The 288,358-nt window shown below is 40.1% G+C and overlaps 7 protein-coding genes across 12 annotated transcripts; 6 read left to right on the plus strand and 1 right to left on the minus strand.

Annotated features, from left to right (window-relative positions):
• Positions 1-36,346: 36,346 nt before the first annotated feature.
• LOC111569503 (A disintegrin and metalloproteinase with thrombospondin motifs 2) lies at positions 36,347-171,965 on the plus strand. 3 transcript variants are annotated; one of them, XM_035948804.2, is made up of 23 exons: positions 36,347-36,673; positions 38,351-38,775; positions 97,955-98,132; positions 136,737-136,942; positions 149,684-149,767; positions 151,573-151,729; positions 152,505-152,610; positions 155,662-155,805; positions 156,796-156,928; positions 157,654-157,686; positions 158,789-158,902; positions 159,000-159,145; positions 159,460-159,635; positions 161,498-161,631; positions 161,719-161,842; positions 162,338-162,418; positions 162,515-162,678; positions 162,840-162,996; positions 163,597-163,732; positions 163,921-164,128; positions 164,368-164,497; positions 165,197-165,283; positions 168,562-171,965. In XM_035948804.2, the coding sequence occupies exons 1-23, from the start codon at positions 36,586-36,588 to the stop codon at positions 170,760-170,762; spliced, it is 5,412 nt and encodes a 1,803-aa protein (XP_035804697.2). In that variant the 5' UTR covers positions 36,347-36,585; the 3' UTR covers positions 170,763-171,965. The 3 variants fall into 3 exon arrangements, with proteins under 3 accessions (XP_035804697.2, XP_023127427.3, XP_035804698.2); XM_023271659.3 differs by having other exon boundaries at positions 157,657-157,686; XM_035948805.2 differs by lacking the exon at positions 157,654-157,686 and having other exon boundaries at positions 36,348-36,673.
• Positions 171,966-181,148: 9,183 nt separating this feature from the next.
• On the plus strand, positions 181,149-183,476 carry si:dkeyp-72g9.4 (uncharacterized). Its single transcript, XM_023271718.3, has 2 exons — positions 181,149-181,342; positions 182,360-183,476. The coding sequence occupies exon 2, from the start codon at positions 182,362-182,364 to the stop codon at positions 183,151-183,153; it is 792 nt and encodes a 263-aa protein (XP_023127486.1). The 5' UTR covers positions 181,149-181,342; positions 182,360-182,361; the 3' UTR covers positions 183,154-183,476.
• Positions 183,477-195,073: 11,597 nt separating this feature from the next.
• Positions 195,074-196,385, plus strand: LOC111569545 (C-X-C motif chemokine 3-like). The gene is made up of 4 exons (XM_023271722.3): positions 195,074-195,257; positions 195,368-195,488; positions 195,776-195,853; positions 196,025-196,385. Exons 1-4 carry the CDS (start codon positions 195,194-195,196, stop codon positions 196,101-196,103), a joined length of 342 nt encoding a protein of 113 aa, XP_023127490.1. The 5' UTR covers positions 195,074-195,193; the 3' UTR covers positions 196,104-196,385.
• A 5,027-nt stretch (positions 196,386-201,412) lies between these two features.
• Positions 201,413-208,681, plus strand: LOC111569512 (putative monooxygenase p33MONOX). 2 transcript variants are annotated; one of them, XM_023271676.3, is made up of 8 exons: positions 201,413-201,619; positions 202,579-202,747; positions 202,837-203,024; positions 203,217-203,328; positions 203,550-203,677; positions 206,348-206,511; positions 206,715-206,890; positions 207,426-208,681. In XM_023271676.3, exons 2-8 carry the CDS (start codon positions 202,720-202,722, stop codon positions 207,629-207,631), a joined length of 1,002 nt encoding a protein of 333 aa, XP_023127444.2. In that variant the 5' UTR covers positions 201,413-201,619; positions 202,579-202,719; the 3' UTR covers positions 207,632-208,681. The 2 variants fall into 2 exon arrangements, with proteins under 2 accessions (XP_023127444.2, XP_023127443.2); XM_023271675.3 differs by having other exon boundaries at positions 202,632-202,747.
• An 8,907-nt stretch (positions 208,682-217,588) lies between these two features.
• gfpt2 (glutamine-fructose-6-phosphate transaminase 2) lies at positions 217,589-237,830 on the plus strand. Its single transcript, XM_023271663.3, has 19 exons — positions 217,589-217,747; positions 219,002-219,109; positions 220,746-220,853; positions 221,191-221,316; positions 222,004-222,062; positions 223,369-223,503; positions 224,382-224,443; positions 226,405-226,484; positions 229,605-229,722; positions 230,892-231,055; positions 231,469-231,564; positions 232,576-232,673; positions 232,808-232,928; positions 233,123-233,280; positions 233,528-233,642; positions 233,739-233,866; positions 234,045-234,212; positions 234,393-234,554; positions 236,714-237,830. Exons 1-19 carry the CDS (start codon positions 217,741-217,743, stop codon positions 236,756-236,758), a joined length of 2,058 nt encoding a protein of 685 aa, XP_023127431.1. The 5' UTR covers positions 217,589-217,740; the 3' UTR covers positions 236,759-237,830.
• A 639-nt stretch (positions 237,831-238,469) lies between these two features.
• On the plus strand, positions 238,470-258,131 carry mapk9 (mitogen-activated protein kinase 9). Of its 3 annotated transcripts, none has more exons than XM_055016389.1 (12): positions 238,470-238,684; positions 243,583-243,729; positions 246,578-246,707; positions 247,071-247,129; positions 247,432-247,570; positions 248,024-248,189; positions 250,452-250,523; positions 253,717-253,899; positions 254,322-254,446; positions 254,544-254,607; positions 255,780-255,851; positions 256,072-258,131. In XM_055016389.1, exons 2-12 carry the CDS (start codon positions 243,614-243,616, stop codon positions 256,206-256,208), a joined length of 1,263 nt encoding a protein of 420 aa, XP_054872364.1. In that variant the 5' UTR covers positions 238,470-238,684; positions 243,583-243,613; the 3' UTR covers positions 256,209-258,131. The 3 variants fall into 3 exon arrangements, with proteins under 3 accessions (XP_054872364.1, XP_054872365.1, XP_054872363.1); XM_055016390.1 differs by lacking the exon at positions 250,452-250,523 and adding an exon at positions 252,509-252,580 and having other exon boundaries at positions 254,325-254,446; XM_055016388.1 differs by lacking the exon at positions 250,452-250,523 and adding an exon at positions 252,509-252,580 and having other exon boundaries at positions 238,471-238,684.
• LOC118470389 (uncharacterized) lies at positions 257,184-260,737 on the minus strand. Its single transcript, XM_035948792.2, has 2 exons — positions 259,532-260,737; positions 257,184-258,589 (listed from the first exon to the last, which is right to left on the minus strand). Exons 1-2 carry the CDS (start codon positions 260,488-260,490, stop codon positions 258,352-258,354), a joined length of 1,197 nt encoding a protein of 398 aa, XP_035804685.2. The 5' UTR covers positions 260,491-260,737; the 3' UTR covers positions 257,184-258,351.
• Positions 260,738-288,358: the final 27,621 nt, after the last annotated feature.

The following is a 288,358-nucleotide window of genomic DNA, read 5'->3' on the forward strand; positions in this document are numbered from 1 at the left end:
TCTTGTTTAAAGACTGATCTCACTCTCATTTAACTTTTCCCTTTACATTGGATGGTAGTTCTAGTAAGAGAAGTTTAACTTTCTCTTTAGGTCTAACGCTACATCGCTGTTGGTTTAACTGAGAATTTTATTTAACCTTATTGCTTTAAGATGAACATATGAGCCTAATTAGATTTATTGCTAAGTTTAGGTAATTTTTTCCTTCAGATTTAACAGCCCATGTGTGTTTGTTATCCCTTTATGATATGGTCTGAAATGCACTTGAATTTTGGAAACATAAACCTATGTTCAGAGATTTGCAGTTTCATACATTTTTTTCATACATTCTGATTGGACACCTACTAAGACAGTTAACCTGAATTTTATTTTGTTAAAATAGGAAATCAAATGACATTTTAAATTAAGCTACTAAACTATGTTATTAAAAAGTAGTGAAAGTCTTCTACAAACCAATGTTTTCATTAAGATATACAAAGGTACAAATCACATAAAAGTTAATTTAAAATAAAGAATCATATGTGGGATGAGGTCAGCGAATGGGATGGCCATGTTTACTACTTTATGCTTTATACTAAGTGTAGATCCTGCCATCAAAAACACTCTCACACTACAAACAAGTGACCCTTGCATTCATCCTATTGACGCTGGTCACAACAAACAGAAGAGATGTCAAGCAGGGTAACCAGACTCCCTAGTCCACAAGCCTCAGTCCCCCTGATGAGAGAAATCAGCAGAGCTACACACAAGATTAAACACCATTAAAAAAATGTGGATGATGTAAAAGAAAGCTATGATGCCTTAACAGTGCCATTGTAAGAGTAAAACAAAAAATATAGAGTTGGAAAGGAGTATCCAAAGTTGTTTAAATCAATCCAACTGGACTTTAAGAAGGTTCCTTGAAGACGTTTCACCTCTCATCCAAGAGGCTTCTTCAGTTCTGGTGGTGGTTGATGTTGCCTCAGCTTATAACCTCTGTGAGGTGTGGTCAGTGTTATTCACATTCCGACGACCATTGCCAATTGGCCCGTCTGGCTCCTCAATGATGGTCGTTGGGAGCCAGGGAGTGACAAAGGGGGTCGTTGAAATGCAAGTTTCACCGAGCCCTCGTATGCTAATGGTGGTCGTTAGCATGAGCCACCTCACCTGAGTCATTCTGCCGAGTAGTTCTTTTGGGGAGTTTTGAAAGGACCTGATTGTAAATTGGCGAAAGATGATGTCGCAGACCACCCCCCCTGTTCAGAGATGGCTTCTCCACTTTGACATGGATGGCTTCTTTCATGCCTCTCTCAAACCATCTGTCCTCCCTGTCCAAAATCTGAACATTGGTGTCCTGAAATGAGTGTCCCTCTTCCTTGAGGTGAAGGAAGACCGCCGAATCCTGTCCTGAGGAACTGGCTCTTCTGTGTTGAGCCATACGCTTGTTAAGTGGCTGTTTGGTTTCCCCTATGTAGAGAAAGGGGTAGTTTGAGAAATGTCACAATTTCAAAGATTAAAGTTGTGCATTTACAAGGAATACCTCAAATTATTCTCTTAAAGTGTCAACAAGAAACAAAAACCCTCACAATTACCTGAAAAAAATTTTTGTTGTCAAAATAAACTTGTCAAGGAACCATATCACTTCACTTTGCTAGACTCAGTCAGTCTCATCACATTGGAGGTATTATGCCTATGGTGGATGACTTAATCAAATTACACTTTGCAATCAGTTAAGCAATAAGACAATAATTTTTGCTCAGCTTTGAAGAGGCATCACTGTGAATTATACCTAATTAGAAGATTTCGACACACTGATTTAAATGAGGTGACAACTTTTGTGCATCAGGAAGCATTGTAATAAACAGATGTAAGTTCACACTGTTGCACATCATCACTAATATGTGGCATTCCCTGTTTACCAGTGATGTTTGTAGTGTGATGAGGTTGTTCCAGTTTAGTCAAGTAAAGCTATAACAAAACAAATACTATTTTGGATTTTTTTTGTCATTGGTTTATGACCTTTTAATGTCAGAACTGTCACAAATTTACCTCTTTAATCTCAGAAAATCATTTTTTTCTTGTAAATTTTCACATTTATGCCCTTTCAGCGAGAATATTCATAACTCCTTTTCCCCTCTAATATATTTTTTAAAGCTACAATCATCTTAATATGCTGCCATAGGAAGCTGTGTCTGAGACTATTTTAAACTGTAGTGATACTATTAGAGCATAAAAAACTCACAATGCAGCAAAGCAAAACACTAATCCAAAATTAAAATTGACCAAAACAGCATCAGATAGGAATTAATTAAAAAACCAACATATTATTATAGAGTATAATACATGGGCATACACAATAGATACAAGGGTTGACTGGGGCCTACTCAATAGAATGAAGACTCACAGTCACCCACTGAGAGCTAACACCAACAAGATGGTCAGTTGGCAAAAGAACAATTTTTCTTCCTTCACACAGCAAAAGCCAAACTTTTATTTTTTCAGGCTAAAGACACTTTTACCACTGAAGCACATAACAGCAGCATAAGAGGAATCCAGTTGTTTCTAATTGTTCACAAAATCTCAACAAAGATAGGGTAGTGGGACTAACCCAAAAAGCCTACAGTTGCCTCTGTTGTCATGTGATCCTCTCATTTCTGCTTGAAGGTCATAGCTGTTCATAGATACTCTTCTGGGATTAGAGAAGAAAGGTCAAGAGGACACTAAGAAACTTCCCTAATGTTCTCTGTTACACTGAAATCATTTGTCACCTGCTGAGATTACATCCACACATGGCATTTTCATTCCATTAGCATATTCCCCTATTGGTCCAGGTGTCATTTGGGAAATGGCCACATGGTGGCAAACTAAATATAAATATGTATAAAAACAAACAAAACTGGACCCACAAATGGTCCCAATATTATCCCACAAAGCATTCTGGTGGAAAAGACCTGTAGATGCTGACCTGAACCATCATCTTGAAGATCCATCTGTCAGTACAGCTGTCTATACTGGTGGTTCATGTCCTACTTGTGCTACACGTATGTAAATAAGACTGTGTATTCATACACAGAGGACTGGAGCTGCTGTTATGCTAACATGCTGCTCATGCTACACCATCTATGTAGACTCTTTCTAAGATGAGCCCTAAAACAAACTGAAGCTTCTCAAAGAGGTGTTCTTGAGTCAGTCAGTCTGTAATAGTTGCCTCATGTTAGATGAACTAGAGGATAAGAATTTAGAACATTTAGAAATATTTTTGAGACAGAATGGCAGCATCCAGAGCTTGGGATTTGGATTGGGTCATTGTGAACCTTCAGACCTGATCACCTTGAACTTTCTTGTCTTATATCAGCCTCTTGTTCTGTGTGTCCATCCATCCGTCCTCTCTCACTCTCATTTTTCTCAGGGACAGTGTGTTGAAACCTCCTGACTAAACACAGGTTCAGGTAAGGTAAAGATATGATTATTAGACTGAAAGAGGGTGAATGAGAAAGAGAGAGAGAACAAAATGAATGTTGGAACAAGAGACAGAGACAGCAAGTTCCTCCTGTCTGTGTAAAACAGAGTACATTTCCTCAGTTGGACAATATCGGACTTGTATCTGAGCGAGGCCTCCCAGAGAACAGTGTCTGCAGATTGCTCCTGACACCCTCTATTACAGGGTTATGTGGTTGTCAACAGTGGTTTGAAAAAGGGGTCAATGTGTGAATGGAGGTGCTATGAGAGGGTGCTAAAAAACTGAGACTATTTCACACAAACACCAAGGTGAAAGCCTCTCCATTTACCACAAACTCATCTCTCACTTTGCCTCACCCAAACCTCAAATGAAGCAGCACCGCTCTCCAGCTGTTGCTGAATGTTCCAGCATGTGACAAAATGTTCTAAATCCCTACTGTTATTTTATGGTGACAGACATAAAACTAATCACAGTATGATGCGCTGTTTATTGCACTTTCGGCTCCACATAGATTTGATCAACGGTGCCGCCAGGATGCCTGCGGCAGTTCAGTTGTTGGGTGGGGCCTGTTCCACCACTGCAACCCTGTTCATTTGCTGTGGAGCCCAAGGGGAGGCAGAGAGGAGCGAGGTCAAGAGGAATTGGAAATCTGATCCCACTCCAAAAACAGCAAAATGGCATTCTAATAACCCTGAGACCCTCGTTTGGACCTGCCTCAGATAATGGCCTGGGGCAACAGTGAATATGTGTGTTTGCATTTTATTTATTGTGCGTATGCATGCACGTGTGTGGCCGAGTAATTGTTTGAATGTGAATATTAAGTATGCACAGGCCACTGATCACCATTCCTGCATAAAGAATGCAGCTTCAAAGCTGAACTACAAGTGTTGGCCTTTTGTGAACCACATTCAAATGCCAGACTTAGAATACTTTATGGGTTCCACTTGTAAAATGAGGAGAATGCAAGCAGCATTTTCTTTGGTCATGGCTCAAACATAAAACTATATGATATAAGAAATAAAAACAGAGCATTGCAGAACAACTTAAAGATCAAGAGTCTGTGTTTTGTAGAAAAAAAAGCAATTTTCTCTGTACCACTATCACGATGATAATTCTTCACACAGATGTTAGACATCAGAAGACATGCAGTACATGTTGTTTACATTCCGTTGGTTGGACATTTTCTGGAATGTACTTGGCCTCAAAAACATGCAGAAAAGACATCATTAATATCATTTCATTGGTAGCTGGTATAGAGTTCAAATGTTCAACAGTTGTGCTCTTTATGGTATTTGAACAAAAGTGTGTGTTTATGTGCTTGCAGGGTTATTTTTATGAGTTTTAGTGCAAAAGTTTTGGCGCTTTGTCTTGCATTCAAGAAGCTGTTTGAGGGTTTAGACTTGGGTTTGAGTTCAGCATTTATAGTTGAAGTTTAGTGTGACAGACAAGTAAATGTATTGTAGCAGTGAGTGTTCTCACAAAGTTAGAAGAACAAGCATGTGATTGAGATGCACATGTGTGTCAGTGTTTGTATTTAGCCTGAAGTTAGATTCCTCATCATTTCAGAAACAGATCTGTGCATACTAGTGTGTTGTAAAGAGTGTGTGTGTGTGTGTGGGGGGGGGGGGGGCTATTTGTATGTTTACTCCCACAAAATAGTTAAGACACATTATCTCCACCAGGAGTTTGAACATTGAAGAAGAAGGATGAAATTACAGAATCAGTCATAACAATGAGTGTAATATCTGAAACATCTTCTAACTTCCTCCACACTGACCTAAACTTGCATAATCATGGCATTCTTCCATTGATGTGTAAGCCTAATTTTTCCCAGACGAGGTCATGTTTCTGAGCAGTCACGTCATTGGACGGATCCCATTTTCCTGTGCTGCGAATCCAGTAATACTTTCCCCCTAATGTTTCCTGTGCTTCTTGGACACAGCACTTTTTATTGCTCCTTTAGATACCAGCTGATATTTAAAATGAGTAACATCTTGCAGTAAATCAACCCCCAACATTGGTTAAAAGGAAGACAGTGCTCATCTGCAGCTGATGACCCACCACAGCTGACTGAAAGTGGACCTGATATTTTTACCTACAGTAGTATTTCACCCTAAATGATGACAACTGGGGTTCGTTCGACTTGGGTTGGTGCACTACGTCCAAAATCAACTGGAACTTCCTGAAAGACATGCTGGAAGAAGAGATTTTGACATTTGAAGTGAATTTAGTGAGGTCACTAATGAAAATGACAGAAGCTTGTATGTTTCCGTTGTGCAGCAAATGCATCAGGAAGCAATCCAAGCCCAATTGTGTCAATCCATTCCATCGTCGAGAATTCACTCTCTAAATCATTAGAGATGTCTGGAAAGGAGACCCCACACTTGCCCAACTGGGTGTCCCCAGATGGGAACAGCAAACCGACTGAACACAGACTTCAGGTAGGATAAGTGGCTTCTGCTGTATGTTTACACTCCTCAGTCAATAAGTGTTGCATAACTTTTGGTAGGACACCACCCTGCTGCTTGTTCTTTTTTCTCTCGGTCTCTCTTCTAAGGTTCTGCCCCTTCATCTGTGAGGAAAGCCATCCAATCAGAAAGCTGGTGGTGCTCTAACCACATCACACTGTTCCCTCATTCATGCATGAGCTGCTCGCTAATTGGCAGCTGAGACAACAAGAAGTGGACCATACTTGAATCTAAATCACAGCCACAACTGCATTATTGAAAGGACAGGAATAAGGCGATCCAGATATTCTATTCTTTTAGAGAAAATTACTGTATCCTAATACTTTCTTTTAATGGATGTTTTTCTTTCTTTACATATTACTTCATCCAGTGGATTTTATTCAAAAGCCATCATGCCTTCATAGGGTTTTTGAATTTCCTCATCCATATAGGGTTCTGTGGTTCCTGGCACAGTTATGTTTATTGTAATTCTTGAGGCTCATTCACTATATTACACCTCTGTTTACTTCACGAGGGTACTTCATTAAGTTCCCAGCCTCACTCGGAAACAAGGGGCAAAATTCCCATTCTGAGGCCTAACTATATACTATATCAATCTCCACCATAACTCAAATGTTTGAAGCAATCAAAGAAAAAAGGAGAGTAAAGCTTCGAGCTGGGTGTTGTTGCTCCAGGACAATGTGTCCGTCCATACGGCACAGGTCGCAGAAGCAGAAATGTCGCTTTGAACTGTCGCTCCATAAACTTTATGCAACCGACTGACTTCTATCTGCTTCCCAAACTGAAATTCCACTTGTGTGGTCACTATTTTCAGACTGATGATGAGCTCATGCATGCTGTTGATGTGACCTACTTGCATTGAAGTTCAAGAAGACTATTTTAAAAAAAGAATGTGAGAACAATCTTTCTCCTGTGGGGTTTTCTGGTAAGACAGAGAACTTTATGAAGTACCCTTGTATTTAAACCTTGTTCATCATAAGGTAATTATTCTAAAATTTTAAAACAAAATTCCCTTACAAGTCATGTAAGTAAAACGTCACCCAACCAACCACTAACGGTGACAGAACAGATAGAGAGACTAATTTAATGCATCTAAGCTCTTCCTCCTTACATCCACATCCAACTGCTGCTGAAGCTCCAACTACTTTCAGTATCGGAGTGTATCCAGCTATAACACAACTTTTGCAGTTGCTCTCAGACTGTCTCACACCAGTTCCTCTGCATTTACTTTATTAAATTGAGCAGCAGGATCGATAGATGTGTCTTCAAATTGAGAGAGGGGCTGTGGGTAATTTACGCACATGGCCCAGAAGTGGTAACTAGAAAGATTCACAGTTTCTACACTGAAATCGCTGTGAATACTGTGTCCACGCTCAGAGCTCATGAGTCCAGAACCATTAGAGCTGTCACTACATGTTTGTTCTGAACAAAAGTCCAAATATCCTTTCTTCTGGAGAATCACAATATTTTCTCAGCTGTGTCAAGTGGATTACTGCAGGAAATGTTCAGCTTTGCAGTAACACTTGCAGCAGTGACATTCTACAAGCATCAGAGCTATCTAGTGACTTAAGTAAATAACAAATAAGGCAACAGACAGCAGACATAATAAAAACATAATTTGTTTCATTCAGCTCATAAGTTCCTTTAATGCTGTAACTGCCTCAGTGTGAAGATATGTCTGGTTTATGCATTCCTGAAGTAAACAAAAATTAAAATAAATGAATGAACTAATGCATTGTTTAAATGTTTTTAAAAAATGAAGGAGTTGTCCACTAGCGTGTGGGTGTTGCCTTACTGTTCTTTTAGACAGTGGAGGTATTTTTTTCCTTCTTGAAATGTATTAAAAGGGTCATTTTGATTTTAAAAGCTAAATAAATATATACATTTTTTAAACTAGGAATGTTTTTGATTGTCCATAGTGTCAGGTATTTATATACTTTCACTTTTGTCCTCCTGACTCAGAAATTTCACAGTGACATTCTACAAGCATCGGACCTATCAAGTGACTTAAGTAAATAAGAAATAAGGCAACAGACAGCAGAACTAATAAAATCAATGTTTTTAATTCAACTCTTAACTTCCTTTAATGGTAAGTGTCAAGATATGTCTGTCTATCCATTCCTAAACCTGATTCAGAGATTTCACCTAAACAACGATTGTTAGTGGAATTTAGTTTGTGATACAGTGTTAAAAGAAAGTTCAGGAGCAACAGTCAGTTCCAGGAAATCCACATGCAGGTTTATATGTTCTCCCTGTGCATGCATGGGTTTTAACCGGGTACTCCCGCAGTTCAAAAACATGCTTAGGTTAACTGGTGATTCAAAATTATCCGTAAGTGTGAATGTGAGTGTGATTGTTTGTCTCTGTGTAGCCCTGTGATAGACTGGTGACCTGTCCAGGTGTCCCCTGCCTTCACCCTAAGTCAGCTGGGATAGACTTCAGTCCCCCCAAGACCCTAATGAGGATTAAACGATAACGGATGGAGGGAAAATCCACATTCACAAAGCAACATCTACAGAGAGAAGAGGGATCATTCAAGTCATCATTATCCAACTCCCCAATCAGCTGTTATCATTGATTAAAAGTGACGATATGTACAGATGTGTCTGTATCAATCTGCTCAGTTAGTTGACAGTCCCAGATGTTTGCAAAAAAGAACATTGTACCTCATAGGTAAGACAGGGAAGGAGGTTGACTGCTGTTTGTTTCTTTTATGTTCTTTATATATTATATTATTTCTTCTGTATGATGTTTTACTTAATGATATCACTATATTAATATGTTGTGTAATGTGCTCCATTGTACATTCAGAGTCTATAGTCTGGTCTAGCCTCGCTGGTCATCGCCACGAATATTTTAAGACATCTTCACCTTTAAGGAGATGCCAGACACAAGGAGCTTGGTAAATACTGGAGGTGTGCAGTTGAATACATTACTGGACACAGACAGGCAGGGATTTCATTTGCTCTGTGTGTGTGAAAGAGAATCTGCAAGAGACAGACTATGAGAGTATGACATAGAATGGATTGTATGAGAATTTGTGTACACTGTGTGTTTGTGTGGATAATTCATCTTTGGTGTGTTGGCAGCATTTGTGCAAAGATGGCCTGGATTATTTTAGGATGGACATTGTTTTTGGAAACTTAATTGACTGGAACCTTTGTAAACTGCACATATTCAAGCTGCTTGTCATGTTGCTTTTCACGCAAGTCACAAACTGTTTGAGCAGTGGTGTGCCATCGTCTGAGAATGTTGAAGTTATTACTTGTGTCAACAGCAAGTATTTGCAAAAATAAACTTTTTGGTATCACTATGTCAATCAACTTCTCAAACCAGAACAGAAAATATTTCCTTGATGATGTAATTAGGAGAATAATTCCTCAAGAAGGCAGACTTGTCTTGCATAGATGATATTTCAGCAAACTCAAGGAGGTTTTAGTCAACACTAAAGGAAATTCACCAAATTATAAGAATTGAGAATATAAATAAAATATTTTTTCAAACAGTTTTGATTATTGTGGTGTCATTTCTCAAACATAATACACATTTTTCTTTATCAAATGGCCAGGAATAGATTTTCTGCCAAATAAGGTAATACAAACTCTTTGCTTGTGCTGTTTGCAGTCAAATCATGCTTATTGTGGTACAGAGTCTTGTCCCCAAAGACGACTCTGAGCCAGAAAGGAACATGAAAGGTCTGAGAAACATTTAAGTCCTTGCTTTTACTGCAGCTGTACCGGTGGCCCTTCTGATTGTGAGACTGAAGATTGAGATTGAAGAGGAACTGAAGAGGAACTTCCGTAGCAATAACAGTGAAATCCTTTCAGTGGTCTTCCATGAAAAGTAATTGTTTGAATGCGTACAACTTCATGCACCCATGCCCAGTGAAACACGTGTTCATGCACTGCATGTGTTTCAGGTTCTGCTCTGTGTATCTTGGCAGGAGTCGGACTATGATGAATGAACGTCAGGATTGAGCCGGTGTTGTTACAGCTGGAGAGTATTGCATTTAGGAATGAGGAGTGTTTACAAAAACATCCGACCCTAGTTTGTCTTCATTACACAAACTGATAGTTAACACTGATTTCATAGACAGTAAATATCAAAGCTGGTGTCAGATTTACAGATGTTTGTGTGTAAATATGTCACACACTAACACTAGTAACCATTTGTAATGTAATCATGTAGAACCCTTGATTTAAGGATCTGTACTTTCCAGTTTTGTACTTGCAATTGTGTGCCTGTGTGTGTGTGTGTGCGTGCGTGCGTGTGTGTGTGTGTGTGTGTGTGTGTGTGTGTGTGTGTGTAGCAGTAGAAAAGGCCCAGGGGTCATTTGGCAGCAGTGTCAGGTGTGTGTCTGGCAGCCTGCCTCTCAATGGGACAAACCCTGCCTCTAATTCTGACCTGCCAATCTGTTATTGGTATATGGATGTCAGCCAGTAACAATAATGTAATACTTACAGCCTCATACTGTGGATGTTACAGCGACTGGCACAACCTTATCAGTTCTGGTTCAGTAGTTTTTATTAGCCATTCTTCATGTTTCATGATATTAAGGAGTGACAGCACAGTGGCAGGTCAGTAAAGGCTGGGGATGATGTATGATTACTTTCCACAGCATGTGAAGCGGATGGTTCGTTGCTCATTCCAGTTTGCTCTCTGTCTGGAATAATCACATTAAACCTAAGTGTGTAACCATTCACTGGTCAGCAAATTCCAAAGCAAACTGAGCTTAGATAAACTACAACTGTTTACATCTGGATTTTTTTTTTTTTGCTTTCTGCTGCTGAACCAAATAGAGAAGCTGAGGAATGTCTACTCAACAAGCAGAACTAACTTCCTGGCTTGGTGACTGATGAGGTGGATCTGTTAATTGCACAGTAATCATGTGAAGACAAATTTGAATTAACAATGTCTGTCTTAAATTCTTATCATTTTGTCATTTCTCAATAAACAGTTTCAGTTGAGATTAACCATGTTTGCCTAAATGTGAACATTTCTACTGTGTTACTTTTACTTTAAAACCATTATCAGGAGCAAGTATATTAGGCTGAATTTGTTGATTTTGTAAGACGAACCTCAAAATTATGTCATTTTTGATCTCTGAGTCACAAAGTGGGAAATACACACTCACTGGCCACTTTATTAGGTATATCTTGCTAGTAAAAGGTTGGACCCCCTTTTGTATTCAGAACTGTCTTAATTCTTCGTGGTAAACTTTCAACAAGGTGTTGGAAACATTCCCCAGAGATTTTGGTCCAGATTGACATGATAGCATCACACAGTTACTGCAGATTTGTCAGCTGCACATCCATGATGCAAATCTCCCATTCCATCACATCCCAAAGGTGCTCTAGTAGATTGAGATCTGGTGACTGTGGAGGCCGTTGGAATACATTGAACCCATTGTCATTTTAAAGAAACCAGTTTGAGATGATTTGAGCTTTGTGTCATGGTGCATTATCCTGCTGGAAGTAGCCATCAGAAGATGAATATACTGTGGTCATAAAGGGATGGACATGTTTAGTCACAATACTCAGGTAGGCTGTGGCATTTAAACAATGTTCAGTTTGTACTAAGGGGCCCAAAGTGTGTCAAGAAAATATCTCCCACACCATTTATACCACCAGCACCAGCCTGAACCACTTATACAAGGCAGGATGGATCCATGGTTTCATGTTGTTTACGCCACATTCTGACCATCTGAATGTCGCAGCTGAAATCGAGACTCATCAGACCAGGCAACATTTTTTCTATCTTCTATTGTCCAATTTTGATGGGTCTGTGCCAGTTGTAGCCTTAGTCTCCTGTTGTAGGCTGACAAGAGTGGCGTCTGGTGTAGTCTTCTGCTGCTGTAGTCCATCTTCTTCAAAGCTGGATGTGTTGTGTGTTCAGAGATGGTATTCTGAATTCCTTAGTTGTAACAAATGGTTGTTTGAGTTACTGTTGCCTTTCTATCATCTCCAACCAGTCTGCCCATTCTCCTCTGAACTCTCACATCAACAAGGCATTTTGGTCCACACAACTGCTGCTCACTGGATATTTTCTCTTTTTTTAACCATTCTCTGTTAACGCTAGAGACGGTTGTGTGTGAAAATCCGAGTAGACCAGCAGTTTCTGAAATACTCAGACCAGTTCGTCTGGCACCAACAACCATGCCATGTTCAAAATTACTTATTCCCTTCTCTTACCCATTCTGATGCTCGGTTTGAACTTCAGCAAGTCGTCTTGACCACGTCTGCACGACTAAATGCATTGAGTAATTGAGCAATTGAACAGGTGTACTTAATAAAGTGTCTGTCTCCAGGTTTGCATTGTTGTTTTTCTACAATTAACAAATGTTCCTAACTGAAGAAACACAGGTACAAAAAAGATACATAAAAAATGTTATTTAATGTTTTGGACGAGTGGAGAAGCTGTGCTGTTTACAGCGTGGGTTGCTACTTTGGGAAATTGCATAAAATAGTTAAGAAACGTCACCTGATACACAGACTAGTCAGCTTAGGGTGGCATTTCCTTGATTTTTCCCAGTCAGATTCTCAGAGAATCAGAGTTCCTAATTGCCCTTGAATGCAGCATATCTGTGACATCATCTGCCTACTGGGTGCACCTGAGCAGTCAGATGATACACCTGGTACAAGCTTATTGTTGTTTCCTGACACCTTTAGCTGCTGCTGGTTTTAAAGTAAAACCGACAGTTTAAAACATTAAGTATTCTCTTCAGTGGACTTACTTTACTCATAAGTTCTAAACATCAGTGAATCTGCTGGTATGCACTTTTACTTTCTTAAGTAAAATAAAAATTATACACAATAATCATCTGTTTCAGCCCCACATTTGCTACTGAGGAGGAATGATCCCACTGAGCACTGCACATTATTTATGTGTAACATCTGTACTAGTTTAGGAGAAAATCTTTTTGGCTGTGACCACTTTGAAAAGAAGCAGCTATGGTAGAAACTTTGGCATATCAAATGCTCACATCTTATTAAGAGGTGTCTGTGGAAAGCTTGGATGGAGTATTTTAGAATTATTGCAATAATGCAATGTAAACAATTGTTTATTTATTGTTTTTCATGCACTATGTATGTGAGGCCAAGCAGAATCACAATGTTCAGGTAAAATTCTGAAGCTAGTATGCTGTGTGGGATTTTTCCAAACATTACCATGCTTTTGCTCAGCTATGACTACACAGAGATTTCACTAGCACAGAAGACAAAGATAATTGTTTGCAGCTAGCTATTAGCACAAATGGAAAAGTTTTTGCTTTATGTTTTGGAGAAAACATGTTATATTCAGCATGTGTGCCATCGTTCAGACCTAAAGGCAATACAATTTACAGTGATTTCAAATTGTTTCATCTACGTGCAGTAAATGCCTCTTATCAAAAACAAGGTAAGACTAGTTTCAGTGGAAAAGGTGACTGTAGACAGATAAAATGATGATGAAAAAATAAGGTCAGAGACTGTGATGCTTTCACATGTTGTACAGATTCAAGGGTAAACTGATGTAATTGTCTAAACATAGTATGCGAAGGGGGGGAGGATTAAGTATCTGAAGGCGTGACCTTTGGGAAAGATTTTTCTCCTCCACAGCAAAGCATTAAGACAAAAGTGCTGAGGGCACAGAGACACTGCAGCTGTCTACAGTATGTGCTCGTGCTGTATGGCAGAGCAGATGTTTAAGTATACAGCAGGGCCATGTGTGTTGTGTTTGTGGATTTTTCTTGTCGCTTGCAGCTGCCAAGTACTTATGTGCTTTGATGCCACAAGACAGTAGTGATCTTTATCCACAGACAATGTGTGTGTGAGACAGAAACATAGAGAAGAGGGGAGAGACATTGTGTAAGGGTTTGGTTGTGAACTAATATGAACTCTGGATCCGCCCCAGCTTTTATGGATATGGAACCTAAAGAGCAGAAATACTGGAGGACTTTCCAGTTCATCTGTTTATAATTCCACAGTTCCTCCCTGTGTTTTATTCATTCCATTTCACCTCTAACATGCATGATATGAATAAGTCTGGCAAAGATGCTAGTGTCACCTGTCAAATGTTGTTGATGCTTGGAGTTATTGTGCTGTAGTAAAGTTACGTCCACAGAGTGAAAGAGAGATTTAGTTAAAGACTCTGGGAGAGAGAATGGACGGTGAGATTAGAAAGTATCTCTGAAGCATGCGGTCTGTTTAAGTCAGAACTGAACTTGGAATGAACTCACAGATTGTGTGTGTGTGTCATCTGTATTTTCCTTTACGTATCCCATGCCTCTCTTTCCAGCTTGTCTTCACTCAACTCTGCCTGAACTTGCTACAAAGAAATCATCGGTCTAAGATGACTTATTAGCCTTTCATTCTGACACTAGGACGGAAGTCGTTCTGCCAGGACATGCTGGTATCTATAACTTACCTCATCCGGTGACAGAGATTGTCTTTTGTTTTCGACTTTATGCCTTTACCCACACTGTAGAATATAATATTCTCTATATAATAACAAGCTGCTGCTGGCTTTGACTTCTTCTTTACACATATTTTACTTCCTGATATCCTGCAATGACTTTTACATGGCTACATCATCTCGTCTTTATAAGGTTTTGTTGTGGGTGAAAGGACTTGGAATACATTAAATTACTTTGGGTTCCTGGTTTGAAAACCGTGTGCTTTGTTCTGTACTGGCCTTGGTTTTACAAAGCACCTGGCAAGTCCTTGACTGCTTCTGAGTATTGATTTTTTTTTCCTGTTGACAGTCATTTTGAGGTGACAAGTGCTGAATTCAGAGTTGTTTGATGGCAACTCGTCAAGCTCACATTAGTTGTGGCTGCTATTCAAAGCTGTTTTAATCAAAGGTGGTATATTAGCTATGACTAGTGTGGACAGGCAGTATATAAACACTAAAACACTGAGGGACAGTTTAATACTGACAAGAAGAATATCACAAGACGTGTGAATGTGAAGCTGACAAGGCCGCCTCCGTCCATACCTCTTCTTGGCTATTATTTGTTTTCTCTCTATCCATTAACTTGGAGACAAAACTGCACATCAAAACAAAGTTGCTTTTGCCAGTAAGTCACAGAGATCTTTAACTGTTATTCATCAAGACCATTTTTCTATGTCATAATCTATGACTTCCTGGACCAAACCTTGGCCAAGCATCAACGAGAGAATGAGGAATTTCTTGGAATGATTTGATGTAAATTTAAGGAGTCCATCAGAACGTCCTGTCGCCCAGCAATAAACACACACACACACACACGTACGCACGCACGCACGCACGCACGCACGCACGCACACACACACACACACACACTGGAGCACATCCAAACACACATTCAGACAGTGTGCAATGCAGTCAACGCACCCCACCACCCTCCTCACTGCTCACAAACACACTTGAATTGCAGCCTTGGCAACTGTTTTTCTTTCTTTTTTTAATTAGAGCAAAAGATCAGAGAAATACCAAGTGTCAATACCACCGAGAATGAGAATATGGCAACGGCGACCTTTTAGAGCAACCTGATCTTTTATAATGTCAGGGATGGAGCATCTTGTTCTTTTCTGCCATAAGTGTATGCCCTCTGCCACACCCCCACATGGAAATACAGAGAACTGCAGACTAATAACCAGCATAGCCATTTTTCTTTGACTATATTTAGCTTTTCCTCACTGGCGGAAATAGCCAGTTGGCATGTGATGTGTGGCTGATCTCAACAGGTCTTGAACTCCGTCGTTAGACGATGTCAACAGACTTTTCATTGGTTGTCAACAGTGTTCCGATGCAGCAGCAAGAAGACCAAATAATAAATAAATAGTCTGTGTTTGCTGTGAAGTGCAGCTGTAAACACCACAGATTTTATATCCTTGTAAAATTGCCACCATGCATGTAAATTTCGAAGGTTTAGAACTTTGTGGAAAAAAACTTATTCCCTTGTTTTTCTGTTCTTTATTGGATTCAGTTTGAGGACAACAGCAATGCTATGAGGCACTTTTGCCACACTCCACACAGGCCACATGCTCCTTTCCCACACTCCCAAAGCAGCAGGCAGAGGATGAGATAAATCACCCAGGCTAGAGGCCTACTGGCTGGGATCATCTCTATCTGTGAAGCCCTCCCCTCTCCTTCGTCTGGATGAAGGTGTTAGTGGTTAGCACAAGCATTAGCCTCAGGCTGTGGGACGAGGAAGGGATTTCTGTGTGGCACTTGTGGCCTGGTCAAGTGGAAAGCAGCCTTATCTCCTAATCCTGTTAAATAGATGGCCTGCATTTATGTTGTAAGTAGACTGGAATAAAAAGGACCGAGGAAGAAGATATATAATAGCCTGTGAGATAAATGTGTTCTTTGCCCTCCTCTATTGATGGTGGTGGGGGTGGTGAAATGATAGCTGGGGAACTCTATCACCCTCCATTACAGTGTTTGTTCTTCTTGTGAGCCACTTATGACTTTAAGCAATACGTTCACACTGTAAAAAGGATTATTTCTCCGTTGGCTCAAGAGATACTGTAGATTTTCCTGCTAACATGATAAGTGCAGCAGCTGGAGGGGAAAAAAAGCCAGTCAAAGAGATCGAGATAACAACGGCATTTGGGCCAAATTTACCAAAGGCTGAATCAGGAAGATTGAGAGTGAAAGAAAAATATTGCTCGAGTAAACAGCAGACACAGGGATGAGCAGTGGTGATATGTGTGCGCTGTGTGAGCACATGGGTGTGTAACTATTAGGTGTGTGCACGTACTGCTCCATGAAAGTTCATACAAGTCGATGCACTGCTCCACATGTAAAGTTCATACAGTATGTATACATGCTCATGTGTAAACGTGTGTGTGCGTGTGATCTCATGTCCATGTACGACTGCCAGTAGAGTAGGCTGGCCTGGCTGGTGGCCTACGTTTGTTTAGCTGTGAATTCTTCCTCCTGATCCAGTGACTCACAGCCTGCTCATGTGCCCAGAAAACACTAATCTGGAGCACACAGACCCAGAACCACAGCATCACTATTACTTCATCACTTTCAATGGACGTCCAGTTGCTGACAATTCAAAGCTCATCATATTGTAATGTATCATATCATCAAAAAAATTAAATGAATAATAAAACATCAGGGAAGCGCACTATACAAGGCATTTTTGCAACCTAACTTCAGGACTTTGTACTGACAATGTCTACATGGGGCAACAAGGATTCTTCTGCCTAAAGCAGATGCTCAGTACCGTGTAAAAGCTTCAGGCAGTAAGTGTAAAGATGATTCAACATAATGCTATAAATAGTTTTTATGTATTACTTAATGCCATACAAATTGTAGTAAATGCCAATCTAAATTTGATTGGGTTTTTCTTTTTAGAAGATTTGATGGGTAGTTTGTTCCAAGCATCTTCCTTTGCGAGAACATTGCAAAATAGATGGAAATGTATACATCTAAAATGGCAAGAGTCATACAATGGTTTCCTGCAATCAGCAGCCTGTTTCTAATGAAACAGCTCAGTGAACATGTCAAGAGATTTTACTGACTGCACAAACAAAACATTTGAAATAACACAGTAAATGTGGTAAACATCAACTTCTTGACGATAGCATGAAGAATTTAGAAGTTGATCCTTACACATCTCTACAACCTGAGTTTTACTGTTTTTTTTTTCCATCATTCTCTATTAGTAATAGTAATATGAAAAGTTTACTGTTGAGGTCTGCAGACACAGTGGCATTGCTAAAAAAAAAGGGACTGGTTGAAGGGCAAAGAAACATGAGCAGTCAGATGATTATACAGACTAACCTGCTAGTTAGCAAACATTTTTGTTAACCCCTTGATGCCTATTGTTGCAAATTCACATCATACCACTTTCATTCAGACTGCAGCTGAGATAGCGTATCCATTCCCCCAATGCTGACTTGTGTATATTCAATACGTACCTCAGAACCTTTTGCAAGCACTGGTTACTCGTAGGACCGGTTGGAGTGGGACCTAATTATTATATATCTGTTATTATTATTACATATCTGTTTTATATATCTGTTCTATGTGTAATAGACAAATTAACAATCTCCACTTATTTTAGCATCAGCTGGAAAGCAAAAATACGCAAAAGTTTTTAAAAAAATGTAATTGTAAATAAATTCAGGCATCAAGGGGTTCAAGAAAAACTTCAGTAAAGCTACTGTGCAAACCTTCCACTCTAAACATCCATTGCAGCTTACCCAAAGATTCTAGTTTGAATTTGATCGTACTTGCTGTTGTGCAAGCTCATTTTACACTAAAAGGTTAATAACTTCTCTTTTCCTAGGTTTTACCCCTTTTATAAGATACATCTTCTACTAATTGATCACCGGACTGTTTGTGTCTCTTGGTCCATTAGGCTATTAAAAGAGATGATGGGATGACCTCGGATTTCTTCAGTCAGTACAACGTGATAATTACAGATGGAAAAGATGGTCACAACTACAAAAAAATGAGGCACATGTTTTGAGAATCTGGAATTTTCTTTTAAAATTTCTCCGTTTGCTCCTCTACGTGATGTCCATGCATGCGTGCCGCTGGTTTGGGAAGGTCTCCTTGGGCTACACAAGGACACTTAAGTAGACAGGACTCTTGCCTGTGTTCTTTCTCATTTCAGTACAAGGCCAACCAACTGGCATAGTCAACAGGTAGTCAGTGAGGACAAAACATGAAGTTATGTCGACCACAGAAAGTACACTTCTCATGTCCCCTGCACTTTATCTGTAAGGACAGCACTGTTTGAGCTCCCAGACAAAAGTTACGCTCAAACATCTCTGTCTCTCTCGTTGATGTCGCAAGTACAGTTATTTCCTAAACCTTAAGGCAATGAAACAAAGCCCGTCATGAGTTTTCTCTCAATGATTCAGTCCAGGGCAGCAAAAACTGCACGTGACTTCTAAATTGTGTCCAGTGCAATAGCACTGAATGATTATCATATTAGGAATGTATCATTATTTGGGAATTGCGTGACAGTCATGGGTGGAGCTAATCAGAAAGAGAGAGAATGGGAGAAGGGAAGAAAAAGAGAATTTATAAATAGCGTGGTTGTGTGAGAAACAGTCTTTGCAAGGCCAAAGGGACATGAAGGGAGTGTTAGGAGCAGTGCTGGCAGTACACTCTGTTATTGTGTGTATGTATGTGTGTGTGGGACCCAGATGGACTGTACTAAGGTTACTTGGAGAGAAGAAAAGAGTCATGTTGCTTGGGAAATGGGCTTGCCTACAAAACCTGTCGAATTCACTACATATCTACAGAAAAACAGTTGTACTCAAGATGTTGTACTGCATTGTCAGCTGTCAAACTTCACTTGTGCTGAAGTTAGAGTTAGAAAAAGGGGAGAAACATTTGGAGAAAAGCAGTCAGAAAGAAATGAATAGAGGGGAATGTATAGAATCTAGTACAAGTAAAACTTCAACAAAGATCTATTCAAATGCATTGCATGGATGCTTTGACCACACACATGTGCAGGCACACACTTAAGGATTGTTCCTGTTATACAAGTGGCCAGCTGGGTGGAAATCAATCAGGTAAACTAGGTCAGGGGAGAGGAGGAGAGGGAGATGCAGGGGGTCTCAGAGGAGCAGACCTTTGTTCCACATAGTAGGTGGATACAGAGAGATGCATCAACACAACACCTCGGGCGTTTCCCTAAGTTGCAGAAAGCACACCAGGTCCCCAGTACGTGTATACATATGATGCATGAACACATGTCGACCCATCTATTTCCCCATGCATTTGGTGCTCGTTTTGTAATACATGTGCATCCACAGGTTACACAACCTCTGATCCACATAGGCTCAGTTGATCTCTTTCATCTCTCAGGTGATGCCCTCACACCCTGAGCCCAATTTCACCGAGGCATTACTGTCCTGACCACTCCTTTTCCGCAGAAAGTCCAATAACAATCTACTGCACTAAGCCCCATCCAGATAGACAGATGACCATGTTATGTCCTCAGTAACCTAATAAAAACACCACGTAACACTCAGCAGCTATGAACAGACAGGAGCAGAGTTGGATTAAATCTATTCAGAACCAATTTCTGAGCATTGTTCCTAATAACTAGTGTTATTGAATCCAGAGTGGTTTCCCATATACATTGAGAAATAATGAAGCGCAGAATCAAATCAATGAAATCCACCCACTTTGATGTAATAGAAAAAATTCATTATAGGTTTATGTGGTTATTTATGCTGTTCTTTCAGCTATGCACTGCATGTTCTCAGGATTTATCAATATTTATTTTAGGTGTTGCATTTTAAATCATAAGTTATATAATGATTTGATTATGCATCGACACAAATTATTTTGCATCCTCAGTCTTTGTGAGTCGGTGTGTGTGAGACAATCTGCTTCTCTGCATGAGCTGCAGGGCAGTTCCATAAAGTTTAATTATATGTTGCATTCCCAGTGGAAGGGCTGAGATTAAACTAAATTAAATTGTGTTGGGGTGCATAAAACGTTTCTGTGCTGTGGAGGATGTACACACGCTCACACATAAGCGCACACACATAGAAGAAGCATGCCGTCCTACAAAAGGGACAGAAACCATGGCACCACCGTTAGCAGCCATTCACATGAAGTGAAAATGGTTCTGCTCGTGTTTCTGATTGTCATTTTATCAGTGTGTGTGGCTGCAGTCTGCCTAGTTTGCTGCTGTTGAAAATGAAATGGAAGTGCAATTATTTAATATATCCATTTGTGTGTGTGTGTGTGTGTGTGTGTGTGTGTGTGTGTGTGTGTGTGTGTGTGTGTGTGTGTTTAGTTTAGACCAGGGTCTAAAGAAGCTTTCGTTGAAAGATAGATCTCATATCATTCCATCTTAAAAAACTAACAAACTAAAACTTTCCAAACAATTCACCATGGCGTTGTACACTTCTCTGGATTACATTCAGTGACATTTTTTGAAAGGTCATTGCTTATATTTTGTCACCTTATAAAGTTGTTGCTGCTAAGATGTTCGCAAACAGTTACGTATTTACATATTCAGTAGACAATATTAGCATTTATTACTTTTAACCACCTGGTGAATGTAAATCAAAAATTCACTTTGCTTTTAGTTCTGTTTTGGTCTCTACCTAGTGGTACCCTCTGCTAATGCAGAAGTGACAAAAGCTGCAGCTCTTCAAGTCACCACTTCACACTGACTTCAAAAGCAAGTTAATCCCCATAGAGCTCCATGTTAAAATCGACTTTAGAGCAGAAGTAATAGCTAATTCTCCTGTTCATTACCTTTGAGGGGAATTGTTATATAACTTACTGATTTAAATTGTATTACGGCTTACAGTTATGCACTTTTAAGCACATGACTGTTTTGAGTGACAGGTGGGTGCCATCCATGACCCAGAGACAATTGCTTGACCCAGCTTAGCTCCACTCACACACCATATTTTTGCTCATTTTCAGATTAGCCAGGAGTTAGACAGTCAGGCACTGACAACAGGGCACCACACCGAGCTTCGAATTGCTGTTTGGGAAACCTATGGATATCTTTATATACTGTCAATAGTTTCAACCAACATCAGAGAAAAATATCTTAACTTGTCTGTTTTTTAGTGCTGGGCTTGTAGTTTGGAATGAGTTTATCAGCAGTAAAAACAAAAACAGTAAAGTTGAGAGCTGGAAAAAACAAAACAATGAACTGAAGCTCACCTTGAAGATGGGTGATAGATCTCAGTAGGGTTATCGATGTGAGAGTGTTTTCACATTAAAATAGTTATCGGATCCAATGTCAATTTGAAAATATTAAAAAGTGCAAGGCAGCTGAAACCTATTGAAAAAAAATTAAATTATGAAAAAAATGATTAAACAGTCAGCTGCAAATGCTTGTAAGAAATGGTGATGTGGAGGGCACTAGGGCTTGGTTGCCCTGACCTCCCCACCATTAAGTTCTGTTGCCTTATATGAACACTATGTCCAGCATTAGCACCGTTTCATTGTACTGCAGAATCCCTAATTAGTATGAGACTGCGTTTCAAAAGAATGCTTTTAACCTCTTGTTTCTCCTTCGGAAACAAAACTGGCAAAAACACACATTATTTGTTGTTTTGAGTCTTTTTTTTTTTGGTTAGTTGGTTTTGTTCTTTCCCTCAGAATTCCAAACTTCTAAATTTAAACTGGATTTCCATGTGGTGAAAACCAGGATCCCAGTCTTTTGTGATCTCTTCTCTTTTCTGGTATTCAACATATGGCTCAGTGTGCAACATGAGTGTCCCACTATTTTGAAATGATATCAAAACACGGCATGAGCTTAATTAGGATTAGAGCAGTGATTATGTTTTATTATCATAGCAATAACAGTATTACACATTTCACATTTAGCTATGTTAATCCAAGGATAAGTATTTATAATACAGAAACAAATATGGATTGGAACATTGAGTTGTTCCCCACGCTCTCGCTGTCTTCATGTTTTTTTATTTGTGGCCGGACTTGATATTCTTCTGCTATCGCTTTGAAGGTTTTTTTTACTGCTTTGCCATATTTTTTGCATACTTTGAATTGCAGAAAAGAGCAGTAAGTCAAATCAGTTCTGGTTTCCATCGTGTGTTTGTTTCACTGAGCTCATGTGTTTGTCAGAGAATAATTATAGAGAGCGGAACCAGTCCTGATGTATTCCATGTGCCCACTGTTCAGTCATGGTGGAAGTTATTAGCCTTCTGACAGATTATAAATATCTTCTAGTGGAAGAGTGTGGTCATTTCCCTTTTATGACTTAACTTCAAGACATGGTGCTCATGAGGTACAAATGTAGTCTTACTCATGTGGTCTGAGAGACACATCACATTTAAAGATGAGATATAATCTTCCAGCGGGCCTAATCTCTTGTCCACATACAGTTTAAACTGGTTTGCTCTTCATTAGCTGGAGTACTGCACACATGCACTGACACAACTACAGCACTGTTGACATCCAACAACATGCATTCTACTTAGACCTATTTCTTTTACCGAACAATGAAATTCAGCAGTGGGGGTGGCACTCGGCTTAGCCTCAGGTTGTTCTGCTCCCTGCAGTCACCTGTGTTTAAACACAGCTGAACCCACAATTGAGGAGTTCTCATTTACATACTTCTCGGTGTGTTGTCAGCCTAACAAGCATAAACATTTGCTGATGTTTAATAAGCGTGATCACATAAATAAAGCTTAATCACAACACCTGTGCTGCATGACTTTTGAAATCAGACAGCGGCAGCACAAACTTGTCTTTTTTACTTTACTTTGACCTCTATATACAGGCTGATGACATAGTGATCCTACAGAAATGCATAGCAGCTATTTTTGTCCTGGAGACTATTTTTTAAAAGATCAATTCTTGTACAACAAAATAAAACATTTAATAATGCAAGCCTAGTCAAAAACAGAAGAAAAATGAAGTTCTGTGATTTAGTTATTTCTGATAGTTCATGTATAATAAACAGGAAGCAACTCAACTAGGTCTCATTTACACTCTGCTCCTATCCTCGAATTATCGCCTCTCTCTTCCCTCCACCCCTCGTGTTCTTGCTATCATTATATGTCTTGGTCAGCTCTCCTCTGTCTGGTCCTCCATTCATCATTTTCTGTCCTCACCGATGCCCTATTTTGTCAGCCAGTCGCCTCCTGTGCTCACCCTCATATACTAAATCCTTTACCCTTTGACCTCAGACCCCTGGCCCTGCTGAAACTGTAACTGGGGCAGAGACCACAGGGAACATCCACCAGTCTTGCTGGTTTTACACAGAGCTCGGGCTCTCATGCCTTAGTGTATTTGAATTTGGGAGAGACTGGATAATTATACAATTGAGATAAATTGGGCCTGAAAAGCACAGTTGGCTAATTGAGATGATTTGATAGATTTCGAGTTTCATCATTGTAGATGTACGACATGATGCATATTCTGAATCACAAATAAGTGACGTAATTTCAAATAGTTTTTATTGACAATAATTTAGCTGGAAAATTGTGGTTAACGAACTGGTCAGACCCTTGTTTCAATTCTTTCTGAAGAACCACACACGATAATTACATGATCATAACTTTAGGCAGACTCAGACTGTTCCCAACACCTTCAATGCAAAACACATTCAATCATGTAACTTCCAGTGTGCCTCCTTAGGTGACATCTTCACACACTCTGGCTTCTATATAATGATTAACACTGGATGACATGTTGATATCAACTCTGCATTTTAATAGGCAAATAATTAATAGCGTTTGCTAGGCAACACCAGATATAACATTTATGCTGTAACAATATATTCACACTGTATCAGTGAAAGCTCTTTCTGTTCTCGTGTCACTATAACCCCAATGTCGCCCCAATCTTGTCAAAATTGAGTCGTTGATATGTGACTGTGCCTACCTGGACCCTGAACCCACACTATCCAGAGGAGAGAAAGAAAGGTTTCCATTCAGTTATGAGCCCTTCTTGCACTCTGCAGAACTGATAATGTACCTACAGGACGCGTGTATGTGTGGGTGCATGCACACATGTGGCTATGCTATCATACCTCTCATTCTTCTAAAAGCTATTCCTCTGAGGGATTATCCCACCTCGTGAGCAGTGCTGTGACTAAAAGTTCCTTTGTCCACTGTATAGAAACGTTAGCCACATGCTCCGAACCACTGAAACTGGTAACAAAATGCAGCTGGTGTGAACATAATTGTGGAGCAATATACAAATACTGTGTGATTTCAGGCTTTCAAGCAAAATCTTAATTTTAATCTTTGCTTCAAGCATTTAGGGCATTATTTCTGTAAATCCTTTGAAGCAATACTTGCCTATTTCATAAACTACTATATGACAAGAGCAGTAACACAATATGCAAAGTATCTCAACCGTTTTCTCCTTAGTTTTGTTTAAATCAGAACTGAAGCTTGTATTCTATCCATAATTATCATGTTTCCTTGCAAATGTATGAACCGTCTTACTGATCTGCAATCTGTTAAAAAAGAAAGTACTTCACATCCATTACTTCATTGCAGAGTGCAAATGCCAGCAGCACTGAGTTGCATAAATGACTGTCCCTTACACGCTGCAAATAAGTTTGATATGCACGGGTAAGGATTGCAGTTATGGTTTTTGTTTTTTTTGATACTGAAATGGTCAAAATAACTTCATGCTGCAAATTTCAACTTGCATTTTACAAATCTGGTAATTCTGGCATCTGTACACGTTTATCGTTGTTTCTAAGCAAAATGTGTGACACACTTTCTGACTTATGAGAAGTAAATGACAGTTTATGATACTGTGAAAGTGCATGTGGCATTAAGGTTTGCCACATGAACAACTGTTGTCTTCTGCCATCCTTTCTCCATGATGCTTTGAAATGAATGATGACCCATCCAAGAGTCCCACAAGGGGTCATTCACTTGGCTTCCTATATGATAACGATTCTAAACTGCACCAGAAACAGGCTTCCCAAATTAAAGATTGACTGCAAACCATTCCATAAGTCCTTGTATGTCAATTTTTGCTTACTACAGAATGGGGATAGAAACAGTAAAAATGAAAATGATGGCCTTTCTTCTTGGTGGACCATACCTAATGAACAGCATCAGTAAGGTGAGCTCACTTAAGTTCCTTTTGCTATTTAGCACTGTGGTTTGCCAGACAGTGCATTTTTTTTTTAGAATGTACACTTTACAGCCTACCTTCAAATTAATTGGTGCAACCTTTTACTGCCATGGCTCAGCAAAACAGCAGACCCAAAAGCACGGCAAGACGGATAGTTTGTATGAGTAAACTAGACAGACAAACATAACTAGATTGTAGAGACAGAGATCGAGGTCTGGAAACAGGTGAAATCATCAGAACAGGTAATCAGGTAGGCAGAAAACAAAGCTGGAGTGCTTATGGGGGAACTAATGAGGTTTATGGGTGCGGATGATGAGGTGATCTGACTGACAGGTGGGATGGGCCAGTTCTGAAATGACAGAGAATGAGAGATAGTGAGGAAGAAACCAGACTGGCATGGCAACTTTAAAAGTTTCAAAATCTATGCGAATGATGCCTTCACAATATGCTGGGTTTTCTTGCTTAAACACATGAATTTACATAAAATAATTTTCACAAAAACTGAAACTGCCACAGTTCAGCTATTATGTAACAGATCTCACCAGTCACAGGGATAATTCTTGGTTTGCACACTGGTCCAGAGGGACTGGTCATGATGGTAGTGAATTTTAAGGTGAAATGCTTCTCATACTATTCAGATTTCACAGCTGTCAGTGCCAAAGCAGACTTAGAGTTGCCATGCATGGGGAGACATTTTCTGTCAGCTAACACATCATCTTTGTATACTCTCTGACCTGATCCTGTCACAGGAGTTTCAGACAGATCCCGATTCAGTTTTTGCATTACTTCTTTAAATATCAGGGTCTTTCTTTCTTTCTTTCTTTCTTTCTTTCTTTAGTCTGCCTATCCCTTTAACATACACAGTTTCCCACCAATAATTACAGTACAACAATAGTACTCATTCCTGGGCAGGACCTTGAGCTTCCTGTGGTCAGGTTAAATTGGGTGGCCACTGTGCCACAGAGGTCAGGGAGCAGAATCTGTCTCTGCTGGCATGCCTGCCTCTCCAGGGGATGAGGCTCTGCTGGAATTATAGGTCAGCCTGCCCTCGATCGTTCAGTCCTGTTTTGACTAGTCTATTGCCCTGGTCACTGACACAACCCAGGTCTAGGCGAAGATTAAAATCATCCAGAAAAAACCCTCCTAATCTTCTTAGAGCAGAGGAAGATTAAGAAATATTAATTTAGTGCTGGTTAAGAGAAGAACTTAGACAAAACCAGAGAGCTTATTTCCAACAACAGCTGTTTTAAAAAATTAGTGAGTTTTTGTAGAGAGTACGTTTCTAGTTTAATTCTGTTTATGTAGTCATTCTGTAATGATGCCAAATAAACCACACTGCTCGGTTTGGACAAAGCAGACTTGATATTAGTTATGAAGCAACAAACACACCTCCATGCTCCAGATTCACGGTGATCACTTATCAGAGGGCATCCAGGCCAATCAGATCAGTTCGGGGCATAAAGGGAAATAGGCCACAGGCACCCACTGAGAGCTTAGGTAACATATGGTGCATAACAGTCAATAGCAAGGTCTGTGCATGTGTGTGCTTGTGTGAAACTGACTAAATAACAAATAAAAGTGCTTCTGTAGTAGACGATAATATATTGACATTGCAAATATTTTGGCAATGTGAGAGGTATTGACATTGTTATTGAGATTTCTCTGCACTTTGTATGTGTCTTTGCTGCAACAAAATTGTATAAATTATTCAAAAGATGCATTTCATCAGTCCATACCGTAGCCTTTGTTTCTTCTCCTGTTGCGTTTAACTGTCGTTCACTGATCAACAGGCTTGCTTAATGTGGAAAGTGATTGATTGATTAGTGTTGTGACTAGTGATCAGATCCTATCCTTTTCAGCATGGAGATACAGTTAATTGAGTCTTGTCTTTTGCATTTTGAGATAGCCTCAATAGGTCTCTTTAATATGATTTTAGCATCACTAGTTTGAGTTGGAGCTGGAGAAAACAGACAAAAACTGAAGGTAAATTTTGTGGTTGGCATGTGGATTTTGGATCCACCTCTCTCATACAAGTTTCCTCTTTCAAGTTTACAATTGATGTATATCTCTCCTTCTAGCTACCCTCCTAATTTTTGGTTTCACTCTCACAGACAAACTGTGACAGATATGAATAAGGTATTTATTATTTTTATTTTTTTGGTTTCCCTTTGTCTTGGTGAGAGTGTTCATTCTCTTCTCGGACTTCAGTTTTTTTTTCATAATCTCTTAGGTACAGAGCACCTGTATTTTGGCTTTATGATGTCCGCTGCATTGTGTTGTGCACACCTGCATTTTTGCACACACAGACATACCCATGCGCATAGCTCTCCATGTAGAGTTATCTGAACTGACTTTCAGCAGCTACTTGTGTCAGGGTTCATGGCTTTGGCCTGATGTGCTGTCATGGGGCTTTGATGCCTCATCATGTAACCTCTCCGAAACACTGGGAACACCTGTCCTTGCACTCATAAGATATGCTAATACATGCGGACACATGGTGGCCTGCTGCCTGACCTTGCTAGGACAGCGGGAGTCATTGGAGAGACTGGCTATGGCAGCCCTGCAGGACACTATTTGGCATATGCTCACTCAGTATAGCCCTTAACACATGCAGCATAATCAAACTGCTGGTGAGAAAAGATGCATAATGCTCAGACATACTGCACTAACAATACTTACAGAACTTAGCTAGACAAATAAAACATAAATTTGAACAGAAAAAGTAGCTCATCTTTTGATTTCAAACCTTTATTAACAACATCACTGTAAAATTGATGACATTGCTTTGCTGCCAGCAATAGATGGAAATTACAATAAATGAATTATAGTGTATATGTGTTTTATTTTTGTTCTGTTGTTGCATTGTGTAGCATAAACAGTTAACTACGAATTTGCTTGAAGTGATATGACAAGTTGTAATTACAATCTTATCTAAATGCACACAGCACTGAAACAGCACAACATGTTGATGGATACAGCAGATTTTCTCCACTTGTCTTGTCTGACCGTGTAGCTCTATTTCTTCACTCACAATCTGTTTGCACATGCACAGGCAATGGACATCTGAACACCCACCTCCCAGACAGACACACAAACACGTGCATGCACGCACACACAGACACACACCCTTGCCCTGCCAAACCTAGCTATAATAACCTCCACAAACACAAGGCATTTTGTGTACGTCTGTTTGTCTGGGAAGAGGGATATTATTGTCTGTCTCTCCCCCTACTCCTTCCAAGTGCACTTTTCAAGGTGCAGGGCTTGGTATCTCCATGGCAACAGCAAAGCGACCAGGAGCAAGGAGAGGGAGGAGATGGTGGGTGGAGGGGGGACTGAAGCAGGGGTAGGTGGAGAGGAGAAACAGGAATGGCGTTTATACGTGGAGGGTGGGGAGGTCTCCTGGTCACAGGTAGACATGTAACACTGTGGCATTTGTGTGTCGTGACGGTGGGAACTGAAGGCAAACAGGGTGTGGCTTTTACTTGAGTTGTGTGTCTCCAAGTTTGTGGTGATGTGTGTGTGTGTGCGCGTGTGTGTGCGTTCCCAGACAGCCTTGTGGAGAGCTATGCACTATAAGCCCAGGTGTAATCTTGATGCTTGGTGAAAGATGACCTCTCACTGTAGAACACACACACACACACACACACACACACACACACACACACACACACACACACACAAACACATGCACACTTGCACACACACACTTTCTCTTTGACTAGACAGTCATTGTCTGTGTTGGTGCAACAGAGACCTCCAGGTATTACTGGACTGTGTTTACATGTGGATGTGTCCACGCTGGCCCAGATATGTCCACCTCTGTACATTCTTCTTCTCTTCCTCTATCCTTTTTTCTCTTTTGACCTTTACTCTCACATGGCTACTTTTACCTGTCTCTCCACCTTGGTCAAACATCTGGTTGTTTTTTTTAATCCCAGCATCGTTTCTTTGTCAGTTTCCTTCCTTTTATTCCTCTCCCTCAACCCTCTCTTCTGTGTGCATTCTACTTAAGGTTTCATGGCCAGGTTTGTCAGTTTGTTTCCATACAACTTCAGCAGTAGTTTTCAGGATTAGTAAGAAACAAATTGGTAAGAAACAAATTAGTTGTGTCCTCATTTGTACTACTCATAAACATTTCAGTTTTCTTAGAAACTCTATTTCTACCCCTCACACAGTGGTTTCATTTGTCTAACTGCAATGATTCTTTGGTTACCATGTGCAGATATGTTCTGAGAATATTTATTACTGACTATGGACATTTTATACATACATACAATGATTACAATTCACACATTGTCTGGTATGTTGAAGGAATAAGTAAATCACAAACTAAATTATTATGGAGATGCTAAATCATTGCAAATGGTGTAATTTGTAGGAGACATATTTTTCATTTCAAACTATATGTGTTATAGCAACAAGATTAAACTGAGTTATGTTGAAAGAATTGAAAGAAATAAGAAGATTGCTGTCAGAATAGCTATATCAATGTTGCTGACATGTAAATCCTTAACAGGGAACAGTAAGATAGCAGATATTTTTTTCAAAAAACAAAAGGGTAAGAATTTATGAAAGCTGTTCTCCAGGGCTACCTGTAAAAGTTGTGGAGTTTCACTTTATCTTTGAGTTCATCAAACTCTTTCAAATAGAGGTCATGGCCATCATGGCAAATCCAGTTGAGTCAGTGTTGGCACTGTAATAGGCTGTAGAACAATGTTGACATACCATCTGTGACAACAGTCATTTCTGACGGGACAATCTGAAGAGCTTTGTCGAGTTTACTGCCTGGTGCCATCTTTACTGAAATCAGAAAATCCAAATTTGGACAAAGACATGAAGGCTGCCCAGAAAATAGAAGTGATCAGGGATAGGGCTGAATAGAATCGGCTGGAAGAAATGTAAAAACATCAATTCATCCATTTTCTCCTGCTTATCCAGTGTTGGGTCACAAAGACAACGAGCTGAGCAGGGCCTTCCAGTCATCCCTCTCCCCTGCAGTGTTTACCAAGTCCTCCTGGGGGATTCCAAGGAGTTCCCAGGCCACGATAACATGTATTTCCTTCAGTGAGTTGTGGATCTACCTCAGGGTGTCCACCCAGTTGGACATGCCCAGAACATCTACAAAGAAAGTGCTCAGGAGGCATCCTAACCGCATATCCAAACCTTGTCAGCTGGCCCCTTTGTATGCAAAGGGGCAATGATTCTACTCCAAGCTCCCTCTAGATGTCTGAACTCCACACCCTATCCCTAAGGCTGAGCCCAGTCATCCTGTGGAGGAAACCCATTCAGGTGCTTGTATTTGTAATCTCATTCTGTTGGTCTCTATCCCGAGCTCATGGCCATAGATGAGGGTTGGACTGTAGATCGACTGGAAAATAAAGAGCTTTGCCTGGCAGCTTAGCTCCTTCTTCATCAGGATAGTCTGCACAAATGTCCACATTACTGCTGATGTTCCACAAATCCGCCTGTCCATCTCATGCTGGTCACGACTTGATGCAGCCAAGAGAACCAAGTCATCTGCAAAAAGCAGAGATGTGATTCCGAGGTCCCCACATTGAACACTGTCATCACAACAACTGCACTCTGAGATTCTCTGCATGAATATCACAAACAGGATCAGAGACAAGGGGTAACCTCAACAGAGTCCAGCATCCATACAAAATGTGATTGACTTCTTGCAGAGAATATGAACACAGCTCCTGCTTTGGTTAAACAATGACCAGATACCTTGTAGTAATGTTCCTTGTATATCATATGGACTTGACATTAATGTCAGGTCAACATGCAGGTCCAAAGACACACAGTATCTGCACTGTCTCAGCTTACCCAGAGTAATTCTGAAGTCATTAACAAGCAAGTCGCATTTTCCCTAATATATTGTAGACTACATTTGAAGCAAACTGTGTGAATCTCTCTAGTTTATACAAATTTTTCTCTCTGACGTTGAGGATGTATACTAGTGGTTGGACGCGATTAATTTTTAAAAATGTAATTAATTACAGGCTTTGTAATTAATTAATCGCAATAATTGCAGTTTTGTCAAATAGCAATATTTGACACAATAAGTGAAGTTTTTCAATTCAAATAAAATTTTGGTTGACAGTTGAATCAATGAATAGACATATACGTGTTTACAATTAAAATTTATTTTTAAAAAAAGGAAAATGGGACATAGAAAAAAAGTGATTTTGATGACTTAAAGCCTGAATTTAGTTTTTTTTCCACTGTATGGCACATAAAATCAGCATAAGTAGTTCAAGGAGCTTCAGAAAGTTGAAAATCCAGAGATTCATTCTGTTTTCATCTTTTCTGGGTATGATAAATGGTGTAATTTTGATGGTTCTTTTTATAGGAATATCAATTTTTATTTATGTGATTTTTTATAAACAAAAAGTTTATAATTAAGTTATTAAAAGAGATATTTTTGTTGTTTAGGTTATTCCTCCTCCAAGGAGGCAGAGCCTCGATGGAATAACAGCAATGTGTTTAGCATGGAGGTGATACCGTCGGCTTGAAACGACGCAGTGATCAGAAAACTCTTTGTTGTACAATTTGCACACAACCAGGCTTTTATCCAAGCTGCCATCAGGAAGATTTTTAAAAGGAAACTTTCTTCCCAACAAGCTCAATCTCCTTTTCCTTCACTGTTCACCAGTGCCTGACTTCACTCGGTGCTTCCTGTGCTTCTACTTCATGGCTACAAACAGACTTTAGGTTCATTACCGCCACCTACTGGGCTGGAAGGTTCATCAGAGTTACCGGTGTGCCAGAAATGAGGGAACTGAGGAGGGTGCAATTAATTGCGTTATTAGTTTTAACGCGTTATTTTCGCTGTAATCAATTAATCGAAATTAACGCGTTAAAGTCCCAGCCCTAGTATATACACATCAAATCTGAGAAGATCTCAGAAATAATGCAAAGGAACAAATTCTTTTTTTGACCTGCCAATCATACATCAAAGATGATGTACAGAGAAAAGCAGCATTTCGTATTTCTTACCAACAAATTCAGTTCAGAACTGAATCAAAAAATAATAAGAGTGGAGATGCAAGAGGGAAACAACATTTTAATGACATTTCAATTAGCTAATGGCAAGGCCACTAAGACAATTAACTTTTATTTATTTTCAATTTTGAGTTGCCTGCAGCTTCACATTAATATTTAGGTGACTTTTACAGTAGTCTGCCTCTGTTGTAAACAAGCTGCACAAAACTAAGCCGACTAAACTGTCCAACAGCATTTAGTAATCCCAAAAGAAAGTGCTCATCATTTGGGCTCTTCTCATTTGTCTGACTACACACAAAAAATAATTTAAAAAAAAAATGTTGAAAGCGAGAATCTCAGTTCTCAGTAATTTACTTTCAGGAACTTAACCAGAGCTTCAACTATTGTGCTGCAATGGATTTTTTCCACCAATATTTTTCACCATTATTGAAAACTTAAAAATGAATGTACTGATTAAGAAGTAGTGAAAGAAAAACAAACAACAGATTTTCAAGTAAAACCTACAGAATGCTATACATAAGTTCAAATTTACTTTAATAATTGCAAGAGCTGGGGCTGCACAGTGGCGTAGTGGTTAGCACTTTCGCCTTGCAGCAAGAAGATCCCTGGTTCGCGTCCTGGCTTTCCCGGGATCTTTCTGCATGGAGTTTGCATGTTCTCCCTGTGCATGCGTGGGTTTTCTCCGGGTACTCCGGCTTCCTCCCACAGTCCAAAAATATGCTGAGGTTAATTGATTATTCTAAATTGCCCGTAGGTGTGAATGTGTGAGTGATTGTTTGTCTTTGTATGTAGCCCTGCGACAGACTGGCGACCTGTCTAGGGTGTCCCCTGCCTTCGCCCGAGTCAGCTGGGATAGACTCCAGCCCCCCCGCGACCCTAGTGAGGATTAAGCGGTGTATAGATAATGGATGGATGGAACTGCAAGAGCTATGTTGAACGATCATTTTATTTTCCATTATAAAATTACCTTTCATCTACTTGTGTTGCTCTTGCAAAAAGTAAATCACATCGGTATCCTGAAAGTAACCCAGTTACATTACTCACTTTTTGTACTCCAAGTTTTCTGAAGTTTCATCCAAATGAGGCATTGTCTATTTTACTATGCACTAATTTGCATAAATGTCCATTAGACAGAGGGTAGTATGCATGAATTAATAACACACCTTAAGGCATATTTTGCATGATTTATTTCCCCTTGTCTGACAGAAATCTTCAATGTTGCCAGCGCGTGAGACAATGATATTTTTGTGTGTGGTGTCTCGCCTTTATATATGCACTAAGCATGGACAATACGTCCCATAATTCTTCACCATGGATAACTAATGGTGGTACTGTCAGATGAGATAGTTTGCAAAATAATGGTTATTTTTCTCACTGAAAGATTTAATTATTGTTTGTATTTCTTCTGGTAATGGATGTTAAAATGTTTAACCATTTCTTACTGAGGTCGGGGCTACTGTCCTCCTCTCTCTCTAGTGAGTAAACTTTACCACTGATGCACTATGATGTCATAGAGAAGTAGTAGTAGTAAATGCATGATGGTGATGCTAAATTGTTCAAATAAATGTAATGTATAGGATATATCTCTGATCAAGATTATATTCCAAACTGTATAGCAACAAGGTTAAGCTAATTTAAGGTGAAAGAATTAAAAGAAATAAGAAGCTTGCTTTCAGAGTGGCTCTTATGATGTCGCTGACATGCTCACCCTAAACAAGAAACAGTAGAATACGAGATATTCTATTACACTATTTTGTATGTTTGGAACCCTTTTACTGTGTTGTGTTGGTTCAAAAATCTGGGAACAAAGTGATAATCAATAGAAACATAAGACTGTAAATAAAATCACAACTTTTTTGAAGCTGACGAGGTAATTTCGTCTCAGCAGAATCATCTTTATAGATGATTCTGACATTGCCTACCTTAAATACTTATTTGTTTGTCAGCTGTCTTAAACCCACTCCCTGCTCTTATTGTGTTTTATATATCATAACTTGTTTATATATATAATATATATATATATATATATATATATATATATATATAACAAGTTATGAAAGAAAAAAGTGAAACAGTTTCTGAAAATATAATTGGTTTTGCTTTTATCAGTTGTTTACCTTAAGCTGCTCATCAGTGATTACAGCAGTTTATGAAGACTGACTTTACCTTCATCACTAGATCATTACATGTCTCATAATAATTATGAACTTACCACATAGATATTTTAGAATGATGGTGAATACTGGCTATAGACATTTTGCAGATAATTAGAATCAATAATGATTAACATACTATCTGGTATTTTGAAGAAAATAGTATAATCACACATTAAATGTATTAAGGTGATGGTAAATTGTTAAAAACCTATGTAATTTATAGGAGATCTGAAAGCAACCTTTCATTAGTAGCCACGCACAGATATTTTGTAAGAATATTTATTACTGCCTGTGGGCATTTTGTAGATATGTACAATTTATTACAAATAAAATATTGCCTCGTATGTTAAGGGGACAATTAAATCACAAGTGGAATGTATCAAGGTGATGATAAATTCTTAAAATGCATAGATATTTTGTAGCAATATTTAATACGATGGGCATTTTGTAGATATGCATAATTAGTTACAATAAGTATGCTTCCTAGTATGTTGAAAAAATATCTTAATCACAAGCTAAATGTTTTAAAGTGATGCTAAATTGTGGTAAATCAATGCAATTTCTAAATGGTATAACTGTAGCACTTCTTTTGTGACCATGCACATATATTTTGTACAAATATTTAATATGTACAATTAAAATACTGCCTGGTGTGTGAAGAGAATAATTAGAACACAAACAAATTGTTTAAAGGGTAATTGTAAATAGTTGAAAATGAATATGAAATAATACTTTAATTACCACGCACTGATATTTTGTAAGAATATTTAACACTAGCTCTGGACATTTTGTAGAGGTGTACAGTCGATTGCAGTTAACATGATTCCTGGTATGTTGATGGAGTGACTAAATCACGAATATTCTTTTTTGTAGTGATGCAAAAATGTTGCAAATTAATAGAATTTGTAATGTAGCATAGAATTAATTACAATTCACACACTGTCTGGTATGTTGAAGGAATAACTAAATCACAAACCAAATTTATTAATGTGATGCTAAATTGTTGCAATTAATGTAATTTGTTGCTTACTGATTATGCATTACAAACTATGAGTTGAAAGAATTGAAAGAAATAAGGTGTAAAATTAAAGTAATCAAATGAAACTGTGAAAGTAAAAGGTTTTGCTTGTATCAATTGTTTATCTTCTGCTGCTCATCAGTGACTACAACAGTTTAAGAAATTGTGGTCAGGAGAGATAAATGATGTGCTAAATGAGGGCAATGCAGGTTAGGGCTAGTAAGACTTCTCTTTTTTTCCCCTGCCTGTAAATTGGACCCTTGAGCCTTGCAAAACTCGGTGCACTTCCTCCAGTGAGCCACACGGGGCGCTGCTGCCCCCCACCCCCCAACCCAGGACGCTTGTCGGAATATTCAAAGTTTATGAAAGGCTTCCAGCAGATCAGGGACGGCTGGAGCGGGGAGGTGAACAGCAGTTGTGACCCCAGAAAAGAGTCGCACTAATGACTTTTCACACCGGACCAGCCGACTCGTTTATTCCCGCCGCATTTTGCTTCTTGTCCATCAGTCGGTCAGTCAGTGAGTCCGCAGCGCTCCCTGAAAATGTCCTCACATCGCACACAGCGGGGGACACACGGGGGAGGCGGGTGGGAGGCCGGTGCCCGGTTTGCGCGTCCGGTGCATGCGTGTGTGTGTGTGTGTGTGTGTGTGGAGTTGTGAGAGCACCAAGCCAAAGAGTGTGGAGAGGTGGGGGAGCGCGCACAATGCGAGAGAGGAGTTGAGAGAGGAAAGAGAGGGGAAGAGTTGAGAGGGAGAGAGAGAGAGAGTGAGTGAGTGAGAGACCTCGGCGGAGAGGACGAGAGAGAGAGGGGAGGAGAGCTCCGTCTCTCCCGGTGCACTTGGCAGTCTAGTTGCGGGCTGCTGTGCTGTTGCTGTCGTGGCGTGGCTGGTCGCGCCAGGCGGGGAACTTCACCACACTGGAGCCCGGAGTCCCACTCTCTCACCTGCGCAGTTCGGAGCTGCCATGGGTCTCTCGCCAGGATTTACTGTCCTAATTATTCTACCGGCCTTTCTGCTGCACACCAGCGGCCTTTACATCGCCAGTAGCGTTGGTAAGTACAGTACAGTGAAGCGTGGTCAGTGTTTATATTGTTCTCCGCTGTCTGGTGGGCTGCACCGGGCTCTTCATGCGCTTCTTCAACTGGAAGTCTGGACCTCATCGCAGCGCACCCACTTTACCTTTTTGTGCTTGGCTGTCATTTTTCTCATGCTTTTGCAGTTTTTTGTGTGTGCAAACAACACTGTAGTAGCTACGCAACTTCTTCTTGTCCTGCTGTGGTGCTTGCAGGGACTTTCCGAAGGTCCCTCAGCAGAGCAAGCAGTGTTGTGATTTGCTTCTTTTTTACTCCCCTCCTCATCCATCCAGGGGATTATTTTATCTGGGGGTGTGAAAGGGGCATCAGATGCACCGGTTTTACTGTCGGATTTTGCAGGGAAGTAGCCTAACATTATCTGATTCGGCCGCTGTCGCATCTATCGATCTGTCACAGGACGCTGGAGTCGGATGTCAGCCTATTGATCACACTATTATCAAATCATTCCTGCAACATGGAGGGTAAATAAATATTAGGCGGACAGAGTGTGTTTGGTTTTGTATCAGTCGGCAAACTTTATAAATTAGACATGATAGACGGATAATAATAACAGCAAGTGCATCCGAAGACCACATGCAAGGAGACAGTGTAACTGTCTGGCTGTGTGATGGCATTGACACCATGAAGTGGCTTTGGCTCAGTGTGTGCGTGTGAGTGTGTAGCTGGCTGTGTGTTAGTGTGTGTGGGCGCTAGGAGCATCTCTCAGGTCGCCTCCAAAGCGCACCTGGATTGTCACTGTCACATGTGAACAAGAGAAACGTCGTTTAGCCCAATCAATCAAGTGTTTTTGGATGTCGATTCAAAACGTTTATATTTTTAAACTAGTTAAGATCAGACATGATAATTAATAAGGATAACTGGATGAATTATTGCAAAAATACGATCCAGTGGGTGTTACATTAATAAGAAGCGCTTTGTGAGGAGAAATGTCAATTTGAGTCATTGGATCTGTTTTTTTTTTTTTTTTTTTTTTTTAATAATCAGTCGGTGTCGAAGGTATAGAAATCGTTTTTCTCGGCTCCAGCAGCTTGACAGTGATGAAACAGTGTGAGAGAGCCACAATTAGCACCGCGATCTTGTACTGGCTTCTCTGTTGACGGTGGAAGGGCACAGAAGGTGTCAGGAGCGCAGCGCGCACTGCTGAGGCTGCCGTTTCCAAACGCACAGTGCCGATCACCGGGTCGCCTCCAGGTTCATGGGTGGGGCTGTGTGTGTGCGCGTGTGTGTGTTAGTGAGAAATATTATTGCTCTTATTCTTTGTATTCAAACTTTATTGTATTATTTTTGCTTTAAATACAGAAAAAAAATATTCCAGGCATGCTTCACATTATTCTAATCCTTTATTTCCCCCCTGACCTCTTTTTTCCATCCTCCTCTTCTCCCTCTGCCTCTGCCCATGACTCCCCATTTTCTCCACTGTTTATCCCTCATTCTTCTCCCATGACGTCTTCTCCCCCATCCTATGTCTTTTTTTTTTTTTTACCTTCAACCCCTGGTGTTCTTCCCTCTCACTGTTTTCCACATCTGCACATCTTACTCACTGAATAACATTCTTTCCTCCTCGCTCACCTCCCCATGCGCCATCTTCTCCTTTCACCTATCGCCACCCCACATCCCCAACTGTCCTGTTCCCAGACTCCCTGCAGCACGTCCTGGGGGAGTATGGACTGGTTAGGCCAATCAGTGTGGACGCAGAGGGCCGCTTCCTGTCACACGCCGTCTCGGCCGGCCGCATGGCAGGAGGGCAGTCCCGTAGGCGCCGGAGGAGGGAGGTAGGAGTAGGCAATGATGAGTGGGAAGGACCAAGAGGAGCTGACGACAACCAAGAGCCTGTGGCCCGTAAGGAAAGGCTTTACTACAACGTCACCGTCTTCGGCCGGGAGTTCCACCTGCGTCTGCGCCACAACGCCAGGCTGGTGGCCCCCGGAGCAAAGATGGAGTGGCGCGATGACAGCGACAGCACCCGGCACTCTGAGCCGTTGCACGATGAATGCTTGTATGTGGGGGACATCACAGACACACCAGGAGCCATTGTGGCCATCAGCAACTGTGACGGCCTGGTGAGTGGACAAAACCCGCATTACCTGGGCTCTGCCCTCGTCTTTGTGGCTGCTGTGGTGTTGAGTGGACGAATGACATGAGGGGACAAAAGGGAGCAGTTAGATCCAAACAACAGGAGCAAGATATTTTGTCCCCCAGAACTCAGATTTTGCTATGGGGTCAATCTTATAATTTACATTGCTGCTCTCCCTGTTGTCCTCTAAACTGGCTCTAACGCTAGGCCTGCCATTAGAAACACCTGAGTCATGTTTTCATCCTACTGTCCTCTGCCCTTTTACTCGTGTGAAGAGGGAGGGGGGAATTATTAAAGAAACACACTGAGGTTTCAGTGCTTTACAGTAACATTTTTCGCTGACAAATAGCTGACACTACAACAGCATTCACATTCAAACTGCCACCATAAAATATTTTGGTTGCACAACAGTTGCTCAAAGAGCCTGAATTGTAAATGCTTTTAATAGAGCTGATGATGAATAGAGAAAAAAGGCAAGGAGATGGCAAACAGTTGGTGAATGGCTGTCAGTAAGAGAGAGAGAGTGAGATGTAGACAGTGTGAAGACTGTGCACAGGAGCTGAGAAGAGAGGATGCAGAAGGATGGAGACCAAGAGGTTTGAAGGGACAAGTGTGAAAGATATGCCTGAGGGTAGTAGCAAAAAAAGACAAGTAAATATGTGGAAATATGCACATAAGGGTATGTGCAGGGACTGATGAGATTGTGGGGTGGGGAGGAGTTTCCCCTCATTAGGGGAAGTGTTCATTAGTCAGCCAGATCAGACCACCACTGGAGCTGAGCAGCAGCAACTGGATCCGTTTAGGGTTGAGGACACTGGGGACTGAGTGAGCAGCTGAGAGAGCAGGCAAGCAGCCAGGACAGCACAGGCCTGACATGCCCACTTAGCTTGACACCAGCCAGCGGCGATTCGCTGCTGTAGCTGCTCGCTCCGGCCTGTCATTTCAGGGCCTATTGGCAGTTTCTAGGAATGGTTGCTGTAAAAGTGTCGTTGGTTACAGGTAACAGATCAGTCAGCAATCATCCGTTTGTTGCTTCGATATTGGACTTTTAAAGGATACGCTGACATGTTTTCACGGATTGTTTACAAAAAATACTACTTAAATGCCCAAGTTCATGTTCACTGTAGTCGTTTCTCAGCTCATATTGGTCACTAATAGTTCCGTTCTCTTTTGACTTAATATTTATATGGAAAAATGAATTCCTAAAGGCAACCTCTGGAGTTTTTCACCACTACTAGCATTATAGAGCAATATTTTTGCAAGTTGTTGAGGGCTACATGTTTCTAGCAATAAAGAGAAACAGTGCAAGCTGGCAAACCTGACTCCAAGATGACATTTATATGCGACTAAATTGTTTTCCCAGTTACATTTATCCACAGCATAATTGCTTGCTGATTAAGAGGAATCGTATTTTAGTGAAACCGGTCACATTTATCAACTGTATTGGGTTCAGCTTCGACACCAGAAAGCGGGAAAGATTGTTATTTTGGTTTAATGTTTTATTTTTGTGTCGTATTAAATGATTGTGGAGCACTGCTTCATGAAGCCAGACCAAGAGCTTTCCTCCATCTCAACCAAGTGCTGAAACTTACCCATAAAAAAATTAGATAGTGCTAAAGCCACTACTACTGGTTAGTGAACAATCAGATATTTTGGTGGGAAAAATGTTATCAGTGAACATATTGCTGTTGTGTTCAGTATCACCTTGCATAACATGTTAATCAACAAAGTTTCATCTTTGCATTAACACAACATCTGGCCATAATGTATTTTGATCAACTGTACTAAATGTGCACGGGGCACCTTTATGCACAGTCAAAGTTAACATTAGGCTTCAGGAGATTGTGTGAGACAAATCAAGTATTTATCCTCCAGATTAGGGTTTTTAGTCCAAAATTCCTGTATTTTGTTTTCTGTCCTCCGCAGCAGCACAGCAGGGAAATACTGACCACAGAAGCAAACAGGCAGTTTTAACACTAATAGTGGTTGAAGATGTTCCAAAAAAAAAAGAGCTAACTCTGACTTTTTAAGCCTTGAATCCATTCCTGCTAATTTTAAATAGTTGAATTTTAAATTGAATCTTTTACATTAGAGATGCATTTAAAAAGAAGCGCTTCAGACAAAATTGAATGTCAGATTTTTCTTTAAAACCACGTTTGTCAAATCCATCACAAAAGTAATCTTGGATATTTGCCATTTTGAAATTGCTGAGGGAGATTTATATAACTGAAAGTTAGATTACTTACTGTACTTTATCTCCCAAATATGTGTTGGAGTAAATCATTCTTGCTAGACCAGAAATGTATGACTACATTATCGTTATTAGTGCTGCAGAATAGTCAACATACTCATACAAACAAGAGAAATCCCTTTTAATAATCACATTAGTGCTGTCAGCTCACATTTAATTTGTTTCCCTCTGCCCTTGAACAGCTCACGTCATTACTAATCAATTCTTACAACCTCTTCGGGCATGCCAAGAAATACAGCCAAGCTCTTTCTAGCTCTGCCCATATCTGCCTTTTTAAACCCAGCAGAGCCATGCAGCACAGCTCTGCCCTGCTTGGCCTGTTTCTTCATTGATCCAGACGCCTGGTTAGTTTTTTCTGTCATTCACGACCAAGAACCTTTATAGCTGGCTACGACCCAGGCAGCGTGATGAGGGGAAGGAGGCGAAGACAGGGCCAGAGAGGCTTCGACCCAGGAAGCATAATAATAATATTAATAAATAAAATAATAACAAACAGCCAGAGGAGGGAAAATGAAGAGGGTAAAGGGGATACATTTCAAGAAGTAACAAATGACCAGAGTAAATGAGAGAGAAACCGAGAACACGGGGAAAAAGGAAACTCTTTGACTGGACAAATGACCTTTGGAGGGAATTGGATTTCTGTGAAGCTGTGATCAGCTGGTTAGTAGTTCTCTGGATGGCTAAGAGGAAGCAGAACACTGTACAGTATGAAAGCTGGGCTGTGTGTTTGTGTGTGCATGTGTTTTTAGTCCTTGGTGCAGGGCAAAATGAAATTAAACTGCAGCTGAGACTATGTCTGTGATGCATGAATCGAACAAAATAAAAGCTCATAAGCTTAGGAAGCTTCCACTTCATACATGAGTATTGTTGTGCGTGCACTGTTTGTGTGTCTGTATCTGTGAGCATCTATTTGCATCACAGGAATGAGGGTCGAATGTGTTCCTGCTTTGATATTTGTCACTTCCTTAGAATATATTGGTTCTTTTAATAGAAAACCACAACAGGCTGTTTTCATGTAAGGCTTTTAGACATGTCACAGTAGGAAAAGCAGAGGTGTAAATAGAAAAAAAAATTATTGATGGCTGAATTCCATTTAGCAGCTTTGGTTTGAGGGTGTTGCTGTTGTGCACGCTGGCTGTGAAAAAAGATGACTTACTGGTTTACCCGTTGGTTCCTTTACCTGTTTTACCTGACTAAAAAACACTAAGCTGCAACAATGTTGTGTTTCACATTTTCTGCAGTCTTTAGTTCTTGTTAGATGAGCATCATACAGCGTTTTTAAATGACATATTTTTAGGGCTGATTTTGTCTGATTAATGTATGCAGCAACATGGAAAGAAAATCTGTTGCATGCAGCCTTGTTAGAAAGGCTTTTATTCAGTGTTCGAGGTGCAGAAAATTGTTCTAGTATGTTGTCTGCTTTAGTGATGCAAAGGGATGGATGCTTTTACTGGATAAAGCCACTTGTTGAACTGCATGCATATTGTTATATTTCAGATTTTGTTCTCTTTCTATTAAAACCTTTTTCACGTTGAATTGTAAGCAGCTGTTTTAGATTTCAGGGAAATGGGAGGAAACACCTGCAGGGCTACATGTTGAACATATTTTTATTACTTCAATACTTCAGGATCCTTGAAAAATATGGTCCTATTTATATGAAATTAAGAGAAGATAGTCACATGTCATTACAGTAATCATTCCAGATGCAGGCATACTAATAATGCTGGAATCCTGCAGAATTATTTTGTTGCCAAATGTATGAAGACTATGTTGAACAACTGCACTAAAAACTCATTCATTTTCATGTGAATACCTATGTTAATGTATCTATATTTGTGTGTGTGTGTGTGTGTGTGTGTGTGTGTGTGTGTGTGTGTGTGCAGATCTTGCTACACTTTCCTTCAGCCTTACCTACAGTGTTTGTTCAGAGATGTGGAGACTGTTTGCGGTGTTGGCCTGATTTTGTGCACATGTGGGTGTGAGGTCAGGTGCATTCATGTGTGTCTTTTTGGCATCTTATGTGGAATGTTAAGTGTCAAGCAGGAACTCCCAGCTCTACCTCTTTTCAGAAGAGACAGAGACGTAGTGATGGGAGATCAAGGGTTACAAATTTATTGCCTTTTTTTCATGATAAATAATTTCGTCACTGTGAAATATTGAAGCACTTAAGCGGCAACTGTCACACTGCACACAGTGTGCTTACACTGTCTGAGAGTAACACTGCAAACTCTCTGCCAAATACACATTCATTTTCACTTTGGAAGTTTTTCACTTTCATCAAGTATATCGATTTCAATTGTCTGTTAAAATTTTTTTATGTTATTGTTTTGAGGTCCCTGTTCTTGCTTTTGATGCGCCTTGTTGATAAGAACATAATAACCAGAGCAAGTTTCACCCTGATTTAATGATGATTTTACAAGGTGAAGTGCTCTAATTATTTAAGTAGCATTAGGCTCAGACAGAAAATGACGTTCTGTTGAGAGTACTATGCTGCATGCCACTAATTCTAAACTTAAAAAAATAAATAAAACAACAAAACAGAAACAAGGAAAGAAAAGGAAGTCACAGTTAAAACATTTTAATCAACAGCGAGCCACAGCAGTACAGAAAAAACACTGGCATTTCCCAACAAGTTTACATATAACGATTGAGAGCTACAGTGTGATTTATGATGTGACTTTTCCCTCATATATTAAGTGTTATGATAAAACCTTACAAAATAATGTTAAATTGAATTTACTTTAATATATTGAATTGCAAGGTTAAGACCATATAGTATCAATAATTATGGAGATTTACCTGACTAATCTAAACATTAGACCCTAAAAAAACTATACAAGGAAAGCCCAACAAATCCAAAAATTCCCGATGAGAAGAAAAACTCCTTTTTTTCTTCAGTCGGACAAGACATTGAGCAGGACCGGATTCACCTGTGTTGATTGGTTGGGATGAGAGTAAAAGGAAGGGATTAAAGGATAGTAAAGACAAATGGACAACAAACGGGAGAACATAAACACATGATGGGACCAGTAACTGCAGATCAGACCTGTGCAGCTCCAGAGCCAAAAATACCTGCAGAGAGGACAAGGAGGACAAAAACCACAAACTACAGGTGAGAGAAGGCACAAAGTTAAAAACATGCATTAGTGTGTATGAATGCATGGAAGGAAATGACAAGGAGGAACAACTGTGAGGACAGCTATATGAACAGGACACGTGAGTATATTAAATATTACAGTTAAAACCCTTAAAAGTTACACAAAATGCACATTTAGTTCAATAAATTTAATTGTAAATAGAATATCAACAAAGAAAAACACAAAAAAATATGGATTGACAGAACAAAATAGAGAAAAATCCTTGAAAGTCCTAAGTATCCAAATAAACAGGTACACACATGGACAAAATTGTTGGTACCCCTCGATAAATGAAAGAAAAACCCACAATGGTCACAGAAATAATTTGAATCTGACAAAAGTAATAAATACAAATTCTATGAAAATTAACCAATGAAAATCAGACATTGCTTTTGAACTGTGTTTTTTTTTTTTTTTTTTTTTTTTAGGGGTTTTTTTTGGCTTTATTGATAGGTGCAGTGGAGACAGACAGGAAAGGAGGGAGAACAATGAGGGGAAGACATGCAGCAAAGGGCCTGAGCAGGAATCGAACCCGGGCCGCTGCGTCAGGGAAACTTCACCCGTTGAGCCCATATAGCTCAACGGGTTAAGCAGGCGGCCCATGTACAGCATGCTTAACCCACTGAGATATATGGGTGCCCCTGAACTGTGTTTTAACAGAATTATTTTAAAAAAGAAACTCGTGAAACAGGCCTGGACAAAAATGTTGGTATCCTTGACTTTATATTAATTAATTAATATAACAACCTTTTGAAGCAATCACTGCAATCAAACAATTTCTGTAACTGTCAGTGAGACTTCTGCACCTCTCAGCAGGTATTCTGGTCCACTCCTCATGAACAGACTGCTCCAGTTGTCTCAGGTTTGAAGGGTTCCTTCTACAGACAGCATGTTTCAGCTCCTTCCACAGATGTTCAATAGGATTTAGATCAGGGCTCATAGAAGGCCACTTCAGAATAGTCCAGTGTTTTCCTCTTAGCCATTCTTGGCTGTTTTTAGCTGTGTGTTTTGGGTCATTATCCTGTTGCAAGACCCATGACCTGTGACTGAGACCAAGCTTTCTGACACTGGGCAGCACATTTCTCTCTAGAATACCTTGATAGTCATGAGATATCATTGTACCTGCACAGATTCAAGACACCCTGTACCAGATGCAGCAAAGCAGCCCCAGAACATAACAGAACCTCCTCCATGTTTCACAGTAGGGACAGTGTTCTTTTCTTCATATGCTTCATTTTTGCGTCTATGAACATAGAGCTGATGTGCCAAAAAGTTCCAGTTTTCTCTTGTCTGTCCATAGGACATTCTCCCAGAAGCTTTGTGGCTTGTCAACATGCAGTTTGGCAAATTCCAGTCTGGCTTTTTCATGATTTATTTTCAACAATGGTGTCCTCCTTGGTCGTCTCCCATGAAGTCCACTTTGGCACAAACAATGACGGATGGTGTGATCTGACACTGATGTACCTTGACCTTGGAGTTCACCTTTAATGTCTTTAGAGGTTGTTCTGGGCTCTTTTGTTATCATTCGTATTATCCATCTCTTCCATTTGTCATCAATTTTCCTCCTGCAGCCACATCCAGGGAGGTTGGCTACAGTCCCATGGATCTTAAATTTCTGAATAATATGTGCAACTGTAGTCACAGGAACATCAAGCTGCTTGGAGATGGTCTTATAGCCTTTACCTTTAACATGCTTGTCTATAATTTTCTTTCTAATCTCCTGAGACAACTCTCTCCTTGGTTTCCTCTGGTCCATGTTTAGTGTGGTACACACCATGTCACCAAACAGCACAGTGACTACTTGTAACCCTATAAATAGGCCGACTGACTGATTACAAGTTTATAGACACCTGTGATGCTAATTAAAGGACACACCTTGATTGAACATGTCCCTATGGTCACATTATTTTCAGTCTTTTCTAGGGGTACCATCATTTTTGTCCAGGCCTGTTTCATGAGTTTATTTTTAAAAATAATTCTGTTGAACCACGGTTCAAAAGCAATGTCTGATTTTCATTGGTTAATTTTAATAGAATTTTTATTTATTGTTACTTTTGTCAGATTCAAATTCTTTCTGTGATAATTGTGGGTTTTTCTTTCATTAACCGAGGGGTACCAACAATTTTGTCCACGTGCGTACCTGTTTATTTGGATATTTAGGACTTTTAAGGATTTTTCTCTATTTTATTATGTATATAAATGTACATCCATGATGGGAGAAGAAGGTTCTGATGAACGGCATGGCAGCTATAGGTCACCGTGGGAACTGAGGGTTCACATGTGTCTATTAAGCCAATAGGCGTCCATGCCTCAGACTTCGTAACAGAGGAAGTGTGTTACCTGTCATCTTGGGTTTTACTCTTAAAATCCAGGTGGCTGCACACCTGGACACCAAGACTCGTGTTTTCACAGCTGTGGCTTACATCCGTCATCCATGCAGTAAACACACGGCTCACCTACAGTATTGTCAGATGCTCAGGTAAATGGCAGAGACGGGTAGAGGCGAACAGCAAAGTTTCTCTGAACCGTCTTTACCTGGCTGCATAACAAAAAACCCCAGTGCACACATTTTTCTTATTGTCTCCACCCCTCGCTTCCCCTCGCTCTCTGTCTCGTGTTTCTTGGCCAGCAGCGGTAGCAGCAAGCAGGAGAGCTCTCCTAATGATGGTATTAACGGAGTCAGGAAAATGACAGAGAAAGAGAAAGAAAAAGAATGTGTCAGACAGCTTTTTGCTCCCCAACACCCACAGATTCAGAGCTCTGGCAAAAAAAGAGAAAGAGACAGTGTTCCTTTAGTGAGCAGTCTTTGTCTGTTTTTAGCAACAGCACTGCTCCTAAGTGTTGATCAGACAAGTGGTGTTGAGGGTTAAGGGTATTGCCCGCTGTCTATGCAGAAAAACTTTAAAACAACAGATCTTCCTATTACTACATATGCTATATTTACTATTTGTATAATGTTTCTATCTTCTTATTTTGGCAGATAATTAGGCCTGATCCTGTGCAGATGTTGCCCTTCGTATATTCTGGTATTTATTGTTGGCTGTGTGCTTTAGCGTGTTCATGTTTGTTATTAGTATACAGCAGGAAGGCTGGAAGGCGGCAGTGTTATTTTGGTGCTTTCAAGGAAAAGACTCAGACATCAGCAGCGAGGAGAAATGCCAAAGCCCTGACAGGTGTATTTATTTATTTTGTGTGGGTGGGTGCTCAAAGATGGCACTTTCTTTGCAAGCACTTTATAACAAAAAAATCACCTTAATTATTGACTAATTTATTGTGATGATGTTGTGACAGTTTTATGTCTAAAATAAGGTGGTTAAGTTACTTGACATTGCAAAGGCACCAAGCACACACACAGTATGGACATGCACACTCACTAACACCCACTCCTGTGCCAGCTGAAGGCTTAATCATGTGAGAGAGTGTTGACAGAGGGGCAGGCCAATCACAATAACAGCCCCCGAACTACACTAAATGCCAGCGACACGGACACTTGCGCCAGCCATGCCCCTGGAATACACTCAGTCATTACCTCTGCATTAGAAGTCAATAGAGAAGGCTGCCCCGGGCTGAGCCAACCCACCCATCCATCCATCCAGCCAGCCAGCGCGGCAGTTAAGCTTGGTCAGGCGTGGCGGCTCACTGGGCCCTACAGTGTGTTATTCCACCCCGGGTCACACGATAAGCAGCTCTCAACTGTAATCAGCTCAAATTGAAATGATGACATCAATTACAGCACGGCGCACAGCTGTTATTGACCCCAGCCCTCACTGGCTGTGTGGAGTCGGCAGTGTGTGGAAAGGAAAAAAAAAATAGCAGAGGGGTGAGGCCTGCAGGAACCGCAGGACTGGAGGGAGGGCCGGGTGTGGAGAGGCCAGACTGCTGAGGCATGGTATGAATGAAGAGACAGACAGCGCAAGCGAGAGAGAAACGTGTTCTCAGTATCTGATTGCAGGTTCCACCCTGCAGTGTAGCTCCACTCAAACACACAATTACTCAATCTAGAGCTATTATCAGACAGAGAGAGAAACGAGGGGAGAGAGAGATAAAATCAGACAGAGAGTAGGCCCATTCTCAGGAATGCTACACAGAGCAAACGAGTGCTTTTACCAGAGCTGTGATTACTGCCGCGCTCTCAGTGCACTTAACCAGCCCCCTTGCCGCTCTTTCCTCTGGCTCTCTGTCATTCACAGAGCGCTGGCTCAGAGCACACGGTTTGTTTGAGTGGTTTGAAATAACAGGATTCACCCGAGAAAATGGAGCGGTGGAACCCCAACAATTTAAGGGAAACACCTCTGTGATGTCATGATTACAGCAGCTTATATTTCTATGCTAAGATGTGCTGGAACACACTGCATTGATGTGGCAGTGGGGGTGAAATAATGCACTGTTCCTGTGATGTCAGAATGAAATATGAATTTCCTGGATTCCCTGCTGGCACTGAGAGATACTGATACTAGAATTTGGGCTTTGTGCATTAACAAATAGTCACAACTGCTCATGGCAACAAGAAATCCACCTCCATCCCAATGTATAGATGGTTCTGCAAGCAGGAAAAGATGTGTAAAATAGAAAGGCAGATGATACTTTCCAGATAAGATATCAGTGTACATGAAAATACAATGAAATTCTGTTGGCAATCTGTTATAGTAGCAGCATGAGTTGTAGAGGGTGCTGGGAATCACAATATAGATTATAAGAATAATATAAAATGATGCACAGTTTGCCACCAGGCCTTGTGGATTTCCTCCTGTGATTGCCATGTGCTCCAGCACCGTGTGACTGAGTGAAAAGCATTTCAAGGTCAGGACTGAAAATTGAACCAATCATGTCTTGTACATTCTGAAGGAGCAGGGGTCACACTGAGGAGAGAATTACAGGGACAAAAATGTCATTGACTCTATCCATGAGGTCTAGATGGGCCAAAAGGGTTGCAACACCTGAGATGAAAATTGAAATTACATGTTAAATCAAACCAGGTCTATTTTGAAGCGCTTGTCAGTCAGTCGGTCAGTTAGTCAGCCGATCCCCGAGACCACAGGGCCACGCAGGAAGCTGATCGATGCTCGCCACATCAGTAGTTTTGCAGGGCCCAGCAGCCTCAGTGGAGGATCTTGGAAACAGGACGAGACATCCCCCCCTTGTTTCCAGCATCTTAACAAGCCTTCTGCCTGCCTCCCCCTGACTGACCCGGCCCACATCTCCAGTGGCCACGCTGTTTTACCTCCCAGCAACCACACAGGTGGCTTTGTACTCTTAAAGCTTCTGCTCGTCTGGAAGTTTTCCCTACATAATCCTCACAAACAAAAACACAACATGAGAGAGTGGAGAGGAGGAGACAGACAGGAGGGAGTGTGGAGAAGGAGGGTAGGTGGAAGAGGAAACGAGAGTAACTCAAAGGGGGGAGGAAGACAGAGCGCCGTGGAATCTTAATGTGCCCAAACCTGAGTAAGAACAACAGCAACATCATAACATCGCCACCTGCTCAGTCAGAAGGGATGGAGTCTGGGTGGGGTGGTCTTGTTAATTAGCATGAGGAATTTGGCGTTTTATTGTCTCATCATCTAATCTAAGGTCACTCACCTGCTTCCAGAGGCTGGAACACTTCTCCGACTGATCATGGATATTTTACATCTACCGCTTGCTTTCGCTGCATGGGTGCTCACTCGAACCCCCTACACACTAAAAATATGTGTGCATTTTGTCCCAGCCTGATCTTAGCTGTTGTATTTGCTCTTTCTCGTTTGTGTTCCCTGTTTGCATGTTCCGTAATGGAGCAGAGCTCGCCTGTTTGTCTGCATACAGTATCTATGGCTGAAAATCATTTTGCTTGGTGCAGCAGGCAGCTAAGCAGCAAGAATCGCACCTCATAACAGAAACTCACACCCTCCTCATCTTACTAAGGCTTCCTGTTTTTGTTTTCTGCAGTAGAAAAATAATCACTTTTTCTCTCCCAGTGTATTATGTTTGGGGGGGGTTTGCCAGTGCATGAGGACCTCGGGAATTGTTACAGTACCAGCATATGTAATATATTATATAATAATATATTGTATTCTAATAACTGACTCTGTGGGGGCTGGAGTGAAGCAGCAGAAACAAAGAAACACATCTAGTGCTTTGATCACTGTGACTGATCGTCTGCCAACGTGTACAAGGAGAGCTTTGGATACTGCCTTACAATTATATAATCTGTTTGCCAAAATGTAATGGAGACTTTAAGATGACCTTGTCCATGTAAAGCATTGCGTGAGATCGAGTTACTCTATAGCTGGGCTTCCGAGGTGTACTGGATGCATCCTCTGAATTAGCGATAGAGCCAAACACCTCATCAACACCTGCTGCAGGTGCTGATCAGGTTTCAGGAGGAGGGCTTTGCAATAAAGGAAATAATAATAATAATGAAAATAAATTAGCACAGTCATTTTTCCCCCAAATCAGTCAGTATCTATATTTATCACACCATAAAATAAGCAACTATTTATGCTGACTTTAAGATTTCCTTCAGCTTAATATTCCTGAGGGAGTCAGAGATTGAAAAACATGAAAACTACCCAAGAATTGTGTGCAGGAAACAGGAAAGCAAAATTGTACGAAATAGGAAACAATTTTAAATTCTGTCAGTGTAAATCATTTTAAATCCTAGCAAAAGTTTTGATGGTACCTTGTATTTTTCACTACAAAGCAATAGCATGTGTGTTAAAAGCGAATAGCAATGATGCGCTTTGTTACAGGACTTATCGTACAGATTTAGTTTAATCGTAGTGACATTTCAGTTGTTCTTATTTGACAGAAAATGCTTCATTTCATTAACATGTTTCATAGCTTTTTCACATCTGTTGGCGTCTGTCTGTTGTGTGTTGAACCGATGTGCTGATTGAGACTACTGGTCTACTGGTCAAACAGGGCTTCAGCTTGCATGTGACGCATTGAAGGGCTGGTGTTGAGTCAGTGTATCACCTTCCTGTATCACTGAAGCACCAGTCTGAAGAAGCAGACAGGAGTGCTGACATAGAAACCGTGAACTACTGTGGACGGGAACAGCACCAAAAATGGTTTTTAACCATCTGAGAAAAGGCCCAGCTAAAAGAATCTATATCAGACATCTTTGACAAAGCAATAAATGTACCTCGCAGAACATGGAAGTTTCTGGTCTCCCGCTGCCCTGATTGGTTTATTTAGTGTTTAAACCTGTATATTTGGATCCATGTTTGCCAAAGGTGCCTGGTTACTTTGAAGAAAGCCGTATTATGACTTTAGTTCAAAGTTGTTTGAGGATAAAGGTGAAGCAAACGTACACTTAAACTGATGTAGGTGTATTTATTTTTGGTGTGTAAAATGCATTTTTCTGTTCCTAACATCCACAACAGTACAGTGCTTGGCACCTCAGATTCATTTCCCCACATCTGCTCTGTTGAAGTGTCCTTCAAGTGTTCGACTCGAGGCTCCTTCTTATGGCCAGCCCTGACCCCTGGCCTCAGTAGAAAGAGGAGATCAATAAAGAATCAGGTTAATAGTAGGCTGTTTCCTACTGCAGCATGTATATTTGAATTTGTCTAAGTACTGGTTACACACTAAGCTGTCTCAGTTTGTGCCAGAAATGTGCGGTGGGGTGTGTGTGTGTGTGTGTGGAAAAAAAGTGCATTAAGTGTATGAAAATGAATGAAATCGCAAAAGAGAGATGGTAAAATTCCTGTCAGACTTTGTGTATCATTGGTTACATTTATGGTCATAGCCAAAACTATGCACCCTCATAGCTGCGATCCTCACACACACACACACACACACACACACACACACACACACACACATTAACACACACATTCCTCTTACAGAGCCATGATTGACAGCATCACTTGGAACACAAAGAGAAATGATTTTTTCTCACAAGCTAATCCTTTGCCTCTCTCTTTCACACACGCTGACACTCAGACACAGGCACGCTGGGGAGAAGGGACTTATTGTCAGGTTGTGCTCTATCTCCACAGTTCATTTCTAATCCTCTTTCTCCCTTTCCCTTCCACCCACTCCTGCATACACAGCCACTGCCACCCAGACTGTAGTCTAGTAGCTCTCTCCCAAGGGCTGGGATCCTCCCCACAAGTCCCCGTCGCGGCCAAATCTGGGAGCCTTGCAGCATGAGAGGGGAGGGAGATGGCTGGATGAGAGGCAGGAGAGATGAGCAATGAGATACAATTGAAATGAGGCATACTGGAGAGGAGAGACTAATGGAGGAATAGAACAGAAGGGGATGTTCTTTTTTCCTTGCTTTATGCTCTAGTTGCCCTCCTCTCCCAGCAGCAGGGTTGATGCTCGCAGGGCGGGTGTGGCTGCAGCTGACTCTGATGCGATGTGATAGGACCCTCCTCTCTGTCCTTTTTGCTGCTGTGTGACAGCATGAAGCCATCAACCAACTCTGTCTCTTTTCCCACCTTGTCTCACCGGCTAAGGAGAAAAACAACACAATTCTGGGACTAGCCTTGGTGCCCTTGCTGTCAAACTGTTTGCATGGAGTGTTTAAGGGAGTCTAGGTCTGTATTTGTGTATCTTCAGACATTTTTGCAATCCAGCTGAGCTCAAAGTACCCGCATTTGTGGCTGAAATGCAATAAATAAGGAGTAACATCATTATATTTGCGCTAACATTTATTGTGCAATTTTTTTGTTGTGTGTTTTCCTCATATTACCTAACACAATTTATTTTAGAGCTTGTTAGGGGAGTGTTGGTACTTTTCCACAGTCAAACTGTGCAAAAGCGAGGTTCTCTCTGGTCAAGGAATTTCTCAGCTTGGAGTCGGTCACAATGGCCATTCAGCCTCCCTCTGTGTATTTGCTGTTTAAGGCCAAGTTCAAGTTTCTAATACCACTAATATTTTTTATGTCTTTTCTGTGGATGTGTTGTGTTCGGACCAAATGGACTGAGGGCTTTTCTGAAGCATTGAGCTCCAGGGTCTGTTGTCAGATTTAATGGGGCCATTCACAGAGTTCGTACACTTGGACTGAAGGTCTGACGCATGCTAGGTGTCGGGGATTACTGTTATTATAGCCCATTTTGAAGGTTGAATATTAAGCTTCACTCAGCTTGCTTTGTAAAAAGCTCCTGTAAAAAGTCCAATTTTGTGAATTGGAGAAATTGCCTTATTCATTTGTTAAACAAATGTGAACTTCAAGGTACATAGTGAGCTCATTTACACTTCTTTGTAATGTAAAAACCTAAAATGTGGATTTGAAGCCAAATTTCAAATTTTTGAAGTATGATAGGTTAGACTAAGTACCAATACAAAGGTCAAGAATTGATCCAAGTAATCTGTAATACATTTTATTGAATAAATAAGGTCAAGGCAACTTTAAAAGAGTGGTGTCCCAACTTATTCTTAAAACATTACAAAATAGTTGTAGATTTTTTTTCACATTTGTAGTCATTATTATACACAGAATGATGACAGAAAATGAGAAAAGATTCTCATTTTCATCCGATTCTCAAACCAGGAACATAATTGTAGTTGATCAGGAATTGTGGTTGCCGACTTTTAGTCCCAAGCTATGGGGGAACCTCTACATCATGAATGATATCATTTGTTTTAAAGAGAAGGAACATTACATTAAACACTATTGTACATTTGTTACATGTGACCGTAGAATCACAGTTCTCTGTTTTGAGAGTGAAAATCAGAAGTAAGTCTTTCATGGTGCCACATCATTACTCAACACAATCAGGTTGAAAATTATCATTGCCTCCAAATGTTTTTTGTGAGATTCTGTATCACTCACCCCATGCTTGTTAAAACAGCGTTATTGGCTGTCACTTCCACGGGTTTCCCAACAGACTGGTCTAATTGCAAAGAAAAATGGCCCAGTATTTTCTGCAGATGAAAACGACCGAATGATTACAGCTGATCAGCAGGGATTTGTTTTGCTGAGACCTTTTATAAGTTTTACACTGGAGTAGAAACCAAACAGAGGGGATTTCATTTTAATGTTCTTGGTATTATAGATGGATAGACAGACAGACAGACAGATACATGCACAGGTATTGGTAACTGTCCGTCTGTTTCTTCACTGTTTCAGTCATCAATGTTAAATCGACAAAGGATGAGAGGTATACAGCAAGACAAAGGCAGAGAAAGGCACTCAGATTAGGTTGATGTTTTTGACTGAAGCACTCTCGGTGTGATACACTTTTCTTCTCACTGTTTCCCCTTCCTCCACTGCCCATCCATCATTATCTCTCTTTTGCCCTCTCCACATCTCACTCCCTCCTTCCCACTCCAGTGCATAGAGGTCATCGCCCCGGCTGAGCCACAAGCTGTTGTTGCCTTAAACTGACTACTCTACTTGCTAATATTACCAGCAAGTCCAGTTTATCAAGTTACTCTCAAGCTCTGCGTGAGGAAGCTCACACACTCGGCTTTCGTCTTGCAGTAGAAACGACCGGACAAGTGTTCGGATGGTTTCTTCATGAAACAGAGAAACAACCTGGACAGACATTAATCATTTTTCTATTTAGTTGAAAACCTAATTTCTTTTATCATGACTAAATCTTTGGTTTTCTGCAATCAGTTTGTTGTGTTTTGGGACACCCATATAATAAATGGTAATGATTTTTTGCACGTGTGGCACAGACCTACATTTTTATACAAAGAAATACATTCTTTTTACAGATGTACTGTACCTACCAGGCACACGCTATAATGGACCCCAGATGCTTACATTTTCATGCACCATATGGCTTTTGATCCACTATGAATTGTACCAGTTTGGACTGATTTAAAGGAAGAGTTGCTGAAGTAATATGATACATCCTGTAATTCTGACCAACATATGGATGGAAACAGAGTCTGGCTCTACAGAATACACGCCATAGGATAATTTTCTCAATATTGCCTCATAATCCCCACTATTTACTCTACAGGTATGTTTTGACCACTTGGGACACATATAGTAAGAGTGGAAAATGATCTATTAGAGAGGGAGGTATATCTTCAATGTGACACAAGCTGATATGATACTATACTGCTTTACTTGTTTACTTTGAGAATGCTGGTTGCTGAAAGATAATTTGTTCATAAAGAGTCACTTTTTCTGCCTGATAGTTGCAGCTCTTTGCCTTCATCTGCACATTTCAAACAAAGTGCTCCTTGCTGTTTTCTAGCGGATTTTCACTGAATGTAAAAGCATTCATAAACTGCTTATTGTACTGTTCATACAAAACTTACATAAAAAAACATCATCGGTTTCCATTTTTAACAGACTTTTCACTTTCAGCAGGAACACCACAGCTGGGATTGTTGTTTGTGGAACGCATTTGTTTACTCTCATTTCTGCTCAGATGCGGCTGGACATTGCTGATGTCTTTTTTAGGTAGCTGTTTCTCAAGCTCATCTCTCAGTGTCTACCGGAGGAGGGGGTGGATGAAGCACGGGTTGAGGGTAATTTGGTTAGAGGAAGTAACTATGAGATATGGCGGTGAGGAAGGCAGGCTTTTTGACACAGCCACTCGCTGGTGCTGTGCTGTGATGTATAATGGCAATACGAGTGAGCTTGCAGAGAGCAGAATGGTCTGCACGAACTACACACACACACACACACACACACACACACACACACTGCAAATTGCAAACAAATTGAATCTATAGGCTTTCCTTCTACCATATGAGGTACCAAGCTCAAGCCTGTGTGTGTTCTTGGGATTAAGGTGTCCGTTTGATCACTGTGAAAGTATTACATGAAAAAGAAGAAACGTGGAGGTCTCTCAGCAAAATTGCATGAAATCCTTTTCCACAAGGAGCTCAGGTCATTTTGCTTTCTTTCAGAATATGATAGTTTAAGTGGCTTTTGCTGAAGCCCAGACCGGCAGTGCTCAGCTCAAAGCAGAAGTGAAAAGGGGCTGATTTCCTCCCAGACAATGTGATTGTATAAAACTGTGGATGTTGACTGTGCTTCCAGGCCCTAGTAATTGGGGGCAATAGAGGAGTGTGGTGTTTCCCCTGTAGATGAAATCTCTGGTTTAACTCTGAAGGGTGCGCAGTGTGAATTATAGTATTTACTGTATTCTGCTGCTCAGATACACTGATGCACGTGTGTTGGTTGATGTATGTGTGTGAGAAGTAGGACATATCTGACAGTGTACGGGTGCACAAGCACATATTTATTTGTTTGAAAGTGGTGGGATTCCCTGGTGATTGTCAGTTTGATAGCTTGCCTCCTCTTTTATTTTTCTGGTGGTGAGTTTTCTCTGAGGAGACGCTGTATAAATGTTTTTTTTTTCCCTATATGTGTGACTGCATGTTTGCCATTTGTAGATCTGGGCTTAGAGGTATCTGTTGCCAACTGATATGTTGTATTAACAAAAGCCTTTGGATCAGATGTTGAAATGGGAATGCTATGTAGAAGTGTCAGCGTTTTAATTGGCACTCACAAATGTGTGCACTACAACATATACTCACATATGCAATCACACACTCGCACAGCCTCAGAATACATCCTTAACCCTTCTTCCTTGTCTCCTATGTTGTCTTTCATACTCAGTGTATATTTCAATAGGGGTGTGATTTTACATGCTGTTTAATGAGGCGAGATAATCAAGTAGTATTGTGTTGGGAGAAGGCGAATGGAATACAAAAAATAATGCATTTATTTAGATTAAATATTATGGTGTACAAAATAACAGTAATGCATAACAATGTAATGCTGTTTAATAAAATGTAATATATCTATAATCTAGCTTTGTAAAGCGTCTTCTGCTCAGTTTTTGCTTAGACTGCACTGCTGCTCAACATCTTGCATGACTACATGACCAAGACTTATTAAGCTCATAATCTCCACTGTAGTTTTCTGGTTGTTGTGATATTGTCCATGTACATGCAGTTTTTAAGCTCCAGTGAAGCAAAGTATAAAATAACAGCTGTGACATCATTCTGGGGCACAAAGTATTAGATGTTCAAGGCTCTGTAACAGTTCTTCCTTTACATACTTGACTATCATAGAATGTACATCTACAAGGGTATATTCAACGGCTGCTGCTGTGGGTTCCTATTCCAGGAGGGGAGCAGATGTGGAATAGTGGAGAAAAGGCTGGTATGTCACCTCAAAGTGGTGTTCATAGGACATGTACATGTACCATTAAAATGCAGACACAAGAAACAACGTGCTTTGACATCTCTACAAGTTATGGACACACACACACACACACACACAGACTCAACTCTGAGATGCTTTGACAGCTCTGTATAGATGCAATTCACACTTGCAGGAATGCATATCGCTTTAGAATTATGATGTGAGAGAAAAAAATCTTGTTTTCATTGTTCAGGGAAAAAAAAACACCAAAATTCTTTCCTTCAATTACTCTTGTTTTTTTTTTTTTTAGCTTGATGGATCCTTGATGGATCCAGAATATTCCAAAATATTCCAAGTATTTTTAATAAATGAAAGGGAAAGCAATCACCATCTCTCTCTTACACACACATGCGCGCACGCACACACACGCACACACACACACACGCACACACACCTCTCCAAGCAGAGAAAGCGAAGCTCAGAGCATGCCTGGGAATATTCTTTCTCAATTTGTGTTTGAGTGCCATGAATGCACGGCTGCTGGCGGAGGCCCTCCTTTGTCATGGAAACACCAATTTTTAATCTTGAGTCCTTAAACATATCACAGAATTAACTCACAGATATAATTGATGCGTCCGAGATGCCTGTCAGACTCGGGCATGCACACATTATATGAGCAGCAGAGATGTGCAAAGAGGCAGAATAAGACAAGTTTAGGTGCAAGGGATCAAACAACACCTAGGTTATTAATAACATGTTGCTGTATTTATATTGTGACAAAGTCCGCATACTGAAAACTAGTAAAGGTGAAGTGTTAACTGAGATTTGGAAAGGAATCACTTTCTGCACAGCTTATGGAAAAAAAAACACGATTGTGATAGAGTGTGGAAAGATTAGCAAAACAAGCTTTGCATTTTTGGCATTGTGTATGCTTTGTGAATGTAAAGTTTTTCATTTTTATCTGATTTATTTCAGCCTGTTTTATTATTAAAGATTTGGTAGGTAAAATGTGAGTCAGTTCAGTGAAACCTAAACAAACAGCTGCACTGTTTTCAAGGTTTCATGGAGCATAAGATTGTATCCTTTATTGAGGAATTTTTTTTACATGTTCATGTGAACGTCGACAAACTAGACTTTGGCCACACCCATTTTCTACATTTTCACCGGCGGCTCCGACGGTATCCCTGGCTACCGCTGGTAACCTTGGTGATACCGGTGGAGATATGCTGCAGTCAGTGGGCGTTGCCAGGGCGTGATATGAAAGCATAGCTGGAGCAGTGTGTGTGTGTGTGTGTGTGTGTGTGTGTGTGTGTATGTGTGTGTGTGTGTGTGTGCGTGCATGCATGCACGCACATGCGTATGCATGTCTATGTGTGTGCTCGTCTGAGATCTCGATAGCAGCCTCTGCCAGAGCCTTCATTTTGACATATCCTTTGATGACGGCATTGGCATTCGAGCAGCCACACACACACACACACACACACACACACACACACACACACACACACACTAGAGAGGGGAAGGGGGAGAGATCGAGGGAAAGCTGTGAAATATGAAACAGGATCATCTAAGTTCAGGTACACTCTTGCATAAACATCTATTAATTAATCGTGGAAGCCGGCAACTCCTAAGAGAAAATCTTGGTAAGTGTTTTTTTATAGTTTATAGACTTCTGCTGCATAAACTGTAGTGTGTTCATGCCTCTCCCTGTGGGCCTGTGAGGCCTGTGAGAACCACGACTGGTCCCTCTGTATGTGATTTATGGCCAAATAACTGTGCTTCATCAACAGTATTGTATACTGTATCTCTACAGAAGTACAGCTACACATCCACCAGCATGGCCGCTAGTTCTGTATTTGTGAGGCTATTAGGGCTGGATAATAAGATAATCGATAGATAAATTAGCATCTGGAACTACATAGTGCAAACTTCAGACTCAACTTGAATTACAGTCCTCTTTGGGGCTTTGTGAGTTTAATCAGTTCTTAGGATTTTTGGATTAATTTAGTAAAATTTTCAGCATTTGTTTTCCCATTGTGCTCAATTTGAGTTTTTCAAGCATTTGTGTTTACTGTGCGAGTTGAATATTAATAAGGTACACGTGAAAGTAAAAACAGATGCCTACAGTGAGAACGAGAATGAAATGAATTGACTTTTTTGTTAATTTAAGCTACTTTGTGCTGATCTGACATGCAGAGTGGAGGAGATGCAGTTGCAGGCTGAAGCTAGCAGCTTCCCAGAGAGGGTTGAGGCGGAGGCCAGCGATGTTCACTCGTCTGTCGAACACGCACACTGTCTGTCTTCCACCGGAGAGAGACTCCCTTGGCCTGGGCTGCCTTCATCAACACATTAGCAATATGCTGTGGCCAGCGTTTTTGACTTACTACAACAACACACAAATGCTTTCCAGAGACAGGAGTGGGGAAAAGTGGGGTGGAGGTGTGAACAACATGGTCGCACTTCAAAATGTATTACAACTGTAACCGGCGACTATGTTTTATATTTCCCAACCTGTGCTTCATTTCCATGTTCTTTCTCCGCTGCCATCACTGACGTCCCTCTCCTCCTTTTTCTCCCACCCTCCCCCAAGAGAAAGAGGTCATTACTAGATATCCCCCCCAGGTTCTTCATAATCAAATATTTGACCTAATGAAGGGATTTAATTAGTGGTTGCCCAGCACTGGAGGTGTCAGATTACTGCCTCCCCTTTTCATTTTCTCTGCAATTTATCACTATCCTGACAGCAAAGGTGTGTATGCATGTGCAGAGCCGTGTGTGTGCTGCACAAGTGTGTGTGAAGATATTCTTTGAAGCAGCATAGTGAAGGAGTGAGTGTGGACCTGTGTACAAATTTGTAGTTAGTTGGCCACTTGAGACTGTCGTAGCAGAATGGCTCACTGGAAATGGCATCTAAACTATGCTAATGCTAGTACTTTTTTTCCCTGCACAAGTACAGTACTTTACATTCTTTCTGGGAAGTGTCCAAAGAAAATATGATGACCATATCTCTGTGCTGCTTCTTGTTCAGTTGAGAAGGTCAAACAACCCAGACTTCTTCATGTTAATACACAGAAGTTGCTATGTATACAGATGAGAGCAAAAAAAAAAAAAAAGTGTGAAGGAAAAGGATTGCATTTATATGTGTGCGTGCATGTGTGTTTGTTGGACATTAGCGGATGAGGGGAACATGGCGGTGGCCCACCCAAGCGTAAAATGAACAGCAGTGGAAGGGTTATAGGGGTGTCCAGACCGTTTAGATTTAACTATGAATTAATAACCAGACAGGATCACAGCGCTGGAAGAAAGGCAGGTGTTCGGGGAGCGAGACAAGACGAGCCACAACAGAGAGAGAGGGCTGGACATTACGCTTTAAGGCTTTCTCTCAGTGCATCCAGACAAAATACTACACTTAAATTTACTGTAAACCCTCAGCCTGGCTTGTTCTCATTTATGCACACAGTTTATTGACAAATTAAGTAAAGGGTAAAATATATCAAACATGGATGAGCAACCTGCAGAAAGTAGATCACTGGTTTAATAAACCAACAATTTTTTTTGTTTTTGACAAGGCTGCAGTGAAAATACTTGGCGGTGTTGCTTAACATGAGGTATTTGTCATAGAGAACAGCTGCTATCAACCTTCTTTAAATGTTGTTTACTATTGAAAATGAGTAATTCTTCATACTTACTGGGTTACACTACAGACAAATATTTTTGAGTCATAAAGTCTATATTCACAGGCTTACAAAAACACAGATATTTTCCATATGAGCTCACTTCACCGGGCTCTATGTAAGCAAGTGTGCATTTGTAGCCCTTTTGCGCAACTTGTAAGCATTTTTTCTTTTTTTTTCTTATTTGTGATTTGTAATTTTTGAAGTATATAACATCAGTTGTGTGCAAAAAACCTTAATTGCACTTTTAAAAATCAAGCATTTAAACAGAAATTTGCATTACACATGTCTGTCACATAGTCTTCTGTACAAATATACATCCTTTTAAATGTGGCAACTTATCCTTCTTTTGTCCCCTGCTCCTTATAAGGAGGTTGTGTCTTCCAGCTGCTGAAAATAGTTTGTCATCCAGCCATTACTGATGTCTGGGTTCGATCACTCACTGTTCCCAGAAAAGCAGAAAGTAGCTTACACTCTCCTAATATGTACAGTTTCAGACTGAATACAAATTGCACATCTATTATATTAACAATATAAAAGTAGAATTGATGGATTTTAAGGCATGCCTGCAGTACAAGTGCACAAGTGCAATTCCAGCAGGCTGCAGAACCTTATAATCCAAGTCTAAATATCTCAGTACAACACATAATTTGACAGTTTATATATGAATTTAGGCACAATAACACAGTTTAAATCCTATCTTTTACATTGGTACCTTCCAAATAAAAAGGCTGTTTATCAATGCTCGACTATGAATTAAACCAAATAATGGAGGCGTTGTTTAAGCAAAAATCAAAAGTGATCAACCCTGCAATTTCTCTCCATGTACTTTGGGAGTGAAATATAATTTGGCGAGGCTTTTATCCACTAAGTCATCTAAATATAGATGACTTAGTGGACAGGCAGTGCAGGAGAGAGAGAAGCTGAGACAGATCAGATCTACAGTGAACCGTGGGGCAACTCTCGAACCATAATTCCAGCCATAATGATTTAAAATGCAGCGTATCAAACATGTTTATCCTTGTGTTGTATTAGATTTATCAGCTCCCGTGTTTCTCTTCCTGAATGCTCCAACCTTGTTTGCGTCTGTGTACAGTATGCATTTATTTTAGGTCAATATTTGCTTTGTAAGTTGTTATTTTTTTAAATGGTCACCCATGTGCTGTATGTTTTGTTTGTATGAATACAGATAGTGGGAACTCAGCCCAGGGGACTGCACCTCTCAGAATAGTGATGCTGTTGGATGAAACACTTGCAGGACAGTTTTTTCAGGAATTAACAAAGAAAAATATGATGGAAGTCTGGCATTAGGAGGTCTGTACTATAGTGTTTCACAGTATAACCTGCTAATGGTAGAAAAGCATTGCATTAAAAACTATACTCAATCTAGTTTTGTTAGCACAGATAATTGCACTGATTAGCAGCTTTTCTGATTATGAATGTCAGTCTGCCACAGCGGGATACCCTGTGTACTTTTTTCTTACTGGCAGCTTTAATATCCCCAAAACATGGCTTTACATTCAACCATCCACAGCTTGTGGATAAGGCAGATGTACAGAGCATAAAAAAATGTTTGAAAACTACATGGATTGAAGGAGCCAAAACATCTAACTTAGCGAATCATCTCACTGACAGAAATTTTGACAAATACTTAAAAGACAGATTAGCGATTGTGATGGCCCTCAAATATAAGTCAAATGAGTGTGATTCATTTTGTTTTCTCAACATTAGTTCGATATAATTAGCTAAGAATGATGATAACAGTTTTACCTAGATCTATCTTTATAGCTAACTTAGGTGAAATGTCTCTCAATGCAAACGCAGGCTTTGCACTTGCAGCTAAGACGAGGGGTTCAAGATTAACAACACCAGTTATATATGATCAACTGATTTCCTGCAGAAAGAGTGAAAGTGGGTGATTAAAATGTGGCCTAAAGTACAGCTCCCACCAATTTCTGAAAGGATTTAACCTTTTATAAGCAGTAGTGTGACATGTGAAGGTGGACAGATGTGAACTTGTAAAGAGCTGATCTTAATAAAGAGTTGGATATCAAACTGTACAAACTGTATTAAAATCTTTTACGGCTTCTTCTCATGTCCTACACTGACTTGCATTGACATTGTTTAAAAAATATATCCTTTTTTATGACTAAAAACAAAGCTTTAAGTTCTATGTTCACTCATGTATTATTACATTACTTTTCCGAATGCTTTAGGTTTTTGCTGTGCTGTCATTTCAGTATCGATGTTGAAACATTTCAGCAGAAATCACATTAAAGTCCAAATTGTAGTATCGCAACACTAGTCTAATGAATACTATGTGCAGAAAGATCCAGAGAATCACAGTTATCACAGAGGAAAATCATGTTTGATTATGAAAAACTTAGTTGAGTCTCCGCCGATCGTGTGTCCTGCAGATAGGGTGCAGTGCATGCAGACAAAAAGAGGCAAATGTGGGTGGAAAGATCAAGTTCCGCTCCACTTCTCCACAGCACACAGACATTTTTCCACGGCTGCCCCATCGGAGACTCCTATCTCCACAATCCACATCGAGCCCCCAAGGGCTGATCCTGTTCTGTCTCGGCCTCCTGAGACAGCGAGGGTTAAAGAAGTGTGAGGGAATTTGAGGGTATGTGGCAGTTTTCCCGGTATCATTCCCTTTCCCAGGCCTGTCCAGGAATTATTAGACTAATTCCAGCTAATGAGGGAGGTCATGTTGAGTGTTTGGATAAATGCCTGCAGTCAGTGTGTGTGTGTGTGTGTGTGTGTGCGTGGCATAAATGGTGGAAATCACTAAACTGTAAAACCACACATATTCCTGACCTACTGACCCCTGCATTACCATGGCAACCGGGAGTGGTTCAACACTGAGTTTGCTGATGTCGTATTAATTTACTGGAACATTTGGTGTGTGACTGCACGCTTTCATCTGCAGACCCGTGTAACCCTTTCAAAACAAAGTGTGAAACAGTTACACAGTTGAATATTTCCAGTGTGCAACTGTGAAATCGTCTTTGTATTTATGTTGCCGTTCTATGTCTAAATAGTTGTGTCTTCTCAAAGAGGCCGGTTTCATTTGAAAACAGCCCTCAGTAACCTTACAGCTCGCAGAAATATCAATAGCATTACCACTGTGCTTTCCTTGACACATCTTAAAGCATCTCCTCCACATAGATTGCACAAGATTCTAGCTGATAGATGATGTGATGCTTTTTCAAATCTTTGCTGTGCATGCTGTGTCTTTCTCTCCAGTGTCTTGCCTGCTGTGTGGAGTTGTTATGGTTGCTATTCACTGCGTGGCCTTCTGCAAGGCTCCTGGCATAAAGACGGGTTGACCTCCAATGTGATTGTGTGTTTGTGTGATTGTGTGTATATGCGCGCTTGATCGCCTAAAAGACGCGAGTCAACGGGTTAAGCAGAAATGGAGCAAAGCAATATTTGTGTCAGCATCTACCAATGTGTCTATAGTTACTATACTACCAAGTTATACAGTAATCATCGCTTTTCTTGTTCATTGAGTGCAAAATTTATGTCCTGGATTAAACATCTGAATGTCCAGGCGCACATGAGCTGCTTATTACAGAGCATCGAACAAAAAAAAAACTTGCTCTTAGTGAGGTAAACTTCAAAACACTTACCTAATATTATGTCTCCAACTTGAAGTCCTGTCAGTTGTGAGTTGGGGCCTCTATGGATCGGACTTGTCTTTCCAGTACATCCCACGTATGCTCAATCAGATTGAGATCTGAGGAATTTGGAGGCCAAGTGAACAACTTGAACTCTGTCATGCTCTTCAAACCATTTCTGAACAGTTTTTGCAGCGTAGCAAGCTGCATTATCCTGCTGAAAGAAGGGACTGCTATCAGGGAATGGCGAGTATGTGGAATGTTATTCACTTCACTTGTCAGTGGATGTATCATGATATAGTACACTTCCTTGAAAATCTATATCTAATGAGAAACATATTATACATAATATATAATAAGCAGCAACTTAAATATATTACAAATCAATATAGTCCATCACATTAATGCAAACTCATATAAAAATCCAACGTTCTCCACATTACTTGCAGCATTGCCCCCCGATGAAAATACACCTAGAGATATTGAAATGATATGTGAGCAAGTATGTTTATATAGCACTGAATCATACACAGAGGTTATTCAAAGTGCTTTACGAGCAAAGGGGAAAGATAAAATACAAAATACAGCAGAATAAAATAAAGTAATTTAAATGAAATGAATAAGAACAGTACAGACAGGTTGAATAGAGTGTGCACAACTTTCTTTCTTTCATTTTATTGAACGAAATGTATTGAATAAAGTAGCAGAAAAAGACAAAAGCTAAAAAAAGTAAAAGCATGTAAAAGATAGTATACAATAAATTAGAATGAAAACAAAGTGACTGCAAGTGCAGACAGGCTTAATGACAGTACAGGCAGCTTAATACAGTTAATGGTATAATATTTTAGTTTCAAATCATACATAGTTTGCTGTCTGTCACCCTTAAAATATAAAGTTCAAAATCTCCATCAAGATGCTGCAAGTAAACAGCAATGTCTTAGGCATATTTTCTATTTGCTTATTCTTAGTCATTGATCTGATGTGTAATTGCGATGCTACCAAAACAGAATATTTTTATGCTTTAATCTCACTCAATCTTTTATCCCATCCGTCTCTTTAATTTTCCTTGATAATCGCAAACAGTCCATTTTGATTAGTGCAGTCGTCACTCATTATACTATTTCAAACTGAGCACCTGAACACAACACCCTGTAATTTTCAGCTATTTCAATTGTAGCCTGAGGTGCAAGAGTGAGACTACCAGGTTGACACAGTAATCCTTTGAGACCTGCTTAATTTTTACATCTTTAATCTGCACATGTTTGAACCAACCTTAGTTTCTGTGAATTCTGTTGTTTCCTATATATTGAATATTGCAATAATTTGGCTAAAATAACAGTAAGAACGGCTTCCTCCCAAACAAGCCTGGAGCACATCGCTAAAGGCCAATCTGATATGTGGTTTACAGTGTTTAAGTACTGCATTGTTGTTCAGCCAGTGTGTAAAGTCCTTTACAGTAGTTTTTCCTCCTGTTATGCCACAGTTTGGTTATTTTAGTGCTGACTTTAAAGCCAACGGTTGTCACACTGAGAAGTGTAGTTCTGCTGTCCCTATGTGTCATTTATTCCTTCACATTACACACCCAGAATGTTTAGAAAGAGCCCTGATAGATCTGCTTTCAAAGCTTGTAGACCTCAGAGGATTGTATCTAACCTCCTCACTGTAAACACGGAGTTTGTTGACTTTGTCAGAGGGCTTAATAGTTCCATTTTCAAATGCTCCCTTTGGAACTCCAGGTCCGATTTTGTCACTTCCCATTCTCAGGATTTATTTTTCTTGGTCCAATGTCGAAATTTCTCTCAGTGTGGTATTATTATTATTATGTTTTTGAATAGGCGGCCTGGTGGAGAACTTGCAGCCATTTTTAGATTAGAAATAATTATTCAGTACAGCAGTTAGTCAATTAATTGACTCTAAACATGATATATATATAATAGCATTTATAACGGTTGGACTGTGAGAGGATTTCTTAAATCACTTACTAGCAAAAATGTCAATATCTGGTTTCAGCCTCTATAACATGCAGTGTTCTGCTGTGTTTTGTTTTTCTTTTCTTGTGTTATTGCATTTTAATGGTTTCTGAATTGGTTAGACAAAAAAAGCTATTTCAGAATGCTACCTTTGGCACTGGGAAATTGTGGTAGTCATGTTTTACCATTCCCACACGTCACCATCATCACACTACAGCGACTGAGGTGTGTAACAAAGGAAGGAGATCACACGTCCATGTTAAATAACACAAAATGTTTAATCAAATTCATGAAATAGAAAATGTGTCTGTGAGCAGGTCAGTACTATATAGCACGTTTCAAAGCAAGGAAAGAAAAGTTTTGAAACTATTACTAGTTGACTTCTGTATTGTACATTTTTTGTTAACATGTGCTTAAATGTGGGACTTTTCATAACAGCTTTACTTTTTTCATATTTCAACTCAGCCACGGGGCAGAGACTATTTGATCTACTTGCCAATATTGCAGATTTTGAATCAGTGACATTATAAGAAAAAACAATGGACATTTCAGGATCTCATCTTGAATAGTTCCAACGATATAGTCATCCAAACAGCTTAAAATTTTAAAGTGCTGAATGTAGGTTTGACGAGCGATTTAAAAGAAAACAAAACAAATTAAAGACTTTTTCATATATCAAGCTAGAATTTAACAGATATCTTTCTATATATTCATATTTTATACTCAAATTTTCAGGAAAATCAGAAATAGTTGGGCAGAAATTGTTCTAAAAATTTGATGATTTGAAATGGAATGAGTTCTACAGACTCCACCAGCTTGATTTGTTCATAAGTTGTAAGTTTTTATAAATGTGTAGATCACTTGTGACATCTTAAATATTTACATTTTTGACATTTGAGAAGCTGTAAACAACATACAGTCATGGAAAAAAAATTATTTGACCACCCTTGTTTTCTTAAATTTTTAATGCCTGGTACAAGTGAAGGTACATTTGTTTGGACAAATATAATGATAACAACAAAAATAGCTCATAAGAGCTTAATTTAAGAGCTGGTATCTAGACATTTTCCACAGTTTTCTTGATAATAACCAAAATCACTTAAGTTCTTACATCAATAGCTGTAACATTGTACCTCCAAAAACAGTGCTTTTATTCATTCCATGTTTTCTTTTCTGTCTGTTTTAGTCACATGATACACACAGGAGTTAGTACTTTATAACATAACCATTGTTTCTGATGACTGCAGCCATGTGTCTTGGCATGCTCTCCACCAGCTTCTGACATTGTTCTGCTGTCACAGCAGCCCATTTCTGTTGCACAAATTCAATGAAATTTGCTTTGTTTTTGGACCTGTGGTTCTTCATTTTGCATTTGATGATTTTCCACAGGTTTTCAATTGGATTTAGATCTGGTGATTGAGTAGGCCAAGGCATGGTTCCAATGCTCTGGTTCTCCATCCAGGCTTTAACTGACCTTACCGTGTGGTATTGTCTTGCTGGAAAATCCAGTCATTGGAGGCCGGAAAGAGTTTTCCAGTGGATGGAAAAAAGACTGTTTTCAAGAGTAGCCCTGTACATGACCTGGTTCATTTGCCCTTCACACAATTGAATGTAAACAGAAAAACCACTCTAGGTCTTTGCATGTGCAGTGCTGCTTATGACATGAAATGGCCTCTTACATACCCTGCGAATACAATTAAACTTAAGCATGTCAAACAGGACATAAAGTATTGTGTGATCAGCTGCATTTTTTTCATTGTATTCTTCGAGTAATATACCTTTAGTGGTACCAGGTATTGAAATGAACAAGAAATTGAAGAAAAAAAGGGTGGTCTAATAATTTTTTCCATGACTGTATATTTGGTATTTGTTGTCTGTTCTTGAAATTTGAACAACCACCTTTCAAGTCTACAGGAGATGACTATTTGTTGCCAATAGGCTTATTTACTTACTCAAACCACAATGTAAAACCTTCCTCATGTAGCCTTTTTCGTGCCAGCAATGACAAGAGAAATGGAATCTCTTAAATCCCTGCCAAACACACACAGACGGACACAGATGACTCCATTGGCAGGTAACTTCCTGTCTCGGTATCCAGTCACCTCTACTGCAGCGCCAAGGATGCCAGAGGCCTCTCGGTTGTGTCTGAAGTGCAACAAGCCATCTCTGTCCTCATACATGTCTCAGTTGCAGAACCTGAGCTTGGCATCAGGAACGAGAAGGGACATCCCAGTGAGATCAGTCACAGGAAACAGAGGACAGTACAAAAACAGGGACATGTAGACAGAGAAAGAGCATGGCACACACACAGAGAACCTTGTTGTGATCTAAAAAGTGGAGAAAAAGGGACTGAGTGGCAGCCAAATCCGTTTGAGCATCAGTGTCACTTCCTCTGAATCCCGTCTGTGTAGGTTGTATATTTCTGTCCTGACAGCTTAACAGAGTTAGTTTATGATCATCTTCCCAATCCTTCCAAACCCTGTTTTCTGTTCTCACTGTCATTTGTCTCCTCCTTGTCTTTCTCGCTTTGTTTTCTATTCTAATCCCTCTTGTATTTTGATTGTCTAGTTTTTGTGACGTTATCCTGCATCGCTACAGAGAGCGCAGGCTGATTTACACGCCGACAGGGAGCCTAATATATCAGATCAGTTTGTTTGCACTTGAAGCGCAAAATCTTAAAGTGCTGATTTGATGCTTGTCTGCATTTAATGAGACCACGTTTACGTCTTTAGAAATTGGCGACACAAAGAGCAATTTAAATGTCAGCTTGAGCTCCGAGAGATTAAGATGAGCATTATTCAACATTTCCTCAAGTTTTATGGGCCAAAAGATTACTGACGAAAATAATAAGCATACAAATTATAAAATTAACTGTTATACCTGTCTTCATATGTTCTTAATATATATATATATAATTGCAGGATCATGTTTATTTGGATTGCTGATTGTATTTAATCCCAAAAGCCTATGATTCAAATCCGCTTTCCTTTAGTTCTGGATTAAATCTGAAATAGAAATAGAAATTCCCTCAAAAATGTATAGACACTGTATAAAAGCTTGTGAAAAACCATCATATTCGCAGCCAGAAAGCACAGACAGGTTATGTCTGGACTCACACATAACAGGCACACTTAGGGGAAAACACACACATAACACGTACACATAGTCAGACAGAGGAAAGATCAGAGATCAGATGTACACAGACGGTTCAGTGCAGGCGGTGCCGCTCACATCTCTATTGGCGTCTGGGCCAGAAGAGGAGACATCAGGTAATTAAAAAGAAAAGTGAGAGAAAGAACGGGGGGGGATGGAGAAAGAGTGGGAGGGATGGAGAGAAAAGAGGCCAGTAGGGAGAAGGATAATGGGTTAACCTCATGCAGCTTTTGCCTGAAAACATAACTTGTCATTAGCAGTGCCATCAGCAACCGCCATGTTAAAGCCCATCGGTTTGGGCCACAAAAGCTCATCATTTAGGTAAGACACGGAAAACTCTCCTGGAGGGACAACTGCCTCCTTTTGTCATCATATTTTGCATTTGGCAACTTTAACATGCCGTTGAATTCACTGGCATGTGTGTCTGTGTGTGTGTGTGTATATCTGTGTGTTTGCGTGCGTGTGTGTGTGTGTGTCTGTGTCTGTGTGTGTGTGTATATCTGTGTGTTTGCGTGCGCGTTTCTGTGTGCGTGCATGTGTGTGTGTGTGTGTGTGTGTCTCCTCTGCCTGTTAAATATTAAACTAGAGCTGTCAGACTTGTTCACGAGGAACTTTGCTTCCAGGCATGTCCACTTCAGGCTTCCAGCAAGCAAGAGAAATTAAAAAAAAATAGGAGAGAAAAAAGGTGATGAGGTTCAATCATATGTGGCTGAGGGTGAAAACAAAAAACAACACAACTACAGACAGAGTGGAAATAAAAAAAACAAGATTTCTGTCTCTCTTCCTGCATCCTTTGCTCAAAGTCGTGTCCAGTCTGAGAGAGGGTGAGGGAGAGCTGTCATTATGAAAATACTCTGTGTTTTCTCTTTTTGTTTGTTTTCAGTTGTCATGGCAGCAGTAAGTGAAGTTAGCTTGTGTCAGGTGCCTGTTGGTTTGACCCCTGTCTTTGAAGCTGACAAGCACCTCGAAAAGCACACTGAGGAGTTTGGATGGTTCACTTTCACACAGCCACGCAGGCTCCCATACACAGGGACACAGGCATGCATAGCATGGTCGGGGCAGGGAAATGTAGAAATCAAAGTTGATTGGGGCTTGCCAGTCATTCGTTCTCCCACAACAGACATAGAATATGAGGAGAGTTATGTAAATTTTACACAGAGTTATGAGAAGAATGACTGTGGAAGGGAGAGATGCAAAGAACAACTAATTCAGAGACTGGATGAAGACTTTAAGAAAAAAGAGCAAAAGAACTGGCAGGGAAAAAGAAAAGCCCTTGTGTTTGCATTTGAGAGCACAGGGTCAAGCCAGAGAAAAATGTATGGTTAGATAAGACACTACAAAAGCCAACAGGGACAAATAAGTTTGCATCTGTGCTTCCTCGTCTTTAAACCTTCGCCTGTAAACAAACTGAAGCAAAGGTCCAACACGCTTGGGCAAAGATGAATAAGTAAAACAAAAAGTCACACATGCACATTATTCATGCGGCGCTCTGAACTCTGCATGTGCTGCTACCTCGGTACAGCGACGAGGTAGAAAAGTGGCCCGGCTCTCTCTCTCTCTCTGCTGCGGCTGATTTGAAGTGAATGAGCCGCTCGTTCTGTAAGCCATGTAAATATTTCAGCAGTTAAGACGCCTGCGCTAGGCCTAGCCACAGCGCTAACATGTCATTGACCATTAGTGCTAACCTGCTGCTTCTGCTTTTCTGCTTGATCCTTTCTCCTCTTTTGTTTCACCCAACTTTATTGTCCTGCTTTTGCCACTTTCCACCATTTTGACCTCATCTCCAGCCTCTGTTTGCATGTGAAAAGATGGATAAACCTGTTTTTTGTGTTTATTCATATCGTGAAAGAGGATTAAGCGCTTGAGATACAACATTTTTGCGTGCTTGGGTTTTGGGTTTAGACAGTCTCTCGAGTGTTTGCTTTTTTGGTTTGATTTATTTGGCCTGGTGTGAACATTGTCAATTGAATTATAGTGCTGACTAAAGCATCCTCTTCTTGCTAGGAACTGATCTGTATCAGCAGCATATATATTCATGCAAATCATTTGGTAACCATGGCAACATGCATGTGCTTCCCCACATGTGGGGATTTTTTTGGCACTGGACATCAAGAAGTGAAAAGAAATTAAATGAAAAAGAAGGAACCAAGATGTGCTTTTGTCTTACTTTTTGTACGTTAACAGATCTTTAATAAATAGTGAGGAAAAGTATAATAATCACAACATCCTACCTCCTGTGTTATTTATTATGATTTGTTTGGTACAGCTGCAGTCTTGTCTTGTACTTCTTACAATCATTTCTCTTTGCAAGCTCTTTGTGACCACGAGATGAGATAAATAAACACATGATGTACACAGTGTTGGCTACTGAATCAATATTTTTATGGTTGTGATAGAATCTGTCCACTGCACAGATACAGATAATGTAAGGTTGCAAATGGCGCTTTCCTTTCAATCTTTCTAGCTGTTTATCTTTAGTTTCTTCTTTTTTTCAGACATCAGGCATAAATTTTAGGATATTTTATTAATGAAGTTCTTATTCTTGTCTAAGCCTAAGAAGAACATTTTTTTGAATAAAAATGATTTTTTAAAGAAGCTCAAACACGATACCCTTCAAACGTTTGGGGTCACCCAGGTAATTTCACGTTTTCCATGAAAACACTTTCATTCATGTGCTAACATAATTGCAAAAGGGTTTTCTAATCATCAATTAGCCTTCCAACACCATTAGCTAACACAATGTAGTATTAGAACACAGGAGTGATGGTTGCTGGAAATGTTCCTCTGTACCTCTATGTAGACATTCCATTAAAAATCAGCTGTTTCCAGCTAGAATAGTCATTTACCACATTAACAATGTCTAGACTGTACTCTGATTTATTTAATGTTATCTTCATTGAAAAAAAAGCTTTTCTTTCAAAAGTAAGGACATTTCTAAGTGACTCCTAACTTTTGAACGGTAGTGTATATAATAATGATGATAATGATGATGGTAACATTTTGTCAGACAAGTATGAAATTTCTCTTGCATCGAAGCGAAGATAAAAATTAGAACAAAAAATTAAGGGACATGCATTTAACGTAACATTACAATGACAAAAGGAACTTTTTAAGTTGGCTTTAACATATATTTGATCTGGGATTAAGCTCCATATTTAATTTGGTGCACAAAAGAATGCTTCAGTCTAATCCTGTTTGATTGTGGAGCCATATATCTTCAGCTTGATGGTTGGACATGAACACGTTTAACGCCAATTGTCCAGAGAATCAGATGCATAGTTTTATAGTCTCTCCTGTCACACTTTGCACAAAGAACGAACATGCAAACAAACCCCAAACACGGAAGATTAAGAATGGAAAATTAATAATGAAGCTGTGTTGTCCTGCTTTTGATGTAGGTGGAAATAAAGTTTGAGCATGTACAATGTGCGTCCAGAAGTTCAGAAATCAGTTTTTTAAAGGTCAGAGAGGGGTTTCTCAGTGTGAACAACAACAAAAAATATATTTTAATCATTTTCTAAACCATTCTTTTCTGTCTTTTATTCACACGCATGCACTTATACACACCCACATAACACAGAGGTTGGATCAATCAAAAGAACAACAAGCCCGGCCTGTCAACTCATGCACAGTTTGAGCCCGATCGATCCAGAGGCAGATCCTATTGGTGTACACTCTATTTGGGCTGGAACACACACACATGCACAGTCTGTACCGACACAATCACTCCACAGACAGACACAGACTTGAGTCATAAGATATAGGTAGAAATCTTTCATAGTGGCTTTGGTAATAGTTGCTAATCTGGCCGTCGTGGGGATGTCTGAGAATGAGTCATGCATGAGTCTGAGAGAGAGACTCTGGAAAATGTTGAGGGAGTTGATAGATAAATAGGCATCTTGAAGAGTGCCAGTTCTGGGCTTCACCTGCCAATGATTCACTCTGAAATAAAAACACTCAGAGAACATGGGCCGACAGACAGTGCATGTGAAGCTGCCAGTGCCACCTTCACTCTTTTTCGCTTCTCTGGGTGATAAAGCTTGAAAGTAATTTGATTTGTGATACATTTTCTCCACAATTTCATCCATTCCAGCATTTTTCTAAATGTTTTGCAACAAACCAGTGTCATGATTTAGTTGAATGGAAAACCTTTGATTGTTTTGGGGTTTTTTTGGAAACGGACGCTTCCTTTCCAGTGACTAAGTAACTGTTTATTACTGTGGGGTTGATGCTGTGTGTTTGCCACCCTCATTTTGTTTTTTTTCTACCTAAGTATTGATTAATGCAACTTTTCATGGTATGCAGGCTGTCATTAGTTAACTCCTAAATCCCAATAACCACCGGCAGGCCAGAGAGGCATCTTATCTTTTTAAAAAAGTCACCTAATGACACCATTCATCAGAGCTAGAAGCTGTAAAAACAAAAAATATTGATGGATTTTCAGCTTTTTGAAGGTCCTTGAACTGCTCACTGGTGGTGTGCTGTTCTGCTGAAAAACATGACTAAATCTAAATTTTATTATTTGATCAGTTGAAAAATATAAAAAAATTGCAGAAAATAAAAAACTCAAAACAGATTCTATAAAATACAACAAAAAAACAAAACAAAACTGTCAGACCATTAGCTGAGCTGAGGATACCAGCACAAATTGAAAATGTAAAATTTAGCAAAAATATTTGTAGTACGCAGAGAAAAATATTTTACAAATTGAGGTGTTTTTGAATTTTTGTAAAATAAATAATCGTAGAAATTAAACTCAATAGAAAAGCACTCAGAGAGCGCAGTCCTCCACCAAGGCTGCTCAGTTGACGTATCATTTTCGACAGATGAAATCTTTAATAAAAATGCCCTTGCGCTGAGCACATGCATGTGTTATGCATGTGCATGTTATGTATGGATACTGAATTGCGTGTAAATTACTCTTATAAAGGTCTGTTGATCAGTTCATCACTTTTGGCAAGCCTTTGTTTTGCTAGTGTTAAAATAACCGTTCCCTCCATGCTTTTATTTTGAAGATGTATTTTTAATGTTGCGGGCTTTTATTTTGTCACCATTCCAGCGGCACAGGACGTGTTTATCTAAGAAGAAGTCTCTTGACATGGCGAAGGCGCTGCCAAAAAGTCCAAAAATTCACAAGATGAAAGAAAATGGTTACACGCTGTTGCTGTCTGGCAAAGGATGTGTATAAACTTAGAAGCACTTAGCTGCAATGGGGACAAGCTCTTACGGTGAAGAAATGAGTGAAGGACAGAAAGGTGAATTTGTGTTCAAAATAAGGCTGACGGCTGAACTTAACGTGTCTGGCTGGGGCAGACCTGGGCATCGTACGGCCCGCGGGCCACATCCGGCCCACCGGATGACCGTGACTGGCCCATATGAGGTCATTGGAAAATATTAAAAGTCAATGCAAATATATATCATCACAATACATGCAAGCAGTATGCCTGCACTGCTTTTATTTTGAAAGATCTGCTAAATTACCGTTTTTTCGCGCATGACCTTAGGCCATAAGGTCACGCGCGACCTTACGTTTTTTTAGCGCGTGCTTTCAGTACTTAGCATAAGGTTTATGCACTGATTGGTTTGTTGGTCAGCTTTAGTCCGGGAAGCTAACGGCAAAAAAGAAAGATTGATTCCGAATGCAGAGTTTTTAACAAGACATGGACTTCCAAGTATTTCTTCACTGAAGTCAGAGGTAAAGCTGTGCCTAGTTTGTGGCGAACAGATCGCGGTGCTCAAGGATTATAATCTGAATTGATATTACGAGACCAAACATGGCGGAGATGTACAAACATTTGACTGATGCAGAGCGGGGAGGATATCTGAAGGTTTGCTAGCTAAACTGCTAAAGCAGCAATGACTTTTTACCAAAGCTCACACATAAAGGCATGTCAGTAAGCCATTCTCTGATGGAGAGTTTGTCAAAGAAAGTCTGGTGGACTCTGCAGCGCTTATATGTCCGGAGAAAAAAAAAAGGAGCGTTCGTTAATGTGGCCCATGGCGAACCGTAATGAGGCGGGTGGAGAGCAGCGCAGGAAATCTGGAGCTTCAGCTGCGCAACAAAGTTAACGAATTTGACGTTTTCTCCTTGGGTCTGGACGAGAGCTGTGGTGTCCGTGACACAGCCCAATTACTCATCTTTGTACGTGGACTAACAGAAACCTTTGAGATGACAGATGAGCTGGCAGCTGTGCAGCCAATGAAAGGACCACCACGGTGAGTGATTTGTTCACTGAGGTAAATACACGTATGAACAAGCTGGGACTAAAATGGGAGAATTTGGTTTTTGTTACAACTGATGGCTGTCCAAATTTGACAGGGAAAAATGTTGGACTTTTGAAACGGATGCAAGATAAAGTGACTGTAATAAACCCAGAAAAGAAACTGATATTTTTGCATTGTATTATACATCAGGAGGTGCTGTGTAAGTTATTGCTAAAAATCAACCACGTGACTGATGTTGTAGCTAAAGTAGTTAACTTCATCAGGGCAAGAGCATTGAATTACAGACAGTTTGTTGTCTTTTTGGAGGAGATGAGAGTGAACATGGTGACCTTGGTTACCAGACAGCTGTCAGATGGCTCAGCCTGGGCAAGGTGCTTAAACGAGTTTGGGATCTGAGAGCAGAGATTCAACAGTTTTGTGAGAAGAAAGGCAAGGACATCACCGAGCTCTCAGATGCAGACTGGATATCAGACCTTGCTTTTGCTGTTGATGTGACTGCATTAATGAATGAACTAAATACCAAGCTGCAAGGCAAGGGCCTCTTTGCATGTGAAATGTACAGCCTGGTGACTGCTTTTATGAGAAAGCTGAAGTTTCTCTCAAGCCAGTTGGAGGGCAACATTCTCATCCACATGCCCACACTGAAGGAAGTCACACCATCAAAAATATCTACAACTCAATAGGCAGCAATCATAGTTTAAATGAAAAAACTAAATCTTTCATAAAATAGTTGTGCTCTGTGTTCCACATTTTCATTGTACCATTGTAATGTTTCATTTACTGTTTTTATTGAGGTGTATATTGAGCAGAGCTGTAAGCGTACTGGTCCGGCCCTTAACAACCGTCAAAGTTTCTCATGTGGCCCCATGTGAAAATTAATTGCCCACCCCTGGGCTGGGGTTTGCTACATTGCGTGACCTAAATATGTAGCGGGCGGCAGGAATTGATGGGACTCAGAAACAGCCCACAGTTTAATCATTTGTTCCTTGTATGATTTCCAACTGATAAATCACAGTCATTTTGTAGTAGGATCGCAATCATGTGATCGTCAGCAGGTAACAGACAGTGTTCATGTCATGGTTACAGCAACGCAGTGCCGGCAGCTATATCTGGCAATGGGAAATCCTTTACAAACCCGTGGATCCAGATTATAAGCCGCATCACTGCTAAAATCTAATCACTTGGTCCTTGTGTCATTTCTGACCTTCCCTGAAAATTTCATCCAAATCCATTAGTCCGTTTTTGAGTAATGTTTCACACAGACAGACAGACGCTGATCGGCACAGAACTCCGCCGTTCCTTGGTGGAGTAATAAAAAAAAGTACAGCATTATAATGGTCTTACTGCCCAGAAAACTTTTTGGATTTCTCTGTGCTGCTATCCATGGCTTTGTTGTCACAGGCGTGCAGGATTTGCAGTGAAATCTGCAAAAACGTGAAAGGAGCAAAAATCGCCCAAAATCTGCTTGGGGTTCGGTGGGTTAATCTGAAACTACATCCCATCTACTATAGTTTTTTAAAGTTTGTGTGGCTGTGGTAATTTGGGATCCCTCTGCTCAAACTGATGACTCCAGAATTGTTGTGCTTCTGTTACTGTAAAGGCAAATGTGCTTATAAAAGGAAACAAACAGTCAGAGCGGGTGAGTGTTGAGTCTAAAATGATTCCTCACACCTCTCAGAATGTTTGATTGTCTGTTCATCACAGCTTGATAGTTTCTTCCATTTTGTGTTAACAAAGACAAAAACAGTTGCTGATAGGACGACAGGGAATGCAGTGGGTCTAAGTGACAACGCTGTATACGGCCGCCTCTTGCTGACTATAAGGCACAGTCTGTTACATTGAATTCTGAATTTAGTAAAATCAACTTTGGATGTTTTTCTCATATGAATAAGATGTGGCTGCTGTTGTTTGAGAACATAGATGCTGCAAAGCTTTGATAAAGTAGTTGCTATGCAGGTAGTTGCGCAACAGTCCATCATGCTGAGATAACTAGGAAGTGCCATATTTTGGGAGACACATAGTCAACTTCAGCAACTTTAGTCGCAATGGTGTCAGGTTTTACACCAGTTTTATCACTTCTCTCTGTGCCACTCCCTTTTTAGGCCACCTGAAGCAAATCTCCCACTGTGTGTGTGTTTGGTTCAGCTTGACTATCGCCCCGTCTACACTCAAAGTGAAGTCCAAGACTGTCTGGTGTGTCTTAGCTAATTAAAGCTAAATTATTGATACTCTTGTGAATTATTCAGAGGGGACAATTAGATATAGAAACAATGGTAAACACAGGTACAGCTGCACAGCCTGAAGAAGGGAGTGGTGGAATTGAAATGGAGAGGAGAGGAAGGGGGACAGCGTGGCCTTTGTTCCTCTGGCTCTTTGCCAGCCCTCTCACTCTGTGCCTCTCCCCTCACCACCACCACCAGCACCTCCTGTTTCATTCCCTTTTCTCCATGCTTATATCATTCCCAACACTCCTGGCCCAATGTTTCTGTCCTTGACTCTGCAGTGTTAATCTCTCTCCCTCAGTTTCACTCGTTCATTTTCCTTCCACGCTCCCACTCCCATCATTACGCACCCTTCAGTTTCTTCCTCCCTCACCTCCTCTTCTTCACCACTACCTGCTCTTTACTCCTCTTCTCTTTGCCGCACCCATTAGACTTTCTTTCTCCCTGTTGCTATGACATTAGCTAGCTGTAGCAGTGTCAGGCCGGTCTTGAGGGATGAGACTAAAGAGCTAAGTCTTGCTCTTTTCATTTAATTACTCCTCCTCTTTCTCTCCCCCCTCTCCCTCCATCCCTCCCTCCTCTAAGCCTTGTTCCCCCTTTATATCACGCCCTGCCTTTCTCTCCCTCCCTCCCCACCCTTTTTATCTCTCTCTCAACCCTCTGCTTCTTCGTCTGTTCCTCTTTTTCCTACTTGACTCTACCTGTGTTCGCGCATGCATCCTCTCCCTCATGTTCTGCCTGTCTCTCCATCTTCAAAAAGAGGAGGGGGTGGAGACAGGGGGGACATAACATCACACCCACATCTTTCCTGTGAAACTGCTGGGATCATATGAGATGCTACAGAAACTCCACCCATTTTGCCTCTTGCTTTTGCCATTGTCTTCCTCTTTTCCCTTTTGGAATAAATCCATATAAAGTGAGGCTACTTCTTGTAAACGTGCTGCTAATTCTAGCCATGCGCACACATTCACACCGTGCAAAAGTGTGGCTCTGCAAAGCGCACGAGTGGCAACGTGTCTGCTTCTGTGTTTTGGCCTAGGCTTGACCTTGATTACTACAGTGACGGTGAGACTCCTCATTAGCGTGGGACTGGAGGAAACGAGGTAATGAGGGAGCAGCATTGTCTTTAGGCACACAAATAGACATACGTACACATGCGCGCACCCAGATGCCGATGCACCGCTTCGTATTAGTGCTTGCATACACCTGCTGACACCTGCGCTTATGCAAGATCTCATACATAAGCCTCATGTCTACACACACACACACACACGCACACACACACACACACACACACACACACACACACGCTCCTTCTGAGTACATCTCAGTCTCATGGCCCCCCACTCAGTTGTCTCGCCTCACCTTCTGTTTAGTGTTTTTTCTCTCCCACACACATTCTGCCTCTTCCCCTGGTCTCTGTCTTCCTCTCTCTGTTCTGCCCACCAGACAGACCTCACAGACCTCGCTGCCCACTGAGTTCCTATGGACCTGGAATGCCACCGTGTCGCCCTCTGGTGGTCACACTCACACCTCAGAGGCATATGGCCTGAAATCATCATACGAAGTTTTATGAAATATAGCGCATTGTTGTGATGGGACTCTTACATGGTTCATACTTTACGGAAAAAAATGGCAAACTGAACATTTGTTATTCCAAACAACATTAAACATTAAACACCACTTTAATTTTTTCTGGGAATCATACTGCTGCCTTGCTCTTTGTCATGCACAGTTATTGACTGGCCATTTTGTTCCTCCCTTCTAATCGCCACTTATTAGTAACCATATTTTAGGAGGTCTGTCAAGATAGTAGTAGTGTGTCGAGCTGTGGTAAGAGAGATACTTTACTTTTCTAGCCTTGTTAAAATCTAAAATATCAAAAAATCAAAAAATAGATGTATTTACCCCATGGAGTAACAGGATACTGGATTGCAAGATGGTGAATATTCGGATCTCAAAATTAATATCCGGATACCACCATCGGGACGAATATTCGGATATTCGGGTCCAGCCCTAGTAATCTGCAAAGTTTATTAGTAGGGCTGTCAAAATTAGTGTGTTAACGTGGATTAATCCCACACCATAATTAATCAGATTAAACCTTTAACGCAATTAACGCATCTGCAGCGCAGAATGACTCAAAATCCCTGAAACGTCTCTGGCAACGCATTTTGAGTATTTTAAATTTGATGGGTCACTTCTACTTCACCGGCGCAACTTTTCCAGTGTCCAGTTTATCAGCTCAGGAAACACACAGACCAATTAGGTATGAGTTCAACCATCCCATATGGCGCTACTCAGCCAATGAATTGGTCTCTTTATTCCAGCCGCTAAACATCGCAGCTGAGTTCAGAAAACAGGTGAGGGACAGACGAGAGGAGGACGGACCAAAAGGTAAACAAGAAAAGCACTCAGAGAGTGCAATGCTCCGCCAAGACTGTTCATTCCTCAATTTGTGTATTCAGAAATCACGGAAACATAGAATCTGGCCAATCAATATCGATCGACCCACAGACTAACTAAACAAATACAAAATTGCCTTGCGTGAGCACAGGTATGTGTTGTGCATGCGCACGTTCTGTAGTACAGATACCGAATTGCGTGACCTAAATATGCAATGGGTCGAGTGAATTGTTGCAGGTGTTACCGACCCGATTCTGCCGGCCGCCGAACCATGGTTGGGCAGCCTCGAGTAGCGCTAGCCTGCATAGCTTAGCGTGGCTTGTTGATTGTAACAGCCAATATAAGTCTGGACAAACTTTGCAGGGGGAGAACGAGGCACTATATTGAACCGGGAGCAACTGTCCACACTTACAGTTCATCCAGGGTACACTGGCTTCTCACACTTGCTCTCTATGACTGGCTATATCATCAAGGTGCATCTCACTATGCCTCCAGTTCCACACTCGTCTCTGCAACAACACACACCGCTGCAGTGCTCCTCCTTACGTCACCCTCACTCACTCACACACACACACACACACACACACACACACACACACACACACACACACACCGCAACCTGCCTAGGTTAAAGGAGAGCAGGCTTGGCCTGCAACACAGGAAACTGACACAGCGTTCACTTGTTGTCATGGTTACGCCGACGCCGTCCCGGCCGCTATATCTCGCAACGGAAAATCCTTAACAAATCCATGGATCCAGACTATAAGCTGCATCACTGCCAAAATCTAATGAGGTGGTCCTTTTGTCATTTCTCCTTCCCTGAAAATTTAATCCAAATCCATTTGCCTATTTTAGAGTAATGTTGCAGACAGACAGACAGATTCACAGACAAACGTACAACGATCGTCACATAACACCGCCGTTCCTTGGCGGAGTAATGAACAAACTGACACCGAGAGGAAAGTCGTCCTGCACATGTTGACTATGTTTGGCTCAACATAAACTGTAAGCCAGCTTCTCAACTATGAACATAATCCAAACTAAATATGGTTCCAGACTCACCAGTTAGCTCCAAATGTGTTTGAGAACGACCCTGACACCATTCAGACCACGATTCAGAATACTGGCAGCTCAGTTCTCCCATTAAGCAGCAGGGGTATAAGGGGAGTGATATAAGAGAAAAAAAATGTAAAAGTGTTCAACTGTTTAAATTTTTTGAGATTTAGGTATTGTTAAAGATGTATATAAGTTGGTTCAGGTTGTTCAGTCATTATTTTTCACTTTATTTTCAGATGTACAGTTATATCAAAAGTTATTTATTAATAAATATTGTCAAAATGTTTCTGAACCGTACTGAATTTATTTGATTTGATGGTCAGTTATTGATTACATGCAGACACTAATAAAACTACTAGGTTATATCAATATATATCACATTAATTCAAGTTAGACATTAAGATTTTCTGGACCTTTGCTTTAATACATTTTCTCTGACTGGACCTCTTTGAAGTTTAGTTGAATACCCCTGCACTAAACAGCATGTTGGCCTTCTTTTTGAAAACAAAACCCCCCCAAAGACGGAACAGTCCACCAACTTAGAGTAATATGCACACTCTGCAGGAAAGAGTTTTTTTTTCACCGAAGCACAAGTGTTTAATAAACATGTTAAGTGCATATATATTCCCTTCTTTCTTGAATCTGTTTCCTCATGCAAATGAATGCGATTAATATAGATTAAAAATGAATGATATGATCGAGATTAATCAAATTAATCCACAACAACTTTGTGATTAATCTGATTAAAACTTTTAATCGCTTGACAGCACTAGTTATTAGGCTTAAAAAAAATCTCTGTTAACAACTAGCTCTTCAATCGCAAACTAACTCCAGATGCTTAGAGTTTAAGATAAGATGTACTTTATTCAAAAATAATTTTGCCGCCAGAGTACCATAAGCAATAAGTAATAGGTTAGTGGAATATACACAATTACACAGAGGTTAGTAGTAAAATAGAGTAGGATAAGCAGCTTTATCCTGCTAAAGTGAAGACCCACAGTTTCAAAAAACAACCCTAAAAAACTAGCCTTTACCATCTTGGCCAAGCTGTAAATCTGACACCATCATCATCGGAAACTGCATTAAGATGTGCATCTCAGAAAACCAGCAGTTAAATATGATGGGATTTTAGCGAATAGTCACTTCATATGCAGTTATCTAGGAATGTAAGCAAACACTTTAAGTAAAAAAGTGCATACTATCCTTCTGAAAGGGGATTTTGCTCTCGTTCACTTTCATGTGTATGCGTAAATGCTATTTTGTGTCTATGAGCACTAAATGTACTTCTTCCACCACTTCATAAGAATGAAATCATGAGTGAGATGAACTACCAAGTGCTGGGTGGAGAACAAAGAGGCTCTGTGGTCTTTGTGGACTCACTGACACTCATTGGTTGCCTCTAAAGACTCCACTGTGCTTCAAGAAATCCACAACTACTCAAGTGTGAGCAGTCAGGCTTGCCTGTCCTTCCACTTTCATGGAGTTGTCATAGTTTTGCCAAAGAAGTGCCCACATGCTGTTGTTATGATTCTCTCTTTGTCCTTATGCGACTCATAAAATAAATATGGCTGGAAAAAAAACACCTAAATGGTCAGTTTTGAGACAACATTTGATTATTAATAGTGTAATGGGGATCAATTGGAAACTTTATTGCAAGAGTGCAACATGAATTGTTTGCATTAGTGAACTTTGGATCTGTAGGTTGTGCAGCTATTAGTAATAAAACTGATGAATTTATAAACCAGAATTCATTATTGCAACTTCCTGTTTTTTGGCTTCATATTGTCCACATCATGCAGTGGCAGAGCTACATCTCATTGGCTGTCCCATTAACAGTTGGTCACATTCATTCACTGAAAGACCTACGTTGAAGTTGTAGCAGCACAGCAGCTGAAGAGAAAAGGCCAATTCATAGATTCTGCATCCCTGCGCACTGACTGATGCTGACTTTGAACACAGACAGCAGATGCACACACAGCTCCATTTGTATTACAGTAGGTTTAATCTCACTCACTGGATGTAGACTTTAGATATGTGTGCCTATAGGTTTACTTTTCCCCTCAAGTACGCTACCAGTCAAACGTTTGGACACACCTTCTCATTCAGTGGTTTTTATTACATTTTTTTGTACATTTTTTTGTAGATTAATACTTAAGGCATCAAAACTATAAAAGAATACATTTGGAATTATGCTGTAAACAAAAAAATGTTCATCTTCTTTATTAGTCTACAATGTAGAAAATAATACAAATAAATAAAAAGCATTGAATGAGAAGATGTGTCCAAACTTTTGACTGGTAGTGTACCTCAGAGCCTCTCATCTCAACCTGTGTTATTTTCAGCGATGGACACCCCAAATACAAATATATAGTTTATAACTGCTCTCTGTACTGCAGCAGCATAACAGAAATCCTGAAATTCAGTGATGCATGAATTAGAGAATATCTACTTGTTTGATTAAAAAATTTAACGTCAGTAAACATCCAACACTGAGCTTAAAATTGCTGCTAAAGATGAGAGAAATCTAAAGACTATGCTGTAATTGAAAGGCCAAATCTGAACTCCAAATCAGTTCGATCTGGGCAATTCATCAAGTATAAAGTGTTTGTTCGCTAGTGGTCATGACTGCATTTGGACTTCACTGTGGGTCTAATTCATGCCTCTGGTGTGATTCTTCTCTGTGGGAATGGCTGAGTGGCTGAGGCTCCCGGGTTTTGAAGTGTTTTGAGTTGTTTGCCCGACAAAATGATGTACAAAACATGAATTTCCAGAAAAGAAGCAGAATTAATTGAAATTGGTGGTCATATTAAACCGTTAGGATCATTCGTGCCTTGTTTGCATGTTAAGCAACATTGAGGATGTGGTTTAGCAACACACACATGCAAACACACAGTGTTTCAGAGCTTCACCTGGGTTGCATACCTGGAATTCTTGGAATACTAGTTGGAGGCCTTGAATGCTTTTCTCTCGGAAACACGAATATGTTTTCTGTAAAAACATGGAAAAACTCAGCTGCCTTCGCTTTTGACATGCTTGCTGCTCCAATAGTTAATGCTGATGATTTTTTCTTCATTTGAAGGTCAATCATGTTTTTGGATGTGATCAAGTCATGTGAAATTGAAACATGTGACATAACAATCATGCAAATTTCTGAGGGTAAGGTTGTCTTCCCCTCCCTCCCCTGTCTCCCTTCTCCATCTTTCCAACAAGAGGCTGATTAATTCTCACAATTTTCCTGCTTTGATCACTCCCCTCAGAAGCGGTACAAGTAGAGCTGTCGACACAGTGAGAGTGAGAGCTCTAACAATTCAAAGGTAGATCATCCCCCTCACACGCTGCCGTCTCACCATCCAATTCCATATTCAAGTGGAAAAGAACAGGAATGTGAAAATAAAAGCAGCAAGAGGGGAGAGGAGACAGGATAGAAAGAGATGTGAGAGAGATGAAAAAGGAAAAGATATGGTGAGGAGAACATCTGCTAGACCACGCTGACAAGTGACATAGCATCTGCAGACTACAAAAAATATGTTGAACAAATACAACAATATATGTATTTTTGTTTATTTAATGCACAATGTTTACAAAGTACTGTGCAAAAGAGAATGGCATGACAGACAGTGACAAAGACTGAAAGATAAGGTCTAAAGTTTGAGTTTCAAGCAAAGATTCAAAGGAAGGGTGTTCTGTGACTGTCTATGTCAGACTTCCAGTTTGAAAGTTGGTTGGCTAAGCTCTGACAGCACAGGCTTGGTCACCTTTCAGCTTAAATCTAGATTGTGGCAAATGTCTGAGGATCTGCGACTGCATTTAGGTTAATGGGCTCATAAGTTTAGACAACCAACAGTACAAAGCCCCCCCTCCTACCTCCAAAATCATGTTATAGATAAAGGACTATAAAATGCAGGGACTGAGGAAACACTATCCTATTTAACGCATGCCATGAGGAAACACCAGATGTGATAAAATAACACAAAATAAGCTAGATAAATAAATAAAATCTAATAAGATATCTATTATCCATTAATGCAGATAGAAAGAATAAAAAAATTTAAAAACACATTAAGAAATGATAAAAATGTGGTAATAAACTGTACATTAATTTGACTAAAATGTGTAAATAGGTGTATTTGTTCTAATTCATTATTACAACTTGTAATAATAAATCTGATAAATCCAAATCTCAGAGCCATAAATATTAAAATTGATCCTGGATTTAAGGCTGCAGAAGTCTAGAAAAGGCAAAATCAACAAACAAAAAATAAGTAATTAAAAAAATTCAAGCCCCACTCTCTCCCAAGGCAAAGTCCTGCATCTAACCCAGCGTACTGCCACTTCCTACTGCTGACTTTATGCTCTCTTAATTGGACTGGATTTAAAGGTTTATAATTGGTTAAAATAATCTGTCATGGGCTACAGTCAAAAAAGCCTGAAAATGAATCCAAGAGCACATACAGAAATCTAGTTTTCTCTCAGTCCACTTGATTAACAATATGCCACAAGGTTAGTGTGTATTTTTTTTTTTCCAGTGATGCTTAAAAAAATACTGCCTACTCCAGCTTAAAGTCATACGAACTAATGTGATAGTTATATGGCTCCTGCTTGGTGATTTTGAGTATCTTCAGATTATAGGTTGGAGGATCTCCTCTGACCTATAATTTGTACTGATCCTAAAACAACTTCTCACTTTCTCATCTAAGACCCAACTAACCCTAAATTTCTATTTTAGAAAAGGATTATAACACTTCAAAGCTTATCCAATCTGTTTTAAACATGCAAAGAGTTTGCAGGAAGAAAAACTGTAAGATTTAGAGGAAATATAACTCTTAAATGACACTAAACTATCCATTCCTCATTTGTTGATTAGGTTATCCGCTGTGTTTTTTTTCTACATATATTAGCTCCGTGTTTGTGATGAATTGTGCTGCAGATTCCTTCGGTATTTAGGTTGGATTTTTAATTTTTTTACTTAATCACTATGCAATTAGAAATCTTAATAGCTGGCACTTCACACAGATGCTCTGACACACTGAGGCCCTGACTCTTTGGGATGCTGGTTCTGTGCCCAGTCAGTTAGTTAATCCGTCCATGTGGAGGAGTAAGACGTACAAAGAATCATTTCTGATTTGTAGACGGTTCTAAATGTAATCATACGCAGTAGTTAAGACCCTGATTTAGATCTCTTGTTTTTACTGTAGGTGTAATGTATCTGGGTATTGATTGTGAAGCCAAAAGGAGATGTTACAGTATGTCGATCCTACTAAGAGGAAGCATCAGAATATCAATATGGCAAAGGTATAAAAAATGGAAAAGTAATAAAGGAGAATTAAAGTGAGAAACATCATAGGTCTAGTTGTTATTTAGCCACATAGCAACACCAGTAGCTTTGTGTAGGCACGTGTTGATTTTGTACCACAATAGTTGCTTTTTGCCATCACACATATTCATCACCTAATGCAGGAAGAACTAAATGAATTCAGCATGGTCAAAGAGCCACAACAGCATGGAGGACATTTAAGATTAACGTGTGCAGCGTCAGTAGGTCTCAGATAAAAAAATGTACTGAGCTTGTTCTGAAATACATTTCTGAGAGATCGCATCATGGAAGCTTCGTTTTACACTTGTTCATTAAAGATTACACTCAGCCACAGGTAGCTCTCCTCACTCGGTTGCTAAAGGGTTGGCTATTATAAAATATACCTGCATGTCAGCCCAATGGTGTGATCTCTGCTGGTCTCAGAAGGCTTGTGCATATGTGTGTGCACAAGCAGGCGTTTCATGTACTCGTTTTTTGCCCGCATGTGGGGTCAAAAAGGTGGAGAGCATAGGGCAACTCCCCTTCCATAGCAGACATTCGATTGGCTCTTGTCGCTGCTTTGACGCAGTTTGATTGGTTGCTCCGTCCAGCAGTCAGAGCGCTGAGCAGGTAGGGGTGGGTCTTCTCTCTGCTCTGTTGCTAGGTTACAGGTATACCCAATAGATGTGGAGATACAGAGATAGAGTAGAGATAAGGCTGAGGATGGGTGTGGATCTGAGTGTTGATCCGTGTGTGCAGATGTGTCGCTGTGTGCACGTTTGCCAGCGATTTTCAGCATCAGGGAGGGGTCGGCAGGTCAGGAGGCTGGAAAGAAGAGTGAAACAGAAGGGGACGACAAGACAGAGAGAGACAGAGGGCTTCCCTGAAAGTGGAAAAAAAAAACATGGTTTACTGTGTTTTAGTGAAAAGTCTTGTTCATACATACAAACATCATTTATTCCTCCAATCCAAACTAACAGCTTATCCAAACATTTGTAATGGGCCGAATATGGAGGGATCTGAAAACGCCAGAATTTTCTTGCCATTTCATTTTGTTGGTTTCAAAAACAAATGTCTTAGGAGTCTTCATTTTGGGAGGCTGGTGTAACACAAAATGTTTTTTTGTTTGTTTGTTTTCACTGACTTCCTGAAAACTTCAGGTGCAGCGGTGTAATTATTCCCAGCCAGGCAGATCCCAGGCCTGTGGTTGATTTGTAATTCATTAGAGTGTTGTTGTATTAATCACAGACTGCTCCAGACAACGCTGCTCTGAGAACAGCTGTTCCGCTGCACTTAGATTACAATCATAGAGCGGTCAGTCGCCACTAATCAGGGTCATTTATCAATCTGGAAGACCACACACACAAATGGGAATGTGCTCGTACACGCACACACTGATCGATGGCGAGGCAGGGCTGGTAGGAAGGATTGATGGGTGCTTGGCTGCTGCTTGGTGCATGTGTGTGAGGGAGTGTGCTGGCATGAGCGTTGGGAGGGCAGAGAGCACACTAAGGCTAAAGATCTGTAAAGATTAACCTTCAGTCCATTAAAATGGGCGTCAGTCTTGTCCCTTACAAATCAGTTGGACTGCGCATTTTAATTGTATATGTTTGGGCTATTTGCACAATTACCAAAAAAAAACAAAAAAAAAAAACTGGACACATTTGTAACAGCTTGATAAAAATATCTCAAATTAAGGTCTGTTTACTGCTTTGTTCCAATGCTGTCAATCACATCTCAGGGTTCCTCAGCAGTGATCAAGGAGGTTTGTCTTGTTGACTTCTGTGGCAATTTTAAGTTGTGCTAATTTAGCATTTACAATCAGTCTGACTATGTAATGAATGGTTTGTAACACACTATACGTCTGTTGTAATCAAAATGAATTGTTTATTAATGTATTTGCTGCTGTGGACATCTATAAGTAGAGGCTGCAGTATAAACATGAAGATTGATAATACAGTTAAACACACTTTTTATTATTTAAAATGTCGTCATAGGAGAAATTAGACAATGTTTGACCAATATTGTAAATTAAAAAACACTTAAAATGTACTTAGAACTGCTTTATAGCATCACAGGGTGTTATTAATAATTTCTTAATGTTTATGCTGCTTATAAATGACAAATAAGGAGATTTTCAGTGAAGTATTATTGAACAAGATGATGCTATTGTACAGCCAAATCCCAGTATTTTTAGATTTCCACGTGCTACTGTTCATGACATGTTGTATCTAACTTCTGTGTGTCATGCAGAGGTCAGATGTAATCCTAAACTTGTAAAATAATTCAGGTCCAGTTTTGCTAGTGTTTGTTTTATTACAGAGATCCTGTTATTTTCCTAATTTACACATGATATAATTAGAATTTCCAAGGTATGAACAGACACTAAGCCCTATAGGCATGCATTTCCTTGGAGACTGCCTTCGGTGCAAAGCTCCAGGGTTTGTTTGCAGTTCTGAGCTTTCCTTAATGGCATTTTGGCATTATTGAGACTGCTGTAAGTCAGACTCCAGCTCATGATCGGAATGAACTTTCCTGTGAGATTGGTGTAGCTGTAAACGGCTTCACGACTACTTCACAAATTATAGGTCCTCTGCTTTTACCTGTTTACTGTGAAGCAACGACAGAGAGCGAGATGCTTCTGATGGTTGGATCTTATAAACATTCCCCACACTTGTCCCGACTCCTCCATGTTGGTCAGGCCAAGAACAGTTGGCTGTCTGGGAAATCTGTCAGACTGCTGAGAGAAGACGAACGGATGGGTGAGACAGAGAGGGAGAAGAGGGAGGCGCAATGGGGGAGAAGGAGGAGGAGAACTTTTGCTTTTTTTTCCAGTGCTGAGCTGATTATTGAGTAAATGATGCTTTCCAGTTTGTATTTTTTTGTCCCTTGACCCAACATTAATTTTCTCTGAATCACTATTATTTCCACTCCTCGTCTTTTTACCTTTTTTCTACTTTTCCTCCAACTTTGTACATGAGTCTTATCTGTCACTTTTAAAGTATCTCTTTCTTTTTTTTGTTACCTATCACTTTCTTTCACCTTCTTTCACCTTCTTTCTTCTTTTCTCGTCTTCTCTATAACTCGTCTGCTCATTCTGTCTGCCTTTTGCCTTCCTTGTACTGCTGATTCATAATCTCTGTTTGGATAGAAAACAGAGGGAGGGAGCTTCTGTCCTGATGAATAACAACAGGAATTGGGAAAGAGACGGAGAAAGCGAGAACGGGATACTGAGGCAGCCCAAACTGTCTGTCTGGCTGGTGCTCCGTCACTTGGTCTATCTGCCAGACTGTCAGCAACTGTGTTTCTGTCTGTGTCAACGCTCTCACCCTGAACCAAAATTTCCACAGATCATGCTGTCAGGCTTACCAGGTTTGGTTTACTACCGCTATTCTTAGGCCTGTGCCGTCCAGAATCTGTTTAAATTATGTGACCTGCTGTCTATTTTCTTTTTTCCAGCACCTCACCTGGGTCTGTCTTCACTCTCACACATTTAGACCACTTACTATTATGAGAAATGGAAAGAGGCGGAGGTGAGCTGGGATGGGATACTAATGGAATCGTAAGAAAACAAAAGAGATGGAAAAGAAGAGAGGGAGTAAAGGAGATTATATGGCAGCAAGAGAGAGAGAGGAAATAAAGGGAGAGTGCAAATGTTAACAAGAATATTGGGGAAGGAAAAAAAAACTAGTTGACCGAAGTGCACCATTGGGGAAGCCTGATTCATAAGTAGGAAGTTGTTTCTGGAGATAACAGACTAAAGCCTTGGAGTGGAGTAGTGGGAGACTCACAGAGGGCCTTTCCTGTTTACTCATGTCTCCTTCTCTTCCTTTCGCTGCTGCATTTTTACAATTCCTCACTTTTTCTTTTTGTAGAGTTGATTTTTTTATCAGCCTGAGTGGAGAGTTAAAACCTGAAATGACCCTGACTCTGTATGTGTGTGAGGAGAAAAGAGAGAGAGAGAGTAGTTTGACTGGCACACTGTGATCAAAAATGTAGGTCAAAGATGAACAATTTGCAAATGAGGTGCTGGAAAAGGGAATGAGAAATATAGGGTGACAGGGACAGCAGTGTCCTGCATGTGTATGTATGTGGGGTTGTGTCAAGTAGCTTTTTTTTTTTTTTTTTTTTTTGTTTCGACCATTTTTAGCGACCACTCTATGTAATGAGCTGAACAGGGTGACAGGAATGAGGCTGCATCGCTAAGTCCTCTGTGGCTTAAATCACACCGGCATTTGGCTTATACCACACTCACGCACACACACACACACACACACACACACACACACAAATACAACCTGCCAGCGAACGTGTGAGCTTGCATGTGTGACTGTTTTTGCAAAGGCCAGAGCAGGAAAAGATTTGAGAAAGTTTAAGCACGACACGGCGTCTCTCCCTTAATGTGTTTCATGTATTTATATTGTGATAAATTTTGTTTGCTGCGTCGGATTTATTCTCCTCATCCTCCTTCCATATCCCCGATTAACATAATTGGGCAATCGCCTCGCTCCTCACAACATTAAGCAAATAATTTAATTCACTTAATGAATCTGTCTTAATACTTAACCCTAATTGGAGTTCCCTAACTCTTCCTGCTCCCCCTACACTTCACCTTTTCCTCCTGCAAGAGAAAAACAGCAGAAAGGAAGAGGTTTGCCAAGGGTCATAAATGTCTTTTATATTTAGCTTCACTGAATGTTTTAAATAGCTTTGCTTTACGCTGCAGGCATAAATTTTACATAAATTTCGCATAAATCCACTTTTTTTGTTGTTGCCAGAGCCGTATTCCTAATCCACACACAAAACTTGTTTTCAAAGGTGTAATTTGCTGCTGATGTGATTAAATAAAATGCTATTAACATTTGCGGTGACGCGTCGTCTCAAGCTCCCTCTCTGAAGTGTGTCTAATTTTTCAAATCAGCCTTACTATTGTACGAGGCTGATTCCATTATGACTCAAAGGGGGAATGAATGGAGGGATGCACAGTGTGAGTGAGTCACTATCAAAGCTATATTTGTGCTTGGATGTGTGTTTGTGCGACTGTGTGTGCCCCGCATGCCCGTGAATGCATGCGTGCAGGCGTGTGTGAAGTTAGCCAGCAGTAGCAGGGTTATGAATCAGATCAAACACACACACACACACACACACACACACACACACACACACACCGCCTGCTCTGGACTGAGTTGAAGGGCTCTGACCGGGTGTGACTTTGATCCTCACCACAACATCCGCTCTTCCACTCCAACACTGCTTTTCTGCTACTCGTCCATCTCACGTGCCCCTCAGGACACTTACCCCGGTCTCGAGTTACTCCTCTCAGATCTTCAAATAGAGCTCAGTGTGGTTTCAAACACAGAAGATCCTCCAGTAGTAATTCGACACTCAGTGTTTAGGATCCAGATTTGGAGCCTGCAGATCTGGCTTCAGGTCTCAGAGGGAGGGTTGTGGTTGGTGTCACCGTCTCAATGGCCATGAAAGTAATAATAACCCAATATATATGAGTAGTGAACATGAATGGTGGGATTGTTTGAGGATGAGCCAGATGTGCAAATGTGGTGCAGGGCGTACTAATATGTTCTTTAATCTGTTATTCTATGAAAACCATGTTACTAAGTTGATTGAAATATCACCTGAAGTCCTTACCGGCATCGCAGCTTTTGGGTTTTTCTTTGTTGATATGAGTCTCTGGAAATTTAGAGCATTTTTTGTGGCTCTTCAATTTATCAGCTAATTAAGTATGTTTGATTTCATTTGACGCACACATGAATGCTTCTCATTCATCCATAATCTCACACACAGTAATGGCAACAGGGCTGATAAACAGGTTGCGATCAGGAGCAACTTTGGGTTTGGTGTCTTACACAATGAGGGGCTAGGGATTGGACCCCCCTATACCTGATGGACAACGTGAGCCAACACCTGAACCACATCTGGCCTTACTACTAGTCCATGCAGGTGTGCTTGTTTTCTTTGCTTTTAAAACATGACAAGATCACTACTGTAATAAGTTCAAGTCAAAGTGTTGAAAAACTGCAAAATATACCTTCGGACATAGCTGTACTGTTATTCACCCATGCAGGTAATTTGGGTTGTGACATTTCTAGAGATCAGCCGTTCAACACCATCCTAATGCGATTAAAGTAAGCTGAATTTTGTTTGAGTAAAGCTTATTAAACTCAACATGTATCTTTTATTATAGTGAAGTGTTGAAGCCTTATTTGGTATTCATTCTGTTGCCAATCTCATCTGGATGAATTTGCCATTTAAAATAGGCTGCAGGATGCAGTTAATTTTAAATAGTATGAATGTTGTGGGCATTTATCAGCTGTGTTGTTGGTATGAGTAAGAGAAACTCTATGTCTGTCATTGAGCAGTGAAACTGCAAATAAAGATTCGATCGTCACTCAGGTTCAGCTTTGTTCCACTGTAAAGTGTTTTAAGTTTTGCAGCTGTTTGGAAAGGTGGATTTAATTGGTCACATCATATCATGTGACTTTCATTTGGGTAACATAGCCAGCTGCCTCCATCAGCTGAAGTAACTGAAATGAGTGGCGACTGACAGATGTTTACACTTCAATCAGTCTGATGTGCAAATATACGAGTTACTGTTATAAGAACAATGGTTCTTACTAGAAAGAATTGCTTCAGTTACTGAGTAATCCACAGTTTTCTATGGACAAGTTTTGCCCAAACTATGCTCCAGGGGGATAAAAAGTGTACACAAATCATTGTTTTTTTTAAACTTTGTCACCCAAAGTTTTTTCTGTCATTGTTAGCATTTATGCAGCAACCATGACAAACTGTATATTGCTACTAAAAAGGAAATGAGCAGTTGGCATTTTGTTCACATCACCATGTTGTCTTGCCTGTATGCACATGATCAGATGTTATAGTGGCAGCTCAGAAACATTAAAATCCATACATAATAGAAATCCACATCCAGCAGATGCTCTGCCGTGACCTTTTCAGCAATGCTACTTCCTGTGTGTGATCCAAAATATAGACTACAAAAGTTTGTCGAGGATGATAAAATGTAGAGAACAACTGTGTTAAATGTCTCATGAGGGAAGGGAAGCTAATAAGCTAAATTTTTACATGTCAAACCTAATAAAGCATCTTCAGGCTCATCACCCAAAGGAGCACAATGAATTAACTATAATAAGAGAACAGCAGCTAGCAAGGCAGCTGAGGCTGTAGTTATCCCTGAACAGACACGAACAATTATACAGTGATAACGCTAAAACCACCGCAGTTACAGAGGAAAATGGCAGAAATCTATAACAGCAGATGAACGACCTCTCAGAACATGAGATTTACTTTGTTTGCTGAAGACCCAATCACTGATATAATGGTAGTGTTTGTTTTTGGTTATGTGTAATTGTATAGGAAGGCATTCTGATTCAAATTTCTTTCACTAATAGTCCTTTTTACCCATCAGTCTTTGCCACAGAAGTCAAGCAAAGGCATCAAAACACAGACATCGTCTCCTGTCAGAAGCAGTAATATCATCCATCCATCCATCCATCCATCCATCCGTCCATCCATCCATCCATACAATCAGTCGAGGATAAATTTCCATACATTTGTTAAGAAATCCTTTGAAAATCTGCTTCTTCAGGTCTCTCAGTTTTTTTTTAAATTAATGTTTTAGCTTTTTACCAGTCTAGATAATTTCTATTTGAACAGTGTGAACAAGAGGTGCTAATTGCCAAAGCAGCAGGATTTCCCACGATGCAGGCTTGGCAAAATATAAACAACTAGACAAAAGGCCAAAAAGAAGCAATGGAGGAAGAATTAGAATTCAGAGATTGCAACTACATGAGTTTAACATATGTAATGATGTGACATGGCGGTATTTTGCCGCTCTGGTAGTTTTCTTTAATGGAAGTTGTGCAAAGCAGCTAATCCTTGCTAATCCTAAAATCATGGTTTCAGTGTCGTATAGCAAGTATTGAAGTCAAGGACAATGTGTCTCACATTAAAGAGAAAAACAGGAGCATGCTTCTCACAAACACTGATGAAAGAAATACCGAGACATTTAATTGATCTAAATATGGCAGAACAGAGGGAACATGCGGACAAGATGTCATTACTTCATCTCTCTAAAAAAACTCAACCAACGATGTGTCCTCATGGTTAACTTTTACTTCTCATGTTTTTGAATGACCCTATGTGTGTTGACCTGTGACAACCACCAGTTGTCCAGGGAGGAGGGAAATTCAGGCTCACCTGCATTTCCCTCCTCTGGACACTGTCCTTAGCTCCCTGTAATCCTCATAACTAGGACTCCTGCTTTAGAAGAGATGGAGACAATCTTTCTCACAATGGAGATGTGTGCAGACGCTTTGATGCTTTATTCACATCACATTTTCAAAGGACATGTCCAGTTCTTCGGCTTCCTCACACCTTCCCCTGCCTCTAACCCCCGCTCCCCCAGTGCTGGCTCGGATCGATCCAACCATGTCTCCCAGTCCCACATGTCATCTTTTTTCTTTGACACACTCTCCCCACTGCTTGGTATTCTGGAGTGGGAATGCATGCACCATCGCAGATCCATCAAGTCCGATCGGAATGCCGCACCGTGGCTCCGGAAAAACAGAGGGATGAGAGAAAGGAGGAGAGAGAAAGAGGAAAAGGGGGGAGGGGGGGCAGGTCAGCGGCTTGTCAACATCTTTCTAGGAGCAAAACGTCGGACTGACAGGGAGAAAGAGGAGTGGAAGAAGATGAGAGTAAAAGAAAGAAGAAGAGCATCCTTTGATTTTCTGAGGGGCCATTTTTGTTAATGTCCATTTCCTTTCAAATCAGCCTCTCTGGGGGATTCAGGGAGGACACAAGTTCTTATCCTTCATCCTCTTTAGAGCACAGATGACTCATTCTCTAGTACACAAACTTGCATCCACAAAAGCATAGACTTTTAGATTTGTTACACTGAGTGTCTTTGTACTGTACGATAGCTGATAGACATGTCATAGATACAGATGCAGCCAATGAAACGGATCCTCTATCGACTGCCCTTCAAACAGTTTGTCCCTGAGTAAGATACAGAAACAATGAATTATGTCTGTTTTGTCATATTCATGTAAGATCTAATCAATTTTTATTTCTGCAGCAAAGTTACCAAGTCAGCTCGACACATTGCAGCTTAAGAAAATGCATCAGCACCCAGAAAAAAAAACATTACCAAGCAAATCACAAGTAACAGCAAGAAAAAAAAAGCAACTGATAAGTTAAGGTGTTTGTTAAGTGAATGCACATATTAGATGCAAATCATTTCTGATGTAGAAAACATTCAGCTGACATAACTGATCTGTTTCTGCATCTTCTGTTGTCTTCCTCCCTGGACACCATTGAAACATGTTTGATGCAACCTGACATGAAAGAATAATAACTTTCCTGACGTCTCTCTATGTTTCTCTTCCAGTTGCCCAAAGTTTAGTTTTCTTTCCTTTTTTAAAGGACCTTTACAACTGGTTTTGTTTCTGGCTTCTTCTCTCTTATATTGCCACATTGTGACGACACTGTGCAGCCTGGTTTATTTTCTCTATAGCAGTTAATGGAAACAAGTCTATTTTCTCACATTTTCTCTTTTTATGTCGTGTGTCATTTCAAAAGTTCACTTGCAGTTCGCCTGACTTTTGTACAGTCATGAGCGCATTGAAAAAATCTTGGGGACACTCCAAACTGATGAATGCCAGTTAGTTTTAATTTTCAATATTTTGACTGTGTGGTATGAAAGATGTGGCTTTAAATCTGTAATAACAGATTTCATTTGTCCAATTCGACATTAACATTTTGCAGCATCCACTCTAGTTTTGGTTCGTTTGGTTTCTCCAGATATTTGGCTCTTTAGCTGCCAGTTAAACTGTGTTCTCCAGCTAACTGCTAACTTACTCTCTGTTTCTGACGAAGGTTACAGTGGGATTATCTCTACTTTCATAAAGTCAGAGTTTCAGTTTATGTTGTTGTAAATTAGTTTTACGATTTACTATTTGTCCAATAGTTTCAGTGTCAAGTAATTTAATTATCATCATCCGATTTATTATTGTTACACTAAAGTATAGTTTAACTGTTGCTTTCCAAATGGACCTTTTTGTAGTTGTAATTTTTAAAATGACCCTGTCAAGGTTGAAAGCATTAATGTACTTATACTACACAGACCAGTTACAATTAATAGATATAAGGAGTTGGTGTAGTCAGCTGCTCCTGTGGTGGTATTTCTGACCCCACTGGCTTTCAACAAATCTCTCTTCATTACAGTGCACACACAGCTTTTCATTGCACATTCTTCTGTAATGCATACTGATTTTTTTTTGTATCATCAACTCACTTTCCCTCTCTTCAACTTGCTCATCATCTCTTTCCTTCTCCTGTCAGAAGGAAGAGAAAAGCAGACAACCAAGTCCTGATCGTATCAATGTTTTTTTCTCTTCTTTTCTTCATTTATCACTCTCTTTCTTCTGGTCTCTTGTTCTCCAAAGCCTCTCCATCCTCGCTGCGTGTTCTCCCCCATGGCTTTCCTCTACAGCAGTGCGTTGCCTTGGTAATTACCAGTTGTCTTAAACAGACAGATGGAATAAGAGAGAGTGACGGGCAATTTTCCCAGCGCCTGTTTTTTGCATGCATGTGCACGCAACTCCCGTTTTTTTTCGCGGGTGCTCTGTACGCACGCTTCTTTACCTCTCCTCCATCTCTTCCTCCTCGCTCTCATGCGCTTCCTGTGAGTTTGCGTCTGTGCACGGCCGATGTGCGTTTTGTGTGTGTGTGAAGCCGACGTGGGGAATTACCTGACAGGATGTGTTAGTCGAGGATGGGAATGGGACAGTCTCATCTCCTGCTCTTGTGTTGGCCATTTTAGATGCCAGGTGTCACTCTGGACCTCTGCAGGTCCCCAGGAGGGATCACTGCTCTCCCCTTTCCTTCTCTTTTTTTTTCCCAGCATGCCTTGAACACAGCAATGGAGTTAAAAAAAATGTCTTTGCCTACACTGTCAGGGAGGTGAAGAGAATCTGGGTGTTATGATGGGACTGACACGCATTATCACGATGTCAGAGTTCACCTATGCATATTCATGTCGTCCAATTAATGTTTGTCTTTCAGGCTGGTATGATCAGGACGGAGCAGGAGGAGTTTTTTATCGAGCCGGTGGAGAGGGGTGATGGAGTGATAGAAGAGGAGGAGGAGGAGGGAGGAGGAGGAAGGACACACATCGTCTATCGCTCCTCAGCCGTTAAGAAAGTGCCCATCAGCAGCACAGCGGCAGATTACCACTCCAGAGGTTAGTCTATGGCTCCCATTGTGCTGCCCTCCACTTTTATGCATCCTTCACTGGAAGCTCTTCATGCACACTTCAGTCCTGCGCTCTTGTCTCCATTTCGACATCCAAGATTATTCACCCGAAATTTAAAACCTGCACAAATCTTGCACATTTGTGATCATAACGCCTACGATACATCCTGAAACACAATCTAGGCCTCTTAGATAAACAGGTATCTCAAATCATTCTTCCTTCACACACACCTTGTTATATAATCATATCAAAGTATTGAATGCGACGGCAGTGAGTCACAGTGTGAGCACACCCTGCTGTCAGAAAGATTACACCTACACACACTCAAAACGCATCCTCCTGTCACTGCACTAATTTTCCAGTGAGAACGGAGTGACATATGGAGACACACGTGTTTGTAAGGTAGCAGCCTCTGTGTCTTTTACAGAATTATACGCTGCCTTCACTGCCTGAACAATTAACAGCTGGCACACAAGTGTTTGGTTTCTCATCATGTTCTCCTCCATTTTCTAGTCTACTGATAAAATCTGTGAAATGAAACCACACAAAGGGGCTTTATTTTATAGAAAACCATAGGAAACCAGAGAAGGAAGACACAATAGGCTTTAATACTCAAGGTCGGACTACTATCACACATACAAAATTATGTTTTCATCATAAAAAATTATTCATTTATCTCTTTTGTCCTGTATTACGTCACAATCTTATTTTTTACAATGTGAAAAAAAAAAGCTTTTATCAGTCTTAAGCAGAGGTGGAGCATTTAATGTGAATGAATGTAGTTTGGAAGACAACTACTAAGACAAAAGAGCAGATCATACACTTTCACTCAATAGATGACACTTGCATTTACCATGACAACTAGTCTTTACTTTCAAACTAAACAAAACAAAATTAAAGGTGGAGTATGCAATTTTACACTTTCTATTAAATTTAGTAAATGTCTCTTAATGGCCCGCCAACTGTTCTGGTGTTTGTATACAGGCTCATGCTTGTGTACAAGACAGAGTATGTCATATAAATCTGGCACAGACTGGTATTTATGAAAATATGAGTAATAGTGAAATATCAACAATCTTTCTCTAGAATTGCAGACTCTGTATTTAATGCAGTCGCCATAGAAATTTGTGTAAATTTGAGAGAATACTACATTATCCATATGTTGTCTCATGCCACAAACTGACCGCATACAGTATTTTCTGCTGTGAAACTTGCATATCAGATTAAATGTTGCTTTAACTTGTTAGAAAGAATGCTGCATGTTTTTGCAGGTGTGTTTAGCAAAACTAAAATATAACATAATTTACGTTTTTTTTCTTGTAATTGAACTAGAAGCTGATTACATACTACAATAGCGTTGCCTACATCTGCTGTTTTTTTGTATTAGTTTTGTGATGGTCTTTTTGTTGACCTTATCACTGAAAGGAGTAGAAATATACCAAAAAGGAAGAAATACTCAGTATTATCAGCTCTACTGTCAGGCATTTCAGCTTTTGACTTGCAGGGGAAAATATCCTGCAATGCATGCCTCAGGCTTGTGTCAGTAGAAGTGGCCGTCCAATCACTCTGATTGATTTGATGCCTACAAGTTAATCAATTGACCCCGACGAGTGCAAGAGTCTGTGTCTCAACTAATCACCAAAGTAGAAATATTCTCGAGGAAGCAAGGCACCCACGTTGTACAGGTGCGACTCGAAGCACTTTATAATGGGTGCACTGGAATACATGAGATCTGTGTCTTCCTATTCTGAGCAGTTGACTCAAGAATGTCTAATAATACACAGAGAGAGAGAGAGAGTTTCCATAGGAACACCCAGTGAGGACAGACTGCATTAGAGTAACACAGATCTGCTCCCACTGTTACTGATACCTGGCAGTACATCCACATACATACACACATATGTATGAGCATGAGCACGTACACACTCTGGGGGAGGGAAAAAGAGGAAAAGAACTTTACAGAAACACACACACATATATCCAGGATATAACCACACACAGCTTACACAACTCCCTTGATCATACATTTACACTTCTGAACAGACACACATACACACACGCTCCCTGCACACAGACACATTGACACACACACACACGCACGCACGCACGCACACACAAGCGCACACAAGCGCACACACACACAACGCGTCTCACTGCTCCTTGTTGCCTTTGAATCTTTCTTTCTAATGAAGAGTGGGGTGCAGATCAATAGCGTAGGATAGAACAGGCCACTGTGTGTGTTTGTGTGTGTGTGTGTGTTTGTGTACGTGTGTGTCTGTGCGAGGATGGCGTGGGCATGAGTTCTGTGGTTGTCTGGCTTTGAGTGCTGGGATTTTCAAGGCTAAGCAGACAGACAGACTGACAGACAGACAGACAAGCAGGCATGTGCTGCTCCCAGTAGCATTTGATGTGGATCTCTCTCTTTGTTTCTCTTTTCCTTTTTTCACTTTTTTTTAATCTCTTAGCTATTCTGGACCACAACATTATGTAAACATAAGGTTTACCTTCCAGTTGTTACATCACATCACTGTAATATCAGATCCACAAGGATGTATAGGAATCACATTATAGCTATTCTTGACTTTTCAGGCGCTGTTTTCCTCTCAGATTAAAACCAAATCACATTCCTCATCATCTCTTTCTCAAACAATCACTCCCCCTTCCTGTAGATCAATCAAGGACATTAGCGAATTAATTAATAATCAATCAATCATTCCTGAAGATCTTCTGCGCAAGGCTTGCTTAATTCACAACCAGTTATTGAATGTTGGACTCATTTCCTGGCTAAAGACAGGGGGAAGGAAGTTATATTTAGCAAGGTAATAGAGGAGCTCAAGAAGGAGAGAAAGAAAGATGAAGAAGGAGCGAGATTGATCAGTTTCTTACGCCATAAGATGAGGAGGTGTGAATCAATGTCCTAAGTGGAGAGAGCAAGCTTTATTATTAATGTGGCACATTCGTCAATTAATCGCTGCGGCGATAGAAAACGAAGGATTGCCATTCATGAATTTTTTTTTATTTTTTATTTTTTGCTGGGCGGACAGCTCCATCTTTCATTCTGTCTTTTCTTCCCCCCCAACCATTTCATTTAATCTCCTTTTATCTGTAGCTTTGACCAGTGTCTTCCTGTTCTGCTAGTTTTGTTCATTCGTAACCAACGATTTTTGTCATTTTGTTATGTTTTTTTTTTTTTTTTTTTTTACCCTCTGAGTTTTCCGTCACTTGCTGCTTTTTGCCACAAGCATTCTCATCTTGCTTCCCTGCATATTCCAGAGGCAGGACAGTGAGGGTGGAGTTTAGTGGTTTTGTCTTATTTGACTGTCTGTGCATGCGTGTGTTCCTGCAGCTGCATGTATACAAGCATTTGTTTGTTGTGTTCAGGGCAGTGAGACATGATGACCAGACAGATGGAATACTACAGGGCTACTTCCCATAATCCCATTCATCTATTTGTCTTTTTTCTTGGCTGAAGTCACACATAAGTATTATCCATAAATGTCATACATTTTCATTTTCTTATTGTTTCTTGTTGATATTCATACAGGATTCACCTGATGTGAGGCTATTGCATGTTATATTTTGGCAGCCTGGTATCATTTAGGTCTATTTTGAAGATTTGTGTACATAGAGCAAAAAAAAAAAAATGTAGTCCTTTGCAACTCACTTGTTTTCATTGACATTTCAGAAATCTGTATTGTTCTCAAAGCAGAAAGGCTCCCTGCAGCCTCTGGGGCAAAGTGACTGCAATTAGCTACTGGGCTGACACTGGGCGGAGGACTGAGGCGGCTACACAGGACCCCGAGCTTTTACACAAAGCCTGCGTTTGTTTCGCCCCTCAGGCGGTGTTGTTCTACGCCGCTCTCGTATGTTTTGTGCTGTACTGTATTGTGCTTTACTGTTCAAGACCGATGTTGAGCTGTTGTTAGTTGTTGTTGTGTTTGTACGCCACATTGCGCAGCGCCGATACAATGACGCGCAAGCCTCAGCCCGAGCTGAGAGAAAGCTGGAGAGGGTCAGACAGAGGCCAGTAGTGCTCGTCACTGTAGCTTAATGTCTTGCCTTCCACATCCCGAAAATGAAGGATGCTCCCTGGAGTCCCACGCTCTCTCTGTAGCTCTGTCCACCTCACTCCCTCACTTGGCTGCACCCTCTCTGCCAGTGTGATATGAGGATAGTCATATGGTGCAAGGGTTTTAAGAGCAGAGTCATGACTATGCACTTAGAGATGTAAGCACACACAACTCATAAATGGCCTGAACTCATCTTCAGCATGTAACAGGGGGGTCCCAGCAGACACTTTGCAAGTATGGTGCGCCTCTTGTTGGAAATGCCAAAAAGCCACCACGAAAACTCTTGGAAGGTGACATTCTCTGTCACTTGAGCCCTATTTAAGAGACGGTGATATAACGTCCTCTTAACCCCTTTTGAATTTCAAGTTTTGCATGAAGACAAAAAGGAAATTCTTGTTTTGTACAACCATGATTTTATTTTTGTAGTTTTGGCCATCGTGCAAATGTGAAGAAGAAGTCATCACAATCAGTTATACAACCAGACAGGTTCTAAACAATCCTCCAGACTTGCCAAAAAATATTTGGAAGGAAGAAGAGAAGTACAGTGAAATTATTACCAAGAATGTCTGTTGTGAACATCAAAACAGTTTTCCGGAGCTTTGAAGAATTGCTACCTGCTGAATTTCAGCTTTCCAACCAAATTTAGGTGATTAAAACAATGTGGCTACAGTTAACTCATCTCCAGCTTGTCTAATTATCTGATCACTACACTACAATAAACAAAAAAAAAAAGTCCTGTAATCACTACTTAGCAGACACAGTAGAATGCCTTTACACAATTGGGTTCATCAAAACATCACTCATCTCACTTTTAACTGCAAGATTAACGCATCTGTTAATTTCCATTATCTGGCCCAGTTCCCTGAAGCAACATAATTCCGTTCCAGCAGTGTCTTTCCATTCACCCTGAAGTAAAATGGCTGTCTAAGCCTCCTTATAAATGAGATTGAGCCATCTGAACTGTGTCTTCAGGCTTGTGTTTTTAGCTCTAAAATGAGTGGTTTTTCAAGGAGAATTCCTTCACCATATGTAACCAATGTAAGCAATGTCATTTTCCAAGGCCTTTCTGAGGCTAAGCATTTTTAGCAGGGAAAACCCAAAGCTTAGCAGTAAATTCCAGAGTTCGGAAACCTTAGTGTCTTTAGACTGTAAAGCTCAAGGAAGAAGTCCAAAATAAACAATTATAGACTAAAAAAAGTGCTAATTGTAAATCATTTAATTAGGACTTTAGTTCTTATTAAAAAACTGAATTATTCCATTATTTTGCTGTTTTTTTCCCCATTAGATAAAACTGATTCTTGCCACAGTGTAGCAATAGCTGCCGCTGATTTCATGTCAACACAGCGGCAGCACTGTACTCTCATAGCTTATATTATTAACCAAACGTGTTTTATGTATGTAATAACTTGTAATGCCGTGTAATAATATGAGTGTTATATTGGGCAGCGGGGATTCACTTGGAATCAGCAGTGTGCGTTAGTTCATACCTGCATAAACACACACACACACGCACACACACACACACACACACACACACACACACACACACACACAAACACAGAGGTGCAAAATCACTCTCACATGTGTGCACACATGCACAAAACACACACAGGCAGCTACAGTATATATGAGTGAATGGCCCAGGTGCGCTTCTGGGAGGAAATTACAGTGTTAGAAGGGGAAGTATTTCTGCAGCCAGCTGCTTCCTCTCTCCCTCTCTCTGGCCACTGGCTCTTTCCCTGGAGAGCACGACTTCCTTATTACCACACTCAGCATGTGTGTGTGTGTGTGTGTGTGTGTGTGTGTGTGTGTGTGTGCTGGAGCATGTATGTGTGCTTCTCTGTGCATTTGAAGGTTTTATTCCTGGCCTGTTTAACTCATGGCTGACTGATGGCATTTGTGCGCCTGCTGGTGTGTTGTGTACGGTGTGTGTCCCTCTGTGTGTGTTCTCCCTGTGGCTCATCTGACTCCTCACCTGCTAGTAAACTCCCAGCAGGCCCTCCATTGAGCCGTCACTCAGCGCGCCACAGCGCTGCCTTTAAACCGAACAGTACTTCAGGTATAATCGCAGGGTGCGGCGACCTCTGCTCCTGTCTGTGGCCACCAGATTGACCCACGCACACTGCAATGCTTGTGTATGTCTGTGCGTAGGTTTGTGTGTCTGAGAGACAGAGAGAGCAAGCGAGGAGAGGATGAGGTGGAGACCAAGCCTCAGGGATGAAGGGGTGCAGTGTTATTACAGCGTGAGTGAATGATTGAGAGAGTGCCACTATAATCATGATGATCATAGTGCTCTGACAAGATTAGCACCTTTCTGAACTTCTGTGCTGCCTCTAAAGTGGTGCTCATAGTTTCAGAAACTCTTGATGTTTAAATCGTGCTCCATAGTTAAGTGACTAAACTGTCTACAAACAAAAACAAAAGGAGAGAAAAATGAAATACTCAGCCCAACGTCTACGTGTTGGGCAAATCTGCACCTCATGATTTCTGACCCGTGCTGATGTTGGCATGTAGTGAGGACTGTATGCCGTCACAGAACAGCAATTGTCATTTACTCCTTTTTTTTGGTTTTGGTTGTTTAACTTGAGTAGTCTGACTGCACTTCATTATTAGTCTGCTATAAGGAGAAAAGCACTCAGACTTGTTTGTTATTTGGAATTATTTTGGAGCATTTGCACTGTGACTAAAATTGATTATTCACCAGATAAAACTAGCAGGATGCTTTATCACGCAATCCAAATCCTCAGCAAAAGTTGAAATTTTGAGGGTAGAAGGTTGCTAGCCTGATGGTTGTTGTTTCTGATAGCGAAAAGGATTTTCAATTTGGGGATGGTAACACCTTTTGCTAACCATTAAAATAAAGTTAAATAAATTTGAAACCTTGCCACTGAAACTTTTGTTTGGATGTAGTGAAACTAAATAAAAATAAACATTTGCAGCCATTTAGTGCTTTTCAGAATAGAAATACTGTTTCATTTTACCTTTTTAGAATCAAAGACATTTTGAGGAAAATTGGGGATAAAATGTAGATATTACATAAGTGAAATTATAAATATATGCTTAAATAGGCGAATAGAATAAATTAGAAAAACATGTATGTGTGAACACATTAGACAATGTATTCATGCATTTTAATTAGATCACAGAGGTTTAGATTTAGTCGTGTCGTTTAGATTTAGTTTTTCTATTTTTTAAACTCCTTAAAGATTTGCATCATATTAATTTTGCAAAAAACAAGACATGTGTATTGCTTAAAGTAGTCAGTAATTTTTAAATGCATATTATTGATCCCATTTCCAAGAAATTTGGTCAGCACATAATAATAGGAATCAGAAATGAGTATAATTCATATTTCAGAGCCTATGAGCAATGCATGTGCATAAGCTGGACTATGAATGTGCAACCATAATCCAATATAACAGTGACAGTGTCTTCATTTTTATGTGTGCAGGCGTAAATAGAGGGCTTGCACACAGCAGCAGGTACTGTGACTACAATTCCGTGCCACATACTTCCCTGGAGGTGGCCAGCGTTCTGTCTTAGCATCAGTTATATAACCAGCCAACCTAAGGGACAGAAGCTCAAGGAAGATGAGATAGTGTGTGACTTGCTTCCTCCCACTACTGTCAGTGCCGCAAACACTCTACACACATGCATGCACACTCATATGCTGCGTTAAATCTGGCAGTCCTCAGAGAAGTGCAGGGAGCCACTGCCGTCGCTAAATAAGCTTCCTTGATGTGAACGATTCAGCAGGAAAATTTGACATTGTTCTCCGAGGATAAAGCTTGTAACAGCCATGATTAAAAATGATGTGAGGTGTTGTGACTGATTGTGATCTTGTCTGGTCAGTTGTATGAGTTAGGGCAGCAAAACTTGCAGCTTAATCACCCTATATAAGTACTCTGAGCAGAGCTCCACCCAGCATCAACTTAGAAGATGAAGGTCAATTAACCAGAATAACTGTACAAACCTGTGTGGGTGCACAGGGACTTCAAACTGCAATATAATGGTTCACGGTATGAGCAGCCACTCACTAAAACACAATGTAAGTTAATGTAGTAATGTGTGCAAAGAGGATGTAATACTAAGACAGCTGATTCATAGCCTAATGGAGCCTCTCATGTGAATGAGGCTTTCATCACTCGGGAGACCCAGACACATTCACTGCTATTACAGCAGTTTGCTCACACTGTGCACGTGTGTGTGCAGTAGTTACTTCAGTTAGGAGTAAACATGCTTCTCAAGAGCACAATTATTAGTCATGGTGTAGTGTACAGGTTTGCCCCTTTAGTAGTTTGATTTTGTGATATGTGCTGTTTATGGAATAGATTTGAAATATGGTAAAATTATAAAAGAAACTATCTTATATCAGTTTCCACTCACTCCCTTTTCCTGGAGCTTTCACCTGTAGCACATTAACTTCATCAGTTCATGCTCAGCTGTCATGGACGTAGATTTGCTGACATGTGAGCTCAGCAGCTGTTATCATTTCATCCATCGCACATTTATGACTTGGCTGTGTGGGCTTCTGAAGGCTCCTTTAAACTGTGCAATTTTCAGCTGTCTGAGACAAAAGTAGAAAACCATGAGAGTCATGGTCAAATCCTTAGTCGTCAGTCCAAAATGATCCTAGAAAGCCAAAGTGACACACGTTTACTGACAGACGGTTTCTAAATTGGTGACCTTGATGGCTTATTCTGACAATGCTACAAATTTCGGACCTAATTCTCAATGTGCCTCCAACGCTGTGATATTCAACTACTGGAAACCAACCAAACAGAAAACAACACAAATCTTTCACATGCTCTAAGTGGCATATTCTGATACATTTAGGAAATAAACACACATGAAAATAGTTTCTGTGGTGCTGTGGCTCTGCATTTTTACAACGTAATAGCAGATGGATAACAGGAACTGCTGATGTAACTTTGCTTTTAATAAACATTTTTCTGTTGTTTTTCCATTGGACTCATTTTTCACAGTGTGACATGTAATGAAGTGACATGATCGTAGTTGCACAGTCTAATGGCACCTTAAGTTTAAAAGTTTATTTTTGGCATATTTTCATTTGTGTGAAATCCTTAATGCAATGAAAATATTTATTACAGTAAATCCTAAATAAAACAGAATATTTTTTAGCTTTCACATAAATATTCCACACATCTAATGTTTGATTCTTATTCTTATTTTTATTACATACATATGCATCGTCTTTTTAAAAAAGAATTTCGACAGAAAAGTGCAAGCCAAGAAAGGAGGATATTCAGGAATATTGCTGAACAACTGAAGCCCGGACAGAAAAATGTTGAAAAAATAGAGATAAACATAACAAACACCAATAAATATGAATAAAATAATCAAAGCACCAAAACTACCATATCAACTAAAGTATAAGGAACAAGTAGAATGAAAAAAAATGAAGGGCAAAACCATCTAAACGAGGGTAAAACATGATAACAGTAATAATATTAGTCATATTGAATGAACTAAATCAAAAGGTAAACCAATAAATGGTGCAGGTTCTTAGTTTCACTTAAGGTGAAAGGTGTCCAAATATCTCTTTAATCATCTAGGTTGTAGCTCAAATAAATACACTTATTTTTAACAATATATTTTGGTTTGCACGATAACAATGGACAGATATCCATGTAGTAAATAGAGAAATTCCAGTCATCTCTGTCTTTCCTTGTCTTTGCTTCCAGTGAACTGGCTGATACTGTATGTCTTGTAGGATTACTCTGATGTGTTCAGATTTAGCTCGAATAAAAGTGAAGAATGGCAGTGCAGATGAGAGGATGGAGAGCGGGAGGAAGAAAGAGGGCCTTCTTAGAGCGTAGTAGGAGATGAAAATACACTTTTGTCATTCTGTTTGCTGCACCCAATGAACCAGAGTGACTGTCAAATCCAGATGGGTCATGCTGTGGTTGTCCATACACTGTTGATCCCTGACCTTTTAATGGTGTGTGCCTGTGTGGTGCAATTACAGTAACACAGCAGTGGTTGGAAGGAAAGTACAGATGTGGTTATAAGATCATTATTAGTCTTCATTTTACAAAGCTACGGTAGTCCAATGATTCTATTTAGCTGTGTTCTCCTTATCTCAGAGTCTGTAAACACCCCTGTATACTGGTTCAGGCAATGGACAACGTTTTTCAAACAAAAATAAGTATTTTAGCAACATCAAATAATCTGTGTTGACACTTACACGCCTGGAAACATCAAATGATTATATTCTTAGGCTGAGAGTTTGTGTGCTGGTGAAAACAGGGAGCTGCTGCTTAGAGCCAATGCAAGATTATATCAACCAAAGGGACACTGTGTGAGGGCTGTGATTGGTGGTTAAGGTTAGGGTAGGTTGGTGGACTGGTTATTGGAGTTAAGGTAGGTTGAGGTAGACAGTAGAAGTAGTGACCATGTGGCAACTGCTGGGGCTGAAAGATGAAGCCAACTTAAAAGTTCAGAAAACTGCACATCTCAAATGGCCAATTGAGGCTGGCTTTACAGGCGAATCAAACCCCATAAACCTCCATGTTCAAATGTCCAGACTTACAGCAGAAATAAACATGTTTACATCCTGGTACAAAAAACTGTTTTGGTGTCTATAGCTAATTTTCTGGTTCATGACAACCATACGCAGCATGAATCTTTATTTACCACACCCATTTAAACTGTAATAATGATCAAAGTGACAAATAATTACAGGACAATTCATGGCACAAAGACGTTTGCATGGCCTGCTTTAGCTCCACTAACACGCCACCTTTTTTGCTCATTTTTAGATTAGCTAGAAGTTTGAGGGAGACAGGCACTGCCAAGATGGTGATGTCTAGAACAACTACACTGAGCTACAAAACAACTTTTCAAGAAACCTATCAGTGACGTCACAGTGGGTTCATGAGTGGTTGTGACTGGTGAGACCCAGTCAGGAAGCAAAGATGGGCGTCTGCATCATCATCTCCAAGAGTCTTCGTTTCTTCCTGTCTACATGTCAACAGTTTTCCAAAAGCTCTGTTTTCAGTGACTTACAATTTTGTTTGTGCATAAAGACCAAAACCTGTAGAACAAAGTATGGTTTGAAAAATACCTGTGCGTTTGGAGACAAGACCTCAGTCACTTTCAGGGTGACTGAAAGGCTGATTACTGCATTACACCTCATCTATAACAGGACACTTGAACTCCTTCAATTCAATAGATTTATTTAAAATGAACATACATCTCAGGATCATTTACAATCAGTATAATTTGCTGTGGTACTTTATTCTTAATGTTAGTGCGAGATAAAACATTAAATCCTTCTGAATTTGGGTGAAAGATTACAGCATGTATTTGTTTGTTCTGTATTTGAGGCGTTTTTGCAATATTTTAATGGAGTAGCTCAGTCGGTGTAATATTCCAGAATTACCATCTTGTAAACTGAGATTTATGGCTAATGGATTCTTTTGTTCACACGTTTACACAAAATAAATAAACAAAAGATACATGCAAAAGCAGGACAGACACATCTAAGCTGTTAAGAGCCAACACAGGATGGATGATAATCATGTTCCACAGTTCTAATGACCATGTGCAAATGCAGAGAATTAAACAAGATATATTGGATAACGCAAGTCTGTTGCCATGCATTGTATGTATAGTTGTGCAAGTGTTTTTTGTTTATGTTTAAATATTAGTCCCAGTTGCTACACTAGGCAGTATATTACTGTACTGCAACTAATTTGCTTTTGGATGAAACATATTTGCTGTTTTGGATTGTGTTAATTCTGCTCGATCACTACAGATCAGGGTTCAGGTCCTGTACCCAAAGCACTTAATAAAAATGAAAGGGTCCTCTTATTGTATTTTTATAGCAAGACTACGAATTATATAAGCATCAGAACAAAAACATTAATCATTTGAAGAATGAATGTAAAGGTCGAGTTCTCAAACAGCTACACATGGAGCAACCTTAAATACGGGTCACAGAAAATAAAATGCTCCTCAGGCAGAGCAAGGCGAAAAGGTGATTAAAAGCCTTTATCTAGTTGGGCATGGTAATTATATTTCAGCTGCCAAGAGCAGCTATGAAATACAATAACAGTGAATGCTCTGCAGATTTTTATGTTGGCGGAACAGACCAGTTTGCAGATGGTTTCAATGTAAGCGTTTCCTTGTCGTGTTGATTAAAAACATGCAGGTAATTTCTCTGGTATCACATTAAATGAAATGTGTGCTACTGCGGGATCTAGTAATCCAGACTTTTCTGTGATGACAATCTCATTGTAAATCAATGAATTAAAGTTGTGTAAATTAGATGAGTGTCCGTTTGAAATGTTTTACAATATTCAGTTTGTTCCATCTGAGGAGTGTTAATAGATATAATTAAGATAAGATAAGATAAGATAAGATAAAGTTCTTTATTTCTCCCCACTCCAGGGGAAATTTACATTGTTACAGCAGTTTTATTTACAATATATACAAGGGTGGCAAAATTTTTAACAGAAAAAATAAAAATAAAAATAAAGTTTAAAAGTGCAAAGATGTGCAGTGCAAGAATGTCTGTGCAAATTTTATGGTTTGGGGTGGTAATGATATAGTCCAGTTTATGTTAACATCAGCCAGTGATGCTGATGTTGTAAAGTCTTATAGCAGATGGGATGAAGGACCTGCGATAGCGCTCTTTCTTGCAGGGTGGATGTCTCAGTCTGCTGCTGAAGGAGCTGCTTAAAGACCCCACAGTGTCATGCAGTGGGTGAGAGGGATTGTCCATGATGGATGTGAGCTTTGACAACATCCTCCTCTCACCCACCTCCTCTATGGAGCCATGGGTTTCCACAGTTAGTTGAAATTGACTGTGGAAACATTTTGCTTTTATGTAATGTGTCCTCTGCAGCTGTGGTCACAGTCACGCTGAGACAATGACAGAGCATGCTGGCATGTCCTCACCGCCATGCTCTTTGTGTGTATATATCGGCTGTGTGTCGTCCGGAGCAGCTTAGGCTCTACCTCTCCTGCCATGTGTCAGCGATGAGACTGAGATAGATCATCTTCCACTGCCGATGTGCTGACGCCAGAGAAAAGTTAGTTCACTTCCCTGGCATATCACCCACGTTCCCCCTGTGATCCCTCTCCTTCTCCAGACTTCCATTGCTCAGAACTCTGGGAGATTTCTGAAAGGATTCCCAGTCAAGCTGACAAACCCCAGTTTTCTGGCTTGTGAGCGTCAACGTGTGTGTTTTCCACTCTTACCCTGTGCAAACAGAGTGGCTAACTCCCCTTTTCCTTGTCTCAGCGTTCTACTTTTGACCTCTGTTCCTCAGCATGTTTTTCCTGTCTTTCACCACTTCACTGAACCATCTGTCCATCACCTCACTTTTCCTCTTTCTCTGTTTCTTTTCCCAGTCGATGGTCAGACCAGCCTGAAAAGCAATGTTTTACTTCCCTCTTTGGGTGTGGTCAGACCAACACCGGACATTAGAATAAGAAAGTAGGTTTTCATGTATGAGGAATTTGACTGAGTGTTTTAGTGCATCACAGTAAACAGTAAGATAGAGATTTTAAAAAAGTGTTGCAAGTCAATAGACAATAAGTGTAATAAAGGAATTGAAAGTCACGGAAAGTGATAGAAATTCACCCAGTGTGCAGGAATGTGCAGCTTCGTCCTCGGAGAATGTGCAAGGTTGCATAAGATTTAATTTAAAGACCTTGAAATGTACAAAGGATCACAACAATCATATTTAAAGGCTGTGCATTAATGTAATAAATACAGTCAGTGTCTACAGTGGGGGAAGAGGGGCAGTGTCACTTTGGGTCTCGTTGAAGAAGCCCACTGCTGTTGGGAAACAGCTGTTCCTGTGACGTGAGGTTCTGGTCCTGGTGGATTTCGACCTTTTGCAAAAAAGGGGTCGAGGTTTGAACTGTTGGTGTCCAGTTTAGAGGATCGGCCACAATCTTGCCAGTACACTTTAGGGGCCTGGAGGGGCTGATCACCCTTTTGGTTGGGCGGATAATACGCTGCAATCTGACCTTGTCCTTTGTGGTGGCAGCAGCGGACCAGAGAGAAGGTGGTGAGGATGCACTCACTCTACTTCTGCAGGAAGTGTGTCCTCTGCTAGATCTTCTTAATATGGGGGTTGATGTCCAGCTGCTGCTTGAAGTCCTGAACAATGGTGGTAACAACCTGAAATACAGGAAAAATCACTGCAGCAAGATGAGAGGTTAAATTACTGGATGTCAGAAAAAAGAAACATTTTCATGGCATGATAAGTTCCTCTTTCAAGAGCATCTTAGGATCCTGCTTTATACTGAGAGCTCCTCCTTCACAATTTCAAAAAATACAGTCAAGCCCACACACAAGTATAGTGGATGTGAGTAAGAAGTTGGCAGAGTAAATTTTTAAAAAATAATAATTCTTTTTGTTTTAGAGTAAAGAGTTATCTTGATTTCTGTATTTATATGTCAGAGGATGGTTCTGTGTGGTGTAGCAGATGACAGGCTGAATGTGATGTCAACCTGTTCTCATCCAGTGCACACAAGGTGTCCACTGGTGTCGCTGCCACTGTGTCAGTATCTGACACTGGCAGATGTTTAGGAGTTTTTTCCAGTTCAGAAGAATCTCACGCCGAGGTTGTAGAGCTGGTGGCAGCGAAAGTCACAACAGTTTCATTGAAACACTGAAGTTCATATCCCAAGTTTTGGAAACAAAACTTGAATTTGTGATTTAAGTTTTGTTTTTACTCACTGTCGATTTTAGTTTTCACTCACTGATTGGTTAAGTTTAGGAAAACATTCTAGTTCCAGTTAAATATACCTTTTTACAATATTGATGGCGTATTAGAAGTTTTACTTCTTGTTGCCTAAAAAAGAGCAACAGCGAAGAAATTTGACTGGGAACTCCTTCAGGTGTGTCTTGTGCATTGAAAAATTCTGCTGTATTCGAAAGAATCCTGGCATATCGGCCATAAATGCTGAGTTGGGAGTGTGATAGAGTTCCTGACGATGCCTTTACATGGTGAAGTACCAACCAGGCAATTTACAATTACTTGTTTATCTTCTGAGACAGTTAACTATGGTTGCAGTGAACAGTAGCACCCAGATGAAACGACAGAGGTCAGGTGTTTAATTTAGTAACTCAGAAAAGGGGATTACATCCATCTTTTCCTGTGAAAGCCTTGGGCATTCTATTTGAATCCAACAGAGGCAGCAGAGAGGTAAATGCAAATTGTGAATGGCTTCTGCATAAACATGCCAACCGCAAATGGTATCAAAAATTGGCATGGAAATCTTAAGGATTATTCATTTAAGTTACACTTTAATCTTCTCACTCCTTCCCCATTGTTCCTGCGTCTGAATCATCTTTGGCCTCCCTGCTGTAATGACTTTGGACCAGGTTTCCAGTCACAGCGTGTCTGACTATACAAAGAATGACTCACATACACTACAGTACAGAATATGGGCCAAGTTCAATTCTGGCTCTTCTTCTTCTTCTGCCACATTTCTTCCCACTATGTCTCTCTTCATTTAAATTCTTGCACAGCATCGATATCACAGGAGTGCAGTAGACTGCTGATTTTCGCATAACTGCACTTGTAGTTTCATCGCTTATTTTTGGAATGTTAGGCAGGATAAAGAGGCATACCTGCAGTTTGTGCTGCATTTTGAATCCGTCCTGTTGTGTCTCTCTGTCTTACATATGCTGTTTGTTGTCTTTGGAGTCAAACCAGTAATAAGTCAGCACAGATTTCAAAGGTTTCTCTCATTGGGGAGATAAACAAGGTAGAAACAGGGTAGTGAGCAGAGAATGTATAAGTGAAAAAAGGAGAAATGAGAAGGAAAGTGGCTGCTTATAAAACCACTCATCACTTTCTAAGCTCTAAGGCTGAAGTTCACGGCAGGATTATCTGTAGTTTAGCCACTAATATGGAGTTAAAGTCATTAAAAAATGAAAGGGTGTAAACAATTAAAAGTCTTCTTAAAATAACTGATGGGAACACTGTTAAATGTTTCACCAACAAAGCTGTCATCAAGGCCTTTCAGGAAAAAAAAAAGAAAAAAAAAGAATCTGCCATGAGGAGCTGTTTTCAGATTTCAGTGAACAAAACAGGAATATGTCTTTGGTGAAAGCAGCCACACTGTCACAACCTCTCTGTGTGGGTTATTTTTACTCTGAAAGCAGATAAACAAGGCAATTACTAATGTTTAGCTGAGCTGCTACAGCTTCAAGCCTGCTAAATCCTTCTAATTAAGTCCAGAGGTAAATAAAAAAAAAGAAGAAATTGTTCAGCTGATATGTAAGAAGACGTTTTTTTTTAGTCAAGAAGGCCTAATCTCCGTTAATCACCTCTTTGATGTGGTGTTTTGTGGCTTTAATACCTGTACTCTATTGACACACCCACACAGTTTAAAAACGAGGAGATCCCTCAGTATATCTAGTTGTATTTGTGGGGATTTTTTTTTATTTTTCAAACTGTCATTTTATTATAGTAAAGTGCACATTTATTATATGCCTGCCATCATATTTCCTGCAGCAAAATTTACTTGGAACACATGGCAAACACACACACAGGTAGACACAGCGGTGGTGTCTGCCTGTGGCAAGCGTGTTGCTGTCTCTGTCTAGGTAGTTAGGGCTGAGATTGCCAATAAATAGTGGCCGGTGGCCTTCAGCATCACCAACAGGGAGAGATTTGTGTCCTCGTACCTGATTGGCCCATGCCTGAGGAAGAGAACAAACCATCTCGTTAATCAGGGAACACTGTGGGGACACTGTGTGTTTTTCTGTGCCACTCGCAATCGCAGTGGCACATTGTCAAAATACTGCACGTATACGTACGAATGTGTCTGAGAGAGACAAAGAAAGTGAGTGCTGTGTGTGCGACATTATGTCAGCTGATTGAGACGGCAGCAGTGCAGAGCTGAGCTGATGGATGACAGATGGGTGTTAAAGGCCGCAGGAGCAGCCATGATTCACACACACATACACGTGTGCACACAACCTCTGGCTGCCGAAGCTGTCACATTAAAATTCTACCTGCGCTTATAATTCGCCTACCACCAATTTTCACCTTTAGGGGTTACCAAAAAAAGTCCAGTGAGATGTCAAGTTTTAAGAGCATCTCTGTCATCTGTTCAAGACTAGAAATAATGTGCTAAATTCTCTGCTTTTTCTAAATACTTTACTCTTCAGAAGTAAAGAAGAGAAGACAGCATTTTCAGATTGACAACTTTACTTTCTAAAGCTGTTTGAATTACTTTGTGTTCTCCTAAGGGCTGAAACTCATCACAACTGTGTTTGTTTTCCTGGTCCTGTATGCATAAATATCTAAGTGCCAGTTTTAGGAGCTCACACCGCAGCTTCAAATGTATACCTTATGGTGTTCCAAAGGAAATGTTTTGCTGTTAGTTAAAAGCAACAAAAATGCAACAAAATGAGAATTCTGCGGTTATAGCCAGCTAGAACCTGTTAGGTATAGCCTTATGCTATCATCTGAGCACAATATTGATTTGAAATTCAGAGCGAGATGATGAATAAACACTGGATCATGGGATTTACATTTCAGTAAGGATTTCTGTCACTCCACTCTAATCTCATATCAGCTCAGACAAGGATACCATTACACAGGAAGTCGTTTGGTACATTGAAATGCTTCTGAAAGCTTATGAAAGTGGGTAACTGTGTAGCTTTTGTTCTGAAAGAAAAAGAATATTCCATTTTCTGTGCATTTCCAGTGAGTAAGGAGTTGACAGGGATTTGACTCAGTTAAATTCAGTTTTCCTTATATAGCACTATTTCAAATATAGTAAAGTGAAGACCTTACAATGTTATATTACAGAGGCAAACTGTACAAATCCAAAGATTCCCTTGGAGCAGCTCTTCAGTGACAGTGTGAAGAAAAAACTCCCCTTGAACAGGAAGAAACTCTGGCAGAACCAGACTCAGTGAGGGCAGACTGCCTCAACCAGTCAGGATGAGGGAAAAGGGGAGAGAGAGGAATAGACAGCAGAGAAAAAATGTGCAAACATTGCATAAAAAAACAGTGCACCCTGGTTTGGGTGTTTAACTGCTGATTAGAAGCACGTTGGTCTGGAATACAAGATATCTGCAGAGAGAACAAACAAACTACAGGAAACACGTTGTTATTGACATGCAGTTGTGGTAAATAAATGCATGGAGATTAAGGGATTCCTTGAGAAAACACCTCAATATAGATATTTTCTTGATGCAGCTATCGTCATAATGTCGCAAAAAAGCAAAATGGATTTCCCTGGAATCTAACCAAGACAAGCTGATTTTTTTTTACAAGGATTGCAGGCAATCCTTGTTATTATATCGGACGATGTGGATAAATAAAAGACCACCGTATATAGTCATGTTAGGAGTATTCCATTGTTGTAGGTGCAGACAGTTTTAAAAAGAAGATTAACATTGATGTAGCCAAACCAGAGATATATATGTTTGCAGTCTGGCAAAAAAAAAAAAATGAATTACCTGCTTTACTATAAACTACAAAATTAGACTGAGTGCACATCATCCTCCTTGGCACTCATCTTGGCTCATCCTCCTTGGCACTCTACAGATACAGCATCTAAATTGCAGAAGTTACCAGGTGGAATCCGGATTCAGAACTAGAGCAGCCCAGTGTTGCTGTTCTCACACTAAATCAACCACAAAACCAACAGAGCCAAGGAAGTAATAGTTGATCATAATGATTCGACGAAGCATTTTACGATGGCACAACTTCAAAATTAGATATCAAATGAACTGCATTGAAGTAGATGAATTTGCTGTATGTCTTCTCTTGTGTCTTATCTTTTTATGTCACCCTCCCTAACTTCTTCCACTCCTTGTGCTTTCCTTTCCTTCTTCCAGCTCCACCATGCGTTCTGTCCTGGAGGTAGCCCCAGGGCTGCCGAGTGTGTGTGTGTGTGTGTGTGTGTGTGTGTGTGTGTGTGTGTGTGTGTGTGTGTGTGTGTGTGTGTGTGTGTGTGTGTGTGTGTGTGTGTGTGTGTGTGTGTGTGTGTGTGTGTGTGTGTGTGTGTGTGCACGTGGGCTGGTATGTATGTGTGTGCATCTGTTCATTCCTGAGTGAGCAATGTGCTCACCTGCATTTTCACAGCGAGTACACAATGAATGCACATCTCACTTTAAAGTTTGTTGGGTTCATTCTGCACAGGTGTATCCTCATTTAAGTTGTTCTGTCTGTCCATGAACTGAGTTTGTGTTTCTTTGGTTTTTTGACTTGTTTCCGCTGCTTTTTTGCAACTTCCTCCCTCTTGCAAATTGCAGCAGATCTTCATCCTTGGTGTGGAAACAAATATAAGGCCACTTAAAACACTGATTAACAGTAAATTATCTTGGAAAGCAGTTTTGTTATTTTTATATTTGTCAAATAGTTTATAATTTGTCCACTGAGAGCCCTTCAGTTTACACACGTGAACAAAATTGTTGGTACCCCTCGGTTAATGAAAGAAAAACCCACAATGGTCACAGAAATCATTTGAATCTGACAAAAGTAATAATAAATAAAAATTCTATGAAAAATAACCAATGAAAATCAGACATTGCATTTGAACTACGGTTTAACAGAATTATTTTAAAAAATAAAATCATGAAACAGGCCTGGACAAAAATGATGGTACCCCTAGAAAAGACTAAAAATAATGTGACCATAGGGACATGTTCAATCAAGGTGTGTCCTCTAATTAGCATCACAGGTGTCTACAAACTTGTAATCAGTCAGTCGGCCTATTTATAGGGTTACAAGTAGTCACTGTGCTGTTTGGTGACATGGTGTGTACCACACTAAACATGGACCAGAGGAAGCCAAGGAGAGAGTTGTCTCAGGAGATTAGAAAGAAAATTATAGACAAGCATGTTAAAGGTAAAGCCTATAAGACCATCTCCAAGCAGCTTGATGTTCCTGTGACTACAGTTGCACATATTATTCAGAAATTTAAGATCCATGGGACTGTAGCCAACCTCCATGGATGTGGCCGCAGGAGGAAAATTGATGACAAATGGAAGAGACGGATAGGGCTGCCACAAACGACGCGTCGACTAATCGCCAGAGCACGATACGTCATCAAAAGCAGAAGTGAGCGCGCAATGCAACAGAAATCACCGTCCGAGTGGAGCGCGGAACACGCATGGACATCCGCGCTGTATCGTGCATATATAGTATATGCATATATTATATACGCACAATACAGCGTGGACATCCGCGTTTACGATACAGCGCGGACATCCGCGCCGCATCGTGCGTATACTATATATGCACGATACAGCGCGGATGTCCATGCGTGTTCCGCGCTCCACTCGGACGGTGATTTCTGTTGCATTGCGCGCTCACTTCCGCTTTTGATGACGTATCGTGCTCAGGCGATTCGTCGACGCGTCGTTTGTGGCAGCCCTAGAGACGGATAATAGGAATGGTACCAAAAGAGCCCAGAACAACCTGTAAAGACATTAAAGGTGAACTCCAAGGTCAAGGTACATCAGTGTCAGATCACACCATCCGTCATTGGTTGGGAGACAACCAAGGAGGACACCATTGTTGAAACAAATCATAAAATAGCCAAACTGGAATTTGCCAAACTGCATGTTGACAAGCCACAAAGCTTCTGGGAGAATGTCCTATGGACAGACGAGAAAAAACTAGAACTTTTTGGCAAGGCACATCAGCTGTATGTTCACAGACACAAAAATGAAGCATATCAAGAAAAGAACACTGTCCCTACTGTGAAACATGGAGGAGGTTCTGTTATGTTCTGGGGCTGCTTTGCTGCATCTGGCACAGGGTGTCTTGAATCTGTGCAGAGTACAATGAAATCTCATGACTATCAAGGTATTCTAGAGAGAAATGTGCTGCCCAGTGTCAGAAAGCTTGGTCTCAGTCGCAGGTCATGGGTCTTCCAACAGGATAATGAGCCAAAACACACAGCTAAAAACAGCCAAGAATGGCTAAGAGGAAAACATTGGACTATTCTGAAGTGGCCTTCTATGAGCCCTGATCTAAATCCTATTGAACATCTGTGGAAGGAGCTGAAACATGCCGTCTGGAGAAGGCACCCTTCAAACCTGAGACAACTGGAGCAGTCTGTTCATGAGGAGTGGACCAGAATACCTGCTGAGAGGTGCAGAAATCTCATTGACAGCTACAGAAATTGTTTGATTGCAGTGATTGCCTCAAAAGGTTGTGCAAGAAAATATTAAGTTAAGGGTACCATAATTTTTGTCCAGGCCTATTTCATGAGTTTATTTTTTAAGATAATTCTGTTGAACCATGGTTCAAAAGCAATGTCTGATTTTCACTGGTTATTTTTCATAGAATTTTTATTTTATTATTACTTTTGTCAGATTCACATTATTTCTGTGACCATTGTGGGTTTTTCTTTCATTAACCGAGGGGTACCAACAATTTTGTCCACATGTGTATTTAGAAACGGAGCAAGCATGCCATACACAAAATTCACATCAGATCTTGAAATCATAATACTTTATCACTAACTTTGCAGAATAATGCTTTATTTTGTGACCTAAAATCTGCATTAATTAAAGAATTGTCAAGTATAGAAAAAGTTCAGCTCCCCATCCTGGTGATTGTGCAACTGTTTCTATCTTGAGTACAGCTGTTTTTCACTGGGGTTTTTTCAGTGGAAAGAATGAAAATTTGCCTTTCTTCAAAGTTTAATGCTCTTTTGATTTCCTGAACTCACAACAGATTGTGGCATGTGTATTTTTTTTTCCATCAAACCGAATTAATATTTAGTCTATGGCAGATATCACAGCTTGCTTTTCTGTAGTCAGGTAGGAGTCTTTTTACTCTTGATTTAGGAGTTATCACCCACTTTTCATTGCAAATCACTTCAAATTTTGAGATGCTTTTGGGCATGCACCACATGTTTAAGATATACCCACAGATTTTCAGTGATGTTCAAGTCAGAGGACTGTGAGGGACACTCCAAAAATTTTCCCCGTGTTTCTTTAGATAGTTTACAGTGGATTCAGGACTATGCTTTGGATCATTGCCACAGTTGGCAAGATGTTCTTTTAAAAGCTTCTCTGGTTTTCCCCAGACAGTCTTTTAGTTGTCAGTTAATTTAATCTGAATTTGATCTGTCCACTAATCCAGATGTTGATCCAAATGTTTCTTTGCATGCTTAACACTTTGACTTTGAGAATGAGGTTGCAGGTAATGTTTTGGTCAGTTATTGTTTCTGAGTCAATGCTGCACAGCAGAACCACCCATGTATCAGCACTCCTGTGTCACCTAAAACTTCCTGAAGATCCTTTGCACTCATGTTGGGGTTTTATTTTTCCTCTGAGCTCGATGCACAGTTGTATCTGAAAGTTTTTTTGGTTGTCCAGATTTTGTGTTGACTCCTACAGTTCGCCTCAGTGCCTTTTTTTAATAAAATTTTGGTCAGTAGAAAGTGCCGGCTGAAAGTTATTTGATATGTTTTTATAGCCCTCACATACTTTGTAGCTTTATTAGCTTCATTTTTCAAATCCTCAATCAGTTGCTTAGTGAAGCCGGTGGTTGCTGAGTGTCACCACAAGGTTTGAAGAGTCACGCAATTTATCAGGCTCTGCAGTTATCATAAGCTGACACCCAGTGACAAGTGCTGACCTCCCTCACAAATTCCAATGAGTCAGTTGAGGCCTAACAAATTCTGAAAATAAATCACAAGTTACAAACTTTTTCATATATCACAATTAATGTTTAATTTTTAAATTTTTTTTGACATTTATAAAAAAAAAAAAAAAATTAACAAAAGAGCACCAACATGTTAAAACTGTGTTGTTCTGTTTGCTGCAGGGGTTCCATTAACTTTGAAATTCAGAAATCAACAAAATGTGTATTTTACCCAAGAGTGTACACATTTTTGCACACACTTGGCATCAAAATCAATTCCTTAATAAAATAATTTCACCCACTCTTTTCACAAAACATACCTTATTCACTGTCTGACATGTCTGACATACCAAAAAAAGTCAAAAGCTATATTGTGGTGGGTCACTGTGAACACAATCTATATTCCCCGTGTGACATAGTGAGCAGCTACCAGCGGGGTCAGAGTCAGCGAAGGGAAAGGTGATGTGCTGTATTTAAACGAATCAAATATTAATGGAGTCAGCCAATTAAAATAAGGGCAGCCGGAGTGTCCCAGGAATCCAGAACAGACATTAGCACAGTCCTAATAAGATGATTTCCATCAGCCCTAGCCAGACATTGCAGGTAACGACAGCGAGGGCCAGAGAGAGCTGGGGTGGATGGGAGGGTGGGTGGATGGGAGGGTGGGAGGGTGGGAGGGTGGGAGGGTGGGTGCTGAATTCTGACTTGTGCCTGAGGAGGAGGAGGAGGTTGGTAAGGAGGGTGTCAGTCAGTTGGGATTAGAGAAGCAAAAAGATCTGACTAGATGGACAAAAGCAGGATAATGAATTGTAAGTTGTGGGTTTGTATGTGTAAGAACGCTGCATCCCTTCAATGTATACACAGATTCAGCTGTCCTTTAACTGAATGAAAAAACTGAATCTTAAAAAAAAATTATAACCTTTTCTTTCTTTCTTTCTTTCTTTCTTTCTTTCTTTCTTTCTTTCTTTCTTTCTCTGCATCTCTCCCTGTCTCAATGCAGTTCACTGTAATTCATCAAGGTGACGAGAAATGGGAATTTTGTAGATTTGTTGGCCACATAAATACACACACACACACACACACATATACAAACACATATATATATATATATATATATATATATATATATATATATATATATATACAAACATATATATACACAAACAGATATACACTCATACACACCAAACATAAAGAGATGCTGGGGCACTAGCCATGTAAAGAGTATTTTTACATATATATTACAAATACATTTTATCATAAAGGCATTGTTAAAAAATAAAAAATAATCGTGCCAGAACTATTAACCCAAGCTAGCATTGTAAAATACATTGATTGGCTCTAGCTAGTTATTGTCAACTTGTGTAATGTTATCTACACTTGACCTGACAGAGATCGGAGCTGAAACGTGTGGAAACAGACGCACATTGAGTGAAGTGTAACAGACACTTCAGCAGCAGAAACTTACATTAGGCTGACATTCAAACAGCCATCCATCCAATATCTTTACACCACTTAGTCCTCATTAGGGTCGTGGGGTGACTTGGGGTGAAATCAGAGGACACCCTGGACAGGTCACCAGTCTATCACACCCAGGGACAATTTAGAATTTCCAATTCATCTCAGCATATTTTTGGACTGTGGGAGGAAACCGAATACCCAGAGAAAACTCACGTATGCACAGGGAGAACATGCAAACTCCATGCAGAAAGATCCCAGGCTGTGACACGAACTGAGGATCTTCTAGCTGCAAGGCGACGGCGCTAACCACCGAGCTACTGTGCAGCCTGACATTCAAACAAGTGCACATAAATTACACAAATAACATAAATACACTTTTTTTCCCCAATTTTATTAGGTATTGTGAGGCACTAGCTGAAACCTCCAAACTGCACTTTCACTTTTACGTCACTCACGCTTTGATTATAAAAAACAGTTTCAGTGAGAAGGATTTACATGCTGATGTGGCTAAACCAGCAATTAAAACATAGATCAGACACGCAGACTACAATGCACTTTATTCTCTGTCAAGGATGCCTATAAATTTTCACGGCAGACAGTTGTGTGCTGCTATATTAATGCTATTTAACAATATAATACAATAATACATAAAACTTCAAGGCCAGCAGCTAATTTTGCAATAGGACAATACCCCATTTTTGTTTGCTTTCCCTTTATCACTCGTGCTACTGTAATTCCCTGACTCATCGTTAGTAAAGGACACACAGCTCATCGTGTCACCCTCCTCTTTCTATCTGCAGCCTCACTTTCTCTCCTTTTTCGTGGCTAGCTATTGCTATTCTTAGCAGGGGGGCACAAAGTTCTCCATTACAGCCCACTGGATACTGATGGCTACTCTTGCTTTTTGTTGGCCCCAGTATATGTGTGTGTTCATGTGCATGTGTGTGTCTATCCCTGTGTATATGTGAATATGTTGTGTCTAGTTTTAAGCTAGCTTAAGCCAGCTGCATCTCACACGACTCATGCATGGCTTAACTGAGCGAATGTTCATCTGTGTGGGTGTCTTTGTATATTTTTAAGTCCATGCATTTGCATTCATACGTGTGTTGCTTATCCATGTTTAATTCTTTTTCATGTGTGCTCCCTCCATCCACGCTTATGTCCTTTTCTGTCACACACAAACATGAACACACACAGACATAAACTGACAAGGGATCTATCATCATATATTAACCTTTAACATTCCCACTGTTATGTAATTTGATTTTATTTAATTTACCTCAGTAATGCAATGTCAGTAATCCTTTTGGAGTGATTCACAGTATAATATGCCAGTGACAGGCAGAACAAATACTTGGCTCATGCATTGTGAGTAGACACACTTCCATATGTGTATCCACACACACACACACACACACACGCACACACACACGTGCACACACACACACACGTGCACACACACACACACACACACACACACACACACACACACACACACAGTAATCAGCACGGCAGCTATTATTAATGAGAGAGAATCAGGTCATTAATATTTAAGCAGTGTCACTGGGGCCACTGCCATAAGAGTGTGTGTGGTCTGTTTGTGTTTGTGTGTCCACATATAGAAGAGGGCAGAGGGACTATGAGGCAATTTCCTCAGGCAGCGTAGTGAGACCCACTCCATTACAATAGGATAGACAGAGATGGAGACATATTACTCCCTTTAAACAGAGAGGTGGAGAAAAGACAGAAACAGAGGACTCGGATTTTGCTCCTCATCCTTTAGTTGCTGCCCTCTCCTCTCCTCTCCTCTCTCCTCTCCTCTCCTCTCTCCTCTCCTCTCCTCTCCACTCCACTCCTTTCCTTTCCCCTTCTCTCATCCCATCTCCATCAGTTGTTTCTGTTCTGTGGAGGATGAAGAGGCTCAAATGGGAAACAGCAGATATCTCATTACATCACACTGGATAGGATAGGCCTGGGAGCTTCGTGTGTGTGTGTGTGTGTGTGTGTGTGTGTGTGTGTGTGTGTGTGTGTGTGTGTGTGTGTGTGTGTGTGTGTGTGTGTGTCTGCACTGCCTGCCAGTGTGAACCTTCTAAATGAACACTGTTGGGGATTGCGACTCTTTGCTCTGTCTAGTCGTCCACACTGGGCATGCTCTGGTGACAAAGCACATATACAGAGACACACTTTTTTCTCAAAACCCACAGGCTAACATGATGGGCTCTGAGAGCGACGGTGTGATCGGGTGAAGAAAGGACTTAAAAACTGTAAATAGTAACATTAGCTCTTTCTTTCTGTCCCTCCTCTTCTCTTATCCCCACAGCCTCTTTCTGTGTCTGGGATTAGTGGGTATTACTTGCTCTACAGAGCGAGGAGAATGAGACAGGTCTTACTGCCAGTTCCTAGATTGGGAGAATGGGGAAATTATTCTATTATAATAATGTCTCTAGCGTGCAGCTAGCCAGCCGCTCTCTGCAGCGCTGGGATCGGACCGAGGACTCCGGCAAAAGCAGAGGTGGGGGACTCTGTATCTGCGTGCGTGATGATTGGTGCAACAACAGTATATCTCCAATCTCATTATACACTGTATAATGACAATAAAAGCATATTCTATTCTATTCTACATCAAGCTGGAGGACACACAGTAGCTGAGCCGGTGATCTGTGAAAACAGTTGTCCTCAGATAATGTCCAATTTTTTGTGATTGAGCTATTGTTAGCATATTGATTGAAAAATAAAGTTGAATCTTACTATATAACATGGATTAATGCTATGAATGTGTTGAGTTGGCTATAGGAGATAATAATTAACAGATGATAGATTTTTCAAAACTCAAGAACAGGAAATACAAGCAGTATTTCTTTTCAACTTTAATCATTCATTCTCTACAGTCTGCACTGAATCAACGTGAGTCTGTCAATCCTGCACATTTTTCCCAAACTATAGGCGAGCTTTGGTCATTTTACCACTTCAGTTGTTGAAGATATACTGACTGGTGCAGAGAGAGCATTTAATAATAGACTGTACATCATGTTTTATGTCATGGATACTGCCTATAGTATTATATATATCTCTGAATGTGGTATGTTTATGTATTACATTATACTTTGAGTAGTGAAATGGTAATGCCTTTTTTCTCGCTGCAAATATAGTTTAAATAATGCTTCAATATACACTGCCAGTCAAAAGTTTGAACACACTTTCTCATTTAATGGTTTTCTGGAGCAGTATATAATAGCAGTATTGAATTAGGACGTGTTTGGATTTGTTGGAATTGTGTGGATATCAAAAATAATAGATTGCATTTCAAAAGAATACAGTGGAGGATTAATGTATTAATTCCTGGTGAGGTGTGGAGCCTAACTGTCCTCTAAAGCTCCATATCCCCATGTATTTGCAAAGCCACGCCCATGTTTATCTCAAGGATTTAATTTAAATCCCTCTCATAACAAAGTCACATATGTCAACTCATCCAGGAAATATGTCACATTAAAAAAGGCTGGAAAAGCTCTAAAATGCAATTTACTGTAAACAGTTGTTTCTTGGAAATATCATTTGATTAAGTTTCAATTTACATTTTTTCCTCTTGTCTCTTGGATGCTGGAATCACGTAGGAAAACCCAAGAAATAAACTATACTGTGGAATCAGTTAATGATAAATAGATGCTGAGAGTTTAAAAACTTTGCCAGGCTCACATTAAGAACCCTCATAGTTGTTCCCTTATTGGCCATCTGCCTGTGTGTACAGTGATTTGATTACCTGTGAGCTTCATTAGGAGGCCGGGCTGGTAGCTCCCCTATCCTCCCTGCTTGAGTATAGAGTTACCTTTTCACGGAGGAAGCTGCATTGATTAGCCATATGCCTGGGGAGAGGGGGGTTGCATCCTCACCGTGTGCCATCACAATCACCTCTGAAGACCGGGGAATTCGGATGTGTAGATATACTGTGTACAGGATAGGGCCTGCTTTGCCCCCAGTGCATTTTTGCATGAAGATCTTGTCTACTTTGGTTTCCAACAAAGCAGTGACATTATGGGAAGCCTCAGCAAGGGTTTTCCAGGAAAGACAGAAGCTGTGTCAATCAGCAGGACAGATAGAGCGCTACATGGCTTCATCGTCAAATGTTTGGTGTCTGAGGGTGGACTTGTTTGTGCGATTCTGCTTGAAGTTTCTCCACAGTTTGATTTTAAACCTGTTCTAACCCTGTTTTTCTCCCCCTGTTGTCACTTTTTCTGAACAGAGTCTGCTTCAGTGACTATGCTTTTTTGTTTTTTTGTTTTTTTTTGATAGACATGCACAGAGTTCTGTCCAGTGGAGCTAGTCGGAGGTGTGATTTTTGCATAAATATACATCAGCTCTGTCAACACTGGAATTTACTGAGGAGCACTAGTTTTTTTTTTTTTTTTTTTTTTAATAACATTTTATCAGCTTCTCTTGTAGCACCGCTCTCCCTGTGCAGAGCCGGCTTTGTAAGAATGATGAATGGTTCTTTTAATTGTTTCTAATTGATATCTACTCTGAAAGACTTTGTTATGTAACACGGCCAATTTAGTAACACCGATACGCTGTAGTACCTTATTAATTCTCTCCCGTCTGGCTCGAGCGCTATGCGATTGAAAAATGGTCCGTTTGTGTGTTTGTAGTATTTCTTGGTGAAAGAACGTCTGTTTAGTGTTTTTTTTAATTCCAAAACGCTTTTCTTTTTGCTCACCTCATTGTGTCCAGGTCCTTTGGTGTATTCAACCTTAATTGTTCAAGATTACAACACAGTGTCGTCTGATTTACTATGTTGTTTAGGTAGCTGGGTTAGAGATGTTGTGTAACTGTCTTACAGCCTGGCAAATGTGTTTATTATTATCATTTATGATGAGGTGATATTGGTTGATAAATCCTCATTCAGCTCCCCCATGGCAGGGTGCAGGCTCGGCTCTGCTGGTGAGCTACATTTGCATACATATTGTCTCACACCTTTAGATAGACTTTCTATTTCTCTTAATCTACATCTACCCTTTCAAACGCATCTCCAAAGGTACACTTAATGAATATAAAAGGGAATTAAGAGGAGTGCACATAGTTGGGGTTGGTTGTCAATCAGCAAACTTAATGACACTTGTAACTAGCTTTGGCCTTCTGGTTTGATGGACACGAGCTGCTGTATTAGTGTTGGTTAACTGTGGCTGTTTTCCACCTGTGGATATTTACTGGTCCGCCCGTGATTGTCTTGTCAGATCACATGTCAACGTGACACTTTGATCACATTTCTCTGAAACGAATCATAAAATGGATAAAAAGCAGGAAAAGACAGAAAGCTGTAGTGAGACGCAAATAATCTCAGAGGGAAGAAGTGACTATGGAAGTGAGACAAATGCACAATACATTAGACGCACCTTTTTTGACACTTCGGTTTTACTGCAGTGTAAGGCATTAACACCAAGGTGCTACCATGTGCGCTTTGTCCAAGTGTTTTTAACTGTGACATGAGCCGCAGTGTGTTAATGGTCTGTTGGATTGTCAGTAGCCTGTTTTAGAAAACTTTTTCAAATCACCAGTTTTTTTAAAAAAAAAAAAAAAAAGCTGCTAAAGGTGCCAAATGGTGCTAATTAAGTAAATCAAAACACAGGCCACTAATGTAGAACTGTGGAAAGAAAAGGAAATGATGCAAAGTGTTTTAAATACACAGTAAAGCAAAAACCCTGGAAAAAGAAACACGACGCACTGCCCTCTTCTGTTGCTCTAAAAATTAAACTAAGATTAAATCAAATTGGTGTTCTGTTGGAAAACTCGATCAGACAAGTTATTATAGAAACCCAGCTGTGCTTATTAGAGAATCTGCATCTTTTGTGGCCTGATTTGAGATCTGAATATCTGGCTCAAGTTGAAGTAAAATACTATTTTAAATAAATCTCACTTGTCTTTTTGCTTTTGTGAAGGCAGGTTGCTTTTGTGGAATCTATCAGCTTGATTTTGTCCCTTTTAAACTGGTATTTCAGAAAAAAATGACAGCTACGTTTACTGCTCCTTGATTACTGAGCCTGTGACACTTATGTTTCTTCAAATTCTCTGCTGCACTCAACCGTTGTTTTCTTGAAGTATTATTATAGAATAAAGAAACTGAACGAACAACACATTTAATAACAAAATTATATTTTCTGTTTCAGAAAAGCAAATTCTTGAATGCAGATAGCAGAAAACTTTAAGTTGACTTTCCATAAATTGAAAATGCAGCAATGCTCATTTGAGAGGACTCAGATAATTTAAGTTGACCAAGGGACATTCATTGTACTTGTTAACTTAGTTTGGATAAACCTAATTTAATTGTGTGTTAAAAATTGAAGCAATTCAGTTAAGTTGATCCAGATGGTCTCTTTTTCCAGTGGTCAAATGTTAGATAGATTTTATCCAGGCTTTACAAACTGGTTTTCATAAGAACTTAGTCTCTAATAGAAATGCTCTGGTTAATAATGTGTACAAACTTGTCTCTCACTTGGCTCGTAGAGTTAGTATTTGGATTCCCAATTCTTCCTTGTCATTATCTTTCCCTTTTCTCACCTCATTGCTTTTTACTTGTCTCTACTGTGTTTGTCCTTCTCCACTTTTATCTTTCGTCTACCACCTTCTCTCCCAACCGTCCTCTCCCGTAAAGCTTCCTCCACTCCCTCCACACCTCCAGTGCTCAGGTTGACAGATGTTTGGCTGGCTGGCCTGTCATAATAACTGTGGTGTGTCTCAGGTGGCTGGTGTTGGCTGTTCCTTGAGTACTTCGCAGCCAGGACAGGACAAGACAGGACACTGCCTGGGGCTATGGGTGAGAGAGGAAGAAAGGAGGGGAGGAGCAGGGAGGACAGGGAGTGGAAACAGGAGTTTTATATTTGGTTGATTCCATAATGCTCTTTACATAAGATCTTGATGCATGCGGTGGTTACATCACAGTAAGGACGAGTGCGTTCAAGCCCATGTCATAGTCAATCAGTAGCATATTTATCAACTTACTGAGATCTCGTTCAGGGAAATTTAGAATATATAATAATGGAGGATTGAGGAAAAACAGCAGCAGAAATGAGAAATAAAGCAGATGTAAACAGCCAAATATATGCACATGCGTAATTTGAAAGGGCTCACTTTTGGTGCTGGACCCCACAGAGAAGTATCACCCAACTCTCCAACTCATCTTAGGTCTATAGTTATCTTTTTGCTTCTTTTAAATCACAGTTTTAATTGTCCAGACCACAATTATACAGTTTAGTTCACGCTCACCCTTTTCTTCAGTCCTGTTTTTAACCACAGCAGACAGCTGCTTTCAGCAAAAATGAAAAAAAAAAAAGCTTTGATCAGACCACTGTACAATACCTGCTGAAATACCAGAGACAAAAGTAGAAACTATAGCTGGTGAATGCATGAGTGAATATTCAACTTCTCTCTTCAAATGAATGTTAATGTTGCTCTGTCAGCGAAATGTGTAAATACGTTTCTGTTTCCTAACAAATGTGCCATATTAAGAATATGTCACTGTTGTATTTGCAGGCTGTTGATCTGCCCCTAAGTCACCAAAAAAATCATTTGTCAGATGATTATTTTTAAAAATGTGTCCATTATCTAAAATTATTTTAAATTGCATAAAATGTTTTGATTTGTAGAAGATGTCCTTTAATGCATATTGTATCTCTCAAATAAATATGCCAGCAGCCTGTAAATAAAGTGAGTGAAAACTGAGCTAAATAGGATCAAAGGGTTTATTGTGACCATAATCTTTGGAGTTGCACAGCTTAAACCATAAAAATGCCCATCTAGTTGTCAGTAGTAAATATATTAGGGGAGAAAAGATGAAAGTTTTAAAATGCACATTTCCTGCATGTATTAATTTTTAAAAGACAACATTATGCTTCTTGCAAAATATACTGCTTAAAATTCATTTTACATAATCAGATTTATTCCGGGACAGAGTTGATATATAAGAGGATGGAAGATAAATATTAGAGAATGAGGTGACAGGCAGAGATGGGTTGCAGGGTTGGGGAGAGAGGTGGCAGGGGGGCCACAAACCCTTCATGCCAGCAGGAGGCTGTCTCTGCAGAGATTTATTGCTACTCTGTAAGCTGGACCTTGTACCTCGCTTTCAGCCTCTCTCTCTTCATCTCCTCCTTGACTATTCTCCAGTAAGGCTGATCTGTAGCTGTACAAGTTTGATAAGACAGTAAAAAGAGATGCAGATGAACACTTGATCGCACCTGTAGATGTTGTCATCTACACACTGGTGTTGTTTGACTATTCTGCCCCGTCATGGATGGAGATGTTTTTCCTCCTTTTTGATTTTTTTGATTTCATAAGAGACCTTTATAAATGTGCTGAGGCTGATAAAGACGGACACCTCGGAGGACAGGCAGACGGGCCAGTTTCAGGCTGGATGAGACCTGCAGTAAGCCCTATATCAGCCTGGCTTTACTGTCTTATTGAACACTAAGGCTCTCCAGTTTACATCGAGCTCCGCAGATACAACCACAGAGCGAAGGGAAAGAGTTTGAGGACAGGATTGATCTTTGCCAGCAATATTTCCTCAGTGGATGGCAATGATTGGATTATGGTGTTTTGAGATGTGTTTGCAGTGTTTACATGGGCTGTTCTTCTTTCCTGTAATTATTGACGCGACTTATGAAAAACATCACCGCTCAATTTTGACTCATTTGTGACAACTTGTGCAATCATAACTGTGAATTCTGTCAGTTTTCGAACCACAGTGGAGCTTATTTCATTTGGCGGCTTTTTGCTTTATGAATGTGGAGGTAATTGCATACATCACAGATTTTATGAAGGAATGGCTCAGCTCAGCTAATGAAACTGTGGTACAGCCGGACGCAGGGGGAACCGGTGTGCACCACAGCACCTCCACAGCAGCCAACAGCCCTGTGCGCTTCTGACAGACAGACAGTTATGTAAGAGGGGAGAGCTAAAGGTTGCCTTGTCTCCTAAACCACCAGAAATCCACACAGACACAGTGAGCAGTGGTAAAGATAGGTGGCCTTCTCACCCGCTGATTATAAAAGCTTCTTCATGCAATAATAGAAACGCGGTCCTCTGCTCAACTTCAGGGAGCCCAGATGGATGTAAAGCAAGAGCCTAAATGTTATGGATATTTGGACACGGAAATTGCAGCCAAGACTTGGCCACTCAAAACATCTAATAAGCATTGTAGAACTTCCCGGTTGAAAATAAACAGCCCTAACCTAAAGCGGTTGTTAATAAATAGGCCAAGTTCAGTGCTTGATGTTTGAATAATTATTATGGTCTTCAAGGAGCTGTCCATGTAAAAGTAGATTGCTGATTGCCAACCTAAATAATTAACAGCAGTGTGATGATGGGGACTGTAGTTCAATACGTGCTCCAGTGTGTAGCCTTTACAGCTGTCATATGGCAGCTTAGAAATAATGAGCATTCAGTAAAGGGACATTGTGTGGGACAGGATGACATGCTGCTGCCCGTCCCGATGACAGCAGCAGCATTAACAGTCCACTGTCCGAGCTACTCATCACCTTGACAACTCATAAAACTGTCACTGGGGAGACAGAATGTTCATGCCTGTAGCTATGTGACCAAGACGTCTCTGTAAGCAAATGAGTCCATGTGTCGGTGGATATTTGTGCCTCCCAGCCTTGAACTCAGGTGAGGACTAATGAGTTCAGCATCTCCTCTCCTGCCTGTTGCTGCTTACAAATAAGCACTGAGTTTGAAAAATAACCAAAATATGCAAAAAAAAAAAAAAAAAAAAAGATTTGAATCCCTTCTCAGGGACAAACTGTGTGTAGGCAGACACCCTCAGTACAATGTACAGGTTGTTAATATATTACTTATATCATTATTTCATAACCAAAAAGTTTTTTTTAAATTTAAGGATCAGAAATTATGGTCACTTAAACGTTTATAGTTTTACTTTGGAGTCACCTCAAAATGTTTTTGTCTTTCCTAAAAAAAAGATGAGCTCACAAGATGAGATCACATGCTAAAATTTCAACATGTAGTTAACAGAAGCAGTTTTTGGGAGAAAATAATGGCAAACAGCGAGGCAACTACTCATTCTTTGTTTGAGGATTTGCCATAGTACCCACTAGGCAATAATTCTACAAATGTGTCGTATGGTGACGTAAATAAGTAATGGAAGAATAGTCTGGACAACAAACAAAGTGTTTCAGGCTGTTCTGGAGAAGTGCTTTTGGTTTAAGAGAATAATTCTCTTTGGCATGGAATTTTGGCTTTGTAACTTTGCAGACCTTTTACATAAAAAAGCTATATAACACACTTGAAGAAAAGGAAAATCTCAAAGGCATAATATGGGGTCTTTAAGAACTGAAAAAGCAGTGTATTCCTTAAAAAACTTACAAGTAATGTGTCATTTTTGAAACAGGCTCCTTCCAATGTGCAGCATAAGTGATTGAAGTCATTCATTGCAGGAGGATTAGACAGCAAACAGCCAATTAAGTTGGCATTCAAGTGGCATAATCTTGTGTAATTTAGCAGCATCAGACACATCTGTATGCAAGTTAAAAGTTTTAAGCTCATGCAAGACTTTTACCATAAATTGTGATGCTAGACCTGTGGTTGAAGGCAATGCTATGCTTTAAAGGGACCAGTGTTTTCTTCTGATGTGTTGTCCAACTGTTATGGAGGGAATGTTGTTTTGTTCCAACACTAAGTGAAAAGCTGTCCATCATAGAATGTTGTGAGACATGATAACTGTTGAATGTGAAGATAACAGCTCACATTTTCTGACAGTCTCTCCCAAAAGGAATTCATAGTGTTTCACTTGTTTGTACACACAGAAAGTAACAGAAATAGTTGTGAAAAATAAACAAGAGAACCAGAGAAATAAGTTGAAACTGTAGCCCGTTTTTTTCACTTCTTGTCGAAGTGTCAGTTTCGGAAAGTTACAGAAATTGTCTGACGCAGCCCCTCCGGTCTGCTTTGCTACATAAGTCACTATTCAAGAGGCTCTGTGGTACAGATACTCGGCTGTTTGCTGTTTGTACTGGAGGTTCATGAAATGTATATGTCGATTTGTATGATCCTAATGGAGATGTTTGCACACCCAATCTCTCCAGTGCACTCTCAGAGTCACCAACAGAGGTTGAAGCCAGTCATCTTGAATGCGGAGCGAAGTGAGTGCAACACCTGACTGCCAAACAGTCCCCTTAAACCAAAGACCGTTGCTCTGTAGTAAAATGGTTGACCTGATTTATCATCACCAGTCTCTCTCTCTCACTGTTGTTGTGGCTTTGTAGTCTCCCCTTACTCTCCCGAACCTCACCCCACCTCGTATTCAGCGGGCAACCAGACATTCTTGACATTTTGCAAAGGTTGAAAGACAAAGAACCTTTGTCTCCTAATAAGGCCATGCTCTATACCCCACCTGAATGAAAATACTGCGAGATCAAGAGTGAGTGTGTGAGGAGGTGTGTGTGATGGTCAGGGGCAGTAGCGGGAAAAGTATGTATGGATACAGACAGGAGTGAAAAGATGCAAATGAGAATGGGTGGGCAGCACAGAGAGGAAATGCAAAGTTGCAGGTAAGAAGCGAGATGAAGGTGTGTGGGAGGTTTTGGAATGAAGATGACAGTAATTAAGGGAAGTAAAGTTGAAAACTGTGATGATTAGTTCCCCATATAAAGGTTGATTGTGGTAACAGTCTGGTTTCAGAGGCTAATCGAAGTGATCGCTGTGAGAAACACAGCAGTGCACCCTGATGCTTTGCCCGCAGTCACACAGACAGACTCGGATGCTCTACAAGAGAGCGATATTCTCCGTCACTGCGGGAGCTTGAAGCGGAACTCGCGGCACCCAAGGTCCTTCTGGTCTCCTCTCGTCTCTCTCTCTCATCCATCACACCCCTGAGCTCTACCTCTCACCTCCCTCAATCTCTCCTGCGCCTCATTCCTCCGCAGTTTGCTCTAAAAAACTCTTTCCCAAACAGCTGAAGCAAGAGAAAAATAGTTAGTGTTGGAGCTAGGACAGAGGTGTGATGAAACGGAGAGAGTTTAGACCCGGTCACACACCTTTCAGCTTTTTGGTTCAGTCGCTCTGCTTGTTGTCACTTCGAGTTATCTCCACTTATCATGGCACTGTGTTATGCAATGTCCCTGCATTGTTTCAGTCACTGTTTTCAATGTGCTGCAATTTTGTAAAAGTGAGAGCACAATGCTGTTTTTCCTGTATTTTTTGTCTTAACATTACATAAGCCAAAGGTAAAAATATCTGGACCTCTCTTTAGAAGCAGATGGTGTGTTTATGACACCAGGCTCGTTAAAGGCAGCTATAACTAGGAAGAGCCAAGGGTTATTGTGAAGTACACCACCTTAAATCCAGCTTCCTTCTTTAACAAGGGGAAGAAATGTTCACTGTCTGTGTGAGATGTGGTAATGTGCTTTAAATTCTCCTCTCATACTCTCTTGTCTCTCTGTTACTTTCCATCTTTGCCCCCCCACCTCCTGTTTTTTTCTGCTTCTGTGCTGATATTCTGTCACTCACTGGAATGTAGGCAGATATGGGATAATAGTCAGACTTTCAGATTAGCAACTCAGGAGCCAATGTTAACCACGTGGTTGTTGTTTTACCCATGAGCCCGTTGTCTTGGAAACGTTGCATAAGAGGGGAGTGGGAAAGGAGGATTCCCCTTGCTGATTGGGAGACAAGGTGGCACATCTTCCTTTTCTCTCCCCTTGTCTTTTCCCCTGTATTTTCCTCTTGCATCTCTTTCTTTTTCCTCCACTCAACACCTGCTCTGTCTGCGACAAAACACTGGAGCTCCAACTATCTCCATCGTGCCACGTGCTGAATCGACTCAGCATGCAGCACTTCCAAATAGAGCTCAAACAGTATATCTATTACAGTTAGTCGTCTCCACACCCGAGCTTCAACTAAATTAAAGCTCCGGTTGGAACGGTGATTTATGGCCCAATTGGAAATGTTTGTGCTCACACACAAACAAACACCTGGAGACACACACCGCTCTGTAAGCGGTGTTGTGTGTCATCCTTGGCTGTGGGAGGCCTTGGCTGGAGTCAGGGAGGATGGTGCTTTGTTGAATCCACCGAGACCACATGTTCAAGACTGCATGACTTGTCCTTCCATGGCTTCCTTATGAGCAAGGCCACGCTGTGCTTACATGTAGCAGGAGGATGAGAGAGAGGGGGAGGATGAAGGAGGACGACACGTGAAAGAAGGTTGGCCTTGGCTCTGGAGACAGGACAATTTATCTTCTGTATCCTCACTGACTCCAGCTCTTTGCCTCATTTAAAACAGAGAAAGAAACATGATCAGACCAGACACTCCAAGCTTAATACGAAGTAGTTTATGCCAAAAATGTCAAAACAACATATAGTCTGACATACCTGTGTGAAGTAATTAGTGATCTGAACAAATCAGGGCTGCACACTTCCCAGTGGGATCACCTCAAATTGAGTGTAATCTGCATTTTTTCCAGCAAATAGCAAGCCAAGAAAAGAGCAGGGTGGGCAGCCCCTGAGTGAGGGAGCTGTCTTAATCCATGTGTTTAGCAAGCACCATCTGTTCCTTTTATTCAGATGGGAGTAGAAATATTTGGTTGATTAGGAGAGGATCTGTGAAGGATAGCCGCACCGCTACCACCAGTTACAAGGGACACACATGCTCGGTTCTGTCAACTGGTGTCTTGGAAAGCAAACAGGAGACAGACACATAGACATCAACATGTAAATCCTTGAATAACTACACTCGTGCGTATGGATGTGAATGTGTACCAAACACACAACAATAATGTTCAAAAACAATGTAGCACTGCGGAGAGAAGCAGGCACAAGTTAGCTGAGCAGATCTGAAAGAATGCAAACGCTTACAGAGAAGAAATATCTGCTCAGTGGGCAATAGATGACAACGTAGATGACATGTTTTTAAGTTCTTGTCGTTGTATTACCATATGTTATTCTAATGTATAAGCTTTTTATATATTGTTCAATTGTTTGGAGTTTATAGATTCACTGTTGACCACTCTTTGTTTTTCTGTTGCTTTTATAAACCAGAATAATCAACCAAGTGGACCATTGATCAGAATTTTTTTGTGCTTGTAAGTCATGTGTGATTCAGTTGTGGTAATGTCTTAATCTTAATATGGCTTTTGAGAACAAATAAGGCTTTGTCAAGTAAATAATCCTGGCTGACCTGGTGCTTGTCTTGACAGGTTGCAGTTTATCACAGATTACATACATACGTTATTTAAATACCACATCCTTGTTGAGAATAGTATTAGATGGGGTTTAATGGAATTTCTATCAATTGTAATAAATAAAGGAGTTACATTTTTCCTTAACTTAATTCCAGTCAATCCCTGTGATGTTGATTTTTGCATACAAGTATATAGATTTAATGCATTATATGTCTTTGTCTGGTTGCATATGTTCATTGCTAAAATTGTTTTCTCCATATGTCTCTAGGTGCAGATCTTGGTGGTCTGATGGATCTGGAGTCTCTGTATCTAGGTGTGGAGCAGAGTATCAACAACACGCGAGCAGGAAGAACACGCAGGCAGAGTCTGGACAGAGCCTACAACATCGAGGTACTGTTGGGCGTCGACGACTCTGTGGTCCAGTTCCATGGGAAGGAGCATGTCCAAAAGTACCTGCTCACGCTCATGAACATTGTAAGTTTCTGCAACTCACACCGGTGTAAAAACACACTAGCAAAGACACAGACTGTTCAATATCACGGAAATGCCAAATGATTCACATGTATGTATATTTGCTCTTATGAACAATAAAAACAAGTACTTTAGAATGACTTTACTGAAAATACAGGTGCCAAAATGACCTCAGTGCAACTAAAGTGAATATACTTGTAATCAATGAGGCACAGATAAGAAAACAAAATTGTGTATACAGTGATTTCTAATTTGGCTAAATGCATTAGCATAGTTATAAAATGACCTGGGAAAGCAAGCGCTATCTCACTTTTGGACCAATAATTTGTCTCTATCTGCATTTCTGCATCATGGAAAACAGTCGTCAGGGGAAATTCTAATTATGAGATTTCTCAGTGATCCTCAGTGATACAGGAAGGTTGGTGACCAACAAAAGAATCCGCTAGAACACAGTTGCAACAGTAATGAGGAGGTATAGAACTAACTGTAGTACCACAAATAAGAGCCACAGTGGTCATCCTTCTTAAAATGAGACAGATACTATGCTGTTTGCACATTTTACCTCTAAAAAACAGATAGATTATCTAAGGATATCTGAGCTTCTGTAGCAGCTCAGATGATGGGAAGAACAGTGCAAATTGTTCGCCCCTGTGGGTGTACTAACTTACTTACCCTTTATAAAAGCAAGATGAAATTTTGCTCAAGAGCGTTAAAAGAAGCCTAACTATTGGTGGCACAATCTTCGGTCAGATGAGACCAAATTAGATCGGTTTGGCTCATATGGAATCCAGTGTATTTGGTGAGAACATGGGCAGGCCTTCCACAGTGACTGCATTGTCCTGACAGTGAAGCACGAAGATCAGTGTGTGATGATTTGGGGCTGCATGAGTGCATAAAGTGCTGGGGAGATGACATTTATGGATGAATGTCTGTGGATATACCAAAATACTGGCTGACAAGATGACTCTCAGACTGCAGAAATGTGACAGAAGAGGAATATCTGAGCATGATAACGATACAAAGCACACTGCCAAAATCACACAGAAGTATCTAAAAAAGAAAATGAAATCTTTGACCTGGCCTTAAGTTCCCTAAATTCAATCCAATAGGACACATTTGGGGTATTTTAAAGAGAAAGGCTTAACAACACAACTCTTCTCATAAAGAGCAGCTCAAAGAAAAGAGGTCTTTTGAGAAATTTGGTGTCCTCCATGCAGAGAATGATTGAGTCTGCCATCAAAACTGAAGTTGCAATAGGAGTATCTCCATAATAAAAGTTGTGCTAGCTTTTGTTGCTTTGAGTTTCAACAGTGTAGCCTCTATTTTTTTGAAATATGGTTAATCTAAGCATCTATTTTACATAAGAATAAATTCTTTACTGTTCAACTTAGAAGTGAAATTACTGTAAAGTGATACCATTTTGAATCATTTGACATTTAGCGGATACTGCACAGGAGTGTACTAATTTTGACTATCAGTATATGAATTGAGGGCTGCACAGTGGCTTGGTGGTTAGCACTTTTGCCTTGCAGCTAGAAGATCCCCAGTTTGCCTAACGGTCTTCCTGGGATCTTTCTGGATGGAGTTTACATGTTCTCCCTGCGCATGTGTGGGTTTTTTTCTGGACTTCCTCCCACAGTCCAAAAATATGTTCAGGTTAATTGGTATCTCTAAATTGTCCGTAAGTGTGAATGTGATTGTTTGTCTGAATATGTAGCCCTGTGATAGACTGGTGACCTTTCCAGGTGTCTCCTGCCTATCCCAAGTCAGCTGGGATAGACTCTAGACCCCCATGACCCTAATGAGGATTAAGCAGTGTATAGATAATGGATGGATGGATGGATGAATTGACATTAATATACATACTGGATAAACAAGTTCATAGATGCCCAAATTTTACACTTGATGGTTTTTCAAAAAAAAATTTTTTTTTTTATAAAAGTCTTCCATTTAAGTAGAATGAAAAGTAAGTCACAGAGAGGTCATAGAAAGAGGGTAACACGCGCACGCACACACACACACACACACACACACACGCACGCACGCACACACACACACACACGCCAATTGAATGAGGATTCAATTCCCTTCCTACATGTCCTCATCCAGCAATCAGCCGCAGGTAATCCTTTCTTCTCGAGCTGAATATGATGAGATTTCATTTGTGTATGAGTGTGTGTGTATAAGGTAAGACCTCTGTGCTGAAGGAGCTCCTACATATCATTTCATCAGGCTTTGTGTCATGTCATCAGTCATTGTGAGTGTGTTTGTTGGTGTGTGTGTGTGTGTGTGTGTGTGTGTGTGTGTGTGTGTGTGTGTGTGTGTGTGTGTGTGTGTGTGTGAGTGTGTGTGAGAGAGAGAGAGAGAGAAAGAGTGAGAGAGTTGCAGAAACAGCAGGTAGTATGCTCCAGGCCACAACAACACTTAGCACTCACACTCCCAGGTGTTGTTACAAGTGTGTGTGTACATGTGCTCGCGTGTCGGCATGACACTGAACACACTGCAGACTTTAATCTTTGCAAATTAAACCTGTGGTGAGAGAGCTGTTTGCATGCATTCGTATGTGTGTGTGTGCATCTGTTTGTGTGCGTGCTCCTGTGTGCTTCTGCTTGTATTGCGACCCACTGCGCAAGGAACCAACCTCCGACTGTTAAGCAGGTGCGAGCACAGAGCAACAAATCCTACCACACCTCTTTGTCTCAGTTCAGCGCTTGAGAAAGAACAAGAGCCGCTGTGCTCTCTGCCTCCCCTTTTAGATATTTGTTAGACAATATAGGAGAAGGGAATACGCAGCCCTGTTGCAGCCCCCCTCTAATCTGTGGGGAAGCGATAGAGAGACAGAGGGAGAAGGAATATTTTAAACAGCGCATTTGGAATAAATTACTGACAGCCAGATAAACAGAAATAAATAAATAAGGGCTGCCTCCCACACGTCGCATCTGGGCGACTTTCTTCTTGAAAGTTTGCTTTGCTCACTTCAGGATGGGTGTGCTCTGTCTGACTCTGACTCTCTATTTTATGTCTTTCCCTCTCCGTCTTTCTCGCAGTCTCTGAGCAGCGCTGCAGTTTGCGTCGTTACTCCACCCTGACTCAGGCAGTAAATCCTCAACGATCTGAAAAAAAAAGAAAAAAAAAACACTTTCTAAGTATAATGTGAGCGATAAGGCAGGTTTATGAGAAGACAAACTTAGTAAAGAGGTAAATTTAGGATAAGGACAGAGCGTTTAGAAGATATATTTGCCACAGGTGCCATCTGAAGGTATTCATATGTAGGACAAGTCTTTGAGTTGTTGTAATAGTGTAACTGTTTACCCACACAGCAATGGTAGGAATACATTTATTCTCTGCTTTGCCGTTTCTTTGCTAGTTGTGCAGCATTGTAATAATTTAAATTGGTTTGCTGCATTTTATATGATGAATTCTATTAAACCCAAAACAGAAAACTAAATATCTCCTGTAGACCGGATCTCTGTGTACATGTTTATGTTTAAACTTTCATTTCACCTAAAACAGCGTGTCTTTTGTCACAGCATCTGTTGCACAGGCACCTTCAAATGATGTGCAAAAAGCTTGTGTTTCAGTGCAGGAGGTTATTCTGTAAAAGTACAATCTATGCAGTGTTTATTTTCACTCTTCTTCTCATCTTCGCGTGTGTCTTTTTGTAATGACTCTGCATCTTCCTCCTCTCCTTTATTTCTTTCATGTCTGTTTCTCTGGCTGTCTGGTTGAATGACTACTGAAGTGAGTGAAGGGTCAAGGTGGTCTGGGAGTGTGTGTAGGTCCATGTATTTGTTTTTACCCATGTTGTGTGGGCATAAATCTGTTTAGACAGTCAAATTGAAGGGACCTACCTCAGTTTTGGATGGCACGTGAATCATTCAGTTTTAGTATGGAGACTTGATCGAGTTAATGTTAGTGTAGGTTGGGTAAGGTGCGGGTAAAGATTCAGGTCAGGCATAAGGTAAGGCTTAGGTAAGTGGTAATTAGGGTTTGGTTAGGTCTCCAGGAAATAAATTGAAGTCAATGTGTTGTTTCTGAAGTGAGGGAAACATGGCTGTGTGAGTGTGAAGGATCAGGGACGATGCTGCTGTCTGCAGGACATCAAAGCCCTCCCACAGAAAACCACTAAGTCCTGTCTACAGAGTTCAGCAGGAGTGTCAAAATGTGTGTGTGTTTTTGAGTGTGTATGTTGAGTTAAATGTGTGTCCTGCTGATTCTTCTCAGCTCCCACTCCTTTTCCATGTGTTTTTCTTCCCTTTTATTCAGTTGTATCAATGGACTAAGAACAGGTTTGACCATGTGACTTTTTGTAAACTACCAAAACATGCCAAAACACAAATTAGTGTATACATGAAATGTAAAATAAAAAATAAAGAACTGGAGAAAAGCAGAGGCAGCTTGACTGGGAAATGTCAAAAGCCTATAAATATTTTAATTCAACTAGCCACATTTAACCCTCTCAACCCCAAGCAGTGTCTGGGTTTTTTCTGCTCTTGTCACATCGTTCCTCTGCAAAGTAAAGTCCTGTTTCTCTATGAAAGCAGCACAAGAACAACTTGAAGGAGACAGAACCCAGAGATGTATTTTGTGCAGCATAACAAAGATAGAATAGCATAAATCTATAAAAACAAAAGAAAAAATGTTGGATTTTTATTTATTTATTTTTTTAATGAAATCAACATGTACAGGTCAATATATAATTGAGGGACATCTGAAGTCCATGGGATATATCTTGCATACATTTTTATTCAAAGTAAAAAAAAAATACATGTTTTTTTATGTTCATTTTGATCATGTCTTTACAAATTCCATAATTATTTACTATGGAAACAATCACTTATTAATAAAAAAATGATTGGATATCACTCAAATGTCAAATAAATAACCGTCCAAATTTAATAATAACCACCTTCTAATTGGCTAAACAATAATAAAATGAACTTATTCAAAAATTGTTTTGATTGTGTTCTTTTTATTAAGCTGAAATAATCATAGCAGATATTTCTTTTTTGGCAACATATCAAATTTTATATGGAAAATAACAGATTATATTTGTGTCCGAGAAATCACTTTCAACAAAGTTCCCCATTACAAAAACACCTCTCAAAGAAGTGTGTTAATTCCAGATCACATGACCTGCTCCATATGATGTCATTTCCTCCTTAAGAAAAGACTGGCAAGACTCCAAGCCTTTCTTAGTTATTTAATATAAAGTAGTGTGTGAGTCAAGTGTGAGTTTATCACATGTCAACAGTGTTACTACAATATCTTTATAAATAACTTTCAATTTCAATTTTACTCATTTGTATATGTAATATTTTGCAGAATCTTTCTCTAAAAATGCCATGTGGTATTTGGTTATAGGCGGCCATGTTGATTTTAGGACCTGAAAATCGCTAAAATGTCAACTATGTCACAAGGAATCCGCCAGTTATACAGGGTGGGCCATAAGTTTTCATACATACGGAAAAAAATTGATATTGGACAACCGTTTTTATTTATATAATGTGCTCTATACGACTACCATTGTTTCAAAAACACATATTAATATGTGTGTTCCACTGTTGATGAACTTGCATTAGCACAGTTGAAGTTCTGCTTGTAATGACGTTGGTGATACTTCCCTTGAGATGATTTAAGTCTCGTATCTTCACCTGATACACTATGGTCTTCAAGTGTCCCCAGAGATAGCGTCAAACGCATCTTCTAGGGTATCTGAAACATAAAAAAATATACATTTTACATTTTCCTATGTATGGAAACTTATGGCCCACCATGTATATTGACCCATGCAACATTTGTTTAAGTGCCCTTAGGTGTTATCAGTACTGGGGGAAAATGGTGATACTACATGTAAAAGAAATGAAATACTTACATTTTATTGTGTTTTCATACTTGCCCTCCATTTGCTCTGTGTATGCACAGCCTGCAGTTCAGCCTAGTTCAACTGAAAAAACTTTTATTTTATATATTTTGCAGAATTTGGTTAGAGCAAACATTTTGTTCATCCATCCATTTGCTATTCCAACTTTATTCCGCGGAGGGTCATGGGAGACAGCTGGCAAAATATTTTGAATAACAGATTTTGATGAAGCGTCACCACTTTAAGCTTGTATTTAGTTAGTTTTTCAGACATAGCGGCACATTACAGATAAGTATTTTAAGCACTATCAGGATATTGAAAGTATGACAAATCTTTCAGGGAACACTTTCTTCCAGCTTGCACCCTTAAATGTTTATTAAAAATATGATCCCAATAAAGTAGTCTATTTTACTCGAAGTCAAGTTGTCCTTCAAAAAAATGTGATTTTTTGTCCTCTATTTATCTGAATGTGTAACATTTTAGCACAGAAGACTGCTGTTCGCATCCCATTCAATGTCAACTGTTGGTTTCTTTCTTTCTGAAAATCTGTTATTTGAACCATACCTTGTTTACATACTGTCCATATTTACAACCAATCTTCTTATTGTTGCTGCAATGTTGAATTTTTGTGCCACCTGTAGATCAGTGTAGGAGTGTGAACACCAGCAGGAATACATATTGTGTCATCAATGTGTACTTCTATATGCATGAAATCAGTAGAAAAACTAAATAGGGACCCACTCATAGAAAAACTGTTCTATTGTGCTACTAGATACCAAAAACTCTGCAGGGTTCCTGGCAGATCAGAAATATCTATACATTTTTTACAGTCATTATAGAAACAGCTGTGTTGTCTAGAACTTATTGCCTGAGTCCGGATTTGATAAGCTCTTCTTTAGTAATGAAGAACAGAGTCGGACTTGGCAGAAAGTCCACGTTTATTCATCTTTACATGAAAAATCATACTACACATTTATGATTACATTTGCACATTGATGCATATATTATACCTGGATACGTTTTATATACAAATTGATACAATGAACGTAATTCAGAAACAGTAAAACCATAGAGGTGAAAGTCCCTGTGAAACACAGTGTGTTCTGCACGTGACTGTAATAACCTTCCTGCGGTGACCATCATGGTTGTAGTCTTTGTTGCTGGCAGTGATCGGTCTCTCTCACCCATTAAGAAATACCTTTGCAGAGGTGCCACAAAGGGTTAATCATTCTCTCCATGGATATAAATAGTCACTGATGATGAGGTGTGTGTGTGTGTGTTTAATTTTGATGAGGGATATCAGCATACCAATGTGTATTTTGTCTGCACGTTTTTGCCTCTAGTAAATGATAAGAATTATTTCTGCAAGAGCTGTCTGGAAGTGGTGCACATCGTTCAGTCTTGTCTTGACCAAAGCTCCTGCAGGCAGTGAAAAGTCCTATTATTAAGCAGTAGGAAGAACTGGGAAAGGAGACGTAGTCCGGGTAATAATAGACACCTTGTTAGCTGGAAGTGTCACAGATATGTAAGGAGCACTGTCAGATTGAGAGCTCAAACTCTGGGTTTTCAGTTTTTAAATGTTTCCATGCGTGTTGACAAAAACATGTAGAAAAGCTGTCCAAAGCCTTATCTAATTTATGTGTCACTCTCGCCAAATTATATTTGATGACTCAGTTCTGTCTCATCAGCAGCTGAGAGTGTTTTTAATGCATATTTTCCAAAATATTTCTCAACAAAAATGTATGTGGCCGTTAATTAAGTCTCTCCTCCAGGTTGTTTTGATTAAAACACAAGGTCAGTGTATCAGTCATTATTACAAAAGCATAAACTTATTACTGCTGCTCGTCCTTATGTTTAATGATAATTCTCTCCTTGTATACCATGTGAAGAAGAGGGTAGGTATCATTGTTGTGCTAAAGGCAGTTGTGAACTTGCAGATGAGGCGTCAGCAGCTAATAAAGTGCAGATTAAAAATCACACTTCACTCCTCTATGACAGACCATCTCTCGTCTCCTGTTCATGACTTTCAGTCTGAATTATACTTCCCTTGTTATTTCTTTTAAAGCACTTTCCCCCTTTTGCAACAATTAAAATTTCTGTGGCCTTCTTTCATTTATGAATGTTTTCTGATGCCACTGAAGGTTTATTTGTTTTAATTTTATTTATAAACATTCATATTTTTCTAATTGGAAGGAGCATAACCAAATGAAATCATCATTATTCATATGTATTTGCATTACAGCTGTAACTTATATGATGAAGTAATTACTACTTATGGTGATTACTCTGAGCTCCTCTCATTTCCTCGCGCCTTCACACTCGGTTTTGTGCTCCTTCTTGCATTATTTATCTGATGGTAATGATTTTATGCCTTGCTGACCTCTATGAAGCATTTGTAGTTAATAGACATACAGAAAGACACATGCACAAAGCGGGAAAAATTTCGGACGTCTCGGATATGTCGCCTGGGTGGTAATGACACATGACGTCACCCAGAGGAACAGCCGAGGACAGAAAGCAGCATCAATGTCTGTACAGATGTTAACGAGGATCTCTAGATATGTGTGTATGTGTGTGTTTTTTGCATGCATGGGTGAGTATATCTCAGCAAATATGTGGGTGTGATTTGGATTGTGAATGGCCATGGCATATCTGTCCTCTAGTATTCAGCATCTATGTGTTAACTGTCCAGATGTATACAAGTGTTAAAGAACATGACAACACATAAAGCTAAAGTTGGTACTAGAAGGACACTACACTGCCTCCGTGCACATGTGTGCGTGCGTGACCATTAGAATGGGACTTGTGGTGTCGAGGTCACCTGGAAATCAACTGCCCCTAATTGGCTTAGCAGTTGTCAAGGAAATGGGCTGGATCGGGCCAAGTGTAAACTGACCCACCCAAGTGTTCATGTTCATCTGAGACACACAAACACAGCACACACCCACAGAATTGTTGTGTGTCTCTTCCTCGTGTACACTTCAGCCTGCCAAGATAACGAGGGAGTGAGACGGATGTTACCGAATGAGGCAGCATTACCAGGAGGTAGTCAGAGAGACAGCAAAGATGAAAACTGCACATGCGGTCGCAGATGGGGTTAAACTGAGAAGACAACAGAATGCTGAACTGAAGGCGCTGGAAGAAAACTTTCCCCCGTCTTCCCCAGTGTCCCAAACTCTCCAACTCTCCCCATCTGCTCCTCCATCCTTCATGTCAGCTGAAACCAATGATCAAATGTTGAAAGTTACCCAGTCCAAGAATAAATTATGAAAATTGCACTCATTATGTCATCTTTTGGTTGCTGCTGCTGTATGAGTATTTCTGTGCTTTTGCTACTGTGTACTCCATGACATGTCAGGGGAAAATATAGCTATTAATAATAATAATAAATTTTATTTATAAAGCGCTTTTCCAAAAACTCAAAGACGCTGATTGACGCTATTGAAAATAAGGTTTTAACACTTTGAACCCTAAAACTCACCAGTGGGTTTGACAGGCATGTTATTCTTAGAAAAATTGCCAAAATTACACCATTTATCAGAGCCAGAAACTGTAAAAACACAGAGAATTCAAATGGCCATTGAGCTACTCATCTGTGATGTGCTGCTATGTTGCAAAAATTAACCAAACCGAAACGTAAAATTGTGATAGTAAATCGAAATCACTTTATTGAACATGTCTCTTTTTTAAATGGCCAAAATTAACTGTTTGCACTAAACAGATTATGTAAAATAAAATTTTTAAAGTGTGCTGAACTGCAGGCAATGTATTACAAGGAGCACATAGATAACATGAATGGAGACAAATTAGAAAAATAAGTAGTAAAATATCTATAGCATGTAATATCAGCCGTTTTGACACTTATACAAATATTACACGTATTTATTTTCGGTTATTTTTAATTATATAGTAATTTAAATCATATAATATATAATTAATACATATTTAAGAGATTCTGCTTTTGTTGTTTCTTTTTTAAGATTTATGCCATCATACCTGTGTACAGCCCAGAAGACATTTTTGATTTCTCTCTTTTCTAGTTGTGTTTGTGTTGTTTCCATAGACTTTGTATAGACTTTATCTTGCAGTGAAAATGAGCTCACAGTGTGGCAAAATGTCACAGGAGCAAAAGAGAATGCCTAGAAACTTCTTGGAATTCAGAGAGTTACAGCAAAACATACAGTGAGTTTATAGCACATGATGCGTTTTTGTGGATTAAACACGTTATTATAAATAACTGTAAGATTCAGCTCCACTCTTGCAGACTTTAACAGTAAAATGTTATAAGACAACATGTTTCTTCAAAGAGAGTTCTTTAAATATTTTGAGTGCAATTTGCTGATGCATCTGTTATTAATCTGGAATGCAGACTCTTTAGTTGTAATTTTGTGTTTTACTACACTTTTACTTTTGTGTGAATCCATACTTCTGCATACTTGTTCAAAAATGGTTTTGATATGTTATTAGTATTCACTAGTCTGTCTTCCAAAATGGCTGAAACGTAGCACCTTGTTTTTAAGAGAATCCCGTACATGTCAGAGTACTACTGTCCGTAGAGACAAGTTGTGTGATGTACAAAAATCCCTCAGGAGTATGTTTTCATTGTAAAGTGGTCCTGTAGGAATTCTGCAGATATTGTGCAGGACACTAAACTGTCCCACAGGACGTTTTTTATTAATATTAGTTTGCTTTGTCAGAAGATTACCCAAGATGCATTGCCTGAGATGTCTCAGCTTTGGCTTCTAGGGAAAATCCTGAAAGACACATTTAAAAGTACAGCCAGTCCATTTGGACTCTGATCTACACAAGACAGTGTAGTTTTGTTGTTTTTCAAGGCCATATGTTCAAAACTCGTACCCTCTCTTTTCTCTAAAGCAATGCTCCATTCCATTCACAGTTGGTCAGAAAGTCTCAGCCTAATTACAGCCTGCATTATTTTAAGTATACAAACTCAGGAAACCACTGATGGCCACTTTATGTGACATACTTAATGCAAAATTGCGTCACTCATGTTATTATAGTAATATTCACGAAATTAGCAGGTTAGCTCAGAATGCTGGGAACTGACAGATGTCTCTAATGATATAAAGGCCTCGCAGGGCTGAAAATCAAACATGACTTTATTCTGAGGTTTCTGAACATGTAAAGTTGTTACTTCTTTTATGTTGAGGGCATGTTTATATGTTGACGTAATGAAATAAATGTCTTCCAGGCTATTTGTGGTTCACAAATTAGGGATTCTGACGTGAAGGATTGCTCCTCTGGATTTTTCCTAATAGGATGCTGGAATTTCCAACTTTCACCACATGTGGAGAGGAACATTAGCTTAGTCTAGATTTTTCCTTCCCTTTTTAAAACCCCTTCTCCAGTGCTCCGTGATGTATTTGTTTTCTAAGAATGCACCATTTCCACTCCTTTTCTACCCTTTTCCCTCTGAGCTTCTTCTCCCCTCTGTGCTCAGCTTCTTGTGTCTTTCCCCCCTCTGCCTCTGTGTCTATTCGTAGCATTCCTCAACTCTCTCTCATACCTTTTCGCTTGCTGAATGTGTCTGCACTTTGGTTTTTTATCTCTGTACCTCTGTGTGTGTGTGTGTGGGTGTGTGTGTGTGTACAGTATATGTGTGTGTGTGTGTGTGTGTGTGTGTGTGTGTGTGTGTGTGTACAGTATGTGTGTGTGTCGCCTTCTCCGCAGCGTGTCCATCAGCCATCTCAGTATGGCTGTCTGTTTTTATATCCCTTTGCCTCATTAGGCACCACGCACAGCCACTGAGGACAGCAGGCCTTAACTCCAGTGCCAATTTACCCCACTCTCTCTGGCTGTGTGTGTGTGTGTGTGTGTGTGTGTGTGTGTGTGTGTGTGTGTGTGTGTGTGTGTGTGTGTGTGTGTGTGTGTGTGTGTCTGTGTGTCTGTGTGTGTGTGTGTGTGTCAGTAGAGTGCTCTCTCTGCATCTCCCTTGTCACACATTACCTTGTTTCCTTGCATTAGGCGCTTTCCATCCTTTGCATCTTCTTCATCTCCTGTGCATCTGTGCTCATGGGAAACTGAGTTCCTTGCACTCTCCTAACCTTCCATTTTTTTTTTTTTTTTTGGTTCTTTCTCTGTCACTGTGTTGCCGGTGGGGAAACTTCAGTCCAATTTTTGCTCACTCGTTTTCACTTTTTGTTCTGTTTACCACTTTGGAAAAACAGGTTCATAATTTGTAACTAATTGATTTATTTATGATTGGTGAGTCAGATAAGAATGATTTAAAAATCTGTCATGAGAAGTTTATAAGAACAATATTTGTGCTTGAGTGTTGTAAAGAAAACTCTCTTTAATTCATCTAATTGACGAGTTCAGCTCTGGAAAATTCCTCCAGAGCATCTCGACTAAATCAATTTTTTTTTCAAGAGGAATAGTTGACATTTTAAGAAACTGGAGTTAAATGAAAGATCACTGCTGCCTTCATGTCTGTCCATAAAATATAAAACTATATCCAGGTTATGATGTGTAATTTGGCTCTAGGGTGTCCCGACACTCAGCCAAGAAAGAGTCTCCCCAACAACTACAACTTGTCAGTGAGCTTTGAGGTGATTTAAGGTGACTTTTGTTAACTTTGGATTGAGCCATGCTAGTTTCCTGCTGTTTTCCAGTTTGATGCTAAGATATGATATCTGGCTTTGTACCTCGTATATGTGCATGAGTGATATCAATCTTCTCTGCAAGAAAGCAGATAAATGTATTTCCACAATTTTATGTTATTCTATTTGCAACTGCAGACTTAGACTTATAACTTTACTATAGAATGCATGATCAAACGATTTACATCCTATTGTGTTGTATATTGTTTCATTTGTGCCACTGAAACTCATTTTCCCTCTTGTTTTTTGGTGTGATGGCAGGTGAACGAGATCTATCATGACCAGTCCTTGGGAGCAAAAATCAATGTGGTGCTGGTGCGAATTATCATGCTGGGCTATGGCAAGGTAAGACCTGTCAAGTCACAAGTTCTTTCTGAGAAAAAAAAATAATCGAGTGAGTTGCAGTTCCTGGAAAGTTGATGCCGTGTTTGTCTATCAGCATTGTCTTTGATACTAGGATTTTGCTACAGTTGCTTTAAGTACCTACAGTAACCGTAGCCAAGTCGTACACACAGATTCATAAACAAATACACAGACACACACACACAGTCTCTCATCAGCACATGCTGATGCCCAGAGCCTGTTATTCCAGTGGACCAAGCAAAAGAGGAACTAAAAGCATGCAGCATCCCAGGGGAGTGTTTTCAAGTCGCACGCCTTCACAGTTCAGCACCAAAGCACACAGAAACTCTGCCCGTTATGCAATCATCGTTCCTCCCAGAAGGCTGCAGCACAGAATCATGGGAAGTCCAAGCAAAGATAAACAATCAATGATAGCCCTCCCTCATTCATAAAGAGAGAGACAGGACAATAGGGGGAGCATCCTTTTCTTCTCGACGGTAACTCTATCTGCCCGGCTGTGCTGAACAGAGGAAAAAAACAGGAGATAAAGCAAGATGTGGCTGGAATGGAGGAGAGCAGGGATTACCCCAACGGATGATGCAAGTGATTTTATTGCTGGATATGTGCTCTGTGATATACTTGCTGCTGTAGCCTTATCTCTTCCTCTGCTCTCTCTACATGTCTACAGTCCCAGTGGAACTCTGGAAACACACCCAACACACCCACACACACACACACACACACACACACACACACACACACACACACACACACACACACACACACACACACACACACACTACACTACATTGGTCATTCTGGGCCAGCCCCTATGCAGCTTCAGCCAAAGCTCCGGCTGTCCATCATTCCCAATTACCGTGGCAACAGAGCTGCACCCAGACAGCCTGCAGATTGGCTATGTGACCCTGAATGCAGGCGCACTCACACACCCACACTTCGCACACACTTCAACACAACATTTACACATGGCGCACCATTACAAATGCATTTTTTAAATCATTAAAAAAAAAAAAGCTCACACACAGAAACGTACAGTAATGAACATGAGAAATCGCACATGTGTACAGTGCACTCTGTCTGAGGCGTGTTTGTGCAGGATACAGACTTCACACTCCATCATGTGTGCAGAGGCAGGCCATATGTCTTCAGTGCAGCTCACTCACACTACACACACTCGCTGTTTGATTCAGCTGTGTATTGTGCATGTGTGAAAACAACGAACAAATGTAGAAAGAGGCAAAAGAGGAAGCAGTTGAAGACAGACATGGAGAGGCTTGTGTTAGCAGAACATAGCGAGGGAGGGGAGGGCAGGGGAGGGGAGGGGAGGTGAGCGGAGATCCTAATGAGGGAGAGCACGAGAGGTGAAGGTGAATGGAAGGAATTACAGACATTTGTGTGTTAGTGTGAGTGTTGACATTATGCATTTTAATCATAAGTAAATATTTAGTAATTGGACATTCTTGGACTATTAGTGCAGAGCTCATTAACAGACAGCTCTTTGGTCGGCTTCATGTTCATTATTGAAATCATCAATTCAGAATCTTAATATTTTGCAAGTACTCTGCATCCCTCTGAGTGTGTGTGTTTGAGTGAGTGTGTGTGTTATACACTTCAGCAATTTGCAAGATCTGCTGACAAGATATAACATTGTGACACTGCCCCCTACAGGGTTGAATAAAATGTTGAGAAACAAGAATCATCTTTAGTTTCCTGTTTTTGTATAATCTTTACACTCTCCTCTCTCCTTCCCTTTGTGTGTGTGTTTGCATCTCCCTCTCTGGTTCCAGTCCATGAGTCTGATTGAACTGGGAAACCCATCTCAGAGTCTGGAGAATGTGTGTCGCTGGGCCTTTCTGCAGCAGAAGCAAGACACAGGGGACGCAGAGTATCACGACCATGCCATCTTCCTCACACGACAGGAATTTGGCCCAACGGGCATGCAAGGTATTAAAGAACATGCACACAATCTTTTCTAATTGGTTAAAAGGATGGTAAAATATGCATATCCACACTGCTCACCCTCCCGAGAACCGAAAAGCCATGAGTACGCACACAAAACTGCCCTCTTCCTTCCTTTGCCTCATATAGCTGCATAGTGCACTGTGGGTTTGGTGGTTGGTGGTTTTCTGTGCAGCAGAGTACAGGCTAACAGTCAGGCCCAGGGGAGAGGCCTCTAAAGGCAGTGGCCTAGCTATCCAGAAGCCCTTCAGCTGCCCTTGGGCTCAGCCTTCAGCAGCAGAAAATCAATAGACAGAGAAGGGCCAGCCACAGCTCCACAATTAAAGGCAGTACAGGACAGACAAGCACACAGGGAGTTGGAGATTGGCATATGTAGAAGTGGAAGGCGACAGTTTAGGGTTAGGATTAGACACGGCGATGCAAACACATTGGCCTTATGCGTGGGTGACACTCCTTTGTGTGTGTGTCTGTGTGTATTATATATATGTAAACCTTTAGGTTGAAGTATCAGATTTTGATGAAAAGTGAGCATAGTCAACTCATTGGTTTGGTCTCACTAATCTTTTACAGACATAACTGACAAATATGAACTCCACACCTAAAAATTGTTAAAGTGTGTGTTTTACTTTCAAATGAGCAAATACAATACTGACACTGACGTGAAATTAAACTTCGCCTTTGACTGGCCGAGTGGTTGAACAAACTGTCTTTTGTCAGTAGGTCTATAAATCTTTAAGAATCTCTCTTCCTGTTTGCTAAGGTTACGCCCCAGTGACTGGCATGTGTCATCCAGTGAGGAGCTGCACTTTGAACCACGAGGATGGTTTCTCTTCTGCCTTCGTGGTGGCACACGAGACTGGACATGTGTAAGTACATTACCATAATGATGTGTTCAAGCCTACTAGCATAGTGCAGCAAAAGAAAACAGAGCAGCCCCATATGGTGACATTTCATATTTACTGTCCTTTGTGGTTGTTCTAATCTAGAAGGTGTAAAGTAGAGGATGTTATGATAGTTGAGGTGAGCCATTTGGGATGAGCACCTGCCTCTCAGTCCAACAGGTTTATTTTCTCTCTAGAGCTGCTTCTGCTAGCTCCAAAATATCTCAGACATTAGCAAAGCACACCAAATGTTCTGCTTTCGGTTACAAGAACGAACACAAGAGTATTCATGCTAGGGTTGCCACCTTTCAGAAATGAAAATAAAGGACGCCCACCATGGCTCCTTGGGGCCACAGTTCAGTAAAATCGGAAAGATATTCACAGATTCAGAATTCCAGCATCAATAACTCATCATAAACTATGCCTCTTTTCCATTGTTGTAAGGTAGACAATGTGCTACGAGCCTAGTTTTATCAAAAGTAGCTGTCTTTCAAGCTGAAGAAATTTGTCAGCAGGAGCTGAAGTTGAAGGCTGCAGTGACTTTGGTGATACAACAATGTATCAGAGTGAAGTTACTCAATATTTGTGTCTCTTTGCTTTTGCAGCAGTGCTACAATTTGCAGACGGTCCCTGTGCACTCCATAGACACCAATGTTATTTGTGCAGCTGAAAGACAGCTACTTTTGATAAAACTGGGCTTGTAGCATATTGTCTACCTTACCATGATGGAAAAGAGGCATCGTTTATGTTTTGACAACTTTTTTCTAACAAATTATTTTATATCTTTCCAACTTTACCGAACTCGGGGCCACTACCACCCAAGGAGTGGTATATTTAATTTTGAAAAAAGCATTTAGCCATACTTAAAGCTTTAAGTGCTTAATAAACACAAGACTAAGAATTTTGTATTGTTTTATGATCACAGGTTCTGTCTGAAAAGAAGTGGCATCATTTTCAACAGTGAAACCAGACTAATAAAATGTAATGACCAACCAGTGTGCAACACTGTATTCTGCAAAAACATTAACTGAATGCAGAATACTGTACAAAGAAATTCTGTACATGTATTTTTTTCTAAATCTTATCTTAACACAATTAATGTATTAACTTATTTATGTGTGTATGCATGTATTTGATTTATTTATTTAGTGCTGTTAGCATATCGGAGTTCTGAGTGAGTTTTTCTATAGATAGGCAAAGACCATTTATTGATTACATATTGGCTATTACATAAATGTTTATTAAAAACTAAAAAGCATTAAAAAATAATAAACAACTTAGGCATTTACTGAGTCACTAAAATACTGTAGAGTCTATGACCACATCAGCATGATCATAAGCATCCTCTGGTAAATTCACATACTGTAGGAAATCTAGCTGGTCTCATCATGATGTCCCTTACCATATCGACTTCAGGAGATGACTGGGTCACCCGTTGTTGGGTCCTCTCTATTTTCATATTTCTTCCATGTTGATCTCCTGATGCTGCCTTACTTCAGCCAGTCCATGAGCAACAGAAAACACCGTTTTCCTTGTACCCACAGCCAGAGGTTCCACTCTTCCCACTCATGTCTGTACATTTGCAAACGTTTTTGCTTCTTTGGACGTGGTGGAGTTTCAGGTGTAGACATTTTTAAATGCGCAGGAGCAGCAGCTTCTGTAACCTGGCAACCCGCCACAGGACCATAGGACCGCACACACAGAGAAGTCTATCTGCTGGACCTCGCATCGGGTCCTCACTACATAGGTCCTACGAAGATGAAATTGGCTGCCCTTAATATTTCCTATGTTTTATTTTGTTCATGATACAGTTTTGATGAGCGTGTGACAGACGTGTATGGGACATTTATGAAAATACGGAACAACTTGCATCCCATATTGATTCAATACGGGACGCAACAATTAATTGTCGAATAAAGGACGATTCTGTATTTTAAGGGATGGGTGGCAACCCTAATTCATGCACTTCCAGCATCTAAAGCACTGGAGACCTAATGGATTCCTTTTATTATTGAGGTCAATGTCACCACAACGTAGGAAAATTCATAATGTTGGCATACTGCAGCTAAGGTGGCTAATACTATCATTAGCTTTTATTGTAGGCCCACAAGTCAGAGCTTTGAGAAAACTGTAACACTGAGGGACATTTTGAGATGGTGGAAACTTTAAAATCAAGTTGAAACAAATAAACAATGATTGTGAGGGTTACTCGGTGTGTTGACATCACCCATTGTACTTTAGTACAACCTAAGGTTGGTCACTGTTTACATATTCACATATATTGCATTTTAATAGTCAGATTGCCAATAAAGCTATTTTAAGTTACATATCTTCCTGTTTCTGTTGTCAGAAAACAAAACGAATATGACATATTGACTGAAATGCAGCTTATTAAAATACATGGTAACCAGCAGTCACTTCAGAGAATTTTCCAGTCAGCAGCTCTGCACTGTTAAAATATAACCATCTGGCAAATTCACCAAATACGTGTTATAAAAACAACATCACTGCTGTGAATTTTCATGGAAAATGATCACTGAAGAAGTTAGAGGCGATAGAAATTCTTGGTCTCATACACTCAATCATGTCTGTCAGCTGCCATGTGGTCAACTGTTCTACTCTGTGCTGTCATTCGCAGATGCAGAGAGAGTCTTCTTCCTGAAGGGTCATAGACAGCAGCAGCTCAGCTGTATTTAAAGATAGAAACACTGAAACAGTCCATTTGGAACAATTCTAAAACCAGGGTTATACAGTCACGGTAAAATGAACCCTTTTTCATGGTATTTTGAGAATACAAAAACTTTCATTGATATCCTGAAAAGTGGCACACTATGAGACCTTTAAAGGACTGATTTGATTCAGTACAGTTTTGGTCCATTGGTCACCTCAGTCAGTATCTAATGAGGAAATTGCCACTGCCTCCTTCTTTTGTTCCTTGTTCTTCTCCGCCCACATGTTCCCAATCTGTCTCCACTGGTTTTCCTTCTGTCCCTTTACTCTTTTCCTGTCCTCTTTCTTTACTCTCATTCTGTGAAGGCTGGGGATGGAGCATGATGGCCAGGGAAACCGCTGTGGAGATGAGGTGCACATGGGCAGCATCATGGCTCCACTGGTGCAAGCCGCCTTCCACCGTTTTCACTGGTCCAGATGTAGCATGCAGGAGCTGGGACGCTACCTTCAGTGAGACACACAGACACAGACACAGACACAGACACAGACACACACACACACACACACACACACACACACACACACACACACACACACACACACACACACACACACACACACACACACACACACACACACACACACACACACACACACACACGCACACACACAGACAGAGAAGGATTTGTTTAGATGGGCTTTTAAAGGTCAATACTGGCATCACTATTTTAAATTTGCATCTAGTTGATATTTTGTGTTACTTTTTAGTGTATGTAAAATGGTGGCAATTTCATTATGTGAAAGCACAATATTTCAAGTTATGGAGCTCTTAAACTTTGAAACTAGCGTTGACAGCTTCTGAAAACATGGCAATCCACCATAATTACTGCATATAAAGCAATGAGATGATTTGAAGCTCTGAGCTAACATGAGAATAGTTTTTGTATAGCACCTTTTAATAACAGAGTTTACAAAGTGCTTGACAGACAGGGCAAAAAAAAAGATGGGCACTCTGGGAGACCACTGAAGAAAAGAACGCCGGTCAGTCTAAACAGAAGGAGAAGAGCAGAGAGGCAAAAGTGGAGAAATAGTTAGCATTGTAAAAGATTTTCAAAATGAATCAATATAACAGCATCACAAAAAATAATAAAAGAACTAAAAATGTAATTTCTAAATAAGGAAAAATCAACAAAAACAGAGGGTAAAACCCTAAACAGAAGGCTAAAAATAGTAATAATGGTAGTGAGAGTAAAAAAATGAAGTGAATAATTAAATAAATAAACAGTAAACAAAAAAATAAACAAATACAATTAATAAACCAACTATAAGACAGAATTATACTAGTCATATCAAGTGATTAACTGAGGAAATATTCTTTTGTTTAATTGCTAATTTAAAATATAATCATATTTTTACATCTGAACCAGAAAATATAGACGAGTAAATGGGAGAAGAAAAAAAAAACATTAAACAAAACACGTTTCTTAACTCTTCTTGCAGTTCCTATGACTGTCTCCGTGACGACCCCTTCGACCACAACTGGCCATCGCTGCCTCAGCTGCCCGGTTTGCACTACTCCATGAATGAGCAGTGTCGCTTTGACTTCGGTGTGGGCTACACAATGTGCACCGCGGTAAGAGATCACAGTCACTTCACTAACTTAGCTAGTTTACTAACACTCACTAGCTGCACTGGCCTACTAATGGCAACCACTTGGCCACCAATCAAGCTTAGCATCACTTCGAGAGATGTTGAAACTCACTTTGAATTCAGTGTGTTGAATTAATTTCGCGTTTGCTGAATTTCACTGTGGTATATACACATGTTAATGGGAACTCTTGAGCTCCAAAGGCTTTCCTCATTAACTAAGCACAGTACTGACATCTCTTATCTCTGATCTACACTGTAATGAAATGAGTCACACATACACATCTATTCACGTTCTTCTGATGTCCTCTGTTTCCTCTCCCGGCCACTGGTGGGATTGACATCTTGCTTAAAAGCAGGTAATTGGTTTTGATAGCTATTCCCTTTTTCTGTTGTTAATGTTAATGATAAGGAATAATTTATTTATTATAGCACTGCAGTTGCCTTGATACCACAGTGCCTTTACATGAACCTGTCACAAACAGTGTTTTGTAAATGCAAAAAAAAAAACAAACTAAAAACCTCACACAGTAGACAAGCTTCACCCAGCTGCAGCATCCTGCCAGCCATCTTTACCTCCCCTCAGTCACCCTCACCCGCTCTATGACTGTGAAGCCACTGTGGCACGCTGTTGGGAAGCTGTTGCTTGTTCAGGGGCTTTGCACACATTGCTAGATTACCCTCTATTCTCTTGTCAAACTCATTCCCCTTCAGCTACAAAAGGCGGGCCAGTCAGGAACGCAGGTAAGGTGACCCCACCTCCCAGAAGAACTGTGGCCCGTCGTTTATTTCCTCCAATTTTCTTTTTTCTATCTGTCCTCTGAAGTTGTAACTGTTTGTAATGTTGCTCCGTACTTTTCTTTTTTACTGTACTTTGTTTCTCTGTTCTACCCATTGTCATATTGGATGTTAGTCTGCAGGATTCTAAAATGCTCAGAGTGGCTATAAAATCCCTTAAAACACCTTGACTCTGCTGGTTCATTGGTTCAGCGGCTATGGTGCAGTCCAGCAGTTGAACAGTACCATACCCCGAGTCCTCTCCTGCAAATCTGTGTTAAATCACTGCAGCACTGGCAGGAAGAGCCTCATTATATTGGCACTCTCATGACTATAAACGAGTGGAAAAGGTTGGAAAGATGTCTTTCCCATCCAAGGGGAAAGGGCTTAGCCAGAACAGAGGCTGTTTTTCCATGTTTCACTTCAGCTTTTAGGATCCTCCAGTCTGATGTAACTGGTGATTACCTACCACAGTCTAGCCACTGATTGTGACTCGCCCTCTGACCTGTAAAGGTCCTCTTGGGTCATGGTGGGTAGGGAAGTCTGGAAAGGAGGGAGGAGGGCACGCCCCCTCAGACACTGGACTGCAGGTCAGTTTGGTGGTTCCTCATCTATGGTTCATATCAGACAAGGAGGACAATTTGGTCCTTGATCTGTGTTTAGGGGCATTTTAGAGGTCACTGAGGACTCACCTTTTGGCTTCTAAACCTTTCACCCTCTGCCCTCTGACCTCCCTTGTGACATAATTAAACCACAGGCTGTCTCATTACGACAGTCTCGTCTCTCTATCATCCATCGGTTTAGTTTGCATGAATGGCTGTGTGTTTCTCAGTGGAGCGTAGCGTACAGTGCAGTGACTCAGCACAGGGTCGGTGTTGTTGTTGTTGGGTATAATACTGTTGTGGCTATCGTTGTTGTGATATTTCTCTTCCCATCTCTACTTTCGTTTCCTTTATTCAGTGTTTAGTTTCATCTCAGCTTTGTCATGATGGTTGACCTGTTATCTACTGTTTGCAATGCTGATTAGACCTTTCAGTTATAAGAAGAAATCTCTCTCTGTCCCCCACAGTATCGCACATTTGACCCATGTAAGCAGCTGTGGTGTAGCCACCCAGACAATCCATTCTTCTGCAAGACCAAGAAAGGACCACCCATTGATGGTACCATGTGTGGGAATGGGAAGGTATTCACACACTACTATACTATGTTTTGTCTACAGTTGTTTGATTTTACACTGCATCCAAATAGCAACTTTGTCTTGTATTCTTGGCCTGTTGCAGCATTGCTTTAAAGGTCACTGTATCTGGTTGACTCCTGACATCATAAAGCAAGATGGAAACTGGGGTTCATGGAGTGAGTTTGGCCAATGCTCCCGCACCTGTGGAGGAGGGGTACAGTTTCGCACGCGTGACTGTGACAATCCAAGGTATGAAACTGTTTGCCAGAGTGTATAAAAATGCAACTAAAGCATGCAGTTATACAAAATTCAGCTCTAGGGATGCTCTTAAGCAGACGCATCTTGATATGAGTTTTGCATATTTGCTGCACTGACTCCTGTTTGGGATAATTGCAGGGAACCGATTTGCTCCGTTAACATGGAGCAAGATAACATGTCCAGTTGTTAGATGTATCATTTCTAGCTGAACATTTCAAATAAAAGCAAATGTGTTTCAGAAGGGAAACATAACTGTTTAGACGAGTAGAAAAATTCTTGTGTCCTCTGCCCTGTAACCCTCCCAGACCAGCCAAAGGAGGCCGGACCTGCGTGGGGGCAACTTACCAGTTCCAGATGTGCAACACCAACGAGTGTGAGGATATCTACAGCGACACACGGGAGGAGCAATGCCATGCTTGGGACCCTCGCTTTGAAGTCCACAGCAACAAGCACCACTGGCTGCCTTATGAACACCCAGACCGTGAGTACAACACCTGCATGGAAAGTACTCAGGTGAAGACATGGAAAAGGATGAACATTTAGTGATGATATGCAACAAATACAAATGAAAGCCAAGATAGCAGACGCAAACTAATTTCTGGGTTTTAAAGGGTTTATATTTAGAGGTTGTGTTCTGTTATGGTCACTGACATCTGGTTGTCCTGCTGAGTCTCAGTGCAGCTTTGAGGTATGACTACGCCCTCCCATAAAAACAAGCCTCAACCTCTTTAAAAACAATCTTCTTTGAACTCTTCTCTCTCCCCGACTGTTCACTGACATCATTTTACCTTACCTAACCCCCCACCTTTCTTCCTCCTGCTTTTTCCCTCCATGCCCGTATCATTTGGCACATATGGACAAACAATCACATTCACAATGGGGCTCAAAACTTAAGTTCTCTATTAAATACCCAAAACTGCTTTACATGAGAAGTTTTAAATGTATGCGTGTTTGAAGCTGTCAGATCCACACCACCTCTAAGTAGAGGTGTCACTGTCGTCCCGATACATATTAAATTATCATCCAACTAAAGGGCAGCCCTCGAGAAAAGTGCTGATCTGTCTAAAAGGAGGTGGTGTGAAGTCTGCTAAGAAGGGCCTCGCTAAATTGTTTTTCTTCAGTCTTATTATTTCTAAATGCCATATTTTTCAGCACAGCTTTCACCATCTCAAATTACTTTTCCGTGTGTGAGTGTGCAAGCACATGTGTGTGTCTGTCTGTGTGTCTGAGAGAGGGAAAAAAATGAACAGGGAGATGAAATTGAATTCCATTCATGGTCTGTCATCTCCTGAGTTCCAAATAGTGAGAGAAAAAGACAGTGTCTGTTCCAAATGTGAAATTGTAGTATTTATGTGACAAATTTATGTTTCTATGTCTCTATTTGGGTGTTTTCCTCGAGTTAACAAATGTATTCTTGAGGAAAGAGACATGAAAGTTGAGGCTGCAGTGTGTGTGTGGCTGTTCAACCATGTAGTCAGAACCTCATCAATCCCTCTGGTTTGTCTTATTATATCTAAAGAGATATATTGTGCTTTTTTCTGTGTTCTCACACAGATGGGATCCAATGTCTCCCAGAACTCCTTGTAGAGAAGTGTGTGCAAAATAGATCTTCAGTGACTCTTTAATTAACACACTGGACCCAAAGACGACCTCAATAGATAATTTGGGGATCTTGAAAATGAAGAAACTGATTTTCTGTTGATATAAATGTATTGTACGTTAGAATGTTGAAGGGTGAGGAACAGCACTGAGAGTTAGACATCGAATACGCAACCAATGCACAGTATATCTTGCTGGAACTAAAAATACAGACTATTTCTTCAATCTCTGCAGTTCTGCACTACAGTGCAAGTGTATGACATTGACCCCTCAACTGTCACAGCGCAGTACAATAGAAGAGCCTTCACTGAGATTGCTGAAAAGGGAATTCGTACATTGCATTCTCAGTTCAACGTGACAAAAATGTGTTTTCTCCTCATAATGTATTTCAGCAGTTCTACAGCATGTTTGCCACCTGTTTATTAGTGTCAAAGCTTCATAAGACAAGGTCTCTGGATTGTGGCCATCTGTAATAAACGTGATGAAGTAGGAGTGTTCTTTCTCACTGCGATGATCTGCCAGGTTTTGTCTCTCGGGGCTCATATAGTTGTAGTATGACTCACTCTGACAGGCACAATGAGGCAGTGTCACACTGACTCACGGGGAGTTCATTGAGAACAGAAAAGAATCATATGTTGGTTGTAAACATGAAATCATCAAGGTGGATCTCAAGTGTGACATTCTGACGATCATTTGAACCGTTATTTTCATATTGAATGTGCGTTTATGTTGGCCTCTTCCCAGCTAACAAACGCTGCCACCTGCATTGCCAGTCGAAGGAGACGCGAGATGTGGTCTTCATGCAGAGAATGGTTCTGGATGGCACACGCTGCTCATACAAGGACCCGCACAGTGTGTGTGTGCGTGGGGAGTGTGAGGTGAGGGATGCTATGCGTACCCGAGAGCAAGACAGCTGCATGCGTTCAGATCGACATGTGCCAAACTTTCCATGTCCTCATTAACAGAAAGTGGGCTGCGATGGTGTGGTCGGCTCCTCAAAGCAGGAAGACAAGTGTGGGGTGTGTGGCGGTGACAACTCCAGCTGCAAAACCTTCAAGGACACCATCACACGCACTGCCAAGAAACAAGGTGAACACACTGTCACAGTAACCCTTATTTAAATCTAGGACAGACTTGACTTGGTCCCATCATTCAGAATAAATAGTTGGACTGTCTTATTTGTTTATAGGCTGGACTCTTTTCCACTTTATGTTGTGATGTTTAATTAAAGATCGCCCTCTAGAGGAAGATTTGTAAAACTGACCTTAAACCTCAGTGAGATCTGAGCCAACATATTTCCATGTGAGCACTGCCAAGAAGTTACGTCAAGCCTCGCTTCATGAGCTAATGTTGATAGAGAATATTATCTAACTCTTGATCTCGGGACAAACCTACATCTCTGGATGATAATAAGCAAGACTGCAAGGATTTTAACTACTGAGTAATGAAAATATTTGGTTTAAATGAGTAATAACTCTTTACTGTAGCTTTGGCAGAGGCTCTTTGTCAGGAAACTATAGAATGAACTTTAAAAGGGTTTTGACTGATTTTGGAGTCACAAACACAATGTCTGTTTCATTTCAGGTTTCCTCAAAGTTCTTGAAATCCCCCGTGGAGCGAGACACTTACTGATCCAAGAGCTGAAGCCAGCCTCACACACTCTGGGTATTTGAAACTGGCCCTTGTTTCTCTTTTGTGCATATGTTCATGTACTATCTGTTGTGCGACTGTAGTCAGACTGTGTTTCTCACTCACCTATAGCTGTTAAGAACGTGGCATCGGGACTGTTCTTCTTAAATGGGGAAAACGAATACCCAGAATCCCGCTCGGTCATAGAGAAGGGTGTTGAGTGGGAATATGAGAACGACAATGACAAGGAGACCCTTCAGACTACCGGCCCTCTCCGACACGGAATTCTCATCATGGTACACAATGATATGAATTACTTTAAGGTTGAATAAGGTTACTTATGTATTTTCTACATATGATCATCTAAATGATACTCAAAATCTGACTTTTTATCCAAAAATTATGCCTGTTTTCTTTCACAATTCTTACAAATTTAATGATGATCTCTGCTTTGCAGATGAAGCTACATGGGGATGAGGATGTGAATTTGTCTTACAAGTACATGATGAATATGGACGGTGACTCTGGCATTCAGAACAACATGCTGGTAGAGGACAGTGCTTATGAGTGGGCCCCAAAGAGATGGTCCTACTGCTCCAAGCCGTGCGGTGGAGGTATATTAGAGCAAAGACAATATTTGTGGTGAAACTGTTGTCTCTCAGAAGTAACTTACCTGGGTCATTCCAGTTCTATGATGATGAAAATTTGGTCGAAAAATGTAACTGTTTCTGTCTACTCCGACACTCTACCAACCATAAAACTTTTATTTTTCACCCTAATAGGCTGGTAGTTTTTCCTGTGATTGGCACCAAAAGGAGCTTTAAAAATCTAGACTACGGGGCCAGTCAGAGGCATACTTTATGGGGGAAAAGAAATTAACTGGAAGAGTTATAGAATATTGTTACTGTGCTAAAAGAAAAATTGTGGTTTTGCAACTCAGTCCTTCAAACAATGTTGTGAAAAGTTGTACCTTAAGCCAGCAAAATGTCAGACTCCAACTACGTTATTTCTTAAGTCATTGCACTTAAAACATTGCTCCACAGAAAATTGGCTCCTCCTCGCTGTAATCTTTTTTTACTCACAAAGTTACCAGTGACATGTTTTACTTAACAACATACGCACATATCAAGGTGGAATGACCCACCTGCATTTTGCATGTCTGTCATTACATTATTATTATGATTGTTAGATTTTTCTTCCCATTGTTGTTGCAGGTAAACAGTACTTACGATATGGCTGCAGAAGAAAAGTCGACAGCAAGATGGTTCACAAAAGCTTCTGCAACAAGTCCAACATGAAACCCAGAGGAGACACCAGAGACTGCAACCAGAAGCCCTGCCCTCCACCAGTGTACGTATGGTATTATTTATGACACCAACTGCAAAGCTATAACTTGGGAGTCTAACAAAACTGGGATTCAGCAACATCAGGATTTTACTGCGTTCAGAGAGCCATTTCCCAAACTTTGCAGTTGTTTAACTCAACATTTTGAGTGCCTTCAGAACTCTTGTTTCTCTCCTTCCTGTGATATTCTCCAGTTGGGTGACAGGGGAGTGGCAGAACTGCAGCAAACCATGTGGAAAGACAGGGATGCAAATCCGCTCGGTCAGCTGTGTCCAGCCTTCAGATGACAACACCACACGTTCTATCCACAACAAACACTGCAATGACAACCGCCCCGAGGCCCGCAGACCCTGCAACCGATACCCCTGTCCCACCCAGTGGAGAGTTGGACCATGGTCACAGGTATGCAGGCCGAATATTGGTTGACAGGCACGTTTGAAACCTAGAAAAATGTGTTGAAACAACAAGGATTTTTGCAGGAAAATACTTGATACTTTTGCCTGATATTCAGTGTTTTGACTATCACAAGACTTTGTCGAACCTGCATTTTTGGCACAATGCTCATTAATTTTACATGCATTTGCACTGCTTTAAATTTTGTGATACATTGTGTATTTTGTTTGTGTCTCCTGTATCTCCAGTGTTCAGTGACATGTGGTAATGGGACCCAGCAGAGACAGGCTCTTTGCCACACCAGAGACAATACCATCGGCCTGTGTCTGGACAGTAAGCCTGACACCATCAGAGTTTGTCGTCTGGAACCATGTCCCAGTGAGTGCTGAGCAAACTCCATCCCATGAATATTCTCCCAAACCACACTTGAGTGGACGCTCAGATTTATTCACCTGAATAAAACTATCTAAATTTCTAAACCATCACTGATAGAAATAAATGTCAAAACTTGGAAGTCTGAAAGTGATGAACTGAAAATCTAGAATATGATTTGACAGAAAATGATGAAATCTGGGTTTGAGATAAATGTAAACATTTTCCTATAGGGTCATTCTATCTCAAATCACCAAGTTTATGCTCAACCAGCTCTGATTTGCCCTAAATTGTTTATATTAGTACATATAAATAATATATAAATACATTTCTTTCTGAGATAATCTTTTTTGAAGAATGTTCATCAAACCACTTTAGACACTTTTTTTGCACTTTGAAATTTGGGGCTACGTTTGAAGGACAATATCTCAGGAACTATTAAAGATGAAAGCCTGAAATTTCCACAGTTATTGCTCATCGTGCCATTTATTCAGAATTGCAATATTGGACAAATAGATCAAATAACTGATGATGGGTGAGTTGAAATATGGAGGAAAAAAACTGAATCCGTTATTGAAAGATTGTTGGTATTAGGTGTGTACATGTGCATGAGTGACGTATTTATGTGATCTTGTCTTGTCTTAATTTATCTTATCCTCATGTCCACATTAACAGTTCCCTCTCTCTCCTCTTGTTTCTCTGCAGAGGGCTCATCAGACCTCAACAAGAACGGCAACATTCTGATCCAGTGGCTGTCTCGGCCCAACCCCAACTTCCCGAAGATCTCCTCACGTAAAACCTCCCTCTATAGTTCCCAGCCTGGCCTCCACAGCGGCAGCCGCAGCTGCATTTCTGTCCTCTACTGGGCCCTGCCCATATCTGTCCTCCTGTCTCTGCAGGGCCGGCCCCAGCTGGCCCCCTGACCCGCTCCTCCCCCACGTCTCGTGCCTGTGCCCACGCCCGTGAGCGAGCGGCAAAGCTTTCGCTTCTCTTTTGGGGGGATGTTGTGTCTCTCTCTCTGTGTCTGAGACGGCTCTGACTGGGGGAGGTCTCTGGCTCCTGTGTGTGCTAGTTGGTTCTCTCTTGCTCTGTCTCTCTCTCTATCTCTCTCTTTCTCCTTTGTGGAGCATTGTGTTGTAACCGCTGGCCAGTCGAAAATTCAAAAGATCAACAAAAAATGTGATGTGAAAAGGATTCGAAGTGGCAAACAGGTTTTCATTGACACCTCCTGAGATGTGTCGAAGAGCCGTTCACGCGTAATGGGACGCCCCTCTGCATTTGGCGGCCATGTTTTGCGCGAGCTAGCTGCGTGTTGTCATGGGTTACCACTCCTGAGATGCAGCTGCGCTTTTTTCTTTTTGTAGCGCATTGTCAACGTGGGGAGAGACAGGTGTGAAAATAAACAGAAAGGGTATATAAATATCTATATATAATATATATATATATATATATATATATAATATATATATATATATATATATATATATATATATATATATATATATATATATATATATATATATATATATATATATATATATATATATATATATATATATGAAAGCTTTATTGTGAATGTGATCCGAGGACATCTTTGCTAAAGTGCTCATCTGACATCCTGGTTCCATTCGGGGATGAGAATGGCGTCTCATTCTACATTCCATTCTCAGATTGACAGGAACTCAGCACAGGGACAGGAAGTGACATGAGTAAACCTTTTGATTTTGGGGGGAGGGAACTGTGAGGTGAAGAATCTTGAAGTTATAGATAATAAAAGAAACAAAAAAAGGAAAAAGAAAAAAAAAAACAGGGTAGTCTGACCACTTATGGTTGCTTCCCATTTCACCTCATCATCAGCCATCCTCTCTTCGACTGTTATACAAAAGTTCAATAAATGCAGCTTATTTGTGCTTGCAGACTTTAAACAAATACATCTATAAATATATTTGTATTTATATATATCTATAAATCTAAATCTATATGAGTAACAATAATATTAATAATGTTTTACCATGAATAAGCTGTAGCTTATTTGCCTAAAACCTTTGGACTGCTATTGATCGCTTAGATCCTTGACTGTTATGTGTATTTTTTTATTGATTTTACATGAATACAGATGAATATTTAATAAAGGTAAAGTGTTTCGGGGGAAGGGGTTAGACCTATATTATGCAGGACTTGGTCAGTTAGTTGCCTCTCCATTCTCTCAGATGGATCAGTGGTTTACTGTCGCTTCTTGTTTTCTTTAAGGATAGGATCACGTTTCGTCATGCGCATTTGCATCCATCACCTATTTGTTTAGTGTACATATGTGTGCAAGTGTGACAGCGTACGTGTGTCCATGTATATATGTGCATGAGAGGATTTGCGTGTAAGCATACATGAGTGAGCAAATGAGAAACACCAGTCTTGTTCGTCAAAGTGTGTTGGGGCGATTGTGTGCGTATGTAAGGTGCTTCATCATTCGGGCTTTTACACATTGCGATCAGATACAGAAATACCTCATAAGCTTTGATTTGAGAGCGTCCGATGATCTCATTTTATTTTGATGAACATTAATCACATGAACAATGCCTTATCTTGGATTGAATGTAATGGCATTTATCTGTGAAAGAGATGGCTTTACTCATTCAAAGTTTCACTCGGAATAGAGGCAGCTTCAAACCAACTTAACAAACTCACACCCGCCAACCATCAAACCTACCAAGGTGATGTTGGACCATTGTCCGACTACTGGGAAGGGTTTACAAAGGGCCTAGGGTATTGACACATATGGCATCTAGAAAAAAAAAAAACACTTCAGACTTGTCATTGTATTGTGATCACATATTTCTGTTGTGACTATGTAGCGAGCTATCCAAGGTTTCCTTCTGCTGGAGTTGGACTGTATGAGACCAAGCCAGACCTAGCAGTGCGATACTGTATATAACATTGGTGTTGACTGTATTTAATAATGTTCATGACTGTTATCTTCTTCTATAATATTCTATACTATGGGTAACTGTTTTGTGGCTTCACTGGCCTGCTGCGTGGGGCTGGCTAACGTTTGGCTAACGTTGAAGAAACATTCAGATGGACTACGTGCACTGCGTCTATATGCACTTTGATTTATCAGGGAAATTTTATTAATGTTTTGTAAATGTTTCATATGACACTTAATGTGCCATTCCAGTTTTTACATCATCATGGAAATTATGTATTTTATTTAAACAGCAAATATCATTTATGTACTTCATGGGTTTTTTTGTTTAGTTTTTTTCAATCGGTAAACAGATTGACTGGTTGATTTCCAAGTAATCAAGTGTTTTACCAAAGTGACTGTGAACTTGTAACTTTCGATACAGTTGAATTATTTTTCTTAAGAAAAAATATATCTATATATTGAGCAGGGGGCAGGGGGGACATACATCTCATTGTTTTAGTTCCTGTCATTCTCAACAGCAAAGTTGTATCAATAAAAATGTTTTAAAAAGTGTGATCTTTCTGTCACCAGGAATGTTCACTGGTTATACTGTTTGTCAGAGAAAATGTCAGATTGTCAGACGTTGCAATGACAGCATAGTTATTTTTACTGGCATGGTATAAAAAGGGTACAAGTCAAGTCTGTTTTAATATGCAGCTGAAAAAAACAGATGTCTGAAGCAACACAAAGCTGCATTAGCAAGAGGGAGTAGATCTCAGATGTTGTAGATGAATAATTCCAGATGAAACACAATTCTATTTACAACACAAGACTGGCGACCCTTCTTTTCCCGTTTCAGTTGTTCTGGACTATTCTCATGACTGCTCTTGATGTTTGGGTTTTCTTCCTCTTTCTTCCCGCATCCTCTACTAATGGTCTGGCTTTACTACTGTATTTCGCACGGTGTGGAACCAACACGCACACTCACACACGTGCATGCCCTTAATGTACAAACTAACATGCACACAGAGACTAATGCTAAAACGATATCTTATTATGCACATGCTTTAACATGCAAAGATATATCCCAGCAATTGAACACACACACCTCTTCATAGTCTCTACTCTGCCAGCGCCAAGTCTCAGCTCTGTGTTCTCTCCTTTACAGGCCAGCGTTGTCATGGAGACCGCTCTGTGTTCTGTCGTATGGAGGTGCTGAAGCGCTACTGCTCTCTACCGGACTACCAGCGCATATGCTGCAAGTCGTGCAGCAATGTCACCATCACAGAGCCTGTACCCAACCCCACCTCCAGATCCACCCCCATCACCTCCATCTGGCCCCAAGTCACAGCTCCTCCACTCACCAGCATCCAAAGCTCTGACTTCACCACCCTCCAACCCACCGAAGCCATCATCACCACCGTTTCCACTTCTACCATTAATTCCTGGCCTGCCACTCATCCTCCTGCCTCCACCAACCCAACCCATCATTCCACACTAACTTCATGGAGTATTACAGAAATGACCACCACTGATCCCCCAGCTACCACCAGTGCTCGTGTCCTCTCTACCATCTTCCCCATGACAATCACCACAGTTTCCACAAACTTTCCTGATGGTACTACTCATCCCTTGCCTCTGCCTGCCCCAGACACAGATAAGAGCACAGATCCACTGGTACAAAGAACTACAAATAGTCCAGCAACATCTGGTGCGATTCCCACCACAGACCTTTCAACAACAACCAGTGCACCAATGACAGATCCAGTAGAAATCACCACACAAACAGAAATTCTACCAAAATTCAAACCTGAAAAGAAAACCATACTAAAGAAAACCCAGAAAAAGGTGATTCCTTCAAAAGTCAATCCAAAAAAGAAAACACCACAAAAAAGTCCACCAAAAAAACCTGTCCCCCCAAAGATCTATCCCAAAAAGAAAACAAACACTTCTCCAAAAAAGACTCCAGCAAATACTACTCCAAAAAAGACTACTCCAATGAAAACTACTCCCAAAAAGACTACTCCAGTGAAACCTGCTCCCAAAAAGAATACTCCAGTGAAAACTACTCCCAAAAAACCTACTCCAAAAAAGACTACTCCATCAAAAAATTCACCAAAAAAGACCACTCCATCACAAACTACTCCAAAAATAACAAATCCATCAAAGAGTTCTCCAAAAAAGAATACTCCGTCAAACACTACACCCAAAAAGACCACTTCATCACACACTACTCCAAAAAAGACCACTCCCAAAAAGACTATTCCAGTAAAGACCACTTTAGAGAAAAAAGTCAAACCTTCCCCTAAAAAGGAGGTTCCACCAAAGAACAATCCCAAAAAGAACATTGAGCCAAAGTCGAAAGTTACAAAACAAACTCAGACAAGGACAAACATCCAAAAGAACCCCAAATCAGGACTCAAAAGTGTCTTAAACTCACAGGCCAAGGTTAATCAGAGTAAAACCAAGATGAAAAAGACAACTCCAAAAAATAAAACTCTTAAGACACCTTCTTATTACACCACAACTGTTGCTCCTTATGCAAGCAAAGAACCTTCAAGAGAAGACTTTTCTTCCACTATCTCTTACAGCGTTGCTGTATTTGGTACGACAAGCTTGCCTTTCAGTGAGTCAAGAATCAATGTCACGTACATCAGTAACAACACAGCTGCTACAGATGAAACTCCATTGTGGTACTATGACAGCACAGACACTGCAGCCACAACACCCAGCACTTTAGATGATCCCGTTACACCCACTGTAAACATTAATGTTGAGGATGTCACAATGCCCAGTGGAACCATGCCATATGGCGACATTACAGTGACTGGCAGTGGTGATCTCACGGTAGCCAGTGGGATCATCATCAGTGGTGATGACATCACAGTGTCCTACAGCAATGTGGGAGTGGTCAGTGACACCATGGTGCTGGATGATGGCCTCACCATGGTGATCCCAACCATAAACGGTGAGGACATGACAGAACTGGCCTCGTCGCCCTGGCTGGACCTGTCAGAGTACATCCCTGTGAACATCCCTTTTCTCACGACAACGTCAGACCCCGCTACCCCCTCAGCTCCCACCACGATCACTCCCTCCAAAGGAAAACCAGTCACCATAGCCACCACCACCACCACCACCACCACCACCTCGACTGAAAAATCTCAGCAAAGAATCGAGGACAACAACTCCATCGACGTCTTGGACAACAGGATCATCAGCATGGACAACGACATCTCTCAGAACAACCTGATCTCAAAGCGTCGGGTCAATCTCAGAGAAAGAACCAGGAACAAACGCATTCAGGAGCTTCTAGAGGAGAAGCGAAACTTTCTCCTCAGGATGAAGAGAGGCCACACCGTACAATAGACTTAGCCTTCTCATTTCTCTTATAGAGATGAACTTTTTCTCTTAACTGCCGCAATGCTTTATATCAGGCCTTTCCACAAAGAAACTCCCTGTCATATCACAATCCAGACTGTTGCAGGGAGAAAATTTCATCGTCAAATGTTTGAACAGTTGCTTTGGATAAAGAAAAGCCCTTTAGAGAACAAACTGTTGCAGATTTGGATCAAATCACCTGGTCTGTGCAAACACAATAATGAGAAACAGGAGGGATGAATGGTGTACGTCCAGTTTAACCAGCCCTTTACAAAACCCAAGCTTTTATCTGTCGAAACCACCCACAGTCTTGTTTTTGGATTCAGTGATGATGTAGATGAGATGTAATATAGTTTGTAAAATTATATTATCTCTACTGGCACTTGGGGAGCAACAAAATCTCCCACCTAGAATCCAAATCTCCATCCCATCCTATATTACAGCCCAGGACTGCAGCTTATCCCAGACAGATATGAATACCTCTCAGTTCCCTACTAACAGCTACTGTAGGATTAGATGAAATTGTTTCCTTGTGAAGTGGCCAACACTCTGAATATCCTATACATACTGTATAATGGTGCTTTTGGAGGCCTGAAAGCAGTGTGGTAATGCCTGACAATCAGAAAGTCAAAGTTTCCTTTAGGTTAAATTGCATTGCGAAAGTTTACACTGGTTGGATTGTGTTACCATTTACAAAGCAAAGATTTTCCAAAGGGTTTCTTATCTCTCAGGAAGTTAGAATAACAGTATGAAAGTTTGATGAGGGACATTGTCAAACATGTGGTGCTGAAATGATAAATATTAATATCTCACTAAGCTAAGCAGGAAAAAACTGAAGAGAAAAACATTTTGATTGCAGTTTTGTTTTTTCTTTTTTAATGGTCAGTCAAGTATGGTGCTTTTTTGTCAACGTTGCTAAAAGTAATGTCCCTCATGCACTCATTTATGTAAAAAAATGCAGAAAAAATATTATAATAAAATGAACAAGCCTTTTTATATTAATTTTATGCAATCAAAAGCTTTGAGGGCCAGTTTGTTTTCTTTTCTAAAGGTTTGATTTTTTTGTACATCTCTAACTTGCAGCAACTGCAAAAACACCTGCAGATCTTTCTGTACAATATCTGTACATATGAAATAGAAGTTAATGTTTAATATTTATTAAAGTTTAAGTGCCTGTTGTGTTTTGCAATATATCTGTGTTGTGTGATCTTTGTTTAAACACCACCGAACCCAGTTTTGGCTGTAACATCAACTTGTGTCACTCTGTCAACCCTGACAAGCAAAACATGAGATAACTGTTGTGCAACAGCAGCAATCTCATCAAAACATCAACAGCACCTGTACAAGCTGTTTTTCAGTCTGTTTAATTCCTGATTTCAGATTTCAAAGCTATGCAATATCTGGCACATGGGGAGACACGGCACAGTGGCCTGGATTTATGTTTGTGTTCATATGAGACTCAAAGCAGTGCTTTTAAAGCCTTACTTTATGATGACAGACTTACTGTCAGAGTCTTTGCACTGATGTCACCTCCAGAGTATAAACACCCTGCAAGAGCATGAGTCAGCTTCACTCTCTGACTGTAAAAGCCTTTCTTACCAGTAGGATTCAAAATTTCACCCAGGAAATGACTTGTTTATTTTTCTCTTGAGTAACTCTTTCTACTGACGGGTAAAAATGGTCACACTTTCTGTGAATGCATGCTTCTACTGGGTATTTCAAATGTTATATTCCTGAAGAATTCAGTCCACGTCTGTTATATTGGGGTGACTGATTTTAACCTTGGTTAATGCTATCCAAGATCAATACCAGCTGCATGATTATCTGCAGAGGAAATATGCCGTTATGCTGAACTCATGACTCCAACATTGGCCTGAGCACCTAAGATTCAGACAAACTTTTGCTTACTAACAGCAAAAAAAGAAACAGCTCTTGGAACACATGAAAAACAAAGTTGGACATTAATTGTTTACATCTCCCCTCTGCATGTTTTTTTTTGTCATTTTTACTTTGATTCCTTTTCAAAACTGGCCTCAACAATCCTGTAAAGTGTCGACGTGTCTCATAACAGCCATCATGTCTGTCAACAGAATATTAGATTTACTCATGAATGCTTGAGCACGAGCAACATGCAGCAAATTAAAACTTGATTAAAACTATAATCATAACTGTCAGTCTCCATTTGTCCCTGTCAGACAAACTAAATACAAAGTGTGTCACCGAATACTACCAGGAAAGTAAATATTAAAGTCTAGCGTTTGTACCCTGATAAGCTCAGGTGATGCTTCCACGTGTGAAGGGGTGAAATATTTGCAAAACAGAGAGGACTATTTGTAAAAAAGTAGGAGCTGTTAATCAACAGTCGATAACCTTTGAGTCAAGTGCTCAGCTTGGTAATTTATTAACATTAATAAACCGTCGGATCATGATTCATTCTGATCATGATTCAGAAATGAAAAGACCACTTTGGAAAGGGTTCATTGTTCAAAGCAAAGTAGCTTCTCTCAGAAAACAGAAACACACCGGTAGAAAAATGTGTGTGAGATCTGTTTTGAGGGTGATGATTAACAGTGCTAAAAAGATACTGTCAGTCCACAGAGTCACAAAGGTTCATAGATGTGTTTTGTTTTTTTCCTTTTGTTTGATTTATTTGAAGTAGGGTTTGCCATGTTTGCTTTTTCTTTTGACACAGGGCTGGAGTCTCAAGCGTTGCTTTTTGTTCATGTTCCTTTGTTTTTTGTTGTTGTCTTTAATGATCTCACACTTGTGTCATTCTTAGGAACATTCTGAAGACTCACTGTAAGAAGTATTGGTTTTCTGAATAGGATTGCTCAATTAATTGAACAAATTCAAACTATGACCTTGTAACTGACCCACACTCGGTACACTCAGTAACAAACAGCAATCGCTGGCAGTTAGTGAGTGGCCAAAACCTTTATGTGCACACACCCAAACAGATACGCAGCTGGCAGAATCCCTGCTACTAGACAGATAGCAGTTTTAAGTGATGTAGCTCAACTGAAGCAGGTGAAGATGAGAGAAGAGCTGGTAAAGAGAAAAGATGATATGCCAGCCCTGTAGGCACAGCTGACCTCAGTAAACATGATACAGAGCAAAACTACGTGCAAGTACTGCAAGAAAAAAGTTGCAGCTCTGAAGAGAAACACAACCAATTTGTTTCAACAGCTTAAACCATGTCCACCAAAAGGAAATGGCTGAAAAACATGTTGCTTAACAGAGGACTTTTTAGACACAGCAATTCACTACACATGTGTTTGATAAACATACTCTATACATTAAAACCATTTCATTGATTTCCCAAGAATTTTATCATTTTATTTTTAATTACACCTAATGCTTAAGAAGTGTCCGAACAAGTAAAACACAAACAAACAAAAAAAAGATTAAGTTAAAGGACCACTGTGAAGGATTTTATGGCATCTATGGGTTAGGCTGTAGATGAAAGTAAATGAAAACCCCCTGCTTTCCATGCATGTCCAACCTATGTTGGTGATCTTTTTTCACATAAAAACATGAAAGGCCCTGCACTGCACTTGTAGGTATTGAGATATTCAACAGTGTCATGAAATATACCAACAGCACTCCAGAACAGGGCCGTGCAGAGACCTTTGGAGGGGCAGGTGCTCAAAGTTAAAAGGGGGCACATGGAGCACAAATTTGAAACACCATACAGAAACACAATATGACTGGCTGAATTGTAGCAACACATATTCACAATGAATGTAACGTGGAAGCAGTGGTGCAATGGTTAAGTCTCTAGACTACTGATCAGAAGGTCAGTGGCTTAAACCCCCATGTGGCCACCATTAGGCCCTTCAGCAATGTTGTCAAATTATTATTGTTATTATTTTGAAGTTGAATTTAGATCACCATTAGACACTGGACTGTTTAACTGTGGTTACTCTTCCTGGAGGCTTTGCTTTTAAATTTCATACCTTTTCAAGACATACTGTATAGCCACGGATTTGCTCCATGGTGCTGATTCATAATCTGCCCTTTATTATTTGTAGTGCTAATAATAAAGTAAAAAAAAAAAAAAAAAAAAACTAAATGATACAGAAATCATGTATTTAAATGTATTTGTGCTTTTATTCAGTTTGACTATCCACTTTGCACAAGACAACAACGTTATAAAAGTTATATATTTTATATTTATGCATATTATATTTGATTTGTCTATATACAAATGTTATAAACAAGTACTGATATCTTTACACGAGAGGTCGAGAAAATCACAATTCAAATTCTTCTAATTATTATTGACTCTTGATTCAAACTAACTACTTCACAAAACCCCTCCTGCAGTTCAGTTTCCCTTCAATTATTGCCAGATTATGAATTTGATTACATTATAAGCTTCACAGATGTATTCGCCCATGTACCGGATGATGCCATGTGCTTGTTATTTTTCCCACTGCCCGTAATTGAATATTTCCCCCAAACATGTCAAAACACGCTTGTTCTTGGAAATAAACATCTTTCTAAGGAAACTCCCATCTCTGGCCTTCAGAGGACGCCCACCATTTCTGAGAATTCCTCCGGCAACTCGAAGCGCAGTGATAAAAAGGCTCAACAACCAGAGCCTTTCCATTTATCCGTCCTTCAGTGCTCATCTCTCTCTATTCTCAGTGCACACTAAGGCTTTCATCAGCCGGAAAGCATAAGCATCCTCCTATATCAATCAAATTCTTATTAAACCTATAAGTGGGTGAAAACGAGAGAAGAGATGCATTCAGAAGAACTCAGTAGAAGTGTTTAACCCTCATTTTTCCTTTGCGTTTAAAAAGTGTCTTTTCTGAAATTATTTTATTTTTTGTTTCAGTTATTTAACACAAAGCTGACATTATCTGTGATATACATTTACTATCCAAAATTATCACCGCAAAATGAATCCAAGATGTAAGATGGATCAAAAACATTGTATCTGACAAGTCGCAGTCGGAAGAGCTTAGGTGTATAATAATAACACTCAGCAGCTTCAGTTACAGTGTCACTGTGACACTCGTAACCGGGACACCCTGACTTTGACTGTCACAGCAGTGAGAGCACAGTTGGAATTAATGATGGCTCAGTTTCATTAAGTGTCCCAATAAGCCATGACAGTAAAGTAGTGAGCACAAAAGTGGGACTACATCACCAGTGAACCGCCTGTGCTTGTCAAAAGGTTGACATTGGAACGCATTACAAGGTACTTGTGTTTGTTTTTTTGTTCTTACAGATCCATATGCTGCAGTGGGCAGGACTTTAACAGTCAGTATACACAACAAAGACTGACAGGAATACATTCATATTCAGTATATGCAGTGTATACAGTGCTTGTTTATGAGCGCAAAAGATACACAAAGTTGATTCATGTCATTTTTTTGACTTTTTAGCGCATCATTTGACAGCATATGTACACCTAAAGGTGAAGAAGCAGTGCATTGCATTTTACTTACTGTATGTTTCCATGGGTTTGCATTTTCTCAGTTTGAATGCCAAGAATATGACAATGTAGTGACTAACTGTCTGTCTTTATTAAGTCTACACATCCCAAACACATCATTCATTTATGAATATTAAGCCTGTGGATAAGAGAGCAGCCTTCCTGTAAACATACATAGAGCAAAAAAATCCAAATACCAGCAAGCCATTTCTGGTTTCTCTCTTACATTTACATCATGCGATCTCTTTTGTAACTACAGCCTGGCTGATGTCGAGCCTGCTGTGTGTCATTAGCAGGATGTACATCATGAATGCAGGTCAGTGTGGAGACTGACGGTCTGTCTGTGGAATACAACCGAAACAAGTCACATGCCGGTCTGTGTGTGTGTGTGTGTGTGTGTGTGTGTGTGTGTGTGTGTGTGTGTGTGTGTGTGTGTGTGTGTGTGTCTTTAAGGCAGATTTAGTTTCTTGTGACTAGTCCATTAGAGCGCCATAAAAAAGCCAGGAATCTTTTTATAGTCTGGATGCAAAAAAGGCATAACTCATCTGACTGATCAGGGGACCTGCTGCTTTAACAGACATATGCACACATGTAACCACTCCAAAGGAGGTGGAGTCTTTTCTCCAGACACAGGGACAGATTGTGAAGGGTCTGATAACGATGCTCGGCATAAACCCTCTGAGCAATGATCCTGTAACCCTACACAAGTATATGCATCACAAAAAGTATTGATAATGAGTGTGATATCAAAAATATCCTGAAATACACTGGTAGTATCTGTATTTGTCTCATAATACTTGAATAAAAAATCATTCCAGGGAGTAGCTGAAGTAAATGTAATTTAAAATCACAAGTTACTACAACAGCTTACAGTTTGCTATCTCCTCATCTAGCAAATACATCTTCTCTGGATGCCAGAATTTGCAGAACAACTTGATTTTCTCAATTAAATTTCCTAAGAATGATAAAATCAGGGCTGCACAGTGGCTTGGTGGTTAGCATTTTAGCCTTGAAGCTAGAAGATCCCCGTTGGGGTGCGTAGGTTTTCTCCAGGTACTCTGACTTCCTCCCACTGTCCAAAAACATGCTGAGGTTTATTGGTACCTCTAAACTGTCCATAAGTGTGAATGCAAGTGTGATTGTTTGTCTGTATATGTAGCCCTGTGATAGACTGGCGACTTGTCCAGGGTGTCTCCTACCTTGGTCCTGTGTCAGCTGGGATAGACTCCAGCACCCCTCAAAACCCTAATGAGGATTAAGCAGTCTATAGATAATGGGTGGATGATGAAATCAGGAAGCAGCGGATTGATTGTGGTGGGGAGGTGAGGATCACCACCAACATCCACCTCTGCACTTTACACCAAGTAGTTCTACAAACTTTCACTGGACACAGCTGGGATTTACGGACAATCCACTGCTGGTCAATGCAGCTTTCATCTTCTCATTCCACCAAGATCTGGTGCCATCGTCAGGAGTTCATGCCAACTAATGAGGATACATTTCCTTTTATGCTCAGTTTGTTATAGCATTATTAAAGCTCCCTTAGCACTTCAGATCAGAGAACGCTGCTCATCCTGTCATTATTTTGAAGTCTAGTTTTGTATATTTGCCTTTTTTTGAGCTTTAATTTTCTATGAAGTGACAAACTCAGAAAACTCATCCTTTACATCTTGACACATCTTGAACTACACAAATGTCTACTGACTTGTCGTTATGACATGTGCTCCACCAAACTTTTAATTTAAAAAGTTACACAAATGTCTTAAATTTGACTGACTGTAACCTCACAAACATCTCAACAAAAGCTGTTTGTCAAATTTGCATATCAGAAATTCCATTTTTTATACCAGTGGTCAGAGATTAGGCTTACGACATTAAATCTTGACACACAAATATGCTGAATTAATGTAATTTGTTTACAAACCCCTAACTGAATTATAGCCATGGTCAGAACCTTGTGATTTGCACCTTTTAAACCTTTGCCTACCAGAAGGTTGTTCCTAATGTTACGTGACATCGAAAGTGAGTGTGAGAGCAATAAGCTTCTGAATAAATCAGTTCCATCCCATGCAGTAATCAGAGCAGTAGAAAAAAAAAGCATTGCCTCCATCCTGTAACATGCTGCCCCAGTTTTAGCTTATCCCTTAAGAAAGCAACAAATAACAGCTAGTTTTAACACAAAACCACAAACTATACAATGTTTTTGTCAATGCAATTCTCTTTAGATCTTGTCCAAAACCTTACAATGGTGGAAGAAAGTTTTCAGACACGCCATGTATTTGTGAACTATTACATTAAGAATGACTCTTAGGCCTTCAAGTGCAACTTCTTTTAGTCCAGTCACAGCCAAAATACTAAACAAATCCTAAAAATTCCTTAAAAATTTATAATTGATTGGTTCCATAAAAATACATAAGAAATTTTGAGCATTGGATAATTTTGGTACCAGTGATCTGCCAATGAAAGTTGTACTTTTTATTAGAAGACATTGTTTGTGTCTCCGTGCTTCGTGTCTATATAAAGCCAGCACATTTGAAAGTTCTTCAGAGACAAAAATGGCTAAAACAAGTAACCTAATGCAGGAAACATGCCTGAAGATACAGATTGTCAGCCAGGAAGGGTACAGCTGCTGCCAGATAGCCAGAAAGTGCAGCTGCAGTCCTTCAGCAGGTGGATAAACTGCAGAAATGCAGACGAACCGACAGCTTGGAAGGCAAACAAGATCTTGGCATCCGAGGGTTTCTTCAGCAAGAAATAACTGCATCCTGATCTGCATGTGCAGTGCAAATCGCCAAGTAATATCACAGGACCTTCAGCAGCTGTGGTCAAACAAACTGGTGTCCAGTTTTCCACTCACACTGTATCTGGCTGACTTTTAGATCATGGCTTGAGGTCCTACAAGGCTGTCAAGAAGCCTCTGATCAATGAGAGACAGAGGTTAACCCGGTGTTGTTGGTCCCAAGCACACAAGAACTGGACAGCCAGGAACTGGAAGAAGATTCTGTGGTCAGATGAGTCTAGTTTCCAGCTTTGTCTTCCTCCTACTAATGTGAGGGTACGCAGAAGGTCAGGCGAAGCATTATCTCCAACACGTACAGTACCTACTGTCAAGCATGGTGGAGGCAGTATCATGGTTTGGGGATGCATGAGTGCTGCTGATGTTGGTCATCTCACTGTCTGTGATGGCACATTGAACATTGAAGTATTGTGCCATTCTCCAAACCCACATGCTTCCTTCTGCACATGCACTGTTCCGTCAAGGTCAAACTGGATGTTTCAACAAGATAATGCCCCTTGAACACATCCAGGTCAAGTAGAACTTGGCTGCAGAAGCACAGCATCCAGGTCTTAGAGTGGTCAGCTCAATCCCCAGACATGAGCCCCTTTGAAAATCTGTGATGAAATATCAAAAGGTCTGTTTCAAAGCATAAACCAAAGAATTTAGAAGAATTAAAAGCAGTAATTCAAGAAGAATGAGACAAGATTACCCCTCAACAGTGTGAAAGGCTTGTGGGGAACATGCCAACCAGGATTAGAGCTCTACTGTGTGCTAATGGCAGGACTACTAAATATTAATTTGATGATGTGATGATTTATTTATTTATTGTTCAGTTTTTTAACACATTCTCTGTTATTTGTTGACTTTGATACTGACGATGTTGAGAACTGACATATGTAAACTGTCAAGAATTTAGTTTTGTTTTTTTTCCTGTAAACAATAATTTAAAAAGTATAATTTGTATTTGTTTGTGTCTGTCTAATGCAGCCACGCCTTTTGAAACACAAAAAGGATTTTTCCACAAATATTTCATGATAATAGTTGAGATTGTGTAAAATACTAAGGGTGTCCAAAAACTTTTTTCCACCACTGTACAATGGGTTCATCTTATTTGTTTAGTGGTGGTTAAAGATTTGGCCGAGTGATCACAAGTTTCTGCTCCAGAATCCGGCCCTGTGCTCTGACCTCGATTTCCTCACAAGCTGGGATATGCGAAGAGAATGAATTTCATTGTATTCTACAATGACAATAACAAGCTGAATCTTATAATTGCTTCAAAACATGTTTTTACCCAGAAATACAGTTAGTGCAGGGTTTGCTGGAGATCACACCCAACTGAGCTTTATAAACACACACTCCCATCACTTACATGATAATGAAAAACACTGCCAAACATCAAACAGTTGGAAAGCCATTTACAGATTTAATGACAACTAATAAATTCATCTCCGAAGGGGATTGTTGACTCATGTGACTCATGTGCCATATATGAAGCCTCAGCTGAAAGAGTTCTGGAAATCAATGGTCCTGTGAGCTCTGTGTTGTTTGCATTGTACGTACAAATACACAAACACTCCCACACACACACACACACACACACACACACACACACACACACACACACACAAAGTAAACACGTGCAGAGTTTTCACGTGCACACTAGATTATCTGAATCATATTTATTATATGCTTCACACAAGACAGTCAAACATGCTCAAAGCGCCACAATATGTATGTTTGTGTTTTATCAAGGGCTCATTCATTTTGGCCAATTTACCAGAACGACAGCAGTTGACTGTGTTCACTTTGTCATTTTTAGAAATGTCATGTTCTGAAAAAAAGGTGAAAAAATAAACCTGAATCTTTTATCCTTTCTCTGCTTGTTTTCCTTCTTATGTTCACTTTATTCTTATTCTCTCTCATAATTCCCCCTTTCTTTGTGCACATCTCATTCTGTCTATTCCCTGTTTTTCTGCCTCCTTTTCTCTCCCTCCATCAATACAGTCAGCCAGAGACAGTGCTGGAGCTGAGGAAATGGATGGTGTGTCTATTTTTAGAACCAGGGAAGGAGGGCAAACCAAAAGTAAGCTAGGGAGAGAGGGAGCAAGGGAGAGCGAGGGAGGAGGAGGGATGTGAGGAGAAGATAAATCTGCATTCTACCTCTGCCTCTGGTCAGAGACAGCTGAAGCTACAGAGCACGATCAGGGAGAAGCAGCATCACTGGATGGAAACACAGGATCACAAATATCAGAACCAAACTGATGAAGACTGATATCTGAATCTGCAAGAGCAGAACAGGGAAGAAAAGATCCAGCAGACGCAACAAAGACCATCTGTAAGCAGGTGAGTGTGAAGGCAAATTGTGCAGAAAATCCTTACATAATTACTGAAAATGCATGAGGGGAAAAATATACACAGGGTGCCTGTTTTGTGCCTCAGCCTAGAGCCGCTGCCATGGAACCATTTTTAGCTGTTGTATACCGAAGGTGTGGTCTAAATTTAGCAATGGTTACACCTTGGAAGAAACAGGGAAAGGCTGGCATTTTGGTTTGGCTTGGACTATTTTTGGCACCAAGGTCGAGATAAAAATACATTGTGGGCTACACTCAGGGTTATGACAATATGGGGTTGCATAAAAAAAATACAGACTGACACATTCTGTGGCTTTACATGACTGGGACTGGTATTTAAAGTAGTCATCTATTTATGTAGAGTCTAGCTACTCCTTGGTGGGGCTGTTTGTGTTGTTCACTGCCACTCCAAAGGACGCAGGGGATGGGGCCTGAAAGGGGAAGAGGAGAGGCTTCTATGTTTGTTTAATTTAATTGATACACTAGATTTATGATCTGAATGGGACTTCCTGGTAAATCAGTTGTAAAATAAATACAGTAAACAGTCATGGGCAGGAGATACCTCTGTTTTGAACAAGTGACTCACAATTACTGTATGTATCATGTGTATGTAACATTATGTCACTGGAAAATGCATTAGCATGATGCTGTGCAATGTGCTTCAGAAAATATTTTTTGGTCTCCTGTTGGTCCTACAATATAGCGACTGAATATGCTTTTAGATCAATTTTAAGTCTTTGAAATAGCTGTTACGATGGGATAGTGCACAAAGCTGATCAAATCAGATGATTGCTTCAATTTAGACACTCGCATCATTACTATTTGCCATTGCTATCCAAACATCTACTTTCTCAAAAGGTGAAAAATTGTACATTTATTGTAAAAGGCAAAACAAATCAATGGGAAAATCACTTTCCTGAGGCATTTATACTGACATTACACTCCCAAATATTTGACAGATGTTGTTTTGTCTCTAAATATGACCTCTCCCTCCTTGTCTTTATCTCAGCTATGCGACCACGGTCCAGACTGCTGGCCAAGACGAGACTCATGCTGCCCACAATCAGAGAGGGCACCGAGGAGACGGTGAGAGATCTGAATGAAGCCAACACACTTCATTTTGCTGCTCACGGCCAGGCTGTCTCATCAGAGGACTACCTCCTCTCCATCTGCCACCTGGCACACCCCACTTTCCCAACCAGGGATGTTTCCCCTGACAACCTCCACGCAGGGCAGCAGGACGCCGTACAGCAGAGGCAGAGGCTGTCACGGCTTAGTGGGACCTCATTAACCACATTTGAATTCAACCCAAAAGAGGAGGAACATGCCACTGATTTGCAGCAGGGAGAGTGGAAAGAACTGAATGGCGAGATTATGTTTGGCAGCTCTGACCCTCTGGAGTATCTTTACGGACACCAGAATAACCTCTCTGCCCTTGCAGGAGGCGTGAGGAAAGCGTTTGTTGAGGAAAGGTTTGTAAGGCAACATGGGAGTGCATGGGGTGGCCAGGTTCGCACCAGAGCCCACAGCATCCCCCATGCTTCAAGTCCAGACTTCTCACGCCAACGCAAGAGCAGCTGCCCTGAATTGCACACCAGCACTAACGCTTCAGTTCCAAATATCTCCCCAAAACACAGTTTGTCCAGGTCAGAGAGCAGGAGAGTTCGCTCAGCAGACAGAGGAGACAGACTGAATCCAACCATTAAACAATCCCTCATCTCCCAGTGGATCTCTGACTGCAAGTTGGCATGGAGGGAGGCGCGTGTTCGAGCCTGTATGCTGCCCGCTATTGCTGAGATGTAGGATGCAAATGAATAGTGATTATTACATTCCACAATAAAATATCCTAATCTTTGTGTGCATCAGTGCCTGAGACACTGGCATAAGGAGATATGTAGAAACACACATTTAAAAACATACAGATGCAAGTAAATATTGTCATGATTGTCATTCTGTAATGTTATATCAGTGTCACTATTTACTATTACATCATTACAGCTCTTCATGTATGCAAGTGATCATGCAAATTCATGAGAATGGACAAATCTGTATCATCCTTTTATATCTTCTAGTGTTTTGTGTATTACACATAAAGAAATAAACCATTTTTGATACTCTCAAGTAAATTGTGTAATCAGTGTTTTTTTTTTCTTTGAACGACAATCTGTGTTTTCTTTGCATGTGGAAACCAATCAAAAATGAACTCTGCTCTTGGCTCTGCTGGTGCCAGGCTCGGGGTTTCTATGGTAACTGTCATGAGATCCTGCGCTGGTAAACACAAGTGTGGAAAAGCGCAGGAGGAGAAAAGAGGGCAGCTGCTGAACCTACAGATGCAAAATGTGGGACATTTGCTGTTGCATGGGGAACAACAGGATTGCCCGCATGTCCCTGTAAAAAAAATATTTTTTCGGCAAAACAATAATCTCACTAGTGATGTTTATGAATGATATTAATACATCTTACATCTCACAAAAAATACAAAATTCACACTTCTGTCATATCACAGTCTGTACAAAAATTTACCAGCTAGGATCAGTAAGAGGTTGTGACCAGAAAAAAACAAAACACAAGGATGTGCGTTTGAATCTAGGTCACTAGAGGGCAGGCTTAAGTCATTCCCTAAACTACAAAATGCCTTACATAAGCAACCCATCATCACACATTTTATAATCGCAAATCTCCGGTAATCTGTTTAAATCCTTGTAGTATTTATGGTATTGAGTTAGCCTATGTGTGTAGTTATTTTCAGCCTTTCAGTTTAGGATTTAGGCATCAGGTTCCAATCACAGCTGCACCCAAACGTTTTGAACCTTCCATCTTTTTATAATGACAGTTTTGTGTGTGTGTGTGTGTGTGTGTGTGTGTGTGTGTGTGTGTGTGTGTGTGTGTGTGTGTGTGTGTGTGTGTGTGTGTGTGTGTGTGTGTGTGTGTGTGTGTGTGTGTAGGGGGGGGGACAGAAAATGTACAAAAGTTTTGGAAAACTGCTGCACTGTCAGTGTTAATGGATATAGGACAGGGCTATTCAATTAAAAATTCACTGGGGCCGGATTTTCAGACTAAGAACATGAGCTGGGCCGGACGTTTTTAGCAGACACTGAGCAAAGTTAACCATTTAAAATAAACATAAACAGATAAGATAACAAACACACTGGATGTTTATTAACGTACTGCCACATCCAACAGGACATAAACATAATAGAAGAGCAGTACTTAAACTAAACCTGTGCTGAAATACTGCTTCTTTAAATTTTACATTTCAAACACACAACTTCAACACATTTTGATAGGTAAATATAAGCACATGTTAAGGTGCATATGAACACAAAAACTAAGTGCAGATTAGAAACACCATCTTTTGTTTTGGTTACACCTGAAAGTGCATTAAAAAGTAACTTGCTTAACAGTAACTTTTCAGAACTTGAGACATTTTTCTTCTTTTGAAATAACAAAAAACAGAGTTTGTCCCTGTCCATATTTGGTCTCATCTGAGACAGTCGCATCTTCAGTGCATATAATCAAAAAAGAAAAAAAAAAAAAAATAGTGGGCACAGTGATAGTTACTATCCCTTTGGAACGAAATAAAGCTGACATCAAAGTGCATAATAAAGTGCAACTAAGTGAAATAACTGTCAAAACAAAATGTATTTCTTAAATATTAAACTTATAATAAGTGAACAGAAAATAGTCACATAAATACATAAAACTACCTTTAGTGTCTGCTACAGCACGCTGCTTTGTTGCACTTACCATGTCTCGAAGACATCTGTGGCGAGAATGTTTGACGTGTCAGGCCTGTTTGATAGCAATGTCACACTCGTCTTAACTTTATCGTCCGTTAAAACTTCATCCACGACAGCCAACATGCAGTCCTTCACAGTTTCTGAGTCTGTGAACGGCCTCTTTTTCGTGGCCCTTTCCTGAGCTGTGCAGGTCCGCTTCATTGTAGTACAGCTCTGGTTGTAAGATGCAGTCAAACTTTGAATTACAGCCGCTCTCTCATGACATCCCTCGGGAAAGTTTGTCCGAAACGCGGCATGTTTTTCAGTGTGGTGTCTTCGGACACGATAATCTTTCAGCGCTGCAACGCACTTGTTGCAGAGTAAACGCATTGGTTTGGCGTTCGGACTTGGTGATAAATAAATAAATACTTGTCAGTCCACGCAGGATTAAACCGACGGTTTTCCTCGCCGATTTGTCGTTTCAGGATAGAAAAAGACATGCTACTATTTTCGCCTGTATAGAACTGCTAATGTTAACTTTTCAAACGCGTCTCCTCAACGCAAGGTATTGTGGGTTAGTTGCTAGGTTACGGCAAGTGTTGCATTCAATGTTGGCAATAATGTTGGAATTTTTGCAAGAACTTGTCAGTGTTACCAAAAGATGTTTTTCTGTTTTTCTCGGACCCAAGTCCCAATCACTCGGCAGTTGCTTTCGGCCATCTCGAGGGTTGCTTTCGGGCCGCATGTGGCCCGCGGGCCGCTAGTTGAATAGGGCTGCTTTAGATGGTTGGAAAGGGGTCATTAGGGGGTGGGCCAGTTGTGAGGGGCGCGCGGGCCGGATGTGGCCCGCGGGCCGCCAATTGAATAGGCCCGATATAGGATAAGTTCACCTTAAATATGGGAAACAAAGCAAAAAAAAAAGAAATATTATATTTGATTACATACCTTTAGTGGTGTCTGGTTAGTTTCAGTTTTATTTTGATATTTTAAAATATCTGCCTCTCATTTTTTTTCCCCCATGAAGTGAATGGAAATGTGTTCTTACTAATGAAAATAATGAAAAATCACATTTACAACAAAGTGGCATAGTGTGAATAGTTTTCATTAGAGTTGCCTTCTGTCGTAGCAAAATTTTATTTTGTGCTTCATACATTATATTTGTAATGTGAGGACAAACAAGTCTAGGCATAACAGTTAATCAGAGCACACAGCAGACCTGACTCCGAGTAGTTCCTTATTTTGTTATGGTATGTGATGTTGTTACAAGCTTCAAACACCAAGGCCATGAGTCTCCTCAGCTGAGGAGTCTGTGTTGTCTCCATGAGAAAAGCTGTGCTGTGTGAAGGACAGTATTATAAGTTTGTATTTTGTCTTTTTGTCTTGGTCAAACCTCTGAATACATGCCTAGTGTCGGAGCTCTACCTACCTTTCAGCTGGAATATTAATTCTGTATTTCAAAAAATAAATACTGTTGCACCTTGACTGTTTTCCTACTGTGCATCCTGATTTTCCGGATTTTCTACCATGTAACTATGTATTTTTATTGCTATTACCACCATAGAAGAGAGTCCATTCACCTCATTTGCACTATAGGTTGGAGGCAGAAGACTAGCTCAGTGATTCAATGTCATATTGGGCAAATATGTCACTTGTAGTTGGATGAACTAACCATTCAGAGTCTATCATTACACATCCAAAAGTACAACTATCTGGCAGGTAAATAAATGCTAAACATAAGCAGCACAAAGCAAGATAATAGAAGACACAACTGTGTTTCACCAGGGTAGATGATGAAGCCCAGTTTGATTGTTATATTATTAATTATTGCAAGTAGAGAAAGAAAAGTATTTCAATAATTCAAAAATAATTAAACAGCATAATACCAAAAGGTTGGTTATTTGTTTGTAGTACAAATGTAGTTCAACTGAGAATATTTTTTGCAAGAGTAATGGCACCACTTCCCTTCAGATCAGTTAAAGGATCTTACTAGTTTCACATAATTTGGGTCTTTCCAGCCTCCTCCAGCTGTCCTATTTGTGCCAATATCATCAACCTTTCTTGACTAAATGCTGAGATCTGGCAAAAAAAATAAATAAGAATGCTTTTTTTAAAAAAGTCTGCTCGGGTTAAAAGCACAAGCAGTCTGGTGATGAGATGGGTTAAAGCAAAACTCCTAATTTGCAAAACTGTTTACTGTTTTTGAGCCTTACAGTAAAATTATTAGCCAGTCTGTCTGTTGTTAACATCCAACAGTGTTTACTTTCTGGTTGTCTTTGGCATGTGAAGTTTGATTGAAAACTGAACAAAAGCTGTACCTGACATATGTCTGTGTAGTTTCTCATTCATCCAGGTCATGGTTATCCAAAGTTGTTTAAATCAATCCAACTGGACTTTAAGAAAGTTCCTTGAAGATGTTTCACCTCTCATCCAAGAAGCCATCCAAGAACAACTTTGGGTACCTGACATAACTTTGGTCATTTTAGTCACCTTGTTCAGTAATACTTGCTATATCTGGAACACTCCCTCAAAGTCCGGGGTTAACATGCCTTGAATTTGAATTTCATTTTGGGGAATAGGAAGAATTGGCAGAGCACCAAATCTGACAGGTAAGGGTGCTGTTGTGCCTCTATGGTTGCCCAGACGAGGGGTGGGTGTGTGTGTGTGTGTGTGTGTCTGTCTGTGAACAGTCTCTACCTCGAGTGCTAAGGTCTAACAAGTTGAAATTTTACAGGTGAGCTAGGAATGGCCTCTCAACAAAATGATTAGATTTTGCGGTCATTGAGTTAAAATACAGCTCCACTAGAGGCCAAAGGGCAATTTTTCAAAAATGTTGTATACCTTCAAAAAGGTAGAAGATAGATTTATGGTATGTGGTGCAGATAAGAAAACATGTTGGGGCAGTAACAGATGTTGAGATAGGTTGATTTTTCTGAGGGATGTTAACACTTAAGATGCATAAGCGGATTAAAAACGAGCCAGTGAGGTTATTTTCTTGCAATATCTTTGCAATGAAAAGTTGATATCATTTCATATTCGAGGTATTCCTTAAAAAATATGTTTTTGATATCATTCCATTTAAATTTTTAAGTTACCTTTTATACTTTTTTAGAAATTATAATATTTGTATTACCACCCCAAGCTTCCAAAAGTGGGTCAAAACTGACTCGCATGCATTTCCCATAGAATCTCATGGAAACCTGTGATTCTTATCAACTGTGGCTGTCAGAAATATATTTACTGTGGACCACACACTATGTCAGAAAAGTCACCGATCAGGAAGATTATTTTACACAGCAAGACCTGATACATGTAAGTATTATCTACATTTTTTATCTCAGAAAAAAAATTACATCATCAAACTGATATTTTCAACATACTTGCACATTCATGACTCTTGTGTGAAAGGTGTAGGTCTATGTGATATTTTTATGTATCATCAAAGTAGCCTAATTTATAGTTAGCTAACACTAGCTAGCTAACTAAGCTAGCTAGCATTAGTCTATGTATCGAGTGTGTGTGTGTGTGTGTGTGTGTGTGTGTGTGTGTGTGTGTAGGTGTGTGTGTGTGTAAGTGTGTGTGTGTGTGTGTGTGTGTGTGTGTGTGTGTGTGTGTGTGTGTGTGTGTGTGTGTGTGTGTGTGTGTGTGTGTGTGTGTGTGTATTTATATAGCCAAATATTGATTGATAGGTTTGCATGACAAATATGAAATCATTCTTGAGTGGACCAAAATATAACACAAACAATAATATAAATGGTTATTCTTAATCAAAATGACAAAAACGGCATAAAAACACATTGATTCTTAAACAGGTAATTTTTGACCCACTTATGGAAGAGTGTAAGGTGAGGGTCCAATCACTCGTGCATCTAAGGGTTAATAAATAAAGCTGCTTCTGTGCTTTTTTGACAAGGCAGTTTGTATTTTGAGCCCATGGTAAGTCATCTGACAAATGTATGCCAAGAAACTTGAAGTTTGTCACCCTCTTTAGTGCTTCCCCGTTTACCTCCAGAGGCAGATGTTCATTTTGAAAGAACCATTTGCAGGCACCACCATCTTCAGTCTACGCCTCCACCTTTGTGCTACATTTACTGCATGTATGCAGTGTATTTTCTTTGAAGGATAACTAGTAACTGTTCAGATGCTTTCTCTTTCAGTTGGCTGCGGTTCAGATAATCTGTCTTGGCACCGTCTTACCACTTGTGTTTCTTGTCATGTTGGACATCACAGAACTTACTTTGGTGGATACGGTCTTATCATAAGTAGCATTAATGATGGGAAAACTAAAGATAATAAACATAAACTGCAATAAACCAGAATTTCTGAATTTTAAAACATCTACTGAGAAGCAAATTTGTGAACACTAAGATGTGGACATAAAGTGGAGGAAAGAAATGTCACAACACCTTGTTGATTCCTGTAAAAGAAACCACTTTCGATGCCACAGGAAAGCAGTCTATGAGGGGCTGAAAAGCACATCTTCTTTTCACACTTATCTCATCATACACGAAGTGTAAGGTTTGTTCTTAATAACCTCACAGTCAGTCAAGACAAAACAGGCTAAAACTGTACGTGATCAAATATTTAAACATGTTTTAGTCTTTTTTAGTTTAATAAAATTAGATTATTTCTACAAAAGTCGTTTTGAGACACACTAAAGAAACAGATATGGGCTGACTTCAACTATATTAGAGTTTGGACTTGAATATCAAAAAAGGAACCATCTCAACCATACTGTGGCCTTAATCAACCACACTTGAGGACTACATAAAGAAAGAATCCTCAGTTCATCAAATGAAACTAAGTGTAACTTTCTGACCTTCATTTCACCTGCACACAAACACAGTATGCTTTATATGCTAGCCTGAAGCAATGGGTGACAATTTGTTGTATTGTGCAATGTCTACTTGACTTGTGTACATAAAATATATAAAATCATACATATTCTTCTTGTTTTTTTCTCTCTTTTCAGTCCTCACTAATAAACATGTTTCTTATACTAGTCACTTTGTATTTCATCATAGCTTTTCAGTTGTTCAGGAAAATCACTGTTTAACTGAAATGAGAAGTGCAACTACACCATGCCGTGTTCTAAAAGTCTGCACAGGAAGAGAGTCTGCTGACATTATTAGTTCCTGACGGCTCATTACTACATAGGGTCTCACACAGTGGTATATGCTTTTTGTGAAAAAATGCTCAAAACAAGGAAAAGGAAGCATATCACAGATGCTTATGGTTGGTAATCCCCTCACATATTAAAACCCACATTCAACCCACAACCAAAAGGGCAAATAAAAATTAAAAAAAGATTATTTCCATGACCAGCGCTGGTCATATATGCACTAGCACTCAGAGCTGGATTGCAGAGACACCACATTTTTGTTCCATTGCCAAGTTAGAGTATGTGAAGGAACAAACTGCACTTGACTGATTTGTACTGATGTACTCCCCAGCCCTCAGAAAGCAATAAGCTATGAAATATTAACAGAGTAGGAGTATAAAATATTCAAGCTCGCTAAGTGCAGTCAGTCTGTCAGAATGAAAATGGGGTTCATCTGAGGTGGGAGAAATACTGTGCCTCAGCAAAAACTGTGTAGTTTCCAAATACCCTGATAAGTCAACCAGAGAAGGTCACGAAATGAGTCACATTTCTGTCGGTGTTTTAAGCTCTGTTGTGACTGTTTTCTAGAAAAGTCACACTTGCTGACCACATGATCGTTGTTGTTTAGGCCGCACCATATGCAGCAATCGATGAAAGTCCCTTTCACTAGTCCTTATTGTCAGGGAAGCGCCTTTGTTTCCTTAAATTAGCTTGACCTGATTTTAACATATATACTGGATATATTTTTACATTTTGTTATCCCAGGTTTTGCGTTTCAGATGGATGCATTTCCAGATTTAAGACATAAAAACATTTTAGGATTACGTGGTTTTAAGGGTTTACATGGTTTTATGCATTCACAAAACCTTTTCAAAATTGGATGTACCTTAAAATGCATTGTCATCACTTAAAGAGTCAGTTCACCCCAACATTTTGCAAAAATAATAACATTTTCATATGTACCTCTTTCAGTTTCCTGAAATGTTTTGGCTTTAGCTGGTCTGGTTTCAAGGTATCTCAAAACATGGGCAAGTAAAACCAAAAGCTGTTTATGGAGAGAAGTCTGTCATAGAGCAATAAACTGGTTTTCAACTGGTTTCATTCTTGCTGCACTAATAAATGTTTTAATGCTTGTATCAGCAATTATGTGCCCTCATCTCCACTGTTATGTGAATTCTTCAGGGGTCCTTGAACTGATCCTCTTCTCAGTGTACATCATATCACTGTTACACTGATGACACTCACATCTGTTTGTCTGCTAAGCTGACGCCTCCCTCCATGATTGTTTAATCACTAGCAAAGATGGGATCACTCAAACCTACAGATATGAATCTGAGTATTATCTTGGATCAGTATATGACTTTTCATGTTATGAAGATCATATGGTTCTGGTTTCTTCAGCTAAGAAGTATTGCTAAAATCAGACATATCTTGTCTTCTCCGTCTTTCACACTATTAATTCACATTAAGTCCATCTGCATGTACACTACCATTCAAAAGTTTGGGGTCACCCAGACAATTTCATGTTTTCTATGAAAACTCACCCTTTTATTCATGTGCTAACATAATTGCACAAGGGTTTTCTAATCATCAATTTCTTCCACTGGCTTCCTATAAAATTCAGAATAAGTGACAAAATCCCGTTGAATACATGTAAGGAACTATTTAGCTTTGCCTCCAGTCATATCTCTGATCTCTTCATTTCTAAATCCAACACACAAATCTCAGCCTTTTATCCATCCAACACTCCAACTGTAAAGCGAAAGGTGATTTCAGCTTTTAGCCCCAGTTATCTGAAGTCATCTCCCCCAATCTATCAGATTACAAGAATGTTTTGACTTTATAAGTGGCTTCTAAAACACTGTCCTTATAAGCAAAACTACTGATAGTTTTGGTTTGTCTCACTGTGCTGCTTCATTTTGTTAATTTAGTCAAATTTTGTTTTGTATGTGTGTGTGTGTGTAAAGTATTTTGTATCTGTGTGTTTGAAAACAGATTTTTAAATAAAATTTCACTTACTTACTTAATCATTTTTTAATATATTTAATTGAGGAGAACAAACCCTTTATAACTAGTCTTGGACATGTATTTCACTGAACAGATATCTAAATTTTTGTCAGTAAAATGGAAAAAAAAACATATTGTAAATTCCTTTGCCTTTACAATGAATTCATTCTTTTTTTAGCAGCCGTGGGTTCCCTCACACAGCTGTCTATATTAGAAATGCTTCCATATTACAGGAAAATAGGAGTTTCGGTTTATATCTCTTCTCCTTGCTGCGTCCCTGCTTTCTGTTTCACTCCAGCTTTGTGGTTGGAATACATAAGAAAAGAGAAGGACACACACAAAAAAAAAAAACTGAAGGAAATAAAAATAGTGATGGCCTTTCACTTTGGCCTGAAAAGTGAAAGAGGACATAAAGCTGACACTGAAAATTTAATTTCTACTGAAACTGTGCATTTCTTTTAAATCTGTGTCCATGAACTCAAATCTTATCAGATCTATCTGGTGGTTTTACTACCAAACAATTGAGGAGGAAATAGCGACCAGAATCCATCAGATAAGGCTGAAAATACTGATTGAATGCTCCACAAATGTCATAAGTGAATAACGACCACGCAGCTACAGTGGAAAGACAAGATAGCTTGCCTTCATTTTTTTTCCGAGCATTGACACATTTGATTTGGGCCTGTGAATGCTAAAGGTGTTAACCACTGGTGCACGCTAAATTCATCTGAATGTCACGTTGCAAAGTTCACAAGCCCACACTTTGTGCTGCCATGATAAAATACTTCACACATATCTCATCTAATTTTAGTAATTTATATAAGAACGGTACACAATGTACTGACATGTAATTTTATTTTGCGTTAATAGATTTTATTTTACTGATTGTTATACAACGGATGTAACAATATGAGTAAACAAAACTGGGACTTAATGTTCTTTTTCTTATTGTATTTTATTGTCACCAAGACATATTCAGTTTAGTTGTGTCTTTGCCTGATTCTTTAAGATAAATTATGTGACACAGTGTTGTGGAAATCCCATCAAAATAAAAGCAGCAAACAACAGCACTGTCTTTTGTGTGTTTAGGGTGTTTATGTAATGTTCAGTCAGAATGAAAAGGGATCAGAAGCTCTTGTATTTACTCAGTTATTCAGCAGAAAACTGTGCTTTTGTTTTATTTTTGAACAAAAGTGTAAACTTTCCATCGACTGCTGTTGATTTCCACCACATTATATTTCCAAAGAGATCAAACAGTACAGATCAAATGGTTTCAGCAATGTTTATCAAGCTTTTGCAGAGATACTGTAAGTGTGTTTGTGTGTCTTTGGTCAGCTGGATCCAGGCAGTGAATATTTCTCTGAAGACCATATTCTTATAACTCAGCAAAATTAGTTCTAAAAATGATAATGTTTCTCCAAGCACTATTAGTTCAGCCAGATTTTACACAGGGAGCATGTCTACAAAATGCAAATTCTAATTTTCCATTATTTTCCATATCAAAATCTGGATTTCCACTACAACCAATGAACCCAACACAGCTTAAGAGGAAGATTTAATTTCTACTTTCCTTTTCCTTACCTCACTTTCCATCTTCTCAAAGGCCTCTGTTTCGTTCCCTTTGGCGGCACCCGTGGCCATAAACAGTAATTGCAGGTGTGGCATTATCGGACAGATGGTAGTGGACATCTGGACCACGCCCTGATAACAATCACCACAAATTAAAATGAAAATGAATGTCTACTGAGAGTAAATAAAGAGCAGTTTGTCATATCAGGTTAACTGTACTGACCCTCTCTGGCAGGAAGATGACTGATGTGTTTGTGATTTTGAGTGAATGAGTTTGTAGTTCTGTATATGCAAGATGTTGATGGATAGTGACTTTAAGAGATGTGTCTGAAAACCTGTGAGATTTCCATTGTAATGATATATATTGTCAAATATATTTAGTTTGGATGAAGATTTTGGCTCTAAATTAATTAGTTATTAATACTTTAAGGTGTTAAACTTGATTTTTATATTATTTAGTTTAAGGTCTGTAATTTATGATACTGTAGGGTCTGACCTAAATTATTATCTTAGTTACCTTATTCTCCATAATTAATGCTACTGTAAAATCTCAGATTAAATATGTATTACAGATGGTAAAAGTAGTATTTTCTATCATTTTTGTAAGGCTTCAATGCTGAATATGTAAATTACCTCAGTAATTTCACCATAAAAAACTTTAGGGTCAAAACCTCAATATTTAGATTTGAATAGTTACTTAATAATGAAAATCATAGTGATTTTTTTTTGTCTTTTTTTTTCCCTTAAACTGATAAGCACTTTGGTGCAATGGCTATTGTTTTAAACGTACTATGTAACTAAGGTGTCTTTATTGTCTCCCTTGGGTGAAATTTGTTTATATAACCGTGTCACTTGATTTTACTCATATTGCAAATACATATCAATGGGAAACAAAAACACAAGGGACCCAAATACTATCATTTAACATGGATATTTCACATTCTGATAGGATCCATTTGTTTGTATGTTTGTTCTTTATGAATCCAAAATAATAAAATGCTCAAAAGGAATAAAAACATTTTTTCATATTTGGGTTGACTATTTACACAAACAGTGTGCTAAAATTGTATGTGTACATGCAGTTTTACAGTTCTGATAGGTTACACAGCTTTATTTCTTTTTTCACATGCACATTTTTAATGTACTTTTAGAATGTAAGTCACAGTCATATTAGTAGTGCTGTAACCAGAGCTCATGGAGAGTGGAATGAGTGGGAGTTTTAGTCTTGTGGTTTATTAAGTTTCACTTTCCAATGTAGAAAAATTCCCTTGATGAACTGAAAGAGGAGGTATGTGGCCAAGGACAGTATTTAAGGCAGCCCTCAACCTCTCCACCTCACAGTTCTCCTGTCAGCAAACCCTCCTCAGCTCTTGCTAACCTCTCTGGCTGCCATCATCTTGACCACACTTTTTAAGCACCAGTGTCATCTTGACCAAAGAGGAAACCAACAATGTCTGGCATCATGAAGGTGTTTCTGCTCATCGCTGTCATGTTCTGCATCTCTGAAGCCCAATGTAAGTTTTTTGAAACCACATTTTTTATTTGGGACTCACAGATAATGTGAGATTTTTATTAATTTGAGCTTGAATTGCTCAAAGGATTAATCTCTTTGTCTTATTTACAGTCAATGAGAAAGGACAGCAGTGTCTCTGTCAGCGTGTCAAGAATGCCATCATTTCGAGGGCTGCGATTAAGGATGTCCAGATCTACCAAGCGACCGTCTTCTGTACCAAAGTCGAGATTGTGTAAGTTATGAGTTTCCATAAGTAAGAAATGTGACGTTATTTTAGAAATTTGATGTTGATATATTCACTTGATATTTGGACTCCATGCTCAAATAAAACACGACATTCATAATGAATTAAAGGACAGAGCAAAATTTCTTGAAGTTAGTGTTACTAACAGCTAAATTAATGTAGCATTTTAAACACTGATATGCCTTTTTAATCACATAATCTCTGAAAATCACTGCCTCTATGTATATGCATCTGTTCTGTTTAATTGAACTTGTCTCTGTTTTCCATTTCTGCAGTGTCACCCAGAACAACGGCTTTCGCTATTGCCTGAACCCCCAGTTGAGGGCACTGAAGAAACTCATGGACAACATCATGTGAGTATTATTACACTAAAAGAAGCATCACCTTCAATACACTGACCACCAAATTGCCAATATTTATGTTTGAATGAATCATTGTAGATAGACATAAACTACTGAATAATGATGAATTTTGGATTCTGTTGTAATGTGTCTAATGAGCGCTTGTTTTACTCTAATTTCCAGCAAGAAGCAGAAATCCTCTACAGTCTCACCATCTGATCTGACTTACACTGCAGGCAGCACCAGCACAGCTCGCAACTAACTGACTCTGTTTTAACTTACGGCCCGAGCAAGAACCTCATTCGATCTCTGACCTTCTCAACAAAAGCACCTTCAACAAATATAGATGTAAAATGATTGAAACTTTTTGTGTATTTATCTTCTATTTATACTGATGTGCACTTACAGCATATCTCTATTCTTTGTGTTCTGTTTTTCTGATATGCTTTTGTATATAGATGTATGTGTTGTAGATTTTTCAGAATTTTTGGTACCTTTAATTTTTTTATGACAAGAAGAAAAATAAAAGAAAGTCATGATGAGAGCACTGAGTTTGTGTTTTCTGTTCCAAGCTAGATGCAGTTTGTGTCCTACTAGTGTATCGATACTGCTACCTGGTGGATCAGGGCTGCTAATGCAAGAAGTGTGGTGTGACACTTCATGTGGCCAGAGGGCTCATGCATTCTCAGAATGCTGAGCATTAAATATGTGCAGGCGTTACATTCAGTTACATTCTGTGTCATCTTCGAGACACAGCTGACACCAAAAAGCTACCAGAGCAGTCTGGGATAACAGGGTCAATAACCGGCCAGCACCATGTGCTGACGCTCAACTGTGACAAGGGCGGCTCAGCTGTGGTGAGTCTCATAGGTTGGTATCCTCTACGCCCACACACACACACCCACCCCTCTCTCTCCCTCTCTCTCTCTCTCTCTCTCACACACACACACACACACACACACACACACTAGAATTAATATTGATATATTGATATATTGCATTACCTGACCCCTGACCTTAACCTAAACCATCACAACTACATATGTAACCCAGCTGCAGCCTAAACCTCATTCTAACGTCAACCTTCACACCAAATCATAACCTTTAAACAGGCCGACCAAACCGAAATGTTCCCATATATAGAAATGACCTCAATAGAGTCTAAAACAGGTCCTCACAAGACACCAATGCAGGCCTCTCAGCTGACAGGGAACGTTCCCGCAACATTGGATAAAATTACCTCCATTAACTCCAAGTTTTACTTTGTTTTTAAAGTGATAACATTACCTGTAAGTTCTACTATATTGTTCAAAGATGATGTTCAATGCATCAATGTTTAAGTAATATTTTCATTTCCAGTATAGTTCCAAAACATAAATAAATAAAAAATAAAGTTAAGTTAATAAAGTTCATATCAACGTTCAGAGGTTGCTGTCAGGAACACAGACAATCTGATAAGATCTTATCAAGGCCTGAGATGGGCAAGTGTTTTGATATAGAACATTTTAGAACATCCATTCATCCATCGATTATCGATACAACGCTTAACCCTTGTATGGTGTTCGGGTCTGTGGGACCCGTTTTCATTTTTGTATCAAAGAAAAGTTTTACGATAATTTTTTATTTCCAACTCAGATTCATTGGCCTTGGCTCATTTCCTGTGAAGAACATACACTATATTGCCAAAAGTATTCGCTCACCCATCCAAATAATCAGAATCAGGTGTTCCAATCACTTCCATGGCCACAGGTGTATAAAATCAAGCACCTAGGCATGCAGACTGCTTTTACAAACATTTGTGAAAGAATGGGTCGCTCTCAGGAGCTCAGTGAATTCCAGCATGGAACTGTGATAGGATGCCACCTGTGCAATAAATCAAGTCGTGACATTTCCTCGCTCCTAAATATTCCACAGTCAACTGTTAGCTGTATTATAAGAAAGTGGAAGTGTGTGGGAATGACAGCAACTCAGCCACGAAGTGGTAGGCCACGTAAACTGACGGAGCGGGGTCAGCGGATGCTGAGGTGCATAGTGCCAAGAGGTGGCCAACTTTCTGCAGTCAATCGCTACAGACCTTCAAACTTCATGTGGCCTTCAGATTAGCTCAAGAACAGTGCTTCAGCAGAGAGCTTCATGGAATGGGTTTCCATGGCCGAGCAGCTGCATCCAAGCCATACATCACCAAGTGCAATGCAAAGCGTCAGATGCAGTGGTGTAAAGCACGCTGCCACTGGACTCTAGAGCAGTGGAGACACGTTCTCTGGAGTGACGAATCATGCTTCTCCATCTGGCAATTTGATGGACCAGTCTGGGTTTGGCGGTTGCCAGGAGAACAATACTTGTCGGACTGCATTGTGTCAAGTGTAAAGTTTGGTGGAGGGGGGATTATGGTGTGGGGTTGTTTTTCAGGAGCTGGGCTTGGCCCCTTAGTTCCAGTGAAAGGAACTCTGAAGGCTTCAGCATACCAAGACATTTTGGACAATTCCATGCTCCCAACTTTGTGGGAACAGTTTGGAGCTGGTCCTTCCTCTTCCAACATGACTGTGCACCAGTGCACAAAGCAAGGTCCATAAAGACATGGATGACAGAGTCTGGTGTGGATGAACTTGACTGGCCTGCACAGAGTCCTGACCTCAACCCGATAGAACACCTTTGGGATGAATTAGAGCGGAGACTGAGAGCCAGGCCTTCTGGTCCAACATCAGTGTGTGACCTCACAAATGTGCTTCTGGAAGAATGGTCAAAAATTCCCATAAACACACTCCTGAACCTTGTGGACAGCCTTCCCAGAAGAGTTGAAGCTGTTATAGCTGCAAAGGGTGGACTGACGTCATATTGAACCCTATGGATTAGGAATGGGATGTCACTTACATTCATATGCGAGTCAAGGCAGGTGAGCGAATACTTTTGGCAATATAGTGTATATCACAACTCATTTTCAATGACCGCACACCGTACACCCCCGCTACACATTTAAATTACATAGAGGATGTTCGGGTCTACTGGACCCGCGGCCAATGAAAGTGTGGAAATTTTAGGTCTTGTGTACCTTCACTCTGTCCTCCTCCTTTCTGGGCCTCCTGTGTGTGTGTGTGTGTGTGTGTGTGTGTGTGTGTGTGTGTGTGTGTGTGTGTGTGTGTGTGTGTGTGTGTGTGTGTCAATATTGGAATTGTCCATCCTGCCGTTCTGCACAAGGTTGGAGTATTGTTGCAAAATTCAAGCACCAACACCCTCTCTCTTGTGGGAACAGAACTTTATTTTCTCATACTCTATCCCAGCTGCAAATTGGGGGCTGGACACAATAAATATAGCTTTGCCAGTGTGGTTCTTTATTACAACTGATCAAGATGGCCAAAAGGTTGTCTGCTCAGAGGGCCTTGCAACTGATTTTGGAATGGAGGGAAACATTTGATAACGGCATAGAGGAAGAGATTTCAGAATCTGAGGATCACATTTCTGAAAAGTCAGGGTCTGACAGTGACTTTGAAGAAGAGAATGAGATTGAGCACCAGCTAGCTCCACAGCAAAGACGAGCCACAGGACCTCAGCAGCCTGTCCAGGACCAGCCAGTCCCAGGACCAGAACAAGCCCATCAGCAGCTAGCAAATGAAGAAATATGGATGTCAGTAAATGGTGAAACTGAATCGTCTTCTTGCCCAAGAAATGAGCCACGCCGCAGGGCTGCCAAGGTGACAAAGATGCAACCAGGGACAACACGCATGGCAGTTACTCATGTGGAGGATATCAAGTCTTCTTTTGAGCTTTTCTTCACAGATTCCATCCAGAAAATTACTCTGGATTGCACTAATTCAGAAGGAAGACATGTTTTTGGAGAGAGGTGGAAGGAGATGGACCAAACCCATTTACATGCTTATTTTGGGGTTCTTATCCTTGCTGGAGTTCTCAGGTCTAAAGAGGAATCCACAGAATCCCTGTGGGATGCAGAAACTGGCAGAGAACTTTTCCGTGCAACAATGTCTCTGGAAAACTTCCACATAATTTCCAGGATCTTCCGGTTTGATAACCAAGACGACAGACCAGTTTGACAGCAGAGACAAGCTAGCTGTCATCAGGACAGTGTGGGACAAGTGGGTGCACCGCCTCCCACTGTTTTGCAACCCTAATGTCACTATGATGAGCAGCTGATGTCGTACTGGGGCCGCTTCCCCCTTCAGACAGTATATACCATCTAAACCTGCAAAATATGGTATAAAGAGCTGGGCTGCCTGTGATGCTACTTGCATCAAGTACAAGAAGTACATATGCAGCACACACACAGTATAACTCTGCCCCTCATGTGTTGTATAGGCTGGCATGAAAAGACAATGTGTTCAATGAGGCTGATTTGTTGTCTTGACTGACATGGTTACTGTATGTGTCCAGCTTATGTTACATAAATTGACCTGAATGGGTTAAATTCCTAATGAAGTTCAAAAAAACAAAAGTCAGTAGTTATGAAAAACCTTCCTTCATTTGTAAATGTGTTTACTTTTTCTACTCTTACCGTGATTAGAATTGATTTTCTTTTTTTAATTACATTTTATCAATGAAACAAACAAAAAACGAGTAGCACTTTAATTCATAAATGTGATCTAACAAAGGTAAAGAGCAAATATTTACCATTTATGTTGTTTATATTGCTTGTAATTGGAATGAGGAAAATATCTGTTGTGTATTTTAACATAAAATTATTTGATTGTATTGAATTGAAAACCCCAAAATGCAATGGTTCCACCAGACCCGTGAACACCGGCTGAGTAACAAAAATATGAACACCACATGAGGGTTAATCTTCATTAGGGTCACAGGGGCTGGAGTCTATCCCAGCTGATGTAGGGCGAAGGCAGGGGACAGTCTATCACAGGACTGCACAGAAATACAATCAATCACACCTATGGACAATTTAGAATCACCAATTAACCACAGCATGTTTTTGGACTGTAGGAGGAAGCCGGGGAACCCACGCATGCACAGGGAGAACATGCAAACACCATGCATAAAGATCCCAGGCCAGAACGTGAACCGAGGATTTTCTAGCTGCAAGGCATCAGTGCTAACCACCGAGTCACTGTGCAGCCCCCATGATGTTTCCACAATGAAAACAAATCAAGAATGGTGTCAATGCAACATAGAAGATTTTTTAGTTGTCCTGCCTTTAAGAAGAATACTCTGGGAACTGAAAGAAAACATCCTGCTGGAAACATTAGTCGAACTTTGCTTGTGGAACAAAAATAATGGAGAGCTGATGCATGCAGATCTTAACTTTTGATACTTTACACCAAAACTTAATTCTAACATGAACCAAAAATAAAAACAAAAAACAAAGCATAAACCAAAGTCTTTTGGTTTATACATATTCATCTAGCATTTATTTATTTATATTATACACATATTCACTCCTAAATCTACTCTGTGCCCATCTCAGGTTTGCTATTTATATATATATATATTTTTTAACAACAGTCACATATATCCACCACAATGGTAAGAACAGCCTCAGCATTGCTATGCAGCACCACACACTTCCCAAACATTGTGCAGGGCTTTAAGTTTCAGTGATCACTTCCGAGGCTGGGCTGCAGGAGGTGGGTTCAGCGATGCCGTGTGTCTGTCAGTCTGTCTCTGTTTGTTTTGTACGTCCAAAAGTCATGGAAGAACTCACCGGTACGCAAAGATACAGTATTCGCTCGGTAAGTCTGGCAAAACGGTGCGACGGTGACAAAACCTCTGCAGCTGTGGCGTAATTCCAGCCGGCAGGAGAGGAAATCTAGCTGGCAGGTGAGTGTTTGGACATAGTTAATTCATGTTAACGCTGCAAATGCCTGAATATAATTCAAACAAGCAAAAAAAAAAAAAAAAAAAAAATTTTAAAAAGCGCAGGGTGTAATTATAACATAATACATGAAGGAACCGTGGATTATCTCAGCTTTGAAAAAAATGGTTTAGCCACTCGATTCAACACTTAAAGGTGTGGTCTCCTGGGACATACAGCAACTGAAATCGCTTTTTTGACATGAGTTTTTATTCTAAAGAGTCTACAGTTTTTATTCCCACACATACGTCCATGGCGTGACTTGGGTTCCTTTTGTTTTTTTGCAAGTCACTGTATCTGGCAGGGGCTTCCAACAGTGCTGACGTGAACAAAAACGTGATGTCTGTCTGGAAACTAGCAGACCAGCCTCCAGAATACCTCCCATCTAAATCTGCAAAACCTGAATTCTGCTAAAAAGAGATTTATTTTGCAGATCTTCATTTGTTTACTGAAGAACAGGGGGCAATGGAAAGTGAGCTCAGATAAGAATGATAAGAAACACTGATAATATATTCACCATAATACAAGATGACTGATCACTGTCCCTGTACTTTATGTAATAGGGAACTAAGTGCAGAACAGGACCCATTTTGTCAGACATTAGAAGTTTCATTTCCCTGTGAATAAAAGAGCTGCTTAGATTTACAGTTACATAAATCTTTTGTGAGAGTGACGCTGACATAAACTATTATTAATGACAGCGCTGTAACCAGACCCTGTGGTTCTATTTGGAGCATGTCAGGAACAGGACACACTGCACCATGCACAGCAAACACACCTCTGATGTGTTTAGTCTCTGACTTAACCATGATTAGGGCAACAAAAACATGCATACAGTACATTTGTTAGCCTACTTTCTTCTCCAAGCCTACAGTGAAAGGATTTGCACCCCTGTGATGTTGCATTGCATACTTTTCCTCATTAGGAACAGGCCTTTCTAGCAGCCTAATGATGTCTGTGTGATGTCATGTGATGAAGTGCTCAGGTTTAACGTCAAGCTGAGTGAAGGGAGAATCTCCACACTGTCAGAGTCTGTGGTGGTCAATCCCTTTAATCTGTTGTCAAAATGGCCTCAAGACAGGGAGACATTCCAGGTAATGTAGTATTTTATACTTGCCAAATTATCTCTGGTATGGTGTATTCAACGCTGCTGTAACATGTCTTCTTTACTCCCATTCTACAGCCCTTGAGTCTGGCACTTCATCCGGACTCTTCGGTGCTTTTTCGTCTCCCATTGCAATGACCCGACGCAACATCAGCTACGATGAGCACATGGACGCCCCCATGCATTCACCACCTCCAGACTTGACTGTCAACATCTTATGGAAAGACCCAGTCATCCCACAGCATAAGTTCAGGAACACTTCAGAGGTATTCCCTGTTTACTGTTACTTCCTCAGCCACATTGTTTTAAACTGGTTAAATGAACAAAACGTTCTCTGTATTGGCTCATGAGAAACTCGTTCTTGAGGGTTGGCTGCATACCTGGACACTTTTGATTTCCTCATCCGACTGTGATGTAACTGGTTTGTTAATTCTAACAGTATTAACTTGTGTGAACAGGAAAGTGAGAGTGGTGGGAAGCCACATACTTTTGAGGTACCGTCGCCAGCCAAGTCCCCAGTGCCTGTGGTGAAAGCCAAAGCCACCTCTTTAATGAGCTCGCTAATGATCAGTAAGTCAGCAAAACCAGCTGAGTAACTTAATGAATCAACTTTTATTCTCATTTTGATGAATATCGAGACACTTTGTCACTACATGTCACAGACTTATGCATATATGCAGAATCATGTACCTATATTGTCTTAATTAACTAACATTTATTAGTTTTATTGGTATCTGTGGCACTATGAAGGAGCTAAACACTGACTGCACTGTTTGCCCATCTTCACTCAGAGCAAACCCAAGAGAACATCCAGAAGTTTGAGCACCAGGCAGGGCTGACAGATGCTGGATATTCTCCTCACAAAGGCCTCTCTGCAGAGGATACTCGCTTCCACCGACGGGGTGATGGCACGCTGCCAGTAAGTATGAATAACTGTGAGGGTATAAGCCTCGATATGGCAAGGAACAGTGGAAAGTTTTGTCTCTGTCCACCATTAATAAGTTAATAAACTAATGAAATATCTTTTCTCACTAAATGTCCAACGGGTGTGTTTAGAGGGCAGCACAACTTAAATGGAAGATCATAGGTGTGAATTGACAGAAGTCTGTTTTGGATCAAATGTCATAGCAAAACAAGAGAGGCAAGACTGTTTAAGTTCATTCTACCATCAGTAACCCTTTAGCAAGATACAACTGATGTGTTTCTAACTGATCAGGGAAATTTAATTAGAAAATGTTGCATTGTCACACACCAGTTTTGAAAAATACATATTTTCAAGGTCACTTAAGTGTTTCGAACAACGAAATCAGGAATAATGTGTTGGCAGCAAAATGTAACTTGCACAAATAGAAAAAAAGTGTGAAATGGTAACTGATTATAAGAATTATGTATTGGGATTGACCTTTATACAATGATTAGCACATTTTTCCAAATAGTGCACATTCACATAGTCCTGTTTGTGTGCGTGTGTACACATGTGTGTGCTTGTGTGTGTATGAACAAAGGTTGTGTTTTCTTTTCTGTATGGATCTGTCTGTTTTGGCTCACCTGCCATCAATTGACCTGTTCCAAAATATTGTAATGCTGCACAAAGAACAACACAAACACATTGTGAGGATAATATTCCAAACTATAGAGCAACGTTTTGTGCAAATGTTGTGAGAAATGTGAGTGATAATACTATATTGTTATAGTCTGTTGCAGTGACAGCAGGCTAAACATGGAACATCTCGGTAAACAAATTACGTAATATCACTCTGCTATCAGTGCTGTTGCCAAGCAACGCCCTCACATGAAACGAGCACGCTTATTTTCTGAAACCGACCAATCACGGAACTCCTTACAAAGGCAGGCCGACTGCTGTGTGTACAGAAGGGACTGTCGATCTTTTCGTCAAATAATCAACACTGAAACAGCAAATTATGGACGAAATGCAGGAATCCGTCGGACTGAAACGTCAAAGAAAACTTATCATAAAAAGGTGTGTCTAGAGTTTATTGTGTTTCGTTCCTGGCGTTTGTGCATTGCGGCCTAAAGTAGGCCGTTAGCAAAGCAACATTGTAAGCTAGCTAGCAAAACTGGCATTCCAGCTAACCCGAGTAAACAAAATGATTTATTCGTGACGTTAACTGGCGATTATAATCCCAGGCCAGCTTTAGGCAAACTAAGGTGAAGCTAGTGATTGAGTCAAAGGCAAAGAGACTCTTGTTTACTGGCTACGTACCGATAGCTTAGCGTGTAGCTTGGTAGGTTCAGTTTCGTCAGTTAGCTGTTATGTGGCTGTCCAACGACCGTTAGCAATACACCAGCTAATTATCAGCTAGGCAGCATTTAACGGTATTGTTTGTTTCATGAAGATGGGAGCTCTAGAGAAATACATTCCTCAGAGACAGCTCTTATGGCGGTCGGGGGTTGTTGTTCTTGTGCTTATCTAACCCTAGCCCCAGTCTGTGCCTCTCATGTAGCTTAATGATAACGTTAGTAAATGGTACAGCTAGACTTTGGCTAGCGTTTGTTGCACTTGTCCCTTGGAATGTAGTTTTTTGAAAACATATTCCACACAAATTCCACTTTTGCCTGACTTATTGACAATTATGCTACGTGTCAGAAGAAATTGTTTTATAACGTGTGTGAAATAACATGTAATTGTTTTTTTCCCCCAAAAAATATATGAAGATCACATTCACTGTACTGCTTTTTTTTTTTTTTTTTTAACCTGGCTGTTTTCAGTTTCCATATCAGCTCTCCAGCACGATAAATTACACAAAAGCAGCTTCAGCCCCAGGATGTTTTTAAATAGTGTTTTTGAATGTGCTGGTAGGATTTGAGGAGTGATGAAATCAGGCAGGATATTGACCTAAATATTACACAAGGGATTAAAGCACATGAAAACAGTTTTTGTCATTCATTTGTACCACGGCCAGCAGGATGTCATATACAGTTTAGAAGGACCTTCAGCATGTGGATGGGAATATGCTTGCACTGAATGGAAATTAAACATTAAATGTTTTATTCCAGAGATTATTACTGAATTAAACCTAAATCTCAAGGCAAGTATTGTTTAAAATGTATTTGTTTTTTAGTGTAAAAATTGGCTTTTGCACATTGACAGTCTATAGTTGCTGGTTATGTGGTTCATTCTTAAGTCATCGTTATTTTGTCACAGAGCATTCTATTTTGTCTCTTGACTTTTTTTCTATTTACACACCCACACAACATGGTCACGTATTCTGACGGTCTGTATCACACTTTATTATTTTATTTTTGATCTGCAGGTCGAGTAAAACACTGCTGACCTTTTGCATTGTGTATTTAGGGATGTTCACTGTTTAAATAGGATCAGTGCTGTGTCTCTGACTAATCATTACATGCGTCACAAACATGCACTTAATCAAACATGGACATGGCAAAAGAAGTGTCACAGTAACGGTTTTGTCACTTGGATACATATGTTGAAAATTAACCAACCAACCAACTGTGAAAATTAAAGCTTATTTTTAAATCACTTTACAAATTACAGGTGATTATAGACTAATGAAGGACATTGCCTTATTGTTTGTTTTATTGGTTGTTTTTTCTGTCTGTGCAGAAGTTGAGAATGCCAAGTGGGGACTTCAAGGAGGACAGGCTTACAAGATCTGCACAATCCACCCCAAGTGGCACCCCTGCTGTCACCCCCTCTGTCACCCCCTGTGTTACCCCCAGCGTCACCCCCTGTGTTAGTCCCCACTCATCACCGGCTCTCAGTCGCAGGTAGGTTTCATGCAGCTGAAATGTGAAGCTCATGTTGTCATTTGATCTAAGCACGATTCAGAATTTTAGTTTGAAATTGGCAGAAATAAAACCCCTAATAGTAATGCATTTTATTTCCCTACTTAGAATGCAAGTGCCATATGGCATATATTGTCATGCTTGATTGTATGTTCATCTCTTGGTCTTCCTTGTTGGAAATACAGGAACTGGTTCCAGCTGAGTCCTGCACCTTTCCTTGCTGCCCCAGAGCTCAACTGTCCCAGTCCCAGCACAGACATGGGAGGAAATGAGGGAGGAGGAGGAGAGAGGTGGAGCTTCTTTGGAACTCGATCTGTGGTACAGAAGTCCCCCACAGATCCTGGCTCTGAAACCAGCACAGGTGAGAGACTTTTACCCAGTCCTGAATCTGCATCATGACTGCAGTATTTTTAGCACAAATTGAGATGAAGCCCCTGCATTTTTTGTTTTTTCTTTGATTACAGTAATGCGGGTTTCACTGCCACAGAAGAACCCTCTTAGACAATTGAATCACTTTTGAAATCAGTGTAGATTTTTAAGTGAGAGGGTGGCGCTTCTTTAAAACCAATTCTGTAATCCAATTTGAAAAAAAATGTTGACCCACCTCCCAACAATTAAGACAGGAAATTAGATCCTGTTATCATTTGTATCAACTAATACATATTAACACAAGGACTGACATTAGATAAACTACTTCAAACTCTGTGGTTGGGAGTGGTTTTCAATTTGACGACTATGACGTCTGTCATAGTGTCTTGAACCACCACTTGTAAACCTGTGGCAGCAAATTCTTAGAAAGTGCTCGCATTTCACTTTTCAATAATAATACTATAGGTGCTCTCTATGCCACTGTAATTTAGGTCATGAATGACATCTGCCACATCTTTCTCCTGCAGGCTTCTCTCTGCAGTCCTACTTTGGCCTGCAGAAGTCCTCTACCATGGATGGCACTAGCACCCAGGTGAACCTCAAGGTGGAGGACCCTTCCAGCTTCATGCCCCCCAAGATTGATATCTCAGGCATAGAAGCCAAGCGGGTACCTCCGCGGCCACACAAACTTAAACCTCGGGACATGAATGTTTTAACACCTTCGGGCTTCTGACATCAGACCAGCTGTGTGGTTGTTGGTCCTTTGTGCCACATCCTCAGTAGTTTCCAACCATCTGGTTGCTCCTTCCCTTTCCTGTCTTCCTCTGTCCCCTCTGTCTCCTTGCAAATTCACTGAGGCTGAGAGGAATGAGGACTACCTACAGTATTAGCTCACCAGCCTCAGAGACATCACTGCACTGCTACTCCCCCCAGTGGACTTCTTCAGATCGATTGCTGTCCTCTATAACTCCACACCATCACCTTCCTGTGTCTTCCAACTCATTGGTCCAAATAAAGAACAAATGAAGTAAATTCATTTGTCACCCCTAAAGATGGTACTGCTTTGTATTAATGTTGTCCTGTCACATAATGGGTGCATTGACTTGCAACGCCTTTCTGTCCTTGTTCCATTGTCAGTGATGGCATGAGATTATCAGTCCTTTTCAGAAGTTGATGTCTTTAGCATTGCCTCTCAAACTGACCAGTTATTTCAATTCTGAATACTCACATGCCTGCCTCATTTGTTGTGTTTTAAATTTTATTTTAAATAAGCTCACAAGTTTGTAGTTGTGTAGTGCTTGGCTCTGTCAGCATGCAGAGTAGACTGTGTATGACTGATTTTGTGCCTAAACTTTCAGCGTGCTTGTGTTTGGCATCCTTGCCATCTAAGTTTAGCTTTTTTTTTTTTTTATTACGTGAAAGAGCATCTTATTTTCTTTATGATCGAGTATGACTGCGAACCTGAAGTGAATTATTTTTTTTTTTATTATTATTTGAACTCAAGTATTTTCATATTGTCCTGCTTTAAACCAACAATGTATATTCTAAATACTGCATAGTACAGTTTGTTGAGTTTAGCACATTTTTATATAGGGCCATAGTGTTGGTTCAAGAAGCTATAAGAATACAAAGCATTGAAGTGGTCATTTTCAAGTTTGGATTTGTTTGTGTCGAAGAACCTCTGCTGTTTTATTTCAAAGTTGTTGAATTCCATTAAATAATTGCACAAGGGAGATGGTCTCCCACTTACATCTGTAAATAAATCTGATCTTAACAAGCAAAACCTGAACCTTTGGATCTATTTTTTTCATAGTGCCAAGTATAGGGCTGGAATAATTTATAAATCCATGAATATACATTCACAGCATAATGCATTCTGTTAATGTTTTGTGTTTAGAATATGCAGCAGCCTCAATACCTAATTTAGAGCTTTTTGAGTGTATCACAGGTGGCAAAATACAAGATATTAAGTACAGACTAATAAAAGCTATGCATTTGAATTACTAAACAAACTGAAAATGTGAAGAGTGATTTTGAATCATTATAGACATTTACTCATTTTTGAACATGCGTCAACCTGAACATAATTATAAGTTTCTCTTTGCATTGCTCCCTGAATTTTACAGGGATTTACAGGTGGTTATCACATCAAGACAAAAAAGGTCAGATCTGACCCCTGTTGTGAAAATGTGGAATGACTTTGCAGGAACCTTTACCTACAATCTTTGGCCAGAAGATGGCACAATAACTTCAGCATGAGATCACAGAATTTGCAGTAAGTTTCCTGTTCATTAATATGGCTTTTGTATTTCATGATGATGGGTTATCATCAGATTAGAATCAGGAGCAGAAGCATTCATGCTGCAGTCAAATAACTTGTTGAGCAGCAACAATATATTTTTCCCCAAATGAAAACTAGGACAAATAATCAGGAAATGAATTTTGCCACACAGGCATAAAGAGCAGAGGAGTCAGAAGGAGATTATGCTTCTCCCTGGTGGCTCGTCTTTCAGGTCATCCACTGTGCACACACTGATTTAATTTGCCTCGTGCTGTTGTCAGAGAGACTGATTTTATTGCTACAATTATATACCGTCAACAATTCCGCACAATGACTGAATATAATTTGATACCCAACCCCCTTCCTTCACCTCAAAGCACACAGGCCATCAGACAATGAGCCAACAGGGAGAAACTGTAGAGAGCAGAATTTTTCTCCTGTAAGCTCAGCCCTGCCCGACTTTACAGCCTTGTTAAGGCAGCAATGACTGCCTAATACATGCTTACTGTGTGTGTGAGAGAGATGTGGAGGATTTATGACAGGGTGTTGTCCTCATTTTTGTCGCTTATGCAAAAAATCTAAAATATTTGTATCATATGTTGACTTATTATCAGGAGTGCAAGTCAGTGTTGGGTCTTTCATTGGATTTTGTGCTGCAGTTTTAACAAAAAACATGACCTAGACGGGGTAGCACAGACATTAGCTGGGCCTCCTGAAGGGAACAATCGTTTGCTTAATTACAGGCTGTTGAGCTTTTGCTTTTCAGGTGGTGCTACAGAAGGAAAGTTGAACATCAAAAAAGGAAGACAAGTACGAACAGAGAGCTGACAGTTAAAGCTGCAGCTGGACAGTCCTCAGTGGCAAATCAAGTAATGGACAGACATTTGCAAGCTGAGAAGGCAGAAAGGACACAGGGTAAGGAGGCACGAGGAGGGGAATTTGGTGAGTTTTGGTGAAACTACAAACACAGATGGAAACATTCAGTCTTGGGTCACATTTTAGTTTGAGGCGTGCAACCCGACACATCAACAGCACAGCCAGAAACACACAGCGAAGGCAGGAGAAGCAGTGGGTGGGGGGAGTCTGGAGAGGAGAGACACGGGGAAGTGAAGAAATAGAGAGCAAAGGGTGGAGTGCCCCAGCAGTCATGACATAATACAGATGGCTCTCTCTCTGGATCCGACATGACGTGGTTGCGTAGTCCCCCACCCCACCCCTCGCTCTGCTCACCACCCTCTCAAACCTCTGCTCTGATCACACTGCAAAAATCATTTAGCTTCCTCACAGATGTGCAGGCACCACCCTGCCAGAGTGACCACGCACCAAAACAAACACCGGGGTTGCATCCACAATTTGACACGACTCACTCACTTACTCATCGTTATTTTGAAAAACTGACCCAGCCAAATTCCTTCCCTGACAACCTCAAAATAATAACTTTAATCTCTTACACCCCTATGACACAAAGTTCAGTTGCCAGTCGGGCCAAACTACCATGATGTGAAGCGATAAACAGAACACTAAGTGCCAGTTTACAGGAAACCACGTCATTGCTTTTTCTTTTTTTTTTTTTTGTGCCCATCAACTTACCCCATGGATCTGAGTTTATGTGTGCGGGAAGTTACATGTCTGGAAAATGTGCTGTAAAAGTCTAAATGTGTATAAAGGTCAGCTTTGAGGAAGATTGTATGAACTTTTATCTAATACATGTAGGAGGGGCAGAAACATTTTGTGTCAAGGTGACTCCAGGAATATGCTGGGAATTCAGCTTGAGAGCTCTTGTGTGCATGCATTCAAGTAGAGGCATTTTTCATTAGCAGAAATTAGTCTAATGATACCTGACCTATACACAAAGGAATGTTTTTCAGGTGCAAATCATGTGGTTATAGCTTGCAAGTGTAATCTCATGTACAGCTTATATAGAAAACACTCATAGATGAATTTCCTAAAGTACACTACAGAACATGATAAGATAATAATATTCGCAGTAGGCAAAATGGGATTTTATTACTGGTGTTACCCTTCATTTATTACTTCAAGCTAATATATACTGTGTCTCTTATCCATACTACCAGCGTCAACAATAAAGATGATAAGTAATGTGATTAGTCACACTGCTGGTGACAAAACTGAACAAAGGATTTGAAGACCGTACCTTCTGACGTTTGTTGGGGGGGTTGTCCGTGTCGGCCTCCGAGTCCAGAACGACATCTGGGGCTGATTTACAGTGAGCTGGCCCAGAGGTGAATCCAAGGGGCTAAGAGGAGTGAGATGCTGTTCTACGGGCATCCTGTAGAAGTAAACATCAATCATGCCCACTACCTGGGGGGATAGGGTTACAGTCTTACAGCTAGAAACACAGATGTAGGTCATACACTAATCAAATCATGTTGCTTATGTTATGTAATAACAAACTTCTGTGCCTCATAAATCACAAAGACATGACCTCTTACAGCATCTCTGTGTCCCTAAAGAGCCCCTCAAGTAAATGAGATAGAAACAGCTACATTGAGTGAAAGTGACGTTGCGTTATAATTTAATATATTTAATTAAATGCTTGTGTACAATCTTACACCTCATATGTGCAAAATGGCTCATTACAAATCTAATATCCTATCTGATCTGATTTGTATAAGCTCTACCTCTTTGCTGACACCCTTTTATCTTGAAGTTCTTTCTGCTGATTTGAAACTATCAACGTCAAATATTTTTGTTAATTTGGAAAAGCTTACATGCACTGTTTTTTCTGCAGCATTATTAGACAACAACCAGATACACTGTGTTGCTGTTTGGGTTGTATATGGAGGGGCATGATGTGGAGTCAGATATCCTTGGTTTTGTTTCATTTTGTTGTTGCTCTTTGTATTGTTTATTAGAAGAACTGAGAAACATTCATAGATATAGTGACTTTAAAATGTTACCTGTTTTCTATAACCCAGTTTCCAGCTGCTGACCATCAGCTTGTTGCTCTCTGTGCTGTTCACCAGGCATTTTCCTGCCATCCCCCACTGAGAAAGACTGTTGGGTCCTCCTGTTCTGGCCTCTGGGCCCTAACAAGAAGCAGATGTGGAAGAGGAGAATCCCCCTACAACAATGTCTCAACAGTCAGCTGGAGGTAGTCAGCTCACTCGAGCCACATCCGGTTGATGCACTCAGACCGTGAACATTCGTTAGAAACCTCACACACCCAGCTCGCTGCTGACGTCTGACACTTAACGAGAGATTACAAAAAAACTTTAAACATGCCGTGTGTGCAGCCCTGCCTCTCTCTTTCTCTCTCTCTCTCTCTCTGTGTGTGTGTGTGTGTGTGTGTGTGTGTGTGTATGTGTGTGTGTGTGTGTGTGTGTGTGTGTGTATTTACCCCTCGTGTCGTCCTGCGGGTCAAAATTGATCCATTTTAAAGTTTGAAAATGTGGAAAAAAATATATTTTCACAGCGAAACTTCTGATATCTACATTTTCAACATTTGTGGGACATTTTTGAACATTTTTTGGTGAAAAAAAGAAATGTTAAAAAAATGTTTCTTAAGAACATTCAGAAAAAAATGATTTTTTTCTGAACATTCAGAGAAAAATGATTTTTTTTCTGAATGTTCTTAAAGAAAGTATTAGAAGTTTTACTGATATACATGTAATCACTTTAGATATTTTTAGGATTTTTTTTCGAAGATTTTTACACATTTTTGAAAATATTTACAAGAATTTTCTTGCCGAATTTAAGGGATTTTTTTTTTTTTTTAAATAAAACTTTTAAGGGAAACTTTTAAGGAATTATTGGAATTGTCTTCCTAAAGGTTTTGCAAATTTTCAGAAATTTGGGGAATTTTTTTCGCTGAATTTTGGGATTTTTTTCAGATAAGAAAACAATACTTTTTGGTGCTCATGAATGAAGACAACAGGAGGGTTAAAAGTGAAACATGCAAGGGTGCTAAATTATTCATTTCTTGGATGTGCTGCTGTAAGTGTTGAATTTAACAGGCATGACTCGTGTGGCGTAACGGAACCAAGTACATAATATTTTACACTCTAAATCAGATAGTCCATGCTGCACTGTATCCTTATGGAATGTTCTAACATCATTCAGATATATTTTAGAGATTATCATTCATATTATTTACATAACCTTTGAATTACATTTACAATTCACTGATCCATCCAACCCTCCAGCAGGTTTGCCTGGGCGTAGCCTCCTGAATATCACTTCCTTGACCTATAAACATGGTTTTCTGTTACAGTGCGCATCTAACAATGAAAGGAAATTATACTACACTGCTGAAACTACAAAACATCAGTGCAAAAGGTAAATGTGAAGATGAATTAAAATGTCCCTGAAATACCTTAAAAAGCTGTGGCATGACCTTGCCCATCATTTTATATCACCATAGTCATTAAAAAACCTTTGATCTTTGGGGTAGATCTCATTGGATAACAATGTCACAGTGAACACATAATTATACCTATTAATCCTTTAAGCCAGTAGAGGAATGTGGTTCTTTGGCTCTTGTCGCTGCTTCTCACTCACGCAACATCTACACCACACCTGGACACGTCAACATACAAGAAAGATCATCACAAAGATGAATCTCAGGAGAATATTTTATTGTTATGTTGAATAAACAAGTTTTTAACTTTGTGTTGTATTTACTATGTGTGGGGCTGGGGAAAATTTCACAGCTAATTCAAGATTATAGCTTTCCGGGCAATCAAAACGAGCCACTTGCAAAACGTCCTGTTCTTCCTCATCGTGGTCACATATGGGCTGATGCGGTTTGGATAAAATGAAGTGAGGCATGTGACTTGGCCAGAAACTCAAACATTCCTTAAGCATTGACATGGACTGTAAGCGGACATGATCTTGTCAGAGGGAACACTTGATCACCCGCTTCATACTTCTCAGATTTTTTTTATTTTTTTGCCTCTATTATTTTAGTAGGTTTTACACACTTTATTTAACACATTCTCTCATTGCATGACACCTCCTTCACACTGATTGCCTCTTTGTGTCCATGCAGCTGAGATAAGTGGTGTCTGTATCTGCCTTTCACTCGTATATTTCAAGTTTTATTCACTATCACAGCTAAAATGCATTTAAATAAATCAATAAACCATAGTTTATACAAGAATTTAAAAGCTATTAATATTTCTCACTCAAATCAACTTTCAAACATGTATATAAATCTAACAAAGTTTAGTTTCAATCACTCATTATAGCTGTAAATGTTGTCTTGGCATTAGATAAAAGCCCCAGAAGGACCTTTGCACTGGAAAAACAAGAAGCAGTAGGAGCTATCAAAGTGATAAGGCTGAAAAATGACAGTAAGTCATAATTCCAGTGCTGGAAGGCTAGTCATAAAAAAACATGCTTTGTCCTGTCAGTATAAAGCAGTAATCAAACACTCAAGCAATCTCAGTTGAATGTTTACATAAATCTGACCTCTAACCTTCGAACCATATTACTTGAGTATCAATTATGTAAGTCATCTAAGTAAATCTGCTTGATAAGACTTTATCTATTTTTTTTTTGAAATACAGTAGTGATACAATGCAAAATGCAAGCTGGGACAACATACACTGAGAGGCAAAGCCAATTGGCTGGGATAGTGTACAGGAACACCTGTATGGACTTGGAGTCTCTGGTGAACACCACTGTAAGTGGCTAAGAATTGCAGGGCTGAGATCCTCAGGGGCTTCAAGATTCAAACTGACAAGCAGGTGCCGGATGCCCAACCAGGAGCAGAACAGCGCTGTTGTGATAGATGTGGCAATCAAAGGTGACAGTACCACGAGAAGATCAAGCAGCACCAGGGACTGAAGGAACAACTGGAACAGATGTGGAAAATGAAGGCTAAGGTGGTCCCAGTGGTAATAGGAGCATTAGAGGCTGTAACCTCAAAAATTTAGGACAGTGCCTCCAGAAGATTCAAAATCTGTGATCTCTGGAAAGGAAAGTGCAGCTGAGATACTGCCTGAATTAACATAGTTAGAAAATTATTTAGTAAATGTCTCCAGGTCTATCTGCCGTTCTTTATCACTGCAAGTTTTGCTTGGCATTGGAACATAATCAGTAGTAGTACAATTACGGAAAGGGATTTTTGTTTCCTTGTCAAAACCCAGAAAATAATTGGTGGCCACTCCTCTAGCACTACTGAAAAAACCCCTCATTGTGTCTGTGGGTTCCTGAGGCAACAGCCTCACAGTAAGTTGAGTTGTTAACTACAGAAGAAATTATTAAAATCCCATGTAGTTCCTGAACAACAGGACTTACAAGACTTAAATTCCTTTACTTGTATAGATTGTTCACATTGTCTATCAATCACCATTTTCTCTCTTTTTTCTATAGTTTCTGCCTCCCAAAACTGATGTCCTCATTGTACAATGTGGAAGCAGATAAGGAAAGGATTGCTAGACAGGGAATATGTGGTGGGAGCTTTGCTGTTTGGGTAGAACTGATTGAATACACTGACATTACAGAAATGACGAACCTGCAGCTCCGGGCCTTGATGCAGGAAGCTGTTTCACATAATCAGTTGATAACAGACTTGGTAGGTACTTAAGTCGTTGGGCAATAATCTGTAAACCTCCACGTATCAAACCAATGCTTCCTCATTGTTAAGTCCATTTTTCCCCTTGAGGTGAAAAGTTGCCTGACTGCCCATAATGCAAGTCAATCAAAATATATTTCTTCCTTGTTCCTCATTCATTTCATACTAATTGTACACCCTTGAGTGAATACAGTACAAGAACATGGAGCATAGCGACAATCACATAGTTACAAACAGGTTCTGGGAAACAAATGTAGAAAACTCCTACACTAATAAATGTATTTAAAAACATGTTTCACATGTGTCTGTCCTTAACAGATACATAATTAGATCCATTACTGTAAATTTCAGGGACTAATAAATGCATACAGTACACCAGGCTTTTAACAAGGTCATTAGAAAAATAGAAATACTTTGGCAAGTTTAGCACTTAGCATAATATTGTTCTATTGCAAAAAGAGAGCAGGCAGAAAGAAATTGTCAGCAGTGAAATTTACAGTCACACAGCCTTGAACAAAATTTTACTGACACTTATAAAGACCATGTATATCATGGCAGTCTGGAGTTTCCAGTGACTCCTATAACTCCTGATTATCTGTGATGGAATCAATGAAACACATAGCTGTCTTTGTCACACGAAAAACAATTGAGCATTTTGTTCCCTTCATAAATCGATGGCAGATTTTTTGGAAATATGACAAAATCTATATGAATATAGCAATGTTAATATTTGTTTTAATGTCCCTTATCCATTTTCACCTCAACTGGGGGCTTTTGGTAGTCACAAGCTTCAGGTTGTATCTTTGATCACTTCTCTTGAGAGAATAGGTGCAGTCGAACTAAATTTATAGGATTTCTGATGCAGACTTGTTTCCTTATCACAGCCCGATTCTAAATGAGGTTTAAGTCAGGACATTGAGGAGGTCAGTCTAAAACCTTAATTCTAGTTTTAGCCATTTCTTTACAACTTTTGATGAGCGTTTTGAGTCATTGTCTTGTTGGAACACCCAGCTGTGTCCAAGACCCAAACTTCTGTCTGATGATTTTTGATTTGATTTTAGGTTTTAGTGAAGAATGTGGAGATAATCCTCTTTCTTCATTACTGCATTTACTTTGTGTAAAAATACTACCACCACCATGTTTGTGGTCAAATACCTTTTGCTTTCCTCTAGAAAGCCTTTTCTCTGTTCAGAACTTTCCTCTAGAAAGCCTTTTCTCTGTTCGTCCAATCAGCACACTTCAAGTCAAGCCTTAAGGTGCCGCTTTCGAGGCAGAGTTTACTTCATGAATGACAGCCTCTCAGTCCATACGTGAAACACACTGAACTGTGGACTCTGACAGCAGTGTTCCAGCAGCTTCTAAGAACCAAAATGTATGATTGTTTTCGTGACAAAGATGCAAGTGTTTCAGTGATACCATAATAGAAAATTAAGAGTTCTAGGAGTCAGCTGAAACTCAAGACTACCACGATATACATGGCGTTTCCCACCGTACTTTTCTTCACAACTGTAGGTGGCATTAGTAGGCACAATAATGTATTCTTCCTCCACAGGTTCTGTTTCATTGCAAACCTGATTCAAATTTGATGAAAGGGGTTCATGCTGTTACAAAGAAGTCTGGGCCTGACCTTTGTCAAATTAATAATCAGAAGAAAGAGACTGTGAAGTATTGAAAACACTGATTGTAATCATATTGTAGTCATTATATTTTCTTTTGTTTCTTTGAAAACACTCTTCAGTACTGCTTACATTAACAGGTGGATTGATAAATAACTAAGTTAATACGTGTCTATCCATCTTGACAGATGAGCACCTGTGAGGCAGCAGGATGCGTCGTGTTAACAGGACAGGAGGAGGTGGTGCTTTACCAGGAAACACATTTAAATGCACTGTGGGAGTGTTCCCGAGTGTGCAGTCCTGGATTCAACAGTGGAGAGACAGAAGCATCCCTTCAACAGGGAAACTACAAGTCGTTTTTATTCACAGAACCGCGTCCAACAAACGAAGACAAAGCTTGAGCCATGTGTGGTAAGGTCTCCTTTTACAAATGTCTTTTTCCCCCCTAAAGTTGATGGAAAGAATTGCGCACGAAAATTGGCTTCACGGGCATAGTCCGGTAAATACTAAGTGATAAAGCGAGACATTTACAAAATCGCAGTATCATATAGTTGTATGCAGTTATGAGCTTCGTGTAGTTTTGTACTGGCGAGGGTGGACTTGCAACAGTGAAATACATGTCTCTGTTTTCTGATCTGTGTGGATTCCCGAAGAGCTTTACGCACAACTGCTACGTGTCAATGTTTTCCCTAAAGGGTGTAAACGACTGGACAGGGGAGTCAAACCAGTTAGCGTTCAAATGAAATTCAAGAGCAAGTCAAGATAATAATCTGCGCTCATGAAGTGACATTCATCCACGCGTCTTCATGAGTGGAACTGAGCCATGCGTCCATCCGGCACGTTTTGACAGCCTCGCGTTTCATCGCACTGCTGAACAGAGACATTTTACAGCCGAGAGTAAATCTTTAACAGTCCTCGACCTCACCTCGTTTCTGCAAGGAAGAAGCCGAGATTGTGGGAATCTTACCGCACCCTGTCTACCTGGCTGCTCCAACACTGCGCGCAATGTGCGTCCGTCAATGGCCAGCTGTGTGCCTGTGGAACATTCCTACACACACACTACACACACACACTCACAGTTGTGTTTCCACCACTTCAGAGGACATTATGCTAGTTTATATTCCCTGATCTTCATACTAAAATTGAATGATTCATGTTATGGAGATGCTTTTTGTCCCCATCGTGACTTTGTAAACACATTCATGTCCCCACAACATGAGTAATACAAGTGTGTGGAGAGGATCTGTCTGTGTGTGTATATGTGTAATGTTTTAATTTAATATAAGGATACATCAGCTTGACTAATTCATGCAATTGAATGTAATGTGAGGCTTGTTCTGCCTGTTCCCAAGTACATGAGGTGAATAAATTAAATGAGGACTGTAGGGGATAAAATTAATACAGCTGGAAGCCAGGAATTGTCTTCAGCGGCCAGCCATGTTCTTCTTTAATGACCTATTAATGAAACACAGTGTATATTAATGTGGCCTGATCGCTGTGCTATTTGCTGTCTCAGTATCCTTCATAATTAAGACAACACCGAGCTTAAGAAATTAAAAGATAGTATTGTGCTCTTTGCAGCTGTATAAACTCTGCCTACAGCCTTGTCTCGCTCTCTGTTTCTCGAGGATTGAAGTAGTGTTTCTATTTCTCCTTCTCCAAAAGGGATCTTTGCTTACCTGAACTACCAAGTGCCTCGCACCAGAAAGGAGATATTTGAGACGCTGGTGAAGGGACTGCAGAGACTGGAGTACAGAGGGTACGATTCAGCAGGTGAGATACTCGACTTCACAGAGCTGCAAAACACACACACACACACACACACACACACACACACACACACACACACACACACACACACACACACACACACACACACACACACACACACACACACACACACAAACACTGCACAAAAGCTTATAGTGCTCCTTGACAGCACCTGTGTGTCATGTCTTTAAAAACATAAAGTCTCGGCAACATTCAAAACACAAGGAAAAGCAGTGGAAAAAAAAAATCAGGATTTGGAGCTCAAGCAGTTCAGTTCAATGCTGTTTGAACTTGGCACAGAAAGTCAGTGAATACCGGTGTCTCGTGTTGGGTTGGTACTGCAGGATCATAAGCACACCCTTTGAACTACTTCCTACTACCCACCCCACATAAGATGTTTTACATAAATACCCAGTCATAACTGTTTTGAATAGAATGAAGACAAACTGGTGTGACAGGTGACACGTCGCCCGATGTGGAAAAGATACGTTATTCTAACACTCCTTTAATCATAAAACCACACAGAACACATTACCATTAAGTGACATGCAACTTGTAGAAAGAAAATATTTTGCTGTACTTTAATGGATAATTAAAAATGTTTTCAACATGGCATATTTCCAAAGAGAGAATTTCCAGCCAGTAACAGTTTTTCTCCTCAACACAACAGAGCAGTGAATGCGGAAACACTATCAGTTTTCACAAGTTCACTGTATTTCCAGATGATCCTGTTGTCTTTCTGCCTCCATCCTCTGAGTCTTGTCTTTTATTCGATTTAGTTCCTCTTCTGCCTTTTCTAGTTGTTTCCAGAAAAAAGTCCATGACCCACAGAGCCACAATAGCCACATTATTAAGAAATAAGTCAAGTTAAAAAAAAAACAACAGTTTATCCTTTAAGAAGAAACTAACTTCTAACTGAGCATCTATTACCATCTGGATATTTAGTATGCTTTGCTAAAACACACCCATACACCCATAAAGTTAATGTTTGTTCATCCTATTTGAGCAGGATGAAGCCACAGAAGGTCCTTTAATGGCTGTGAAACAAAGAGTCCTACACACACATACAAATCAAACATAATCCAAACAGGTCCTTTATTCCAGCATCTGTCAGACTTTACAGTGCCGCATTATAAACTTCACTGTGTACTGTTTACTGCTGCACTTTTCCCCCCCAATTTACACACACATCCACCTACTTATGTGAAATATCTGATACCTCATCCTCTTGTATATAGTCTTCTACATGGTATTTAAAAAAAAAAAACATCTGTATATAATGTTCTCTGCAAATTTTTGCACCGTGTTTTTTCTTCTTTATTCTTGCACTGCCTTTATACTTTTGTACTTTTTCTTTCGGAGCTGCTGTAGCAGTGAACTTTCCGCACTGTGGGATCACTAAAGTTTATCTTTATCGTTATCCTTAATACCTCAGATATTGATGTACTGGATCCTGTAGCATTTTGATAACCCTTAATGACCTATCATACTGCCCTTTCATACTTAACTTCCTTAATGTCTTTATCTAATGAACAACACTGTGATGTCTCATCAAAAATAAATAGAACATATATTGCAACTGTGTGCTGTGTATGACAAAACTAAACATTTTATTCTTCTCCTCCCTGTCTGTTTGCAGGTATTGCTGTGGATGGCCCTAACAAGACAACCACTGACATCAACGGCAACACCATCTGTTTGATCAAGAAGACGGGAAAGGTCAAAGCTCTGGACGAGGAGCTGTACAGTGAGTCCATGCACATTTCATTCTTGTTTCTCATCATGTTATACAATTGGTATTTGCATTTCAGGACTTTTATTAAAGACAGAAAAATAGCGTTAGTTTTTTGAAGCGGCTGTTGCTTTTAGTGACTGTATTCCATTGTAATCGTTCATTTAGTTGGTTTATAATTGTGTCAAAAACACATAATGCTGTGTTCTTGTTTTTATCCAAAAATGCCGCAACTTTTAAGGCACCACGCTCTCTTCACTGGACTTCTCGTGTTACATTTGTCATTCTTTGAAAACTACCCGAATTCTGCTCCTGTTTGTGAAAGGACTGCTCTTGTGTTTTCCTTGTTCAGAGAAAGACACATTGGACCTTGATGAAAAGCTGAACACACACTTCGGCCTCGCTCACACTCGCTGGGCGACACACGGGGAGCCGAGCGCTCTCAACAGCCACCCTCATCGCTCTGACAAGGACAACGGTAATATGTCCTCACGTCATATAAGGTCACACTGTACAACCCTCCTCAACCAGCTACAAATCTGTACAAAGTATCTTGGTGCAGTTCATTGAGTCAGTTCATTGTCAGCCTGTAATTACAGCCTGCATGCTTTGTATGAGCATGAAAATAAAGAGGTAAAGATGCTGCTGTTAAACCCTCACACACCTAGTATTCAAATTGAATAAAAGCAGGGCCACGGTCTGCCACATTTATAGGTGTGTCATTTATGTACCCAAGTATGTAGCCTCCAAAAAGTCCAAAGTGTGAGAGTCTATAATACGTTTTGTTTGTATTAGATAGACAAATAGATAGGTGCATTGATACTTAGTTATGATTATGATAATGTATCACTGTGTTTGTCTACAGCCATTTTGGATGTTCTCCATCACCATATCATTGTGGTAATGCTGTGTCCTCGTACTTAATAATTCCCTTCATTGCCAAAAGTGACATTCTTCAAATAACAACAGCCTGTTAAACTTGCCACACCAAACATGGAACATGCCATTGTTGGGATCTAAAGGTGTGGCAGGTGCGGTAGCTCTATTATTAGTTTGTCTAGTTCTTGTACAACAAAAGAAACGCCATGATAGTGAAAAAAATAAGTTAAAAAAAACCTTTAGCCCCTTTTCTCTAATTTTTTAATTCTCACCGCCTTTTTCTCAGAGTTTGTCGTCATTCACAATGGCATCATCACCAACTACAAAGAGCTGAAGAAGTACCTGGTAAGTCATCGCCTCATCAGGATTTCTTCTTGTACAAACAAGATTTTAGCTCCAGTGCTATGTTCAGGGTCATTCTTGGTCAGATTGCTGTTACACCTACAGACTTTCCTTATTCACAGTGGAAATCTTTTGTGTTACTGTCAAAAGAAGTCATAATGTCCCTTAAATGAGTCATAGTAATGGATGTCATGTTCTTTATAGCCAAGTGTGCAAGGCTGACCAAGTGGCAACACTGGCCACAGGTTGTACAAATGTAATATTCAAGCTATAACTTTTGATATGTGTATTTACTTGATTTTAGGAACTGTATTTGTTTAGCACCTTTCTTACACAAAATTTAGAAAAGCTACATGAAGCAAACATTAAAACTCAGGCAGACAAAACATCAAATATACAAAAGAAGAAAATAAATAACCACAATCAAATCAATCAAGAGAAGGACTTGTGATAACAGAAAGTTTTCAGTGATGCCTTCTTACATCAATCTGTCCACTGCATGGGTAAGCAAAATCTGCAAAACTACTGCATAATATTAATGTGTGAATTTGTAAGAATGCAAAAACATCTTAACCAAACTACCATGTGACAGATTTACTCTGGATACAGAAAAATAGACCCTGATATGAATGGAATTATTCATGTGGTTTGTTTTGTTTTTAAGTCATTCCAGCTGTCAGCACCAGAACTATTCAGGGCAATATGAAGAAGTCATTTGTTGCCAGGTTATGCCTCAGCAAAGTTATTCACTGAAATATACAAATGTGTTTCATATCACTGCAGAACCATGAGTGAGATAAATGAAGAAATGATGCTGAACAGTAGTAGTAAATGTATTTTTGTCGAAGAAAGGAAAAAACTGAATATTTTTTCTTTTAATCTTTTTTTTTTGACACAGCTTTTAGTGTGAAATTATTTCACTGGCCACCAACTTTATGGTGTTTAATAAAACATATCATGTTAAGCAAGAGGAAATTGCTAAAACTGTTATCTGCTCAGGCAAGGACTTATTATTCAGCTATCTAGAAAGTTGTGCAATTGGAGAAGTTGTATATTTTAGCGTGAAAAGTCAAAGCTTTTATCATTCTTTAATGGTAGATATTAATTCTTCAGAGCATTTTGAGCCACAGTTTGCTTGTTTTGACTGTGTTTAATAAAACCATTTTATAAAAGGTTGATGCCAGTTAACAGTTAGCCTGAAAGACTTGATGAGAACTGAACCAGAATGAAAGAGTCGGCTTGAATTTGTGCTGCAGCCAGATCTTGGAGTGTTTATATTAATGTAATCTGCATTTTGTACCTTCCTCAGATCAACAAAGGATATGAGTTTGAGTCAGAGACGGACACAGAGGTGATCCCAAAACTGATCAAATATGTTTATGACAACAGAGAGAATGACAGCATCACCTTCTCCACGCTGGTCGAGAGAGTCATTCAACAGCTGGTGAGTAACACCTCATAGCAGCACAGGTAGAGTCCTCCCCTTCTACCAGTACTAAACATTATTATTTCACAAAGTTTTAACACTGCTGGATTTTATTTTAGCTTTTATGCTTCAGCTTAAGAGAAGGAAGTTTTATAATGGGTAACTATGAAAGGTAACTTCATGTCCCTACGTGTCATAAAGTTTGGCCTTGAGTGGTCACACACACATGTGATCATTTACTCATTTTACACCTTGTGAAACTGCTTAAATTTTCTGTCCCTTCAAACACAGTACACCATGACAAAAACATTCTCCATGGCAACCGCCCCAACAGCATCACAAGTGACATCATCAGTCACAGAATTTTTTTTTTCGTGCGAGACGGCGCGAGTCTCTTTTCCATTGTGTGAGTAATGCTTCGGAGCGTCACACTCTCTCCTCAGAGAAACAGAGGACGCAAGAGCAGCCATTTTTTTGGACTCAAAGTAATGAGAACCAGATAGTTCAGATACACACTAACAGCCTCACAGCCATGACACTGATGCCCCCCCATCCCCCACCACCGCAGTCGCACTCCCAGCCAGCTCGGCCTCCAGTAACCACCACAGGCAGCCCTGCAGTCAGTGCTTTCGAAACACAGCTGATGTTGTACAATAGAGGTCCCCCACCCCCAGTGGTACCCCACTGCTTCCCACCACAACTTCCAAACCCCACAGGATCAGGAGAAACTTTTGTTTGTGTTCAGAAAATGTTTATTTTAAAGGTTACACACTTTCCTGGAATACATGACAGCCTTTACATTAATACTGAAACTCTTAAGATTTTAATTGTTTTTCTTCACTCTCTCATCGAGCTCATGTAAACTTTCTGTTTCCTTTTGCTTCTTTCTGTGTTAGGAGGGGGCCTTTGCTCTGGTGTTTAAAAGTCGTCATTACCCCGGAGAGGCTGTGTCCACCAGGTCGGTATTCACACTCTGACACACATGCAGTCACACTACCCCGTCATATCACTTCTCATATTGTCCACTATCTGTTCAGTGAGCCAGACTCATGGGGGTTGAGTCATCCTTGTTATTACCACTGTTAAGTAATACCAAGCATGATTTTAGGAGACACCTTTGGTTTATGCACGGTGGCTTATCTTAGCTTACATTTAATAAACGGGACATGACACTGGGACGTGCTTTGTTTACAATATTAGGCAACTGTGCTGTTTTTTTAATGGCTTGCGTGAACATGAGTAAATTCTCGTCTGGCTGCGTGTGTCAGTGCTATCTGCATCTTAAGACCAGAGGTTGAATCCAGGTTCTCCCTCTCCCTCCTGGGCCTCTGGCCCCTGGGCTGCTCGCCATACACCACCCTCTCCGTGACTCATTAACGCAGAGACTAGAGAATTTCCTGTTTCGGCTCCGGGAAATGCGCCTGGGCTGCGTAAGACTCCTGGTTAATTACTTCTCATCTTTTTATTTTACGTTATACCTTTCCTGGTTCAGTGAGCTGTCAAGGATCAGGGAAAAGGGGGGGATGGCTAGAACATGGGAGTGAGCCAATAAGAGATCAAGGAATGAGGTGGGCAGAAGGGCAGCAGAACTGAGCAAAGAAAGATAAGAGGTTGATGCCATCAGTTTGCCTGGCAGTGCCACTGTTGTCAAGGCTGCTTCTGGCTCATTTGCTGCTAATATCAGTTGTCTACAGTATGCTCAAAGTTTCTGAAGAAAACACTATGGAAGCTGATATCAGTGTAATGCATTACATTCACTAAAGTTAGTGCAGTTTTGTGGTTTCTATGTTGAATAGTCAGCTTTGTCTGCCAACATGGAGAGATTGGGGAATGTTTGTAATTATCTGGTGATGCTGGCCACCACCCACCCTTTGTCATCACAGATCAACCTCCCAGCAGTACTTTTACTCTCTTCATCTCAGCTTCTCTCTCTCTGACCCTTTCTATTGTTCTTCCATTTTCTCTCTACATACCACCTTCTCTTACTTAGCTTTACTTCTATCTATCATCCATTTACTTGCCTTCTTCCAGTCTCTCCCTCCCTCAACGTAAATATTGTATTGGATAGCGACCACACGTTTCTATTTGCAAGCCTCCCTCTTCAAGCCCCACACCCCTTAAAACAACCAGCAGTCTTGCGTCAACACAGCCCCAGAGAAATGCTAAGCAGAGAAAAAAGAGGGATCCAGACAAGAGAATAAAGAGGAGTAAGGAGAGGCCTTTGGAGTGCAGTTTCTCAAGAGTCTATGTCATAATAACTAACTCACCATAGCAAGCTTTCCTTTTGGAGTCCTGCTTGCACTGTGGCCGCAAGATAGGTGTGTTCAGGTTTGTTCTGTTTTAAAGTTAGTCTCATCACACCCTCCCCTCACCTGTGACATGTGGTTTCACCTTCTCTGCCTCCACAGCCAATAGGAGAAGCCCACATGGAGTCAATAGCCAATAGGAAAGCAGTGACTCCAAGAAATGTGAGCATATCCTGGAGCAATGTAGACAAATGAAGGATCTGCCTCAGCTTGATGTCTGATGTTGTAGATCAGAAGAGATTTAGAATAAGTGGAGGGATGTCTGCACAGGAAGACACTTAACCTCAGAACTGTGTACAAAATTATGCAAAACTAATGTTGCAAATATTGAATTTGTGGTTGCACACGCCAGAAGAAAAGAATAGATGGAGGCAAAGAGAGGAGTGGTCATAAGGTGCGCCAACTGAATTCGGATTTATTCGGAGTGAAAGAGGAGGATAAGAGGCCAAGTTAGCTCTGCCTTCATAGTTTTACAAAGCACCATGTGAGAGAATGATTTTGACATTGTTGTGTGTCTAGAAATCCTAATCCTTCTCCCACCTTACCCACACTTTCTCTCCCTCTCCCTCATTCTGTCTTCTCCCCTTTGCCTGTTTCATTCTTGTCTCGGCAGGAGAGGAAGTCCGTTGCTCATTGGTGTGCGAAGCGAGCACGAGCTGTCGACTGAGCACATCCCCGTCCAGTACAACAGTGGTGAGCTCTGTTCCTCTCTCTGTCTGCCATTATCCGCTTACACGGCACAATAAATCTCTGTTAAATGCATGCTAACACACTGTAGGTACACACTATTACAGCAGCATACAAAGCTTGAAGTTCTACGCCTGAGAGAGCATCCAGATTATCAAATACCACAAATTCAATAAAATAATAAATGATCAAAAATAAACTTGCTCCTTCTGATGATCACCTGACAGTCTGAGAGTCTCTGAGCTGCAAAGAGACTTTCCAACAGTTGTAATTTTATTTATCAAGTGAGCTGACACAAGAAGGTTCTGAAGCTGTCTGCTTTGTATTATCATAGTAAAGAATAACTATTAAATGAAACATGCACTTGTTGAATCCTGACTGATCCCCTCTACTATGTACTGCTCCGATTTATGAAGGTTTTAAACAAGTGTATTTAATTTGGGTTTGAAAAGTATTTTTTTGGAGAATGTTTTAGGAAATGTGCTCTAGGAAATCTCAAATCTTAACATTGTGCAATAAACCAACAATACATTAGTGTTCAACTTCCTCAACTTACATTATGTGTGGCACTCAGGCCCGAACCTACTGAAGTTTTAAATCTTGAAAATTTGCCATAAATATTTGTTTTAATTGAGACAAACAGAGTAAATAATGTACTCAGACAGTTCAATACTGTAATTCTGAGCAACAGGAGTAAATAGTAAATATTTACTTGGCCGTATTTATAGCCACTAACACGACATGTGAGTATTTGCAGCAGCAGGCCGGTGTATGTGGGACTGAGTCAAAATAAACTACAGTGTTTACCATGACCCAGTGCAATAGTGCGGCTCAGTGATGTGTATTCAGTACTTTTTTCTGGCAACAATGGAGCTTTATTGCACATAGGAATATGATAAATCAGGCTTTGGTTTGGTTTGTAAGTAGGATCAGTTGGTTTTCATGGCATTTGTTTTAAATAAGAAAAGTAAAATACCTGATTTATTCTTTAAAGGTTTTTTATATATATATATATATATATATATATATATATATATATATATATATATATATATATATAGGTGTGCTGCTAGCGTAAAATAGTTCATAATTCAGAATTATGCACTGAAAATAAAACTTTTTGTTTAGGTTCAGGCTTCACTCATAAACCAGATGTATGGCAGAGAATCTTCTCTTCACTCACACGGGATTACAGCATAATATGGCTCTAATTTCTGTTTTTGTCAGATGTAGCCTACAGAAACAATTCCACGATGACTGTCAAAGCAACTCTATTGGCTAAATGTAGATGTAATACAAGATGTTTTAGGATTCTGCTATTTATTGTGTAATAATTCTTTGAAAAAAACATTCGTAGAAAGCCTTTTTTCCTGAAGGGCAGCCAGGGACGCCTGTGTGTGTTTGGAAATTCAAATACTTCCTGAAAGGAATCTTGTTCAAAATCCCAGAATTCCCAGCAACAGAAAAGCGGCAACGCTTGAGAGGAAGCTTCTTTTTAATTGTCCAAATATTGAATGTTGCAGTGAAAATAATCTTAGGTCGTTGTCGCTGTTATTAACAACCTGATTGCAGATGTTGTTCTTTCTTTGCCTTATCTTTCTACTTGGCTGTTAAAGGCTCAGTTAGAACTAATCCAAAGTCCAAGGCAGAATTAGGCTGTTTGTGGGCAGGGTTGGAGTGTTTATAGCTAAAAATAATTCACATTCCCTTTGGTCCTCATTCTTTAAACATTATCTCTACTGTCTAATATCTCTGTTGGGTGTATCCTGCGTCTCAGGCACAGCTGAAGGGTACAGATGCAGCCAAAATAAACAGAAAATAACTAGGTACACAGATGACAGTGAGGGAGAGAGACACTGTGACAGATTACAGAGTTGCAGCCTGTGAATGTGAGCAGGAGAAAAACAGTACAAATACTATGTAACCTTATTTTTGGTAAAAAGACAATGACTCAAACTGAATCGGCGAAGTGTAGCTTTCCCTGTTTTAAAACTTGCCAAGCCAAGCCTTTGCAAACTCCTTACTGATTAGGATAACGTTATTTTTTATACCGACAATTCAAAGTAAAGATGGTTTTTACCTTAGCTGACATGTTTCAACTGCAACTGCAGTCTTCTTCAGAGCGTCATCCGACGTGTGCTGACGTGTCCTTTTTTATCAGGTGACCGGTCTGACAGATCTGTCAGAATCTGTCAGTCGAAAGATGTCAGCTAAGGTAAAAACCATCTTTACTTTGATTTGTCGGTATAAAAAAAATAACGTTATCCTATGATAATTAACGACAAAATGAACATCATCCAAAAAAATGTGTTTCATGATTAAAACAGAGAATTGATATAAAATGTTAGTTATCTGTGTGAATTCCAAAATGATAGGCAATGTTATTTGTGTTTCTTGTAGTTTTGCCTAAAACAGTATGAGTAATATGTTGTATTGCAAGTTTGTATAATGAGAACGGTTTTACTACTTGGACAATCTGATGTCTGGTACTGTGCCTTCTATAAACACTATGGTGAAAATTTATAAATCTTCCCACACAGACTCTGCATTGTTTGCATCCATTTGCACATTTGTCTTTGGCTTTTATATAGATCATCTGTGACAGACAACAGGTGCCATAGAATTTTGTTGCCACAGCAAGAAACTCTGAAATTTTTCTTTTCTTCTGTGTGCAATTGGCAATTTTAACCTAATACTTTACTGTATAGTGTGTGCACGATTTGAAATTTTCTAGCTTTGACACTAAAATGCTACTAAAGTAACTAATAAGCTTGGCAGGGATGGTTAAATTAAACAGTAAAATGCACAACAATTTGTTACATACCATTGATTATCATGGGGTAGTATACAGTTACCTCAGTTTCCCTTCTTGTTTTTTGGGGGGTTTTTTGCAATATAAGATGGTAAATATTCTATTTTGGACCACTTTTTCATCTAAAAAGACTTATGATTTTACTGTAAAACGAAAATTTCACTTCTTGACAAACTCATTTCCTCAGAAGTGACCTGACTGCATTTGCAGGCTGAGAGGAAGGACTCAAGCGATGAGCACATCTTGTTTGTTTTAGTCACTAAAGATGTGAGAGCAGCCACTGACCCCTTGGCTTTTGACTTTTGATCCTGTAGGTCACTTCAAGGAGGAAGTCCAAGAGAAGAACAGTCACAACCGGCCGGACTGCTCCAATGCCATCAACTCTGTGGGGAATGGAAAGGCTGTGGAGTATTACTTTGCATCTGACGCAAGGTGAGAAAGCAGCTATGCGTTTGTCTTGTGGTGAATCCAATTTGCAACCATATAATTTAATTCTTACACAGTTGTGAGGAAAAGTTTACATACATGCGTAAATGCCATGTACATCATGACAGTCTGGAGTTTCCAATGACTCCAATGACAATCATGCATTTTGTGTTTTTTTATGGATTTATTGTAGGTGGTCTTAAAATATGACAGAATCTGCTGGGTCAAAAATATACATATACCAATGCTAATATTTGGTTAAATGTCCCTTTGCCATTTTCACCTCAACTGAGCCCTTTTAGCAGCCATTTACAACCTTGTGGCAAGTTTCTGGTTGTATCTTTGACCACTATTCTTGACAGAGTTGGTGGAGTTCAATTGAACTTGTTGGCTTCCTGACACAGACTTGTTTCTTCAACACAGTCCACAGGTTCTTAATAGGGTTTAAGTCAGGACTTTGAGGAGACCAGTCTAAAACCTTAATTGAAACTGATTTAGCATTTACTTTACCACTTTTGATGTGTGTTTGGGGTCATTGTCTTGTTGGAACATACAGCTGTGTCCAAGATCCAACCTTTGGCTGATGATTTTAGGTTTTTCTGAAGAATGTAGAGCTAATCCTCCTTCATCATCATCATCCATTTACTTATTCTAAAGCACCAGTTCCACTGGCAATGAAACAGCCCCAGAGCATAATACTACCACCATGCTTGGCAGTAGGTTTAGTGTTCTTGGAGTTAAACACTCCAAATTCTCTCCTCCCAACATATCTGTCATTGTGGCCTTGCAGCATAATTTTCTTTAATAAAAAATTTCCATGTAATCAGCAGCTAACTTCAGTTGATCTAAAGTTGCTGTTTCTGGAGATAGGCTTCCTTTTTGAATGGCAGCCTTTCGGCCCTAGTCGATATAACACATGACTTGACTGAGGATACTGATATCTGGTGTTCCAGTACCTTGTAATTCATTGCAGACTGGCTTTTTAGTTGACCCTTGACCATCCCGACCCACTGTCTTTCAGCAGCAGGAGATAACTTGCATTTTCTTCCTAATTATGACGCAGGTGTGCCATGCACTTTAAGCTTACAGTTGTTCGGAAGCATCTTTGAAATCGCGCCAAGTGATTTTTCTCACATTGGTCTCCATGTCTTTCCTGTGTTTCTGTCTGCTCACAGTGCCATCATTGAGCACACTAACAAAGTGTTGTACCTGGAGGATGATGACGTTGCTGTAGTGACCAAAGGGGAGCTCTCCATTCACAGAGTGAACCGGCAGGCCGGCGAAGATCCAGTGAGAGCAATTCAGACCCTTCAGATGGAGTTGCAGCAGATCATGAAAGGTCAGATAATGGTCATAAACATGATTTTGGTAGATGTTTAATGTGAGGACATGTCATTGCTTTCATTTTAGTTCAGTCTAGGCAAGCTGTTTTGCTTCCATGTAAGTGATTTTAGCAGACCTGAGGTCATAAAGAGTGTTCATTACACAGTCTGCAATAAAGGTACAGTTCATTTCAACGAACCAAGTTCATGCTTGAGCTAGACTTACACTTGCTCGCCCTCTGCAGGCTGAATAAGGAGAAAGATAATACTGGTGGTAAATTTTCAGCCACTTTAAGTTTCTGCCCAATGTCCATATGTCTCTGTTTTCTGGCTACTGTCGTGTCACCATGTTCAGTGAGTCACCATGTTTCATGAAGAGTAATAATCAGATGTCATTGTTTCATGTACATATATACGCTTCCCTTTGCAGGGAATTTTGATGCCTTCATGCAGAAGGAGATCTTTGAGCAGCCGGAGTCCGTGGTCAACACCATGAGAGGCCGAATTTGTTTTGACTCCAACAAAGGTGACCAGTGATCATAAAACCTGTCCTGCCTGCAAAGTTTAGGAATATGCATGTCAACTGAGCAGGACCCTGATCTATTCATTAGCAATAATGACTCATTCAGGAAGTGCAGGCAGGAACTCCGATTTTCTCATTGTCTTGTAAAACTTGTAAATGTAAAGAACAGAGTGTGCTCAGATACTAAAATATGCATGTACTTATCACTGCAAATGTTATCCAGCTTAATAGCAGAGTTAGTACTGTACTATACAGTATGAATGGAATTTATGGTGTGATCTTAGGAATTTGTTCACAGGTGCTTGATTTACTTCCTTACAAACACACTACGTATTTCCCCGAAGAGCCTCAAGCAGTTTCTGTACATCTTTTGCGCCTGTCATAATTTACATTGTTAGCTCAATGGAAAGTTCTGCACCTCTATAGAAACAGTACAACCATAAGTAGAAGTAGAGAGAGCTCACAATGTCTTTTGTGCGGTATGAGACAGTTATGATGCCATAAAACATAAAGACAAAACTAAAGTTTTATGTCTTTCATTATTTATTTTACAAAAATGAATGACAACTACCCATGGGCATTACTAATAATGGAAAAAAATATGACTGTATATACTGTAGATATACTCCTATTTATATTTTTATGTTGTTTCGAATTCTTTGTTCTTTTTCACATAATCTGGTTGCAGAAAGCAGAATATTTTTTAAAGAATTTGAAATAAAATTAAGTGATTTTGATGAATATTGGAGCATCAAAAAGTTGTAGTCCAATGGTCGTTAGAATGTCGAAAATATGACAATTCTTTTTTTTTTTTAAGATAGCATGCCTTTCAAGTCTGCTAGTGTTTTGCGGGGTCAGAGGGTCAATGGGAGACAATGCATGCAGAATAATATGCTCTCCTTATGCAAATCAGTTAAAAAAGATGTGCAGTGTACCATTAAGACCTGAAACATTCCATGAATCAACAGTGTACTGATTGAACAAATATATCTATCTTGCCTTCTGTTTCCTCAGTGGTTCTTGGAGGGTTGAAGGACCACCTCAAAGAAATTAAACGTTGCAGACGGCTAATCATGATTGGTTGTGGCACTAGTTTCCATGCTGCAGTGGCTGTAAGTAGAGCCAGAAAATTGTTTATTTTTGCTCATGTTGTATTGGTGTGATGATATTTCACCTGAAAGATGGTGTTTTAGCATGATGATGATGATGATGATGAAGTAACTTTTTGTATGTTCTTCCTGTTCAGACCCGACAGATCCTTGAGGAGCTGACGGAGCTGCCTGTCATGGTGGAGCTGGCAAGCGACTTCCTGGACCGCAACACGCCTGTTTTCAGAGACGATGTTAGCTTCTTTATCAGCCAGTCAGGTGACAATAACATTTAAAATAACACACATTGTTACAATATGTTAGCACACATGCTTTCTCGTCCCTAAGACAATGACTATGAAACTGTATTTAACGATAAACTTGCTTGACATTGGTCTTGGCCATGTGAAACCAGCTGACATTTAATGGTCGCATAATTCTGCATTTTGAGCATGTTTTCTTTTCTACTACAGGAGAGACAGCAGACACTTTGATGGCACTGCGCTACTGCAAAAACCGTGGCGCTCTAACAGTTGGTATAACCAACACTGTGGGCAGCACCATTTGCAGAGAAACCGACTGTGGAGTCCACATCAACGCTGGGCCAGAGATAGGAGTGGCTAGCACCAAGGTATCTTTTATATTCTTCATTTGTAGCTTTATAAAATCCTTTCAGAATCTCTTTTTTAGAATCTGGCAATAGCTATATGCAAAATAGACTTGGTTTTCCATTTATTATGAGCCGACAACTCTCCCTAGTGTTAATTTTCCTTTTCAAGGCTGCAGTATAAGTGTGTTGTTAGCTATTAGGCCTGTTTCTGCTACAATGTTGAGCACAGTTTGGGGTTTTACTAGTGTTTCTTGTGTGTGTGATCCAGGCTTACACCAGTCAGTTCGTGGCTCTCATCATGTTCGGCCTGATGATGAGTGAGGACAGACTCTCCCTGCAGGAGAGAAGACTGGAGATCATCAAAGGCCTCAATGTGCTACCTGGTCAGTACTACAACAAACACCAACCACTGAACCACACTAGTGATAAACTGTAAGATGTTTACCTGAACACCGCTCATTCTTCTTCTACTTTTCTAGAACTGATAAAGCAGGTGCTGTCTCTGGACTTGAAGATTAAGGCCATTGCCAACGAACTGTATCAACAAAGATCCCTTCTGGTTATGGGCCGAGGCTTCAACTATGCCACTTGCTTAGAGGGGGCGCTGGTGAGTGGAAAATGCCATAGTAGTCTGTCAAAAAACTGCAATTAACCACTCCTGGTTTATCATAAGATATGAGTTAAGAGTAAAAACATTAGATCAAGTAATAGGTCTATTGTTGGCTGTGTTGTATGCCATCTTTATTATTCACTAAAGTGGTTTTATTGTCTTTATTCTAATGCAGAAAATTAAGGAGATCACATACATGCACTCGGAGGGCATCCTGGCTGGGGAGCTAAAGCACGGTCCTCTGGCACTTATAGACACGCAGATGCCAGTCATCATGGTGATCATGAGGGATGCCTGCTATGTTAAGTGCCAGAACGCTCTGCAGCAAGTCACTGCCAGATCGGTAAGTCCTGGAAAAAGACACATTTTACTGAATTAGACTTGCAATCACTGATGCACACACCCAAAGAAATCCACTTCCACACAGATGTTATGTTCTGAGCGTCTTAAATGTAACAGCAATGAATTTTGCTGACAGACTAATGTTAATGTTCTTGCCCTTCTCGACGTCTCTCACTATCAGGGTCGGCCCATCATCATTTGTTGCGAGGACGACTCTGAGATGACTAAGAATGCCTACCAGACCATCGAGCTGCCACATACTGTGGACTGTCTGCAGGGCATCCTCAGTGTCATCCCCCTACAGCTGCTGTCGTTCCACTTGGCCGTCCTGCGAGGATATGACGTAAGTGGTCATCACGTTTGACTCTGTCTGTGCAAATTCTAAATGTCTCTGTAATGTTGTAGAAATAGTAAGGGAAAATAAATAAATACGAGAATTTGCATGCTATGGTAATAATGTTTCCATGATCCTATCAGGACAAAATGTGTAGATTCAGATATTGTGGCTTATAACTGTTTTAGCAACACACAACATGAACACTTGCTATGATGATTAGAAGAAACTTTACTGTCATGGTTTATAGAGCAGCAAACATTTGTGAAGCAGCGCTATAGCCAAGTAAAAACAATGAGCCAAAGTGCAGACAACATAAAGCCAATGCACATAAAAGCCACTCAGTGCAGATGTAACCATACATACCTGGACTGCACAAAACATAGGTGTGTCTAATACACAGCAATTAAAATATAAATAAAAAGATGCATATGAATGGGAATTAATGTAAAATGTACAAAAGTAATGTTTTAATTAATGCAAAGTTAATGCAGATTTCATGGTGGCATGATAAAGTGTGAGTGACCTATGAGAGTCTATGACAAATGACAACAGACGGGCCTCCATGTGGCAACCTGGTCAGTACAAACTGAATGCTGGGATAGAACAGCTGTGGAGGAAAAGCTCCTTTTCAGTCTAGCTGTATTGCTATGGATAACCCTGCAGCATTCCCCATATAGTAGCAGTTCAAACAAGTTGTGTATGGGGTGAGATGGGCCTCTAACGATGCTCAATGCTTTATTTATAGCAATGATTGTTGTTCATAATAGTTAGGTCAGGATGTCTTGTGCCCAGTGTGTGTTGTGCCGACTTTACCACACGCTGCAGGATCCTTCATTTGGCAGCAGTGCAGCTAGCTTACCAAACTGTTCCTCAGTATGTTTAATATGCTGTCTACAGTGCTGCAGTACAAATGATTCAGGTGTTGTTGTGGTGCAGTTGCCAGTTAAAATTACTTGAGGAAGAAGAGACGCTGTTTGGCCTTCTTCACAATCTGAAGAAATTCTCCAACATGTAGACCCCTAATAATCTGATTTAAGCCACCTTTTCCACCTCTGCACTGTTGATGTAAAGGGTTGTATGTTCTGCCCTGTTTGATGCCCTGATGTTTACTATAATTTAAACTAATGTCACATGTCAGTATCAACATCAGGCATCTATTGCTATATTAATTTTCTCGACATTAACTTCACCCAGTGTTGAGGAAACGCCGATTAAGAATGCAGCATTTTAAAGTACATGCAGTGCATTAACAAACATTGTATGCCTCTGTCATTTCCTACTCAAATGATTGCAGTGGCTCCTATTTGCATGTGGTTTTCATATGTTTGCACAGAACCTTTAATGTCATACTAAGTTTGAAATTCAGATGTTTGCTTCTGTGTGATGTACTGCACCTCTGGGCAGTTCAGCATAAAATCTATCAAACAGTTTGCTAGAACTGAACAGCAAATATGAGTATCAAAGCTTAATTTCAACATTTTGATAGGATTTGATTTACATGCACCACACGACTGTGTGAGTCCGTTGCCTGCAGTTGTTTAAATATTAACACACTCTGGAGTGGTTGTGGAGACGAGCTCATCCCGTGTGTGTCTGCTTTTGTATGTACTGTGCCTGGCTTTCTCATACTGCTACTGGATTTTGTTTTGGGTAAAATTTTTAAGGTTTCATTTTACATACTTTGAATCTTTTTACATTAGCCTTGAAAGACTTTCACGAGTTTGGATGAGCACAATGTCTTTCTATAGTTTCCACAATTAATTCACGTGTAGCATCATTCCACAGTTGATTTTTCTTATCATAAAGTTAGGAGCTGTTTAGTGAAATGGTTTAGATGCGTGCATTGTCTTTACACATTATTATGAAAGTTAATGATCCTGCCTCTGTAGGACCATTTCTCTACCCACCTCTATTTCTTGATTGCCACACTGTTGTTTCAGTATAAATAAGGAAGTGCATGTTACCTACCTATAGTGAGTGCACCTTATGTGTAACAACAATCATGGCCAAATCCATGTTATTGGTGTAACAACCACCCTAATATGGTGCGATTACAAGTGTGAGAAATGTGAGAAATGTTGTACAGTACAGCCACAGCCATTGATTGTATGTAGGTTGTTATAACAAAGTGCTGTTTTCTTTTTCTTTTTTTTTTTTTTTTGCAGGTTGACTGTCCTAGAAACTTGGCCAAGTCTGTGACAGTGGAATAATTACAGTTCACAAAGTCCAGGAGAGCAGAGACGAGCCTTTAGGAGATTTAGAGTGCAATTGTGCAATCAAACATTCAATGTGTTTGTGTGTGACTGTGTGTGTGGGTTGGTGTGTGTGTTTGTGTGCGTGTGTGTGGTTGAGCATGTGACTGACAATGAAAGTGACACATGGAAGAGGGAGGTATAGGATACAATGAACTTTTAAAGAAGAGAAATGTGAAATCCGACCAATACACTGCTGAGGAATGGCCAGTGCCATTGAGGCCTTGCAGAACAATCTATGAAAACAACATTCACACAGCCAAAGTAAGCCGCTGTGCCTTTATCGAATTCTGAGTTGAGCCAACAAAAAGAAAAAAAAACCTGCAACAGGCTTAGCAGAAAAGCATTGAAATGGTACGTTGAAGTGTTTACAGTTGTGCAATAAGGGGACCAAACGTGCATTATGAATGTACACATCAGTAGGTGATTATTTCTCTTCCTATTTTATGAATTTTTATGTCCATCGGGGGCTTCTACCTCTCTGTTGCATTATGGAGAATGTAGGAACTACAGTTGTTTGCAGAGAATTCTGAAGGAGTTATGAAGAAATCTTATTTTAAATGTTCCATTGGAAAGTCAATGCAATCACTGTGCCTGGTGGACCAGCAACCCATAACTTTATTTTTTTATTGTTATTTCATTTTAATTTAAAGTATATTTCCTGTCTATTCTGTTTAACAGAATTGCATTTTCCAAAGCCAGTTCATGGTAACACATGGACCTTTTTTCACAAACTTTCTACACTTATTCTTGTAATAGGGCGGAGCATTGTAATTATTTAAAGAGAACTCATACAGCAAAAAAGTAATAATGCATCGTGACTTTTAATAATACTTTGTTTTGTCAGTTATTTGTATGGGTTTATGATAATGATAATATTCTGTATTTAACTGATTATTTTTATTTTATAGGGGTTGAAGAGATAGTTTGATTTATAGCTTTTACTGTGATTGTATTTTATACTGTATATTTTATAGACATAAATAGGCACTATCAATCAATAAATATATAAAGTTTTCTGTTCAAAGTGTCCATTTGTCTTTTGTGTATTGCATCTTCTTTGCTGGCGTTTGTTACAGAAAGTAGTAATTTTAATGCTATTGACTAAATACATATTGGGGGATTTAAATAGCAGTAATAGTGATTGTTGGACAGCTCAGAAAATTAGTGTGCCACAACTGTGCAGCGCTGTAACATGACTACCACGGCAGGTACGTAGACTTCTGCAAAGTGATCAATTTTTTATGTTTTTAAAAGGAAGTTTGTGGATATGCATCTAAGGGCTTTAAAACAGTCAAATGGAAACATGCAAAGTATCTTGAGAGAGCTTTTAAGGAACTGAAAATATTCGATGACTTCCAGTGCAAACGAGTGAACACAGATATATTTATTTATTGTAATTATTTAAAATATTTTTTATTTCAAAATTGCTTTTCTAATTTTCACGTATTTAATTATTACCTCATAGAATCTGAAGTTACTTGCAAATTAAGTGTTATTCTTGTTATGATCTTAATAGCGTGATCTTTCATAAATCTTTTTTTCTATTTAACAGTAATAATTTCAAAACAAAACTTCGCAAAGTTTTGCTTGAGAAAAAACTTTACGCCTACGTAAACCGTGCGTGATGACGTCATGGCAGGGCTCGCTCTCGGCTTGTTGTGGCGTCCTCTTCCTCCGTACCGCCCGTCCCTCCGCGCCGCCTGACGCTGGAGTTAGCTAGGAACTAGAGGAGGGCTTATCAGTCGTGACAGCCGGCTTGGTCGTTCTCCTAAACTTTCCCCGGTTGTCCCGGTTCCCGATTTGTAGCCTGAAAGACGGTGGAGAGCGTTTCATCTGTGTTTTCGATGCATGGGAGTGCCCTGGGAGCGGCGAAGGGAGAAGGTAGGTGCTGCAGCTGCCGCCTCCTGCCGTCCGTTGGTCCGTCAGACCTCCTCTTCAGTTCACCCCCGGCGGCCCGACTACCGCATTGCTGCCGACAGAATCGACAAAGACCGGCAGCGTAGGCCCCGATAACTTCATATCTCGTCAAACGTGAGGCGAATTCAGCCTGCGTTTGTGTTGTTGTAACTTTGGCGGCGTCAAACGCTGATTTGTGACTGTTTGAGGCGCCGAGTTCCAGCGGTGCTGCGACCACGGTGTGTCATACACGGGTGACTTCATACCTCCGTGTTTGTGTCTGCGCGTACTTAGAGCAAGTATGCTTTGTGTGGACATTATTAAAAATGCTCCTCTGTTATCACACAAAGGTTGTCAGTGTTCGTAGCTTCTCACCAGAGCTACGCTGATGTACATTTACCTCAAATGAATGACATTTCCGTAGGCCCGGTCCTCTCAGGTTCTCAAACCTGAACCACAACTACCACAGGTGTAGATGTGATGAAAGCTTGTGCTATTTTTCACCCCCATTCGGCATGTTAGAGCCAAGTTAAGCTTATCAACGAGTCAGGCACCGTGTGTACTCTGGATTACTCTGTCATGTGTACAGTTTGAAGCATGTCTAAGCATAAACAGACTGGCATAGTTTGTATTAGGCAACAGTGCAGTGGGATGACACATGCACAGCCAAGACCATGAAAGTGTGCCAGGAGTTTATTAATTTTAACAAACATGTGCTCCTGCCATTTTCCCCCTTTATTAACATACCTTTGCTTTCTTCGTTTTCTTCAAGATACTGGTCTTACAGGCTTTGTGCAGTAGCAGCCTAGATACAGTTTTACCCGCCCCTGCTGTGTTTTGTAACTGCTACATCAGGATGAGATGCTGAGTCTTCAGGCCATGCTAATCTGATATCATAGCCAGCTCACTGACTCCCATCCAGCTCCCAACTGAGAGCCACGTCAGACCCCAAGGCTGGACTGGACAGAACTGGACAGTGGCCATGATGAGCCTTGGGTTGAGGATGGTGATGCTTGTGTGAAGGTCACTTCTCTCATCATCTCCTTCAGCAGTAAAATGTACAAAAGCATATCCTTATGTAATTATGAACTAAGAGACGAGACAAGCCTCCATCTTTAAATTCATACGTCTTCTCTGACACAGGAATCCGAATTGCAATGAATTAAGCAGAATGTCTTCAATTACTTAATAAAATACAATAAATCATTTTAACATTTAAATCTAGACCTGCTCTGTTTTCAGTCAATTCAGTCTTTGTCAGTTTTCATCTGTTTAATGTTTGAATGATGGCACATGTTGCCTGAAAATGGGTCAGTCCTTCATTGCTGGGTCGGTGGTTCAATCCCAGGCTCCCTCTGTCCACATGTGGCAGAGTCCTTGAGCAATACGCTGACCCTGAATTGCTCCAGATCTGTCTCAGAGGGGAAGTATGGCTGTTTTGTAACTAAAACTAACTTGAACTGAATGTTATGTAAAAATGTAATTATTAGTTATTTATCATTTCTGCTTTAAAATAGCACATCAATATATCCTTCAGAATAAGTCTTAACTTTTTCTCTTTAGCCAAATATAAATGAAATTGGATCAGTCCTTAAAATGGAAAACAACTACCTAAACTATTCAATCAACACAGTTATTTGTTACTGACAGGTTGTCTTTGCAGTAACAGAGCTCTTGCCTGTAGCTTTGATTATGTTTGTGAAGCACAGACTGAGTAATCACAGCCCTCTATGTAAACTCATAGTTAATTAGGCAGTTTAGTTCTAACTTTATATTTGGACTAATCAATTAATTGTTAAAGCCAAAGTTTTAATCACCGCTATGACATTATTATTAGTATAATTATATGTTATTATTACATGTACACAATTCAATTTTCAAAATTCAAATGTTTTCTAGTATTTGCTAAAGTATTATTAGAATTTTGTCTGCATTTACGGGACTAACTGTGTCATAATGCTGTCTTTACTGATGTTTAGTAATGCTATGGTAACAAAATGATTAATTTTATGTTTGATCAGCAGTTTGTTTCATTTCTTCTTCATATCCACTTAACCTTTGATGTGTCCTGCTTGTAATGTACCTGCACAAGCCAAGGTTTCCCCTTTGGCAAATTAACTTTAGTCTCCACTAATCGAATTCCCTTTGAATATGAACAAATTCTTCTGTGCCTGCAGGCCAGAAATATTACAGGGGTTTACTTGTGTGTCTTTCTTGCTCTCTGAACTGACATGCATTTTTATTTTGTTTTTTTTAAACACACTCTAGTTGTTCCCAGTCAGTGTCTGTATAACTGTGCTGAATCTACTGTATATAGTGTATAGTTTTGACTATATATTTGGCAGCTAGTGAAGGATTGTACATGGGTTGTGCCTGCTGTAGCAGAAATGGGTTTTGGTTATGATTAATGGCCCCTTCATGGCATTCTTTAGCTCGATGCGTTTGTGGTGAATCAGCACAGCGGACATTTGAGTAGAAAAACTACTGGAGAAAAATATCAAAGTGCCACTGCTATTAATGCAGCTTCCTTGCTAAAATTGCAGAACCAGTATTTTTCTCAGTGGGAAGGGTATTTGTTGCACGTGTTCATGTGCTGTGTCAAATCAGTGGCCTAGAATCTGTGGTGCCTCGATGTCAAGGAAACTTTGGTCTTATTCTAATTGAGCATGTTGCATTAGCATGCTGCTTCTCCTGCACCTGCGTTTTAAATGGTTACATAATCAAGCAAAGCCCTGCTTGCTTGTCATAATCACAGCATTCATCAAAAATATATCTGTCAGGACCATTCATTCCCTCAGCTGGGATATCTTTTAGGAAGCCACAGGGAGGATTGAAGAAAACCAGAAAAGGTCAGAAGAGTGAGGGAATGTCAGAACTATAAAAGAACGAAGACAAAGCCAAGGAATATGGAAAGAGTGAGAGAAGCATGAAAAAGTAAAGGTCTCTGCAGCTCTAGCTCTCCCTTTGGGTATGGTAAGAGAGCCAGCTGGATGTGCATGTGAGAGGAAGGAGAACCAGCCAGGGAGGCACAGGAAGAAAGTAGATAGAGATGAGAAGAAGCCATTTTTCATCTGACTAATGGTGCGGATGCAGACCCACACCTCCTACATTTTAAGGCATTTTTTTGAGTGTTCATGCATTTACGAAACAAAGCAGAAAAGAAAAAAGGTGGTGTGTTCAAGAGAGATTAAAAACACATGCCTATAAAGTCACAATTTAGAAACAAGCCAGCATAGGTAACAAAAAATAGGATGACAAACAGAGACTAGGGCAAAATAATGAAGACACTAGGTGGGAAGTCCTTCAACAGGATGCACTGGACAAGAAGGGAGATAACTGTTGAAAGAAAAATGAACTGTTAACTCGAGCAGAAATGGCTACGATTTAAACATCTTGACGATACAGTTCCTAATTTCCATATTTTGCTGGTTATGGCGAAATTCCATAAAATATTTATTGTAAAAAAAAAAAAAATAAAATTGAACTAAAATTGTCTAAATAAAATATGAATTACTTCAAAGGTCATAGATATTTAGTACTAATTTTACCATCAGGCTTTAGAGTTTGAGTCCCATTTTACATGGTTTTTTTATTTTATCTAGTCCCATACTGCAATATCAAATGCTTTATAGGTTACATGTATTGATAATTTTATGTTGTAATTGTACTTACCGTGGCAAGTTATAACTTGCAATCTTCATGTCTTGTTTCTCTTGTTGCTAATTATAATGACCATCGTTCGTTATGTACAGTCATCTATGACACAAAAGAAGCAATTCTTTTCTTAAGAAGTCAAAATTTGAAAATCAGTTTCTTTATTTAAAATAATAATTGACTGCCTCCATTTTGTTGTAATATGGAAGAAAATCCACAAACCTTAGACTATTATGTGCAACAAGTGATTACTGTAATAACATTTTCCCTTTTTTAAGAGGCATTTTAAACTAAAAGCAAATGCAGCTAAGTCAGTCACTGGCAGCTGCTCCACCTCGACTTACTGATGTAGCTCTTTGCTCACACATGCTGTCACAATGTCAATGCTAAGACTGAGTATCTGTACAACTGATGCAGCTTGAGGTGTTTTCTGGCTCCGTTTGATCACAACCTCTCCCCTGCTGCTTCTTTCTGTGGAGTACTTTGTCTGTCTGACCATGAAAACCAGTGAGTCATTGTGTCCTGTCAAACAGAAAAGGTGAAAAAAAATCAGACTCCATTTAACTCATGGCTGTTTTCTGAAGGAATGACAAACAGCCGTGACGGCTCGCTGTTGCATAGCTACACGATTGTGTGTCCTCGCCCACACACACACTGGCGCAAATGATGGCCAAGAATAATACCCCTCTACTTCCTGCAGGAGGAATCAATGCTAACACTGCTATATTTGTCATAAACACAAACCTGTCGTGTGTGTTCTTAACGTGTATATGTGCTCATCCACTGCTGATGGATGCACACTTGTTGTGAAGCTGGATGTAGATCCAAAAATAATGAACTGGTTCAAGGCAAATGCTGCCTGCGTGAGTGTGTGTGTTATATATGTGTTTACAGAGCATGAGTATGTCAGGCTGAGTTTAGAGATGGCAGTGAGATCCTCAGGAACTCCAAGCTGTCACTCTCCTCTTTTCTCTACGATACGCATACACCGAAACACTTCAGCTCTAGCCCACTGTTACTGCTGTCAGATGCAGAAACTTGGCATAAAAGCAATGATGAATTGGCAAGCTTTAGACTGGACTATCTGCTTTTTACAATGTAGTAATAACAAATACATTCTTAGGACTTGTTTACCTTTTTGGCGAAGACTTTGTGTAAAGCCAAATGCCTGCTATTAACTCAGTCATGTTGTTTGTGTTTTTTCTCTCTGTGTTGTTGACTTCCTGCAGACAGTGCCGGTGGTCCTGACTGTTTAGCAGGATGAGTGAGGCAGAGGGCCAGTTCTACAGCGTTCAGGTGGGAGACTCCACCTTCACTGTACTCAAGCGTTACCAACAGCTCCGTGCTATCGGCTCCGGGGCTCAAGGCATCGTCTGGTGAGAGAATGTGTTTTTATTGGCTTTTTGTTGATTGTGCAACAGGCCCAGGGTGTTGTTCATATCCTGAGTTCCTTCTAATTAAATGAACATGTCAGTTGTTGCATTAACGAAAAAATTTTTTCACCACTAGCCCCGGGGCAAAACAGGCCTTTATTGCAGCCAACATTTTTAGTTAGTGTGGCAGGAAAAATGCAGGTGTAAATGTTAAGTAATTGATTGCTGAAGAGATTCAGCGTCTTTGGTTTGAGATTCTGTTATTGTATGTGTTGGTATTACTATCACACAGTCATGGCTTACTAGGGAACCCGAGTAGAGTCATTGTCAATGTTGTTATTAACAGCTGTGCTTTGCCTTACTATGACTAGTCAAAATGCCTGCTTGGAAAAGCAGTATTAAAGCTGTGTCATTCTGTGCTGACAAAATCGCATGTGCATCTACTTTTTAGCCGGTTTTTACTGTTCATTTAAGCTATATGTTTGTCTCTATATGTTTGTCTAACCCACACATCTAGACACAGTCACATCACTCCCATCCTTTCCACCCTCCATTGGCTCTTGGTCCATCATCGCATTGAGTTTAAAATTTTAAGATTTGCTTTTAAAGCTCTTCATGGCCTTGCTGCTTTATATTTTTCTGAGCTTTTAACCATCCACCGCCCCAGCAGAGCCCTCAGATCCACTCGTTGTCCACTCAGATGGTGCTGGACAGGCCCAGGTCTCGGTACAAGCAGTGGGGTGATCGTTCATTTGCTGTTGCCGCTCCGAGACTCTGGAACGCACTTCCACTGGAACTTTGTGTTCTCACTGATTGAGATGTACCTTTGTCTCCTTTGAGTTTATTTTCATGTCGTTCCAAAATGCCTCATTTAAATGTTATTTATTCATCTGTGCTGCATTATGGTTTTATGGTTTTTGTTGCTTTGTAATAACCAAATTGTATTGTTTTGTTTTATCATGCTGATGGAAAGCACTTTGGTCTTCTTTTATGTTGTTGTAAAGTGCTCTATAAATACATTTCATTGATTGATTGATTGATTGATTGATTGATTGATTGATTGATTGATTGATTGATTGATTGATTGATAAGCAAAAATATTGACAGCCAAGACTCAGCGTGTCCATAATTATATCGTCATTTCATCAAGTGCAAAAATTCTGGATGTTCATTTAAAAATTAACTGACAGCAAATGAACACGTGCTTCATGTTTGCACGAGCAACCTTCTTACTTTCCTTAAAAGATGTAATGTCAATCATAATAGGTCAGACCATGTAACATTTTCATAACAATTCCAGCATAGCACAAATCTGCACTGCACATCTTTGCGTTATTCGGTAAACACACACAACAGCATTTGGTTGAAGTGGTTTCAGGAAGACTTGCTTTTTTAGATATAGGTTTAGAAACATCACAGAGTGCACAAAAGGCACAGTTTGCATGCCAAATCGCAAAACTCGTGTTTTTTTGCCCTACGATTTCACACCTATTGCAAATTGGGTACATGTTTAACAGGTGCTGACATTCAGTTTGTTGCCTCCAACTGTTTGTAGGAATCATTCCCCTTATTTTTTTTTATTGCATATTGGCAGCATCAGACAGCATCAGTAACTTCATTAATTACTTTAGATTTATAAATTCTCCCTGACTAAGAGACAATCAGGGTCAGGATCTAACAGCATGTCACGCTGTGTATTTTTCTTCGCTCCAAACAGGTGAGCTCTGACACACAGTCACAGTTTATAAGCTGCAATTAAATCATCTGTTAGATAGCGGCCATCTTCAGGTTGAGTTCTGAGCTCCATCACTTATGAGATGTGATGTCCAGTCAAGTGTGAATGACAGATGTCACATGCACACAGTTTCTCTTTCCTTCACTGTGGTGGTTATGCCTGAATAAGCCAGGAGACACTTTAATATAAAAGTCCCATGTCTGAATGACAGATTGCTGTCATTTTAGCATACCGAAGAAGTGAACAATGCTATGCATGCTGATGTTTGAAAAAGATTCATCAGGTTTTCTGCACTTTCTTAGTAAGAGTGGAAATGTAGCGGTTAAATTCACAGACCCCTGAGAATTTAATGGAAATGATTTCGTGACGTTTGAAAGCTAAAGGCCACATTTCCATGAAATTTGCTGTATATTAATGGCCTTAATAATGTTTTTGGCAGGCCCCTGAACTGTTCTGCTGTACCACCGTGGAGGCAAGATTTGTCCTTGTCAGATTGAAGATTAACCCTTTCTATTTTGGGCACTCCACAAACTTTCCCCAAGCTTTTCCCCAAGGCCGAAATTCCATCATTACGCACAAGGTCTAACAGCTATATTGCAGTAAAATTTGCTTGTGCTACTGTTTAGGCCTCTAAATTAAAGCAACTATTTAAAGAATTTTAATATTGATTGATAAACAATACAACCCCTAGTGGCTGCAGGCAGGACTATAGACTAAATAGTATTTATGTTAAGTACTCAGAAGAATTCCCTATCACCCCTTTTTCCGGTTTTAAAAGATAAATCATCTTTGCACTTTTAAACTTTAAACTTTATTTTTATTTTTATTTTTTCTGTTAAAAATTTTGCCACCCTTGTATATATTGTAAATAAAACTGCTGTAACAATGTAAATTTCCCCTGGAGTGGGGAGAAATAAAGAACTTTATCTTTATCTTATCTTTATCTTATCTTAAATGACAAGAGACCGTTAGCTTTTTTCCCCTTAAGCTGAAAGTGAAACTGACAAATTTTTTACTCAGGAGGATTTATTTATGTATATGCATATGCAGTATAGATGTGTTTTTTTTTTTGATGACCTTTGTCTCTGTTGTCTTGTCTTTGCTTTGTGTAACCAGCTCTGCTCTAGATACAGTCCTTGGAATACCGGTGGCGGTGAAAAAACTCTGTCGGCCATTTCAGAACCAGACCCATGCAAAGCGTGCCTACAGGGAGCTGGTGCTACTCAAGTGTGTCAACCATAAAAATGTAAGATGCAGATTTAATGCATCATTCTTCCTTACTTGCTTAAAGATGTGCTTTATTATTTTGTTTCTTATAGACATGTATTAGACAGAAAATTAGGCAAGGCGGTGAGGATTTTTTTTTTTTTTGAGTTTTGTTTGAAGATGGAGAAACTGACTAAAAGCCAAAGCACTTTAATTATCTGTTACATTTTTTATGTTGTTTAAATCTACAAACCTGAGAAGAAAGCCACCTCTGCAATACTGATAAAGTTTCTTGCTCAGAGTAACAGAATCCCTGCTCTCAGTTGGCAAGCTCTCGACAGAGAAATGGATATAAATGGGAGAGTAACAGAGTGGACTAATGTGCCTGTCTCTCTGCTTGCAGATCATCCGTCTGATCAATGTTTTCACGCCTCAGAAGTCCCTGGAGGAATTCCAGGATTTGTGAGTGGCAGTGGAGTGTTTTTGGCGCTAACAATCAACTCTGCTTAGGCTTTCTGAAATATTCAGATTTTTTGCTCAAATGTTTTGTTCTTTGTTTTCCTTCATTTGACTAACATTGATTTCTTTACTTGTCAACCTTCTCTGCTGCTATACTTTCATATGCTCTGCTCTTTAATTGGCCTTTTCACTGTTCCTTTGTTCTTTTCATACTACCATTTTTCCTGTTATTCCCTTTCCTGCACTTGTAGCTCACAATCTCACACAACCTCGGTTCATTCTTTTGTTCCTTCTTCCACTCTCAGGTATCTGGTGATGGAGCTGATGGATGCCAGCCTATGCCAGGTGATCCACATGGACCTGGACCATGAGAGGATGTCATACTTGCTCTACCAGATCCTTTGTGGCATCAGGCACCTACACTCTGCTGGCATCATCCACAGGGTAAGCACAAATAGTATTTGTGCTGTGGACTATAGGAGTTAGGCAGAATATAGCATCTCATACACTGCAAAAATATATCAAGAGTAACTTAATACTTTACTCCTCTCAGGGTTGGATATATCAACTTTTTAATGTCAAGAGTGTGATCAGAAGTGTGTAACCACACTGAACAATGATTATTAAATAGATAATAAACTCAGCATATAGCCCTTTACATGTGTTAATATGTGAAAATGGGTATTGGTAAACCTTAAAAGAAAATTTGCTTTTTTGGAAGGTTAGCAAAAGCAAAGGGGCATTCGTTGACTCTAAATTTTCATCAGTAACTTTGGCGAAGAACATGATTTCACGTTAGTCTTCTTTTATTTACCATTTTTATAGAAGCCAGTAGCCCAAGTGCAATGTTTTGGGTGCATATTTTTCTATAGATTTACAAATTTTATATCCCTTCAGGATCTAAAGCCTAGTAACATTGTGGTGAAGTCAGATTGCACATTGAAGATCTTGGACTTTGGCCTGGCTCGGACGGCCTGCACTAACTTCATGATGACCCCCTATGTGGTGACCAGGTACTACCGCGCCCCAGAGGTCATTCTCGGCATGAAGTATAAAGAGAATGGTAAGTACAGCCAAGCACCAGCCTTAGAACAGTAGTTTTAAAAATGTTTTACCTCGAATACATTGGCAAGGATACAGTTGTACTGCTAAAACCACATTGGCATCCAACACTGTAAAATTACTTTGTTTTTCGGCAGGAACAAAAGTATTGTGATAGTTTGTTTCACATGACTACATTTTATTGTAGTTGTATTTGTATTGTTGTAAGTGTTGTGTTTTACAAGAAGGAATTGATTAACAGTTCAGGACTTATGAATGCTCTTATTTGGATCTCTTCATGTTTTTGAAGAGACAATTTTTTACATTCGTCAATAATTGACTTTCTAAATATAGTTTCATTTTTTCGTTGAATGCTGCGTGAAAATACACTATATTGCCAAAAATATTCGCTCACCTGCCTTGACTTGCATATGAATGTAAGTGACATCCCATTCCTAATCCATAGGGTTCAATATGACGTCGGTCCACCCTTTGCAGCTATAACAGCTTCAACTCTTCTGGGAAGGCTGTCCACAAGGTTCAGGAGTGTGTTTATGGGAATTTTTGACCATTCTTCCAGAAGTGCATTTGTGAGGTCACACACTGATGTTGGACGAGAAGGCCTGGTTCTCAGTCTCCGCTCTAATTCATCCTGAAGGTGTTCTGTCTGGTTGAGGTCAGGACTCTGTGCAGGCCAGTCAAGTTCATCCACACCAGACTCTGTCATCCATGTCTTTATGGACCTTGCTTTGTGCACTGGTGCACAGTCATGTTGGAAGAGGAAGGAGCCAGCTCCAAACTGTTCCCACAAAGTTGGGAGAATGGAATTGTCCAAAATGTCTTGGTATGCTGAAGCATTCAGAGTTCCTTTCACTGGAACTAAGGGGCCAAGCCCAGCTCCTGAAAAACAACCCCGCACCATAATCCCCCCTCCACCAAACTTTACACTTGGCACAATGCAGTCTGACAAGTATCGTTCTCTTGGCAACCGCCAAACCCAGACTGGTCCATCAGATTGCCAGATGGAGAAGCGCGATTCATCACTGCAGAGAATGCATCTCCACTGCTCTCGAGTCCAGTGGCAGCCTGCTTTACACCACTGCATCCGACGCTTTGCATTGCACTTGGTGATGTATGGCTTGGATGCAGCTGCTCGGCCATGGAAACCCATTCCATGAAGCTCTCTGCTGAAGCACTGTTCTTGAGCTAATCTGAAGGCCACATGAAGTTTGAAGGTCTGTAGCGATTGACTCTGCAGAAAGTTGGCGACCTCTTGGCACTATGCACCTCAGCATCCGCTGACCCCGCTCCATCAGTTTGCGTGGCCTACCACTTGGTGGCTGAGTTGCTGTCGTTCCCACACACTTTCACTTTCTTATAATACAACTGACAGTTGAGTGTGGAATATTTAGGAGCGAGGAAATGTCACGACTGGATTTGTTGCACAGGTGGCATCCTATCACAGTTCCACGCTGGAATTCACTGAGCTCCTGAGAGCGACCCATTCTTTCACAAATGTTTGTAAAAGCAGTCTGCATGCCTAGGTGCTTGATTTTATACACCTGTGGCCATGGAAGTGATTATAACACCTGATTCTGATTATTTGGATGGGTGAGCGAATAATTTTGGCAATATAATGTATGTAAGGCACTGTTTCCTCTAGGATTTTTTTCAGCAGTGGCGGCAGGCTCCCCAGGAGCCGTGGCAACGTAAACAAATGACACTTGGACACTTGACTGCAGATTTTCCTTGTACAACGTATTTATTGAATATTGAATGGCCAGTTGAAAATGGCTTTTTAAAGCCCCCCCCGAGCCACCACACACACAAACACACACACAAAACAAGAGTAGATACTGACCAAGGTAGTTATCTGTAGTTTACCTTAGTACTCGCAAGTACCCGACACACGGCAAGACTGCTGTGAAGAGACATGCAGCGGTGGTGTATTTGCGCCAATTACAAAAAACGAAAGAAATTTGAAGGCGAGGCGGCGGAAACCCTGTAAGGTGTGGTTCACTGTTGACCCTGGTATACTTTCAACAAAGAGAATCGATGTGAACATGTCATACATTTACAACAGTATTATGATTATGTTGTTTGGCTAGCTGACTGCTTTTAATACACAGTAGCATTTGAGTAAACAAAGAAGCATAGTAGATGGCCCAGGGTTGTTGATCCCAACAGTACAATTTTTGATGTAGTTGTGCTATTGTTTGTTATCAAGTTTGGCTCTATTAGTCGTTGATAATGCCATTGAATGTCTGCCACTACTCTGCTGCAGTGGACCTGTGGTCGGTTGGCTGCATAATGGCTGAAATGATCTCTCACAAAGTCCTCTTTCCTGGAAAGGACTGTATCCTTCCTTGTTTGTCTCCTTCAACTTATCAACTTTTTTTCTCTAAGCAGAGGAAGAAGACACTGAGATGCTGCATTTAACAAAGTCTGGAGTATTTCATTAAAGCATATCCCACAGAGAAAAGAAGCTTAACAAAGACTAGTTTGATTTATATTAAGCACCAGCTTTACTGCCAAGGATATATGCTACATAGAGCCGTGTAAGGGTGCAATTTATCTGTTTTAGTCACTGGGTAGAATCATAGCTTGAGAAACCTGAGGCCCATACTATAATGCAAGTTTATGATACCCAGGGTATCTTTTAGTTATCTGACTTTACGAAAGCCTAACAACCGCTGAGCAATCTCATAAAGCTGGTTAGCATCTACAGTCTATCCACTGTTTCTTAATCTAGCTATGAGTTTATTCACACGAGGGCGCTGTTGGCAGCAGATGATCCAATCGCAAGCATGGATAGGAAGAGAACTGCATTTTTTTCACACCACTAAGAATCTGAAATGTCTAAAAGCCATAAGAATGTGATTTAATGAGCGATTAATGAATTCATCTTATATATCACCATGAAAGTAGTTGTATTTTTATTACTTGATTATTTATTTGTGAAATAATTTGTCTCTTTGTAAGCAGCATGAAAGGACAACATCTGTAATTTTGGTATACAATGTTATGATCCATGATGATAATTATCATTAATCTTGAACAAAAGACCGACATCTAAGCAGCTTGGACGCATCAGGACAGTGATATTGAAAAGCACATTTATTACGTTTTCTCACTGTCTGAGGTTTTTAGCAACTTTCCTTTCTGACTTTGGCTCCTGCAGCTGCGTTACTTTTAAATTTGTATTATGTGTTTAAAAATCTTTACTTTTAATATTATAGCTTGCTTTTTGTTTGTAAAATGTGCCACTCTGATGCCAGTAGACTTGTCCATGTTTCTGATGGGTCGTTTGTTACCACTCTGCCTGTTTCGTGCGAATGGGCAGAGGCAGATTTTAGAAAACCTAAAATCTGATTAACAACTTTACTTACCAAGTTGATAACCAGCTTTGCAAGACTGCTCACCAACTGTGGTTGTTTGGTGAAATGAAGCCAGATAACAAAAAGATACCCTGGGTATGTTGAACTTGCTTTGTAGTACAGGCTCCTGTTCTGGAGCAGGTTAGGGATGCAGCATAAGTCAACATGGTGATGTATTCCAGTAAAAAATTAACCACCATTGTAATCCTGAAAACAGATTTAAACCTCGAGTTACCTCACTGACTGCAAATCCTGGTTCGTAGGTCAGGCTTCTGAATCAGGATGTTACTTGTCTACAGAAAAGTGTTGTGTAAATAAATTTCCTGAACTAGCTTACGTACAAGGTAGTTCACAAACAACAAAACATCACAGTTTACATTTATGACTTGTGTAATGTCTATGTAGAGTTGACCTACAGTATGGAGCACAGAAGACTTTCAGCTTCAGTGAAACTGAAATAGAGTAAAGAGAGGAGTTAATGGCTGCTCACCACTTATAAATGCTCTCAAGCAAACAGCCAAGTTAGAGGGCGAAAGGGAGACAAACTATCCTGCTCTGCTAAGCACACACAATCACACACAGGAAAAGTGAGGGAGAGAGCAACAGCTGTGTAAACTGATAAGCAGAGCAGAAGAGAAAGGCCTGGAAGGCTGCGGCTGATTCCCAAGCCAGCGAGAGAAAAGAGAGCCAGCCAGAAGATGAATATGATGAAAACATCAGGCCATGGCGCAGTGAGAGGATGGACCAAAATAATAAGAGCTGGTGTTTTGCATTTTAATGTTTGCCATTCAAATGTAAATCACAGAGCGTTGTTGTTGTTCATCTGTGTAGCTTTCATTTGTTGTTTTATTGTGTGTATATTCTGAATTGTATTATATGGGTGATGTGATCATTTTTATTTAATATCTTTTCTGTGTGATTGTGTGTGTGCCTTTGTATTTGCTTGTGTGTTCTTTGTTTCCAGTGGACATCTGGTCAGTGGGGTGTATCATGGGAGAGATGGTAAAAGGCAGCGTCATCTTCCAGGGCACCGATCGTATCCTTCATCGTTCACATTGTCTCTATGCCACTTGTTGTCCCTCTTCTTTCACCCTCCATCAAACCTCCATCAGTCTCTTGTCTTATGGTTCTTCTACCTCACCTGTCTATTGAGACTTTTTATGTTACGCCCTGTTAGTATTGTCTGTTGAATAAGACCACATCTGTTTAAACAGAGAGCTCTGTTTGTTCCCTCTTCTCCTCAATGATTCTTAATCTGTGGATGTTGTTCAGATATCTGCCTATCCCTTAATTGATAGAAGGAAACAAATTGAAGTGATTCACATCATTTGCATTTATATTGGCTGTTTCTCTATTTCTAATGTGTTTAGTCATCTCTTCACTCACCAGCTACCTCACCAGTAGGGCATTTACACCCAAATAGCTGAGAATCGATGTCGGGCGCAGTGTGATTTGAGGATAGATTGCTTTTCATCCTGGCAAGTAATTGCCTTCTGCAATTGTAAGCCAACAGACCATATATATCTGTATTTTTAGCCATGCTATAATGGTTCAAGGGACTGTAATGTTACTTTGTTTGTCGGGCCGCTACATTGTTCTAGACTGAAATATCTCAACATCCACTTGATGGATTGGCACAGACATCCATTGTTCCTGCATGATGTATCTAACAGTACTGACTTGGCTGATCCCCTGACTTTTTGTCTAGTGCCACCATGTGGTTGATGTCTGTAGCTTTTGAGAAAATGCCCAAGCAGCTATTATGTAGATTGACATGAAATTCAGTCATCTAGCACCACTTACAGATCAGATATGTTTTGGTTCAAGACCCAATACCTACAAAGCAATTTTCCCATCAAATTCTGTGTTTTGTGCTAGTTAGGAGATATTAGCATGCTAGATTGATGTTGATCTTGGTATTTATTTTATCTGCTTAATATTAGGATGTCATTGTCAGCATCTAATGGCCTCACAAAGCTGCTAGCATGAATATAGACTCAGTTTTGATTTTCTATTTTCCACACTGAACATTGTAAATTTTTGATACACGTCACATAAGTGCATCAATTTCATGTACCTGTCACTTGATTCTGTGAATTTTCATGTGTTCCTCTTATTTGCTTATGTGCCCATAATGCACCTGAGTTTTTTCCATAACTGAGTGTTGTCTAGACATCGACCAGTGGAATAAGGTCATAGAGGTTCTCGGCACACCGAGTCTGGAGTTCATGAACCGACTGATGGAGACTGTGAGGAACTATGTGATGAATAAGCCACAGTATCCTGGAGTCAGCTTTGCTGATCTTTTCCCAGACTGGGCATTTCCTTCTGACTCAGAACACGATAAGCTGAAGAGTAAGAACTTTGGACACTACTTTGTTTAACTACACCTGTTTAACTTGACTTTAAATGCTAGATTTTATGCATTGTTTTTAGTTTTATTTGAATGCAGCCATCAGGCCAGGCTTTTAGTAAAACTGAGGTATTATCTGCAGTATGCTGATATAACATGACATTTTCAAATAAAACTACAGGGACATAAAAGCAGAAAACCCCTTAGGCAACTAGTTTGACCATGCAAGTCAAAAGAGTTTTCTGTCCTCATCTGTGGCATTTAGAGTTAGATGTCCCTGAAACAAGAGAACAATCTTGACATTGCCAGAGATGTTACCCAATAACAAGGGAAAGTAATCAGTTCTCATGAAGACCACTTAAGAGAAATGATGTCATAGGCCTGTTTCCATAGTGACACTGCCTTCACTATGTTTCCATAACAGCAGGTCAAGCACGGGACTTGCTTTCCAAAATGCTGGTCATTGATCCTGAATGCCGCATCTCCGTCGAAGAAGCCCTGAACCACCCCTACATTCACGTGTGGTACGACCCTGCAGAGGCAGACGCGGTGAGTGAACTGTTCCACTCAAGCGTCGGTATTGTCAGTCAGTGCAGCAGCTATGTGTGACCTTGATCCGATATCTGTATTTCCTTTTGTTTCACAGCCTCCTCCCCAAATTTCAGATAAGCAGCTAGAAGAGCGAGAGCACACCATCGAGCAGTGGAAAGGTAGGATACGCTTCCCTCTTGGGAAATGATTTACAAGTACACTTTAGCTTACAACTGCAGTTTAAATAATGCTATGAGAATCTTTACTTTGAATCAATTTTTTTTCTCTATCTGTGCAGAAACATATACACAATGAAAAATCACCTTAATTTTTTGGGACTTTTCTCATGGAAGACCAGGTAGCAGTGCAGTATCAGAGGCAACTAAGCCACTTGGTGTAGGATGCTTTTGCAACATACAAGAAACGCTATGAAGAAACAATCAAATTCCACAGCCGTGTGCTAAACACTAACAGAGGGCAGCAAGGTGGTTCAGTGGCCAGCACTATTCCTCAAAGCAAGAAGGGTTTTGGTTTCTGGGTTGGGTTTGAACCTGCTGGTCATGTAGGGCATGTAATCCCTGCACATTTGTGGGTTTTCTGCAAGTATTCCAACATTTTCCAAAGACAAACATGATAAATGGGGATCCTAAATGGGCGGTATGTATGAATGTGAGTGTCAATGGTTGTCTGTTTCTTTGTGTTCGCCCTGTGAGACTGGAGATTTGTCCTGGTTGTACCTCACCCAATGCCAGCTAGGACTGGCACCAGCCCCTTGGTGACCATTTTCAGGATAAAGTGTGTACAGCTAATGAATGGACCTGAGTTTACCTGAGGTATAGAGCTGCTTGTACCGCACATGCATCAAATCTGTTCAACAACTTTGTGAAAGACAAAACAAGCTCAGTAATTTATTCTGTGGGTACAGTTTTGGCAGAGAGAAAGAAATGAATTTGTCAACAATACAACAACCTCCTTGTTGTTGAACTTAAAATAAACTCGCCCATTGCTAAAAGTCACAAAACTGCTGAGCTGCCAGCTGCTGAAATTCACACTGCACACAAATACCTCCTTTCTTTTTCACCGGTACAAAGCTTCTCTGAAGTTTAATGTTGCAAAAACAGCTCATTTCTCCTGCCAAATCATTCTAAAACTCAGTGCCCAAGCAAAATAATGAGATTTAACTTAAACTGTGGAGCAGTTAACAGTAACTGATGATATTTCCAAGAGCTGATGGCTGAACCGAGGAGGAAATTATTATCTACTTAGCTACAGGTTCCCCATTCTGTTCCTTAAGCCTACATTCTGAGAATAAACCCAGTATAAACATCTAAGATTTTCTGTTTCTCCACAGAACTTATTTATGAAGAGGTGATTGACTGGGAGGAGAGGAACAAGAATGGTTTAATGAAAGAAGACTGCTCAGGTAAATGCAAGCACCGTCTTTATTCCATATCATCTCTATATTCAGGATCAAGCATAACTAGCATAAGCTTAAGAAAGTAGTCCTGGTATATGCAATTGTGGTCACATCTGTTACACTACAAACTTACCACAAATGCAGTCTATTTACTTTAGCTATTGATGATAGTTGCAGAACCACCTAAACCTTTTATCTCGTGGTTCTCTCCATGGTCTCGTATCAGATGTGGTCTCCGGCTCAGCCTCCCAGTCCTCCTCAGCCAATGACATCTCATCCATGTCCACAGAGCATACGTTGGCCTCAGACACAGACAGCAGCAGCATCGACACACTGACAGGACCACTGGACGAGAGTCAGTAAACACAATCTAACACAACTTGTGTCTGTCTGTGGCCTCTCCATTTACAGTATCTGAATTTCAATAAACCCTCATCTTCCTTTTTATTTTGTAGCCCCATCATCCCCAAAATTTTGAATTTATTTCCCCTTTTTTGGTCATGTGTTTTTCTTATTTCCTCTCTAACCTCAATATACAGGTCTATTTTTCTATTTTCTTTCCATGTGGGTGGGCCTTGTTGATCCTCTTCATCTTCAGTTTTTGTTTTGGACTGCTGCCTATAGGTCAGAGATATCCATGCTCTCTGTTGTGTCTTTCTCCTTGGTGGAAGTTTAACTTGGTCATGTATATGAAGTGTATGCATCCATATTAATTTTCAAGTTATTATGAGTAGGAGGGGGGTTGTTGTTTTGTTCTGTATGCCCAAATTTTAAGTTTTATTTTTTTTATAGCAAATCTAAAGTTGAGACCAGAGGTTATCATCATCAAGTTAGAGCAGACACGCACTAAACATAAACCACAGCTGCTAGCTGTTCTCATGCATGTTATGCCTAAAAGAACAAAAGCTAACCATAAATTGATCACATTCAACTGTCTGGTGTTCAGCCGATGATCAAATGTGGATCTAAAGTTTGATCAAATCTTCAGCACGCTCAAAGTATTGCAGATCTCTACAGTGGTGCTTTCTGCACAGTGTTTTTTTTTTAAATTATTATTCTTATTATTAATTGGCTTGAGTGATGTGGATTTTAAGCTTTTACTCCTGACAGCTAGAGGAAGCTGTGGTTGCAGTGTTACAGTTTTATTTCCTATAATGTACTGTATGTAAAGATGTCATCGTGACTGTAGACCCTTTCATTACAAATAGATAAGGTGTGCTTGTTTTGTTCAGAAATTCAGCATATCTGTAGAGCTATATATATATTGCAATCATCCCTATTTGACTTAAGGTACTGACTATCAATGTGTATATCAAAAGATGATCATAATCCTGTAAATCTGGAAGAGGCAAAAAGATCCATGTAGTATTTATTTTTGTGTTCTTGCAAAATGTTGCACACAACCACAGTGAAGCCCATGAAAACAAAGCATCTTGTCAAAACATTTCATTGACAAGTAAAAGTATGGGCTGCCCCTTTTCTAAACCATTCCATTAGGGCTGGAAAAGATATGAAATTAATCATGAAATCAGACATGTAGAACACATGTAAAGGCAGTAAAACACAAAAACGGTGTTTACCATGCATGAAGGCGTTGCACCTACAAGATACAGTAGTTCTTGTTATAAAGAGAAATCTGTTCAGGTCTGTTCTTTTACTTGCAGTACCTTGATGTTCTTGGTTCTGAAAGCGTGTTTGAGAAATGTTGTATTTTTTGCCTTGTAAGCCTATATGTGTGTATGTGTTACCAAACTGTACTGTGCAGCATACTTCCTTATTATCTCCTTTGAATCATCCTGAAAGACATCAGTCAACCTGACTGTAAAGGAAAAGTCTTCGGAGAAAGTTTGCCTAGCAACAAAAAGCAGACGTGGTTTACGATGTGAATGAGACTTTGGAGACTCTGGAGTCCTGAGTCAGAATCTGGACCTTGAAACTTTGAAGATGAATGTTGGAAATGGACTGCGGTGCTGCTTTTTGCATAACTGATTGCACAGTGTGATGGACATCCAGAAATATGACACTACGAAGTCACTGAGGACTTATGCACCACGTTGTACACAACCATGACCTTATTCTTTCATTCATGCCTTAAATTACCCAAAATGTGGCCAACTCTGTCTCTAAAATCTTAGCAAAAAAGGACGCCATTGTATACACTGTACATCTCACAGTTTGTTCCTGCTTTTACTTCCAGAGATGTCGTATGTGATTGCAGTGACCACCATATTATCACCTGGCCAGCATCTTTTGCCCATACTCAACTAATAAAGTGGACATCAGTGATTTTTTTTCTTTCATTGATGTTTTTTGTAATTCTCAGATTGTCCATGGGGAAATAACTGTACATCGCTTAAACCATCCCAATTCGGGTAGGAAATGTTCTACATAGTGACACATTACTATAAAAAGATCTTAGCCAAAGTTTAAAGACCAGCCCATCTTGTGCCTTTATTTCCTACCCTTTGCACACACTTTTCATGCCATCAAACACCGTAATGTTTTCTCAGAAGCTCTTGACGATGTATTCTGTCTTCTTTGCCTCATTGTTGAGCTCTCCAAAGGTGTCAAAGAACTGCTCCATCTCCCTCTGCAGTGTGGCATTGCGCAGTTCTGCAGCAGCGCAGGCCTTTTCAGACTCCGCAATCTTAATCTGGACAGCCTGGTACCAGTGCCGCTGCTTTGTGAGGTTTGTTTTCAAGCAAACGACTTCCACCTGCAGCTCCTCATTTCTCTGCTCTAGGCTGATGATGCAGAAAGAAAGGAAATAGGAAGGACAATATTCAAATTACTGGTTCTTTGTAAAAGGCTGGTGAACAGAAAAGTTAATGGATTTGTTGAATTTGCTATACTTATGTTGGTAGTTGTAGTACTTTAACTCTGCTTGACATGGTTCGAATAGCCATGAAAGAAGATTACGGTGCAGAATTAAATCTACCTACTTACATATCTCGTTTGCTGCAGTCTGTATAAAGCTGAAAGAATTGTCATACTCCCTTGTCCATGCCAACTACCAATGCATGACCTTACACTGAGACTTGCTCTATCTATATCAGTAATAAACGAGGTATGTGTTGTGTCTATGTCAGCAGCAATGGCCCCTTAAATTAGCTCTCTTTCCAGTGTCATGAGCTCTTTTCTATATGTCAACCACATCGGCTGTGCTTTTTTTTCCCGTTTTATACCAACCAGCTGCTTAACAGTACAAACAGGATTCTTAATAGTTTGCCAATGGAAAACATGCATATAGTCAGTTGCCACTGTAGACTCAAAACATGTGGAACAGCAGTGGTTAAATATAAGGTACATGGTTGTATTATTCAACTGAATAAAATAAATCTATCAGCATGGGAGACTTGTGGGAGTCTTTCGAAGAACTTAATGAGCTGTTGGTGCTCTCTGAACTAAACAGGATACAGGGTGAAAGTTGGAGTCAACTGAGGAATCAAAGCAGCACAGCCGAGTGGACGCACACATTTTCTGGGCCTGGGAACATTGTGTTCACCGAAAATATACCACAGGCCGGAAAATTCTCAAGTCAGTGAACTGGAAGTGTAATATTGAAAGCCAAGAGCATAAGCAAGTTATATTTAAGACATTGCTTTTGTCTTTCACATGGCGTGACTAATCTGCAAGTGATTATGTACACTGTGCAGTTTGAAATAGAAATGCAAAGCTCAAATTACCTGATTATCCGAGCCTCGTATTCCTCCCTCTGTCTGACTATCTGCTGCTGGAGGCTCGTGAGCAGGCTTCGAAGAGCGCTGGCTGAGGGGTCAGCCAGGGGTACTGGAGGGGGTACCCTGGGAGACCATGATGGCTGCTTTGGGGCTTCAGCACCCAGAGCAGGTTTACTGTGGCACAGCTGAGGGGAATTTGCTGTAAGATGTTCTGAAGGTGACATCGGGGTCTGGGGGTGCAGCATCGGGTCCTCCTGCAAAAATCCACAGGAACCCGAGTCCAGCTCTGGCTCCTGCTCCTTGTCTTGGTCCTGGTTACTAGAACAACTTTTAGCGAGGACGATCTCACAAGAGGACCAGGGGCTCCTCTCCTCACTCACATCGTCACCTTCCATCAGTCCCTGGATCTTCTCAGGGGCCCATGCTTGGTACATCTGCTCCTGCAAGTGTTCCTGTAGGCTTGTTTCCATGTCAGAGACTTCCTGGAGGCTGTCTGTTGTTACAGCGTCAGGGAGGTTATCGTACAGAGACAGAGTGCTCCGGTGCTCCTCACTCTCTGATCGGCTAGGATTCTGGTACAGTTGAGTTCTGTCCTCTGCTCCCCAGCCACATCCCTGTTCTCCTCCTCTCTGTCCTGCTCTTGCCCTGTTTATGCCTGGGCCCAGCTCTGCTTCCCAGGCCAGTCTTCCCAGGCCTTGTCTACAGCTGCAGTAGCTGTGACCTGGCCAGGCGCCAGGCCCTCTTCCCCCGCCGACCACTGCCTGAACCTCAGCTACAGCTGGGGCCAGACCAGACAGAGGGCTGCAGGAGCCTGGGAGTCTGGTTACGGCAGGGCACACAGCCATACTTTCCATTTCCTTGGCCCTCTCTCGCTGGGCAAAAGGTGGGCAGTTGTCGTACAGGGGGTCCGTGGAGCAGGAGCTCACTGTGGTGGGGGTCTCGGTAGGAAGACAGTGCAGCTCCATGATCCAAGAAGGTACATGAGGGTGCTGAGAGCCTTAGGTAACTGCCCTCCCCTTTTCTGTCTGCTGTAACTGGGGATTAAAGGCTGAGATTGTGGATTTGTGAGCGTGGTATGGAGCCTCCTCTGTGCCAAGTGCTGATATGTCGTGGGCAGAGGAACCTGTAGGAGCCCTCCTCCCCTTTGGCTGGCTCTCTGCTGTGTCTTTGACGGTACTGCCTAATGGTAGACAGGTTGTAATGTGGATGTGGATGTGTGTGCATGTCTTTAAGCAGGACTGACATCAGCTGTTACTTTAGCACAGCTTCTGGGGGAGGGACCAGGGTGTAATATAGTCAGGCTCATTCCTAAAGACAGTCACACATAACTGGAACCACAGAAATAGATGGTGGCCATTGGCACAAAGTGTGAAACACACACAATCAACGTCGTAATCTGCACACAATATTTGAGCAGTAAAAACATACGAGGCCACAAGTCTAAAGTTTGGATTTTAGACAATGCAAAATGTCAGACATTTACAGCCAGTTTCCAAGATATAGATTAAACCTAGTTCTAGTCCGAAAGGGACTCTTCTTTGAGAAAAGTTTCTAGACACAAACTGGGGATCCTTATAGAAATGTCGCATTACTTAAGGCGGATCAGTTTTAATGCACTCAGTATGTACTTTCCTCTCTCTGCCTGCCAGGTGAGTGTGCTGTGGTCAAAGTTTAACCAGTGGAATCTCTTTCATTTATCCAATCTGAGAACCAGACAGCACCAAAAGAGTGAAATGTCATCAGAAAGACATCAGAATGACAAATCACAGAAGATGTGGATTTAACCCACACTTTGTGGGAAAGAGGGGATTGTAGCAGGTATTCGGGGATATTTTTTCAGGCGCACAAGTGAAATACATTATGGAGAGGAGAGATAGAAAATTGAGAAGTAAGGAAGAAAGAAAACATGCTGAATGGCCACCAACACAAGACATATTCTCTCACCAGCACAACTTAAATGGCAAGTATGCATTAAACCACAAGATGGAGCCATAGACAACACAATGAAGAGGTGTTTTTCTTCAATAGGCGGTATACCTCCAAATCTTTTAAGGTGTCTTGAAGACGATTGTAAATTGTTCAGAGGAATGTGATTTAATTTATTCCCCAGTCAACATTTTAGATAAACCCCTAGTTTTGTCAGCTATTTGCTTCACATTCATTCCCTTTACAATGAATATTATTTGATTATCTGTTTTTTCCTAAAGACTCATTTATTAGCTCAGTTTTCAGAGCTTAATATAGATCAGATACTGATCCACTATTGATCTAGGGGTGAAGCGCTCCCTCTTCCATGAAGGAGACACAATCAAAGGCATGCAGGAAACATCCATACATGCATTTTTAATTTTTGTTATTTATATATATTTTTTTGCACTTTGTCCTAAAATCCCCTCCAGGCAAATGGCCATACATGGTTCGACTGGATGTGCCAGTTCTCAGTTGTGCCACTGAAGAGTGCTTCAGCTTGAGGGCACTGATTTACTCTAAATTACAGAGAACAAAGTGTTTCATGAAAGCCTTGAAGTGTCACCACAGTGTCTCACATATCAAGGATGTGCTGCAAACTTCATTCCACACGGGAACATTAAACAGTCAGTTGTCCGTCGACACTGATAAAACTCCACGTTTATCTGCCCTGTGTGAACCATGCTGCTTCCTCCAAGGCTGCATGGATGGAGAAGAAATGTTTTATCTGTTTGTAGACGTGCATTGCTGTTTTTAAATGTGGGCAATTTCCTAAAAAAAAAAAAAAAATAAAAAAAATCTGCATTTCAAAAATCCACTCTGTGCCATCCTCATTTGCTAAAGGAGATGCTTTGGAATACAGAGTTGTTGTCAATGTAATACCAGAAAATCCTCCAAAATGTTCGCATTGAGACAACAGGGGCAGCAGAAAGAAAACAACCAGCTGGAATATCAGGCATTAGCACTAAACCCTCTCATAATCCCCTGAGGGTTTGCCCTGACCTTCATCTGTCATTGAACAAAGGAGGACCAGCCTCACTGTCCGCCCTCGCCCCGAACCGTGTGACTTATCACCACTTGATCTCCACCACGCAGAGGTTACGCTTCCCTCTAGACACCTTATCACCCCATCCCACCACTCTCCTCCGTCCTTCTATACTTCCTGTACATCTGCGTAGTTGTTTGTAGCCATGACGACAGAATCCATAGCAACGCAGATCCCCATGGTGCTAAAAATTAAAGGTGGACGTATAGAGGGTGGAGAGGGGGGAGTCTCTCTGGCTATTTTAACAAGTGTCTTGATGGAGAGTAATTGAGAAGGGCCCTTGTTAACAAGAGACAAGGTCTGCTCAATAGGAGAAGCTCCTCAGAGCAGCACACAGACATCTCCTTTAATATGTGTTGGCTGCAGAGAACAATATGTATAGAGTCCACGGTGCAAATTCATGACTGAATGTAAAAGTAAAGAAAAAATCAACCAAAGTTGGCTGTGCATGTTGTGTGGAGGAGTGATGAGGAATCGAGCAGATAGCAAGCAACCTGGACTGTCAAGGAAAGAAGAGAGATCAGAAAAAAAGAAAGCAGGCAGGTTTGTGTGTAATGCTGTCGCGTTTTCCTGCATGCAGGTGTGCTTTTGAGAGATTAACATCCCTGCCTTTCCTTTTCTCTGATCCCCATCCTCTCTCTGTGTTGGTGCTTTATAGCGGCTGAGCTACCTGAGCAGACACAGTTTCATTGCTGTTTACTCATATTTTATTAAGACAACCCTGGTGTCCAGTTTGACACTCATGTACGTAGCCTATGCATGCTGCTTTAGGGCTGACACATATTCTGTGTATTTTGTGGGAAAAAAACACAGTTTTTTTAAATTAAAGCAATAGTTACAACATAGTTTAACATGAAATAAATTACATTTCCTATGGCACTTGTGTTAAAAGTGCTTTACAGTTAGTCTCGTTCACATGTTCAGACACTGACAGCAACAATACAAGGTACCTGGTCAGAGTTTTAGACTAACAGGGCATCAGTGTCTTGCTTAAGGATGCTTCAACAAGCATGAATCACCACCATCTTCTATTTTTTAACCTGGTTTTATACAGAATTCTTATTGAGCCTGCATTTCCAAAATTACATGCTGCTCCATTTCTGATTAAATTTAAATATTTCTCTTAATTTGATTAATTAGTTTCATTTTCTCAAACATGTACCAACTATACCAACCAAATACTATGCCTAATACTGTGAAGAATATATGAAAGGCAATCACAGGTGCCCTGCATTGTTGCTTTAAGTAGTGTTTTTTCTGGCATTCAATAATGTTAGGCCAAGAAGAAAAATATATCTTACTGAATTAGTTGCATTTTTGCAGTATGCACAGTGTGTCCATTATATTTGACTTAGTTAAGCACAAATCAACACAAATTGTTTGTTATATTTAGAAGAGTGAAACATGCACAGATATTTAATATGAGATGAGATGACTGTAGACATACAGATGGAGCTCAAATAAAATGGGAATAATGTGAATTTTTTTTTCACAATTTAAGTTAAATATTTCGACCCTTTTGTTTTATTTTGATGATTAAGGCTTTTAGCTCACAAAGGTCAGAAATCTAGTATCTTGCAATATTTCATTTGAGCATAGAATATATGAACGTTTACGTTTTTGAATTACATTTTTTAAAAATTGAACTGTTTGATGATGTTCAGCTTCAGCTTTTCTTATCATAGGTTCTCTACATCTATATAAGTTTGCAGAGGGGATGAACACTTCTTACAATGTATTCCTCCATTTGTTGTTTGGTGTTGCAACTGTTTGGTGATTTGCATCACTGTCATATGTACCAAACCATTTGGCAATTCCAGGTGCAGTGCATCTTGCAACAATGAATGTTTTCTCATTCATTTAAGTGCTTTTCAGGGTTTCCTCTTGAACCATGTTTTCAAAAATGTGATTTTAAACCAGACCCTGATGAACAGAGTCGTAACTCTGCAGGTCACGGGACATTGTTGTCTCATTGTCATCCATTTTAAGCAAGTGCCTGTTTCAAGGCTTCAGTGGATTATTTGAGAACATGAACAAGGAGTCTTCAGGCAACAAAAGGCTCACATGGATACACGCTCCTGCTCTCTTCTTTCTCAGACAATCCCAAATAGATGTATATATTGGAGATGTGCGTCATTGGTATCCGTGTGTGGGTAGGTCATGTTTCTGACATGCTAAATTGGATTACATAGCTTTTTTAAAAAACACCTCTCCACTGTATGTATCCTCAATTAAAACCCTCAACACACTTCAACCTCTGACACGTTCATGCCTCTGTGTGAGTGTCCACAGGCTCTATAGTTTCATTATAGCTCACATCATTACCATTTTGATTAGATAGCTTTTACTATCATCTCTTCAGGCAGCTGTGGGATGTGATTATCCACCCAGTAAAATGACAGTATACATTTGTTTGCTCGATTTTTTTCTCATCATGGAGCATTACACATTTTGACAGACAATTAACAGACCTAGCAGAGTTACCATGGGAACAGCTTCTTTTTGAGTAGACAGGACAGGAGAGAGCGCTCAGGAGCAACGTCTTTAGCAACTTAACCGTTTTTGTGTCTGACTGCAGCCCCGAGCCACCCATGCATTTGTTATATGTATATCTGCACCCTCTATTTGTATCACACAGCTGTTGTTCCAGAGTAGAGTGAGACAGATGTTTACTCAAGCTGAAAATGAGATTGAGGCAAAGCGAATTTCACTGGAAATCCCTTTTGATCTCAGGTGTTATAGGAGCGCCCCGCTGCCAAATTCCTGAGTGAGCAGAGGAAGAAGAAATCTGTGCAGCAGCAAAACGCATAAAGAGAAAAAAGCGGTGGTTACAAAACTCTTGGATGGACGGAGAGCAGAAGAGGGGAGGAGTGAGCTGCAGAAGAGGAAGCAAAATCTACAGATTAAAAGTTTGGTGAACTGATGTAGCGAGAAGAAGCGCAGAGAAGAAGAAAAGCTACGAGGGATGAAAACATTTGTGTGAGCGGAAAGAAAACAGAACAGCACGTGGGCCTGGAGATAGGAGGTAGAAAGAAAAACGCCGGTGATTTGATGACTTATTCAGGGTTCCTCTGGAGCTCTCTTCCAAGGATCTCTTTAAAAGGAGCGTGTTTGAAGTGTCTGCATATGTGATAGTCTGTCTGTCAGTGGGAAGTGGAGCAGGGGGTGGCAGAACAGACAGAAGGACAGATACAGCATGTGAGGAGGTGTGATAGTGAGGGAGGAAGGAGAAGGAAAGGAGCTGGAAATAGAGGGAGCAAATATAGAAGGCAGAATATCAATGCTTTGCTCTGTGTGGAGGCCTCAGAAGGCACTGGCAAAGTTAGAAGTGATCTCTTGCACTTGATTAGTGCTGGGAAAAAATACTAAAGGAATTCAGGAGTGCAAGATGTGATAGAAAATGTGCAAAATAGCCACAAGGAAGCAAAAAAGCAGGATAGAAGATGACTCAGCTGACCCAGGAATTTAAATAATTAGCAAATCAATATAAATAGTCAAACAATGGTAATGTATTAATGCTGGGAACTGGCATAATTGCACCTCAGTAGTAGCTATAGGGATGATAATGCTATTGTGAAGAGTAAGGACATGTCCGAACTTCTAGCTGGCTAATGGGCAAACAGAGGCCTGACAGTTTCCCAGTTTAACAGGACAATCTCGGCTCACAGCGTCTGGCTCCCAGGTCCCCAGTGTGTGTGTGTGTGTGTGTGTGTGTGTGTGTGTGTGTGTGTGTGTGTGTGTGTGTGTGTGTGTGTGTGTGTGTGTGTGTGTGTGTGTGTGTGTGTGTGTGTGTGTGTGTGTGTGTGTGTGTGGGTGGGTGGGTGGGTGGGTGGGTGGGTGGGTGGGTGTGTGTGTGTGTGTGGCCGAGCACACATTTGAAACACGTCCAGCTCCGTACCGGACCTCGGGAAAAACTCGCCTCATTGGCCAGCCCCGCCGTTGCCGTGAGAGACAGCTGATTGGGTCTGGGAGAGTAAACAATAGGATGATGGGAATGTTCAATGTGAGGGTCAGCGGTCATCAGGGTGGATTACACATAGGAGCTTTTGAATTTTCTAGCCTAGATACAGCGACATACACAGCAGTCACACACAGCAAATATATTTTAATGTAAATGGATTCAAAGTTGTTATTTATCAACCCATTATTCTTGACATTGTCCCCCAAGTGTGTGTTTATGTGTGTGATAGTGCTGAGGCAGCAGTGTATGACTACAATAACCAGGTTAGCAGGACTTTATGCAGCACGTGTACGACACCAGTTTTATCCATGATCCCTTTCTATTTATAAGTTGAGAGAGAGCTACAACTCATATTTATTTATACAACTGATACACAGTGAGATAGCAGGACTGAGGGCTGTTATGCTGCAGACAAACAGAGGTATGTGTATTTATGAACTCACGGTTAGTGTCGCTTCATAAAGGGACACGGGGAGACTGCAATGTTTTGTAGATTTACATTTGTGCATCTCTGTGCTTTTACTACAGAGTTGTTTTTTTTAACAGAAAACAGTAAACCAATCATAATAACTCTGCAGGTTGTGACTGTAATTTTGCTGATGTTGTGTGTCACGTGTGTGTATCTTCCATGTGTTTCTATTGCCAGGGCTGCCAGGCTCCCATCCCCCTCTGAGAACAGTGGAAGAAGGCCATTTCTGTGCTGTTTACACTGTAAACGGACCAGGAGCTGTGCCTAGCTTTCATTATTATGGCCAACACAGCTCTCTGGAGCTCCGTGTCACACATCAATATACTGTACAGGCTCAAGTTCTTCTTTCAAAGCGAACTTCACTTAATTCCAACTTGTTTTAACCGTCATCTCTGTCTGCTAGCTGCCGAAATCTGGGAACAAAGCAGCAGCTCATCCAGATTCTCCATCCACTTTATTTCAAAGTAAGATGGAGGTTCTCTAAGTAACAGTCTCCTTGTGGGACCTCCCTGTTGCCTTATAGCTTAAAGCTCTTGTCAGACTTGGGAAAAGGTATTTTTAAATAATGGTAGTAGACCACCTGTGTGCTGTTTTCAGTGCTGAAATGTGGAAAACCCTTCTCCAAATTGCTTCACACAACTTGTAGTAATGATGAGCTTGTGCGTGTCTGTCTCTTAATGTGTTGACACAGTTCAGATTTATGCTTTGTTAAAAGTGATACAGAAATATTAGTAGATCTGACCTTTGTGACTTTAATGGGAAAGTGAGCAGGGTGCTAATTCAGACACGAGGCCGACAGTTGAGATGCCTTGATATTAACAGAAAGGAGTGCATGTCTGCAGGGGCTTAAGAAGCCATGTAATCCCAAAGACCCCGGTCTGATTCACGTTTTGTTGCATATCGTCAATTTTGGGATCCATTCATGTCTCTTGTCAGTCTCTACTGGCATTCATCAAAACAAAGGTACAAAAGCCTTAAAAATATATATCCCTCATTGCACAAGAAAGCAGTAGGTCAAAGTGGAATCTAAAAGGGTTTTAGCAGTAAAGTATTAGCATAATGACCAAATAGAAATGTAATATGGAACTGGATTTTTTTTTTAAACATCAATACGAGGAAATGTAAAAATACATTGAGAAAAGGGCACCAAGATGGGGAATTAAAGAACAGAATAGGGAAGTTTTGCGTGAAATAAAAGGGAGAAGCTGTTGCACAAACGAATACTGCTGTTTGTGGAGTCAAACAGTAGTTGACACGTCATAAGTGAACCATGTGCCTGCTGTGTCACGCTATTTTCAGTATCTTACAACCACAGACGTGTCATTATAAGCAAAAATATTTCTGTCCTGTCCATGTTTCACTTCCTCGTTTTCACTGTAACACCTACTGTGTGATGGCAGGATTTTTTTTTTACTTTAAATGCTGCCAAAAACATACATTGTTTCTGTCGCATGATTTTAAGGATATCACAACTCACTTGAGATTTTTTTGAGCAGAGTATTAATGACACTGAATGTTTACTAAAGAAAACCATATAGCCGCATGTATCTACTTTAGTTCCCATTCCTCCAATTACAATTGTCTTGTTCACTGTCAGACACTGACAATAAATTACTTCCTGATTAACCATCTGAAGCCTAAGCAGTTTCTGGCAATATTTTTTGCTCCTGTCACACTTTTACTCATTGTGGGCTCATTTTTGCACCACTTGGGAAACAGCACAGCCATGGAGAGAGAACTCAGAAATATCTTTTCTACCGTGTAACAAAATTAGAATACCGTGAATCATTAAAAAAAAAAAAAAGGAAGAAAAAAAAGCCTTGAAAGTCTTTAAAGAAACTTGAATCAATATGTCCAAAACTTTCTTTCAGTCATCAGTTCTGGAAAACATATGGTCACAATATAATTATATAATTACACATTATAATTTGTTAATTACATTTTTAATTTCTTTTCATGTTTGCCTCCTTTCTCTTCTGTGTAAACACAGCCTGTAGAGTTGAAAGATCCCTGAATTGTTGTCACATGATTGTTGGTCACAGCTGAGTATCTGATTGCTTCCTGGTTGTGCAAAGGAGACAACATTTTTAGTTTTTTACATAATCTGGTTAGAGTAAATGATTATTTTTTTGTGTATTTTTGAAAGAACCATCTAAAATGTAGAAGAAATTTTCATGAAATATATTTTGTTAAGCTTAGATTTTATTTTTCTCAATGAAACAGCATTATCACAGATGATTAGTTCAAGACTAAACAACTGTTGGAAAGTATGAAATGATAATTCCAAATATTTTTGTTTTTACAGTTTGGGACTTTGATAGATGGCAGAATTTTTCAGATTTTTCTTTAAAGATAACATGCCGTTCAAACTCGCTGTGTTTCTTGCCCTGTTGAACCCAGTGAAAAACTGAATTTATGAAAAACAAAGTGCTGAGTTGTGAGTTTAGACGCCACCTTCATCATCATCATCATTTCTGGAATTAACAAAGAAGTGTTACATAGGTTAGTAAGGTCATTTTGTGTATGGTTGATATGGGGCATTTTGTTTGTCCCAGGTTGGTTTACTGGTTTTAATTTCTATTATTTTTTTTTTTTTTATGACAGCATGCCTTTCAAACCTGCTGGCAGCATTTTGGGGGTCCAGAGGGGTTAAAAGTTAGATGTAGAAGCAGCTTTGGTTTTATCTGAAAAGCTTGATTTCTTATCCCATCCATCTTTTTTTTGTTTGTTTGTTTTTTTAATATATGTCTGTTTCTGCCCCACTGCTGTCAGAGAAGGAGAGTGGGTGAACTAGAGGGCGAGACTGGAAAGCGAAGCTCAAGTTGGGTGAAAGTAACACTAAGAAGAGCCAGAGGCATATGCTGAGTGTCTCTATTTCACACCACTGTCTCCCTCAGTGGGAGGGCTGATGATCGCATACTCAACTGTCTGCTTCTGTGTGTGATTCTGTACACCTACCACTTCAAGCCCTGCAGGCACAGACATTATCTAGCTATACAAAGATTGCTCCCTCTTTAATTCATGCCGCTGAAAACTTGTGCTACAAATGACAATAGTAAAAGATTCACAGAGCAATCATTTGCTTCCTTTTCTGGGTAGTCATTCACATCCCTGTGAAGGATATGGGAAGGTTTTATGATGCACAATTGCAAGCTCGATACTCCATCTGTCACACTAATTCCCAAACCATTATCAATCCCTCCACAAGAAAACATTCAGGTATAAATAGGAAGAGTCTTATCTTCCCCAAGATGTGGTTACGAGTGAGGAGGGAGACCATAAAGCGGAGATTTAGAAGGCAGAGGCTGTTCTTTTAATGTACCTGCTACTGCAGAGACCCATATTCATCAGATACTCTTTAAATTCTCTCACACAATGACAGGAAATAGGCTCATTCAAGCTTACAGAGAATCCATATAAAATCAAATTATTGAATATAATACTCTGCTTCTCCTCCCGCTCTGTCTCTATCTTTTTGTCTCTCTCCTTCGCACAGATGAGCTCTCTCTCTGCTCTCTCCTCCCAAATTCTACTCTCTCTTATCCACCAACAGGCTTTTTGAAGATTTCGCGATTTGGTTCCCGTCAGGAAATGTGTCAGGCGGAACAACTGAAATATTCTTTCTATTTGCATCAGAGTGACAAAAAAAATTAGAAGGAGAGTAATTTGCTTCTCTATACAGAGGAGGAATCACCTTAGAATCTGTTGGATGTATTGTCCATTTTCACTTTGTGCACAATGAATGAAGAGGAAGAAAAAGGGACATTTTAATTTATTTTTAGAATGACAACATTGCTCAGTAAAATTGCACAGCAGCACGAGGGTATTGTAAAGTCAGTTCAAATCTGGTCCGCACCATTAATACTTAGCATTGGCAGTGATTATTATTATGAGCTGCATGGCCACAAGGCCACAACATTCGCAGAGCCATCTGCAAATTATCCTTATCACAGCCATTACAGCCGTGTTACATGGCAGTTAAGAGGCTTTAGTGTTGCAATTGTCTCGCTTGTTCTCTTCCACTTTTCACTCTTGCTTGCCTGCTGTACATTGTAATCTCCCTTTGAGGATAACTAAAGATCTATCTATCTATCTATCTATCTATCTATCTATCTATCTATCTATCTATCTATCTATCTATCTATCTATCTATCTATCTATCTATCTACCTACCTACCTACCTACCTACCTACCTACCTACCTATCCATCCATCCATCCATCCATCCATCCATCCATCCATCCATCCATCCATCCATCCATCCATCCATCCATCCATCCATCCATCCATCCATCCATCCAAGTGCTGAAAACTTGTTCGGATTTAATATGATTTGTGGAATTTGTGAGTTACATCTGCTGATTTTTCTCATCTGCGAACATCACAGATGGGACTCAAATGCATTTTAACGTTACATAAGGATACACTATACAGTACTGTTTTCTATCAAATATTACCTGTCAGATAACTACATTTGTCGTGTTTCTTGCCCTGCTGAACCCAGCAACAGACTGATTGTATGATAAATGAGCGCCACCCTCAGTATCATCATCATTTTTTTTTTAGAGTGTTAATAAAGGAGCGTTTTGTAGATAAGTGAAGTCACCTTATGTATGTTTGATTTGGGGCATTTGGATTTTTCTTGGTTGGTTTTATTGGCAGCTTTAGTTTGGCTGCAGAAATTTGTTATTCTTCCATTGGTTTAGTGCAATCACTATTGTAAATAGTAATGTCATTGTAAACACCAGATGCTTGATTTGGAAAACATTTTATTTGGTCCAGAGAAAGTCTAAAGAGATTTTCAAAACTATGGACACAAGAATTGTGCTATAATGTTCTATAGTGAGGGTGTTGAGATGTTCCTTGCAATTTATTCAACATGTGTTGTGCTACTGGAGTAGCTGGAGGTCTTATTTATACCAGAGTTTCTTCTTTTCCCATGCTTTCTTTCTTCACAACTGTATCAAGGCCCATTTTTGTTGCATTTATTAAGAGGTGTCCTCTTCCTTTGGTTTGTATAATTGCTTTCTGTGTTTCATAAGAGGCTTCATTAAAGGAGAGGCAACACCCAGTCTCGCACACCCATAATGACTATTCCCCTGGATCTTATTAGGCCTCGTATTCAGGAAATCAATGAGGACCTAGAGAAAGATTATAGAGACGTCTTACCCTGATCAGCCAGCGGTTAAAGATGAGATGTGTAGTCATTATTTAACCATTAGATCCACATCAAGGCATGCAAGGAGCAGAAGAGGCAACAAGCCAGCTCCAGACAGAGTGGGAGTAATGATGGGAGAGAGAGGAAGAGAAGGAAGATGGGCAGAGAAGGGGGAGGAAGGCTACAGAGTGATGTCAGAGGGAGGAAAATCTAAATTAGCCAATTGAGGAGAGCTGGAGGGAAGAAGAGAGACGAGGAAAGAGACAGAGAGAGAAAAGCATCGGGCCAGATTTCTGTAAAGGTTCCTTTCACACTAGAAAATCCCCCACAGGCTTCCGTCGCCTCTGTACCATTTTTGAGGGAACTATTATTTTAGACAGTTTGATTTCTTAAACCGAGATTCATAGCTTTTATATCCAAGAAAGCAAATTCAATAGAACACATCCCAGTATGTGTGCAGTATGAAAATGTGTCCGGAGCTTTTCCAAAGGGCTGTGATGTGATTTGGCCTGTCTCCTATCAATAGTATTTTACAGACAAAAGAGAAGCCCACGCCACCCCTCCTCCCACTTCCACTCTCGGCCCTAATTCCTCCCCCACTGCCAGTAGTCATTTCTCAACTATCCATTAACTGCACCAAATAGATGCCTGGAGGAGGAGGAGGAGGAGAGAGAAAGGTCCTCACTCTGTTAAAGAGATTTTCTGAGAGATGGAAGGACATGGGGAGAGGCAGAATGGGGGAGAGTCAGGCACCAATGAATGAGGCAGTGGGAGAACAGATGAGGGAGGAAGAAATGGCTTTAAAAATGGTAGATTGGAGGGAAGCGGGAGGAGGCGAATGGTGAGTATTCAGCATGGGTGGAAATACGACATAGCAAATAACTGGTATGACCTACTTCAGCCATGTCAGTCACTGTGTTCCTCGTGGCCATTTCCTTGTTACTGGTCACTGATTAACTCACTGTACAGTCTCTTATTCGCTATGCATGAGGTGGTGCCATCAGTCAGAGCACTTCTCTGTCTGCAGGAGATACACTGCAGCTATTCTACCCCTTTAAAGCCAGCAATTGTTCCAAAAAGACTAATATTATTTTATTAGTTTTTTCTAAAATAAAAAAGAAATGTGACTTGGGGTGATTTCAGTCTATAATTTGAGCTAAATGTGCATTGTTGTAGTGTTTTACTGGAAAGTACAATTTGAGTGCCCTATAATTTTAAATAAGATAAATCAACAGCTGTATTATTCATACTAAAAGGCTACACTTCAGATGAAATTGTAATATTACATGCTTAAGACTCTGTTTTTCTTTTCTTTTTTCTATTAACAGATGTTTCTGCTTATTTATTTATTTAATTTTTATTTAATTTTTACTTGTGGTGGTCACTTTGTTCTTTCTGCTTGCTACTGTAACAACATAATTTCCCTTTGGGGATCAATAAAGTATTTTTATTCTATTCTATTCTATTATATTCTGCTCTATAACAAGCTGCACATGTTACTGCTTAATACAGTACCGACTCTGTATTCATTTCATTTCAATATGAACAGAAAGCGCCAGTATTGTGTCCTCAGTTTTGCCAGAAATATCAAGAAACAAAATCTAATGAGGTGTTAACAGCATGAAATTTATGTTTATGGGAACACCTAAACCTGACAACCACTCAGGATCTTTCACCAAACATTTTTAACAAATCTGTGGCCCCTAATATCCTGTTGCTGTTACACATTTTGGAAATTTTTCTGCAAGGTTTTAGATGTTGAATGCAACATTTTGCTCCAATGTACAAAAAAAAAACAAAAAAAACGGTGTGACCTTGTACTGATGTCGAGTGATAAGGCCTGGATCATATTTGACATTTTTTGTTCTTCCTCAAATGGGAGTCAGGATCATTTACATCTATCTTGTCATGAATCTCTCACGGGGTGAAAGAGTAAAGCGGCCCCAGACTGTTGCCACAAAGCTGCAAGCACATTATTGTGTAAAATATTATCAAACATAGCATTAAGAGTACTCTTAATGGGGCTTAGCAACAACTAAACAACAGTAGAGACTGCCTGTTTTTGGGATACTGAAATCTGACCCAGGTATTTCAGATGGAGAAATAAATGCCTGAAAAGATGGTCAAACATTACACACTGCTCATTATTTATGTGCAGTTTTTGCTGTAAAAATTAGGTACAAAATAAAATGCCTATTGTTTCTTACTGGCACTTAAATGTAAGTAAAGTGGAAGAAACTATATGGAAAGCAGGGGCATAACTACTGGGAATTTTGGTGAAAATGAGAAATAAATCATTGTGGACTGTAGATATTTTCCAAATATTAGGAGTACTGTGGAAAAGATAATGATAATACAGCCCACATAAGTATTTACAAAAACACTTAGAGGAGGATTTATTTCTTCTTTCCTCTAAAATGACAAATTGTTACTTTTTTGTTGCCCATACTCTTGTTTTGTTGTTTTGTATTCACCAAGTGGATTCAGAAGTGGTTACTGCAGCAGCAGTTTTCATGTTGAAAGAGCAGCAATACAACACACAAATCTATCAGAAATATACATTTGCCCTGGCTAATTAACTCCTTGCTGAATGAGGATCAGCTGTTTTAAATAATCCAGCACTAAGGGTTGTGTTTTTACACATAGGCCTTAAGAAACTGTTTAAATGTGTGTATTTTTTTTAAACTACTACTTAAATACTTCTACTTCATCTACACAAACAGATGTATATTGTATTTTCTGTTATTTCTGTGTTTGAACTTTTGCTGTCTTCCCTGCCATGAGAGCTAGATTGCATGTAACATTTCTGGATTAGTTTCTCTCACTTGTCTCTGTCTAGATGTGAGAGTGATACTTGACCTGAAATGTTGAGGTCTGATGCTCTTGTAAGAGACCACTTGTGGTCTAAAGGAACATAAATGCACCAAAAACTCTCCCCCTGAAGCTCAGAGTGAATTTATAGATCAGTCATGCATCAGAAACTGGGCTGCATACCACACCACACTGCACAGCTCGCTGGGTAATCTTCCCAGCTCAATCTACTGTCACCTCTGGGACAGAACAGAGGTTCAACATCTAATACTGTCTAATGGAAGTGAGGGTGAGACTCACAAACACACACACACACACACACACACACACACACACACACACACACACACACACACACACACACACACACACACACACACACACACACACACACACACACACACACATACACTAGTAAAAAAGAGGTCAGGAGTGAGACCATCGCTCTGTGCATCACCTAATTCCCACCACCACAACACACAGTCCCAGTTTGATACAGAAAAAGATTCCTTTGCTGTCAGACTGCTAGTTAACTACAGCCTGCAGCATCTGGGTGTTTGAAGGGAGAGATTTCTACTGGTGGGCAGCCAGAGCTAGACAGCAGGGAATGGCCTGGATCTAGATGTAGATCTGGGTTCAGATTCCAGACGCAGTCAGTCTGTCTGCCTCTGTGGCCTCTGGTGCTTTCAGCCCACTCTAACCTCGCAGACTGAGGTAATGAATGAGCTACAGGCTTTTAGGTCTCCTTGGTATTTTCAGTTGTTGCCTATTTCCCCTCCCATAAAAACATTTCCTCCAGTCAAGCTTGTTTTACACTTAAAAAAAACAACATATATATTAATGATGCATTGATTATGGAAAATTTAAATGCCTCCAAATTGCTCATTGAGTGCTTATGAATGTGCAATGAGTAGCAACAGGGTATGTTAACCCAAAACGATGGGTTCAAGCTCTGGCAGACAAGTTGCTATGACAACATGACATTTGCATAGCTGCAGGCCTGCTGAAGAAAACCATCTAGCAACAGAACTACATGAAGACAGATATCAACATGCAAGAACAATGAAATGAGTGAAGACTGGTGTGAGTTGGAAAAAGCCCAGATGGACATTTTGTTGTCTTGTGTTTTTCTGTCCTGTTAGGATGAAGACTTAGCAGATATGACAGCAGGTGGGCTCCGTAAGTCACCAGAGAGAGAAGGTCTCACAATAATAAACCATGCTCCGAGGTCTGGCATACACTGAACAAATGGTGTTCCTCAAAATGAATTCACCTGCGGTTGTTCTCAGTGGAACAGTGGGGGAATTGCCATGATTGTATTCGGTTCCCTTGTGTGTGTGTGTGTGTGTGTGTGTGTGTGTGTGTGTGTGTGTGTGTGTGTGTGTGTGTGTGTGTGTGTGTGTGTGTGTGGTATGTCTGCTCTGCCTTTTTGCACATGTATCCTGCATGTAATCAGACTGTAATATATATGGAGGCTAAGCTGAAGGATATTGACCGGCTCCGTAACAGGCTCTCGCAGGTATTACCAAGGCAGAAAAAGATCTCGCAGCCGCTTCACATGCCTCCATGATTCCTCTCGCTTCCCTCTGAGTGTTTTACTCTCACACATTCAGCCTCCTCTTTCTCTGCAAATGTCTCAGCTTCTCCAGCACACATGTCCTTCCATACGCCCACATTTGAACAGTTTTTCTTCTTCCTCCCCAGCGGCCTTCACCCCCACACCTCCTCTCTGCCAGATCACTATTCAATACAACCACAACTTTCCAGATGAGCACAGATCTGTAATATCGACTTCCTGCGAAACTGATTTCCTTCCCTTATCCCAAATGATTTGTTTTCTGTATCACTGAGTTGGAATTTTAATATATGTTTTTATGGATTTATTTTGAGTGTGATGTTCACAGGCAGGTGTCACAGATCATGATCATAAACTCTTCAAAAAAACAGCAACAACAACAAATTTTTTAAAAAGTTGGCATTTAATTAATTATGTATTTGCTTTTTGGATCTTTGATTTTAGTTTCTATGCTGTTTCATCTTTTTAAAAACTATAACCCAGCTAGATGAAAATGTTCCCACAACAATGGCAAACATTACCTACAAATTCTAAAAATGTTTTGAAGAAAATGTTTTAAGGTTCAAAAAGCATTTAAAGGGATTTTTTCATTTTAAATAATGTTCCTACAAGGTTAAAAAGTGGATTTATATTAAAATGTTTTAGCTGCAACATTCAGAAGAGGTTTGGGAGATAATAGCAAGGGAAGAACATTCCAAACCAACATTCGAAAATTGCTTTCACGATGTTATTGAGGCCATTATTTTTTGTTTAAAATATTCCTGTAATGTTATATATGAACAAAGGTAAAACATTTTGCTGCAATATTGTGAGAATGTTTTAGGGATGTTGTTGAGGGAACACAGTATAGAAAATTTCCACAACATTACACAATGTTACATGATGACACAAGAACAACTTTCACATTTCAACATTTAGAAAACATAATGGTCGAACAGTTTTTTCCACATTTTTAGAATGTCTTTAGAGAACTTTATCCTGCCTTTAAGAAACACATTCTGGGAAACAAAAAACTAACTCCCACTGAAAACATCACCAGAACTTTGTCTAACTTTCTCAGAATGTTTTTTTCTAACAGCATTTTCCCATAACTTTGGCAAACATCACCTACAAGCTGTAATAATGTTTTTAAAAAATAATTTTAAGGACATTTTAAAATTTGAAATAATGCTGAAATAATGTCCCTCCAAGGTAAAAAAAAAAAAAAAAAGTTTCAAGAACACCTTTGGGGTTTTCAGAGAATTTCATCCTTTCTTTAAGAAAAGCATTGTGGGAACTAAAAAAATATCTTCCTGCTATAAACATTAAATGATCTTTGCAGAGCATACTCAGAATGTTTTAGGAACAAAAATTCTTTCCTGAAACCAATCTCTTCTTAGTAAAAACAGTCATGCTGCTGGGAGGTGTCTGTAAGAAAAATAATAACTTTCCAACGTTTTTATTTTATTTTACATTAACAAGCTATTTAGACACCAGAAGTGTCCTGTCTTGTATAAAAGCAGATCTCGGTTCATTATGTTTAAAAATCTGGTCTCTTGTTGTTTGTTATATAAGATGGTAGGTTTTTGTCCTCATATTTTTTGTTTGTTTCACTACTTTGTGGATTAGTCAACTGTTTTCTTCTTCTATCTTTATGTCACATTCAGGTCTTGCGCCATTTAGCTTCTCTGTGTGTGTCGAACTGATTGTTTCACTGCAAATCTAATAAGCAGGCATAGTGTGTTTGTAAAATGCTCCGTGACAGAGTGTTTAATGACTTGAAGCTATTCACATGCGCATGTCAGCTTTAGCATGTAGGCTAATTCATCAACTGTCACACTGGCACTTCCATAAACTGCTTCCCCTCCCCTGCAGTTAGCTATTATAATGCTAATGCTACGGATTGGGATTGGATCGGTATTTTATTTTGGCCAGCTCCTATAGTTATGTCATATACGAGACAGAAACACTGCATTGCTGTAGCAGCTCAACTTCAAAGTCAATTGACGGAGGATAAATGAGGCAGATCCAAGCTGCCTCTCATTTCTATGACTAGAATGAAGATGTTCCCCGTGGCGAAAACAGTTTGAGCATCTAACTGGCTAAAAGTGGTCAATCTACTTAGTTCAGGACACATCAAGTGTGTAAGTTTTAACATTGCCAGCAACTTAAAAGTGCACTCTTCTGCACTTTATGAGGCATAGAAACAGTATTTGTGTGTGGTTGCATCTCTCTTTGTGAGTGCATTTCTCATAATGATGCCGACAGCATCTTTATTTTTCCTCCATCATTCAAACTCCATACGCCCAAGTCGAGATCATATTGCTGACATTTAGCAGTTATTGTTTTATCAGACTTTATAAAAGATCTTTCAAAGCTGCAGAAGATATTACAGGATTGTTTATTACACTCTGAGCTGAACTCCAATCGATAAATAAACTTTTGCAGATAAGTTTTACTGCATTAATAATCGTTTAGCAACTGTTTTAAATGACACAGCTTCAGTGCAAATGATGATTCTATGTAAGCCTTGAATTATCAGTTTAGTTTAACAATGCTTTGTGATGAACATGCACACACCAGCTTGCTTAAGAAATTATTTTTTTTACCCTGTTAACATGTCCAAATGGGTTCTTTTACATGCTAGAAGACACACCATGAGTGAAATATCCTAACCAGAGCATTCCCACCTTAAAACTGCAATGTACTGATCTCAAAACACAGATTTAGACTTACAGGGATTCATACATATCAAACCTAAGGAACCAATCTTGTTGTATGGCTGAATCACTCCAATAGTGCAACTTGCCACTGCGTAACATAGCATAGTTTTACCATTAATGAGTTCTAGGTGAGCTGGTGTGCTTGACCTGCAGCAAATGAGAAGGAGAGGATGGAGAAAGAGACAGGGACAGAACAACTGTACATGTGAGAAGGGATCATATTCACGGAAATAAACTTCAAAATGTATTAGTTTGACACATAGAGAGGAGTTTTTAGGGAATTAACAAATTGTGAGAAACCGTGATATACAAAAGGATATTTGTAAGTTTTCTGAAAGTCAAGCATTGCATATTTCCTTCTCCAAACTGGCAGAAACGTAAACTGTCCATTCATTCAAGTATTACCAACAAACACAACTGAATCGAAGCACTACAAACAAATAAAGATGAAACTACAACTTGTGACGTCAGAGAATTAAAGTAATGTGATTCATGTAATTTCATTTCACTACAATGACCATTATGCTCAGGATGATGTCATTTACAGCTGTGCTTCCAGGGCCATACGTTTTGGGAATACGGCCAATATAATATGCCAGTAAGGGTCCTTACAGTTATACTAATATGTGAGAGAGACCACACGCCGGAAATGTCAACATAATGAACTGCAGTCTGATGAAGACAAAGTGGAGAGCAGAAAACACACCCCTCTGCAAAATGAAATTACTGAAGCATTAGAGGTGATGTCACATTTAAAGGGTTGGTGAAGGTAATGAGGAAACCTTTACTATCACTGGAAATGCAAAGCACACATACAGTATACACATGTATTACCAGAGTAACATGAAATGAATCCAAAAAAAAGGGATACAATCATTTTAATGGATTTTTTTCTCATTTTTTATCAGGTTGTGCAGTCCAAAAAATAACTTAAGTCTAAATCTACATTAGCCACATCCAAATAAACATAAATACAGAGAGGACAGCGCTGCAGTTTCTTCACCTATACGATGTAAATGAAAGTCTCTGCATCTCTGCAACTTCATAGTTCTTGCTACAGGGTTCTCTTATATCCTTCCCCCGTTCTTCCTCCATGAATCAAATGCGCTGATGATGCTGACCTTAGATTGCCCTTGATGTCAGCCACATTTGGTGAATTGGTTTCATAAGATAAAACTTTCTGAGTTCACTGAATGCCCCACACACTTGACCATGTGTAAAATCTGGGCTCATAGGTAACGTAAATTAAAAAAAAAAAAAATTCTCACAGAAGGTCAGGTCATTTTGATTTTTTCATTTTCTTCGCATCAATCTGTTGAGTAATATTTGCAGTGCCATAACTTGAGAAATAATGCAGCTATAGTCCTGAAATTTTGCAGGCTCATATTGGTATGTACAGATGGTTTTCAATGATGCAACCCTGTCATGATAGAACAGTACAAACCAGTTATATGGTGGTGCAAAATTGGTCAGAAAATGTCAATGTTTTGTCTCCAAAACTCCGCCAACCAGAAAACCTTTATTTTTCACCGTAAGAGGCTGTTTTTTCCCCTCTGTCAATAGCTAGTCAGAGGCCTGCACTCTACAAAAAATGTAAAATATGGCACTTCAAACTTTCCTCCACAAATTGGCACAAAGGAAACAATGCAAAAATCGACATGACCCCTCTTACTTTAAGAATTTTTAACTCGAAAAGTTACAACATCTGTAACCAAATATTTTACATGTTTTACTTACTAACATACATACATACACACAGAAAACAAAATTGGACAAATGTGAGATGGTCAGGTCTGAATTTTGAGAAAATGTGGTGAACTGAGGTGGAATTACCCTTTTGCATTTTGTGCTTACTTGGAAGTTTTGTTGGAGTCTGTGTAGTGCAGGGATGTGGTCATGTATCGACGTCAGAGGACTTGATGTCTAAACTACGTTATCTGGTGTTGCCCACTGTTGACGCTATAGGGAGCAGAAAAATCAGAAATGAAGCAAGGCATTTGGCAGTGAGCATAAACATCACATCCTGTGGATTTTGTCCAGAGCCTTTTGATATAGAAATCAATCCACAAGCTGATATAGGCAACCGAGACAGTCAGGAAAAGTCTCATTGTAAAGTTTTGTTACAGTCTTTTCACACATCAGCAGTAGAATAAGGAATGAATGCATTAAAATGAATTTACATTTTTACACAAAGTGCCTTTAAATTTTGATTTAAATGTGCTTTCATACTGAACTAAAAACAAATAGTACAGGAAAATGTGAAAACTTGCTTCAGTATATTATGTAATCAATCTCACAGGAATTGTTTCACTTCTAAAAACTTTCTGCAGTTGGTAACAAAATGTCCTCCTAAGTCTGCAGTCTGTTACGTTTTCACTTCAATCTGTGATCGTGCAGACCTCAGCAGTATTCTTTTGGCAGAATCTGTTTATACACTGTTTCAGAATATATGAGAACAAAGTGATTCAGTTTTCACTTCTCTCTTCCTCTCTCTGCAGATAGACATGTTTTAATTTATTTTTTTTTTTACTCTGCCATCAAGTTTCAGTGGCCAGACTGTGGTCACTCATTGACCCTTTGCACTGTCCCTGTCTCCCTGATGGAGGAGGAGACCTTCTACACCCAATCATGTAATGAATCACACAGGAGTACAATCAGCATAAAACACAGACCATAAATCTCTTTCCTTCCTAAACACACACTCACACACAGCAGGTTTACTGTTGAGGCTTTCTTCACTCCATTATAAGCATCTGAGCAGCTTCCAGGCCTGCAGAGCTCCTTCTATTCATCAACCAGACTCCCAGTGGGTTGTTGTGCTTGTGTGGCTTCCTGTTTTTGCATTATAGCTGGCATACAACTGTCTTGATGTTAAGCTTTCCCTCTGTCTGTTTTTCTATTTTACCTGTTCATTTCTAAACTTACTCGCCTAGTTAAGATGGAACGCTGCTTCTGAGGAGTCTAAACGAGCATTGCTGCTCATGTGAATTAGAGTCCTTTGATGGGAATGATTTCGTGATTGAGCCGAGCGAGAGGGACAGCAAGGGAACAGGCTAGTTATCCACTCGCTGATGTGGGACGTCGTGTAGGGAGCCGAGCGTAGTGGAGACTAATCTTTCACCCTGGTACAGAGCTACCAGCTGTCTCCCAACTCCAGGAATGAATACAGATAATAGTGGGAGCGGGAATTCATGGCCTAGTGTAAGAGAAGGAGAGATATGAAAGTGTGTAATTGTAATAGTCATGTTGTGAGGACATAAATCTGCTTACATGGTCGCATTGTGGGGACCTGTAATGGAAATGGAAAGTAATGGAAATACAATTTTGTGTGTGTGTGTGTGTGCGTGCGTGCGTGTGTGTGTGTGCGTGTGTGTGTGTGTGTGTGTGTGTGTGTGTGCACCCCAGCTGTAGAGCAGTGATAGAGAGGAGCGAGCCATGCTGTTTTCACAGGCCATTTCACCAGGCCTTCTGTGTGCACATCCGGAGCCTACAGAGACGCCGCAATGATCGAGGCAACTATTCACGTAGCTTAACACACTCAAGGCAACAGATGAAGCAAACATAATGACTGTGGTGTCGAAAATGTAGCACCACTGCTGGTAAGAGCTGCATTGCCAAGTAGGTTGTAATCCTTAATCAAGGTAAGCAACAGTTGGTTCTCCTTCGAGGAAATCGACTTTAATGTACTGATTAGAAATACGATAAGCAATTGTTTTTCAGTTCTGCTGGCAGGTTGACGCTAGGGATGGCAATGCTGGTCAGTTGGTTGGTCAGCCTGTTGATTCAGCTACTTTGAATAGGTTGCCAAGCTTAGTTCAGACAAGCACTTCATTAATCTGACAGCATCTGAACGTATTGGCTTCATGTCTGAAGGAGCACCCTGGTGACTTTTTCCTAAAAGTTGTAATGGCAGTCTTGCTAGATCAGACCTAGTAACATTTCTGTATCAAGTCTGAGGTGCATGCCACCGCATTAGCAGATAAGCAAGCACAAATGACATTATGTTGTCAAAGGGTTTTCCACATTTTAGCACCAATGTTAGTCCAAAAACATGACAGAGACCTCGAACTACAAAAGAGCTTTCTCATTCTCTTTGCCTGATAATTTCACATCTATTACAAAGTAAAATGTCCTTAAAAAATAAAACTTTACAAGAATGAAAGCAGAGACTAAAAGGGCAGTAAAGGGACTCACCGGTTCTAAATATATTAATCTGGCTTTCGACAAAACATTAACAGGAGCTAAAGTTAAATTTGTTGCTTTCAGCTGATTGTAGGAGTTTTTCCTCTGAGTTTATTAAATGCCTGCAGCATCAAACAGCAGCAGGAGGAATATTTAGCGATTCCAAAGGGAAAGAATTGCACATGTTTATACACATTTAGAAATGTAACTAACTTAGTTAATTTAATTGTAATAATAATAATTTTTCCCCAACATGGAGTCAGGATAGATCGAGATCACTGTCACGTGTACTGTGACTTTCATAGTCACATTTGTCCAAACGAATCCAAGAACATTAATGTAAATGTGACCTATATCTGAATGGCATCGCTTTAACATGTATCACATGTTTTAAAAGGCCTTATACAGACATTTATGGTCCCCAGAGAATAAAGTGTCCTGTTTTTGTTGATCCTCTGGTTCTTCCTCACATGCCAACAGCAGGCCATAGTTGTCACTTATGAAGTGGAATATGTTGAGATTTATTATTATTAATCAGTGCTCCAGGACGAAGCCATCCGACTTTAGTGTTTGTCTGAGTTTTCCTCTACTACTGCATGACTTTTGCTTCTGTCTTGTTTTGTTGTTGTTTATTTTACACAACGTTTTCTAGCATGGCACAATCCTCCTCAGACATCTTCCTTCTTTTCTTCATGCTGTGTGTTCATACTCAGCTGAAGGCCACTTTGTTTGAAATTCTTCTATGATAACTTTGTGATTTATAAGATTAGTGATCATTGCTCGAGCAGTGTGCACCTCAAAGCTCTTTATAATACACTGCATATCTGTCTCTTTCTGTACAATCAAACACTGCAATTCTGCTTGTAAATGCAACTCGATGTACGTGTGGAATTCTAATGAATCTGATTGTGGCAGCACTCTCAGCTCTTTTGTAAATGCAGCCCAAGGCCTTGGCAAAGATTCACATGGACCATCTGGGCACATGTGAGGTGCAACTGATGCCATGCTAACAGTCTTTTTCTCATCATTAGTTAGTAATCAGGGTAAAGTTAAATTATTTTGTTGTACTGGTTGATAGTGTTCACACAAAAAAAGAGATGAAATAGTTAAACTAAACTTCCAGTGGTTTTTAGTTTGGACAAACACATCAGCTGTATTTGTTCCCATTTATTTCCCTCATTTCCTCTTTGTGTATCAATAAGGCAGTGAAACGTGAACTCAGTCCTTCTCCTCATGAGGATTTAATTCCCTTGGAAAACATGAATGGCACAGAACAGGAGGTTAGGCAGTTATGCAATAAATGGAAAGTCGAATGGGGAGATGCCCTTTTAAAACGCTCCCTCCACTCGTTGAAGCTGAGGGACATTTCGTTGGCCTGTATCTGCTGACTCATTAATGCAAGCAAAGTAATACTACACACTATGGGCTGCCGTGGCTGCGCATGCACGCACACACACACACACACACACACACACACACACACACACACACACACACACACACACACACACACACACACACACACACACACACGTTTTCTACTAGTAATCCCCCAGCTCCGTCTTCTTTAGCCTCAAATCAAATTGAGCAGCCACTGCAGTGAACACAACAAAAACAATTTGGCTCCCAGTTAGCTGTGGAAATGGTGAACAATCATCAGATAACTGAGGCTGGAACATTTGTAGAGAATCTGACACCTCACTTCTGTAATACAGACTCTCTCTGCTCCGGGAATACACAGTACTGGAGACAAAGCAAGAGCAGGAGAAGCTCTGATACGATTGCTCACCCATAAATATGTATGCCTCATGAAGGCACCTATATCCTAAAGAAACGCAGATAAGCACACGTGCGTAAATGCAGGGGGATTCTTTGGAGAAGCAGCTACGCATGCACAGAGAATGAACCCACTCTCATCACCCCGTCCACCTCCAATAACACAGCTAACACATGGCAGCATGAGTGGGCTTGAATTTGGATAAGCTGCCCTGACTGATTGGTGTGGGCGTGTGGGTAGTAGTGGGCACAACATCTTCAAAGACTCATTGTTTAGCGATGAAGTGGGCATGAAAACAAATCCCCGAGATGAAGAGTGTAACCCTTTGTGCTTCAGCCACACACACATATACGTTTTCTATAGAGCGATGACAGCTATGTTGTTATGTAATCAGCTGTGTATTGAAGCTGTCAGAGTCTTCAGCTGGCTGCAAAGACGCTCTATACATAGACGCCTCTCTCTGTTCATCCCGCTCCAGGCCTACACACTCTGACTCACCGACAGCTGATTCTCCAGCAGCACTTATCTTAAAGATAGACATCATCACTGTTAAACTTAAGCAGCAACAGTTTGATGGCTTTGTGAGAAGGCTCTGTTCTGCGTTTTTGTGACTTTTAAAGGATATTATTAAAACAAGTCAACTGGGATTTTCTTAGTAAATCTTGGCACAGTGAGAAAGGAGGAAAAGGAAACGTAATGCGGCATTTGTAAACACTTTTTTTCCTCAGCTCTTCACCATAGTAACCACTCCGTTCTCTGCAGGAAGGTGGGCCATAGCTGGAGGATGAGTGGAAATGACACAAACAAATGACTGAGCTGGAGCAGATCATGGACATTTAGTAGAATTTTCTTTTCTTGGCTTGTGTTCATTTGCATTTCAATACAACTGTGCCCTCAGGATGTGGGCATTTCAGTCGTACGTACGTGTGTTATATAAGAAATCGTAGTAGGAATACTTTGTATAATACCGCCCACATAAACCTGTTAGTATTTTTGGTGCATATCTGCCATAACTCTGTGCATGAAAATTGTCCAATGACATGCACACACTCACCGGGTCCATCACATTAAATGACAAATTATTTTAATATTGCAATCAAAATGTAGCTGCTCTAGATTAAAATGAATCATTGTGAGGAAATAGCTCCGACACTTGTACATGGATTTTGCTGCTGTATCATGTCAAACCCTTCAATATGAGATGAGTTTTATCACAGCAGAGTAGGGCATGCACCAGGGTGAATATTTAGCCTAAAGGAACATCTTTTATTACTGTACAACTCGTTCCAGCGTGCCCAACATACCCACCCACACAATGCCAGGTATGTACATGCACACAAAGACACACATCCATGCCCACATTACAAATTTAGAGATGCAGTTCCTCCATGGGACCTCTTTGTATCAGGCAAAATATCAATTTTTTCCATCCTCCTTGGCTCCGTGTCATTTCCCCCCACCTCTGACTCCTTCACTTCTTCCTCCGCCTTTTCTGCTCAGCTACAGTTTGGATTCTTTGCCTTACAGTAAGCACAGGTCCTCAGGGCAGATAAATAACCTAACAGTAAGGTGACAGTAAGCTGCACTGTAACCTGCTTGTGTATTTCAGAGAGTGGGATGTGACGCCAGTCTGTGTGACCAACTGCAAAGCAGCACGACAGAGTAGTCTTCAGTCATGCTATCTGCTCTGTGCGGGTGAGACACAGTGGTGCTTTTAGCTAAATGTGAATCTCAGCATGTTAAAATGTTCAAAATTACGCATCAAATGTGCTGCTTAGCAAGTATACTCGGGTATTGATCCTCCGAAGAGTGAGTTCACAGCCTAACTGTGTTTAGCAACAATGAATACATAAATCTAGGAGTAGCTACAGAACAGATGGGCACTGCTTTGATAGGTGCCAATCTCTGGGTGTCTAGGAAGAGACTGTGAGCAGGTGGGGGTACATATCCAGAGAGCTCCACTTCCATTAAAGTAATTAGAGGGTAATCAGGATGGGGACAGTGAAATCCCCCCCTTTGTACCAGCCCTTATACAGACCTGTTGCTAGGAAACCCAACTGAGGGCCTGTGGAAGGACTATCAAAAACAAACCAGCCTTGTGCCTGATAATGAATTCCCTGCATCATGGAAGGTATCCCTATTTGACACAGTGGAGAATGCAGACATGGTAATGTGATGGAGCAGATGTAAGGATGAAAATGCAGGGCTCAAAGAGGGCTGATGGCAACGTAGCTTTCCCCACAGGTAGGAAATAGGTTGTAAGAGATGCCATTAAATTCATCATAGATATGGTTTTATTCGATGCAATCTGAAATGCACCCATTTTAGCAAGCCAAGTAAAAGAGACAAGGACAGACAGAAGATGTGAAAAGGCTGTGATGCAGGCTGTGCTGTTCTTTGTGTCTTCATAAAAGCGTCACTGTGGTTATTGTATACAATGCCCAGTGTGCATTAATGATGGAGCAGCGTGTTGGTAATTATAGAGAGAAGGGCACCACATGGGTTGATTATCACACGAGACAAAATGTTTGTCTTCACACATCATATCAATCTATCCACCATTCTCACTCCTGTGTTTCCTTTCTCTTTCTTTCCCTCATTCTTCTTTGCTTTTTTTTCACAATGCATGCATGTTTCCCAATTGCTGATTTGCTGTCTTTGTGAATCGCCCCCCTCGAATGTGGAGTGAAAAGTCCTGCAGGCCTTGATGGCGACTAGCTGCACCGGCAGGAACAGTGGGTGCAGAGCATGACAAGGGAGAAAGTGAAAGATAGAGAGCAGGAGGGGTGACAGCACAGAGAGTGCGATCAAGCAAAGAGAGAATAGTCTCCTGCAAAAAAAATACAGAGAGGGATGTTTCTGTCAGGGCATGATTCACTCGAATAGCAGCAGCCACCAATGATAGAAACTATAGCTTCCATCATGTGGATAGAAATGTGGGTTTTCCAGGAGGTTGTGTGAATTCTACGTCAGCTGGTTAAAGAGTATGTCTAGACAAATCCACATGAGGAATAACGAGTCACTGCAGCATATGCTGGGGCATGGATAAGGAGACACATTATACATAATACAGGCCTACACAAAGTGATCCTAACTCAGACTGTCCATGAGTCACGCTGTAGTGCTACTCTTATAGTTGCTCTTTGCATAATGAACCATACGTGAAAGATCATAGTTGTACACCC

Source organism: Amphiprion ocellaris, chromosome 13 (genome assembly GCF_022539595.1).
Source record: "Amphiprion ocellaris isolate individual 3 ecotype Okinawa chromosome 13, ASM2253959v1, whole genome shotgun sequence".
NCBI classification, from domain to species: Eukaryota; Metazoa; Chordata; class Actinopteri; family Pomacentridae; genus Amphiprion; species Amphiprion ocellaris.

Coding starts and splice junctions, on each gene's coding strand:
- LOC111569512 (XM_023271676.3), top strand. CDS start 202,720: ATGGCCTCAAGACAGGGAGACATTCCAG. Junction 203,025..203,216: donor AGTTCAGGAACACTTCAGAG/GTATTCCCTGTT, acceptor TTGTGTGAACAG/GAAAGTGAGAGTGGTGGGAA. Junction 203,329..203,549: donor AATGAGCTCGCTAATGATCA/GTAAGTCAGCAA, acceptor ATCTTCACTCAG/AGCAAACCCAAGAGAACATC.
- LOC111569503 (XM_035948804.2), top strand. CDS start 36,586: ATGGGTCTCTCGCCAGGATTTACTGTCCTAATTATTCTACCGGCCTTT. Junction 159,146..159,459: donor CGTGACTGTGACAATCCAAG/GTATGAAACTGT, acceptor TAACCCTCCCAG/ACCAGCCAAAGGAGGCCGGA. Junction 163,733..163,920: donor AAGCCCTGCCCTCCACCAGT/GTACGTATGGTA, acceptor GATATTCTCCAG/TTGGGTGACAGGGGAGTGGC.
- LOC118470389 (XM_035948792.2), bottom strand. CDS start 260,490: ATGGAGCTGCACTGTCTTCCTACCGAGACCCCCACCACAGTGAGCTCC. Junction 258,590..259,531: donor TACGAGGCTCGGATAATCAG/GTAATTTGAGCT, acceptor CTGCATCATCAG/CCTAGAGCAGAGAAATGAGG.
- si:dkeyp-72g9.4 (XM_023271718.3), top strand. CDS start 182,362: ATGCGACCACGGTCCAGACTGCTGGCCAAGACGAGACTCATGCTGCCC.
- mapk9 (XM_055016389.1), top strand. CDS start 243,614: ATGAGTGAGGCAGAGGGCCAGTTCTACAGCGTTCAGGTGGGAGACTCC. Junction 243,730..246,577: donor GGGGCTCAAGGCATCGTCTG/GTGAGAGAATGT, acceptor TTGTGTAACCAG/CTCTGCTCTAGATACAGTCC. Junction 254,447..254,543: donor ACCCTGCAGAGGCAGACGCG/GTGAGTGAACTG, acceptor TTTGTTTCACAG/CCTCCTCCCCAAATTTCAGA.
- LOC111569545 (XM_023271722.3), top strand. CDS start 195,194: ATGTCTGGCATCATGAAGGTGTTTCTGCTCATCGCTGTCATGTTCTGC. Junction 195,489..195,775: donor TGTACCAAAGTCGAGATTGT/GTAAGTTATGAG, acceptor CCATTTCTGCAG/TGTCACCCAGAACAACGGCT. Junction 195,854..196,024: donor AAACTCATGGACAACATCAT/GTGAGTATTATT, acceptor TCTAATTTCCAG/CAAGAAGCAGAAATCCTCTA.
- gfpt2 (XM_023271663.3), top strand. Junction 229,723..230,891: donor TACTTTGCATCTGACGCAAG/GTGAGAAAGCAG, acceptor GTCTGCTCACAG/TGCCATCATTGAGCACACTA. Junction 234,555..236,713: donor CCGTCCTGCGAGGATATGAC/GTAAGTGGTCAT, acceptor TTTTTTTTGCAG/GTTGACTGTCCTAGAAACTT.